The sequence below is a fragment of the Phallusia mammillata genome, chromosome 3 (assembly GCF_965637545.1).
Source record: "Phallusia mammillata chromosome 3, kaPhaMamm4.hap1.1, whole genome shotgun sequence".
NCBI lineage: Eukaryota > Metazoa > Chordata > Ascidiacea > Phlebobranchia > Ascidiidae > Phallusia > Phallusia mammillata.
The window spans coordinates 19,938,044-20,182,568 of NC_137254.1; the positions used below are offsets into that span (position 1 = coordinate 19,938,044).

The window sequence follows — 244,525 nt, forward strand, 5'->3', positions numbered from 1 at the left end:
AAGACCTCTGTGAAACGTCACATGTTCAAACTAAATCCAATGGTTGTTAACTCCGTGCTTCGAGTTGGTGGTCGACTAGAAAAGGCTTTCATTCCGTACGATGCCAAACATCCGATTCTTCTACCACATTCGTGTCATTTTACTGACTTGGTTATTGAGAGACATCATCGTCTTGTCGGACATTCTGGGATGGGCCACACTTGGTCGTCGCTACGCCAAAGGTTTTGGATACTTAAAGGTGGAGTAGCCGTACGCCGAGTGATTGGGAATTGCCTGTTCTGCAAGAGAAGAAATGCTTCCGCTGGAGTACAGAGGATGGCAGACCTTCCTTCAGCAAGACTGCATCCGGACGAGCCCCCGTTTTCACACGTAGGGGTTGATTATTTCGGTCCCTTTCCAGTTAAGCAGGGACGGAGCATAGTGAAACGGTATGGCGCAGTGTTTACCTGCCTATCAATTCGAGCTGTCCATATCGAAGTTGCCCACAGCCTATCTACAGACTCGTTCATCGACGCGCTTCGTCGTTTCATTGGTCGGCGTGGGAATCCTGAAAATATATATTCCGACAATGGGACGAACTTTGTCGGTGCAGAACGGATACTGAGAGAATCACTGCAGTCTTGGAACCAAGTTCACATTGAGGAGTACCTGAAACAAAGCGGAATTCGTTGGTCGTTCAATCCCCCGACAGCCAGTCATATGGGAGGTGCGTGGGAACGAATGGTGCGCTCCATCCGGCGAATTCTGACGTCTCTGATGACACAGCAAGTTGTTTCCGACGAAACATTGTCAACGCTTTTTGTTGAGGTTGAGTCAATACTCAACTCGCGTCCTCTTATTCCTGTCACCTTTGATCCCCGCGATGATGAGCCGATCACACCCAATCATCTCCTGCTCATGAGATGCAACTCGAATTTGCCTCCTGGCTTGTTCGACAAAAAGGACTGTTACGTGCGGCGCCGTTGGGCGCAAGTGCAGTACTTGGCGAATCAATTTTGGATCCGCTGGGTTCGCGAATATCTACCGAACATCATTTCCAGGCAGAAGTGGTTCCAGAAGAAGAGAGATCTCCAGATCAACGATGTGGTTCTCGTCGTGGATGATTCACAGCCACGCTCCAAGTGGTTGATGGGTCGCGTTGCGGATACATTTCCCGATAAAACGGGAACTGTACGCTCGGTGCTTGTGCAAACGCGATACAATCGTGTCAAACGACCGATTGCAAAACTTTGCTTGATTGTCGCCGCTGAAAGTGATGCTTAGTGTGCTGTTTTGTTTATTGAATTTCGTTGAACGTTCGATGTTTGTTTGTGTGTGAAATGTATTTACCCGGGTCATACATTTAGGTGGGGGTATGTTACATCTCCACGTTCAGTTACGCATGATTAACTTGTCTCATTATTCCCCTGCTATGACGTTACAATCGCCATGTGCGTAACAGTAAAATTAGAAGGCCTTTGTCTGTATGTTGCAATGATTAGTTCATTTTTACTGTACAACGTGGTCGAGTAAGGTGATTTATTACTGCATTAAGTAAATTCGTTTGTGTTGCATTTTTAGAGACGAATAAGGCTAAATTAAATATTGTGACGACTGACTAATTAATCTTCAAGTGAAGGCTGTTTACCGTGATTGTCGGTGAGTGTTTAATTCGATTTGTGACCTAAATTAATTCATGGCTTTATGTGTGACTTATGGCATGCTGTATTTTCCTATAGTGCTTGCAGCGATTGTTTCATCGTCTTGCAACTGTTGATACGTGTACTGTACCTGTTGACCTGTGTCGCAAAATAGTTGGTAAGTTAGTCATTGGCATTTTTTGTGCGTTGGCATATGTCAATGTGTTTCGTTTTCTTGTTTAGAAAACCGTTCCCGTTCCCGTTTCGTTCTCAACCCTGTTTCTGTCCGTTCCTGATTGTGTACGACGTTGTGGTTGTTGCCGCTGTTGTCGCTGTGGATTATTACACGTGATTCGGGAAGTGTGATTTGTGTGGGAAAGGGCGGGGCGTGTTTCAACGTGACAAACCCCTTTGTGAGGCTCAGCCTTGCAGGTCGGCCGTTCAGAGTCTACAGTAAGCTAAAATCTGTGAAGTGACGCATGATGCCCCAATATTTATTAACATATTGTTTTGAAATAAAGACCCAAAGTAATTTTCATATCTTTTCCTATCTCAGGTTTGCATGACCTCATTGCTATTGACGGCCGAGTAAGCCAGTCGTCATTCATTGAAAGCAAAGGTCAGTACGGTCATGGGCGCGGCAAATATTTTACAAGAGGAGGCAAACTTTGACACATCGGCTATTTTGGAATGGGGAATAGCTGCGTTTTTGGAAAGTTTTTTTTAACAACTGGTTTTCATAAGAACTAACCTGCAGACTGTCATAGGCACCAACACGTAAATATGTAAGAAAAGATAGGGCACATAATCTTGAAAGCCAAAGAGATGCAAATGTTTACAAAACAGCAGAGAAACGGAACACAAAATGTCTTTAACGAACAAAAGGCAGTATGAGAGCTCAAAATTTAAGCAAGGAAAGCAACCTCCCGTCTTATTGTGTTTTGAACAGAAAAAATGGTGATAAATAGGCTACGACGCTACGTGATGAACGGATGGCTACGTGGAGATGTGTTTGCATCGCAGAGTGTTTTAGGTTAAATTTTAATGTTTAGTTAATCGTACAACACATAATCTATGCTCATGTGTACATAGTAATCTAATGTCGTAAGTAGGCCTATGTGCCAAAATTTGCTCATCTTGCAAAATTTTCTGCGGGGCCCTTGTGCACACTGGGTCACCAAATCTGTTTGATGCAACAACTGGGCATAAACAAAAAAGAACTGCAGTTCACAACGGCTATGAATATAACTCGAACAATAAATTCAATACGCTTAAATGCGTTAAAAAAAGGGTGGGCTATAACAAGCGTAAACGGGTTATGAACCACTGCGCAAAAAATGTAACCAGGACTTTTTGACCCGGGGAATTTGATGGCGTCATAACAATTATTATGAACGCAATGCGCCACAATGTTCAAATACCGGTTCAAAAACGTTTGGGTACATTCTATCACATTTGTGGAACGATCTCCCCCACCCCCATAGTTTCTTATGCATGTCCCCGCTGTATTTGCGCCTGTGGTTCAGATGACGTCACAATTGCGAAAAACATGATCAAATAAATGTTAAAAAGAACTTGCTACTACGCTTCCCTATATCGCGACATTTCACTGTCCGCGAAGCAAGTTTACTGGTGCCGTCAAAGATCGGACCCACAAGAAGTAGGCATATGTGCGAATTGTAGCGGGATCACTTTTTGATGCTGTTTCTGTTTTTTTGTTTATGTTTCCTAGCTGTGTCTGTTGTTTGGTACGAATTAGTAATGCCAACGCGGTAACATTTGTTGTAATACAAGTCGTGTAAGTTATGGGGTGAATTGACTTATAGGCTAGGCTAGTTAAATTCTGAAATCTTCCACCCTTTTTTTCCGGTGTAGGCTAGCTACACCTTTTAACAATTTCCAGCAATTTTGTATACCCCACACATAGCATTTTTTTAATTGCACACAGAAACTAAAAAGTCAACTCATAGTTAGCCTACTTTCTTGATCAACTGATATTTTTATTGTTATACCGGATCAGAGGTGCGCAACCTGCAGTCTTGAACATGTAAACTTAGAGCATGTGTACTGACGGTCATGAAGTAAATAACTTTTTTTGCTAGGTATTTGGATTGCAAATCTGGTTTGAATAATTTTTTATGGATCTGAACAAAATATAAACAGCCCATCAGACGCCATTTGCTTCAGACTTTTTATTATTGGGCAAACAATTAATGCAAAAAATAGGCATCGTTAGCTTCACAATAGGTGGTAAAGTTATACACAGTTTCAGAAATTAACCTGGGCTATCGTTCGCCATTGCAAAGGATTTACAATACGGCTATCACAGCGAAAAAAAGGCTATTGCTTCATTCCTCTCGTTTTTACTGCCGCAGTAATATGTAGGCCTATCCCTACAACAAGCAGGTCAGTCTGTACAGTTGCGATGCCTTCTTGCATTTCATAAAACACTAAAGTGGTGAAGAGCACTGCTATAGTGTTCAAACGGGGGCCAGAAAATAACTTGCACCAGCACATTTTTTCTCTCTCAAGGGCCCTGATCATGCAAGATTAGCCTATAGTTTTTTTTCTAGAACAGGGCTTCACAATCTTTTCGTTATTGACGGCCGCATATACTAACAGTTTCTCTGTCACAAAAGGTTGCCCAATATTTTCATGTTTTCGCCTGTTTATTAGCCTCTGAAAAAGTAGATATTTTTGTTAGCCTAGCTTACCCATGAGTTTCTGCCTAAGAAAGAAAGTAGATTTATTTGTTTGCTACCCATGAGTTTCTGCTTGCAGAAACAAACAAAGGTGAGAAAAATACTGGCTACTATGAGACCTAATATAAAATAGTATATGTGCAACGGCAAGATGTGCTAATTAAAATCCTCCCTTCTAGTTTTGTGCAAGAACATGCAGTATCACCGGAAAAAATGGAACGACCAAATTTTTGCATTTTTTTAGCAGCACGTACTTCCGGCCGATACACAACGGTTAAATATGTTTCTAAGTTTTGCAGTATCGTTCTAAAATTTATTACCGGTATCACGGTTAGGAAATCGTCAATCCAATCAGCGCATTTGTAAATTTATTTAACCGGTATTGCTAGTCACGTGACCAATCGCTTGAATGCGTCTGGTTACAGACAAAGCAAGCTGAAAAAACTTAAAAAAGTACCGGCCTAAATGGTCTAATACTCTAAAAGTTTTCATTGAAAGTCATGATGCAGGCCAATACTCTTTGGGCAGGCTGATGCAAAATATTTCAAAAATTACATCTTCTTAAACTTTATTTCATTTTTTTGACCACATATGTGCAATATTGCACGATACTGCATTTGCCTACTTTATTTTATCAAAAAGATGCGTTTTGTTTCTTAAGTAAAGTTTTCAAAACAACAAATTAGAGTTAGAGTTTGGATGCTACGTTTCTTTTGCAAACAAAAACTATAGTGTGTGTTTGCGTTTGTGCACGAGTGCGTGCGTATGCGTACGTGCGCATTGGCTCGCGCGTGGACAATCTGGAAAGTTTTGAAATGTTTACCAGCCAGCAGGCAGCAGCGCCGATCAGCTGATATGTAATGATGAACAAAGCGCGAAGTTCGGATGGTCACAGTAGATTAAAAATATGTTAGTGTAAGAAGATTTGCATAACCTTTAACTTGTGTTGTACAATGTGCACCAGAAAAAACGCATCCTGCATTAAAATGCGAGCGTTAATGTTAGTGTGCGGTTAATTTTAAGACCAAACGAGTATTTGGATTGCCGAAGGCGTATACGCCCTATAGGTTATTGCAAGATTTGCATTGCGTTGATGACGGATGAGTTTCTCATTTGGCTGGCACAATTTGACTGCTCTTTGCAAAATAAGCAGTGCCCGTTATGTGTGGTTTTCAATAGCTTTCGACAAATAGGTTAAAAACCGAACGCACCTAAAGTTATGTTGTCAGTTAATTTGGTGGTATGGTGATAAGAAAAACTACTATTTTCAGCCTGGTGATTGTTTCTTATACCTTTGCAATTTAATGCCCAAAATCTAATCATATGTGTTCTAGTAATTTTCAGTGATCAGGTATGTTTGTGTTTTTGTATTAGGCAAAACATGTGATTGTAATTTGTAAATAAATGATAGTTTTTTTGCAGGCCAACAAAACAATTGCTATTGATAGGTAAGTAACACTTATGACCAAAATAAAACTATGCGCCTTCTTGGAAAGCTTCTTCAATCCCATAAAAGGGAAGTTCGCCGTTCAGTCGAAGCATCTATGCAAAAAATGATTGATCACTACAGTCGATTTTCCCCAAGTCCACTATCATTGAGACAGTTTCTTGATTTTGGTAAGATATTAGGATTTATGCTTCAGATATTTCAACAACAAATATAACCTAAAAGTTAAGAGTGTTCTGAGGCTCAACTTTCCAAAAGTTCAACACTGTATGGATAGGCAAATCTCAGAGCAAGGCAGGTCCCCATGGTTTTCTATCCTTAGTAATGCCCTGGTGGCTATCAAGAGGTTTAATCTTGACAGCTTTATTTCTCATTGTGAAATATATTTTGTGCCTGGCAGGTTGATTACACTGTATATATCTGAAAAATCTTATCCTTTTTTGTGGTGCTGTATTGCAAGCATACCGGCAGCATGTTATCCATCTCTCAAGCAATTGTGGCCTTTACTTTCTTGTGCTTTGTAATATTTTAACTTAATATTTACAATTGTGGTGCTAAGATTTGTATCACGGGACAAAACAAATTCTAGTCAACTCGAGGCAAAGTCAAATAGAAACCTTGTGCTGCAAGTTTGTTAAAATTAGTAAAATGTTTGTGCTAGATCTTTATAATTGTATCAGAATGATCAGAATCCAGTGATGTGTTGTATTAATGCATTGTTTCTAACAGTCTCCTGTGACCAACAAGTAATTAACCTCATTTAACAACTTAGGACCAAGTTCAGTAACATATGGAATAGTGACAAATCACAAATAGTGACAAAACATTTGAGATTGTGTGTTTTGAACTTTCACATGAACTTTGTCTCAGTGGACTTTGAATTTGTGTTTTCAACCAAGCCCACCCATAAAGCACACATTACATTTTTGTCAATATTTGCTTGCAATGTCTGGTGTTTTGCTGACTAGATTGGCAAACAAATGGGTATGGAGATCTATTTTTAGCACCTAGTGCTGAAAATTGACCTACATTTAATGTGATGCACAACAGCTTTTTACTTTAATAAACGTTTTTAGTACTATGATTTGTTTTTTGGTAATTGACATGGTAAAGTGCATTGCAACTTATGTTAAAAGTATACATGTTAAAAGATATAATAGTCTAAAAAGATGAAAATTTATTTGTCTCAAATTCACATAACAGATACAATCAATTTGTTTGTTTTACAGCTCAAAAGACTGGAGATGAAAAATCATCTTTTCTTTGGCTTAGACAAGAATTGCCAACCAGACTTGCCAATATGATGAAGGTACAGTATACACAGTACTTCAATCTGTCCCAATAAGCTATCAATAAAATGAACATATTTTATGTATATTCTGTGGGAGATGGTGCATGCTTGCAAAAATTTAAGAATGTGTTGAAATAATTGCAGAAAATAATAATTTTAAATTTTACAGTATAAGTTTATTGTTTAGCTGTTCAAGTTTTTGTTTACAATTGTTTACAGGAAATGAACAGACTTCCTGACAGTTTGTTAGTAATGCCTTCAACTAGTTTGGTAACTTCATGGTACCGGCAGTCTTTTGAAGATGTCATTGCTTTTGATAAAAACAAAACTGATCCAAGCAACATGGAAAGGTACGAAAAGTAGGCCAAACCAAGTTACATTAGGCAACTTACTATATATTTTTTAAGATTTAACAAAGTTCTTCAAGTAATTATACAAAGACATCGCAATGTTGTTGAGACAATGGCACATGGAATAATGGAATGGAAGGAAAACTGCAATGATGTCCAAACCCAAACAGAAGACTACCAAGACAAAATCCAGTATTTTCTTGATCGCTTTTACACAAGCAGAATTGGAATTCGTATTCTCATTAATCAACATAGTAAGTCATTTCTGTTAACGAGCACCAAATGTTATTGCAAGAAAAACATATCACTACCTATTTATAAAATTTGGAACAACTGTTAGCCTACTATTTAATAAGCTGTGGTTTATAAACATGCAATAACAATAATGATTTTGGAATCTTCAAAATTACTAAGTTTTTAATTGGAGTTCCTTAACTTGACCAGTTTCATAAACAAATGTACACAAAAGTGTTTTTGCAGTTTTATTGTTCGGGGATTCTTCTATGAGAAGACCTGATCTTTATGGAACAATTGATGCTAATTGCGATGTACAACTGGTTGTTGAAGATGCTTACAACAGCGCCAAGTTTTTGTGCGAACAATACTATCTCGGGGCACCAGATCTCAACATTGAAGTTAATAACGGTATTGCTTTTTTGTTAATGTATATGTCTTTAGGATGGTTGTAATGTACAATAAAACAATTTATTTTATGAGAACATTATATCAAAATGAAAAATTTATAAAAGTCAAACATCTCTTGTTCAGCGTCAGATGAAAGTTCGTCTCAAGTAAGCATTATCTATGTCCCCTCACATTTGCACCACATCTGCTTTGAGCTTTTCAAGGTTTGTATTGGCAAGAAATGTCCCAATTTTTTTTCTGCAATCTAAGATAACTAGCACTAAATGTATAATTAACAGTAACTGAACATTACAAACAAATGAATCATTTGGGGAAAAAAACTTGCTAACGTTTTTGGTACAAGTACAGAATTAAAGTTAGCTTGTAACAATGACTTATTGTGTCAACTATTGTTTACACCAGTGGTTCTCAAACTTTTTTTAGGGCGACCCAAATCTGAGTTTTATGAACATCTCACGACCCAAGCCTCAAACAACAAAAAAATTATTTTTTCCTTGTACGAATACTTACTCATACTTGAATGCTAACTGTCATAGCTCCAAGTTCAGTTACGCAAGATTAACTTAACCTATTTCTCGTGCTATGACCTTACAGTCGCCATGTGCGAAACAGTATAGTGGGATGGCTATCGTGTGCGCGACCCATTTTTTACCCTGTTCCCATGTTTGGGTTGTGACCCATAGGCTACTTTGAGAACCACTGGTTTACACTTTTAGAATGCTATGCGTGCAACGATGGAAAAACATTCTGAAGAGTGTGACGTACCTTCTGTTAGTGTCAGTGTAACAAAAGGAATGTCCGACTGTGGCATCAGAATTTCCGATCAGGGTGGTGGTGCATCTAGACATGTAACATCCAAATGGTTTGAGTACATGTACAGCACAGCACCCAGACCTCCAAGGGGACAAGATGATCGTGTTGCTCCCTTAGTAAGTCTTTAAGTTTAAAAGTTCAAGGTTTCTGAAGCTATTTAACACAATACGCTGTTGGTTAAGGAAATATTGATCTGCATAACATTTTTGCTTTGCACGATTATATTAAAATTTTATTTACTGTTTTGAACGGCAGTCAACGCGGCCCTTTAGTAACAATTGATCTTGGTTAAAAACATCGTTCTAACTCAGTGGTTCTCAACCTTTTTGTCCTTGTGGACCCCTTTTGGTACTGTCAAGCTAATCGCGGACCCCTTTGGAGGTTTTAGTATTTTTTGTCTTTTTTTCATTAACAAGCAACCTAAAAAGGTGCAGAATTTTCCAACCACATTTAGTCCAGGCTCCAGGACCAACATTTTAATCAGTTTGACAGGGCTGCGACATCGGAACTCAACAATAAAGAGCCATTACATTGTGATGTGACGTTGTTTGCCACTGTAAATTTACCTCTGTTGCATCACAATGGGGTTAAAATGTCACAATGCATTTTAGTTTATCGCCTATGAAGAATGTTTTTCAACAAGTTTTGTGCTATTTTAAAACGCTGAAACATATTTCTTAAATCACGCTTTATCAATATCGTTGTCTGCAAAATTAGAAAGTTGTCGCAGACCCCCCTGAAAACGCTTTGTGGACCCCTAGGGGTCTGCGGACCCCCGGTTGAGAACCACTGTTCTAACTCATATAAATCCAATGTGCCAAATTAAAACCGATCATCGTGCTATGCTGATATTCCAATCATTGTTGATATTTGTGATCTTGAAACAGCAAACGATGCTATAAAGCTGTTTGTTGTTGTTTTGTTTTAGGCCGGATATGGGTATGGTCTTCCAATTTCGCGACTGTACGCAAGATACCTTGGTGGAGACTTAGAAATTCAATCAATGGAAGGATATGGTACAGATGCGTACGTGTACTTGAAGGTATGTTATGTTTTTTAATCTTCGTCTACAGCAGGTACATGAACAGCCACTTCACATCGTTTCGTACACAAGGCTGAAAAGGGGTGTGGCTCGCTGTTTTATCGCGGGCAAAACAAAGACCTCTTGTTAGTCAAGGGTATTAATTACCGTAGCGTTTCATAATGTAGACAATTTAGAATACCGATTGCATGTGTTGTCAACGCGTGTCTTACCTTTGATTCATGGCATTGTCGAAGAACCAAAGACGTAATTTGTCAAGATTCAGTTCTGACATCAGGTTCTGTAACACTCATTTTTGTTCACAAATCTTCCTTGCAAATTTGGCTAAAGCAACGCAGGGACAAAGTGCGACTTGTAATTAACTTTTTGAAATGTCAATCCATGTCACGAATACAAGTAATCGTATTAGCTTGGAAAAGCACAGAAGGGCGCGACAGACTATTGCTTTTTAGTTTTACCGCAAAATCAGTTAAAACACAACGAGATTACTTTTTTATTAAACGTTTTCTAATCAAATTTCAACAAAAGATTTTAATGGCACAGTAAACAAATACATTATGATTGCTCTGTACAAAAATTCACTGCGTTGAAGTGAAAAAATCAAAAAACAAAAACAAATGAAAACCGTAAATTAGGTTTGCACAAACAAGATTAAGTTAATGCGATGTATTGAAAGTACCCGGGGTAAAACAGCTTTGTGTTAAACTTCCTATACCAAAACTCAAGTGGATCCTTTTTACCTGTTAAATAAATGATTAGGAAGTTAATTTTGATACTTCCTTTCTAGGGTCGGATGCAGTTATGACTTGTACCGAGCATTTAATGGGCTAAACTATTTGAGAAAAATGTGACGTCTCATATGATAATATGACCTTAACCGATCTTTAAATTGCAAAAAAGATGCCCAAATTTTTTTAAACAAAAACATTTTTAACTACGAAACACAAGGCACGTTGCATACAAAAACATTGCGTGCTTTTTCCAGCTTGTAGATCGTAAAAGTTGTTTTGTAGTGTCATAAACGGGTCTAATTTTATAGTTTGGTAGTGTCATAAACGGACACTTTACTTTTAACGAAATGTTTAAAAAAGATTTATGGGTGTAGTGTGACGGGCTGGCTAGGTTGTATTGGTCAAATAACCGATACGGTCGTAGGCGTCGAGTAAGGTGGTGCGGCCACCGTGGACATTTTGGTTGGTTGGTCGGTTTATATCATTTGTACGAAAAATAGTAAAATCTTAACAATAGCAACAAAGATTTTTCTTTTGAACAAACTGACTGGCGACATAGCAACAAAACGTGCCATAAAATTGCAACCTGCTGTGGCTAGTGCGTTGTTTATGACGCCAAACACCCAGTAAATGAGTTACCATTATTGCGAACAATGCAAATGTTGTAATAAATGGTAATGTCTGTGATAGCGATTCTTGCCGTTCCTCGTTTTTGTGACTTCACAGTTAAATTGAGTTTAATTTTACGTTCACCATCTCGCATTTTTGTAAAACTCGTCGCCTTTGGACACGACTTGTTTAGATTTATCACTTGTAGATATAAAATGGTCAAAATATATTTGTTGAAAAAACGTATGAAAAACGTCCAATTCATACTTGGTCACCAGACATCATAGGCAGTGACCATTATTTAATTGTAGTGCTTTCGATCTATAACTTGTCTGCTAAACAATGCAACTATTCTTCGTATTAGCGCTTTGTTGATGTTGCTTAATCACGATACATTACAAAAAATGATTTTAAACAATTTGCGTTAAAAAAACGGTTTAGGACAGGGGTGGGGAACCTTTTTGTTTGTGAAGGCCGCCAAACGGTTTATAAATAGTCGTTCAGGCCGCACAGACTATTTCTCAGGCCAAGGACAGTGGCATTCAAACATTTTGACTTACATAATGGTTGATGTGCTAGTGGATTAACGGTCCAAGCTAAATAAAATTCATCACTACATTTCCACCCTCATTACAACATTCAGGATTTTATTAACATAGAAACTCGCTTGTTTATCAATATCAATCTAAGAGCAGCTTGTGACATCACAGACGAGTTTAAGACATTCGATTATGCGCAAACAATTGTTCTTTTGAAACACAAGTAAGATTGTAGAACCTTGGTCTCTTGGCAGTTCTACGGATATTGCTTTGTGTACCAGTACGCAAACATTTCAAAACCGCTGCCCTAGAACCAATCAAATAGTAATGTGGAATAAAGGTAAAAAAATACGTTTGTGTCTAGTTTTTAGCGCCTGGTGCAGTGTGTATTATCAACATCATAAATTGTATTCTGACATCGAAGGCCGCACTTAGTGCCCTAAAAGGCCGCAGGTTCCCCACCCCTGGTTTAGGGTAACAGAAGGTTAACATAGCCCCGCTTTTGTGCTTTATGCCACAGGCGACCTTTTAGGGCTTTAAGTGCGGCCTTCGATGTCAAAATACATTTTCAGGATGTTTATATTACAGACTGCACAAGGCACTGAAAACGAAACGTATTTTATGACCTTTACTCCAAATCAGTTTTTGATTACCGGTAGTTCTAGGGCAGCGGTTTTCAAACAAGAGCCAATGGTCCCATCATGGTACACAACGAGATTTCCGTAGGACTACCAGATGCCCAATGGTGTTTCTAGGTTAAATAAGTCCTGACTGTTGTAGTGACGGTGGAAACGTAGTGGTGAATTTTGTTTAACTTGGACCGTAAGAACCTACAACACAAGGGAATAGCAAAACGACCATTCTGTCAGTCAAAAAGTTTAAACACCACTATCCTTTGCTCGGGAAATAGTCTATGCGGCCTAAACCAGTGTCAATAAACCGTTTGGTGGCCTTTATGAACAAAAAGGTTCCCCACCCCTGAGTTTGCAATTTCGAAACGCAATTAAATGACGTCATTGAACGTGGTGTTTATAAAAAAAGTAGAGTTACCCACTCTTTAAACTTACAATTTCGATTTGCACATATGTTTTACGGAAGCATGCTAATAAGGACTTACATATTGCCAATACTATAGTGACCCCAAGGTTAACCATTCCGAATGGCATCTGGTAAACATCGCAATTCATACCAAATAAGTTTTGTGATTATTTTTTGTGCAGGTATTTTTGCCATTATCCGCTTGCCAGATTCTTTCTATGGTGTAGACCGGTGGTTCCCAACCGGGGTGCCAATTGAAATGGTCTAGGGTGCCGCGAGATATTAATATTGCAATACTGCGACCCAATATTTATTTTCACTTTAACCCGTTTAGTGCGAAATTATTTATTTTTAACCGAGTTTCAGTGCGTATAAAGGTTCGCAGTTATGCCCGGCTCCTTATTTCATACAGTTATTTGAAATACAGAAACCTCCAAAAATTGATCCAGGTTTGCCAGGGTGCCGCAAACTATTTATTTCTTTGATAGGGTGCCGCAAGGTCGGAAAGGTAGGGAACCACTGGTGTAGGCTATAACTCACAGTGCACTCAGTTACGCCCAAGTCCACCTAGAAAACCTCATATTCCAAAACTTTGAAGTATGTTACACCTGTGTGTCTCTGCCTGTGATAATAACTCGTCTTTTAACACTTAGGACCCAGTGTTTACCACATTTGTACGTATTGACATTTAATAAAAATGGGCAATAGTGCATGTGTATTAGCAAAATGATGAAAGGCCCCCCTTGTATCAGGATTTCTAAGTTTAACCACGTCCCTACTGTTTACAGTCTCTGTCAACAGCAGCCGTTGAAACAGTGCCAGTCTTCAACTCAACCACTACCGAACAATACAGACGCCCGCAGCTCACAGGAGATTGGGTGGTGCCAGCCAAACAGAAATCTCGACAGTTTCGGAATCCATTTAACGGACATACGAACAAACATTAAGTGGTGTTTTCACTGTAGGAATTTTTCTCAAAGTTATTTTAACGTTTTAAACGCTCGATCGGTGATTTTTATTGTGTTTTTCTGTGTTGTGCAATTTAATTCGTGCTTGTTCCAGTATATATGCTTCCGGCTGACAAAGTGTGGATTTCGTATGGAGATCTGTATGCTCGTTTAAAGCGGCATTTTAAGTCAATTTTAATAATTGAACCAGGCGTCTCCAAACGGGTGTCATACCAAGGTCTTTATCCGGCCGATTAAACTTTCTCTAAATGATTTTCGATTTGTCAAAACAAAACTGCCTAAAACTTTTAGTTAATGCGTCTGAAGTGTTAAATTAGGACTTGTACATCCCTATCTGTCGTTAGTCTTCAAATGTTTTGTGTGGCTTGTTCGTTTCATGTCTTGTAAAGGTCACAATTTGTTCAATTAGGTGCAGTTTTGACTTTCTGCAAAATATTTGACCCCTGTTTTTGCGTGGTGATTTAGAATCGTATTGTGATTAGCAAACTCCGTCGTGCTAGCATATGCCGCTAAACAGTAAAGTGGAGAGTTGTTGATCTAGTAAGTACAAGAGTACCTTCACCATGACTAATTGTAACTTAGTAAAGCTGCGATTTTATTTCAGTTACAATTTTTTAAGCGTTGCTACGTTGAGGTGGTATATCGTGATGAACTATTTCACCTTTTTTCTGCGACCTGTTTGTATTTTACTTATTGTGTCATAAAATAAATCAAAACATCCTCAAAATTGGTGAGTTGTCTTTCGGGGGAAGACCGTTTGAAAGGCCTGGCTTTGTGGCGGTTTTAGTCTCGCTGCTCAGGAACTTTTGGCTCAAAATGAAATTGTTTCTTTCTTTTCCAAATGTGTCCGGTCCATCAACGTACGTTTTTAAACTCATCGATTTATGGGCCAGCTCTTTTCGACTATTTCATTTTCCATCAAATTTTTGTATATTTTCCAGCAAAGGTGTTTATTTTAGAGTTTGTAAATACATCAGGCGTAATACACGATTATGTATGTGCTCATTAATCACTGTTTTAGATCAATTTGGAATCTAGTATTGTCTTTTCAACTTCTCTTTATCCATCTTTGTTTTGTCGCCAGTGCACAGATTTGCTATTAATACGGCTGAAATGATGTGGTCATAGTTCATACATAGTTTTCGCGAGACGCCAACTGATAACACACAAGGCACTGACACACTGTATGGCAAACATTTATCTACAGTTAGGTGTTTTGATTTGTTTAGTATTCTTCCTCTTCGAAAGCATCTTCTTCATCCCCATCTCCACACATTCGTAGTTTGCAGAATATTGGCAAAAGAATCAATGCTATTCCCCAAAAAGCACAGCCGATTCCAAATAAGATAGTCATTGCCAAAGAAGCTCCGGTGTCCATCAGACCTACGCCCTGAAATTAACAAAAAGCGATGAAGTGTGATTGCTATAAAAAGACTGAAAAAGTTACTTAGACCAGTGGAACTTTTTGAACATAGCTCCCTGTACTATCTAGTTAAATGAAAAACGCCGCCCTCATCATGTAAAACTCAAACCGAATAGTTTTGACATGCTGTATACCAGTTTATACACCACGTTTTAAAAACAGATGTCCGATATTCTGGAAACATTTGTTTGAATAAAATACATTGCTCGTTTAAAGAAATATATGACGAAAAATTTTTTGTAGTTGTATTTGTTCTAACAGTTCGTTTTTTTAGCGCCAATCGCCCAGTTAATCTCCAGCGCCCCCTTTGTGATTGCACTGGCGTCCGGTTTGGGCGCTACGGCAGATGTGAGCGCGCTACCTGTGATAGCAGGGGAGCGTCCTAAGTTCGAACTCTGTGAAAAAAAACGAAACAAGTTTCTTGGGTAGATGATTTAACGTCCCTCCTTCCAGTGATAAAAAAATAATAATATTCAAACCGAAACGATCCCGTATTTGTAAACATCAAGTATCGACTGCATTACCAATATTATTAGAATAAAGATCTTATGGAAACGGTTACCTTTACATTACAGAAAAAGAACAATGGGAAAAACGTTTCAATGCAAACAATAACAGAACAAAGTTTTGGAAAGATTATTAAAAGAAAATAATTATCACCAAGAGACTTTAGAACGTCCGAATATGCCGTATTAAACTATATACATACCGGCAGCACTTCAAACGCAAGTACACCAAACAATGGTGTAAACGTCATCATTGGAAAAATGATCAACCATCCAAAAAATTTAAGAATCGTACACCAGAATGGATCAGTTCCCAAATCCACTACAAACCAAAGAGTGATGCACCCAATCAGGAAGCAATCGTAGGCTTTGAAAACAAAACTCAGCTGCAAGAAAACGACACGTTAATTAAAAAAAAACTCTCGGCAAACAAATCCTAGAAAAAATGCCAATAAAAACACATGTTCTTATTTTTTATCAGGTCGATATACTGTCGGTTATAAAAATCCCAGAAAGCGTCAAAATCTTTCGCATCTTTTGTCGTATTACGACATATGGAGTTAACTGCACCATGGTTTGGTTACACAAAAAGGAATGTTTTTGCTTTTTAAAACCCAGTGACGAAGTTTTAGTAGTCATAGCAGAAGCTTACATTTTGTTATCTTTGCGCGCGATAAATCAAAACCCAATAGTTCAGAGTAGGCCTACTCTTGTTAAGCCGCAACTTGACCGAACAATAGACTATACGCTACAAACATAAACTTACAAAAGCCACTAAGGTCCAATTCACAGCGGTTGGAAAATAATCATGGATGTTAATGTTCCAAGGGTTGATGTCTTCACAATCACTGTGAAACTGGCACAAAAAGCACCTAAACGTAAGTTAAAATATGTCAATAAACATGTTCTATATCCCTGCACGAACATACTTTTGCAGCAAAACTAACAACTACACCAAAAGCACTAACTGACTAATGAACACAAAATTGTTTCCAAACGTTATAATAAACCAGACAACAACACACATAAACTTACCGCAGCCCATCTTTTGATGTTTGCAGATAAAACGCGTGGGCTGTAAGACTGGTCGAAATTGTGTAGAGTATGAACACAAGCAGAAGATACGAAGACCATTTTTCATTCAAGAATATGTCAAATCTCAGGACTATGCTCATAATTGCAAAAAGAACACCCAGTACGGTGTACATGAAAAACAAAGCTTGCTGATATTTTTGCAGGGATCCTAACTTGGTGGCATACCAATCAAGCTTATATTTTCCAGAAAATTCCCCGTGCTGTTGCAAAAAATATACGGCGTCATAACAATACTGATTTAGTTTGTTGTCATCAGTTTCTACGGGTTCAATTTCTCCTGTTCCAGTTGTAAGTTCTGGAGCTTCGGTTGTCGGTTCTTCTGGTAGTTCAGTCGTTTCGATAGTTGTAGTTTCCGTTACGTTTAAAACTGGGATTGTGACTGCATTTGACGTCACATTTTCCGCTGGATTGGCTGTTGTTACATTTTGAACGTCAGCCATTGTTTGTGTAAATGCTTCTGATGACACATTTGTAGAGATATTGCTGGTGGTAAGCTCACTTTGCAATGGAGCAGATATTGTTGGAACTGAAGCGTTTCCGGATGTGACATTTGACAACGCATCGGTAAATGTTGCTAAAGTATCACAAAAAAGGTTGTTTGAGGTTTATGCAACATAAAATTACTTAATGAGAACATGTTGTAGCAAACCTGCTGTGGTGGATGGCAGGAACTCTCTTTCTGGTTTCTTTTTGTCACTTTGTTTATCATAACTGTTCAACTTGTGTACCGAGTAGTAGTGTTTTAAAGCATATTTTTGAATCTGAAAAGTGTTAGGTGTTTAAGGTTGTTCCATAAACATGTACAATATTGGTATGACCGTAAGCCGTTTGGCACTTCCTATGTTTCGTAAGCAATAATAAGTTAAAGCCATAAAATGACACAGTTTGCGGACACTGATACATGCAGCGATTTAACAACTAAAGTTCAACTTAACTTACTTCCTTCAACAATGTTCCACTGATGTTATGCCTGTAGTTAAGCTCAATAAATGCCCCATAAGGAACTTGGTCAGTTTTATTTTCCATATGTGTGATAAATGGTTCTGTTTGGTCTTCCAAAACATTCAAACTGATTATTGCATCACAAGCGTATATGGCAATGGGCAAAACCACACATATTTTGAGAGCCAAAATAGCGAGAAGAGGGGTCGATTTTACTCTTTTCGCTTTAGACTTCCAGCTTCGTTTTTCTGGAATCTGAAAGTAGAGAGAAACAGATTTTTCATTCTCTGCACACGTACTTGTAGAGCAGGTTCTTCAGACGTCTACTAATCACATTCGCTTAATTTGTTTTGGCTGTGACAACCCCCGTAAAAAATAATTAGATTACGTCATGGTGATTATACAAACTCGCCTACCTTACTACTTTCAGTAGTTGACGACTCTGCGTCATTTTCTTTCGAGCTTTTTGTGTTTGTGTCGGTGTCTATAAACAACATTAAACGGTTTTGTTTACTACCGCAAAAATCGTTTTAAACAAAGGTCTGACTTTTGTATTTTTATTTGGTATACGTTATTCAAATAGTCGTGTTTCGACTTCAGAAAGCAAATGCAAACATTTCGATGATCCGCTGTTATCGTCAGATTTAGTAAGAATAAATAACTTTTTTTAAAGACAAACAAAACGAATAGCCTACAAATTTATTTGCCACATTATCACAGCTACTTTTAATTGACCACAACATTTCAAAAAGAAAGTCTTTACCTATTGTATTTTCGGTTACAGGGTTGGCAATCACCATACTATCCGCAATATTTTGCTCCTCACGCTTTTTCTTCTGCTTTTTCTTTTTCTGTGGTTGTTCAAGCTCCTACAAAATGACTTAATTTTCAAGACAATGAATGCCTTTAATAGCGACTAATCAGAACTTTTTTTACCGAAGGTGTATTTTCGATTTCTGTTTCCATTCCATCTTCGCTGAATCTGCTGCAATCTTTCTGTTCATCTTTTACTGTTTCATTCCCGGGACTTGGTTCTGTGTTAAATGCCAAATTGGATTTAAAAATTGGATTACAAGTTTACAACATGGCATAACATAGTATACATGCGTGCATGGTTATAGAATAAGTTAAATTCCCTGCGAGAAGTAACACCAGACAACAGGTCGCATGGCGCAACAATTGCTTCTTAGTTTTTAGCGCATAGAGCCGTAGAAAAGTGCACCACAAACGAATACAAAAAACAACACCAACGAATACGTTCTATGTTAAAGTACAAGCGAACACATATTTTAGAAAAAAAAACAGCCAACACTAAACAAACCTTCTGCAATTTCTGTTGCTTTTTCAGTCTCTATTTCAGCATTTTCCTTACTGTTTTCCATGGTTTAGTCGTGGTTAAGTTAACCTGACCTAATCCTAAAGTTTTGGAATTTATGCAAATAATACGAGTAAGCCTTACTCACGCCGTTTACTCCTTGCATTAGCTGTACGAGATTATTTTGCTAGTTCATAAAGGCGATTGTTAGGTGATATCGCCCTGGGCAATCAGAAAACATCTGATTGGAGCACGTCGGCCACGACGATGACATAAATGTTGTTCAACCGGTTGCTGCGCTTGTGTGCGGTGTAAAAACTTTCGTGGCTTGTGTGCGGTGTAAAAACTTTCGTGGCTTGTTAGGTAATCAAGTTGGCATCGATTTGAAGTAGTATCAACAATTCTCAGACGAAAAGCAGGTAGCATAGTATTTATGAGGCTACATAACTAACCCGTGTTCTTATTTTGTGTTGAAATCCAGGGTAACAATGTCTAAAAGTGTATTGAAAGGAATTAAGTCATTGAAGATATCACACAGCAGTTGGAAAAAACTAGAAGATTCAGCTCTAGAAACAAAAAAAAAGCTAAAAGGTTTTTAGACACAAAATCTCAAGTAGATAAATAAGTGTTGATTTTACGAAACTTTATTTTATTGCAGGTATAAAAAAACTGATCCCCAACATGGGAAATTTAACTTCGTCGCATCACCGTCAACACTACATTGAAAATGAGAATGACTATTCAACCGAGCTTATGTATAAGTTAAATGAATTGCGACAAAATGGGGGATCTTTATGCGATCTTCCTGTTGATTCTGAAGATTGTTTACCAGCACATTCTGCTGTTGTATCATTTCAGCCAGCCTTATTTGAGGTAAGTGTGTTCCAACTACTTTATTATATTGTCTGCATATTCATCTTTAGTGACAATTTGAACATAACGAAAAACTTTTCAAAACTAAATCTTTGTAAATAAACTACTATTTTCAATCCTTACAGCTATTGGGTACGATGAATCAAACGATTGCGGTTTCTATGGAAAATACTGAAACTGTTGAACAGTCGGACAACACAGGTAAAATATTTACTTTTCTGTCATGTATTATGAGAATTTTAAACAAACGTTATCGGTTTTCTAATTTGTAGAAGCAAGCCAAGACATAACTGACAACGGTTTGGTTTCCCATCTTCAAGTAGACCAATTAACTTTGGAAAACGATCTGACTTCAAACAAGGAGTCAGCCGATGCTGTGGAGGAAGAGGCAGGCAAAGTGGAAACCGTCGATGTTGAAAAACATGACAATGAAAACGGACAAACATCAGAAACTGATGTCGCAGATAAGGCATCTGAGAAGGAAAACGACATTTGTGATAATATTGCTCCACCTTTAGCTGCAGAATTAATCACTGAAAAAAACAACGAAGGAGATGTCGCAGTAAATGCTGATGAAATTGATAACATGCCCAAAAACATTAACGACCCAGTTGAGGTTTTGATCAATTTCCTCTACACTTCTCATGTTGACATTACACAAACCAATGCTGTTAGAATTCGTGAGCTTGCATTTCAATGCGGAATGGACGATGTAGTTGCAGCTTGTGACGAATTTGATCAAGTCTTGTTAGCAGAGACGGAAAGTCTGGCCACTGATGAGGAAAAAGAAACAGCTCGTGCACAATTTCGGTACAGATATTCCGAGCCAACGTTGCCGACAAAAATGCTTCGTCATTTTAACGCCAAGAGAATTTCGAAACAACACACAGACATTGCTGTTGTGTCAGAATCCGGTAAAGTACGAATTGACGCACATTCCTGTATTTTAGCGTGCGGAAGTAACTTTTTTCAATCTCTCATCACAACCACTGAAAGAGACAACGAGGATTTTGTTATCTCCGATATTGACGAAACCGTTTTGGAACAAGTCCTTGATTACATTTACACAGGACGCGTAAGTGTGACGTCACACACGGTGGCTGACCTGATGCGCGCAAGCGAAAAAATGCAATTGCTAGCTATCGTCGATGGGTCCGCCGAGTTTTTGGAATCTATTTTAAATGTCAACAACTGTATTCAACATCTCTCTGTTGCCATTCAATACAAACATGATGGACTAAAAGTAAGAAAATGACTTTTGCAGATAAAATCCAAATAATTTAACCTGTTTTTATTTGTGTAGATTGCATGTCACAAATTTATTTCGAATCATTTTAACGCTGTCACACGGACACCAGACTTCATGACATTGTCAGTCAGTGGTTTAATGGACATTCTAACTTCAAATGACCTTGAACTCGCTTTTCCTGTATCACTGGGTGAAATGACTATTTACAACACAGTGAAGAAATGGATAAGCCATGATGAAGACAATAGAAAGCAACATCTTGAAGAGGTAAAAAACATACACGGTAGCCAAATTAGATTTATCGCAAATTTCCAGTAGAATCTCATATAGTTGACCTGGATCATGCAACTGCATTTTTGCATTAGCAAGTCCATCGAACACCCACATCAATCCATAACTAACAAAACATTTTATAAATCCGATGTTGTTATTCACAGGTGATGTCATCAGTTCGTTTCCCATTAATTTGCGAAAGAAAACTGGTGGACCAAGTCACCATCGATCCAATGGTGATGGAAAATGAAAATTTGTGCAAACATATCACGGAGGTTATATCTTCAAAACCAATGCACGTATTTCCACAACCTGTCGAGATGCGCGGAGCCGACTATATTGTTACGCTGGGGGGCAGTTGCCAAGTGGATGACGTCACAAGTCACGAGCTTGGGTACTCTGCTGTTGCGTATGACAACCATTTTACCATATACGATCCACCTACAGGCCGTTTTCATGAATTGGCTTTGATGAACGAAACCAGGTCGTTACATTGTGTTGTTGCATGTGAGCAGTTTCTGTTTGTGGTCGGGGGGTTTGATTCTTACTCCTGCATCACCAATTCTGTTTATTGTTTTGATTTGTCGACTGGAACATGGGACACAATGCCAAATCTTCGGGTAAGTTTTTAACAATCTGCTTTTTCCTGCATGAAGAGTTGGGCATTGGCAAATTAGACAACCCTTAACATTCAGGTCAAGAGAGCTTGTTTTTCTCTTCACGTCGTATCGGGATATATTTACGCTGTTGGTGGCTTGACGCCAAACGGATACACCGCAAGCGTTGAAAGATTGGACAGACGAAAGAAGACTTGGGAGCTTGCCGCATCTTTGCCTGACACCAGATACGGGTATGTTAATCACATCCATATTAACACTAAGTAGGTAAATTTGTTGTCATTGCGCTGGTTGTGTTTGTATATACAGGCATGCAGGTTGTGTCGTAGATGGCAACATTATTATCAGTGGTGGAGCTCCGAAAAAGGACTCAGTGTTTACTTATAACCCTGACAAGAATGAATGGAACAAATTACCTCCCTTGAACACAGGAAGACACTCCCATTCCATGGTAGAGGTCAAGGGTCAACCATACGTTTTAGGTACGTTGTGCACTAAACTGTGGCTGAAAACATTAGTTTGGCGCGATATTTGTTTCATTTTACTGTCATGAAAAAAGATATGTTTGTAAAGATATTTAATTTAGAATATTTTAAGGTGCATGACAGCATTTACGATGATATACCTCTGTGAGAATGTGTTTTGACTATTTTAGAGGTAAAACGAACGAAGGAGTATGAAGTCGATGGCGACATATGAGCCAATAGAACGATTTTAACGGTTGTGCACCAAAAAGCTGACTAAAACTTTAGGCTACGTATGATGTTTTTTTATGTGTTTGTAAAAACCCCGAAGGGGGCGCGCTGCGTTGGGAAATCTTTAAATTCTGACCCACATACAGACATAAAAAACCCTGATCGGGATTCATCCCCGGGAGAGTCCTGGGTTCGAACCCCGTGAAAAAAAAAAAAAAAAAAAAAAAAAGTAAAAAAAGGTGGGGACCCCTAATATAGGCTACCAATAGCCCATACCTGAACAGGGCGAATATTTTTAACTTTTTACGACATTAACAAATGTTTGCACTAATAGGTGGAGATGGACAGCCTTTTTCGATTGAGACATTGCAAAACAACAAATGGACAGTTCGCGTACCAACCCTTGCAAACCTTAAACTGTTCCTTCCGGGAACCGCAGTTATCGGAGACGATATTTTTCTTTTGGGTGGATGGAGACAAGAGAACGACGTGTCACCCGACATATGGTAATTATTACGAAGTGCAGTTCATTAAATTTGTTTGATCGGCAAAATAACAATCAACTTTGATTAAATTTTCGCAATACGCCAGGAAAATTATCATGATTATTGTCTCTGTCCACAGGCGTTTCAATACGAAGTCTGGGGTGTTGGAAAGGAAACATGAAATGTCTGTGCCAAGAGGATCAGGAGCTTCATGTACCATCCGTATTCCAAGTAACTACTGGAAAACTAAATTCACATCCACAAAGATGGCACCCAACTAGTCTCGACCAATTATATGCCAACTCTTGTATATCTCTATTTGTCTTCTTGCAATTTTTTTTATGTTAGAGTAGTTTATTACAAAGAATAAAAACATGTACAGGAAAATATGGTGATATTTTTGCAGTGGGTAACTACTGGCATATAACCAAAAACGTTTACTTTGGTCAAATTATTGCTGTTGAATAGCTAATCTTGAGGTAGGATTTTTAATTGGGTCTCAAATTTACAAATGAAACCTTCTTGAAAATCCAGTAGAGCACAAAACACTAGCAAACACAAATTGGTTTACAGTAAGGTTTCCCAAAGTACAGTAAACCTCGGTTAATCCGCGCTCGGTTTGACTCAAAAAAATTGTCCTAATATCCGGTTTATCCGATGTCGTCTTTTAAAGCCCCAATTAAGTAGATCAGGGTTGCACAACCACTTTTATAAGGCAGTGAACATGGATATTAAAATATATGTACTAACGGCAGTGACTTTTGCTAAATAATTCTATTTCAAAACTGCCCTGAAAAGATTTTGTGGGGTTTAAAAAAAAGTATTACCAGCTTAATAGTCATATGCCTCAGACATTTTGTACGCCCATAATGCGAAAAAACACCACAATATGTATGATGACGTCAAAAATTAAGTTAAGCCTGAGCGTCATACAGATTGTTCAACTCGATCTGTGCATCAAGTTAGGAATTGGGCTTTTCAGGCGCCATTTAGATGGTATATATATTTTTTACACCAGTAACGTTAATACAAAAACGAGCAAACACTTGGCGGGCGTCGGTAAAAAAGGACTGCAATATGGCCGTCATTTCGAAAAGGTTGTGCATCCCTGAACTAGTTAGTGATTGATTGGTACAAACTAGAATGGTGGCTTTCTGATATACTTCCATTTTATATATTCTATACGATATTTTCCAATTTACTATACATATCATTTGATCTACACATATGGTTGTTTTTGTAAACAAAAACTAATGGGTCCCCACATGCGTGTTTTTGCGGATTTACGGTAAACAAATGTTGCGGTGATTTTTTAATTCTTAAGAACAAATTTTTAGAAAGCATTAACCCAACAATAAAAAAATTTTGTTTGTATTTTTTTGCACTATTATTGTCGTATAATTACAAAAACAATAAAAAAGAACGAAACAAATACTTTCAATTTAATCTCTTGCTTTGACCCAGATATTGTCGTCCAAGGTCGGGTTTTAAACACAATTTTTTTCTAGAAAGCTGTAACAGTTGTGTTACAGACAATTAAAAAGCGATTTGCTGCAAGTGTATACATAACTTTTCATTTAACTTTGTTTCGCAAAACGAGTTTTTCATTTAACTTTGTTTCGCAAACGAGTACCATTGACCTGTAGTAACCTTTAGGGTGTACACACCAAACGACTGTTTGACCTTTTGACACCGTTTTCAATAGCACGCCGTCCTTGGTGTTCAACAACACCGTTTGACCTAATATATACATGCCTTGAGTATTTGATTCAAAAAAAACGCTACGTTATGGCGAAAGAAAGTTCTGAACTGTGTTAGTAATACCTACTAATTGACCTTAAGTAACCCGTGGTCATGCAGCGGCCAACCTGACACTGAGCATTTAAAAAAAACTTTTATCTTGCAAAAAAGTCAAGTTTATTTTTTCATATTTAGTTTGTTTAACAAAGTTTTGCTTGACATATACGAAACCGAAGCACGCTTATTAGGTTTAAATCGCGTCATATGTGTGAAACCTTTGCCAAAACTGAAAATGTGAGTGATAACTTAATAAAACGAAATAGCATTGCTGTGCAAAACAGCTGATTTCTAATCACCGAAACGACGTCTCGTAAAACGTCTGTCCAACGTCAAGCTGAGCCCTCCCGCTCTGCCCTATTATTCGTAAACGTACGCTCTTGGGACTTCTGCCTACAGTGTCTTTCTTGACCAAATGAGCGTTAGACACATTTACGTTTCGGGGGCCTGTGGGTGTGTCGCTGGGTCATTCGGGGTCAAACTTCAGGTGGACCAAGTTCAGATTTATATCTAACATATGTCCAAATTTCAATAAATTTGAAGCACTCTTTCTTTACTAAACGAGCGTTACAAACTAGCGTTAAAAATTTTACGTTTCGGGGGCCTGTGGGTGAACCGCTGGGTAATTTGGGGTCAAACTTCTGGTGGATCAAGTTTGGATTAATATCTAACATATGTCCAAATTTCAATAAATTTGAAGCACGCTTTCTTCACTAAACGAGCGTTACAAACCAGCGTTAAAAATTTTACGTTTCGGGGGCCTGTGGGTGAACCGCTGGGTAATTTGGGGTCAAACTTCAGGTGGACCAAGTTTGGATTAATATCTAACATATGTCCAAATTTGAATAAATTTGAAGCACTCTTTCTTGACCAAATGCGTCTCACAAACCAGCGTTAGACAGAAAAAAGAAAAAAAGAAAAAAAGAAAAAAGAAAAAAAGAAAAAAAAAAAAAAATACGGACAAAAACAATATGTGTCCCCTTCAGGGAAGGGGACCCATAATTATCTTCAATGTGATTAGTAACTACCCAATAATGATAGAAATAAAAAGAACACAATTGATTGTAAAAAAAAACAATGCAGCGTAACAAGTAGTCAAGAGTAAGCAGTTGGAAATCACCACATAACTGCAACATGGTTAAAACATAAAAGAAACGCTGTAAAAATGGCCTTTTTTACCAGATTAAATCCAGGTAAACCAGTGTTTTTAAAAAAAATACCATTACAAATCATTTGCCCTCAAATTTTGTCAGAATTAGGCGAACATTCGGTTTAACCCAACGCGGTTTAACTAAGGTTTACTGTAACACCAAACACGATTGACAAAACAATTTTAGAACGAAATTCCAATCTGACAGTTCCATTTAAAATACAAAATATTATGTGTTTATGATCTAAAAGCTGAACCATCATCTCGTCAAGTGGAGCAATGTTTTTTGTGGATAAACCAATGAAGTTTTTGACACTGCTTCGAGCAATAGCACACCTGAAAAAGCAAAATAAAAGATTCTGTAACTTAGCATAAACCAACACTCAAAAGATCACCTACTTTCTTGCATCTACTACATTTTAGAGGGGATGCATTGGTTGCACATGCTTCGCAGATATTGTGACGTTGTGATGCTGCATGCATACCACTAAACATGCTAAATAAACATGACAGTGCTGTTGGATCCGATCCCTGTAGTAACAAAAAACAATTGCATAAAACACTTTTCATTTCAAAATAAAACAAATATTTAGGCTACTGGTCTTCAATGGTTGTTGCAAATAAATGTATTATGATAAGCAAATTTTGCAAAGTCTTCAAAACAACTCAGCATAGGAATACACACATTTGTAGATATGGTAAAATTACTTACAATTTTTACAGGAGCAATCGTTTTCACAAAGTATTGCAACAGGGGCATGTCAATGTAAGGAAATTGTTGGAGAGACTTTCGAATTATGTTTTCCACTGTAACCTGAAAACCATCTCCATCAGAATGAAGTAATCTAAAAAAAAAGTGCAATGAATTACAAACTGTGAAGAGAGTCAATGGCAAGTAATAACCTACTTTTTTGCCAGTGCATCCCACTTTTGAACTCCATTTTGTTTTGCAAAGTCATAGCAAATTTTTAGGATTGAAGAATAGTAAAACAACTTCAGTGCCAAAACTTCATCATAGTCATTCCTGAAAACCCAGAAACAAAACAGTGTTTGTAAAAAAACAAACAGAACATATTTTGTACTTTGTTGTAACTTACTTGGATCGCACACATTTACTACAAAGATCCATCAAAACATTTTCAGCTTTCTTAATAACTTCTACATCACATAGTTCAGGACTATCTTTGATAAACAAAACTATCTGCAAAATATACATGTGCTTTGTTTTCCATAGTTCACAAAATGATACTTTTATATATTTCGCACTGCACTTAAAAATAGTATATTGCCACAAACAATTTCCTACACTGATAAACCTATACAATTGCCAAATTGCTTGTAAATGTTATTTTAAACTGTTGAAAAACTTAAGAAAATCAAGAAACAAATGTTCGCTTAAAATCGATTCAACAGGTAACTATTGGTGTTGTGTAAATCTAAAAATCCATAAAAACCAATTTTATTTGATTTTGGTCCGTCGTTTTTGATCTGTGTTATGTATCAGTTGTGTTCAACTTCAACATAGTTTCGCAGCTTTGAGACAACCTACCTTGACAGGGTGTGGATTGGATAAAACAACTAGTTTTTGTAGTGGACCAGCAGCTTCTTCAGGAAGACGAGGATCATTTACTCCCTGGCATACAATGTAGGGTTCCAACTTATTAAGTGAAAGAAAGTTTTTTATTGCAGTTGCACATTCGTGTTGCCCTGCAACAAAGTTAAAATTTGCTTGTAAACAAACTGAAAGTTTTTGTGAGTATTAGCATTCGAGCTGTTCTGCTAAGCTAGGTACTAAATATTAACATTCAATAATCCTGTTCATATAAGGAAGTAGGTTTTCAAAATGCATCAGTTACATTTATTTTTTATCACATTCTTGGTAAATTTGTTGTCACATTGCTAAATTTGTGCTCTAAAACACCCTTATTCTTTCTTTTCTTGTTTTAGTAGAGTCACTAGTTGTACATGGGATTTAAATTTGGATAGGTGTGCGACTTTTGAATCACGCTTATCAGACAATTCATTTTTAATGACATTTGCAGCATGGATGTTGTTGAAGTTTTTACCAACAAGTTTATGAAAACAATTGCACAACATAAGTCACAAATGCATTCTGTTAACTATAGCCTGAGTGTTTTGAAATTTATTCACAAAAATATCTGGTGTAATTTGTCGAGATTTACCCTGAAACCTAGCTAAATTGCCTTTTTTCTTTCCCCTTCTTAGAAAAAAAACAGGCTCATTTTTCTATAATTTACCTAGGTAAATTTGTGTGCATCAACATGTTTACTGTCAATTGTGAGTTAGAAATTGGTCACTTCACCAAATTTTAACGTTTTACCTCAGTCTAATAACTGATAATTACTTACCTACAAATGATGCTAGTTGTGCAGCTGTTTTTTGCACTGAATTCAACTTTTCACTATCAGCATCATTGTCAAGTAATAACTGCACTGTTTCAAGTTTACCTTCAAAAACATATCATGGTGAGTACAAGAAAACATGCATACTTAGCTGATTTAGCAGAAAAATACCTGATAAACAAGCCATCATCAATGCAGTGTAATTGTTTTCATGACATGTGGCATTAACATCCGCCCCTTGGACCAATAAAAATCTACATATCTCCGTTTGCCCCTTGTAAGCAGCTTGCATTAAAGCTGTCATGCCATCCTTGAAAATACAATAAAAGAATATATCTTAACTAAGGTATTTTGTTTTACGCAGTTTCTTAATCAAATGATATGACCAAACAAACAATAACATGTATGCAGTAGCAGCACTGCAGTTCATGAATTTACCTCATTATATACATTTTTGGGGATTGTTTCTTTTTCATATATTTCTTTGATGTGTTCCAAGTTACCTAAATAGGATTAGGGATATCAATACAAATATTCAAAATCCAGCTTGCTGAAAATTATGTTTAACCTTTAGTGATATATCAATAAATCAATCATTCAATTTTATTTTGTTCACAGCGCACAGATTGAACATAATAATAATTTAATAACACACGTGAAATAAGCGGTTTATTGGATGACAAAAAATTAGGCTGGCGTTTTGGGCAAAATGTTATGGTCTACATAAAAATAACTACCACTTTTGGGGCAAAAATGTAATGGTTTACATAAAAACGAATATACAAAAATAATTTATTCTTACAAAGATATTGCAAATATTAGTAGAAAAACAAATAAAACAACATTTACGTAATTATAATAGCAAATAAAGTGACAACTGGTAATTTACGTTATCAGATGCCTTACCATTGTCAATTTCCTCAAATATCTTTGATTGGACTGATTCAGTCATAATTTCTCGTTGACACTCGCTTGGATCCTCGTAGAATTTAAAAGGTAACGCACACAAACGCTGCTTAATAGACACTACAGTGAGCCTGACTTCGCTTCTGCACTACACCGTGACGGAATAAATTGTTTACTTACTTTCGCTGTTAACACGTGCGTTTCTCTCCTAGATAGAAACAATAGTCTCAAAATAAAAAAAATGCTTTACAGCCATAACCAAAGCGAAAAAAACCCTATACCTCAGAGTTGGCAAACTATCTCGTACAGCGAAAATATTTTGTAGGGCCCTCAATAAAATGACGAACGTTCGGTGTACTTAAATTGATTACAACTCAATAGTCAACATAACACTGTGGGGGTTTGTTATGTCGCAATAAGGTGCTTCCGAGTAGCTACTAATCATTGGAGACCATATAGTTTATTACAGCAAACCCAATTTTCAAAGAGTCCGGGCAACAAATTTCATACGAACCGGTACATACCAACTTTCGGTCTTTTACCCTTTAAAACTGACAACAGATGGTATACTCGTTTGCCCAAAACCCACTTTTTTACAAACATAATTAGTGGTCGGAACATCGACTATATTTGACTTACGATCGACCGATGTGACAGAAACACCATGCAACGTGACACAAATCAGTCACTAACACTCCTCACAGCGGGAGATCGAGTGGGATTAATTTTTCAAATGAAATGTCAATTCCTATTTATATTTTACAATGACCTCAGTACACCTCATTTGTATTGATTTCAATTGTAATTTATTTTAATAATAGGACTAATGAGTAGCCTACAGCTCCAATGGAGCCGACATGTTGAACCAGCACACCAACGAAGAAAACCTCTCATTCAACGGGTCGATTTTTTCCGTTGTTTTGGTGACAATCCCCAGAGATTTTTCATCAACATCTTTACCAAGGAAAATCCTAACCGAATTTTAAGCAAGATACAGTCACTTTGAAGTAAAAAGCTTGCTAAAAATCGATGTCAATTAGCCGAAACTGCGCTGGAACCTTGCGAAAAGAAAATCAGTCATGAGAATCTGACTTCACTTCGGAAAACAAAACAGGCGGTAAATGTCGAAGTTGTTCCATGTCACAGTAAGTGCTGGTTTTGACGCGGGAATGTGGAAACTTTCTTTCCAACTTTTGCCAACGGCCAAGAGGGAAAACAATACGGGTGGCTAGACCGATAACAAGACCAAGAGAAATCTGCGAACACAATTGCTTTTTAATTTAAATGGACTCATCACAATGATATATGCGCTACAAAGAGACAACGACATTTCCTAATTGCTATCAAAACATTGTTAGACATGAAATAAGTTAGTTTGAGCAATTCTAAAGTAACAAACATTAAAAGGTCAAGTATTTCAATTGTTTAAATTGGGAATAAACTCAATACTTTTTAATCATAAGGTGTTCTAGTAAAAGGCTGGATTTGCGATCATCTAACCAATATGAAATAACCAAAAAATAATATTATCACTTCAACATACGGGTCCAAATTTGTTGCTGTCGTCACTCGACCTATTATTGTCGCCTTCCACCCAACAGTGACCGGGAGGTACCAAAACTAATTTGTTTTTGTATCCAAGTGTTCTAACTGTGTCTCCTTCCAGGCCTATCACCCGTTTAATGTTGATGTCATTAGGGTTGCGTGGTGACCTGTAAAATTAAATTAAAAATACTTACCAAGTAGACAACCTGTGTTCGTCGTAAAAACGCAAATAACAGATACGTGCAAACGCGGGTTTTTAATGTAGTCTCACATATACACATTCCTGTCGTTAAAAAAACACAATCAAACGTTTTGAAGGTATACTATTTGAATTATGTTAATTTGCAACTTTTTACAAAAGAAACAGGTTAGTTTGAAACAGTGGTTCTCAACCGGGGGTCAAGGGGATCCGCAACAACTTCTAATTCGCGCACAGCGAATTTGATAAATCGCGATTTAAAAAAAGCTTCGGCTTCGGTGTTAGCATGAAACTTGTTTAAAATCGTTACCGGTATTCATAGGTAAAAAAACAAAATGCATTGCAACATTAAAATCAATTGTGATGCAACAGACGTAAATTGTCAGTGCAAAACAACGTCACATCGCAATGCAATGTGTCTTTCTTGTTGATTCCCCACGTCGCAACCCAAACAAAGGCATTAACCTTTCGGTTGTGGACCGAACGCGGTTGCAATTTTATACACCATGTTTTGGTTGCCAAAAATTACGTTACAGTGTCGAAAAGGGTCCGCAAGGGCAGAAAGGTCAAGAACCACTGGTTTAAAATATACTTATAAAATATTAGTTTCGTGGTGCCTTGTTACGTCTGTAAAACAAAACCGTTGTGCGACAACAAGTTGTGAACCATCGAAACAAACCACTGACAACAGGTGTAAATTGAAAACAAAACTTGTATAATAACAAATCATGAGCAACCAAAGGCACAGGTCACTGTTAATTGCTTTTGCCACACATGCGTAAACTCCCAAAAGAATAAGTAATCTGAAATGAAAAACAAAAATTACATACGTGTCAAACCCAGAATCACCCGCCGACCTAGGAATCGATGCTATTATGTGAAGCGCTGATTGGTGAAAGCAAAAAGCGCGACACAGCGTTCCCTGATTGATAGAACAATTACAGGGCCCTGTAAGACTTATAGAAGGATCAAGCAAGCGATCAATACATTCGTCTTCCCGACAGTAATTAGAAATTTTCCACGTGACCTGCTCGACCAGATGGTTGTTAAGCTTTGATAGACGGCTGTGGATTTTTTCGATGAAGTAAAGCGTTGGGGATGTGGGAATATACTTCAGCGAAAAAACTCTCAAAAAAGTGTCTGAAGGGCACCGAAAAACTTATTGCAAGTCCTAAGTGTTGGGACAGCGTCGGGAAAGTGAGCAAAGTGCATCAATAAGAACTCGATTAAAAATTCTCAACCGCTTTTCATAATTTATAAGCTTCGCTGAAACGAGGCCAGGTGCGGGTTATCGTAGTTCATTATTAAATAGGTCGCACAGAGAAAACGCAGAACAGGATGCGAAAACACATTGTGGCAACACGCGGACAAGTGCAACGAAAGATTTGATTTACAATAGCTTATGTCAATGCTTTGGCCAGTTGTATATGTCATCTGTATACAAATAGAGCGACGAGACAGATATAACGAGGATTATCAGTGTTTTTGACAGAATAGGGGCAATGGGAATTAGCATAGTAATGATTATGTTTATGCTGTTATGCTGTGTGATACAATGTCACTGTCATATGTCGTGGAGTCCTGCTAACTGCTCAGTGCCGTGCAAATGTAGTACAAAAGAATGGGCACAACCTTACCCACCGTTTCAAACCCTGCAAGTTAACACTGTGGACTGCAGCGGGAAAGGATTGGCAAGTCTGCCTTTGATTCCCAATGATACGGTCGTTTTAGTTCTGGATGACAATAATTTCAGCAACCTGTCGTATGTAATTCATACACTATCAGAACTTTCAAATCTACAAGATATTTCTTTGACACACAACGGAATTTCAACAGCCGAAATTACCATTGGAATTAGAAACCTACGACGCCTGACCCTGAACGACAACAAAATCAACCAATTATCCACATCGTTTTTTGGCTGGTTTCCAAATTTGAGCGAATTGTGCATCCAGCGAAACAAAGTCAAGTCAATTATAAGTAAAAGTCTAAAAACTATGAATTCAATGCGCAGCTTGAGATTAAATTCAAATGACATCAGCAATCTCGAATGGATTCGGAATTTGACAAACTTTCCCAACCTCAACATTCTCTCTATTGGTGGAAATCACATGTTCAATGAAGTTTTGCCCAACAACGTATTCGATGTGTTCCCCAACCTCTCGGTTCTAATAATGGCCGACATGAACATCGCAGTCGTGAGCACTGGCACATTCAATGGGCTGACCGCACTCCAGTCTTTGGATATGGACAACAACAAGATTGTACAAATTCCTACAGAAGCATTATCAAAACTACAAAATTTGCGTCACTTAACGATAAATAGAAACCTGCTTTCTAAAGTCGGTCAACATACTTTCCGCAACATGTCATCTATTGAAACATTTGTGCTTTCCAACCAACCGTTTTTACAGTTCGTAGACCACCTTGCTTTTGAAAACCTACCTAATTTACAAACAGTGTATTTATCAAACAACCCTAGACTTTCTTATATCGCCGGGGATTCGTTTCAAGATTGTGAGAGGCTTGAAACTTTGGACATTCAACACACTATGATAGAAATTGTGAGCCCAGAAATATCAAAAGCACTACCTGCGCTCAGAAAAATCTATCTCAAAAACAATCCAGTTAACTGTAACTGCATGATGATGTGGATAAAGGAATGGATTCCAGGTATTCAAACTTATTGTAGAGTTAAAAAAAACAAAAAAGGCTTTTTGGTTCTCGGTTCCTAGTCTACTTTAAAGCCAGCGTAAAAAAATATTAGCAAACGATTATATTACAGTTTTCCAAAAACATGTGAGACGGGGGTTGAAACAGTTTGTGGAGTTAGGTAGCGCACATAAAATTTCAGTGGCACATGCATTTTAGATTTGCCATACATCTTGTAAGAAACTTTTTGCTCAAAGCATTGCGTCGTAAGCTACCGTCTCTGGTTCAAAATACATCAGAAGAAAACAAGTGGGCATTTCTGCGATAGGGCCGCGCTCTTACTTTAAAGATAATGTGTGCGGTAAGTGTGTAACATATTGTAGTGCTTGCACAAAGCTAATCGTTTAAGAAACATAAGTAACCGATTACAAGCACGATGTTTAGAGCGTGTGACACAACATTCTGCACTCAAGGGGTAAGAATGGGTTTTATTCTGAGAGAGTAAATAATCTCGTTTTAAAAATGTCATGTGAATTTAGGATTGCTGAAATAGCATGCCCCATAACTCCATGTAAAAGTACGACAAATTTGGTATGCGATCAACTGATTTCGTTTGCTGGCTAATTCAATGGTGCGTTTTCGGGAAACCAAAATTAGTAGGTCGTTGCATACTGCGTATATACTTTGCTAGTTGCGCCACTGCTTTAGTATTGTATTACCAATATGGAGCAAATAAAAACGAAATTTACAACAGCGACTAGGATGTGGTGTGCTAGTCGCGGTCCCGAACGGTTAGTCATTAGTCGCCAGGCGACCACATTTTTACTCCCCTGGTTTAGCCAAAATAAATGTAAATTTTCCCTTTTGTACAATAAATCATATAACCATCAATAAACCTTTACTTTGGTAACTCTCTGGTTTCTTTGTAAATGAAAATTTTTAACAGCACAAGATCAAGGAACTAATTTGGGCACAGAAAACATGATTGTCTGCAGCAGTCCACCACAATTTCGGGGAAACTATTTAAATGATGTAACTGTGGAGGAAACTAATTGTGCACCAACAGTGGAACCAACATTTCCTTTACATATGGAAATCAAACAAGGAGAAAAACTGATCCTTAATTGCAGGTGAAAAAACTAATCCTAGAAAAAATTGAAAAAAATAACTAAATAGAAAATAACACAACCTTATAACTAACAACTTTTCATTTAGGCCATTAGGTTTGCCAGAACCACATGTTTACTGGATACTACCGTCTGGAATAACTCTACACAACAATAGTGAAGCTTTAATGGAGGGATACTTATTGGATGAATTCGGAACACTTGAGACAACTAAGGTAAATACTTTTGGTGCATTTCAATTTCTTAGTTATCATTTTAAAGTTTTTTTTTACTTTTTGTGCAGCCTGAAGAAGGTCAATACACCTGTGCTGCAATCAATTCCCAGGGTAGAGCAGAACGAAAAGTGTGGATAAAAAACACTGCAACATCAAGCACAAATGTGCCTGCAGATCCCACAACTACACAAATTACAACAACTAAATTTCTTTCCACAACTAAAGAAGCATCTTCACATACCACTTCCAATGTCATAATGTCAACAATCCAACCCACTGAAAGTACCACATTTTCTCCTACACTACCACAAGATAATTTTCCTAAATCCTACAGTGAGGAAAGAGAAACATCTTTAGATAACATATCAACAACAGAAGTTCTTCCAGTTCTAGCAACAAACCCAATTACTACTTCACCAAAAATAGGTATTTTGAACACTCTTTAATGTATAACTTATGTTTGTGATAGCAAGTGCAAAATCTAAACAAAAAAAATGACAACAGAAATACAAACAACTCATAATCAGAAGGTCGAGCTACCTGTTCCATCAATAGAAATCCTAAAGCTTTTACCAACATCAGCTCTTATTACATGGACTTCATATGAAAAGGTTAAAGACATCAAAAACCTGGACAACTTGGTGATGACAATAACACTGGAGCACAACAACCAGTATGTGTAAAAATCAGAGTATATAAAAGCAATAATTTTGTTTTTACAAATGGGTGTCTTTTTAAAGGGTGATTTACAATGACAAAGTGCAACCATTTGGAATAATGCCAGATTGGGAAATCGAAACCCCTGAGTACAACATATCTCTTCTTGAACCTGATCAGACATACAAAGTAAGTGCAATGCATGAGTCAGTAAGTTCAACATCAAGGCCATATGACCCAAAGTTATGGTATTTCCTTTTTTCAGATTTGTCTTTCTATGAAGTGCTGTGGAAGAAACCAAGAAAATCACTCTTGCACCAATTTACACACCAAGAAAGCAAATGTCATAGAACGAAAAAATCCATCTTTGATTATAAGTGTAGTTTTAAGTGAGTAACCGCAGTCTATTAGATAATCTCAATGTCTATCATCATAATGTTATCAAGTCAGTCATTAAATGATTGATGGAGTCTTACACTACATAAAAACTCCATATTTTATTCTATCTATAGTCTGTGCAGGTGTGACGATTCTAGTCATTGGAGGATGTTTTGTTGTTTTCTATGGAAAATCATTTTCATTCTTCCGATGTTTACTGATGCCAGGAAACACAACTCAATACCAATCGTTAGGAATAAATGATCCATCAAGCCAAAAGCATATTATACCCATGAATGAGTTATACCCACCACTAATAGACAGCTGTCTAAATGACAAGGACAATGCTAAACCAACCGACTGTCTTATAAACACTCAAACAAGTGCTGTGTACACATGACCAGGAAAGTTTGCTACCAAAAAAAGAACTGATCCATGCATTCATGCAGAAACTAACAAGCTATTGTAAAGAAAAATTCAATTGAAACTTTTACCTGAATGTGATTATGTTTCCTCGTTGAATTTGGGAATAATCCCTTGTTGTGATTGGTGTTCGGTCTAACATCACAATGTCTCTTTGTGAAGTTGAATCAGGATTAATGGTTGGCTAAAAAAGTTGACTTTTTTTATTATTGTGGATAAACTTAAACCTGTTTTAAATATCGTGGTCAATATCAGTAATTTGCTTTACTGTGCAAAATTGTTTTTTTGCAGTTGACATCTATAATTAACTGATCCTAGTAAAGACGCAAAGCCAGAAGTAAACTTTAATCTAGTGTTATATGCAATAACTACAACTCTAAACAAGACTAATACAGTGTTTTAAATCGTCAGTCAAATACTGTCTTCCAATGTACAAACAAACTTAAATTTTAATAATACAGTTTTGCAAAAGCTTTGTGGTCACATTTGTTTACATACCTGCATAGAAGATCCAGTCACCAATGTCAGTGAGATGTAATACTTGTCAACGTAAACTAATATACATGCTCCCGTCAGAATTGGCAATATATTGCTACTCCATTTTCCAGCAGAATGTTTAGCTGTTGTGTCTATTGACCTTATAAAAAAAGGTTTACAGATATCTTTACAAATGCTCACATGGATTCCAAAGAGCACACCCAGAAGACAGTTGACAGCAACTTACAGCTTTCTTATATTTCTGGCACCAAAATTGACTGTTCTTTTGTAAAGCAGTACAATTTGTTTCCATATTACCATGTTTCATAGAAGATGGTGTTGTCGCATTAATTTTTCTCTAGCATTAACAAAACTGTCAAATACATAAAAATTTAAAACAGCATTTGGACTAATCTACAAAGTTATTGCTAATTCATTAATCTCCAACTCTTGAAAAGAATAACATTTGTCTAACTTATGTTTGTTTAATTTTTCACTGAGTTTATGTTTCCAACAATCTACAACAGGTTTTATTGCATCCGATAAAGACTTGGGATAACTAAACGAATACATATTGTGTATCTGAATATCATTTTCTGAACATTCCTCATTTTGTAGAACATGTAATTTAACACACACTTTGTTCAAAATCAAGGGACATGCAGAAAGACAGTTTTCATTACTAGTCATATGGTCATACCAATACACAACAGGATAGTTTAGTAAAACACCAAACACTGTTGCAAGATTGCAATGATCTGGAAGATCAACTGTGACACAATGTAATTGTGATGTTTCTTTTTTGACTTTGAAAAAAGCTGTTTCCAACAACTGCAGCAGAGTTGCCAATTCATTGCTAATCCGTTGTATTGTTTCTTTGCAAACATTGTTAATCGCTACTGGGTTCTTATGTATGTGACTGACATCAACAAGAAAAGTGGTAGGCAAAGTTTCGTCTAAAGTTGAGGTATCACTTAAACACTTTTCACACAATTTAGCACATGTACACAAATTTACAAACATATAATCATCATTACTGAAAACTAGCAAAGAAAATTCAGATACTTGACAATCATTTTCCAAAATGCAAAACAACAAAATGTCACATAAACTGCTCAAACTGCAAGTAAATGCATCATGTAAGTAGGCACTTTTAAATCCCCACAATACTGCAAAAATAGAATTGAGAAAATTGAATACAGCAGTTTTTCGTGGCCTTGATTGTCTGTTCATTTTTTTTAAAATATAGTTAATGTAGCTTTCCATTTTTAAAAGGAATTTGAGCTTTCTGTTCTCAACAACAATAAAGATTCAGGAAATAGGTTTAAAATTATTTCAAGATTCTTTTCAAGAAAAGTGCATCAATATGTTCCTCCAGCCATTTGTTTCCTTCTGTCATGTTCAAAGTTACAGATGTCACCATTTTAACTATATTTTGCACTGAAATCAGAAGACAATGTTTTTAATCAGCTTATTAAACAGAGCCATAGATCTGTTTATGGGTTTATAAGACAAGAGGGTTAAAACTTCAATGCGTAATTTTGCACGGTGACAAATGACAATAAATATTCTCATGTGTTTCGAAAATATTTAGGGATTTCCCCAACCATCTAAAGTGCATTTCAAAGTACGTAAAGCGTAATTTCTTATCATGCGGAATAAAAAAGTCGAACCGGAACTGAACCCGAACCCGCGAACTGGTTTGGGTGGTTATTTCATTAAACCTTCACCGAACTATTAAAAAATGTAGTCTGCATTATATTTTCTAAACAGCGTACTGTAGAATACGCGAGGTATAGGGTGTGTCAAAACACGGTCAAAATTATTTTGGAGTTTGATGAGGCCATTTGGATGATGGGTAGAATTGAAGTGAAACAAGAGGGGATTTGCAGGGCTTTAAAAACCGCCGGTTTGAACCAGGTAATTTGCCCGAACCGGAACGAAACCCGAATCCGCAAAACCCGAACTAGATTTATTATAACCTGAACCGAACCCCAACCCCTAAAAACAAAACAAAGTGAACCCGAACCGAACCTGAAATATGACAAGCGGTTCGACTCCCTGGTTTTAGTAGTTTAAAATGCGTTTTATTTTTTTATAGTCACCTGTTATTGGTCGAACCATTGGTGGTCTACTTGATAAACTGGCAAAAGCAAATAATTCGTTTACCTTACCAGGCTCCACAAGAGGGGGATGCAGCCGGTGCGCCGCACCGGGGCTCATGATATACAGACATAAAAAACCTTGATCGGGATTCGTCCCCGGGAGTGTCCTGAGTTCGAACCCCGTAAAAAAAGAGTCCAGGAGGCCCATAGATTAAAAATTACAGTGTCAAATGTGTATTTATTTTAAAATAGATTCAAAACTGAAAAAATGTTGATGCCGATTGCAGAATGTGGATTTTGATTTGTTAGTAGTGCAACTCTATGCAACAAGTTTTATTATTGTTACGTCGGTGCATGCGCGAACTGTAGCGAGATCTCTTTTTATTGTTCCTATTTTTTGTACCACAGTTGTGCAGGTGGGGAAGGATTAGTAATGTCAACGGTAGCATTTATTGCAGTATAAGTCGTGTAAGTTATGGTGTGAATTGGCATACCTTGTAATTTAGACTAGGATATGGCATAGTGTTAAGTGCACATTTGTGCTGACTACATAGTGGTGTTGAGTTTTCTGAACGTAATAATAGCATTTGTCACACGTATTTAATTTGGTCATATGTGCTAAATTTCATAACGCAACAGTTGTGTGTACTTTGCTGTCTGCCTTCCTAATAGAATTTTTGATTGGTCTGAACGTACCTCACCGTCAAAACACCTTGTTTTATACAAGTTAGCAGTGATGGGGTTTCGAGTCCAACTTGAGTTACCATTTTCGTCAGTACATGCATTTGAATAAACATGTAGCCTACACGGCCGCACAAACTCGTCTCAGCGGCCGTACGGCCGCAGGTTGTGCACCGCTGTACTATAGGGTTCAAGGGGACCTAGAAATTGACAGCACCTGCATATTTTTCTTCTCTCGAGGGCTCTGTACCTTACATATAACATTAAAACTTTTTGTGAAAAAAATAACACGAAATATTAGATTTAACGTGCACAAAACAGGAATTATGGTTTTACGTTTATTCACTTGTAACGCATTATTGACACACCCACTATTTCCACGTACCACGGTGTAGGATACTACGACACTCCACCCAAGAAGACATAAACACCACAAACAACAAGCATTCACACAAACACGATACTTCTAAACAGCTGCCTAATCGGATGTACACTGCTTACACGTTGCAAGCATACTTTGCTGCAGGCTTTTGCTTTTAGAAAACGTAATCTTGCAATTCTTGTCAGACAACGTTTTTTTTTTCAAGAAAACAAACCCGAGGGCAAAACAATGTCGTTGCATATAATATAAATGTTGAACCATGTTTACCCCTGTCATCAGTTTTTATTCAATAAGTACAAAATGAATAAGGTTATTTTGTTGGCTCTGTTTTGCACTGTTACATGCGCCATGCCGATGACTAATCAAGTCATAGTGAAGAATTTTTTGAAGATTATACAACGTAAGTAAATAAAATAAAACTTGTGTTTCGTCTTGGATGGTTCTGATTTCGTAATTGGTAACAAGGAGAAAGTCGATAAAATTATATTTTAAGAAAATTCTCTATAGTTTAATGTCACACAATCATGAATAAATTTGTTTTAAAACTGTTTTTGTGCCTTACGAAGACCTATAAAAGGTTGCTTGGCTAAAATATGTGTTTTGCAGGTAATAAGAGCATCAACGAAAACCTAAAAACAGATTGTCCATCGATGTGTGGAATAGAATGTCAGCTTCCCAGATGCTTTGCAAGTGCTATTAGTAAGTGTGATTATAAAATTTATAACACTGTCAAATTGAGTAAGTCATGGTGGTTTACTGTATTTTTATCCAATGTTATTCAAATACAGATTTTTGTATGTATTTTTAAAATACTATGCAGCATATCATTTAAAATCTAAGAACAAAATTTATTTTGGTATACAAGGCCAACAAAAATAACATTTGGTTATTATTGTTGCAGAAGGTGATGGGCCAATTTAGCGCCACAAAATTCGCGGCGCCTATAGTTACGCTCGATCAGTCACTAAAATCGAAATTCTTACCCAACCTAGTCTACAATTCAATTTCTTTTAAAAATGTTTGATCACTTAAATCTGCTCAACAAGCAGTAATTCGTGGTACGGATTCGTACGTTTGTGTTTCTTAATTTTGAAGAGACACGTTTAGATTAATTTACAATCGTAAACCTTCGAGTCGTTTTACTTGCTCAGATTAACGAAATGGAGTGATTGTTGCCCTAAGATTTGCTAGTGTGACAAGCACTATTATGCCAAATTTGTTTTACAGACACTACATCCGGAGATGCGAAACAACAACTTCACATGATCAAGACGCAGCTTCAAGATTGTGTGACATCCAACCCTTGCTTTGAGTCAGATATCGTTGAAAAGTTTGAATGTGTTTTAGGAATCTACGAAACTTGTGATATGTGTCTCAAAGATTATTGCATTGAGAAAGAAACATAATTTCTAAGCATGTGTATGTGTTTCGATGTAATATATATTCTATTTGAATTAAAATTTCCTGTACAAATGACATTTAAATGTTGACTCACGTGAGTTTGCTTCTCATAAAACACGTCAAACAATAAATGCAAACTACATGTGTATTTGATGTGCAGAAGAAAATAAAATTTTGTGAAGAAGTGCAAATTCAATTGAATAATTGTATATTGGGGAAAGATCACAGTTTAGTAAAAACAATATTTTTTTGCGGAAATCAAAGTTTACAGATGATTAGGCAGTATAAAATATATAAAAAAAACATTTTTCGTAGTCCTATACGATCCGGTCCGTCAACTAATTATTTTATACTTTAAACATGGACTGGTGTCATTCCAGAACGTGGACGGTGGTAGAGTCCGTCGCTTGATGGGGTCCCACTACGGCAAAAAACAAAATTAATATTAATAACCTTACAACCATGAAAATTAAATACGAGATACCCTTCAGACACCAGCACAAATAGATAGGTTTACAAATCCCAACAGTATTATAGGAATGTATCACAACTTACGATGGACTTTCTGTAGGGATGCTGTCCATCAATGATTTGGAACCGAGCGAAGCCTGCGAACCTCCAATGCACGGAGCAACTTTGCTGCGTGGGTCTAAAAGCAAAGAGTTTGACACAACAGTTTTTTTACATCCGCTTAAACAGCTAAAAATAATTAGTAGCCCGGCCAACACACCTAACAGTTCTCTTTCGATGGAAAACAAAAAAATACCAAACATTATCTGTTTGGTATATAGTTATAGTTAAACATGAAGTAGGTTATCATATATATATATATATATATATATATAAATAAATCTTTTTTTTACATATTACAAAACTATTTACAGAACCATACTTTGTTGTAAAACAGTGTAAACTTTCTGCAGCTTAATCGTCATGAGAAAGCTTGATGCTTTTTTCACTTTTAGTTAAGGAACAAAAACTTACATCGTTTCAGATAACAGGCAAGCCCAATAGCACCGGCGGCCAGCACGATTGACAAACCAATAGCGACACCGATAATTATCCAGGTACTGTCGCTTTCTGATCCAGAAGATGGAGCTGTTGTTGTAGTGGTCGAAACTGTGCTTGTCGATGCGGTTGTGCTGGTGGTAGATGTCGTCTGCATGACACAAAACTTTATTAACAACGGTATAATATTGTAAATTATGTTTTCATACACGAAACGCATCACAATCTATACCGGTAAGAATTATCAATTTTGGTCAACAAAATAAGGCGCATACCAGCAGAAGTTTATAGATTGGAGAAATAACAAAATTACAACATACGCTTAGGGCTGGTTCACTGATTTAGCTTTTGCATAATTTGTCATACCATGTACCTCATGCCGCGTGTGGTATGTTTTAGAAACGAATACCTGTTATTTTTCAGTAATAACCAACTTTACTGTTGGCGCGCAACGGTACACGTAACGTAGTTGAAGTAGCACTGTGTAGGAAAAGGTTTTCTAAGAAGAAAATGGAGTTTACTCACTGTGACAACACAGACAGTCAGTCCACATTGAGATTCAGAAAACTGAATGGCATTTCCATCAAACATCAAATTGGGACTTCCATTGATATAAGTCGTCAAACCTTCCACAGCTTGTAACACGTCATCATTACTGCGAGCGTTGATGTCAAATGTCACTTCAGTGTTGACATCTAGTTGTGCAAAGTTACCAGTTTTTTTATTTTTTTATTTTTACAGTTGCTGAATCGTTAGAATGCACACCTGTAGTGTCGGCAACATCGAGTGAACCAATGTAAGCGCCACCATCAGACACTCTGTTGTTACCCCCAATAATCACATCAGTCAAGATGTTGTACATGTAAACTTTGAAAGTCTCCATTCTGGTTGTTGTGTAAGGACGCCCCATAATCAGAAGTCTGTTAAGAGAGATTTGTTTATTTTAATTTACTACAGAACATTTTTGTTTACTTACTCTAAAAGTATATTAGGTATTTGTTGAATTATTACGTTTTGTGGTTAAAAAAGAAACAACAGTTTCTTACTTGACGCTTTGGGTTGCTGCCAAACCTTCATGGATATTGTCTGTGGATGAGTCGTGGAACTATGATGAAACAAAATAAAAACAATAAGTTAACACCCTAAAATATATAAATAACACAAAAATCAAAAAAGTGGCGAATGTTATTCCAAAATCTTAAGTTTGTTTAATACAACAGCTGTAACTCTAATATATTTTATTTTGTTTATTTTTCGAATAAATATGGTTGTTGAAACTACAAAAATGAGTTTTTACACAAACCTGTATTGGTTCAGCGGACAGAGACATATCATACGCAGCAGGTTCTGGTGTGGTGTGAATTCGAAACAGTACATTGTATTTATGGTAGCTTCGTGTGTTTGATATCTTCAAACCAGTGGTGGTAACTGTACCCGTTGATGTATCAAAGGTGAATGTGGTGCTTCCAGTGACTGCTGAACTTCCATATATGGCGTTGTCGTCCAACGATACAGTTGCATGCCAAGTTAGACCCTTCAAATGTAATTAAAAATTTGATATGTAATCTTAAAAAAATCAGTTAAAAGTCATTGAAAAAAATTAAAAACATTTATTTTTACCTTGTGATCAATATTTTGTAACAGTTGTCCCGAACTATCGCGGAGTTGCAACGTCATAAGGACGTCATCACCATGATTGTATAGTGTGCCGATTCCTGATGTAAACACTGGTTGCACAACACGTTGGGTAACGTCAACCAATTCAGTGTGTTCTCCGATGGTTATGTCAGCTGGCTGCGAAACCTGTAATTCGGTCGAAAATTAGATATAATGGAAAAATATGAACATGACACAAAACGTTTAGTTACTATATTCGTCAAACACACATGTACATCGCCATAACCTTTACAAGTATTGCTTACCCTGAACCGAAGAATGTAACCTTGTCCCGCATGGGAAATGGTCAGATCGGAGAAAACTGCACTTCCCTATAACAAATCGGTAATTAGTTCACGAGCTTTCGAGGTGTTAATAGTTAAACATGTTTAACTTTCTGTTTTTTGTTGTTGGGGATCTTGGGGGCAATTTGACAAAATATTATCTTGCTCAACTTACGTTCGAAACAGCTACGGTTGTTTCTCCACTAAGCGTTGCTAATGGATCAGCGTTGCTTCCAGTTTTGTCCAACTCAACAGTGATCATCCATTGACCTCCCAATGTTGTTACCACATCACCCTAAAAGTGGAAAAATGATTTAAAGGCACTTCGGTTCATTTTAACAGCTGATAAACTAGATAACAAAACCAGCAAATCAAATTTATTGTTTACAACAGTATTCGAATGTACTAACAACATTGTGCCGGAATGAAACGGTTTAATATTTATAAAGTAACGGTTAAATATGTATCAGATGTGTTGGAGTCAAACAATTCTGCTTATGTCAAGGTTTTTGCATTTTTAGTGCTTTTGTACCGCGTCGTCTATAAGTGAAACCGTGAGAACTTCCGGAAATGCTGTAAGTTCTTCCACAGTTCTTGAATGTTGAATACTAAGAGCACTTGGGACTTTGTGCACGATAACATCTTCGGTGTAGTCTACAACATACAATACGTTAAACTCTATGAAAACGTACACTGATGTGGTACAAAGCACATTTGCTTGTTTGTAACTACAACAGATCAGTTTATTATGAATATTTTGTTCCAATCACTGCAATGTGTTTAGATTGTTTGAAACAGTTTTAAAAAACGGCAAACTTAGTTTTACTGAAATGAACTTGTAGACCTACATAAATTACTTAGTTAAAGATTTCCAAAAAGTGGATGACTGCAAATGTCACTGCAAGAAAGACACCAAACCGAGTATCTTATACAAACTAAGTAAATTTGACTTCAAAGTCACCTGTTGTGTTGGTAGCTGCCGTTTGAGTTGACATTCCGATAACAGTCGCGTTGACAACTCGGAAAATTGTGCCTTGTTGGAATTCCAAAAGAACCTATAGACACAAAGGCATTAGCGTAACCACAAAATGAGAAAAAACAAATTACACAAAAATTACAAAAGATTTTTACATAAAGCTTGGTTTATACCCGGTCTGTAAGCTCATTTAACTGTTCAGCGGTGAGAGTGACAGTTGTGTTGATGTTTGTGTCGTTTTGAACTTCGTCACCGAATTCGAGAGTCACTTCGTAAGTTTGGATCTGTCGTTTGCGTCTGACAGTATAACAAAACATACGTTATTGTCTGTTACACCTGCCACAAGTTATTTTTAAGTTGTGGCAAGCAGGATACAAATTTTTACCTTGATTGCTGAGTTTCTCTTACGATATCCACCATACGTATTTTTGACAGCGGTACGTCGAGGAATCTAAACACAAACAAGAAATATTTTAAAACATGTAAAAGAAAACAAATACGTTGTTATATAAAAGACAAAGTATACGTACGTTGCGAGGTTTGAAATAATGTTTTTGCCGAAGAAGTCGTCAATGGAAACAGCTTGAACTTGAAACGTGATCAAAACCAGCGGAACAGTCACAATCTCGATTGGCTCAGATCCCCTCAAAGTCACATACAAAAGCCGCGTGGCAGGGTCCATAAAGTTTGCGCCGTTTACAGCTGAAAAGTAGAAAATAAACTGAAGGTTAAACAACTTTTAAATTAAGATTTTAAGACTGCAAAAATAATCTGTGTGTTGATTAGGCCTACAAAAAAAACAACGTTCAAATGACACAGCTGTGTGCAAATTAATAGGTTGACCACTTGACAGCAAAGTTCTTATTAATGTAAAACCTTATAGTCGGTAAAAGTGTGTCGTGAAAACAATTTGGAAAAGTCATGGCGCCACGTTACCATGCCTAGTTAGGACGTACTACACAAAAACAATTAAAAAAAACTTAAAAATAGGTATTCGGCTTACTTGAGTCAATGGCTGGTTTATACCCATCCGGATTATCTGCAGAGGGAGCACGCCTTCCCCAAAATTCTCCTTCCGTGTCGTAATATGCGTTTTGAGGTTGGATAAGTAAATGTGATATGTCGCGATATATGTCCAATCTCTCCGGGCGCGGAACGCTAAAAATATTTCGTTAAAATATTGCAAAAAGGCAAAAACCACATAAATTTGGTAAACAACACTTACTATAATGCTATACGAATTGTTTTTGACTCGTCGACGTTGAGCAAATGGAAACGTAAATTTCTTGGTGGATATCCGGTCATAAACATGTCATAGTGAACACCGGTTGCCACAATCATGAAAAACGTGGAAAGCCGTTTTTGACAGGTGTAACCAAAACACCAACCGTGGTCTTGCGGTCCTAAACATCAAAGCAATCGTTAAAGCATCAAATTTCGAAAAGCATATTTTAATATTAGTATTTTTTTACTTGACTTTAATTCAGTTGAGTGGACTTACCAGCATAAAAATCATTTGGTAAACGTATCGAAAACTAATCAAACAAACTTAATAAGGCAGTTTTAATACTTTTAATGGACGAAAACTAACTTACATGTGGATTAAATGTACTAAGTAACCTCACAGCCCTGGACAAAAATACTTTGCTTACAATAAGGAAATGTAATTTAACCAAGTTCCAAAGCAGTATAGGTATGGCAAAATGGGCCCAGAACAAAATCTATCGTCGCTGTCTTGTAATCGCTTTTGATCATAGTGTGAAACCGCGAGACATTTACCCGGTACAAGGAAGTATTGGTAAGTCTATGACTAGTTTAAGTTATTGTCAGAAATAAGAGTGGTTTTTAATGTATTAAATTTACCATTGTTAAGATCCATATATTTGTCACCAAGCAACGCAACAGGCGACAACCTCCTGGTTTCAGTGTCTTCATCCAAACTTTCAACAACTAGCATTGCATAATCCCTCGCATTCGGTCCATGACAGTCATAAGCTTGCCAGGCAGAGTTGTAGACACAATCATCACTTCGAATGATACCTAAAACAATAAGGTGCAAAATGAAATAAATCATTTCTTCAAAAACAAATTATCCCTAATCCAAAGAACTTTAGTGTGTAAAAATGACAAGATAATGTATGTGTACAAACCACGATGGTCAGCAATGTCAGAAACATCAAATCTTGACCCGTCTGTTGCAGTCACCATGGTTTTCGGGACTCTGTAGTCGCCAAGTCCACGTGATATTTCTTCAGGATCATCCCAGCCAAATTCAGCCTGTAACGCATTGTACATTGAAAAAATAAGATATAAACACCACAAAAGGAAAAGCAGCCAGTACCTCAGGTATAACGGCGCCTACACCACCCAAAAAGCTTCCATCTAAATCTTTAATAAGAACTTTCTTTTTGGCGTCGCATTCCATGTCCACACAGTCAGATGGATTAACTTTGCTGTGGTAAACAAAAGCCAATGAGTATTATAGTAAAAGTCCTTTCAAACGGGTTCTGGCGAAAAGTTGAACACAAAAACATACCACAACAAACTTACAGGTCAGCGCAAATCCTTCGAAAACGAATTGTAACAAGAACAGATAAATAACGTAGTGTCATTGAGAGCCATTTTAAGTTAGTTAAGCCTATTCAAAAATATTCATAAACTTTTTCATATCTTAGAAAAGTTACCCGAGACTTGGTCGGTCCAAAAGCACTTTGCTCTCTTGTTCAACATCGACCAATGTTATTGCTTTCAGGTAAGTTGGATGGAATGCGTCCTCGTTTGACGGATTGGTGAAGAAGACCAGATCTCTTGCGGTGCCATGTGCTTTGTAAGAGTAAGCAGTAAGCCCTGTTGAGACAATTCAGAAGCATTAACTATTTATAACCACATCAAAGACGCGCCAGTTTTGTAATAAAACGTTTCAAACACCTAGAGAGGTTACAAACTAAGTTTTTACTCAATTAAAATGCTATTTACCACAAACATATACGAAAATTATAGACCTGATATGTTAAGAAGACCGTGAATTGCTGGGTAGTTTTTGTTTAACTGGAATGGTTTAAATGGAGCTCCATTAGGTCCGCTTTGGAATAACGGCAACATGACACATGTACTTCCACCAGTGGGAGTGCGAGGGGACTTTCTGCTGGGGCTGGAAAATGACAAAGGGACATTAAAACAATTGAATAGGCAATCTACACGGGATACAATGCCGCAAAAATAGCTGTCGCGATAGACAATGAGCTAGGTCAGTAGTTCTCTAACTGTGCGTCGCGACGCCCTGGTGCGTCGTTTTAATTTTCCAAGGGCGTCGCAGAATAGTTCCGTTTTGCTTTTGTTGTTGTATCAATTAACACAGCTTTAACAATAGGTTTCCTCATTAACTTTTATTTGCTGGTGCGTCGCAAGTCCAAAAAACTTTTCCAGAGGCATCGCAATAAAAAAAAGTTTGAGAACCACTGAGCTAGGTTAACAAACAATAGAACGAGCAGTGTAAATTACGAGTTAAGTCTGTTGAGCAGATTCCCATCATTAATCTCATCCATGAAGTCCCGAGCTGGATCAAATGAAGCACTTCGCCCAACACACAGAACATTCTCCAACTTTGCAAATTTGTCTTCGTATACATGTGACTTACCAGGAGGGCCGAAGATCAAAGGCATATATCCTATCTAAAACCATAAATTCATTTCCAGTAAAAAAAATTTGCTGTTTTGTTGATGAAAGAGTTTGCACAGGAGCAATTTATGTAAATCACTTTTTTACGTCCGAATGGAAAATAAAATAAATAAGCAATCTTTTCTTCGCTATCTTAATTACTTTACATACAAACTGTAGATTAATACAACTATATCTTTAAAGTGTATTCAGCAAGAAAAAAAAGAAACCTTAGTTCTGCAAGTGGTACAGTATAGCAGTATAGTTACCGTTGAATCTACGATGACTGTATTTCGAACCACAACACTGGTTGAAGTCTGATGATAAATTCCATAATCCCAAGCTTTGTAGACAACAAAATTTCTAATCATTGAACATGAACCAATTCCATCTTCCAAAAAGATTTGAATTCCGTGTAAACATCCGTGGGCAATGTTACCTGCAATTATCATTTGTAGATTGAATTACAGTTGAAGTTACTATGTATGCGACAGTTTTTAGTGCACGCTTGCATTGTATTCTGCATCTGTGATGGATTATTGCTTTAACTCGGCAAAGCTTTACACCAAATAAAAGTTTCCATTGTTCTAAAAAGTTAAAAGTGACTTTGACTAGGAGCATTGTAATTTTATTCTTTTAAAATCGTCACTGACATCGTGTATTTTTTATGATTATTTAAGGGTAAAAAACGATTTTGTGATACCTGACCATGCATTTTCATCATCAGCAGCATCGCAAGCTTCACCATCGATGTGATAACAGAGTCGTTCACCACCAGAGGCAGCATTGTCGATCAGAACCACATTCGTCGCTTCCGACACTTCAAAGTTTGCTTGCCAGTCCTGTAACATACTTGAATTGTTCGCAAAACGAATTGTTTAGGTATTGCCACAAGATGTTGTGGTCAATTGACACCACATTTAACACCAAAAATCAAAGTTGTTAAAAACGTCTGGGCATATATGACTTAAAGTGAACCAGTCCACAAAATAGCCGTCCTTGTACCATTGTAAGATGTTTAACAGAAAGTACCAGGCCTACGTTTTTTACGCCATGGTTGCGTCTCCGAGTAGCATATGCATCCTTACACATACAAATGTGTTAAATAGGTCTACACCTATTAAACAAGCACCTATTAAGAAGCTGGTACAGCTACATGACTGTAACTCGAATCCAATAATCGTTTCATTTGCATGGAAAAGTGCACTTACGAAAAAAGAACAAAAAAACTAAAATAAAATAACAAAATCGTTTCAGAAGTGCTCTAGGAAGAGCAAATGTAACAACGGAATCTAATAAAACACCTTGAAGTTAGTGAGTTCCACTCGCCCGTTATAAGCACCTCTGAAGAGCACCATTGATACCAAGTTATGTTCAAGTCTGTGGTTGCTGCCGGTAATCCTTATTCCTGAATAAACAGCAATAGTTATTTGTAAAAACAACTCCAAGCGGTAAATGTGTGTTAATGTTAAAAGACCAAGTTGTTTCGTTCCACATATATCAATTTGTTACGCTTAGGACCAAAAACCGAACACCCTATTTATACATATAATGATCACAGCATACCAACCCACAAAATAGGGAAGTATATTAACAACATCAATAACACAATTACATGAACATCAAATTTCACAACATACCGTCGTGAATGGTCCGGTGAACAACGTTATGTGAGATGTGAATCCCATTAGCACCGAACGTTCCGATTGCAGTTGAATATCCATCATGGAAACTGCATCCGGTGACATAAGATGGATGGGATGCTGTCACGGTTCCAGTGTTAAGCCAAGCAAGGGAGAAGCGGGGATCCCATGGATCGGTCCAACCCTCTTGTCCAGTGCGATGGAATTCCACATTGCTGAAGCGAGCCCATCCTATAAAGTACAAAGTTGGAAATAAAACCTAACGACAAAAAATTAGGGCACAATAATTTTCATTCAGTCTCTGCATCCATTTATTTCACAAACACCTAGTGAAGCCAATGAGTAGTAGAAGCAGACGCTGGTTGTTTCTCACTTCATTATAACAGTGACAAAAATCTGTTAAATACTTACCAGTGACCGTAACTTCGCCGGACCGAAACTGGCCAACAAGCACCCGGGCCCCGAATGCTTGTGCATCGATCTCAGTATACTCTTCTCCTGTATTAATAAAAAAGGTCTTGTATTACAATCATAAACAAAACCCTTGAATGATATTTTATGGTAAAATGTCTAAAATCCTCAGTAAAACTGTAGCATGAAATATTGAACGAACCAATAATTTTGATGTTGTGGGTAAGCAGTCCGACTTCAGCTCTCATATCATAGTCATGACCATTGATAGAATAGGATTCACCGAGATGGCGATACTCCAAAGGATTTTGAAGGCCAATGGTCAGTCCGTCATCCGAAATTGAAGTAATCACATTTTTCTCTGTTTCAATTGCCCTGTCGCATGATAAACATTTTCCAGGGTGATTCATATACTTTTTTATTTGGATCACTTTGGTGTCAACCACATGTCGCCATTAAAAAATAAACTCCTTGTTACCAGAAGAAGAGTTAAAACAAAATCTAAGCAAACTATAAGAGATGCTACTAGTTTTAAAGTAAAGTGATTTTGTTGTAAAATACATTAAACTTACTGGTAGCCAGTGGTGGTTATCACAATGTGGTCACCGACGTTCCAATCAACAGCGCTTCTTAGCTCAATGGTCGTATCATCCTCGATGGCAGTAGTTTCAAGTTGTGTCCAGTGTACAGCTTTCACCCTACCATGGAAATCGCAGCCTCCGAAGCAACCCAATGCTTTGGATCCAAGATTTACACCTGGTCATAGAAACACCATTTGAGTAACTGTCGTGCACCAAAGCGAAAAAACAAAAACAGTTTGCAGTTTAAACCTCTGTAAGCTGTACATTGTACACTGTGAGCTACGTATTGCATTTTCTTTTTTTTTATTCACACACAAACCTGAACCTTTTTCTCTGCCATCAAAAAACGTATTGTAGTAAAAGCTTTCATTTGTTTACCTGGAAGGGCGACCGCTGGAGTGTCATGATTTCCACGTAGGAGGATGGTCACATCGTGGCCAATGTAATCAGTGTCGCTGAAACCGGCGATAACCCGACCCTTAGAAGTTATAAGAGATGATTTGATAATATAACCAAATTCGTAATGGATACACAAATAATATTATACACCATCGTTGCACTGTTTTACTGTGGCCTGGAGTATAATGACGTCAGTCCCATTTAAACTAACAGGCATAGTGCAATTGGCAAAAGCTGCAAAGTTTTTTCTTCTAAAAACCTGTTTTAAACACTTACGTAAACAAGTATAGTGATCGCTGACAAGGTTGTTGACGTGTCGAATTCGAGAACTCCATTGACAACCAGAGAATCGACAGTTATTTCTGCCACATCAATCACAACCCAGCATATCTCAACATCGTCAGTGCCCGAAAGAATGATGATATTATTTGGATCCTGCAAATGTACAGTTACGGGCTCATAAGTGCACATTGGTTTGTTTTGTAATGCCAATGCCAACCTAATGCCAACCTAATGCCAACCTAATTTGAAATCCAACTTAATGATTTTTATCCCTTTTAAATATGATTTTTAAATACCGTTCTGTTCACGCATGGATTTTCTTCAGACCATAAGAAGAATGGTTCCAATCGTTCACGGTCAGGGGGCACTTGGGATGGATCTGGGGGCGCAGTGCAATTTTCGTAGAAGCATCTAAACGCAATTGTTAAAGTTGACGTGTGGGCACAAACTGTACAAAAGTGGTCGTAATACTGTTCGTATGTCCCTAGTGCCCAATGAGCAAAAATTTTCGGGCCTCAAAAAGTAAACGATACGGCATTATAAAGTCTGTTGATTTAAAAATGCAAAACGAGGTGGGCAATATTGTTTACTTTGCATACTTAAACTAAAAGGTTATAATTTACCTGTAGATATTCGGTGAAACAGTCGTGTGACTAAAATTGTCGTCAACAACTTCTATAGCTGCCCGTCGCTTTCGTGAGCTTGTTTGGCCTGATACGATGTATTTAAAGTCTTTAGTGTCTTGGTTGTAACTCCAATCCAGGTTCGAGGCTGTTTCGACCGCTAAGTCCGGAGCGTTTCCGATTTCGAACCTTTCCTCATTGTTGATGGTAATTCTTTACAACATTCAAGTAAGATGCAAAAATCGAAAATTCCATGAAACAATTAAAAAGTATATTTCATAAAACAAGCTCAAGGTTTGTTACAAAATCGCTCGGTATAAGGTACAGACTTTGTGTTCTACGATCCTTTAAATTAGGGAAAAAAATCGCCATTGCGCAATATTTGCAATATTCACCTCCTTAATTTTTATAAAGGGTGAGGTTAAATGACAAGCTCGAAATAACTACAGGAAAAAAATGTGTGACAAATTTATGCGATGTAAATGAAATTTATCATCACCTTTAGCAGATTGGTCTTTTACAGAACATGTTTAGGGTTAATGATTGCTACTGAGTTATCAAATAAAAAAAAACATAAATTTTCTACTTGTCTGGTCGTTGTTTCAGTTTGTGTGTAATGATGAGGTAATCATCATTCATGAAATCGTAAAATCTGGAGTTGTAAGTAATATTGGTGAACTGTTCGCCGTCCTTGAAAGTGTAAAGAAGATCTTCTTTACCCGGCAACAATCCCATGTAGCCTGAAATAAGGTAAAATGTAAAAAAACGTCTCATGCAAGCTGATACGGATAACGCCACAAATATACAACAGTTTTAACCTGGTTTGTGTGTAAGTCGTTTCTTAAGGTATGTGATTGATGTGTTTCCATGGGGACTGCGGAAAATGAGGTCGTTTGCTTCCAGGGACGAAGGCAAAATATTGTTGACTGCGAACCTGTGGAATCGGACTTCTGGGTCACAGATTGCTGACGGTAGTGCACTGGAATATTCCAAACCGGTTTGAACCTGAAAATATTGATTGTTTATTTTTATATTTTACACCGAAATAGTCAAAATCGATACAGTTGAACACACTCAGTACGCAATATTTAAAGTATTCTGTGAATGTTACGTGAAAAATCAATGACGTACAATACACTTAGACGGATCGTACAATCCAGAGCTAGGTACAACTTTGGTGAAAGCTGGTCCTCCAGTGAAGCTTCCATCTCTGTCCTCCAGAACTCCTTCATGTTCCCACCTCCAGTGAACTTTCCGTGTTACACCGTGGAATTGCAAACCTAATCAAATATAAACCGCCATTTGTGCAAGGACACGCCATGATTTAGACATTTTTGAATGAACTCGCTCGACGTGTGCTCTTCAACGATCTTGAACAACATATTTTAAAGCCCCTCCTGGTCAATATTTCTCTTTGCATTAAAATTATTTTGCTTTGTGTTGTATAGGGATGTTTAACAGAATTCCAAATTCACTACATATAATGCATTTTGATGTATACTTTCACAAGGTTAAAATAATTACATCTCAAAGAAAAACATTTTCTTTTTACCTTCAAGCCAGTAGTAGAAACCACCGCATTTGAAGGTACAAGTCCCCTGAATTGATGTCAACCCGAACGCAGCCCCGCGTCGGTTGAAGTTGTGAAACTCGACGTTGCTGACAGTGAGGCCAGGACCGAACGGCAACGTCTATTAACATCCAAGTTTGTAACTAATGCACTAATACTTTACTACGAGAACATGTAACAGACAATCGTAACTTCACCTAACTAAACAAGTACAATATGAGTACTTTCTAAAAACAAACATCATCCCAGCAAGCACTATGAAAAAAGGCTTACCCCTTTGGCTTAATTTTTTCATTTGAGAGCAAATAAACCTTACATGACAGACAATGAAAACTTTCGACTATATCAAATAAGCCATTATCAAATAGACAACAACTACAGCTTTTTTGGACATAATTTTGATCAAAATATTTCCAGTATTTGTACTTACAATTCCCTGTCCAGTTTCGTAGTTGTCATCAACGATGTTTGAGTGGCCGACGATAACCGAATCTTTGATAAGTGCACCGTTTTCTTCGCCCCATGATGTTCCTTTGATTAGTTTAAGATCCATACCAGACACTTCGTTGTTAACCATTACAAAATCATGGAACTGAATTGCACCACAATTCACCCATTCGGCTCCTTTTTCGCAGTTCCATGTTGTAAGCGATTTAAACTTAGCAGGACTAGGTTCTGTTGAATCACACCTGAAACACAAAATTTGGTAAAGAGTTTTAGAACGTAAAGGTCACTTTTTCGTGATCAGACTTGTTTGTTTGCGAAGATTCGTGTGTAACAGCTAGCATTTACTTAAAATTCACAAAACACGTTTTTGTTGTAAAATTTATTGACTTGGACATGAATTTGACGTAGCATAACCAACAACATAACCAACGCCCTTTAAACAAAACTCTACGAGCGTCCAGTATTTAAACAAAACAAGACCTGAAAACTGCATTATTCCGGCCACGGCGCACCAAAGCCTTTAAAACCCAACTAATGCAACTAAAACTTTTAGACTTACCCTCCACCAACGACTGGTGTGTAGGTCTGGAAAATCCACAAACCGAACCATCCCTGGGAATGGACTGTGTTGTTTTCAAATTGTCCCAATTCCACGTTTTGTTGGCATATATCAGGTGTGAAAGATGGTCCGTCAGGGTGTTCATGCATTCTGTACCAGAACCCAAAGTGAGTTCCACCAGCTGCATGGTTGTGCCTCAGAACGTTGTCAGGATTCGTTACCCAGTATGCCGCTAAAGAAAACAGGTTCAAAACAAATTAAACCAAACACGGAATCATTATAATTATAACAAAGTCAAAAGATTTTGCAATAATTGTACAGTACTCCTGGCAAATAGTACTAAAACCAGAATATTGTGAAGAGTTAAAGTGCTTAAAAAATCAATTTGTGATAACTCCCCGGAAGTTTAACAGAAAAGAAGTCAGCAACACAATAACATGTAGTTGCTACACTAGACATACCTGGTGTCACATCGTCGTTTAACAAAGAAGTGCTCTGTCTGACAAAGACGGCCAAGTTGTATTGGATGACATTTTGAGTTTCAATCCCATCTTCAATGAAGAATGCACCACCCATGATATCGTAGATTACGTTACGCTCAACCAGAAGATTGTGTGTTCCTAAAAACGCATTTCCATTACTCAAAAAATGTCTGCTTAACAAATAACTCAAAATAAAAATGCAGCACTCTGTAAACTTTGTAAATACACACCATGAATGGTCACAGCTCTGTTAAATGTCTGGTGAATACCACAGCCTCGCACATACATTCCACTCACATTACCCATCAGATGCCAATGGATTGGATACCTACACAAATGTTGTTAAAAAACACTATACAAATAAACATTAAACTTAATTGAACAACTCGGCTGTTAATTTTATTACCTTCCAAGCCTAAAAGCCTGCCCAGCATAATTCACTTCAACATATTCGATTCTTGCCACAGCTTCTCCAGAGTCAGCTTTTTCTGCATGAATCATAATTGATGCTCCAAACTGGTCTGATCCAACTTCTTCACCAAATCGCCCCTATGTGCAGACAAAAGTTGCAGAGTTGGACTGCAGTTGACATAAATTTTTTTTTTCCAAATAACGATAGCACATGCCAAATTGTCGAACTGCTTTGCACTTATATATGTACTTATATTTCTATACTTTTTCAAGAAAACTGGGCTAACTCGAAAAGAAGAGAAACCTTGTTAAAAAGTCAAAATCTCTTAACTTTTATGGGCCTAGTATTTGTAATTAAACAAGGTTGTTAAAACCTAGGCATTCTGGTTTAGTGTTACATTAATTATCATTTGTTTGAGTGTTTTTTAGTGTTTCTCAACCAGTGAGATATGGCCTAGTGGGCCACAAAGTAGTTTAAAATGTGCCAGGCAGCTAGGCAAAAAAATTTAGCAATCAGAAAGCGAAAGCAGGTTGATCGTGTTTTTCTAGCAAATTGTTAGAAACACTATCTTAGGTGGTTAACTTGACATTGCCAATGGTAAAATCTATTAGTTTACCTGGAAACAGGTCTGAGTGGCAAACTGACCAGTGTTAAACCCTTCCTCACATTTTTCGATCTTGTCATGCCACACATGATCATTTGAACCACGGAACACAATGTTTCTTGTGAGCAGACCAACTTCAGCTGTTAACACAGTAGACTGTTACATTATTTGACTTCGTTTTTTTTTAATTAATCTCTTATATTACTACATATTTTTTTATCCTTCTGACAAAATTGCTTCAGTAAAGTTATTTTAAACAGCGAAAAAAAGTTGTTTTTAAACTTGTTATTGTAGATAGAAATGACTTTTTAACAATCACATTAGCTACCCCGAAATTCCACATCATGGTCTCCAAATCTTTCTGTGATTCCCAAGTGCTCATAGGTCAAACTGGCATTCAGTGTCAACGTGCGACCATCTAGCCAATGTAAATAAAAGTGCTATTTCTTAGTGTTTCAATGAGGGTATTTTTATTTTGTTGGTTTACTTTAATATCACATTTTAAAACAAATTACATTCGAGATTACTTTACCTACCATCTGAAACTGCAGTAATCCTCCTAAGTTCGTTTTCTGATTGTGAATGTCGCAAGCCAGTGGATGCTATCACAATCAAATCACCCACATCCCAGTGAACTGGATGTTGCACTACAATCTGCACAAAACAAAACAGCTCTTATACCAACACATGTAAATTTTGTAAGTTTAATTTTATGTCAAAATTGGTTGTGCTTTTATCAAAATAAAACTGGAATGGTAGCATTTGGATAATTGCCGAGCAAAATAACATTTACCCATATTGCAATGTTTTTGCAGTCTATTTACTTTTAAATTTTACATAAGGTTGCATATACTATAGGATTTTTCCAAACACAAACCAAAAAAAAACAACTAACAGTTAAGTTAAACTATTGTCCATTTCGACATTGTTCAAAAATTTTGATGTGAGAGACGATTACTGTAGGTTAAGCAAATGACTAAAAGATTTACAAGAGAAAGTGTATTTAACTTGGACACTTTGTTTGTGGTGAGTAAAATCACTAACATCATTTATGGGGTCAAGTAAAATTGATAACATAACCCTATCTGTCTATAGGAAACACTTGTTATTACAGACCTAGCTATAATAATGCAGACAAAAACACACCTGAGTAGCTCCAGCTGCAGCAGTGGCATCTAGTAGTGACCAGGTGTATGCAACATGTTTCCCATGCATGTCCAATGTTCCATTGCGCACACCAAGTGTTTTGGCTCCATATATGGGTAGTTCAGGTGATCGCAAATGACCATACATCACAATTTGTGCCTTTGCTGTAAAGGGTTGTTCTTCGGTACCAATCTGTCAAGAGAATATCATGTTTTTAATATCATTTTTTGCACATTTTGTGGTTTCTATTGGGACAGGAATTTTGAATGTGTCCCTAGAGTACCTTATGGTGGTAAGCATTGGGATATATTATGTTGATATTCATTGCATTAATACGATTTATTAAAACTTAACATTCACATACTCAGTTGCGATTTTAAATGTGTACCAACAAATTGAAAGTTATATATTCCCGGTACCAGGTACAGAAAGTAATTATTAGAACTCCCCCAAGATGCAGTTCCCAAAAACCAAAATTGTCAGAAAAAAATAGCTTGTCTTTTTACCTGTAGCCTTCCACCATTTACAATGAGAATGTTCTCAGAACTTAAAGTGACATCAACATCGTCAAAGATAAGTTCACCTCCGTCAATGAGCAACATTTTTAGCACTGCCGTGTCAGTGTCAAGCAAAATGGTTTGACCCTGTTTCAATAAACACCGAAAAAAATAGAGTAGATAATTATCTTTTGGTTGCATCAAACTGGTTAAATGCTTAAAAATAAGTAAATTGGCAAATTGAACATAATTACACATAGTGAATACATGTGTACTGTTTTTCTGATAAGAGCAGCAAATTTGCACGTTGTGTATACTACAAACAAAGTTTGATCCTTTAGTGCCCACCTAATTAACACTGAATCAAACGTTTTTGCTGAAACAGCGCTATTACAATTACCTTTTGAATAATAACAAAGTCCTGTGTTGTTGGGACGGTGGTACCACCCCATGTAAAAATAGACGACCAGCGGTCAATGTAGTGGAAGTCAGCATTGTCCTGTGTTGCGATTCCATCTGTTCCAACAGCCACTTTAATCTAATCACACAAACCATCTTAAATGAACTATGTTGGTTTGTGGTGAATGCTTGGTGACCAGCTGATTCGGTGTGGCACCTTTAATGGGCCTGGTATACTGTGACGATGTGGGTTTTCTGCATTTAAACATGCTATACACAAAAATACCAAAGCCAATTTAAAACTATTTTGTTCATGACTAAAAATTCATAAACAACAAATAATTTCTTGCATCTTTCATTGCAACATATTTTATGTAAATTGTGAAACTTGATTTTTCATACTTTGGTGACAATAGAACCCTGATGTGAGTTTGTTGTACATGTGATGCTGGTGGATGTTTCACTGCTCACATCGCAAACACTTCCATCGATTGTCACTACAGAAGGTGATCTGTAAACAAGTAAAAGCATTAAATTTTGAAAGCAAGTTTTGGAATACGCATCTGCTTAAATGCAGACAATACCCTATGGACTAGTTATTGTTTGTTGTAGAAAGTGTGTATACATACAAAGTCTTTTGTGATAAACACTCTGGTTTTTTGTTTTAACCTTTATGTGTTAAATTTAAAGCATTACTCTTTCATCACACTTGGTGCAGCACATCTTGTTTTATTTAAGAAAATGGTCACAATGAGTTAAGGCTTGCACCCTAATTATTGTCATCCAATTTATAGAAAATACCTTTTTCTCATTAAACACACTTATTACAAGTTGTTCACAATCTTACACTTACTTGAGTAAAGTGTTACAGTTAGTTGCATTCTTTATTGTAAATTATCATAGAATATTAGCTTGTTGGTATATGCTTGCTTTTGGTTTGTAGATTGTGTTAGTTTTAGTATTAAATTTATCATCCTTGTTGTTTCATTCTAATCCAATAAGATTGTTGATAGTAAATTAATGTTAAAAACAGCTAATTGCTCATCAGTGTAAGACTGTATTGGTGTTGCAGATGTTCCAATAGTCAGCCCCACTTTTTAGCGCACATGTGAAAAAAGAACGTGACAACATGCATTTTTAATTAAGCCGACTTACACAAAACCTGAACCAGTGATGGTAAGTTCAGTTCCACCACCTGTTCCTCCGCGGCGGGGAGACACATCAGAAATAATTGGAGTGACAGTATCACTGTATGTGTATTGGGTTGTAGCTGTGTTGCTGCTGTCACCATTTGACACAGATACATCACATGATGTGGTTCCTGAAAGTTATGATAGAGGTTATACTACTGCAATTTGAGAATCTTTAAAATCAATAAAAATTTCGTAAAACAAATATACCAATAACAACCCTACCATCAGCAAGGTTGCCATTAGCTGGTGTTATGCAAGTGAAACTTGTGGTTGATACAGACACCCCTTCACACACAGCTCCACAAACTTTCACAATAGAGTTTTCTGAGAAACCCTGACCTTCGATGATGATAGTTTGTGAGCCACCATAGCTGCCTGTAAAAAGACACAAAAAATGAGGCCCACTAATTTTCATGGCTTTCCGTAAAATCCAAGAATACTTAAAATTTGAAGTTGCAAATGAAACAGATCACAAAGATGATAAATTTGGTTTAACTAACATGCTAGTGTTTTTGTTTTTAACAGATTATGAACTGATAAATACCAGTGTTTGGTGCAAATGATGATATCTCCAGCCTGTATGAAAATTCTGTCCAGGTGTTACTGTCTCCTTTACCATTGATAAGTACCTAAAAACAATTTAATATTTTAAATATTCTCAGACTTGTGCTTGCTGCACTAAAAAAAATCTTTATCATGTTTTAAAAAAGGGTGTTTTGCTATCGTAAAGGTTTTAACTTTTGGGTCACAACCAAGACATCTTATTTGCAAACCTTGGTATCCACAGCCCCGCCTTCACGAGCCCCCAGTGTGCAAACAATCTCTGTGTCACTTGATGATGTCACTGTGCAATCAACACCTCCAACATTAACAGTGACATCATCTGTGGTGGTGCTAAACACATTTCCTGTGATTGTAATTTCATCACCCTCGATACCTAAAATGTAATTTGTTGTTAACCTATGTTCAAACAGTATGTGTGTAAATTTCAAATCATTATTTTTTAAGCAAAAAGAGTATGTGCAATAAGGTACTACCAACCACTTTCTGGAGAAATAGTTGTGATAGTTGGAGTTGCAGCTGTGGCAAATTCAAATGTCTGGGCATCATAGGTAACACCATTTGATGTAACAGTCACTTCAACTGACCCCTCTACATTAGCTTGCGTGCGGCAGATGATGGTGGAATAAGTTATGGACAAAATTTCCAACGACTGGGAACCAATTGTTACTTGAGTAGAGCCATCAACAAAACCATTTCCTAAAATCCATTTGCAGGTAAATTTCAATTTTTGTTTATTGAATTTAACACATGGAAACATATAAAGCAAATGCAAACCTGAAATCGTAAGTTCTGTTCCACCATTAATACTTCCAGTGGGTGGTGACAAGCTGGCAATGTTCGCTGCGTTGGTAATTTCTTTGTCTGCTGCATTAACAAACTTGGAAAACCCTGTCGATTTAAACATAACTGTGTTAAAAAAGTTTTTTGTCACCTTTAAGTTTGTTTGAAAAATATAAACACCTTTTCCCACAATTTTTAAATCCATTTGGTTTGATCCAACAGGATAACCATTAACTGTGCAAACAATTTCTGTGTCAGAAACAGATGATGTTACACAAGCTACAGGTCCAACCATAATCACCACATTACTCGAATCTGTTCCAAATCCTAAAACCAAAATAAAAATGCTTTTAGATGCATGCAAAAATTAAAAAAAAAATGCTGCATATGATGAAGATGCTTATCAAACATATCTATTTGAAGATTTTATTTTTATTTTACAAAAAAATGGCCTAACCAGTGCCAGTAAATGTCAAGGTGCTGGTCTGGAAATCTGTACTGATTACATCTTGACGAGCAGTCACAACTGGTGTTGCTGCATCAGTAAAACCAAATTCACATGTATCAGAGCATTCAGCATTCAAACCACTGAAAATATACAATTACTTAATGCTAAATCTGCCATGAATTAGAAATGTTGATGTGCAAGGGTTTAAAAAAAAGAGTAATAATAAAATATATTGTATGATTAATTAAAACCTCTTTATCATACTTGTTTAAAAATTACCAAAATAGCATTTACCTTTGAGTAACAAGAACATCACCACTGGTGGCTTCTGATACAGAATCTGTAAGACACACAATTTGTGTGTAAGTTGATTCATTGCTGTCAATTGTGCATGTGAGTTGGCTGGATGCATCAATAACTGCTGACAAACTGCCAGATGCCAAGTTGAAACCAGATCCCTAAACCACACAACATATTTAAATTCTTCTGCAGCTTTTTCATCAAAAAAAACATATGTCTTGCCACATGCATTATTGTAACAGAGTTTTGACACAACGTTTTTTGTTGAAACATATTACATAAAGCATCAACAAATCCAATTAAACTGACAACAATAACAACAATACAGAAACAACAAAATATAAGTTCAATCGCCCATAGTGATTTTCTGAAGTATTAAATTACCAATACTTACATCGATTGTAAGTTTGGTTCCACCAGCCAGTGAACCAGAGCTGGGTGAGAAACTGCTGATCAGTGGCAAGAGAACGAATGTTTGATCTTCATATTTTCTGATTTCATTTAATGCATTGCCAACACCAGGAACATTCACAACTACTTCACCGGGTACACCTAAATTATACACACATGTACTTTCTGTTTCCTTTATTCAAATGGTAAAATAATATGTGAAATGTGTTTGGCTTACCAACTGGCATTTCTCCTGCTGGATCAATCTGACAAACAACCTGTGTTGTACTGCTTGCTGTATTATCAACAGCACATGGAAAGCCACCAACGGTTACAGTACTGTCTGCAGTCAAGCCCACTCCTAAATTTAAATACAGCATGTAATAACAAGTCTTGATTGACTTACAAACATTAAAAGCAGTCAAACCTTGCACAGTAATTAAGGTGTCAGTTGTCCCATTTCGTGGTGCTATTGAGTTTACCACAGGTGTTGTTGTGGCATCAAATGTAAATGTGAATTCAGACTAAAAAATGTGTATGTTGCATATTTTTAAGGTATTTGTCTAATAATATATTTAAAACAAAAACAGGAAACAAGTTGTTGTTTGTTCGTACATTGTAGGTTGCTTCTTGTCCACCATGCATTGCAGTCAGTGTATTGTCTGATGAAGTTGCTTCCACCACCTTTATAGTTCCACGCATAAACACTTCACATGTGTTAACGTCATCGATGCACCCACTGCCATAATAGTATGTCCCAACCGATGCAAAACGGTGTGTGTATGAGCCTACAAACAACAATAATGATTGTTGGAAATTGATTTTAATTCTAATTAATTCTGTTGTTTTCCTAAAGCAAGGATACACACCTGAAATGCTGGCAGCAACCTGGAATCCGTCATTGTCATAGGTTTTGGAAACTGGACCAGCTGTGGTAAAGATGCCGATTTCGATACCCTCAACAAGCTCTGGCAGTGACCACCTGAATGTAACTGCATCCCCCTGAGCTATTTCCAAAAATGATGGATCAAATCCATATCCAATGCCAAGAGCTGGTAAATAAAATATTTGCTTGTTTAGATACCTCTTGAAAATACACAGCCTTATTTATTGTGTGAATTAATTTTACTCTGAACCAAGTTTAAAACTGCCTCTTGGGCTTTATGCTATTTAAATAAAAAAGCAGCAATTACATGGATGACTTCCGGCATTAGTGACTAGATGTGTTGTGGTTGATGGTTCCGTAATGCAAGTGAAGGTTGGTGTAACTGTCTCGATATTGCAGGGAACACCACCAAATTCAATTTCCACATCTTCAGTGAGGCCTGTTCCTTCAAGTGTAACAGTTGTTCCCCCCAAACGTGAACCAGATGTTGTGGTGATTGATGTCACAGAGAATGGATAATTTATGGTGTTGTCCGAAGCTCTAAAGTCACAGATAGTCGAATAAGCTCACACAGTATAACTAAATCAGATATATCAGCATATACCACATTTACAAGAAGAGTAATAAGAAAACAATAGAAGTTCTCAAAGTTAATATATGCCAATCATGAAGGTAAATAGCTATGAAACAAACACCATTTGACGTTATTACATGTCATGATTTTTTATATATGTCAAGAAAAAAATGTGTTCATACGAAACAGTGGCTGCTCCAGTTGGGTCAATGACAACACTATAACCATAAGAAGCAGGAGGCAGTGATGGGGCAACAACCACAATTTCAGTATCAGTCCAGGAGGAAATAGTGGCAGATGATGATCCAATCATCACAGTTCCTTCATCCGTCCCGAAATTTGTTCCAGTCATTGTAACTTCGGTGCCTGTTTACAATGCAACAGTATTTTTACATAAGCAGAGAGTACTGTACATGGGCAATTTCGTTCACAAAACATGTTTCGAAAGCGATTTGAGACGTTTAGTGACGCAATTTGTAATACTCAGTTACCTACACCTTGACAACGTATTTATTTTTTATACCTCCAGCTACAGATGCGGTGGCGGGGGTAATACCAGTGACTTCAGCGACACCGGTGTTTGTGTACTCGTACTGAAAAGTTGAGGTTACAGCCACTTCGGATGTCGTCACAACGACACTTTGCATTCCCGCAGCTAACGCGGAAGTAACACATGTAATGGAATCGTACGCAAACGCGGTAACTTCGCAAGTCGCCGATCCAATCGCGACGGCGCTCGTTGCGTCAAACCCTAAAAAAAAGACTTTGTCAGAACTGATATATTTATAACACTACATACCGATCTATATAAGTTTAATAATGAAAATAACGGCCCAAATACACGTAAAAAGCGACATACTTTATTTGGACCGTTATTTTCATTCATAATTTTCTTCTATTTATGGTGGAGATCAATTCAAATACCGCATGTACTGTACCTGCTCCTTGTATGGTCACTGTGGTAAAACCGTTAATGCTTCCACTGGTTGGTAAAATCGAATCAACTGAGGCAGTAACAGTGAAGGTTTCAAACCCATCGGAAATCGCCGCCAAACCTTTTTCCAAATACAAAATATGTTGTAACTACATAACGTCCAGTTTATAGTCAAAACAACAAACCTTTGTCAAAAACATTAACAGAGATTGACTGTTGACCCCCGGGGGATTGTCCGAGTTCACAGGTGATTGAGGTAGCGCTGTTAGCAGATGTCACACACTCCACGCCACCAACAATTACAGTGTTTGATGTTGCATCAAATCCGTTTCCTACAATAAATTAAGAAATTTGAGCTAGCAGAATATATATGTCTGACAAAAGTATTTTTATTCAATTGGCAAGTGAATACTAAGGGATCATTCATCTAGGCAAGGAGTGCCAACCTTTTTTGACCCAAGATCGACTTATCAAGTAGCCGAGCTTTCGGGATCTACCATTTCTGTAATAGTCTAAAAAATGTTTTTATCACAGCAGAAATACATATTTTTTTACCAATGAACGTTCAATGAACGCGTTTTGTGAACTTTAAATAAGCACATTTTTTTAACTAACAGTAAAGTAACAATTAGTAATGCAATTAACACATTTTGTAACGTAGAAAAGCATTTGGCGTATTGACCACCGCTTATTAGGCATCAAATCTAAGTAGAAACTGTTTCATGATATTTTCTTACCACTAATAGTCACAGAAGTTCCGGCATTTCCATTTATGGGCGATACTCCGGTAACTTGTGGGGTTGCTGCATCCGTCCACTCAAATTCACAAGATGTAGCTGAGTCTCCATCAAAAAGACCAGAGCAGTGTGATGGGACGTTATTGATAAACACTTGAACCTGTCAATAAGTTATTTTGGTTGTAGGTTTGAAAGCATTTTCGTTAATCTGAAAGGCATTTTAGAAAATATACCTGTGGCGTTTCGTGCGCAATGCGGAAGAAATCTCCATAAGCTGGATCCATTGACAAACCTCCTTCGTTGATCTGGGTTTGGGCTATAACCGGTTCTCGTCCAACCAGTTGAGCACCGTCAGGAACCATCGCTGGATATTTACCACCAGGAGACTTGAAAGTAACTCGCCAGGAATACCTTAACAGCGGTAAAGTTGAATTTTGTCCCTATTATTTTCAAGCAGTTTCGTATTGCTACATTTCAATTTCGCTCTTTCTGCTGCTGAAAATGATTCCGTCTTTGATAGATAAGTTGTGTTTTTTTATTTGACTATGGTATTAGATGTAAGTTCAGAAAAACATTTAGTCGTTCACCCTTTGGTTTTAAAGATATATATATTTCATATTGACTATGGTTTTGCAAATTTTTTCCATTGATTTCATAATACTTTTAAAATTGCAATATTGCCATCAAATACCCGTAGCAAGTTCCGCCCTTTGATACCGCAACAGTGCTGATTTCGTTCAAACTTTCCAGCAACGTGACAAAGTTCTCCTCTGTAATATCGGCGTCCACGCTGCTCAATGAGCCATGGTTGCCGCTTGTGAACATGACACTGAACGAACCAGTGACAGGTGGTGATGCGTACTCGTCTCTAACGACGTTAATCTATCAACAACAAAAAATTATAACAAGAGCTTTTCATAAACACAAAATGGTTAAACAATACCCACCCTTGACGTAGCAGCCCAGTTGCTTCCGTATGTTACCTCGTCGGCAGATACTCCGCTAGTGTCAGCAAAAGCAAAACCTTTACAATTGGAAAACAATAATTACTCACACCAAAAATGTCATTCAGCACTTGATTAAACGTTTTTAAGTGGTTACGTCCATCTAGCGATGAAGTTATTTTACTTTTGTTTTAACTAATTTAAGAAAATTAAACACGTTCTGTTGTTTTGTGATTGGGGAAGCAAATTTGTATCAAAAACCACACTTTCAGAAAGCTTGTATATAGTAAATACATTGTACTGACAAAGAGCCGCTGTACAGATTATATATCAGTGTAGGGCGTTGAAAAGTTAAGCCAAGCAAATGCCAATGAAACTTGAAAATCTTTAACAAAAAGTTTTACAATCTATTGGCGTAAAAAAAGCTTTTCAAACACTTTTTATACGGAGGATGGTGTACCAAGATATCAAAGCAAAACGTTTTAAAATACCAAGCAAAGGAAAGTTGTTTCCACAGTCGATTGCATGGAAAGTCACTTGATACTGAAGATCTACAGTTTCGCTCGGACCCTCCTTTGTTACAGTAACACCACTGATTCGGATGTCTGGAACGGCCGATGGGCGAATTCGCCTAATGTAAGCTTTAAAAGCAACATGTAGATACAAATTTAAAAAATGACTTTTTGGGGTTTTCTATCACTAAGACGGCTACTTACCTTCTTTGTCAATTGCCGCAACTTGGCTTGCAATCATGATGTTGTCCACAAACAAATCAAGGTCGGCGTCGGCGCCAGCTGTCAAATACAGGGCGTAGACGAGGAATTCGCCCTTATTGGGATTCACTGTAAAATATAAGCGAGTCAGACAAACATGACACAATTCCTAAAGAAAATATTCAACAAACAACATGATAAGCCAAGAAGAAAACGTTATGATGTTTCAAAAATGACATACAGTGATCTTACTTCTCAACTTGTTTTAGTAAATTAAATACGATCAAAAATTACCACAACACTTAAAGATATTGAATCTGTCATCACTTTGCAAACCCGTTATTCCCAAGACAGAAAAATTTCTATTAGAATCTCAACTCAACCGATGTTACCACGTAAGCATTTTTTGACAAACTAAAAAACACTTACCTCCCAACAACAATGAGTCCATGTTAAGGCAAATGTGAGTCCACGTAGCCGCATTAGTTAATCCTACACTGTACAAATATTGCAAATACTGAATCTCCGACCGTTCGGCAGTTTCCAGGTCCACATAAGAGTAGGAAATTCGGATGTGGTCGCTAATGTCACCAATGTAGGCAAAGCAGAGCTATACCAAAGCAGAGTATGTAAATTAGTTGTTTAAAGAACAATGTACAATCGAATGATAAACAACGGGTTTAACAAATCACCTCTTTGTAAGTAGATGTACTGATCGGAGACTCCTCAGTGTAAAAGAGGTAGGAAGGATTTTTAACAGAGTAAATTCCACAGAACGATTCTTCGCTGCTTCGTTCACCACTGACAAAGGTACCGGACTCCAAATTACTATAAAGTTTGCAAATAAAGTTTTACTTGAAAGATTGCTCACATTAACTGCTGTTCTGGTGACCAAAACGTTTTCTTACTTGTATTGGTAAATGTTTTGACCGTAACCTTGTTCGATTTCATGTGGACATTTGGGTCCAAACAATCCTTGAACAGCGTTTGCAACAACTGATGCTTCCGCGTCGTAAGCAACACTTTCCGACACTTTTCCGTTAACTTGGAACGTGAAGGAGAGAAGATCTGGACTTCCAACCACAGTTTCGCTAACATCGATGTTCAAGTCATCGCTTAAACTTTCAGCCGTAACCGTCATTTTTCCTACAAACAAGTGGTTTAGAAAATAATAGTAGAAAACGTTTTGATAACTGGCAACTCCAACGCTTTTTTAGCAGAAAGTTTTCATGATGAAATTATGCTGCAATTTAGAGTCGCCTGTGCAAGTTTTAGCACCTTTTGGACTACGTGAGGGGTAATAGAACTTCGCAACTTTGCGGCATGTGGATTTTGTAGTTACGATAGCGCCATTGATTTATAGCCATAGTTAGGTGAACCATCAGGAATCTCTTAACTATGTTGGTAATTGAACGCCCAAGTGTAAGCGTTGTGATACAGCGCGATAAATTAGGCGGAGAATCATTTCAAGTGAAGGCTTATCATCGTGCAAAAAACGGCATATGCTTCAATTAGTGGCCATACCGGATTTTTTTACTCACCTCGCGTTGAACCAAATGTGACCTCATATGAGGAATCGTCTCCAGTAACTGTCACACTGTCCGATCCGAGCGAAGTTAGAGAGGAAAGTGCTGCTTGTACGACTGATGGGTCCGAGTTAAAGGGAATCGGATCTGATATAAATATATAAAAAACCTTTGTGTTAGTATTAGCTATAATAATGAAAAAACTACATTTTAATACCTGTTGAGACTCCGAGCAATGAAAGTTTAAAGAATGTGCCATCGCATGCTGCCACACCGCAAGTCAGGGAGATGGTTGATACCGAGTTTTCAGTAGTTTGATTTACCCACTGTTGGAAGGTAATCGTCTGTTGCTCCTCTCGAAAGGTAGATGTAATGTTAATGTCCTGGACGTCCGATACCGCAGATGCTAAAGTAATTCCCATTTAAGGCATAAAATCCTTAAAAAGAGGTAAAAACCGCTAACCTGTTTCCTCTGGTGTGTAGTTGGTTGTGTCAGCATAAATCTTAACGTGAACATGAGATGAACTCGTTTCGTCGAGGTGGCGAACTTCAACGTAATATTCGTTGCCAGCTTCCAATGCGATGTTATCACTTCCAGCATATTCTTCCGCTGAAGTTGATGAAACTACCTCGACCTAAGCAGCAAAACACCTGTTGTAACTTGAAAAACAACCTAAATAAGCATAGTGCAACGAAAGGTTCTCAAGTGCAACGTCAATACGTAGTTACAGCAAGAAACGATGCCGAACGCATTTATATACATTTACATTCATTTAAAAAAGTTTGAAAGATACTAACCCCATCAAAGATATGCCACCAAAATTTTCGAGTTTTTAAAACATTTTATTTAGATAGATACTAACATTTCTAAGCTTTTAAATGCGGTTATTTGGCGACCTAACATCTTTATCAAAAGGGTCCTTAACTACAAAATGTTTAGAAACTATCCAAGCAGAACATGTTGTTCTATCAGTTTTAACGAATTCGAGCCACAAAGTCTTATTTTCTAACAAGTAAACTGAACTTAGGAAAAGTACTTATACTTTACCTTTCCTGCAGGGTCGACGCCACCTGAATTGACGTACAAACTTGCTCCGTCGTCAGCTTTTATGAAAAATTTGTAATTTCCGGTTGTAGGTGGAATAAAGAAACCACGCATTCGAGAAACGTAATTGTCTTCGTTGATGTTGCCAACATGCATATGGTCCTGAAAGAACGAGAAGCCTGCAACACAAGGATGACTATTTAGCCCAGTGTTCTCATGATTTCTCGTAAATCGGATTTACGTTTGAAGGATGCATTGACATAATGTCAGTATTTTTATGTTAATGCGCACCTGTTGTAAACACAAATATGCCGACAATACGCTCAAATAATATCCGTTTTGTGGCAATACTTACATTTTTTACGAACAATTTTTGAATATTAAGTAACATTAAAACAAACTAAGTTATTATCATTTTTATGAAGCCTTTACAAAATTTATGTGTAGTTTTTCGCTCTATTTAATATGGGCAATGACTTTCGCAAAAGGAATTTAAAAAGTATCTGAATAGTTCTGAAAATCGGGGTTAGAAATTACCGATAAACAGAAATTTTCAGCGTTGTTACACTATATTCTGTTTGCAAACTTTTTGCAAATTAACTTTGTTGGTTTAACTTAAAATAAACCTTCATTGATACATATTTTTTACAACTGACCAATAAGTTGGTCTTTTTTGCACAAAACGTAAGTATGCGGTATTATTTAGTTGCAGGATAGGGTTTCAAAACCTTGCATTTTTAGTAACCGTTGATGCAGCATCAATACGTGGAAATAATGTGAAAAAGAACTTTTGCAAAAAAAAACACTTTTCTACACATGAAAATTCAAAACTTAATATTTTAATTGAGGCGATATCTTACTTGGTTCTGTGGTAATTTCAGCATTTTGGTCAGTTTCGCCGCGAAAGACTTCCACCCTGACACCTCTACCTCCGCTATACAGTGTTCTAGTGGGTGGAGTGGCCGAAGTCTGACAAATAATTTCTGTGTCCGACACTGACTCAATCACACATTCACTTCCACCAACGAGAACCTGCATCAAAATACCACAATTAATCATGAAACCATGAGCGTCCGCAGGAAAAAATACAGGGGAGGGCAAACTATCGTCACATCGCCGTTCGATAAACGGTATTTCCGAACAAAAATCATCTGACAGTGATACTATTTCTTGCCAATCCCAATGTAGCAAAGTAGTGCAATAAACACAATATTAACTATTACTGAAATATGTGGTAGGTTGGCAAACGGTTTTTAACCTAAGTAGGATTTACATACACGAACCTTATCAGATGTAACAACAGATACAGTGAAGGTATCAAATATTGGCTTTTTGACACATCCATCAATGACGTAATAATATGCTTGTTACCGAGCTATTGTTAAGTAATAATGTTCGATTGATTTAATCTGTTTTAAAACCTCATCCTGTTCTGTTACAGTTACAGCTTGTATTCGGTGCGTTTAACGGGGTGGAGACCCACGACGTCTTCAGTTTGCGTTCCAGGAATAGTTTTTGTATAACACTGTGTGAATGTTTACGATGTTTTGTTTTAAGATGCGAATTTTGCGACCGTTTGCGTTTTTCTTTTTTCCAGGGAGGGGCACGCGCCCCCTCTTGCCCCCCGCTGCGGACGCCCATGCATGAAACGTAGGTTGAAAAAGCAAAGTCGCCTACCCTAGCGTCGATTCCAGAGAGGTTGTCAAAAAAATTTCCAGTGATAGTCATTTTTGTTCCACCCAAAGTACTGCCTTCCTTGGGACTGACGTCTGTCACCGCTGCGTACAAAACCGACACGATTGAATATACACAGTAGTTTGGGGAAAGACTAACTAAATTTTACCTGCATATGTTTGTATCATGTAGATCCGATTATCAGCGCTTACATGTTTTGTGGATGTGTAAGCACCTGATCGACCAAACGCACCATCAACAATAAAAGAAATGTTCTGGTTTCCAACGTACTGACTCGCGACATAACAAGTTAAATAACCCCAACGAGATTCTTCGCTGCTTAATGCTATTCCATACCTATCAAAGATCAAAGAGAATCAATTGATTAAAAAACGTCCTATGTTTTTTTGTTTATTTTATAACTCACGTCCTGTAATTTATGTCACTACAAATGCCCTGTATCAAAAAAATTTTTATTCTTCAAGCTTCTTTAGCTCGATTGCTTCGGACAGTGAGCAATCTCTGCAACTTACTTATCAATTAATCGCTTCATGTTTTTCGATTTGGATTATATATTATACCTTTTACCGGAATACGACCGAAATGCATTTTACCTAAATCCAACCATATATTTTTTGTTTCTTACTCTCCTTAGTTGAATAAGTTAAAATCAGGTCTATTGTTAACCTACTGCAATTAGACCAAGAACTTACGGAACGTCAGTTTCGTTGAACAATTCACAAACACCAGATGTCAACCAAACTCGAACTATAGTGGCTGTTTCGCCATTTTCTGCTGCAGCCACAGCGGAAGAGGTGAGGGTTGTGTGGATTCGACCGCTCAGTGTGATTGTGTTTTGAGGTTCACCCGTAACCCAGTTAGTTATGCTGATGAGGGGCGCACGCCAATCGCTAACCTAAAAGGAAAACTTTTAGCCATGGAACTAGTGCCTTTTCATATTACCTGAACGACCCCACATAAACCTTGGTCAATGGCACATATATAAGTCAGGGGTCATAGGTCAAAATCTCAATTGTAACTTTTACTTGTTTGTGGTTTTCGTATGATAACATACAGGATCTTAGTGTTCGTGCCAAATGAATTAGAAAAGTACAACTTTTAAAACGGTGGGATTATTTAAAAGAGGAATTTGTGTCCACAAACCTTTTTTAAAATATATTTTTTTAAACCGCATAGACATATGGCAAGCATAGCAAATACTAAACGGGAACCTTTCTGCACTTAAATACAATTTATAACTTGAATTGCCGAAAAAGTCTTACAGTTAAAGAGCAAGTGCGATGACTGTTTCTATCGTAGCAATAGAGAGAATCATCGAGCCAAATTCCATTCAAACGGACACGTACGTAGTATTTGCCCGGTTGCATTTTTCTGCAACAATCAACAGATTAAGGTTTAGGATCTACACGACCATCTTCTAGTTTCTACCCATTGTCGGTTAAAGACAATTTAGGCAAGTGTTCGTCCCTTATCTTTCATTCAGAAGCTGGTTTAGAGGCTGTGATTTCCAGGACATATAAGAATGTTATGAAAAGATGTTTTCGCTAAGTTTTAATGCCAGTCAACCCAAACTCAAGAAAGTATGTCGTTAATTTTAAGCAGTGAATCTTCAACTTTTGCCCCAGGTGTACCGGGATCGCATGTTTTCGGGCTTGGAAGTTTCACGACTCCATGGTCGACTCAAAACCGCGGCTTATACTTTTTAAACCTAAATGATCTGGACGAAGTGGCGTTGAAGGCATAGTTACATTTACGTTGTATTTTGTATGAACATAAAACTTTGTATAAACACGCGAAAGAATGCCAAAGTAACCTACCTTGTGAAACAAACTATGACCTGTTCGTGACTTTCGTCCTGGTGAATATCACAAACGTACTGATTAAACGAGCTTTTCAAAAAAACTTCTTTATTTGGCTCATCTGAGTCTAGTTCCAATTGTACCGGAAAATCTGGAAAAATCTTTGTGAATATTCTCTAGTTCCGCATTCGCTATACTTCGAGGGTAAATAAAAAAATATGAATGCAAAATACCTCACCAAACTTAATCTACAACAAGCATCTATATCGCCTGATCCGATTCAACAATTTGCTGCTAGAAATTTAACAACAACCTACTGTCGCCATGGATAGTGAGTCGTTGTCCACCATCGCTGCCGCCATCATTCGGTGTCACATATTTCACAAACGAAACATCGTCCGTCCCGTCCACCACTATAATAAAAAATAAAAGTAAAAATGCAATGCTTTATCAGCAATTGTGTAAGAAACACGAATGACAAACAAATGTACGAGGCCAACTTGCAGACAACGATCGCACGGTTTGTTGACATTTGGTAGAGTGTTTTTACAAACAAACAAACAAACAAAAACTTTAAAACGGGGGACAAAGGTTTATGCCTGGAACAAAGAAGTCTTTAAAGTACTAAAAGCAGTGTTTCATACCGGAACGGAACGGAACGTTATACCGGAACGAAATAAATAATTTATGGCTCAAATACCGGAACGAAATACCAAAATAAAAAATTTTCAAAATACCGGAACGGAACGAAATACCGCTATTTTTTATTCCGGTATTTCGTTCTAGACATTTGACATAAAAAAAAATTTCGCGCCGATAAGATGTAATAAAAATTCAGGCTCCTACAATTTACATCCGTTTGACCATCATTGACAAATGTTATGTGACGTAACAACTACCGACAATAATTATTGTGTGTTGCAACTTTCTTTCTTTTTATGCTTAATAGTTGTGAAGACCAGAAAGAAATGTTCTTTTGTTAAGACCGAAATACCGAAAAAATACCGTTATAAATTTATTTCGGTCAGACCGGAACGAAATGAAAATATCGGTCCGGAACGAAATACCGAAATAAATAATTTGCTCAGAACGAATAACGTTATTTGGTTTCGTTCCGTTCCGGTATGAAACACTGACTAAAAGAGGTAAAAGTTCAGACCGTCATCTTTAATATTAGACAATAAGTTTTGATATTAAAAAGCAAAAACCAATGAAAATATTATTAGAACATGTTGCCTAGCAAAGTTCAACTTTAGCTTTGTTCTTTAGAAACGATAAACAATGTGGTACGTGCATAAGAGAAAGTTGTGATTGTAAAACAATGCGACCTTACACATCAATAGGAATGTGTGCGAGGCAATCAATGAACGCGTTGTCATCACACGTAACAATGGTTGCTTTAAAACATAGTGTGAAAACAATAATAAACACCAGACACGCGATATCATCCGAACACCTTTAGTTCAATCAAATCTTTTAAATGTTAGGATGGTGATTGTAGCAACGATGTTGCGCATAAGGTCTTCTCAAAGTTGTAGCCACAGCAAAAGTTAAACATTTTTGTCAATCAAAAGAGGTTAAAACCGTGACAAAACAATATTTTGCCACTGTATGAGAACAATAGCTAATGAAAATCTTGACAGAATCAGTAAAACAAAAGGTATAAAGGTCAATGGGTTACAGGCAACTTTCGAGAGATGTGTTCGAGTTTGCGAAACGAGAAAAATACCGTGTAATCAAAAAACTAAAAAAAAATAAAAGACGTATTTTTAAAATTGAAATTTAAAGCCGCAAGCTATACTGCGCCTAGACAGATGTTTCTAGTAGGGCGATTTACTACGTCACAAATAAGACTAAAACGAAAAAAATGTGCGCGAATAATAAAAAAAAATATATAAAGGGCTACTTCTTGTCACAAGACTCATTTATCTGTCCAACTTTTTGCTCATACAGTTTCTGATGTTACATGAGATTATAGAAATACTTCAAACTCATCGCGGTCCCTCTGAAATCGTGTGGAGGACCTCAGTTTTTTCCCCTCAGGAAATATTATTCATAATTAATTACCTAAATTTGCTTCTAAACCAGTTTAAAATAGTTTTTTTTCAGTCACCGAAGGGGCACCAAGTCAATCCATTAGCTATGGGTTAAAACTAGAGATGTACCGAATATTCAGTTTGCCGAATTGTCAATTCGGTTTTGGCCGAGTAATTTGTTGCGATTCGGTCGAAACCGAATCTTCTTCGAACACACATTTAAAGCGTTAAACGTGTCTAGTTTGCTTGGTAAGGTACAATGCAATCTTTCAAACTACACTATAACGAAAATCGCGTCAATTATTACATTTTTTAACACATTACCGTTTTTCTCACAGCAGAGAAAAAATCAGTGTGTCATTTGGCAGGTTGCCCGAATGCTTGAGGCAATGTTAAACCTAGGGTTTCTCAAATTTGCCACTTTGGCTTATCCCGGGATTCCGGGACAAAAACAACCTCAATCCCGGGATCCCGGGATTTTATTCGATTTTTGTTAAATTTATAATATTAGTTTGTTTGTTTCATTTTTATTTCTAGTGGGCCGGCAAAGCATCAATGCAATATGTTCAGAAGGCCACCGTAGAGCAGCCTGTTATTTTCTAAGTTAATTGAATATTTTTTTAAGTTGAAATCAGTTTTCAAATTAGTCAGTTGGTAAGTCCAATTTAGTTCAACCCATCAGGTTCCAGCTACTGAGATAGGATTAGAACCCACAACCTTGTGACACACGTCGATGGCGCTATAACCACACCGCCGTCTTGGAATTTTACAAATTGCCAGATTTTTACCAACTGGAGAGCTATAGCGCGAATTTGACTAACTGGGTTCTATAACGTGGGTTCTAACACTGTTGTAATGTTCGCAACAGCAGAACTATTTATCATTCCTGTTTGAATTGTTGCAAGAAACCTCGGTGAACACTTTAATTCACGGAAACCCAGTGGATGTCTCACCTCTGGTTGAAGAGTGCAACTAAAAAAGCATTCAATTTTTGTCCCGGGATAGAATTTTTTGCTAAAATTGTCCGGGATTCCCGGGAGAGAAACCCTAGTTAAACCCCACAGAACTAAAATGAGGACGAAGCACAAATATTCTGCACTTATTGCCTGGTAGATAAACTTATGTTTTCATGTCAAACTAATAAGCTACTTGTGAAAACTGAAGTGAAAAATAATTATAATAAGAGTACAATAAAGGTAATGTAACTAGCAAGACCTTGCAAAATCAACATAATCTTACACGCCATTTATCCCATACACGAGCTTACCTTTAAATACAAGAAAGGCCCAAATAAATATATATCTTCGATCCATTGGATTTTGAACCAATGTACTTCACCAAACCGCTTTCCTTGATTATACCAAACTTAATTTAAACAATTATTACAAAAATTTTAAAACAAAAAATAGTCGCTTAATTTAAAACGTAATAGGTAATATGGGTTACGTTCTACACCAGGTATATGTTCTCAATCCTGAAGCCAGTTCCGAATGAAGCATCGACAATAAAATTGGCATGTTATGACAGTAAAGAGACAATAAACTTCTTCACAAATAATCTAAAAGAGTCTTGGCAAACACAATGGTACCGCCTGATTCCAATCACCTGACCAGCTCAGGTTACAATTCGCGCCAAGCGCCATGGTGCTTACATAAGAGTGACAAAAAGCAGAGAATAAACCTATAATAACTAGACCTCTCTCTGTTCTGTTTGTATTTTTCCAGACAGGTCGCTAAAACAATACAATAAACAGTCAAACTTCGGGCCGCTGAAGCGTGCTAAAAAATCATACTAGTGTTTGCGAGTTGCGACACCTAAACATATTACACCATTCAATCTTTGTCGCCAATCTTAAAAAAATATTTGGATTTGATTTTTAGCTAGGGCATAGGCCATCTATGTTGAAGAACAATATACGACTCAAACAACATTATTTCGATTCCTGCTGAGAGGCAACAAAGGTGAGATTCTTCAAGCAAGTTGTTTCGCCAAGTTAAAAAAATCATGACAATGTTTGAATGTAAGGCTGCTGACAAATAGGCTATTAGGTTTTAATTACGTTACGTTTGGGCTACCAATAACCAACTTATTTTTTTTTGAATATTGTAAATTGATCTAATTTCGTTCGAATTAAACATTTATGTCCATATTAAACATAAATAGCGCTTTTAAGCGATATTTCTTAGATACAATTTTTTTAGCTGAAAAGTAGACCGGTAGAATTCTTATCCATTATACTGTGTTCTAAAACTCCACATCATTACAAGTCTCGAAATTGCTAAAATGCTTTCCATTAAGCGACAACATCTTTCCATGCCATGATTTGCCAAACACTTATTGTCATACGTGTCGGAAAACGTTTCTAGAGCTACGCAAAATTCCTACAAAGTGGCCTCAAACACAAAGGCGGCACAGTCAGTGGTGTATCAAAAAATACTTCTGTAAGGTACAATTACGGATGTTTGAAAGACGATGTTCGGAAATTTCTATAGTTACGCCAGTGAGTGATACACAGATCGTATAATTTACTTGTGTATGGAGTCGCCTACCACGAGTTAAAAAATATCAAAGTGGAGCTCGTCGCAACAGACTGTAAACTTTAATCAGTCTGAAGTCATCCACCGTTTATTAAAAATATATTTGTAGGTGTCTTCAGTTTCTTGTTCAAACGGTAACTCGTCACAACATTAAATTAGCCACTCTAAATGACCTTTGTACCCATTTAAACAGCCAAACAGCTTCAGGATGTAGATCACAAAAAACTTGTAAAGCGATTGTCTGACAAACAATATTTATACGAACACTTGTTCTTAGTCAAAACTTAATTAACCTTCTCTTATTGTACACTTTCTTTGCTGTTGCGACAATCACAACACTGTTTCGCAACAGTCGTGTCATCGATACCATTGTTTATCAGTTTCTCATTTCACGGAGTTCAACATTGGTAACATGGGAATCAGGTGTCAGCCAAGACAAATTCTCATGACTGATTCATTTAAAGTGATTATTTCCTCTATACGTGTTGTCGAATAACAAAACTTTAGTGTTTAATACAAAACATATGTGTTCAAACGGTACCCTATAAACACGATTACCAACATGCTACGTCAGGGGCGTGCAACATACGGCCCGCGGGCCACAGTCCGGCCCGCCAAGCTATTTAGTGTGGCCCCCACCAACACACTGATTAAGATAAAAATGCAATGCTTCTGAGAATTCAGCAAAATTCTCCACTAGTTTTTGGTAAATCTCCCAAGTTGCTATACTAACAAATATAAGCTAAATTGGCGTTTTCCAACCGGTGGACCATACAGTAGCAAGCAGATTACTGCACCGAATGTGACGTAACAATACCCTTTGTCTAGTAAACAATTGTTTTGTGCGAAAGCCAGTGTTGCGCTGAAACTCTGTATGTTGTAGAAAATAAATTTAATGATTCATTTGGAACAATTTTGAATTTATTGTGCACATGAAAAAAAGTTATGTGGCCCTCGCTTGAGGTTCGGAATTGGTTATACGGCCCACCGACGAAAACAGTTGCACACCCCTGTGCACCCAGGGCTGTGTTAGGTAGCCTCAATCCCGACTGGGGTTATGACCTCAGTTACAAATTTTCCAACTTCAATTGAACTCACTTACATTTTTTGCCTTCAACTCAACTTAAATTAAGTAAACTAACTCCATCAAAAAACAATTGATATTTCCAGCAAACTTTTTAGTCTATTTTGATACCCAATCAAAAGTGTATTACTCAAGTTTTAAATTTGCCAATCTTTCAGGACAAATCTTTATGTTGCCTTGCACATTTTATTGCTATTTTTAATAAAATTGATCAAAAGTCAAAGTTGTCCAAAAGTATCAAAAGAGTGACTCCCAAACATATACCTAAGACAGGCTCAACCCTGCTTAAGACTGTTTTTTGTCATTGTGGTACATAGTTTTTCCCAGAATGTTCAGACATAAACTGATGGTAAGCAGACATGCTACTTACTTTTAAAAAGTGACTAGAGGTAACCACTAAAATGCACATTGTTGGCATGCTTTAAAGTAAAACTAACCCTATGTGACATTAAATTGATTTATTTCTATAAACTTAGTTACAAATAATCTTCACACCTGAAGCTTGTACCATCTTGTTTAATTTGAACTTCGTGCAACTCCCACATGACAAGTATATGCAGACAAACTTTCATCATTTACTTTGGTTAGCTTATGCAACCTAAAAAAGGTGACGTTGTGAAGCATGCACTTTTTAAAAAAACTTACCGTAATTTTCCAAGTATAGTGCGCCCCCGTGTATAATACGCACCCTAAAAATGGCATGTCGATGCTGGAAAAAAGCCTGTACCCATGTATAATACGCACCCAAATTTTTACTCTTAAATCCGTAAACAAAAAATTATTTCAGAAAAAAGATCATCTTTTGAAACAACCGGATGTTATTCTGCCGGTCAGTATCACTGCGCATGTGCTCGCAAACTCGATAGCGAAAAATGTTTAGGAATTGTGTAGGGTACATCGTGACAGCAAACGAGATCTTACTGGTCGCGTTCAAGCGGAACCGATCTTAATACTTGCAGAGAACATTTTTATTTTTAAAACACAAATGAAGTTTAATATGTATCAGATTAAAATACCTAAAAATCAGAATAATTAAATTCAAACTTATATACAAAATTTTCGTTCGATCCGTTGCATATCGGCAATGATATCACCCCATTTACGTTGTCGCTAAATGGGCAGTGTGCAGTATTTGACAATAACACACCATCAAGGATTGCACCATCGCATCAAACGATGTGTCGTCAATTATGAATTGATTGACAACAAACAAGAAGAAAGGTGTGATTTAAAGTTTTATTTCGAGGCAGATTTTCTTCAAAATTTGTTGTACCCATGCATAATGCGCACCCTAGATTTTAGGACAATAAATTAAGTAAATTTTGCGCATTATACATGGAAAATTACGGTAGTTTTCAAATCCTTTGCTATGAACAACTTGTTTACATGTACCACTCCCAAAAATAACCACCTATTATAACTTACACTTGGAGTTCATAAGCAGGATCAGTGAACAATGTAACAAGCAAATCTTCAAAGGTCTAATGTGCACAAAGTTGCTCCAAGTGAAGAGTTTCTGTGGACAAGGTTAAGCTTTATCTTAAAGGCAGGTTGCAAGCCCATCATTAAGTATTACATTGCTCTGAAAAAGATCAAATCAAAAAAGATAAATTTGGCTAAAATTTTAACAATTGAACCACTTTTGTTTACAAAAAAACACAATATGTTCTAAAGCAGTGGTTCCCAACCAGGGCCCATGGCCCCCAGGGGGGGCACGAGCTGTGTTCCGGGGGCCACGGTCGTAGATTCACAAGAAACACCCACTAAAAGTCATTTTCACTTCAACTTTATTCCCAAATTTAATGGACTATTTCACATACTATTTGTTTATAGTGAGGTTTATCACTCTCATTTACTCTATTAGACCTGTTAAGGCCAAAATTAATACCGAATTCCAACGCGAGATTGCTATCTACATTTTAAGGGGGCCACAGGTCCTACATGGTAACTTGAAGGGGGCCATGAGGCCAAAAAGTTACTTTAAGGGGGCCATGGTCCATGTAAGGTTGGGAACCACTGTTCTGAAGCAAACAAGGGATATAGTTTATTCTAACAAAAATCAGTGTTACCAAAAATGCTTGTTTATACATTAATATAAAAAAGGAATGCAAATAACTTCTAACTGAGTTATAAACATACCTACTAAGATGTATTTCTGTAGTTTTTCTTATCTGAAGCAATATGTTAAAAGCATCACAACTGTTGGTAACTAAGTCCTGTAACAAGCAAGCTATTCAGTTGATTATCAATAGAGTCACTATAAAAGTTGCAGCAATAATCATGAGTAAAAAAGTTGACTGCAATGTTTATCAAATTCACAACAACAAATAGTTTGCAATGTACTTTGTATTGCTTAATCAAGGTTTTATTTTACAATAGTTCAAGTTCAATTTTAGTTTATTTGCACTTAAATTAAACGAAAATAGGTTATAACTAGGGCAATTATTTTTGACCTAAAAAACGAAAAAATTTGACAAATTTTGACTTTAAAAAACTTTTTTTTGACAAAATTTTGACCTATGAAAAATCCAAGTCACAGTTAAATTACACATTATTGTACAAAAAGTTAAAATATGGCTGTAGGCTACTCGAGAGCAAAAGAATATGCAAAAGTCTCGTAGAGCAAAAGAATATGCAAAAGTCTAACAGAAGGGCAAAAATCTGAACACAGACCTAGCCTGTTCTAAAAAGGAAAATGAGCTAATTAAAAATCACTGCCAAAAAACTGCAGCTAAGACACAACGAAAATTATTCAATACATTTGTCTAAACGAAAGATACATGAAGTACCTAAAGCAAAACCGAAGCAAGAGCTGCACCTAACCTGCAGCTGTCGTAAAATGACTTGGGACTCACTAAAATTTTGCACGTTTTGAGATGTGTTGAGCATCACGCCATATCAGCCTAATTATTTCACTCATTTGATGGAACATCACTAAACATGCAATCTTAACATTTTTATAGAAATTGGTCCAAAAATTGCAAGTAGGTTTGTTTATGTGATGAAGTAGAAGGTATAAAATGTCCTCCATCATGACGCAAAACCTGTGGGTTTTCAAAGATTGTCAAAAGATCATCACTCATGTCCCTTGGAATAACTTGATCTGTATCACCAATGACATGTAAAGTTGGGGTGGATATTCTTTCCACATACATTCCGCCATGTTCAGTTTGTCTACTCTTGTATCCAGCCACCAAAATAGCAAATTTGAAGTTCTGAAAACGTTCATCACCTTTTTCTTTCAAACAACAGATTATTCCCAATAAGGCAGCACCTTGACTGAAAGCCAGAATTCCATCAAATGGTCCCTTGCTTTGCAACTCTTCTGCAATCTTATTTAAAGACTCATTCAGTCCTTCAGAGTAGTCAGTTTTGTCCTGAGCTAAATACGATTTTTCTTTGCTGGAAAACCACCATCCAGTAAGATCTTTTTCAGATTCTTCATTAGCAGGTATTTTGTTGGGGGCAGTGACAAAATCAAATAAAACTTTTTTCTTGAAAAGCTTTCGAAATGCCCCAGTTCTTTTGCGAAAAATTTCAGCATTTTGCATGTAACCATGAATACTTAGTAATTTAAGCTCTTTACTCATTTTTTATTTGTTTTTGTGATTTACAAAGAGCACTGAATAAACCAACACCTTTAAAGTTTAAACCTTTCCACAAATATGGGTTAAGGTTGTGATGACAAAAATTAATACTAAACACCAAAGAATGTCAACAAGGATAACTTTACAACCACTTGAAGAAAAACAACTGTAGACATTACTAATTTAGCTAAAACAAATTTTAAATTAACTTCATTCAAACTTAAACTAATTCCTCAAAAAACAAACATTTGTCACGCACGGGTAAACACATCGCATCAGCTGTTATAGGGAATTACCCCAAATAGGAAAAACATCATGTTGTTTAATGTTTTAACACAGTGGTTCTTAACCTTTTTATAACGGCCGAACCCCTACGATATTCTTTAGCCTTTGGTCGAACCCCAAGTTACATCTTAGATTTTTTACCCATTGTGTTTTGTGGGTCATAATGAGATTGAGACCAAACATGATGGTGACAGTTACTGTTTGTCATATTGTTAAATTCTGACATAATAATACGAGCAACTTGTTTCAGGATTACTTTAATTTTGGCAGTTTTTGTTTTTTACCAAAATGAAGCATTGTATTTTTAGCATCTGTCACAAACATGAAACAGATGAAGTAATAAGGTTTTGCTGCCAACAAAATTTCGTTGTTTTTCTGGTTACGAACAACGCGCACAGTGCTCTTTGTTACATCAAAGAAAGAAAATAAAACCTTAGTGCAGGGGTGCACAACCTTTTTGCTAGGACGGCCGCATCGCACATTCCTATTTCACCAACGACCGCCATCTACCTGCTTTTTTGTTTTAAAATACTTGGTTTATATCATATATATAACATCTAATTAATTTTTAGCTTGGTGCACAAATTGAGCTGCACAGCGTGGAGATCAGTCTTAAGTGTTTATGATGTAATAATCTATATTGTGATGCTTGTGGTACCTATTTTGTTCGTATTGTTTGCACACAATAGACGTACATGACGCATATGGTAATTAGGCTGGTAATACTCTTTTCAGAACCCAAAAAACTGTTTGGAGCACTTTAAAAATCAAAATACTTAGGAAAAGAGTCTACGTCACGGCCGCACAAATCAACTCTAGAGCGGCATGCGGCCGTGCGGCGGCAGGTTGTGCACCCCTGCCTTAGTGTAACCTTTCAGCGTTTTGATATTTGGCAAATATAAATGCCATTTTTTTAGGTTAAGAACCACTGTTTTAACATTTATGTTACCGCACTTGAAAAACATCACTTCGCTAAAATTGAATTTGAAAACATTTTTTAAGTTAGCAATGTTTCGTTGCAGGTTAGCTAACTTGCCACAACTTAGCTATCTTGCGGCCACTTAGCTCTCCTGACTCCTGAGTCGCAAGTTAGCTAACTTGCTGCAACTTAATTTTTTCGACAACGGCGCCCCATAAATGCCATCGCTTTATCACAAACTGTGAGTAAACTTGTTTAAAGTATTGAAATTACAATCTACCGCGCTTTGTTTTGAACAAAAAACAAACTAGAAGCGTTTATGTGTGTCCAATCTAAACGTAACAATGAAAACAATGTCAGTTTTGCATCCACAGTAGCTATAATCTATGTGGTTTAATTTTCAAATTGATTTTATTATTTTTATTGTAAAACCTCATTTAAATTAAATACCTATGTCATTTTCTCAATTGCGATTCTCATTCTGTGTGATTCAAGAGATTTTCAATTTTGCTGCAAAGCACTATTTTTTCCAAGGTGCAGCTATTATCTAATGTTTAACAAAAAAGGATGGTGTGCAACATGACAATTGACAACCAGGTAACCTCATTTAATTTATTGATTGCACTAAAAACATTAGCCTCTCCTAAAGATAAAATACATTTCTATGAGCAATTTGTGTTTTCAGGCAATATGTATTTTGTTTCCACAAGCTAAGATTATACTGATGTTGAAACAACTGGTAACACTTAACATTTTATGTTTTTTAGCTCTGTATTGCAGACAACAAGTTAAAATAAACTAACAGCCTAAATCAGATGATTTGCTTGTTAAGATTGGAGGCGCTGAATTGCTGTTTGAAAGGTACAATATAAACTGTTTAAAAGGTACAATAATTGTTTTTATATTTCATGCCACTGACTCCCGCCCATTAGTCTTATTAAGTTCTTCCTTTTCATCTTCTTGTTTCCTAAAAGCATAAAAACCGCATTGTAGGATAATGATACTACGGTCTTAATGACACTTGTTTAGTGCCATTCAATAAAAAGTGTTTAAGGTGCAAAACGTCTATTACTTAATCTTTGAAACTTAAGTAGCTTTAAAAAAAGGATTTATAACCATAATTCTGCCTAACAATTGGTGCAGACATACAAAAAATTCTTACAGTTTGTAAAGTTTGAAAAACTTTTGTGTGAGTGTATCTTTCATTTTTTCCCTGTAGAATCTTTCAGCCTCTGGGAAAGTCATGATTAGTTTGCAATCTTTTGTCTCAATAAGGAATCCTGCTGTAATGGCACCAAGTAGTGCAATCAGGCCAAATATTGTCTGCAAGTCAAGAACCAAAAAGGTATGTCAGTCGTAAAATTCAATTTATTAAAATGATTTTTTGCAGCTTTTATTTTTTCAGTTCCTGTGTTACATCGAAAATATCACAGTAATTTTGCAGTCATTTGCGCATACACATAAAAATTATCTATGTTACCTGTGTAAGCCATGGAATAGAATATTGCAGTTGAATGGTCCATGGTGTAATAATGGTACCAATTCTACCAGCCATTGATGATAGACCTAATGCAGTAGTTCTATCAGTTTAAAAATAAGTATGTCATTTGTACATCAGTTTCATTCACATTCAGTATTGAGCAAAATTTGGTTTACCGTCCACTTGTTGGAAACATTTGAACAGTATGGTTGTAGATAATACCAAAGCACATGCTTATTCCAAATCGGCCTATCATAGCCAAAACAGTTCCAAACATACGAAGACCTACCAAAACAAACTATAACCATACTGCTACTTCATTTACACTATTACATACATCACAATCGGTAAATATGCAAAGTATTACTTGAAATTTACTGTCAAAATATTATTGCTTTTTTGACTAAAATGCTGATATGTTTGTAGTCCCGACACTTGGAAATTTAACTATTTATTCACCCAATTGAATTTCGTAAAAATGAGGTTTATTGGGGAAAGAAAGCATTAAGTGCTGTCAAAATGTTTAAACTTTATACATTAATGGAGCTTTACTTTCAAATAGTAAATAAATCTTTCACGCCATAAAAATTAACTAATTCACCAAGTGAAACTAAACATATTAACAGTATTGTTTACCATGGTTATTTTTTGCCACCTCTGCGATTGTGGTGGATATAAGACAAGAAATACCAGCTAATGATAAACCTGCCACTTCAGATTTCACACAACCAAACTTTGTGATAGCAAATATTCCAAAAGTGCATGCTAAAGCTTCCATAACACCACCCAGTGTGTTGTTAAGGATTGGGTCACCAGCTAATGTACCACTGTTCAGGATAAGTCCATAATAAACCAAACTGCAAAAGCAAACATGTCTTGTGAAGTGTCTTCTATATTTTGTTTCATGTCTTTTCAAGATTGTGTTTAACCAACAGCAAGCCTAACAATTGTTCCAAAACAAATAAACTAATTTGTTTGGCATAGGCCTGAGCGAAAAAAGAGCACAATTTTGAGGTCTACACCACAATAGATTATAAAATAGCTGACCTATGAAACAGGGGGTTTGAATTAAAATTATGAGGTTCAGAATGTGCCAACTAGTAGTTTTATTGAAGCTGTATGACCTTACAAACTATAATTCGCCCGACAAAACTGCATCGGCGCAGATACCCGATGGTATACATACAGTATGCATATTTTCCAAAATAATTTATTTCACATATGGGACTTTTTAACCAATCACAGGACACGATGCGTGGCAACCAAGCGACCAACTTCTTATTTTAAGTTCTGTTTTGCAAGTGTAGCATGTTTTTATTAGCATTGCTTAGAGTTAAGCCAGCTTAAACGTATGTAGGCTATGTAGTTTTAAGAGTAAGTAACGAAATCGAGAACATATGAAACGTGCCGAATTATCGATTAGCCGAATCAGCAATTGTACTGACGATTCGTTTTTAAAGTTTTTAGTTATAGTGGGGTAAAAAATAAACGTTTAAATCGTAAATTTGGAAAGCTATTCACTTCCAAGCACAGCATATTCTGCATTTAAATTACTGCGCCTTAACTGAAGTCGCAATTGAATAAGTTTAGGCCGCTACACGGCCACGCTGCTTTACAAAACGGACACTAAACTCCGGTTTGAATTAACTAATGCTTTTTTGCATGTTTGACACTTTGAATTGCGGTACTTTTTGTGTTAAATATCGGGTTCTTGTATCGGATAAAAACTTGGTATCGGGCCAACCCTAATGCAAACCGTATGCTTTGAAACTGAACACCACAAAATACCTGGTGACAAACCACACAAACATGTTGCACAAAATAAGGAATCGTGAGTGTGGACGATTGAAGACTTCCTTAACTGTGTTAATGTGTTTGGTGGACACCTAAAAAAATAGATAATAAACTTCGTATATTTAAAGAGAAACTTATATTTGGCTATTTTTGAAAAAATATATATATAAAAATAAACTTCAAAATGCAACAAACCGATTTTTTTTCATGGTTGAATTCCTTGACAATTGTTTCCCACGCTTTCTGTGGAAAAACATTGCCGGATCTTTTTGCGATGGTTTCAGAGACTTTTTTGGATTGGTTAATGTTTCCTCGTCCGAATAACCACCTGTTTCACACAAGTAGGCATATGTTTTAGAGTCATACAAACCAAAAACATGCACATAGGCTACCTTGGCGACTTTGGAACTACAAATGTGTACAAAAATCCGGGAGTAAGCATAATTAACGTAAAGGCTATTTGTAATTCTCTCCATTTTCTCCAATAAAAGGCGAATAAACTGAGAAAGCAGCATCCCAAACCGAAGAATGTGTTGAACAACAGGGTTACCGGTAATCTCCATGCCGGTGGGCTTATTTCCGATACTAGTTAAAAAGATATTGTTTTATGTTTGTCACCTTATTAGACCTATGATATGATGTACAACAACTGAAGCGTGTTTTCACTTTAATGACCAATATATGTTACTGTTCTGACCTTTCCGAAAAAAACGAACCACTTGGTCCAACAATCATTTGTGTTGTAGTAGGTACATCTTGAATATTAATAAAGATGTTTTGAAGTAAATACATTACACACGCGAATTAATTTTGTAATCTGCGTTTTCGTCTCAATTGTTTTAGTCGTGTGGATTATTTTGTTAAAAATTTTCGGCAACTTTACGTCTAGTAAGTATAGGCTAGTTGCTGAAGAGCTTTCTGGAAAAATATTTGTATTGGTTTGCAAACAAATTTAAAAGTTTCTTACTATACGTAAAACCTGCCACAACCGCGCTAAAGGTGAAGGTAATTTCAATGGCTCGCAAAAAGGAGAAAGCAAATACATTTGGGGAAAACGAAATTGCAACTCCTGCCAAAATTCCCAATCCCAATCCATATCGGCATGTCAAAAGTCGTCCAAACCTTTACAAAACAAAAGGTATTTTAAAAGCCTATAGTTTTACCTTTAGACAATGTGCCGTATTTAAATAAAGGGTTTTATGGACCAAAATAAAGTTTTGGGCTTTCATTATTTTTGTATGCGAAGAATCCAAGAAAAAGCTGCTAAAGGAAGTAAAAAATACACGTAGAATATACATACGGTCCTGCCAAATTAAGTAGAAAAACTGAAGCGCGTGTCCATGTCTATTAATATATTAAACAGAAAAAAGGTGGCTTATATTTAACGACTAATATAAAGAGCTTACAATTTTCGTTCAGTAATTTCAACTAGCCTATTCATGTTTAATAACGGCACTGGGGCTTGCGTCTCAGGTATTCTGAAGTATGTGAATTATTTGACTTTTTGAAATAAAAGAAAAAAATCGTCCAAAGCATCCCCGGTTTTCCTATTGTGCAATTGATATTGCATGTGTGTCTTATTAAAAAACATTTTGCTTTCACCTGTCAGAAATGATTCCACCCACAAGTGAACCGATTGCAACTCCCACAAACAAAAACGAGTTCGAGAAAGAGACGAGTGAGTATTTTTCACATGCAAGGTCCCACTGTACGACAAACACCAATCAGACATAGCCAAAAAACGGCGAAGCGGTAAAATGTTTTTGCAGTTGTAACTGCTATAGTAACTTACATGAAAATTACTTTATTCGGTCAATGAAATGGACTGTACTGTTAAAAATACGTTTGTTTCTGTAGAAGTTTAAAGAATGGACTTAGCGTATAGGTAGCATTAAAAACATATTTTTTGTTGAAATCAGCCACTGCAATGAAAGGTTGAGCTTTCATTCTTTATGTTAGCAAATCTAAAAACCAGGTGCCTCAAATTTGGGGCGAAACAGAATCAGCCAATTGGCTGCCAGTTAATTTGTTACAAAACAAATCACCAAAGTTGTCGGTAACACCATGAACGGCCCTGACAACGGATACGAAACTGCAGTTATGGCGACGTCAGTGTTTCAATTTGTTTCCCAACTTATCTAAATATTACAAGGAGATGTGGATTTCCGTCAAGCGTGCGCTGGTTTGACCGAGTATTTTCCAAATATCTGGTAGATTCTATATTACTAAAATTCCTGTTTTAACGTTTTTATACCCTACTTAGTACACTTTTGAACACACTAATATTTTGATAAGATAATATATTTGATTAATACCTGATTGGTGGTGTTTTGAACTCAGATTTTTCACTTTTTTTTAATTTCGATTATGCTGACCAAAAAATTAATTTAATACCTCGGTTATTACAGTTTCTTTAAATTGGCTTCGATCGTAAACATAACCGTCCATGCATTTGGTGACTCCAACAACGTTGGATGAGTTAAGACAAGAGTAAGTGGAAATGTTATCTGTGCACCAACTATCATCAATCACATTGCGCTGACAGCGATCTGGTCCCTGTTCGAATAAAAACAGGACAAAATTTATTGCTGAACAAATTTATGCAGGAGTAAACTTTGGAAGGGGTTTTGAAGCTCTTAATGTGGTCTTGGTGGTGAAAAAAAAGGTTTCTATTTTCAAGTTTGTTTAAATATGTGTAATGTGCATGCAACAAATGGTTATGCTACCCCCCTACTTTTATTACTGCTCGGCAAAATTACCCGCTTAATCTATTGAATCAGAAAATTGCATTTTGTCCCAAAACGCTCTCGTTTTTTTTCAAAGGACTTCAAAGAAAACTGCGAGCTTTTAAAAAAAAATACATTGCCTGCAAACGAGAATTTTGCATTTGTTATGTTCGCTGTCCAACACAAAATAATTATTGTTGATAAACAATCCCCAGTTGTCATGAACTAAACTGAAGTTTTGCCTGTTTAAACGTAACTACGTCTTAAATTGCAATTATTCTGTTATCTTGACTCTGGAGTTATTTACAACTTGTAACGTAAGAAAGACAATAACACCACTCACATTAGTGACGTCATTCCACGGGACAAAAGTGGTTTCGATGACATCATCGGTAAGGTTGGAATAGTGCTTCTCATTGTCGTACGGGGCAATGTAGCATCTAGTGTTGGGAAATCCCGCTGTTGTATAAAACATAATCGTTCACATATAACTTGTACTTTGTACAATTAACGAGAAAAATTATGTGCACTTTGCGCGACATTGTAGCGCCCTGTTTGAAATTGCAACAAGACTTTCCTATAAAATAACCCTATTACCTCTTTGGTGCAACAAGCGTTCGATTTGGAAAAAAAAGTTTTAGGTTGCCCTATGAGGAAAACTATATCATTGTAGAACTTCAACCGGTCTCAATAGATACCAGCGGCACAAATCCTTTGCAAATATGGAGGGGGATTTTTTTTAACTTGTAGAATTTGATGACGTCATAACAATTATTAAAAATGTAATGACGAGAAAACGTATTGAAAACGTAATGAATATAGCATAAAACTTCTTTCAAAACATTCTTAAAGTCGACAAACCAAAATGCATTGTAACATTAAACCCCATTTTGATGCAACAGACGTAAATTGTCAGTGGCAAACGCCCGCACATCACAATACAATGGGTCTTTTTTTGTGGATTCACGATGTCCCAACCCAAACAAAGGGATTGAACTTTTGGCCCTGGACCGAACGTGGCTGGTATTTTATTCACAATGTATTAGTTGTTAATAAAAAAGTACAAAACTACCTAAACCCTCAAAGGGGTTCGCAATTAGCTTACAACATCAAAAAGGGTCCGCAAAGAGGTTGAGAACTAGTGGCGCACCGAAGTTTCGGTTGTCCGATACATTGCGGCCGAATACGCTGTTTTTCGATTGTTTCGGTTTCGGCCCGAACTTTTTTGAAAATTCGGCCGAAACCGAATATTTTGAGTAAATGGAATTAATGCCTAAACCTGTAAACTATCATTTTTAGAAATACAAAACATAAATTAACTGATTGATATATCTATAAGATACGAGTCACGTTGTCTGCAAAATATTATAAGTTTAGCAAAGCTTCCGCATTGTGAAAGTGATTTTGGTTTGTCATAATTCACTTCACTCGCATCAACGACACAAGGTTCAGTTGGAAACATTCATATAAACGGGGATTTTAGGTTCGGCCATTTTAGGCGGGTTCGGTGCATCACTATTGAGAACCACTGAGTTAGGGTATCAAGTATAAGCTATACTTACCATAAATTATACGATATTTGTTTTTTGGGGAAAGTAAAATTAAAAAAAACAAGTCAGCTGCATTATTTCATGTCAAAAATGTAAAACTAAACTTGATTTTTATTCCGGGGATTAAAATATTATCTTATTTGGATCACAAAGCAAATGTTTATTAAAAGTCGTATCAGCAGACAAATACACTAATTTGTATATTAAGCTAACCTAGAAATACTGATGCCGTTATCACTCCGGCTGATGATGTATTGATCCAGAAGCCCATGCCAATTAGAAAGAGGGCAAACCAACCCTTTCCAACTATTTCCTCGGCAACTGTGTCGAACGACAGCATCGCGCACAATTTTGGAAGCACCCTAATATCTACCTATAAGTAAACTTTCATGAAAATTATGTTTCCATCTCAATTTACTGCTGGTGAAAAGGATAAACTTAGTTTAAAGTACAGGTCCTCGACCAACTTTGTTTCGTTTTCTCGTGGCCGCTTTCAGACCTATGTTGTAAGAAAAGCACATTTCTGACCAGAGTTGCTAACGGGCCTGAAATTAGATCCCGAACCCGGCCCGAAACTGAAAGTACAAATCCGAACCCGAATCGTTCTTGGCTACATAGCTAGACCAATTTATTCAAAAAAATACTGACACAGAGTGTAGAGTCAGGCCCGATTTAGGCCCGTTTTTAAAGAAATTCAAGCACGAACCCGGCCCGACATATATACACTTCTGTTTCTGACACATTACTGGGAAGGCTCTAACGAGGCTTTGGCAATCTTCTTAACAAGTGTTTCACCACTGGAATTAGTGTAGGCCTACAGTCTGTCTTGTCAGCAACAATTTGCAACGTTGCAGTTTCTGTTCTCAGGTTCTGGTAACCTCGTGCAAACATCGTCTGACTTTTGGTGGTCAAATTGGCCTAGCCAGCTAAATTGAAAAATGCGAAAAAGAAGGTAGTGAATGCGCTTCACTTGTCGCAAAGTGTTTGCTTGACACAGGCTGACCAACGCTGTGTGCTTGTTATAAATTTAATTTCCCTAAAGAAAATCAATAGCTCTAATCAGCGACCTGTAAACTTAAAGTTTGTAAACTGGATAATTACTGTCAATATTTGTTGTACCAAAATGTACTAAACAACCAGTTTTAACGATTATTTCAATAGCAAATAGCACAAACATATTCGCTCGTAAAGAACTGATGGTTGGCTAAATCCAAGTGTTTCGATTTTTCTTTCATTGAACGAGATAAACTCAAGAGGATTCAAATTGTTGTACCCAACGTAGGGCCCAAGCTAATGTTAAAATGCATCTCCCCAAACTTGCAAATACCATTTTAGAACGATATGTTGCCATGTGCAGTAAAATCAAACCACGTAAGTTATAAGCTATATTGTTGGTGAATGGATTTTGTTACATGAATTTTTGTGCAGATGACCTCACGAAAGCACCATACCGAATCAGCCGGTTACCAAGCATTCACCACTATATGACAAGGCGTATGCTACAAAAATCTAGCCCGCGGTGGGATTCGAACCCACGACGGGATGTACTCATCTGAGCAACCGTGCCAGTTTCGTTTTTGTGTGTGTGTCGAAACGTATGAGTTCGATCGTGTACCACAAACTTGGTACTTTAAATGTTTTCTTTTTTGCCAGAAGTTTAAACTTGGAATTTGAGTGCAGACCGTTTTTAGGTATTGCCAATTTTAGCATTTTTTTGGCAGAAAACAGTAGTCAAATGGCAAACTAGGAATGAAAAGTATCGGCGGATTTCGTTACTTGGAAAATACTTTCCATTCTTAGTTATTAAATTAAATAAACAGTGATCGTCGATGACCATGTTGCCTGTTGAGGGTCAGACTGTTCAGTTCAAATACTCTCAGTTCAAATGCCAAGTACGACATTGTCGTTGAAAAAAGGTTGTACTTGTTTAGAGGTTGGCAATTAGCGCCCACCACAAAATTTGTGTAGTGACCCGCGAAAACATTCAGAAAAGATCTTTACCTCGGTATAGGCGTACACGTGCTAAGGATGACTTTGACCTGCTTCAGTTTTATTTAAGTGGAATTTTATCACATCTGTGAAACAAGAAATATTTTACTCGGCAGTGAAAAACCCATGTATATTTCTCACAAACTAACATTTTGGCTATACACTTGCACGATCTGTCAAATAAGACTGCATGCAGAAGTGCTAATGATTTCTGAAGGTGCCGCTAAAGTCGCTTTGCGGATTCCAGCTTGGTTACCGCTAAAATAGATAGCGTGAAAGTAAATCTACGTTAGATAAAGCTCATTGCCGTTGCAGTTTATACTCAAAGGTTTTAAGTCCTTTGACTAGGCCAGTGCTCTTCAACCGGGTATACTGTATACCCAAGTGTATACCACATTAAAACTAGGGTATACGACTGAAGAAAGGTATACGAAGGGAGTACAGCTGTGGTCAGTGTTAAAAATGCAGGAAGACATAGCATGCTGGTGACCTATGTGAGACTGACCTGCTTGTTGTAAATATTATTGCGTCAGGTTGGGATTGTTGCGTCAATCATGCGAATTATGAAGCGAATAAGCACATACCTGGAGTATCTGTTAAGGTTGAACAATGTACTTTCTGAAATTTTACTTTTAACATCCCTGGAGTAAAGGATTGCGAATACAAAAAAATGTTTTGAGAACAAGTCAACACCACACCACATGTCCAAATCGCTGAAAGAATGTAGCAACAAGCCAGCCATTAAATCAACTTCTTAGGTTTACACACTTTTGTATGCTAAATTTCCTGGACGTAGCACAGGGGGTACACAACCTTTCCGCTGTGACGGCCGCATCGTAAATCCTTATTAATAGTGCCTGATAGCCAATTTAAATTCTAGCTTGTTACGTAGAACAGTCTAGGGATCAGACTTTACTGTTTATAACGTCACCATCGAAATTGCGACGCTAATGATGCCTGTTTTCACATTGTTTACCCATAATAGGCTTACAAAAAGTCTCAAACATGCGGCTTCTGGGCTGTTAATATTTTTTCCAGCCCCTCAAACTAGTTTTGCAAATCCAAATATTTCAGTTTACATGTTCACGGCCACAGGTTGTCTACTCCTGGCCTTGTATAACAATAATTCACGCGACCAGGCAAGTACCTATTGGCAGACTGTTACTTTCTGTGCACAATTATAAATTGCTATGTGTAAGGTATACAAAGTTGCTTGCAAATTGTAAAAGGTATACAACGGGAAAAAAGGTTGAAGAGCACTGGACTAGGCTGGTTTAAAATCAGCGACCACACCACAAGTAAAACGGTCCCGCATTAAACGCGGATTCATTAAAGCGTTGTCCGCGGCACAATAATTGCCTATATACGCCCTCAAGCATATATCCAGAAAAAGGGACACCAAAGCACCACACGTGGGCCTGATTCAGAATACGACATTCATTTTTTCGACCTGTAGTATTTTACCTTTACCGAGTACACTAACAGTTTTTTCATTGCTGTTTTTTTAGTTTTTTCAGTCCCAATAGGCTACTCGCGTTCCAAAAGCTACATTATTATATCACAGTTTGGACTTAAAGTTAATTTATTCTTTACGAAGTACATACGCAAAGCATTCCTGATTTCACCTAATTACTGTTGTAGATTGCGCATAACCTCTTTCCGCAACAATGGCCTAATTGGATTAAATAGGATTGAAGGGTGACTGTCAAGCTCTTCGCTTTGCCACAAATGAAATCGCCTCGCGGACCTAATTTGGGAAATGCTGCATTAGGGCTTGTGAGCTATGCATTCTTAAATTTATCTGGCTCGCTATGAAAAGGGCTTATAGTGACCCTTGGTTTAAAAAGAAGTAAAAAATGTGTATTTAACTGCTTGGCATTGCAAAGGCTTATTTACCCGGCACAGAACATAGGCTATAGATACTTCAGGCGCGGGGATAGTTAGGATTAGTGATGTACCGAATCGGCGAAATTTCGATTCGGCCGAAACCGAATATTCGGTGGTTTTGCCGAATAAATTCGGCCGAATCAACCGAATCATTTATGACGTCACGCGAAGTCGTAAGCTACGCGTTTGACATGAAAATATAAGTTTATCTACCAGGCAATTAGTGCAGAATGGTTGTGTTTCGTCCCTATTTTAGTTCTGTGGGGTTTAACATTGCCTCAAGCATGATTGCCAACCTGACAATGAATTACTGATTAGTTGTCTGCAGTGGTAAAAGCGATAATGTGTTAAAAAAGATAATGATTGGCGCGATTTTCGTTGGTACTATGCAGAAAAGACACGTTTAACGCTTTAAATATGTGTTCGTAAAAGATTCGGTTTCGGCCGAATCGCAACAAATTATTCGGCCGAAACCGAATCTTTGCAAAAGTGGCCGATTCGGCCGAATAAATTCGGCAAACCGAATATTCGGTACATCTCTAGTTAGGACTAAAGTAGTGGTTCTCAACTGCCGGTCCGCGTCAACTTTCCTGCTGGTCCGCCAAATACATTACAATTTTATGTCTCAATTGCAAAATGCAAGATGTTGAAGGGAGAGAAATCGTGTGGAAGTCAACACTCTACTTCGCCTTGCAGAAACTTCATTAGAGCCACGTTTAACACGTATGATATCAAACAGACAGAGCAAACTTCTCATTAAATTGAATTTTTCATACTTCTTTTGAATTGCCTTTGAATCGATTTTAAAAGTCCACCGGTCCGCAAAATATGTTTTGAAAGTTTTCCGGTCCGCAAACTTAAAAGGTTGAGAACCACTGTACTAAAGTACAGACTTTGGTTAGGACCAGATACATGACGTCACAGTAGAGCGTTGTGATATCATTTTTAACAAATCTTCATGCTTCATTACAAAGCAGCATATACTGTTTGGGAGCATGCGTAGTTCAACCGATTAGTAAAAAAGAAGAAGTTAGTTTAACAGAAAAATCTACTTTTAAAATTTTTGGTTGTAAGGGTATGGTTTGGTTGCTGGTAGCCGAAAGTAATTCTTTTGTGGTGGAAGTGCGGTTTATAAGCAACACTTCAAAAAGCAAACGTTGATTTTGAGCAGGAGGTAAACAGGCGGCCATGTTTTTGCTTTTCTATGTCGCCACGTCTCTGTGGATGTCCGACGTATCCCCGGTTGAATTAAGTGTATTATATCAGGGGTGTCAAACTCGCGGCCCGCGGGCCGCATGTGGCCCACGAAGCACTCCAATGCGGCCCACGAACACTCAACAACAACTGCAGTATTTTGTCAGATTTTTATCTAATTACAATGAATTTTATTTACTTTTCAAAGTGAAAGCTATTATTTAAACAGACATTTACAGAAATTTAATTTATGAATAATAATTCATATGTTATGAATAGAAACGATAGTAATCAAACCGTCCTCAAACCAGATAGCCACATGCGGCCGCAGAAACGAGTTTGTGGGCCTATTGTGTGCAAACAATGCGAAAAACACAAAAAAAAGGCACCAAAAGCGTCACAATATAGATTATGAGGTAATAAACAGTTAAAACTGATCTTCATACTGTGCAGCTCAATCTCTGCATCAAGTTGGAAATTAATCTGGGATTTGGGGGCGTCCATAGTTGGTATATATGTGATATAAACCTATTTCATTACATCTGTAATTTTAAAACAAAAACCAGCAGGTAATTGGCGCCTGTTGGTGAAATAAGGATCTGCAATGCGGCCGTCATAGCGAAAAGGTTGTTTATGTGTATAAAACTTGATTAAAAATCACATGCGGCCCTCGGCATAATTTTCAAACTGCAATGTGGCCCTCGAACCCAACGAGTTTGACACCCCTGTATTATATTGTATGCTTACAGTAGTTTCAGATCATAAAAAATATGGTAAGAACGTTTAAAAGAAAGACGACAGGAGAGTATGCCTCAAGTGACCAAATGAAAAAAGCTGTTTTGGCAGTTATTGAAGATGGATACTCGTACAGAGGGAGTGCCATTGAGCACGGAGTTAATCGCTCAACCCTTTTAGATTATGTCCGACGACATAAAAAATGTGGTGCATTGGCCTCATATTCTCCTAATTTTGAACAGAAAAAGATTTTTAGCGAAGCGCAGGAAAAGTCTTTGGCGGATTACTTGCTAAACCGTTAATGTTTTATGGTTTTAATCCAAAAGCGACTTGCCGATTGGCACAAGAATACGCCATCAGCAACGGCGTAAAAGTCTCAGAATTCTGGGTGACAAACCAGACAGCAGGGGAAGATTGGCTTTCAAGTTTTTGAAGAGAAATCACAACTTGAGCATAAGAAAACCTGAAGCCACGTCTTTGGCTCAGATGACTAGTTTTAATAGATCGAATTTCTAAAAGTTTCAGACCAATTTGCGAGAACTTTATGGAAGATATCATTTTATGCCGTCGGAAATATATGATGCACATGACAAGAAATCAGTCTTTTATGCAGGCAAAGTGGTCGACTTTGAAGGCTCCGATAAAGAGGAAGATGAAAAAGATCTCGACATAAAATTTTAGAAAGAACCCAAAAGCAGTGAATTCATTCGTTGCCGCTAGTAGAAGACATCCACGCCGTGGAAAGTAACCGGGTTCCCATCATGGGCGCCGCCACGTATGGGCAAGAGGGGGCACTTGCCCCCCCCTTGGAATTTCAGTGTACCTCAATTTAACATATTTAGCAGCAAACCTAATTAAAGTGGCAGCGCGGGGATTTGTGACATCGTTCAATGCTTTAACTTTTAGGCAACTTAATTGTGAAGTACACGATTAATGGCTTCATATGCGGTAAAGTATCAGCCAAAATTTGCCCCCTCTTGCAAAATTTTCTGCCGGCGCCCATGGTTCCCATGGTTCTGCCAAATCCCGTATCAGTCAGGGGATCCAAAAGTCAAATGGGTGCCCTAAGATTTCCCATCAACCTTTCCTGTTTTAATATGCGCTAAAGTGCCAGCTTAGCCTATTCGACTTGTATATTAGATGGTTCGTTATTATTTCGTTTGCCGTTTTTACCAAATGTGTCGAAAAAAAAAAACGAAAAACGTATATACTGTCATAGGTGGCCCCGGCCATGTCCGACCCTTGAGAGTCTTATAGAAATTTGACCTTTCACATGCATTTCTAGTTTGCTTTGGCAAGCGACACTCCTACCCTTTTTCGGCATTAGATCACCCTTTACAACAAACGAACATTTTAAAAATCGATATAGCAGCCTACGCACTGCGCAGGTATAGTTCTTTTTATAAAATACTTTTACTGATAAAAATTTTGTGCAAACTTTTGTGAAATTAACTTTGTAACTTAACTTCTCGGTATGTTAGGACTTAAATGAAACAAAAATAGGAAATGACCTCTCACGATTAAGTATTCAACTCGTGCCTGGTGAATTGCAAACAAGTTGTTGAAACAGTTTGTAATTTTATTTTTGGAGAAATGCATTTGTGAATTTTTAAGTTTTGGCAATCTTTGTCAGAGTGAAATTTTCTCACTCGTGGAAACAGAATTTTTGACGTCATAATTTAAAACTCGTCACACAAGTCGTCGTGTAGCTTTTAAGGTGCTTTCCCCAGTTTCGCAGTCGTGAAAAGTGTCCAGTCTGTCCACTACTCCACTGTCCATGTTTCGTCAAATCGTCATGTACATGTGCCGATTTTATCAAGATTGAAGTAAAATCTATCAAGATATCAAGATTGAAGTAAAAAATGAAAAGTGTGAATTTTTAGAAATCGTGAAAAGTGTCCAGTCTGTCCACTACTCCACTGTCCATGTTTCGTCAAATCGTCATGTACATGTGCCGATTTTATCAAGATTGAAGTAAAATCGGATCGTACAGTTGATTGTTTAATTGTTTGATCCTACGTTGCGTTTTATTTTTTGGACAAAAGAAAGTGTTGATTTGTTTTGGTAAGATATGATAGTTAATTTTTAAGAAACGATGTTTTTTGCGAATGTGGTTGATTAAATGATACTTATGCCAAAATACGCCTATTTTACAAACTGTGCATGCAAGGTACTGATGTGTGCTCATGCTTTTTCTTTGGTTTAGTCAGTGTAAAGGTTTAAACAAATAAAACGTTGAAAACACAATGAGTTGGGCTCAACGAATCAGCCATCCTAAAACAATAAAGGAAACCACTCCCGAACAATGCAAAGAAGACATTGTTAAATTAAACTGCAAAGTTAAAGCTATCATTCAAGTAAGTACATTGATTTTTGTAGGCCAAGAGACTGCATGCAAACATTTGTTTTGTGTGTTGGTAGTAAGGCAATATATTTCCTATGTAAATTGCAGTGTTTTATGAAAAGGTTGTTTAAAGGATATATATGATTGCAAAGGACCATTGGATGCACTTACTGACCTTAATGCCACTGCACAAAGTAGTCTTGCTGATTTGAGAGGGAAAATTTCACTTCTGGATGATTTGTCCAATGAAGTTGATCATGAGCGTGTAAGAGTTGATCTAAAGCAGCTAGCTCAAAATCAGTTCAAACTTTTTCAGAAGTAAGTACTTGAAGCTGCCAGTTTTTATTTTTTATTTTAGGACTGTTTTTGGTATGACCAAAGCTTGGTCAATCATCCCCTTGAAATGAATAGATCCTCTTTAACTCATTCACCCATTGGTAACCTTTCATTTAAACTAACTTGTGTTTATTGCATAAAATAACCTTAAAATCAACTTTTAACTTAACTCCTTAGGTTGTCCTAGGACAATCAAAAATGCTTAAATGTCCTCCTTTTATATTTTCCTGATTTTACCAAATATATGTGCCTTTGAATCAGCCAAAATACAGTTTCAGCTTAACCTTTACAAATAGATTTTAACATAACAGTGTTGTGATGATACAAACATATATTTAGCTTCAGTTGTGATAATTGTTGATTGAAATTGACAATTTAACAGTAAGTTCAACTTCATCCCAACTGGACAATATTAAATTTGTTGAATATATTATGATTTTATTTCTTTTGATGTTTCTTTTCAACAATGTGTCTTGCATTTTGGTGATGAAAATATGGTAGGCCTAAAATAAACCTTTGGACTGTATTACAATCAAATTTGCTTATTATACTTTTGCAGCACACAAGCAACCCTAAGAAAGGCAAATTTGGCATGCAAACTTGCAATTGATAACAAAGAAAAAGATGTTTTACTTGGTTCAAGAGGTATCACTTTGTTGTATAAAATAAATTTAATTTATTGGGTTACAAATAAACACATGCAGTGGTGGAATTCAGCCGGTTCGCACTGGTTCTATAGAACTGTCTCACGAAATTTTATGAGATCAGCGAACCGGTTAGCATTGCTGGTTACTGTTAATGAACTTCTTGTAACAGAACTGACTGAAAAATATGATTATTGTGAGAGATCCGGCTGACAAAAAGTTTAAATCCCATGCCCACCACTGAACACATGTTGTATGACTTGATTATGTTTTTAGTTTTTTTTTCAAATTTCACACATTATCCATGGTTACCCACAATGTAAAAATATGCCAAAAGAAACAAAACTTCAAAGTGTAACGTTTGTAATGTACCTAGTCAATATTCTGAAATTATCACTTAGAATAACATTTTTCCATGGAACAAACTGCACAGCACCACATAAAACGCAAGAAATCAGTAAAAATAAATATGTATTTGCTTCATTCTTTTGATGTTTCTAGCGATAAACACTGGTGGCATCAAATACCAGGGTAAAGATGGCAATTGTAGAAAATGTTGCAAAATATTTGACCCGTAACGTGTAAACAAACTTACAAAGATAACTTCCACTGATTGCAGCTGTTGTTGTTGCAGTATTGTACAACACAAATGAGCAAAGTATAAAATAAACTTTTGGGTTCTAACATTTGAGCGTGATAATGCACACTGAAAGCAAATATTTAAAGATTTCATGAAAAATATGTTTTTAAACTCTTTTTTATCATTTACATGATAAAAAATCAATTTAGCTTGTAATATTACGTTGAAATGTTAGATCCCAAAATTTTCATTCAATAAGCCAAATCAAATTCGGGTTTAAGCTCTCCAGTTTGTAAAAATCAAACAATTTATATGTTATTTTCCTATACCCTCTGTATCATTTTGGACACAAAATGGCTCCATAGGCATAACACTAGGTTGGACAACTTGCGTTTTATGTAGACTTTGCAAATGAGTAAATACGCCTCAAATAAATTGTGACTCTTCCTGGAGATCTACTCAACCTTTTAAGGCAAAGTCATGTTCTACTTTTAACTTTTATGTCACTTTCACTACATTGGGTCCTTAAAATAAAATAACTTTTGGGCTGGATAAGGTACTGACTTGATGTTTATCGAATTTGTTTTAGTCAATAAAAAGTAATCCCATGTGAAACTAGCATTTAAATACATGAATCTGAAATGAAATGATACAATTTTACAGAGGCAAGAAAGGAACAACTACGACATCGCCAAAAAGTATCTGACAATAAAGCACAAATGATGCATTCTGCATCTGATGTAACTGAAAGTTTGATGAGCATTAGTCGCAAGATGGAAGATACTGTTCAGCAGAGCTCAACCACTTTACACAGTTTGGGTAATCTAATTTGTATATCTCTGAAAACTAGAACTCACCATCAACAAAATTTGGTGAATCTAATATTGGGTGCAAAGGGCACCGGCGCCTATATATTTCTGTGAAAATGCCAGTTAGGGTGAGGTTTTGCAATAAAAGTATCAATGAAACAAACTTTAATTATGGGTTCCCTTCCCTGAAGGGGATATGGTCCCTGGATGTGCCATCTGCTTCATTGACTTGATACCCCCAGTATTTAGCCTGCTAAGCCCCAAAGTGTAAAACATTTTTGTATGTTGCTGCGCACCATAAATGAAAGGTTTCTGTGGTGTAATAGTGTAATAAAGGCAACAGAACATATGTTACTTCTGTTTGTGGATTGCTTGATGGACGTTTTTGAAATGTTGGAATAACAGCCTATGACGTCAGAAGCATTAACGACCATTTAAAACACCACTAGTGGTCAAAATTTTAAACATGTTTATTGAATATTTCAACTTATAGCTCAAAACTTTATGATGGTTATATCAGAATTTGCATTATTCACTTTGCATGTGCGGTGGGACCCCATAGTTTTTGCTTGCAAAACACGTTATAGTATTGTATGTGCAATGGCAATAGGTGTTAAGCCACCCTTCTAGTTTGATAACTGTGCTCTTTACACTACCTATCACATTTACCAAAGTTTGCCTGATGAAAATTATAAGTAGGCTCGACCTAAAATACTGAAGTAAAGCTTACATACTATCTTTCCCTAAATCCCCCTATACCTTAAAGGGGACATTTTTCTGTGGATAGGTATATTACCTGTCATTGGACTCATTGTCCATTGTCAGAACTGTATTTTTATGCTTATGTATTCATAAACAAATAGTTTATTCAGTCTGACAGAAAATGTTATGTTGAATTGTTGTTTAACCTTGCCACTAAAACCATTATTTACCTTTTCAGTTACTTCATCTAATACTATCACGGAAACAAATGAGGAACTTAAAAGTCAATCTGGACTAATTCAGACAGGACATCGATTGTTAACAAAGTACAACAGAAGGGAATTTACAGACAAAATTTTATTGTTGTTTGCTCTAGCATTATTCTTTTCCACAGTTGTGTACATATTAAAAAGGAGATTGTTTCCTTCGTGATAATTTCACCACAGTGTCTTATGTTTAAAAAAATGTTGTGCTGTTTTCTGGTTTAAGGATTTTACTGTAAATTTTATTGCCAAAATTTTGAACGACTTTTTTAAATTAGTGTATTTTGCTCTAAAGTAGTAAATGACTGGGTACAAAGCTGATACTTTCTGTTTTACTTTAACACAAGTTATATATCTGTTGTTTGATAGCTTATGGCTATATAGTAAAACGGATCATTTTTAGATCGGTTTCGATTGTTGGAAAAAGTAGGCAAATACTCTATTTTGTTTATTTGTTGTTGTAATAGGTTTGTATGTTGGTTACTGATTTACTTTGTAAGTGATTTGAAGTGGCGCTTGGTGATTGTTTTTGTGCAATTTTTCTGCTGTGCTTGACTTAACCAATTAAAACAAACTAGACATGAGTCACGTACCTCAAGAACTACACATTGTGGTGTAGTGTCTTTATTGTGGCACAAATTGAAAAACAAACAAACTTAGTTATTACAGGTAAATAATCATGCCTGAAACAGAATTTGTCAGAAACAAGTGAAAAAAAAATTGGGAACACTTTGGGAAATATGCAAAGTTGAAAAGTTTTTATGCTTAAGATCTCATCCCTGTGACCAATTAGATACAAAAAACAATGGTTTATTGCATTTGAATGGTTCATTTGGGTCTAACTCTAAGCTGTCTGTGGGGCTAAAGGAAGTTCTAATCTGCATTATGTGACATTGTCTTTTTAACTTTGTCTAATAATTTATTGCAAAGGTTCCAGGACACATTCTAACATGAAGTCCTATGTTGATAAATTAGTGTCAATATATCAGCCTCAACTATTGTATTACAGATATTGGTCTGAAAACATATTTGTCAAGAGTTTTGGCTACTGGTCTCACTTAATTTTCCTGGTAAATAAATATTGGCTTTTTTACAAATCTGCACAGTTGAAAAAAGCAAAATGGTTTAATACTGAAATAAACTTTATTCTCTCCACACAGCAATATAACAATTGAGATACAGAAGAATATGGTAAGACGATATGTACAAGTATCTACACATTGCTTCCTACTGGGTTTGCCAGCACAAATTGTTTTGTGAGTAAACTAATTGCAAGCGCCAGCTGTTACAATGGGGTATGTTAGAGCAAAATAGAAGCTTTATATCATACAAATACAATAAAATATGTTATCTGTACAAATATGCAATTGCCGACCAATCGATGGCAAACACTACTCCAAATTAGCTTCAACATAAATTAAAACAAAACATTGAATTTTCATTGGAAAGATAGTTAACTTACCATTAGATAAATTAATTCGTAAATAAATTTTTTATATCTCTTTAATAAATTATTACATAAACATAAATCACAATTTGCCAAAGCGAATCACATTTTGATACCTGAGTACAAATATATATCTCTTTAGTTATGTAACATCACTTTGTTAAAGTCAACATCTTCCACAAATATTTCAGTAGTAGGAATGAGTCAAAGTCGGAGTTACGTAGGAAAGAAGATGCAGTAAAGGCAAGAGGTCAATCGCAAACTTAATCTTTTACATTTCATATTGGTTGGGAGTATACAGAACAAAAAATACACAACAAATATACAAGAGATGCAACTACCAAGAGCAAAGCGGCGAAAACTCAAGGCAGCATAACACAGACTGCTGCCCAGCAACCATCTCATTAACAATGGCTAGACATTGTAACAGGATCCTTGTAGTTGACATAACACCTCGTACATATTTATCAAATAGTGTGGCGCTTGTTTTGGTTTGGTGCATAGAAAATTTGGGGTGGTAAGAAATTTAACAGACAACAAGCTTTAGGCATTCCACATGGATTTGCATAATCTGTGTGACATCAAAATTTTTTCGAAACAGCTTGCTCCTGTGACCTCAAAGTTTGAAAGACAATTTGAATTGTTAAAGTAATAAAAATAAATTTGGTATTCCATTTCTATGTTGGAATCACAGTGGTTGGCCATAGCTATATTGACAATTTTGTGCCAATTTTGAGTTTCACAGCACCTTCAACCTGAATTTGATGCCAGATCAAAAAATCCAGATTGGTTGAAAAAGCTGAAGTAATTCAAGTCAGAGGTAGTCAAAACGCCCAGTGGAAATTTACTGGGAGTCAAACATTGTCAGTTTGGAAACAAGATGCTGCCATTATATGGTTGCTCACCTTGCAGTACCTACACTAAATGCACAATCAGTTTTTGGAGTGTGAAGGTAAGTTAGTCAACTTTTTTGGCTCGTTTGATTTGAGCAAGAGCACGAGCTGGGAGAGATAGAGGTTTTGACACATTGATTGTGATGAGGTTTGTTGAGCGAAGTGGAACAGGCGCCTGAAGTCTTTCTGCATCATCACTGCAGTCAGTAACATCAATAATTTCTTCATCTGAAAGTAATAAACCAAAATTATGGAAGTGCAAATAAACAAAATGTTATCTTAGCACCCAACTTGCTCTTTTAGTAGAAGAGGAAATATACATTTTTACGAATTGATTTCCTCAAGATGTAAACAAAACCTTCCATTATAAGTAGTAAAAAGATTTTTTGTCAAAAGAAAACATTCAGTTTGATGTTTGTGTGAATCGAAATTTATGTTGTTTCACACAAATTTTCCAGTTTAAACTACCTTTGTCAGAGTCATTTGATGATTCTGAGTGACTGGAAGACCATGCTGAACCAGTGGAATTCCTTCGTCGACGGGAAACCTCCAAGCGCTGCAAAGTTCTTTTCAACTGTTCATTGTACTTGGAAAGCTGGGATTTTTCATGTTCACTCTGTTGGTTTTTCTCTTCCAAAGTCTTCAAAACCAACATTTGTTTAGTCAAAAAGTTAAACCAGTTTGAGTACGGCATTTATTATTAAAATAGTTTGAAAAGTTTGCCACATACCTTAATAAGTTGACTAGCTTGATTAAGAAGACCCAGGGTTGTGTGCCTCGTAGCATCACCGCTGAGTGGAACGATTGATTTTAAATTTTCTAAGCATCCACGTAGGTGCGCACGTCTAAACCAAAAAAGAATGTTTAAAAATATTTGTTTAAATCTAAAAACTTAGATACTATAATAAGTTAAAGGCAGATACAAAATTTAAACAAAACTGAAGTGGTACGACGTAAACTGTGTTCAAAAACGGCGTATCGGCAAGAGAAATTTACAGCACGCTCGACGCACATGCGCATTCGCATTAGTGGGAGAATTCTAAGAGCGCCAAAAACTACGCGTAGTTGCTCCTATGAGAAGGAAAGAAAGAAGCAATGATATGAGCGATCAGCTGTTCGCTGTAAACAACAGGAGAAAATGAGCTTTGCTGAACTGTGATTGGTTGAAACTTGCCCAGCTCGAGTCGCTGAACCACGCCCGCAGTTTTTTAGTGTCCTTCAAGGAAATGTCCGAACTGGTAGCCATGTGCGTTAAAAAACAGCAGTTGTTGACACTCTAAATGCAGCACTGATTTGGTACTCGCAACTGCATTAAAATGGGCAACACCAACAAATTTGAAACAAGAGAATTTGATGTTGTTTTAAGAGGGAAAGAAACTGATGGTATTTGCTAATTTTCTTTGCCTCGTGTGTTAAAGAAAACAAAAGAAAAAACACTCGAAACAGGCGACAACGACACTTAAAAGCGTTCCAGTCACCTACTCGGCAATGTCCATCACTATTTACGTTCAACTGTAGCTGCGCGCCAACATTAACGAGCGTTCAATAGCTGCACGCTACAATGGCCATCTAGGCCAAACGCAAAAGGGCTAGCGCGCTGTATAGCATTTCGAAAACAGCCGTTAAATCGGGCGCCGGCTGCAGCTTGAAGAACGCTTCGCGACGCAACGAAGTATTTGCAGCGCATGAACTCGAGGGGCTTTTATAACCTTGCAAGAAGGTAAACAACTTCGTTTCGCACCAATTTCAATGGTTGTTTTTTTCAACATCCCACACTTTAAGTTTAAAGTGAGATTTGCATGCAATTTAAGAGATTTATAAAACAGCACATGAAATTAACTGTTGTTTTTTAATAAAAACAACAACAAACCACACTGACCATGTCAATTCGCCACATGTCTTAACTTCAAGCAACGTATAAGAAAAATGAAACGTTTAATAGAAAAAATAGTTTGCCTTAAAAACTGTGGCATTGTGCAACTTTACCTTGAACAAAATTTCAGTAACCGTTGTCAAATAGGCATCGTACTAAAAGGGAATACGGGCACAAAGAATTTAAAGGGCCGTGTTATTAGCCACGTGACGACCTACAGGGTACGTCCGGCTAACGACAAAAATCAATTGCTAGTCAGGACTGGGATAATCATCACGAACGACGCCGATATCGCAGTTAAAAGAGAGCAGGCGCTTTTCTCTTTATTATGACGTCGAACGCGTCACCTATTCACGTGGAAACCATGTGACAACGGGCAATGCGATTTGTATGGTGGCTTGAAAAGCGCTGGCCACGAGACTGATTGGTGAACGCCATATACCATAACGACACACAAAGTCAAATACAACTCACCTATTCTTTTCCAGTTCGTTGTGTGAAGTTCTGAACAATAAAAAGAAAGAACAGTTAGCTACATGTTCAGAAAAATAGGCACATATATCTGTGTTAGAGCTATGTTTACCAATAAGCATACTACAATGTGCACTTTTTTCACACACCACTTAATTCATTTCTCATGTACAATACAGTTGTTGGATTTTACTGTCGTTTTTATACACCAGTGGCTTATAACCTGAGCCTTATATATTTATTATGGGGTAACATTGCAATAACATTGAGACATTTAACGTAGCGGCCTTCCTTCCGCTTTACGTCAACGAGGATTACGCCACAGGTTACACAAGAACTGAAACCAGTATTTGTCGCCCACGCCTTTTTATTCACGTTTCGGTTCACGTAAATTTACATGTTGCACCATCAGGCCCAAGTCACAAAGTCAAACAAAGCAATGTGCGTGCGACACAGTTAACAGTCGGGTGCCGTGACAAGCAGTTCAATTTACCAAGTCAACAGGCTTGGTATTGCTTCTGTTGCACCACGCTTGGGCAAATGTAAACAAGAGAATGTTCTAAAAATACGGGCAATGAAACTACAAATGAGAATTGCCCCGTTTTCAAGAAATATCGACAAACTAACTGGTATTATAATTTAACTTAATTATGACAGAAAACAGCTACACACTTCCAACAGTGGGCAACCCAACGTCACAACTTACGTCAAGAAACAGGACGTGACAACACACATGTAGCCAATAAAGGACTTGTGTGGTATGACTGCGTTACAAAATTACGATGGCCGACAGGAGTGGGAAAACGCTTGAACACGTCTCATCAACTTACCAAACATCAAGTTTAACCATCAAGTTAAACCCGAAACACTTAATTACATGATTTCCCTATAATTGGTGGAAATGGAGAACCCTTTTAACTGTTAGCTGGAGCAGTTTTAAAATGAGAGCAATGGTTGCCAGTTCAACAAAGCAAAAACCCAACGCCATACAGCGCCCAAGCATTGTAAAAATACCGTTTCGCATTTTCACTTGCTTTGATGTTACGGCCAGGGGTACAATAAAGACAACTGCGAGAACGTCGGTAATTGTTATTATGGCGCAGCTGGCTGCACAAGTTGTTCGTTTATAAGGTGCTATATCGCCTCTAGGCCTGAATTGTAAATAGGTCAATGCTTTGTACGTCTTGGTATGTCGCAGCGTGCAACGTTACACGTCAATGCCATCACCGCCCATGTGTCTAAAGCAAGCTTCACCCACAGCTTGAGAGCAAGTCAAGTCTAGACTTGTCCAAAACAAACGTCCTTTTTTGGTGACTTTACTATCTGTGCCATTTTTTAACCTGGTACCTAACTGTAATGGAATTATAATTTGCACTTCCTATTGTAACATACCTATTTTGTGATCGCCGAATAGCCTTCATTTTGGTTCTTAAAGGTTCATTTCCATATCGATAAGCTGGGGCAGCATAACCATGTTCTGACTCTGAAACGACAAAGTTTGTGTAAACATAATTAGAACACATTTAGTTAAATGTTTACAAAAGTTTTCTACCTCTATCTCGTTTGTCTTGATTGTCTAAAAATTCAGCAGCTTGCAATAGAAGTTCAATGTCATTACTTGGTGAAGCTGCTCCTTGTGATCTGTTCATCATTTTTTTCATGAAGTTCACAGGCCAAGGACACACAACAGGTTTTATTTTACATACAAGTATACAGTTTCTGATCAAATAAAATACGCTTAGTTGCTATGTTAAAACATTGGTCTAAACCAGTGGTTCCCAACCTTTCGTGGACCATGGCCCCCTTAAAGTAACTTTTTGGTCTCGTGGCTCCCTTCAAGTTGCCATGTAGGTCCTGTGCCCCCCTTAAAATGTAGATAGCAATCTCGCGTTGGAATGCAGTATTAATTTTGGCCTTAAACCGGTCTAATAGAGTAAATGAGCGTAATAAACCTCACTATAAACAAATAGTATGTGAAATAATCCATTAACTTCGGAAATAAAGTTAAAGTGACTTTTACTGGGTGTTTCTTGGGAATCTACGCCTGTGGCCCCCCTGGGGGGCCATGGGCCCTGGTTGGGAACCACTGGTCTAAACTATGGCAGCTATTAGATGTAAATGAAAACACGCTGCTAAATTATAAACTCAATTAAATAATCTCAAAAAACCCTAAAATCAAGTGAAGGCAACAGTAAATGGTCAGATTCTCTGACCTTAAAACTTTATCAATATATATGAATAAACACATTCACAATCATGTGGTCTTCCCAATGATTCAAATACAAAATATATTATTGTTTTAAACAAATAATTTTCCTTCTATTGCTTTTATCTTTTTGAAAACAAGGTTTATACTTCCAAACTAATACCAATCATTTGTTATTAAAGTAACAAAATTAAATTAAACTTTAACACTAAAACTACCATTGATTTGTGTAAAAACACTTCATACAATTGTATTGCTGTAAGTTTTATAAAGTATTTTTTTCTCACCGTGCAAACAAATCCAGCACAAATACCTAATAATAAAATCATGTACAGAAAAGACAAACCACATAAGCCCACAAAACCTTTAAACTCATTATTTACAATCTAGAAAGTTAAGATGCTTTAATGCTTCAGTTAGTCAATTACCAACAACAACCTAAACCTAACTGATATCATCACCATGTTTTAAAATAATTTGTTTGATACATGATGTTACAACATGTGAAAACAGGTGATAATTCCATGCAAAGATATTGTTTTTAAAACTCAAATACATCTGTACAATTTTAAATTATCTTTTGCCAATAAATCTATTTTCTCAAGCTGGTGGTAGACATGTCACTGGTATAGCTAAACTAAACATTCAGGACAAACCTATGGTTCATCTTTTAGCTAGCAAACAGTAACACATATCCTTCGTTCGCAATGATCCACAAACCTCACACGACCAAGTTCCACCAAAGCAACAGTTCCTCATGCGATTGCCCGTTTTGCTTTGCTAAACAAAGAACATATCAATGCAAACCGATCCAGCCAATCACAAGACAGCATCTTTTTCTCCCCAAGCCCATGTGTTATTCACATGGCTTCACGCACTATTGTTGGTGTTATGATTTTACAACATACAACGACAACATAGTTGAAAACTACTGTTTTATAAAAAAAATAGTTAAAATATTTATGTATAATTAAAAAAACGTTCAGTTACTTAAAAAAACGTTCAATTACACTCAAAACGTTTTTTTAACAAAGTGATTCATAGACAACCTACTTCGCAATTCTGTCGCTAGTGCATTTCTTGTTTTTTGGGGCCCACATTGTGCTAAACTATTTTCTAAAATTGCATACCGTTTGCGGAAAGTGAAAAAACACCCTTTTCATTACAATTGCCAACTGGCATTTTCCGTTAACTAGGAATGCACGGACTTCACCAAAGACTACAAAACAAGCAATACTTTCAACCGAATTCGCCCAAATGCAGGTTAACCGATTAAGTTGTTTTTAGCATGCTACGTTTTTAAACTTCATTTAGTCAAGTCAGGCAGTTATTTTTTAATAAACATAACTTAAGTCTAATGAAAATCTGATAAATTAGACCATACGGCCTACTATTCCAAATACAATAAATGCGGTTTCGAATCGCTTTTTGCTACTTACCGTAGCTGCCACTGCACTAAAATAGACTGGTAGGTGGGTAACACGTAAATTTGCTGATTTTTCAAATTTTTGCCCCGTTTGCACACAAAAACTACACTTTACATACGTCCTTCGACTACAACTTTCTTCAAGAGAATCCTTTGTATGGACAATTATAATTAACGTCTTTTTTCCCTTTTTGGTATCTTAGTACAACTAACACCTTTGAGATTTTTTCAGGTGAAACTATCGCAAGCTTATCTTTTCTGTCAAAGTAATGTTGATGCCTATTATCGAGATTTTTTAACGATTTAAGGATCGTAGATTGCAATTAGATTGGTTTTGTATCGAAGTTAAAATCATATGCGATTTTGGCGAAAAAGATTAACCAGCTTTTTCGCAAAAACACGGTCAAGGCACGTGACCTAGAAAACATTGTGTGCAATCATTTTGTACCATAAAATGAGTGAAGGAGCCTGGAAAATGCGTTTAATTTATGGCTATTGCAGACGTTCGAAATTTACAAGTAAATCTGTGCTCGGAATTTCATAGCACTCCCAATGGCAGTGATGGGGAAACATTTTTTAAAGACTTTACTTGACTCACACTATGAGACTTGACTCGATTCGGACTCGTTATACCACCACCAACAAAAAGTTTTTTTTTAACAGATAACTTCAATCGAACAACAGAAGCATATTACTGTACAATGCGCAGTTATGTTTGCTTAATTTTAGGTACAACGAGGTCACTGCTGCATGCAATAACTTTCTTCCGGTTACATTATGCGTTATAGTTGCCGCTTGTTTTAAGTTAATGCAGTACTTACCAAGCTTTAAAGTGCTTACTTTACTGTGCAAATGCTCTATCTAGCGCATGCAGTAAAAATAGAAGTTTTGTGTTTTCCAACTGCAAATGGTTGAGTCGCTGTCCTTCGCTGTTTAATGAGTGTCAATTGACCAGACATGGGGCAATTCGTCATTCGTATTCGAATGCATTCGAATACAGGTTTTGCCACCTTTGTGCTGTATTCGAATGATTTTGGTATTCGTTTGATAGTGCATGAATACAATTCGAATAGTTGATGTTCACTTTTGAACCAACAATTCATGAATACAAAAGCTGGATTAAATTTATTCGAATACAATTCGAATTGTTGTAGTTTTTTGCCGTAATAAGAATTTCCAAGTTCGAATTCCCGATACTTTTTACGAATAGGCTACAATTCGAATTGTTGTCAGCCCTTGGCAACGTAAGATATGTAAAATCGAATACTTGACTACATTTTTACGAATACAATTCGAATTGTTGATTACCTCCAGACTAGGAGTAGTCGAGAATATTTTGCTACATATTTTTGCCAAATAGATTCGAATACAATTCAAATTGGCAGTGAATGTGACCTGATTTGACAAGTTTTTGTTTATGTTACGAAACAATAAAACATAGAAGTTTAATTGTGACGGTTCACAAATGGAATTGTGTTACAAAGCTTGCAACATTGGGTTGTTCTCAGCACATGACAGGTGCAACGTGTTTATGAAGCAAACAACTTCCGTAAATTTTGGGAAATTTATATAACGGAGACTTAAATCAGTCAAGCTAAAGTGGCAAAAAAAGCTCGTTGGTTTACATTTTTACCAATAAATTTGCAATTCATAAACCCATGTTACTTTTTGATCGATTACCTTTTAAGTTTCGGGGCGTATTTATTTATTTGATATTCCGCAACTGCAAACATCCGAATCGGTGCATTCGAATTGTCTGCTTTTTACAACAACTGAATAATTCGTGAATATAAATAACTAGAACTATTATTTCGAATTGCTAGATCTCAAAAAGTACGAAGTATTCATGAATACGAATACACGCTTGGGGTGTATTCGAATTACACGTTGTTGTTTTTTGGTCAACTATTCATGAATACTACTAGTACTTGACACGTTTGATTCGAATAGCTGCCACCTTAACATTACGAAACAATTCGTGAATAAGAATACTTGACTCGCATTATTCGAATTGCCGAACTTTAAAAAGTGCGTATAGAATTCATGAATACGAATACATGCCTTGTTTTATTCGAATTGCTTGTCGTTGTAGTTTGGTCAACAATGCATGAATACAAATACTTGACTCGTTTTATTCGAATTGCTGTCCCTCAAAAATTACCAACGTATTCATGAATTCGAATACAGTCATGCGGGTATTCGAATACAGAACGCGTGTATTCGACCCCATGCCTGCAATTGACGCGTTTTTAGTTCTCTTTTCAAAAAAGGGACGTAGTTTTTAGGTTATGTTCGCTGCGATGAAGTTAGTTTTATGGCAAACACACGTCGCGATGAACTATTCGAAAAGAAAACTATCCAAACAATTGAAACCTTCATTTCAAGAACTTTTTATGACTTGCCTCGAGTCTGGAATGACTTAACTTGACACTCGAGCCCCAACTGACTTGACTAGAGACTCGACTGAAAGGACTCGTTAACCAACGCTGCGTGAGGAAGGAATTTCATTTTTTACGATGCAAGTTTTGCTGACGAAACAAAGCATAACGTCAACGGTATTTTGTGATATTTTGCGTCTTAAAGCTAGTCCCTCCAGTTCATAAAACAGCGCTCAGTCAAAGTGAATCCGCCCTTTTTATGTGAAATATCTCAAAAACAGACTGCGATGTTATAAAGAAACACACAGCTATGCTTCAGAAGCACACAAAAATATTCAAAAACAGATTGTATCGTGTTACAGAGCAGTTTTTGAGATCACTATGTAAAACATCAATGATGAACATTTGAAAAAACCCAGGAACCATAGTATTTCTGGTCGTTGTGTTTTAGTTCAAAGTTCTGTAATTATGCCAATTTTTCCATAACATTTGCCTTAATCTCCATTTTCTTTCTTTCACCTTCAGATCTATCATCCATATTGTTTTGAAACCTGTTTACCAAATGTCCTTGAACAAAAACCCTGTCACCAACTCTCAGACTTTGACATAAAGGAATAAGGTCCCTCCTGAAGCACACCACATCATGATATGTTTTTGCTGATACTCTTGCTCCTTTTGATTGAAAATTGTTCGTGGTGCGAAGGTTTATTGAATATCCAAAAACCTCCCCCATCCGCTGCAAGGCATAAGGTTCACTACAAACTGCACCCAACACTATCACTTGGTTGAAACAAATTTGATCATCCATGTTGCTTGGGTTTGGTTCATCATTCAAAAACTCCATGTTGCGTGAAGGAGATCCACTTATACTTCTTGTCACCAATGAAGGACCAGGCCGATTTATCATGGTAGGGGACTTTAAGGCAGATGCAAGACGAAACATCTTTTGACACATAAACCGTGACATTTTTAGTTTTTTGTCAAACTTAAGACTGAAAAAACAAACATACAAAAAAACTAGAAAGGTGGCTTTCTAATATACTTACATTTTATATATTCTATATCATATTTACCCATTTCCAAACACATTATTTGATCAACACATATAATTGATTTTGCAAACAAAAACGAATGGGTCCCCACATGCGTGCTTGTGCGGATTTTCGGTAAACAGATGTTGCAGTTCTTTTTGAATTCTTAAGGTCAAATAATTAGAAAGCATCAACCCATCTTTAAACTAGAAAGGTGGCTTTCTAATATGCTTACATTTTGTATATTCTATATCCTATTCACCAATATACAAACACATTATTTGATCAACACATATAATTGTTTTTGCAAACAAAAACAAATGGGTCCCCACATGTGTGCTTGTGCAGATTTACGGTAAACAAATGTTGCAGTTCTTTTTAGATTCTTAAGGTCAAATAATTAGAAAGCATCAACCCAACATTAAACTAGAAAGGTGACTTTCTAATATAATTCCATTTTATATTTTATATCCTATTTGACAATTTACTATACACATCATTTGATCTGCACATATGATTGTTTTTGCAAGCAAATACGAATGGGTTCCCACACGTGTGTTTGTGCAAATTTACGGTAAACAGATGTTTCGGTTATTTTAAGATTCTTAAAGAAACTTTCAGAAAGCATTTACCCAACTTTAAAAGTTTGTTCGATTTTTTTGCATCATTATTGTCTTATAATTACAAAAAAACAGTAAAAAAGAATGGGAAAAATACTTTCAATTTAATCTCATGTTTTGACCTTGATATTGTCGTCCAAGGTCAGTTTTTAACACAATTTTCCAAAACTAAAAATGTGTGTGATAATTTAATAAAATCACATAGCATTGCTGCGCAAAAACAGCTGATTTCTAACCACTGCCTGTCTCATAAAACGTCTGTCCGGACGTCAAGCTGAGCATTCTTTACTTCCTTGAGAGTTGAGACTTCTATCTGACTGACAGTGTACACAGATTATGGGCTGTAAAAGTAACAATTTGGCCGATTAAGGCAAAATTTTTAATACTAAACGAATAACTTACTGCAAACAATTGTTTAACACTTCAGCAAATTAGGGCTCGTATTTTTGGCCTAAAACTTACTATTTGGCGTTTAAGGGGTGAAAATGGGTGAATACAATAAAAAGTTACAAAATTCTTTAGAATACCTTACATTGCACCAAACAACAAAGCATGAAACTCTCACCAGAAACAAACAAGCCAATATATTTGTATAAAGCAAACGTTTCGACATCAACTTGTGTCATTCTCAAATGAATAAATCCAAAATCAAGCAGCGCGTAAAACCAGTAAAAAAGGCAAAAAACACAACCGTGAAAGGCAGGTTAAATTATCCCGTTCTTACGAAGGGATGCATGCCGAGTTTGGAAATATCAAGAGCTTGCTACGCAAAAACGACTATTCTTTGCGGTTTATAGACAGCTGCATTTCCTCTTTCTTGAGCAGAAAATACCAGCCGCAGCGGGTTCGAGCATCTGAGGAAACCGTAAAGTATGTATGCATGAGATTACCTTTTCTTGGGCCTGTTTCCCATTATGCACGACGTGAGTTACAGAGGCACGTTAAGCGTATTTCCGAAGGCAAAGTACGCCTTCGCCTTGTGCATGTTACAGAAAAATTAAAATCAAATTTTCATGTGAAGGATAGACAACCTCACCTGTTGCAGTCAGGCGTTGTCTACCACCTAAAATGCTCGTGCGGTGCAACATATGTCGGTCAAACCCGGCGTAACCTTTGCACCAGGATAAACGAACACCAAGTGGACGTCAAATCGACCGTGTGCGCCCACCTGCAGAGCAATCCAACGCACAAGGTGGATTTCCACAACCCCGAGGTACTGGCTTCGTCAAAAGATCTTACTCGCCTGCTGATTTTGGAATCGCTCAACATTCAGGAACACAGCCCCGAGCTAAATGTAGACCAAAATTCGACCCCCTTATACCTTTTTAACATGTGACTTATTATCGCTGTTATCTTTACGTTTTAACCTGCCTTTCGCGCTTGTGTTTTTTGCCTTTTTTACTGCTTTTACTGGTTTTACGCGCTGCTTGATTTTAGATTTATTCATTTGAGAATGACACAAGTTGATGTCAAAACGTTATGCTTTATACAAATATATTGGCTTGTTTGTTTCTGGTTAGAATCTTTAAAACCGTGAATTGTGTACCTATGAAACTCTCAGATTATGTACTTTAGTCAGTACAGCCGTTTAAAAAAAATTACGTTTTGGGGGCCTGTGGGTGAACTGCTGGGTCATTCAGGGTCAACTTCAGGAGAATCAATTCGGATTAATAACTAACATCTGATCAAATTTGAAGCACTCTTTCTTGACCAAACAAGCATTACAAACCAGAGTTAGACAGAAAAAAATATGTGTCCCCTTCCCTGAAGACCCATAATAAGTACAGCCCATATCATGTGATGATACCTGGGTCCAACTAATTTGCATCACACAAAGATGCTTACGCAATACTATGTTAAGTTAATATATATGTATTAAAGAGTCAGTGTGATAGTTTAGTTTTTCAATAATTACAAAAATTCCTATTGAATCTTCCCCTTAAATACTCCACTCAGTTAGAAACTTTCCATTGCACTGATCTACAATTCTTTAAATATCAAACAAAAACAACCTACCAATAAAGTTTTGCCCACTAAAGCAGTGTTTTTTAACCTTTTTTGAGCCACGGAACACAATATATATTAAAACAACTTATTGGAACACAAAACGAAATTTTATGACTAGAAAGGTGGCTTTCTAATATACTTCCATTTTATACATTCTATATCCTATTTACCAATTTACTATATGTACACATCATTTTGATCTACACATATGATTGCTTTGACAAACAAAAACGAATAGGTCCCCACATGTGTGTTTGTGCGGATTTATGGTAAACAAAGGTTGAGGTTACTTTTAGATTATTAAGGACAAATTATTAGAAAGCAATAATCCAACTTTAAAAAAAGATTGTCTGTATTCTTTTCGCATCATTATTGTCATAATTACAAAAAAACAGTAAAAAAGAACAGAAAAAAATACTTTAAATTTAATCTCTTGCTTTGACAGTTATGGTTTGGCCCGTCATAAACAATGTAGCATTAAACGTTTCAAACCAGTTTCGTCAGATTTAACGTTGTTAATGCGAACACAATTTAATACATTGCATTTAGTGCAGTCAGGCATTTTGACTTCAGTGTCCTTGACAAATAATCACTGTTGTATTGTCAGCGCAATAAACTCTTCATTTTAACCCATGTTACAACACAATAGACCAGTGGACCAGTGGGACCTTTTTTCCTTGGCTTTTTTTACCAATTTTCGCACCCCCTTGGGTTTTTGTATTTATATAGAATAGATCTAACCAACCTTAATGATCCAGCATCCCCGCACCCCCTAGGAACAGTTATCACACCCCTTGGGGGTACGTGCACCCCTGGTTAAGAACCCCTGCAATAGACTATTAGATAAGCCAATACAATACAGGCCCTTAGCTTTGAGATAACAACTCTCTGGAATCACGCAACCGTAAACAGAACCTATTTAATCTCACAACTTTTCGGCAAGTTTTACCAATTTTCTGAGGGGGGTGTCAAAACACCAAACACCCCCGTCTAGATCCGCCCATGCCTTAGTTGTTTCTGCAAGCAGAAACTCATGGCTTCCCACACATGCAAAATTGTAAATAATGTATTTCAAGAGATAACCATGGGAAAGTTTAGTGTTGTAAGGTAAAACACAGTGATCGGGACTCGGCTTAAACAATCATGCAAGCTATACAACTTCGTTTCAATTCGGACAATGTCTAAACTTTGTCCGATTTGGTATTATTTTTTAAAACGAAGAAAAGGGAGATAGTGGAACTATAGGACAAGACACAACAATTAACATCTATAAATGGCATATTTTACAAGGGACACTATACACGGACTTGAAAGGCAATTTAATCATAAACATTACTGCCAAGGTACTGGTGTATATTTGTTCAGACGTTTCGACAATCTCTGTTGTCATCATCAGTGCAGGTGTCAATCAAGCTGTAGAACATGGTATATACAGCACTAACGGAAAAAAGGTAAATTCAGAGAAGGGGGCCCATGAAAATATGAAACCACCATGACTCAATCAAAACAACTGCAAGATTTGAGCCCAATCTGCCAATGTTGAAACTTTTGACCACTAGAGGTGTTTTGAGCAACAAACGGGTTGCTAACAACCGCCTAACTGCCATGTACAAAAACGTCCACCAAGCAACCCACAAACACAAGTAACATAGGACCGGTCTTTCGTCATACTTTACGTCTGCCACCTTGCATATTTGTGAAACTAAGCGCCTATGGTTGGGGCTACAGGGTTGAACACAACAATCGATACCTATAAATGGCATACTCTACAAGCTATCCAAATTTCAGCCAATTCTGACACTGTTTTAAAACTCACCCAGTTTAAGGAGTTACCGGGTTAAATAATTGGGTTATCAAGACAAACAAAGTGGGATGTACATCTACATCACTATATCTACTATCTGTGTAAGTTTTATCCAAATCCATCGAACACTTGATGGAAAAACGAGTCGGACAAACTTTGGGGAAAAAAACATTTTAGGGGGCTAGCGGGGTAAATACTGGGGTTATCAAGACAGACAAAGTGGGATGTACATCTTCATAACTATATCTACCATCTGTGTAAGTTTCATCCAAATTCATCAAACATTTGATGGCAAAACGAGGCCGACAAACTTTGGGTAAAAAAATATTTTAGGGGGCTAGCGGGGTAATTACTGGGGTTATCAACACAAACAAAGTGGGATGTACATCTTCATAACTATATCTACCATCTGTGTAAGTTTCATCCAAATTCATCAAACATTTGATGGCAAAACGAGGCCGACAAACTTTGGGTAAAAAAATATTTTAGGGGGCTAGCGGGGTAATTACTGGGGTTATCAACACAAACAAAGTGGGATGCACATCTACATAACTATTATCTACTATCTGTGTAAGTTTCATCCAAATCCATCAAACAGGGAAGGTAACCCATAATTATTGACCTTACTTCAGCAAATGTCCTTGTTATTGACTTTAGTGCTCACTTTGTTTTATTTTTAACAATCATCCAGTCAAATCCCTTCCACAAGTAAAGTAAACCTAGACCTGAGCAGTTGCAAAATGAACGAACTCTTTTCTATGGTGAGATAGAGTTTCTGGAACAGATTGTTTCTGGCAAAAAATGTGGCATGTGATATGTCATTGCTTATATAAATGCAAAGATTTGTTCAAGAACATTTGTTTTGTTTGGTATGCCTTTTTTCCCGCTGGTCCTTATTTTGGGGGCCATGTTGATCGGTACCCTGACCATTAACCCCATATCAAATACTAACAGGATTGTTTTTGCAAGCAAAAACAAAAGGGTCCCCACACATGTGCACAACAGTGACAGTCAGTGGCGTATCCAGGGGGGGTCCGGACCCCCAAACCCCCCCCCCTTTTCAAAAAGTTGTGCGTAAATTAAATAGGCCCAAATCGTTTGGTTTACCGCTACATGATAACAGGGAGTCGTTATCTCAAAGCCGCGAGGTTTTATCCTCTTGTATTCGCTTGTTATCTAACGCCAATTGTGACGTAACAAGGGTTGAATAAGGAGTTTTATGCGCTAACAATCGGAAAGTAACGTTCCGACTGGGACGCTGGTTGTTAACTGCACTTAATGTAACGTATCAACCTGTTTTTTTTTTAGGAACACTATGCACGGACTTGAAAAGTAGTTTAATCATAAACATTACTGCCAAGGTAGTGGTGTATATAGAACACGATGTATTCTATATACACCACTACCTTGGCAGTAATGTTTATGATTAATCAACCTGTTTTGCATTTTAAAAATGTAAAATGAGTAAAAATTGGATAAAAACGTTTAATGTTGTATTGTTTCGACCCGCCAAACACGTAATAGTTTGTCACGAACATTAGATCGATGTTCATTGAATTTATGCCTTCTACAGTTACCAACTTTAGTGCATTCTTGACATTGTGCAACTTAACAGTAGCATTATCGCTTTAGAAAGGCGTTCAGTCCTTGAGAATCTGTTCCCCGTGTTTTAAGCAACGATTTCGATTACCTGGCTTATCGCTTATCTTGCAGCTGCAGTTTTGCTGAGTAAGCTAGATGGCAGCGGCGAAATCAGGAAGCTACAAAGCTGTCGCGAAAATTATTTGTTATTTCTGTCAATTGGACGGATAGAGAAACCACCACAGTCGAGAGTTGGATTAGGTTTCGGTCTTGTGCCCTCGGGTTAAAGTGCTCGTTTTTAACAAGAAAACGAAAAAGACAACGGGACAATTGAGTGGTAGTTTGACATGTGAATTACGTATTTAGTCTCGTGCGGTCTAGCGTATTTGTGTGGGAAATTTTCCACAAATCTAATGACGTCATTAGGGAAATTCCCAAAATAAAATGTTGGAGCCCCCCCTTTAAAAATTTCTGGATACGCCCCTGGTGACAGTAATCATGTGGTGCGAATACCTTTAGATTCCAGAAGACTAGGGTTCTTCTACTTCCCGGATTTTTTAATTCCCTGGATTCCGGAAGTTTTTTTAATTTCCTGAGAATCCCTGGATCCTGACTTTTTTGTGGGTAATTACGTCATTGCATTCGCTAAAAGTAGTTTATTTTTCGCTGGACGCATCTAATTAGCCATGATTTTGTTGATTAAAACCACATCTGCAATCTTGTTTAATGTAAACAAGTTTTGGAAATTACGAAAAAAAAATACTAGAAATTGTTTTCTCTAGTACCGCTGGGTAGCGCATTTTGGGAAAAATAATTTACCATCTCGTATAAAAACGCTTACTTACCTTATCAATGAAATTACAAAACGCCGTATTTCGGTAACAGCTAGCAGAAATTTGAACATTACCGATATTTTTTTTACAAAATTAACATGTTTTTGCTTGATTGTCTGTTTCCCAGGATTTGGGAATGTAATTTTTGGAAATCCTGGGAATTTCTTGTCGAGGTATTCCCGGGATTTCCAAAAATTACATTCCCAAAGGAACCCTACAAGCCAAATTAAAAAACTAATTTGTTAATTTCGTCCTAAAATCCTGACAGCAGCAACTAGCAAAGCACTGACAAATTAGCACAGCTGTAACAATGACTCTCAAGTCTCAACTGTTTTCATAATTTGTTTATGTTTACCTGAATTAACCTCTTACCGTGTCATACTCAAATGGGCAATAAATAAATAAATGACATTTTTTACCGTTCAAACACAGTCTAACAACGACATTTTGTTCTGTGATTTACAAGATATGTATGTTGCTGTTGAAACGTCCTACCGTGCAGTGGTGAAAAAAAAATCACTTCTAGACAATGTCAGGTATAGGGTTCCTCTATTTCCCGGATTTTTTAATTCCCGGGAATCGGGAAATAATTTTTTCATTTCCCGGGATTCCCGGGAATTCCCGACTGAAAAATGTGCCGATTTTTTGTGGGTAATTAAATCATTGCAATCGCAAAATTAGTTTATTTTCGCTGGAGGCATCTAATTAGCCATGATTTTGTCGATTAAACTATATTTGCAATCTTGTTTGAAGGTAAACAAGATTCAGAAATTACGAAAAATAAATTTGCTTTTTCTAGTACCGCTGGGTGGCGCATTTTCGCGAAAATAATTTGCCATCTCGTATAAAAACGCTTACTTACTTTATCATTAAAATTACAAAACGCCGTATTTTCGTAACAGCTGGCAGAAATTTAAACATTTCTGTTATTTTTTTACAAAATTAACACGTTTTTGCTTGTTTGTCTGTTTCCCGGGAATTGAAAACAAATTTCCCGGGATTCGGGAACGTAATTTTGCCGGGAAATCCCGGGAATTTTCCGTCGAGACATTCCCGGGAAGGAACCCTAGTCAGGTAGGGTTCCTATTTCCCGGATTTTTTAATTCCCGGGAATCGGGAAATAATTTTTTCATTTCCCGGGAATCCCGACCGAAAAATGTGCCGATTTTTTCGTGGATAATTAAGTCATTGCAGTGCTAAAATTAGTTTATTTTCGCTGGAGGCATCTAATGAGCCATGATTTTGTCGATTAAACTATATTTGCATTCTTGTTTGAACGTGAACAAGATTCAGAAATTACAAAAAAAAATTTGCTTTTTCTAGTACCGCTAGGCGCTAGGTAGCGCATTTTCGTGAGATTAATTTACCATCTCGCTTAGTTAAAAACGCTTAGTTACTTTATCATTAAAATTACAAAACATCGTATTTTGGTAACAGCTAGCAGAAATTTAAACATTTCTGTTATTTTTTTACAAATTAACACGTTTTTGCTTGTTTGTCTGTTTCCCGGGAATTGAAAACAAATTTCCCGGGATTCGGGAACGTAATTTTGCCGGGAAATCCCGGGAATTTCCCGTCGAGACATTACCGGGAATGTCAGGGTAACAAGCGCCAAAAACATCAAAACCTTGAAACATCAATTATACACGGTTCTATGGATTTGTATTTGTAACAAAACAGGCAGAATGACAGCGAATCGTATGCGTATTATACGGCGTTGGCCCGTCCACAGGGGACAAAAATAAAACAAACAAACAAAAGCACGCTTCGTAAGTCCAACCTGCTTCAAACTTGGCAAAACCGTTACAAAGTCACATTTAACTTTGATACAGTAGAAACATGGCTCAAGCCGATCCTGGATTGATATAAGCCATGTTTAAAAAGATTTTAAAAATGGTTTATTCCAAGCCACTTTTTGACTTTGATTCAGCCTTTTTTTGGCTCCATAGCGAAGCGATTAGCGAGCCATTATTTTTTGCAGTGTAATAAGATCCCCGCTTGGCCAAAACAAAGAAACTTTTAACGCTACCAAACTTCAAAACAAAAATTTCGTATTTTATTGGTTCTAAAACCGCTTAGCTCTGCATAATTTTGCCTGACAAAACAAACTTTTAGGTTCCCGGGTTTGTAAATTGCGCATCCTGTTTTTCATCACATTTGGAATTTTAGATATTACAGTAGGCGCACGTGATAAAAAAACAAAATGAAGTAACCGTAAGAGGTACAATAAATTGCGTTTAATTTTGGGGCTACAGTGATAAATTTAATGCTTCATGACTATTGCCGATAAAAGCGTCTGCAATCGGGCTGTGTTAAAACACAAGTTCTAAAATTCTAACATCGCCCGATATAAAACGGGGATTTTTGCGTACCGAAAGCTCTACTAATCGAGGACGTGGTTTTTGTGTGAGGAAGATGGTTTCTTAGCGCCCTCTGCCGGTATTCAGTAATATCATTGTTTAATGCAGGGTTGTCAAACTAAAAAAACAACAACTTTGAGGGCCAAAAACAAACTTAAAAGTTAGTCGAGGCCCGTACTATCGAAACATTTGTTACAGTGTGACATGACAGCAAAAAATGATTTGATTAAAAAGTAAAATATGTTCATTAATGCCAGTAACTACATAAAACAAATATTGTAATAAATAGGAAACTTACAGATACAGAATTACAGATATACAGTATAGCAGAGTGAAAAAAGTTAAGAACCAACTGTGCTTTATTGCTTTTTGTGAAAACAATGGCATACAATGGCGCAACAATCGCAAATGCTGATTCTAAAGATGGGCTGTTTCTATCATCCTATTAAAACGTTGCATTACTTGCATTCCACTAATAGAAAATGATTGTGTGAAGTGTGAACCCACTGGTCTCACAGGGGTTAGTCCGATTTCCGCCTGAGTGAAACACATAACCTCTGAAAGTTACTTCACAAGCCGCACAAAACTCTTGGAGGGCCTCCTGCCCCATGGTTTATTGTGTTAAGAAAACATTTTGCAACTTTAGTCCATTACTTTGTTTGGTATGTTTATCCAACTGTGATCTGTAACTTATCAACATTCTCATGAAATCTGAAAAATAAAGTGTGGTGTCATGCGCTTTTTTGTCTACAGATGTCCGTGTTTTGGTCAATGTACACAGTACACACCTCTACAACTACAACTTGCTCTGTAACCAATGCACTGAGATAAATAAAATGCTAAAGGAGTAGCTTGCTTTGTGTAAACGCTGTATTGCATATATGTTTATAACTTGGGTTGTTAAAACCAAATGATAATGCATAATTTAACAAATGTTAGGAATACCATTAGCTTGTGAATGTGAACTAATTCATCTTTTTACTGATGTACAGCAACTTAGCAAGTAGTTAATTTGCATGCATAACCATGATAAGAGTTTTCAGGGTTTCTGGGAAATTTCTAAAGTTCTCTGTGGAAAACAGAGTTTCTGTTGTTAATTGTATTCATGCAACAAGTGTTTTTCATGGAAATGATTGCTGGAAGAATGCAAACAAAAATGTTGATAAAGATGTTGGGAGGAAAGCACAAATATGTTATCAAAACTATTGTTACCACAGTACATATTCCAAAAAGGTTTCAAAAAACCCAGAAGGAAGCCCAGTTAAATGGTATACAGTACTTTTTTGTGTATCAGTTGGAACTATAGTTATTCTATTGATGAAACACTTCAAGGAAAAAAAGGAAGAAGAAATTGACATGGAGACTATACATTCATATGGCACTCCAAAGTTGGGTGGTGACTTTGAGTTGGTTGACCACAATGGAAACTGCAAAACAAACAAAGATTTTCATGGCCAGTGGGTCCTTATATACTTTGGATTTACCCATTGTCCTGACATTTGCCCTGAGGAATTGGAGAAAATGGGAAATATTGTGGATACAATAAACAGAAATTCTATGCTTTCGCACATACAACCTGTGTTTATTAGTATTGATCCTGAAAGGGACACGCCTGCAGCAGTGAAGACTTATATTTCTGTAAGTTTTTCTGTTTTAAAGTGTGTAAAGTATGAATTCCCTTCCCTGAATGTGGCAAATTTGAATTTTTGAAATTTGCTAATTTATACCAGTTGTTACAATGACTAGCTGAAGTAAATTGGATTGTGGTAAGGTGGCAACAATGTGTAAAGAAAACAAACAAACAGACAGATGCAATGGATGGGTATGAAAAGGAATATTGAGTAAATTGCAAATAAAGCCTTAGCGTTGTGGTGATTCTGATTGTATTGCAGTAAATTCTGTGAAAGGCATGGTTTTGAGATTCAATTTTTTAGAGTTGTCCTGCCAAGCCAAACACCCTAAAATGGTCATAATGGCTATGTTCAAATTGTGTGAAATTGGCATATATAGTTGGTTTGCTATTTAAACCCACCTGTTAATGTTTTCGTTGCATAAAATAAGCCAAACTAAAATGTCCAAATTGAATGAGATTGAGATGTACCACACATAGTCTGACACACTTCACATACTTATTTTAGAAAATACAGGCTTACCATTTTTGCATGTGTGGGAACCTATGGGTTTCTGCTTACAGGACAGGGCTTCAAAAGCACCAAATATAACAAACAGGGCTTCAAAAGCACCAAATATATACTCCATGTAATTTTAATAGTAAATATAGTATAATCCCTTTACAAAATATACCCCCTGTGTATGTACAACCACATTGTGTGCCATTTTTGATTTTAGTTACTGTTTTTCTTAACCTCTATTAAATATGTTTTAGGACTTTCATCCCGAGCTGATCGGACTAACAGGCAACAGAGAACAGGTGGACAATACATCAAGGGCATTTCGAGTTTACTATTCACAAGGCCCTACGGATGAAGACAGCGACTACTTGGTTGATCATACTGTGATTATGTATTTACTGGGTCCTGATGGAGACTTCTGTGAATATTATGGACAAAATAAGTCAGCTGGAGAAATTTCCTCATCTATTTCAGCACTTATGACAAAGCATAATTTTAGTAAAAAGTCTTGATAATTGTCATATGGTGCCAAATAAATTTTATAATTGCTTTAAATCTAAAAATACATCTATGAGATAGTGTGTTGGAAGTTTATCTATATTTTTGTCAGTTTTAAAAAGTTAGTGAATGTTAGTTTGGCAGAGTTGTGAATATTACACCAATTTCCATAAATTAAAATTCTTCCTTACCGTATCATGATCAAATGTACATCAAGGATGTATATGTGTAATTCCTTTTTCACAAGGAACATATCATGGAGCAGGAGTGTGCAACATTTTTCGTTGGTAGGCCATATAACTAATTTCGGACCTCAAGCAAGGGCCACACAACTTTTTTTTCATGTGCACAATAATTTGGAAATTCTTCCTAAAGCATCAATAAATTTATTTTCTACAACATACAGAATTTCAGCGCAACACGGACTTTCGCAACAAAATAATTGTTTGCTAGACAAAGGAATTGTTACGTCACATTCGGTGAATCAGGCTACTTGCTGTAACTGCTGTATTAGACACCGGTTGGAAAACGCTGATTTAGCTTATATTTGTTACGTATAGTATAGCAACTTAGGAGATTTACCAAAAAGTAGTGGAAAATTTTTCTAAAATCTCAGAAAATTGCATTTTTTTCGTAATCAGTGTTTTGGTGGGGACCACACTAAATAGTTTGGCGGGCCGGACTGTGGCCCGCGGCCTTATGTTGCACGCCCCAGTCATAGAGCAAATATTAAGTGCTCTGATGCATCCAAGGACATATGCGTCCAACGCAAATAGTGGGATCAAGTAGAGGCTCTTAACTTTATTTGTAACTCTGTCTCGCATGCAGATAAAAACCGTGTTTTTTTTTGTGAAACACAAGCGCAAATCCCGGCGTCGATATCTCTTAAAATTTTGTTTAAACGGGCAATATGCAAAAAACTGAACAATGCGCTTAACATGAACATGTCTCTTATACAAACGTCAAAATATTTCAATCGTTTGCATAGAATAGAGGCCTCCAAACTACGTATACGGCCCGCGGTTCGGATGTCATTTCATCTGGCCTGCGAGAGCATTTGATTTTAGTGCATGTGTAATGTATATTACTTGCGAAAAACTAATGCTTGAGTTAACTGTTAAAAGACAAGTTAAAAAAACAGTATTTCTGCGAAAACATGTAGGATAAAGTTCACCTCAGAGCCTATTCACAGAACGCATAAAACGATCCACAGGCTATTTGCTAGACAGATAATAGGCTACTAAAAGTAGCCTACAATGCTTTCATTATTGTGCGCGAGCATACGCCTTTCTACGATTAATTGTGATTAAATAAATGACGTTTGCAAATAGGAGATTTCATATTTTTAACGCAATTTTACTATTTGACGGTAGCACCATGAATCAGATTGCACTCTTCTTGGTCCCACAAAGGCGCTTAGCAGACACGTTTGGAACGGCGCTGTGATAGGGCTTGTAACCTATGTGGCCCTCGCCTTTTTTAAAATTTTATCCGGCCCGCCATGAAAAAAGTTTGGTTACCCCTGAGTGGCATAGAAGGTTGTTGTGGATTTAAAACGTTTTCAGTCACTTTTCTGTTAGAAAACTTCAATGTGTCCTTATTTTAAAAGCAACCTATTTCTGGATGGCACTTATTTACTTATATGACTTCGTTAGTCATGGATCGGCACCTAAGGACAAGAGGGGACACTTGCCCTGTTTCGAATTTCAATGTACCTTAAATTTATCATATATTGTGGAAAAACCTGATGAATTAAAAAGCGTGAATAGGACGCGTTTCACACCGTGGAGTGTTTTAAGTTTCAATTGTTCAGCACTTATTTATGCCTAAATGAACATAGTTGTTTGATATCGTACACAAGTGTCATACTTGCCCTCTCTTGGAAAAGGACGCCCAAGCCGTTCTGTCGGCACCCAAGTTGTCAGCATGTTTCATCGATTGCACTGATGTCATCCGTACAAAATATGACCATACAAGTTAAAAATATTTTGCACCAGTGGTGTGAAATATAGCCCACCTTAGGTAAAGAAAAAAGGGATTAGTACCAGAGATGTACTTGAAGTCAGCACAAAAGGTTCTATTCTTGCTACCGTAAAATCCATCGTGGAGCTTACTATTGTTTTGATGCATCGAATCGTCATATTTAAGTTCTAGCCCAGTGGTTCTTAACCGGTGGGAAATTCAATTTTAGTGGGATATTTAATGTTTTCAGAGGGAAATTATCTAAGTCAGGTAACCAAACTCGGGCCCGAGGGTCGAACCCGGCTTTGTACGGCACAAAACATCAGTATAAAAATAACGTGGGAAATTCGAAGTTGGGGATTGAATTTAGTGGGAAACCACACCAAAAAGGTTAAGAACCACTGTTCTAGCCGAAACCAAATGTTCGCAGTATTTTCGAAAAAAGTTAAGTTAACGTAGTAGTTTATTACGTCACACGTAGTAGTTTATTACGTACTCCACGCATTAAACCGTGCTACGTTACAGTTTTTAGGTTATATGACCCTTGTGCGTCATTTTTAATGTTATTTGTCCGCTGCGAAAAATGTTTTGCCTTTAAACTTTGTGTACCTTATGCGCTCCTACCTAGAGCGTGATTTATCTTTCCTCGAGAGTGGACTAAGTCAGTGGTCCCCAACCTTTTTTTGAAGCGACCCAAATACTTCCCAAAATGTTGTTTTGTGGTTTCTCGCCACCCATAGACATGCGTAACTCTTACTATGTTGGTTGTATTTTATTTTCTCTAAATCAGGAAAGCTTAACGAAAATTATTACACAAGTTTGGAAAATTGAAAAATCAAAGAAACACTATCGTTTTTTGACAAAAAAAAATCGATTTAACCCAAGCTTAAGATCTGGCTCAAAGAATTATCAGCCAATACGACGTCACAAAAAGAATTTGCCATTATCACGCCAAGTTGTCTTAAAATTATTTTTGGGCAACAATTTAAAGCAGTTTGTTACATCATAGACAAAATACTTTTAGGTTTATGCGCAAACAATACCCTTCTTTTGTTGAAAACAATGGGGCATTACTCGGTAGAGGAGAATCCTATACATTCAACATCAAATTACACTACATTTACCAAATTAAATGATACAAATACTTCGCAGTTAGGGAAACGCTATTTCAAGGAACAAATTTGTTACCGTTGTATTTAAAAAGTATAACCGATACATTAGCCTAAATAAAGTTTCCATGTGGCAAATTGAATGCCTAATCTTGCTCTCGAAATCACAAAAAAGCACAAAATCTGCTTGTAAGATAAAGTTAGCTATGTTTCACCGTTCTTGCAAGGTTAAATATGTGTACGATCAGTTGAAATCGCTCCCCAACTTTAAAAACTGTCACCATCGCTCATCCCCGCTGAAGAACCCAGATTTAAAGCCCTGGGGAAAGAATAACTCTACGAAACAAAGTCAAAGAGTAAATTTATTTATTGTCACAAAAACAGGCGACCCAACAGAATATTCAGGCGACTAGGTTGGGATGGACTAAGTAGTACTGCCTTCATAAACGAATAACTTACTACGCGATGTTAATTATAACGCAGTGTTAAGGATATTTACAATGTGAAAGTTCACGATCATAACGACGCGTTTTGCCTATCAGAAGCATCTTCCATACAATTGTTAACATGCCAGAACGTTTATTGTGTGTACGTAAAAGATTTAATTTCGGCCAAAAACGAATAGCCGCCGACACGCAGGGGCTAAAGGGGGCACTTGTCGAAATATCTGAAGAATGAAAAAAAAAACAGAACAGAAAAGTCGATGAATATCTAAACTAGCGTTGTCTGTCTTATTAGTTTGTCTTATGGACGCCGGCAGATTTTTTTCCCAGGGGGCAAATTTTGACACATTCACACTGGCAGGAATATATTTCTGTATCAAGTAATTATGTACACATGGCATAAAATATTTGCAGTAGAACTGCGTCAACGATAAAAAAAATCCCCGCACAGTCACGCAACTGAGTAACATTTTGCACGTTGGAGAAGCAGAAAAAGCAAAACGGCTATGGAAACAACACAATTAAGATAGGCATAAACCAGGGGTGCACAACCTGCGGCCGAATAGACGATTTTGTGCGGCCGTGAACATGTTTATTAAAATATATGCACTGGCGGCCGTGACGTAAAAACAACTCTTTTGCTAAATATTTTGACTTTCAAACTGCACTAAATAGATTTTGTAAGACTGAAAAAGACATTACCAGCCTAGAAACCCCGTGCATCACACTTTACATACGCCTATTGTATGCAAACAATGCAAATAAACAGTCACCTTTTTGCGTCACAATATAGATTATGACGCATAAACAGCTCAGACTGGTCGTCAGACTGTTTAGCTCAATCTGTGGATCAAGTTCAGGGCTTTTTGGACGCCATTAGATGGTTTATGTATGTGGGACAAGCCCTATTTTCACATAATAAATTTAAAAACAAAAACAAGCAGGTAATTGGCGGCCGTTGGTGAAATAAAGATCTGCGATGCGGCCGTCTTTCCAAAAAGGTTGTGCACCCCTGGTATAAACAAAGCAGGCATCGTTAAAGGCGTTTGTTTAAACATTTGCTTTGACTGTATCAACTTCCCTTCTTAGAGCATTATCCTTTTTCAGTCAACAAGTTTTTCGAGAAAATATTGTAATTTTGGGATATTTTGAAATTCCAAGGGGTCAAGTGCCCTCTCATGCTCCTATGTGCTGGCGCCCATGTTTACGGTTCTGTTGTTGTTTTCTTTTTGCATGAGCAAATCGAATCGTATTGTTGATGCGCATTTTGTGACGTCACGTTTTCGATTCGCAAAGGCGTAACATTACATGGTTGCTGAACCAAATCGCATTCAAGGTTTTTAACTTTGCGCAAAAACGATATGGTGCGGTTACTGTAAAGTGATATACAAACATGAGGCCGGTTAACTGTTCAATATAAAGTATTTTTTGGACTGTTTGTCTGTTCTTCAGAAAAAATCTGAATTAATTTGTTGGCAGCAGTTGTTTGCGTCGAGTTTAGACATACCAAATGTATGAATTTGTTTGTTGGGAACTGTTAAACCCTCAGAAATTGTAGGAAGAAACATTAAAAAAGTATAGATCAATCTGACTTCATTTTCCAATAGTATTAATGCTGATTTCTAACTTGTTTCAGGCCATACAGCATCACATTAGAAAAGTCCTTTATATGAATGTACAACTCTGTTAAACTTTGTTTCATTGGAGTCTCTTGTATGTTATATGTATAAAAAACGACTAATTTGTATAACTTTGCACTAGTTGAACAAAGAACTTTAATAAATATGCAACTTATTGTATGGAATGCATGTTCAGCATTAGCTACAAATTTCCCCGTTATATTTGGCACCAAATTAAAAAAAACTAGCAATGATTTCAAGTTGACCTACTTGTTCACAAAAAAGTTCTCGTAAGCCTATTCGCACCTAAGCGTATTCAAAAATTGCATTTTTTATCTTAATCGGTGTGTTGGTGGGGGCCACACTCAATAGCTTGGCGGCCTGGACTGTGGGCCGCTGGCCGTATGTTGCACGCCCCTGGTCTAAGGCCTTCCTTGTATTTTTTTTCTATTGTCTCCCACGCATGAGTCTTTTTGACACGGTTCTTTGGCAATTTTCTTTAACAACACTTTCCATGCTCAACGCATTTTTGAAGTTATAGGTTAAATACCCTACATCTTACAAAGAACGAGCTAACAAATATCCAAAATTGTCTCTCTTTTGGCAAAAATATTACCACTACAAAACTAGCTCATTTAATTTTACTTACTTTCAAGAACTAACTTGCATGTCTCATTTTGTTACGTTTGTTTTAGCCAATTGTTGGTATTTTGCACATAATATAGGTAATAAACCATTGCGCGAAAACATGCAATTTATTACAGGTGGGCTATACATGGCAAAATAGAGAGAAAAACACGTAAAACATGCAACCAACACGTAAAAATGCATTTCAAATAGTCGGGCATACAGATTGTACTTCATAGGTTGACTGACCCCAAAACTCCACTTTTTCCAAAGTCATAGCCAAGATGAAATCAGATGGACACTGGCAAAGACTCAGCATTTTGCCCACTTCATCCGCTGTTAGTTTCCTCGGCCAAATCATGAAGTTGTCCACTGACCCACTACAATTATTTTTTATAAACCGTATATAGTTTAACTGCATTTCGGTAAAAATATGCATTTTTGAGAAAGACAAAAGTCATAATAGCGCCAGATATTTAATGTTCTATTGGACTATATTTTGGTTCTAAACAGTGTTTCATACCGGTACGGAACGGAACGTTATACCGGAACGAAATAAAAAATTTTTGGCTCAGGTACCGGAACGAAATACCGAAATAAAAAATATTCAAAATACCGGAACGGAACGAAATACCGGTATTTTTTCCGGTATTTCGTTCTGGACATTTGACATGAAACAATTGATAACAATTTCGCGCCGTTAAGCTGTGATAAAAAATTAGCCCCTGCAATCTACATCCGTTTGACCATCATTGACAAATGTTATGTGACGTAACAACTACCGACAATAATTCTTGTGTGTTGCAACTTTCTTTCTTTTTTCACTTAATCGTTGTAAAGACAACAAAGAAATGTTCTTTTGTTAAGACCGAAATACCGTTATAAATTTATTTCGGTCAGACCGGAACGAAATGAAAATATCGGTCCAGAACGTAATAACGAAATAAATAATTTGCTCAGAACGAATAACGTTAGTTGGTTTCGTTCCGTTCCGGTATGAAACACTGGTTCTAAAATAATATAAAATTTGCCTTTATTACTTCATAAACAATTTTAATATTGTAAGGGGTTAACTGCATAATTTCATACTGCAGTGCTTAATTCGAACGATATAAGTGCCTTACGGTTCATGAGTTTGTCAAGTTTTTTTTATATTCTACTAGTGCAATTGTATCTCTGTATTTCCGTTTGAAAAGCGAAACAAACTCAGCTCAACACAGTTGCACATAGGTTTAGCAACGGCTTTAAGTTGAGTTTGTTTATTTCGTTTGGGGAAAGAAAACATAGCGACACAATCGCACTAAAAGGAGTGTGCTTGACGTTTAGAGTTAAACCAATACCTCATTGACTGGTTAGGATCCAACCCTTCTTGATTAACTCTGTCCTGATCCTGTCCGAGTATTAATGATCCACCACCAGCAATAGGACGACCAGGGTAGCCAGCAGATGTTTCGACGCCATTAATATACACACCAAGTTGGTTGGATCGTGAATCGAACCATGCACAAACGTGTGTCTGTAATTTAAAAGAATTGCGGAGGTAACGTAAAGATTTTAATTTGTGGTGCTCCGAGACGCTATAGGCTTTGACATATAAGCTTAAATAAAATAGGTCTACATTTTAAACAACTAATGCTGCCGTAATTTTGATTCACGAAAAAAGTACCAGTTTTACTATTAGCTAAAACATATTTAAATCACGCAATGATTCAGAGTCACGTGGACATGGCTTAGCCAATTCAAAATACACGAACGTATATACTGTTTATCATTTTGTGAAACTTCATGGAGTAAGAACACATGTGGGAATTAAAGGTCATGAGAAACTTTTGACGACAAAAACAAGTAAAGAAAACTCCCTGTGGTTTTGCGGCTTGTCGCGCTCAAAAAAGTTTCAACATGTCTTTGTCTCTTGAGATTTCTCAAGCTTTTGCCGCTGATATTAAAATTAGTAAAATACCCGAAGGAATTACTGACGAAAAAATTATTTGTGGTGAACTTGTTTTGCATTTGTTTTTGTTCACGCACTTCCAAGTCAACACAAACAGGCTAACTGCATGTGGAGTAAGGTCGACGGCTAAACTATACTTGAGAGTAGAAAATGCCAATTTAAACTTAAGTAAACATTGCTTTTTAACTGATTTTTTTCACATTGATAATGAAACGAGACCCAAACATATCTTTTTTACCATAGTTGATTGTGGTATCGTCACAAACAGGTCGACTGCTTGATCTCCAACGTGAAGTGACAGAGCTGATGTGTGAACGCGATAAAACAGCAAGAATTCGTTGGCATGGGGCGAAGTCGCGTAGCTCATTATGGAATAATCGTGCCTTGTATCAGTGACGTTCACCCAGCCACATGCGGTTGCTGTCAAAAGTTTAGGAAAGTAAGGACGGTATCGCACAAAATCCTGGTTCTGATCACGCCTCGGCAGTAGGTAGCGACTTAGTGGACAACCTGTTACAACGACAATCAAAAAAGAACTTAAAATAAACCCACCATAAAGATAACATGTCATATACAGTTTTCTTACTGTGCGATGTGCCGATGTTTCCGGTTATAATACGTTGCTCCACGATAGTAAGCCTTGAATCAATTTTTCCAACCACTTTTTTTAAAGATGCTGCATCTGCAGTCTTGGCTGGAAAGTCATCTTTTTGTCAACACAGTATACAAATACATATTGTTTGTTTTTTTCGGAATCGCACATAAACAAATTTCTATCATGAATTCAAATTATTGCCACCGAAAGTATAACTAAAACTTTTGTGTTAACGATTAGCCTACATATTGAAACTAAGGGGTATAATATAAGCACGTATCCACGAAACATTTTTGGTACGATATTCCATGTTGTAAATCATTTATATGTCAGAATATCAACCAAATATACAATCGATGCCAGCAGTTCGTAGACGTTACCACGAATAGATTACAATTTTTAGTAATTTATAGATTGATCGCACAAAAAGTCAATTTTAGTCCAAACGAAAATTCAGTAAAACCAAAATAGGTCTTCACTTGTCAGTATTATAGTCGATAAAAAACACGATTTCGATATGAATCTGGTTATTACAACTTACATCCAAGGTTCAAGCTATCCGGAAAGGACCCTATTGGAGCACAGATCTGGACTTTTGAGTCAGAAGGTGGACATTCTCTTTGGCTTCGAGCAATTGACATTAAACAGAAATAAACAATAAACATAAACATATTCTTCCGTTGATCTTTAGGCAAAATCAAAAACTTTCTGCAAAAACGATTTAAAATAAGATAAAAAAAATGCTTGTTATTTGCCTTGCAGTTATTGTAAAAATGATGTTTACTCTGATCGTACACTGTAACTGCTGTGTCTTACTTTATCGCACGAGCCTTTAAAACAAGGCTTTTCCACTACAGAAAAAAAAATCAGTTCTCTCTCGGGAACGTCATGAAACTTTTATTTTTAGTTTTCTCCCCACAAACCAAACACCAGTTAACCATTAGGCAACATAGGCACGTGCCTACAGGCCAGTCAAAATCCAGGCCTCTTTTCTTTGTGACAATGATTTGGCAACACTGATCATTCTAATTTTTAGTTGACAACCCTGATTTTCGGGCCACTTATAAAATGTGCCTACAGGCCAGCAGACCCTTAATCCGGCACTGCCAAACACAATCTTCCTATTTTCTGTTGCCTTAAAATGACGTTAAAATGTACAACTTTATAACTATAACAATGTGCACACGTAATAAAATGTTTGTGTTTTGTAAATAGTAAGTATAGGGAACAACACACGCAGCTTGTAATACGATAATATAAGTAAAATTGTAAACAATCATTTCAAGGTTATGTTTTAATAATGGTTTCTCTTCCTAATGAGTCCGTTTTTCATTGCATTGTTTTCCTTTTTCACTTTCACAGCTCGTTGTAGCTATAGTTGTGATCAGTGGGGGAATTCAGCCGGTTCGCACCGGTTCTATAGAACCGTCTCACTAAATTTTATGAGATCAGCGAACCGGTTAGCATTTCTGGTTACTGTCAATGGACTTTTTGCAACAGAACCGGCTGAAAAGTATGACTTTTGTGATAGAACCGGTTGACAAAAAATTTCAATCCCACCACTGGTTGTGATAGTAGACTACTAATTTCAGTTTATTGAATGTTTCAAAATGCCATTTTTGGCTGGTAATGGTGTTTAGAGAGTGTGATGGCGTCGTTCAGTGCTTGATAAGGCTTACGCTAGAAGACACTTCAAATGTAATAATCCCCCCAAAAAACCAAAACATGTAATGTGGATATGACACACATTGTTCAAGTACTTCAAACTTAAATGCAGAAGACTCATATGGAAACGAAAAAAATATTAAAAATATGGCAAACAAGCATCCGGTTGCTATGCTGGTTCATGGAGTGATAAATAAAGTAAAGTTTTAAGCTATATCATGGGCAACATCCGTTGCATTTATGCATCAATCTGAATCAATATCCGGCTGGGTCATCATAAATTATATGCCACTCAAATCACACAACTCTTCGTAAACTGCAAATAGAATTAGGATTTTGCAAAAAGTGTTTTATCAACAACTACAAAAACAATGATGTCAAGTCTTGGATTAATTGTGTTGATGACCTCATTGGCTGCGGGTAAGTATATATTTGTTTCAAAAAGTATTTGTCTTATTTTTACAACCTGTGGCAAAATGTTAGTTATTTGTTGATTCTTATCGGTGAATAAAGACAACAGAATTATTTTTATTTTATTCAATCCTGTCTAAAACGAATTGCACAAAGATTGCATATTTTGTTGTTGATTTTTTGCTTTAAAGAAAACACGACACGAACAATTTCAAGCCAGCTGTTTCACAAGCGCGCGCAAAACCTAATTTTACATAAGCTTAACAGTTTCCGTTTTATCTGACATGGTTTTTAGGAAAACTTTCACAAATGTGTCCTATAGAAGAGGAAAATGCACCAGAAAATACCTGTCAGTATGGTCATCCTGAATTTGATTCGATCAATTGTCTGTGGAAATGTAATGACCTTATGGACGATGTTGTCCTTACAAGTAGGTTTACGCAAGTTACTTTACATTCTTAATACGTCTTAATAAGGATTTTCCGCTTCAAAAAAATCTGGTTGCGTGTGTGACGTGTTTTGTCATTACTGCGAAAAAAATAATTGTTTGACAAAATGTTGTGCAGCTGAAACAGAAAACTGGGTGCAGGAGCAAATCACTGGTCTTACATCAAGAGCTGGTTCTGTGGAACCGAGATGGACAAATCAAAAACAAGAAGACTTTTACAGGGTCCCGTTTTACTATTCGTCAAATCTAGGTAACACTTTCATTAAAGAAACCTACACGCACACAAAATTGTTTTTATTTGTTTTGCACCAGAAAAGCTAACAGGTAGAAAATTGGTGATCAACAAAGCTTTGTCGGTGATAAATGCTTTAACTTGTTTCAAATTCGAACCGGCCGTGTCTGGTGATACTGACATTATTGTGTTTATTAATGGACGTGGTTGTTACTCGTACATCGGAAGAACTGGTGGTGTCCAACAGGTATTGTAGCCTAAATAACAAACAGAGATAATATGATTTGGTGTTTCTATTATAATCGAGGTGATTAAAATGCTTTCAGGATTTTACTGGTAATTAATTACCGTTTTTTCTGTTAGATTTCGATAGGCTTAGGATGTGGCAGTGTGGGAACAGCGCTTCATGAATGTTTGCATGCACTTGGATTTTGGCATGAACAAAGTCGATCTGACCGGGACGATTACGTAAAAATCGTGTGGGATAATGTTCGTTCAGGTACGATGTCGATATAACAGTGTTATCCTGAGTATGTGCCGCGATCAAAAGTTGGGTGACATGAAAATACTTTTGGCTCGCCTGTTTTGTAACTTCACATGTCGTTTGGCTAACAACGCATAAATACCCGCTCGCAATCATTTCGTCCGAAAGTGGCACAGCAATTTTCATGAAATTCAATTTTGGAAAAGCTTTACCGTTTCACGGATAACCTGAAATCAAAAAAGTTTAATTTTTGGAATTAGTTTGTTAAATTATACTGTATCGTTCGTACCTTTTCAAAGACACCTTGTTTCTCATAATAGGAATGTTACGTAAACTGTAAGGACAGGAGAGCTCCTGACACGATACCTCCCGGGAGATTTACTTTCACAAAGGGGCGTAAAGCGCTGAATTTTTTATTTAGCGGCTAGAGGGGTTGTTCTAGATCCCCCTCCCCCTTATTTTTTGTCATCATCTACTAGAACAATTAAGAAGAAGTTGCATCGTCGCTGCCAAGGCCAAAAATGTATTTTCCGTTCAATTATTCATAATCTTTGAACTGCGCAAAAGCTAAGTGTTTGCTAGTATTTATTAAATGAAGATCAATCACCACTTTAAAGGCTGACTACAACAGCCGAGGCAACCTTTCAAAACCCCACAGAAATAAATCATTTTACACAACACAACTATTCTGTTGCAGCAGCTTAATATACCCGGACGTAGAAAATTCAGCGTGAAACAAATTCAGCGTGGTTTTCACGCTGAATTTTCTTAATCTGATTTTAAAGACCCTGAATCGTCGCAGTTGCTTTACTTGATGGGGGTGATTCAATTAATAAGAAAAGATTTACTAGGTTATACCCGGACCTGTGGGGAATATTCCCGTATTTTTCTGTTGCAGGTACTGAGAGAAACTTTTTTAAGAAACGAGAAATTGATCTGGTTTCGTTCAACTCATCCTATGACTTTAAATCAGTCATGCATTATTCGTCATTTTCATTTACCAACAATGGACAGGCAACGATACTTAATAGGTAATGCGGAAAAAAGTCAGTGAAATTTCTGTTATCAATCGTCAAACAAAATTCTGAAAATGACTCTTTGTAACATATGGTTTTTCCTTTTAGTTGTCCCAGATTTTGGCAACTTTAAGTCATGAAAGTAACATAACTTTTACCATTGGACTGTGTTACGACATAACAAAGTGAGAAAAAGTAAACCACAACCTATTTGTACATGCAGGACTAACGAACAGCCATTTGATGTACAGCGAAGCGCATTGTCGTTGGAGGATGAGAAACAACTGAATGCGATGTATTCATGCAATGGAACACGGGGTATTCCCCAAACCAGCGACTGCTATCACCCAATTGACCGAGGTTATAGTTATCGTGGTAAAATCTCTATTACCGTTGGTGGGAAAACTTGTCAACGATGGGACGCGAACAAGCCACATATTCCATCCTAGTTAGTACACAACTTCAATCTTTTGTGCATATTTTTTATCGCTATTATTTGTTTGCCAAAACCTATGTCGTATCTTTAAGCCACAACGTACGTTTCGTGGAACGTTTGTAGAAAAAAAATGAATGAATATTACAATACATGTGTTAAAATACAGCATTTGATACACAAAAGGTTCAAATAGATATCACTTTTTAAATGGCTTTAAAAGAATTGTTCTATCAATTAATAGCACTCCAACATTGCTAACCGGTGCTGGGCTTGAAAATAACTTTTGTCGCAACCCCACGACAGACAGCGGTGGACCTTGGTGTTACACAACTGATCCCAACATAAGATGGGAGCATTGTAAAGTCCCGACATGCCCAAACCCAGGTATAATCAAGTTATTTGCGTTCTGCATTTCCCTACATTGTTATGTTACGTGTTGTGTTACAAATCTTGTTTGTTCATCATGCAATGTTTGGATCATATGATTTGCAGTACAACCTGTAAAAAATCCCATTCCGTTTGGTGGTCTGCCAGGCTTTTGGACTGATTTTGGCAACTGGTCTGAGTGTAGTCAAACTTGTGGTGATGGATACCAATATAGGTAATGTAATGGATGTAATTTTAAGCAAAGCTAAAAGTGAACACAATAATATCAGCACGAATTATTGTTTGATAACAAGTTACAAACAGGTTGGAAATCATTTTGAACCTCTTGATGTGATTAAAACACTATAAACACCGATAATGACAAAGATATTTCTGGTAAACCCGATAACCATGATACTTGTTTCGCTAAATCAGAACGCGGAAATGCTTCGGCGGCACTGAAGGATCGTCAACATGTCCTGGAACCTATTATGAAGCAAAACCGTGCCATTCTATGCCTCTTTCTATCGTTTACGGTAAGAAACTTTCGAAAATTGCATATACACCACATATGTCTGACAAGAATTTAGGCATCCACAGTCTAATCTAAGGGAGGTACATATAGCACGGGACCAAGTTGGGTACTTTGCGCAATTAAGAAACTAAATCCATTCGTGCCGTTAGTGCGACGTATTTCTTGGTGTCACGGAAAATTGCACCGATGCAAAAAAGGCCCAATCCCACAAGATCTTTACATATTACAGGAGACTCTATATAGCATGTGATAAAAAATGTACACTCCTTTATTAAAGAAATGTCTGATTTGAAAGTGATGCCTCATATATTGACCCCAACAAACACAAATCTGATTTTAATTAAGCACCAGGGTTTACAAATATCAAAACACGCGTGCACGCTTTGGTGCCTGGATGTAAATCATAAGTTACAATTGTTCAAGAAAGTTATTGCTGTTTTAAAATATGAATAAATCAGCCTTTGTATACTGAACAGAAATGCGAATGTGTATTGCAATTTATTTTAAAGCACTATACTTAGGAATACTATAAACAGACTTGATGTTTTGATTTATGTTTTTGATTAAAGCAACATAGTTTGAATATCTTTCGGTTCAGTTTGTCTCGGTGAAAGGAATTTTCGATGTGATTTGTTAGGCAATAATTTGACACAGGAAAATGGAAAAGTTGGGGTGACTGGTCAGAATGTACCAAAGCTTGTGGGATTGGACATCGATATCGGGTACGAAAGTGTTCAACCAGCATTTGCAACGGCACAGTTTTTGAAAAATCACCCTGCAAAAACAAAGACTGTCCAATATGTCAGTATATCAAATTAGGTCTAAACACGTGGCTGTTCTGTGATTACATTTATTTCTAATGTATTAAGATGAAGGGAATGGATGTTTCGACAAAACGGACAACAACAGTTACAAAGGAACAATTTCCGTTTCGTCAACCGGAAAAACCTGCAAAAAGTGGAGACAAACGGAGATGTTCGATTTACATTAATATCATAACAATGTTTTTTCTTTTTTGTTGAAGTCCCGGGCGACAATTTGAAAATCTCCCTTGCACAATTCAAGCTAGCGAAAATTGCCTTAAATACACAAATAAACCCTATTTTAATGTAACTGGACTCAAACAAATGTTAACGTCTGTTTTAGAAAACGTGCGGACTATCCGAAAGCTCGATTGAGAAAAAATTTCTGCAGAAATCCGGAATTAAAATCTGTTCCCTATTGTTTCGTGGACAAGGAAACAAGAGAAAACTGCTCAGTTCCATCCTGCAATGAAGGTTTGTGCGACCAAAGCTTTAAACACTAAATCAGGTTTTTTAACTGTAAATCTTATCTGGGTGTCATGTGAATCAGTGGTCGGCAACCGTCAGGCCGACGAGTTCGTTACCTGGCCGTATAAGGTTCAGGTTAAATGCTTCAAAACTTTTTGCCCATGTATCCCGAGGATGATAAAATATTTTAGGTCTTTTCATTGCTAAAAATTAGCAGTTTTTTGAAGGCCGGTCCGCGATAATATTTCAGTTTAAAAAACGGTCCGTATTAAAAATAGGTTGCCGACCCCTGAAGTAAATAATTAAATATGTATCCCTAAATAAATGTATTTTCAGAAGCGGTCTGGTCAAATTATTCTAAATTTTCGTCGTGTTCTGCTTCATGCGATGGTGGGATGAAATATCGATTGCGTAAGTGTATAGGGGGTGTCATAGGACAAGGAGAATGTAGGGGGCGTGTTGTGAAGACAAAACGATGCAATCGACAGCCCTGCTTAACTACAGGTAACTGCTGCAGCAGGATAAGAATTCAGTTTTTTTTTTTCATCATAACAATAGTTTTAACTAGTAATTTGTTCTAAGCAACAGCTGTTGATGCTGTTGTTGGCTTTTTATTCAGGTGTTCCCAGATTGTGGTCACTTTTTTAAAAGTTAAATCTTTCCCCAAAAACGACATTGCAGGCAAAATGTTGCGTTTACTCGTGAAACGAAGTTTTATGCTACGCTGATATAAATCTACATAACAATTGGTGAACTGTGTGCAGGACCATTGCCTCCGCCTACAACTGCTCCAGTTACACCACCTACAGTTAACGAATCAGGTTGTGCTTTTGTGGGGAATGCCAGCTTGTACAGGGGAAATATATCAACGACATACAGTGGAATAAAATGCCAACGTTGGGACACACTTCATCCCCATCCACACAATTATAGGTAATTAATGCAATAGGAATCTTCAATAAGATTAAACAGTAGTCTACAGGAAATTTTGAAATTGTGGATTTTTTTGATTAAATTCTTCAAAATTATTTTAATTTAAACTATGTAGTCATACGTCACTCATGTTTGAGCGCAACGTGTTGCCATAAGTGCATCTATACACGTCGTTGGTTTTGCAACAATCATTTTTCACAGATCACTGGATATTATCGAAAAAGCCGGGCTAGCTGAAAACTATTGTCGTGCTCCAGAGTCTGAAGATCCTTGGCCGTGGTGCTATGTGCTGTCGTATGCCACCATAAAAGCGCCGTGTGACGTCCCAGAATGCCATCCAGGTCAGGAAATCACATTTTTTTACCGAAACATTAAACTGTTTGGTACTGCAGAAGCTAAAGCAATTCACGTTGTAAGTAGAGCCGGGCTTTTGGGTCGGGTTCGGGTTCCAGGTGGGTGCGGTCGGGATTGAGTTTCAGTAAAACAGGCTATAGTTAGGTTTTGACACTCGGCATCATTTTGTCGCACTTTTTACCAACTTAGGGGCCTAATTCGGGCAACCTTTGTTTAAAGATAATCGGCCTAATTTCAAGCCCACAAAAGCTCTGTTGATCAAAACAAATATTGAAAGCAGACTAAAACACATGTTAGTTTGAGAACTTTAAATGATATGTTTAAACGTTTCGTAACTAACTTACAAAAAAAGGTTTTGCAAAGGGCTGTAAATCAAACACAATAACTGTAATTCAGATCCGTCGCCCACTCCTCCACCGATTGGATGTCAGATGATAAATGATCCCGCATCTTATCGGGGCGGGAAGTCGACAACCAAGAAGGGATTTACCTGTCAAAGATGGGACTATAACTCACCCCATGCGCACCTAATGTGAGTCTTAAAAAAATCAATGTGAGTGTCAACTAAAATATAAAAGATAAGCTATCATCTTTTTCTGTGGTTTAGCCTAGTAGGAAATTGTCCAGACTCTATGTTTGCGCGCAATAAAGCTTTAATGGTTTTGTGTACCGATAACAAATGTGTCTTAGTGTAGCCTAATCGTCTCAAATGTTTAATGTGTTGATAAAAAAAATATTGCGTTCCATTTTTAGAAAATCTTTTAACTATCCTCAACATGGTTTGGGCGCTCACAATTATTGCCGAACCGCCCGTTTTCCAATACTCTGGTGTTTCACAACAAGTGCTCATCAACTTTGGGACGAATGCGATGTACCTGTTTGTACATAACTGTTTCGTTTTTTATGTATTTAAAAGGTCACGGCTTAGAACTGTTCTCAATCTGAAAATGTTTGGTGATTGACATATTATTTATCCACACAAATATGCCAGAAAATCAACCCAACTCTAAAGCAACTTGATTCGTGCAACTTTGCTAGTCTTGTTTTTTAATAAAATTGGTGCCCTCAGCAATGTAACATCGAAACACAAAAATAAATGACAGTACACAAGAAGCATTGTTATCGAGAGCCCATTAGTCGACAGCACTAACTAGGGGCGCAAATCCATTGCAATTATTGGAGGGGAGTTTTTTAATTTGTAAAATTTGATGCGTCATAACATTTTTAAAAACGCAATGATGTCACAATATGCAAATACAAATTAGATACAGGTTGCCTACTAAATAACAAGGTTATAATAATATAAAAAAACAGTTTCTTAATTCATACAAAACGTTCCAATACATTCCATCACATTTGTGTCGTAACGTTTTCTTGCTTTACGTTCAGTTCTATCAGTTCCATCGGTGGTTTCCATAGAATTTTTAAAACGACTTCCCCCAACCCCTTTTCTCCAGTATGCCTACTCGATGTGAAAGTAAAAATGAAATAAAAAGAAACATGTTCAACATTTAAATTATTGCGTAATAACCATTACGTTACAATGGAGTTGCTAATTAAGATTTGCATTTGTTTTTCTACACAAAACAATGACTATGTGCTGAGAACAACCCAATGTTGCAAGCTTTGTAACACAATTCCATTTATGTAACGTCACAATTAAACTTCTATATGTCATTGTTTCGTAACATAAACAAAAACTTGTCAAATCAGGTCACATTCACTGCCAATTTGAATTGTATTCGAATCTATTTGGCAAAAATATAGCAAAATATTCTCGACTACTTCTAGTCTGGAGGTAATCGACAATTCGAATTGTATTCGTAAAAATGTAGTCATGTATTCGATTTTACGTATCTTACGTTGTCAAAGGCTGACAACAATTCGAATTGTATTCGTAAAAATGTAGTCATGTATTCGATTTTGCGAATTGTTACGTAGCCACAGGTTGACAACAATTCGAATGGTATTCGTACAAATGTAGTGATGTATTCGATTTTACGAATTGTTACCTTTCCGAAGGCCGACAACAATTCGAATTGTATTCGTAAAAAATATCGTGTATTCGAATTTGCAAATTCTTAGGTTGGCAAAAACCTACAACAATTCGAATTGTATTCGAATAAATTTACTCAAGTTTTTGTATTCATGAATTGTTGGTTCAAAAGTTAACTTCAACTATTCGAATTGTATTCATGGACTATCGAACGAAAGCCAAAATCATTCGAATACAGCACGAAGGTGCCAAAACCTGTATTCGAATGCATTCGAATACGAATGGCCCCATGTCTGGTGACTAGAACTTACAGCGTGTGCATGCTTTTTTAACTGGTCAATTATGTTTGTTTTTGTGTAACGCAGAGGAAAATTATGCTGTTTAAAAACTGAATCGTCCATTGTGTGACTTGTACATTTAGTGACCGGTAAGCACGTGTTTAAACCTTGTTGTTGACCTATCGGATTTGAATTTATGTGAAACCTTTATTCGGAAGTGAATTCCGCCGTCGTCCAAATAACAATTGCTAATTGCTCAGCAATCTGCTGAGTCAGCAATTATTGCTTATGTCAGAGTTAAAGCAACGGTTAAAGCCTAGCTCCGTTGCGCCACTTTTTGGAAAATAGCAGGCCTGTCTGTGAGTTACTGTGTAGTAGCTTTACCTTATGACATCAGCTGTTGGCAGCAGCACGTGTAAAGTTTATCTAATTTGGTCAGTGGTGGAACTTGTATGTTAACCGTTAACGTACCTTTGTAAGTAAAAACATGGAAGACAAAAACTCCATCGAAAGTCCCTCAGTTTTTCAACCAATCTCTGGTGATGACACTGGAATCACCGAAATTTCCAGTATGTGTCCAAATCCACGTTGTCAGGAGGAGGTAGGTTATATATATAGTTTTTTTTTTTGTTAAAAAAATTTCTTGTTTTAATTGAAATGTTTTGTTTAAGGGAACAACAAGGCTACTTTTAGTTGAAATTCCCTTCTTTCGGGAGGTTATTGTGAGTTCATTTTCGTGTCCACATTGTTTTTGTTCCAACAGTGAAGTTCAGCCCGCTGGGATCATACAAGAGAAGGGGTGTCGCCATACATTAAAAGTAGTAAAAAACAAGGTAACCTGATGATGCTTGTTGCTTTAGTGTTTGTTTAATTGTTCTTTTATGTTTTGTTACTTACAATCGTAAGCAGCCAAACAGTTTCTTGAAACATTAACAGCCACTCAATGTTTTATTATCTTTTGACTTACTGATTTGTATAAAGATATATATATATACTTAGGAACACTATACATGGACTTCATCAGTGTCTTATTCAAATAGAATCTGATGATGCTTTTTATAGCGAAATGCATTTGTTTTGATAAAACAAATAAAATATAGTGACAGATTTAGTGGTTTTTCACACTGAATTTTCTTGATCTGATTTTAATGACCCTGAATCGTCGCGGTCGTTTTACTTGAAAGGAGATTTCAATAATAAGAAAAGAATTACTACAGTTTTAAAGGTATGGTTAAATTGAAAAAACAAAAACAAAACGTTTTGTGCTTTCACTAATTTGTCTTTCTGAACTTGAGTTCCTATTGCAGCGTATTAATTCACATGTAAATTGGTGCAGGGACAATTATTTTGTTCACCAACTTATTTACTATTTCGCACACCTAAAAATTTGGAACATCTACTGTGGTGTAGGATTTAAATCGCCAAGTTGTTACTTCTGAAAGTGCAACTGTCCAAATAGCGGAGGTTGATTTGGAAATCCCTGGGAATACTAGAAAAGGAACTTTATCTACAATTGAAGGAATCATTACGCGCACTGTAGAAGGATTGCAACAAGAGCAACCAATTCGCAAGGTTTGTATTTTTTTATGATGTGACCATTTGCAAAGAAAGATAAACCATTTTCATTCCAGGCACTATACCCAGAAGATTCAGAGAAAATTGAAAACTTCATTGAAAAATTAAACACCCTGCTCAAAAACCCATCATTTACATTGGTAAGAATTCCAATTTAAGAACCAAATCCAAGTAGTATTGTTAATGGGTTGGGTTTCACAAGCAAACTTATTAGAAACATGTTCTGAACTAACTGATTTTACAACTTTTTTCACAAGGTAATTGATGATCCTGCAGGAAATAGCTTTGTTGAAAATGTCAATGCACCCAGTGATGATCCTAATTTAAAGTTGGAATTTTACAAAAGAACTCTTGAGCAAAATAAAATGCTAGGACTTGTTGTAAGTATTTGTTGCAACCATTTACATAATTAAAACAGTTTCATAAAGGAGTGACACCTGTTTAGGTAAATTAGATACTTTAGATAAGTCTACTGCTCTTATTGAAAACAAAGATACAACTCTTACTTTTATTCATGTTGCAGGCAGATGATGCAACAGAAGTCCCAGATAATACAATTCAGCTGCCTGAGACAACAGAGGAGCTTAATTTAAATGAGGAAGTTATGCATTTTCCCACCAATTGTTCATCTTGTAATGCCATCAATAAAACCAAGATGAAGGCATGTTGACAACTATTTTGTAACTGGCTCTTTTGGACGGTTCTGACATGGATTGTCATAAATGTGGTAAAACTTAAAAATGCTTTGGGTTTTCTCAGGTTGTTAAAATACCTTACTTCAAAGAAGTGATCATCATGGCTACTGATTGTGAGAAATGTGGACACAAAACTAATGAGGTCAAAACTGCTGGCGGTTTTGAACCAAAAGGAAAGCGCATTACGTAAGTATTTTAAAGATGCCTCTAACTACCCAAAAGGCTTAGTAATTTCATTGCATTTTATACAGTTTACAAGTAAAGTGCATTGAAGATCTTTCACGTGACATTTTAAAATCCACCACATGTGGCCTTCAAATACCAGAGCTTGATTTGGAGACACAGTCACTGGCATGCAGTGGCAAATTTACAACAGTGGAAGGAATGATTCAAGATCTTCGAGAAATGGTACAAATTAATTTGTAGATCATGTATGTGATACGCATTTGTAACAATGTGTTACAAACTACAGATTGTTACTTCCAACCCATTTGGCAAAGGAGACAGTGCTAAAACTGGAAAAATAGTTAATGTGGCTGAAAGGCTGGACAACTATGCTGCAGGAAATGAAAATTTTACACTTATACTAGGTAACCAAGTGTTTAGGTGTGGGAGAATTAGATTCAAACCAATAGCAATGTAAATGTAGACTGTGCTGGTAACAAATTGCACTTTCTAGATGACCCTGGCAATTGCAGTTTTGTGCAAAACATATATCACCCTGAAGTTGACCCTCGTTTAACAGAAGAAGAATATGAAAGAACTGATGAACAAAATGAAGATCTTGGATTGAAAGATATGAAAGTAGAAAATTATTAACCCAACTGTAAAAAAATAAAGGTTTGACAAAAAGTTGAAATGCATTTATGGGTTGAAGGGAACAATGGGTGTTCAGAACCAAGCGGTTTTGGACAATATTAGTAATATTGCACAAAAATAAATACATCTACTATAGATCAGTAAATTTTAAAATCAACCTGGTTGCAAAATGTTTTAAGTGAATGTTGTTGAGGCGCAAACTTTGTGTAAAACAGATGCCATAAGTTTAAAATGTTGCATTTTTTACTCTCTTTGGTTTGGTGACTATTGGTGAGCCAACATAAGTTTGTTCAGCATAAAAAAAACACTGTTCACTGTAAATATCACAGTAAAATTTGTTAAATTAGTAAACTTAATATTCTGTTTTAAAAGTAGACACAAACTGTTCATCAAAATTCAACATTGTCAGTGAGATATACACTTACGTTTTCAATGAACCATTTTATATGTGTAAATCTCTTACAAATAGCAAGAATTACAGGGTAAAATATTTGTCAATTGAAAAAATATGCGTGATTGTTGTGGGAAGCAAGGAGTGATTCAATATAATTCATTTCAAACACTGCCCAGGTGTGTGGTACAGTTTATTGGGTAAATTGATACTTTGTATTGTGGGCCACATCACAACATGCTTAAATCATTGTGTAAACTTTACCACACAAAAATGTTGGTAGAGACTACCATCACACAGTTGTTCAACTCTTTTCTATTATTGCCTCAATAAAGCGTACTGACTGTTAACATTTCAAAACTTTTTTAGAAGCATAGGTATTTGTAAGATAGACGTAGTTGCTTGTATGTTCTCAGTGTTGATATTAAGCATCAAAAACAGGAACCTACCTTATTTTTAGTGATAATGATTATCAACATCGTGCATTTTTAGAGTTGTACTAACAACACTTGCATGTGTTGTTACAATTTTACTGAAATATTACATTCTAAAATCTTGACAGTTCCACTGTGACATTAAGTTTGGTTAATCATAATCTTCGCCTCATTGGAAAATAAAACTTGAAGGTCTGCATATTTGTTTTGTCTTTTTAACAAAATGATTCTGCTTACCTGGATCTTAGCTACATATCGAAGAAAAATTGCCCTTTCTACATCTCCTAATTCAGATGTTTTACTTCATTGTGGCAAATTTCTCCAGTCACATTAAAAATGGTTTGGGAAACTGTTTGCTACTTGTTACACTGTGTTTATTGCCAGTCATTAGTCCATTGTAATTCTAATGTCTACAAACCATTACAATGAACCAGCAAATTTGTTCTTCTTCGATTCTAGTCAAATGGGGTAAAAAAAAATTTGCTGAAGTTAGGGTAAAAAAAACAATACCCTCACAGCTAAACCAAAATTTTTTTTTAAATGCTTTCTTTTTCATAGGATGTATTTATTCTCTACCTAAAAAATAAGCCATAAACCATTCTCAGATTTTGTTTCTAGGCAATGTTCTGCAGGTTGAAACAACAGTAGAAAAATTCGCATGTTAAAAAGTCTTCAACAACCTTTAGAAACTTTCCAGCAGATTTTTATTGCTGGTTTGATGTCAATGACCTTTGTTCTGTGTTATGTCATAACTATGACCTATTAAACAAAAAAGACTCCACTTGGCTAGCTTCTAAATTTTTTCAGATATTTTGTTGTTCGTTTTTACCCCAAACGGTTCTATAGGAATGGGGTAATAAAAAACTATGTATTTTTTGCACCCCAAACATGTACTTAAACCAAAGTTGTATAAAATTGCTTTGGGGGCCCAGTTTTGGAGAAATTTTTACCAAAAAGTATACCTGCATGGCTAAAAGTACAAATTGGGATCCAGGCCTAAAGAAAAATGCTACAAAGTAAGAAAAAGAGGTTATCAAATCATTACGTGGTAATTCAAGCAGTTTGGGGTAGAAAATTAAACTTTATTTCAATAAAGTTTTAGGTTACATGACCGGTCAGCAAGTGGGTGAGCTCTACAAAAGACTGGTAAATGACAAAAACGACCAAAGCAAAGGCAATAAATGCAGTGCAATAAAGGTACAAAGCCATGGAAAGTTTTAGCACCAATTTGAAAGTGTTTTATTAATTTACAAACAGTTTACTAACTGCTGTAAGTTTGGTTTGTAAAATTTTGAAAACAAAGAATTTTATGTGGCTCGTGTTTTTTTGGCTTATTTATTGTAACAGAGTTATTAATGAAATTTCTGTCTTATGTTTGACTTTAAGTTTGCATGGGCATAGATTATGTTTGCACGGGCATAGATTATGTTTGCACGGGCATAGATTCACAAGAAACACCCACTAAAAGTCATTTTCACTTTAAATTTATTCCCAAATTTAATCGACTACTTCACATACTATTTGTTTATAGTGAGGTTTATCACGCTCATTTACTCTATTAGACCTGTTTAAGGCCAAATTTAATATCGCATTCCAACGCGAGATTGCTATCTACATTTTAAGAGGGCCACAGGTCCTACATGGTAACTTGAAGGGGGCCATGAGGCCAAAAAGTTACTTTAAGGGGGCCATGGTCCATGAAAGGTTGGGAACCACTGGTTTAGTGTGTTTAGTTACTGTAATGCATTGTTTTTTTATACATGTTTGACCTGTGTCTCCTAAATACAGTCAAAATGTAACTTTAAAATGCACTTGTATTGCACATCTATTGACGCAAAAAAACATCTGTTAATATAATACAGTACACAAATTATTTCATGTCATCCAGTTGCTGAGTACAAAAGAACTTCGAAACCATTAGAATTACTAAATATTGAAATACTTGTGTTATTATTATATTTCCAGGTAGTTGCTATGTACAAATTTGAATGTTTCATTACATTAAGCACCTACAAAACTAACTGGTGTATACATGATTGAAATAAACTGTAAGCATATTGCTTATCTTTACAGAATCTTAAACACAATTTTGTATTAAAATGTTCCTGTAGAAAGTGGTGTATGACTTGTTTCTTCTGACTGCATTGATTTAAACATTTGTGCACCTATAAACTTTGTAGCCATGCTTCCAAGCTGCTTTCGACTTGAGAATTTACATCTAATAAAGCCAAACAAATTTGCACCACTCAATATGAGTGCGATGATGACCACTGACAACCATGGCAAATTGAGAGTAAAGAGGGTTGTAAAGAAAAAAAATACCCAAATTAGTGTACACACAACAAGACCGAACCAGAAAATCCTGCAACAACAAAATGCACACCTTTAGAGTAGTTTGAACTAACCTAAATGCGTACTTAAAAAAAATTTTTCATCATTTAATCATAAACATTACAGCCAAAGTACTGGTGTATATAGAATACATGTACATTATATACATATAAATTATTTCCAGTATATGGTGGGACATAATGTAAAATATAAAACTAACTTTAATTTTTACAACAAGTATTTATTTTCTACTAACCTAAGTTGGGATTATTAAAATTGCTAACTGCTGGCTAAAGTATTTCTTCTACTACATAAAAAAAACTTGCTTAAACCTACCTTGACTCTGCTGCAAGAACTGGGTGCCTTTTTAAAGTGGATGCTTTTCGTGATTCATAAATCCACTGACTTTGGCCATCTTCATCAACTTTATTCCACCACCGAAGACCCACCAACAATCTTCCAGAAACATTTTTTACAGTCCAAAAGTCCGCACAAAGCAACAAAAGGATCACAATAAAACTGAAAACAAATCCTTTTTGAATGATCCCACACATCAAATAGACAATAATGGCGGAGAGTCGAAAAAATATGTGAAAAAAACATGCCACTGGATGCTTAATTCTTTTCTTTGGAACATTTTCTTCCCCAAAATCCAGTACTGTGTCATCCTGTTGCATACCAAATGTTTATGGTTTTACAACCTATATGTGACTAAATGGAATTCTGTGGATTGTAGTTACAAACATTGAAACTTTTTTTTTACAAAAACACATTAGATAGATGTATTAGACATAGACCTAGTATAGTTCATTTAAGAAGTTCTTGAAAGAATTACACAAAATCTGTTTAAATATTAGAGAAAAACTTTATGTTACCTGCTAAACTTCACTGATGGTTTTCATTGGGTAATACATATACATTTTAGCTTATTTTTTATTGACATGAACGCCACATCAAACTTAAGTACTTTACAATATATTTAAAAACAGATTGTATACGTAATTTCTAAAATTTAGACGAATTTACTTTTTATATTACTTAAGTTAACAACTTTACATTCCCTGAGCGCTGTCCCTACTTATCGGCTTCCGTTTTCAAATTTACAAATGTTATGCCAAATACTGTACATCCAGTTTCAAAAATTGCCATTGTAAAAGGGTTTTTAACATGTTTTGCGAAGTTATGATTCGTGTTGGAATTTAGAACTTATACTCCATAGAAATAACAAAAATGTCGTATTCATTCGTCTAACACTAAACGGCGCTTTTGAGGGAAACCGGACGATAAGATCATTGTCTTTTCGTACAGTGTACCGTTACAGTCGTTTGTGCGGCTTATAATCGAGGGGGGCTTACATTTTAATTTTATATCGAAATTATTTCTACACGGGTTTAAAACTTGTATGCATGTAGGCTAGCCTACAGATTATAGGCTACGTCGATATACGTTTTGTTGGGTACGGTTATCAACGCAACTAACATATATGGGCAAATAGTTTTCTATGCAACAACAGAAAGATGTATTAAGGAACAATAGTATCAAAAATTCCAGCGTGCGGCTTTTACAATCGAGGGCGGCTTGTAAACGGCTCAGGCCTACAATCGAGTAAATACGGTATCTAATGACCATGATCTAGTCAACCTTTTTTAATGATGCATTTTACAGCAAAACAAACTAAACCGGGGCCGAACCAGTACTAAATTTTATTTTCTTAAAATTCCGAACTAAGAACTAACTTTGTTTCATTTGTAACCTATACGTCGTGGGTTTAGCGAATAATTTGGTGTGACAAATTGGAAAACAATTTAATAACTAACTTTAGGGATAAACTGCCGTTTTCTTTATCGGAAGCTCAGCCCAGCTTTATGAGGGTAGCTCAAACAGCCCATGTAAGTATAAAAGTATACAAGAAAAGATACTTCTGTAATAATAACTAAGTAAGACGTCAACTCTATAAAACACTACATTGACCACAAGTTAAACTAAATCCAGTCAAGAACGTTAAAAATAAAATAAAAGTCATTTAACGGATTAAAACAGTCAGCTCGACGGTGCTGGACTCATTTTGTTAATAAGTTATGTCGCATTCTGGCTTTCGCCGCTTAACAATAAGAATAAAACAAACACATTAAGCACAGGTATTCGTGTCGCATTTAGTGTATTGAATAAACCGCGGACCGAACCAAATTGCATGAAAAGTTAAACGCTTTAAGAAAGGAAAAGGAAATGCCATATGATGCAGACAGACTGAGCTGTATAGTGTGCCATGAGAAAGGTTTTGGTTTGTTAGTCGGGAAAAGAGTATGCTAAACATTATTGTCCAAGTTAAACAAACCGACTTTTAAATCTACTATGTTTTTATTCACTGTGATCACAGAAATTTAAGGATGTTCATGCAATACATGGTCACATGGGTCAAGACAAAAATGATTTATCATATCTTGAAATCCTTTACTGTTTTCTTGAGGAGTAATTCCATCAAAATTAAAAATATGCTTTTTGTCATCTGTAATATCCATCAGTTGTTGTTCATCAAACTTATAGTTTTCTTGCCTAAACGCTTTCACGTATATCTAAAAAAGGGTAGTACAAAAATAAACGATTGAGCTGGGTAATCACACTTTAAAAAATAACAACACGGCAGGCCCAGTGTTTGTGCAATAACCAAACGAAAAACTACAAAGACCTTGTTTACTTATAGTAAACGAAAATACATCGTATAGTTTCCAACGTCCTGTCTACGTCGACTGGACATTTATGTCAATCCGACGTAAAACTGTTGACTGCGAAGATTTTAATTCGATAATTATACAAAATTTGGCAACAACTGGCAAAGTTGCTATTTTTAAGTAGAGCTCAATTTTTTTGTTTTTCTGAGGTTAATCCCCGGACACCTAAATGGACAAACTTCAACAAATAGTGCGTGTAGCAACTTTAGCCTTATGCTTTTAATATAATGCTTACCCTTGAGTAAAAATAGAACTCATGTCATCCCATATCTCTATTTGTGATTTATACCTGGTAACCTCGACGTCGAGCTTCGTTTGCGGGACCTTTCACATCATCATCAGAATTTGAGTTAGTGTGGATTAAAATTGCTTTAGGTACACGATCATCTCTCATACCAGATTGCGTGGTAAGCAAATTGTCCATTGCATACTGGATTGCTGCTCCAAGGTTTACCGGACCTTCAGATGTAGACGCATAGTTTCAGTACAAAATTTAAAACAAAAAAATATTTTTTGTGCTATAAAGGTCAACTTATTTCCACAACCAACTTTAATGGACCTAGAAAACTTTTTTCAAATTTTCAGTTCACATTAGGTAGTTTTGTTACAAAACTATAAGGCTATATTTTGTGACACCATTTAACGCAGGGGTCGGCAACCTTTTTTGCACTGCGGACCGGTTTTGAAAGGGAAATTTTATCGCGGACCGGTCTTTCAAAAACTACAAATATTTAGCAATGAAAACACATAAATTAGTTTATCATCCTCGGGATACAAGGCAAAATGTCTCAAAGCTTTTAACCGGTAAAATTATACGGCCCGGTAACGAACTCCTCGCGGACCGGTACCGGGCCGCGGACCGGCGGTTGCCAACCACTGATTTAACGGGCAGGCCAAAAAAACGTTTTATAGGTTTATTCCAAACTTCATGAAACTAATAGCATAGAAAAAATGTGTTGGACGTCTGCAAATTACCGTTATTCACCACAAACACTCTTTCTCTAGCGAGCTCCATAAATCGGGTTGAGTTTGCTTGATATTCGTTAAATCGAATCGCTGAGGACTCTATCGGTGTTTCACTGTAGTAAATCAACGAATCCTTCAGGGCGTCTTCAGCAGTTGCAACTACGCTACAAGTTTTAAAATCTTAGTTCGCAAATGGGCACACAATATTTACTAAAAGAACTCGGCGCAATCGAATATTTACAGAACGTCCTATTGGGACATGAAGTTTCCAAACATTTTGTCATAAATTGCAACGATTTAAAGCATACAGTATATAGTAAACCCAACAACTCTTCCTGTTTCAGAAAAAGTTATATTTCTTTGCAGGTAATTTAGTTTAAAAAATTTAAGAATACTTTTTTTTCGTAATAACTATACTTACTTATAAAAGTAACCCAGGACACTTTGCAACATCTCTTCAGCATTATCACCGGAGAAATGGATGAGCGAAACAACATCTACCAGAAAAAATGGTGGACAGGGTCCTGCAAAAAAAAATTATAAAAAACATTAGTTTCTGTACTAAAAACATTTTGAAGTCAAGCAAATAAACACAAACACACTTATTAAAGGCAATTAAAATGTGAGCAACGGTAACTTCAAGTTACAATATAACTCCCAAAACGTTTCTTGAGTTAAAACTCAATTCTACACATGCTGTGCGTTAATTGTTTTTATACACAAGGTCTATATCTATAAGTTCTGAATTTTAATGAAACACGACATGGTAAAAGCGTTGTCGTAACTGTTAACGTGAAACATACATAGTTTGGGGTCAAAGTACCAGACCATTTCAAAATGCCAAATAAAAGTTAATGCCTCAAAGAGGAAATTTTAACTTTAACACTGGGCGCCACCAGGCGCACGTGACCACAACATTCAAATCAAAGTGATAATTCGTTTTGCTGACTTTAATGTTTTATGGCCTATCAGTGGTTCTCAAACTAGGGTCCGCGGTCCTTTAGGGCAGGGGTCGGCAACCTTTTTTGCACTGCGGACCGTTTTTGAAAGTGAAATTTTATCTCGGACCGGTCTTCAAAAAACTACAAATATTAAGCAATAAAATCGCTTAAATTAGTTTATCATCCCTGGGGCAAAATGGGCAAAATGTTTTATAGCAATTAACCTGAAAAATTATACGGCCCGGTAACGAACTCCTCGCGGACCGGTACCGGGCCGCGGACCGGCGGTTGCCGACCACTGCTTTAGGGGTCCGTGAGGCAATTTTTGGGGCACCGCGAAAAGGTTGAAGTACTTCTATGATTTATTTGGCGTCAGTTTGTGCCACTGAATCAGTTTAAATCAAACTAGAATTAAGAATCGACTGTCGCCATAGCTTAACAACAACCTTTATTGCATGACAACTAAGAAAAAAGCAATTGTTCGCGCAAAATCGTAATGTTTTTTGTCTTGTCTGTGGTATCAGATGCAGTCTTCGGATCATTGCTATGCGCAATTTTGCACAACCAGCTAAAATCCTGCATCAATTTTCGTTTTTCTGAATACACCTTCAGGCTTAAGGACCGCGAGCCCTCGAAATAATGGCAAAGGGATCGTTTTGAAAAAAAAAACGAAAAAGTTTGTGAACCACTGGCCTATCAAACACGGCTGTGCCTGATAGCAGTACAACTTAACGATTGTATTTTCTGCCAAAAGCACCCATCACATTAATAATGCAAAATATTAATTCAAACATATTTTTATGTCTTAGCCTGTAATTTGTGGAACACAAAAAAACTAGTCTGTTTGTGAAAGTGTTTGAACCGAACAGCATCGGACTCTTCAACACGCAGCATTGTCATTGGCGATCAATGTTTATGTAATTAAATTACTATAAGAATGGAAAAGAATTTCCTATAGTGACAAAATTATTTGAAGAATATCGTGGATTATGTATATTGCGCCTAATTGGCATATTCTCCAATTATGTATTATAATTACACACAATATAAAACACATACTTGCACAACAAGGTGTTTGCTTGTCCCATTTTCCGTTGTTTAAACACACCGTTTTTTTGTTTTCTGCTGGATAAATGGCGTAATTCTCTGCCGTACATTGATATTGACAAACTGCTCTGCCACTTTTTCTGTTGTGGCAACTTACTTTTCCATGTTGTAGTGAAATTGTAGGGATATCGCATTCTAAAACAATTTATTTTAAAAGATTGACACCAAACTGACAGAACAGATTTACAGACAAAATGCATTTCTTGTTTGTTCAGTGCAAAAGGTTGACTGAATCAGAATTGCAAGTCGGGCCGGGCTTTTCGGGACGGGATCAGGCTTAAGTTTTGTTGAATAAACGGGTTTGATGCGGGCCTGACTTTTTCTGTGTCCGTTGTTTTTCAGATTAAATTAACCAACCAACAAACCATAGCTAGTTGCTGGACTTCATCAAATGCCCAATCAACAGCCCTAAAACGCCTTTTTTGAATTAATTTATAATCAGTACAGTAGTACTTTTTATAGGTTTTTATGGAATGGCCATTTTTTATATTCAAACTTTCGGACCTAAAGTGGCTTCGCAAAAACGATTCGGGTTCGGGCCGGGCTTTGGGCTCGAATTTCAGGTCCGCCTACAACTCTGGACTGAATTGCCAATGTTAAATATGATCTGTTTATGTTCTATTACAGGGGTCTCCAACTCAAAGTTTGTCCCGGGCCAATTTTTGAACTGCCTTGAAGCCGCGGGCCACATGCGCCCTTGGATGTCAAAATGCTTTAAAAGACCTTGATACTGCAAGCTATACACCACTCTATTAACACTCTAGGCCGGCTCTTTCCAAACCAAAGTCTTGGGTTCTTTAATGGTTGAAGGCGCTTTTTTCGTTGACCTTCAAGAGGTTATGTCTTTAGAATCTTTTTTGCGTGTTCAAGGCTTTTTATTTCACCCCAATTAACAATGAAAGCAATTGTTTGCGCATAATTCATATCTTATAGTTTTGTCTGTGATGTCACAAACCGCTCTTATATCATTGATATGCGTTACCAAGCAAATAATATTTAGGTGAAATGAATCCTAAACGCTGCAGTGGTAAAACTGAAAATTACTTTCAGCAGGTTAAAATTTAGTTTGGCTAAACGTTTAATTGGCTTTAGCATTGGATTTATCTTTGACCGCGAGTTCAATTTGTTTCTTATGAAAATCGTCCTAAGCACCTAAAAGAGTCTATGCGGCCTACTCAAATGTTAATAAAATGTTGATTGGTCTTCAAAAGCATATACGTTCCTCATCCATAAAATAAAATTATACAGTAAACAAGAACTAAACGGTTTTCTTTTTACACTTGATGACCAGCACACAAGTCGCATTATTTCATCATAATTATGTAACACATAGGTTCATTCTTTTTAACGCATAGTGATATATTGGTGTGTCCAGTTCAAGTTTCACTACTTTTCTTTCTTGAACACTCGACGGGTGAGTAAAACAAAAAAAGTTGGTCATATTTAACGAAATAATAAAAATTTTCAAATTGTTAATAACGCGCCGCGGGCCACAGAAAATTGACTCGCGGGCCAGATGTCGCGTGTTGGAGACCCCTGTTCTATTATAACTACAGGGCGTGTGGACCAATAAACAGGCATCGTTAGTAGCGATGCATGCTTACTTACTTGTAACTAAACTTCCATCGCATGACTGAGGGACAATATTGCATTGATTTGTGTAGCAACAACACGCACAAACTGAGTTTCTTTGAATGTCATTGCACTGGGTGCTTATTCCGGAATATCTTCGGTTCTAAACAAGATAAAGTATGGCCGTTTACGATTCCTTTCTGGGCCTATGCAAGGCGTAACTTGTTGAAATGCAACAACACACACTTGAAATGTATTAAGATTCAACCACAACTAAACTCATTTGAAATGTTTACATTATGATTTCACTTCGTTTTTATGTGTAACAAAATCTAATGGGCTCAACTTTTTGTTAGTTTTTTGTGATGGTCATTAATTGATGTTTGAACTTAATAGGCATTAGGCTACGTGTGTTTAGTCGATACTTCAATACAGCAATTGTTAAAAAATAAATTACTAGATAACATGCCTGCATTTGATTGTTTCTACAGGCCACCGCTTCTTTACATCCTTTCATTACCAGCAAATGTTCGCCATACCTTCTTACCACTGTATCGCAGGACGCCTGTAAGCCAACATGCAACAAGTCTGTAAAAATATGGTGTTCATTGTTTAAATCAGTGGTTCCCAACCTGGGGTTCGCGGACCCCCAAGGGGCCCGTGAGATGGTTTCAGGGGGTCCGTGGAGGCAAACATTTTTAGTAGCATTAACAACAGTACATTTTTTTAAGTTCCCAAACTGTTTTTAATAATCCTGCATCTGAGTGCAAACTGTTTATCAAACCCTTGGTTTAGGAAAACTTGTATTTGTTACCTCCATTGTGACATCACAACACACATTAACAATAGAACTTATTGTGCTTTGTTTCAAGCATTGTACTCCAAACAATTTGTCTCTTCGTTGCATTGACCGCTACGGTACAGAATTTTATTGAGATTGAAGGACTGTGAAGGTTGATTAAAATTCTGCCCCAAAAAGCGAAATTATAATAACGTATAATGCAGGAAACGGAAAACATAACAAGATTAAATTACGTTGGGGGTCCGCGGATCTATACAATCTATAAAAGGGGTCCGTGACTAAAAAAAGGTTGGGAACCACTGGGTTAAATTGAAACACCAATTTATTTTTTGGTAAAATTGCAATACCTGATTGGCCCTGCACTCTTCAATGAATCCGTTCTTGTTGCAACCGTCGTTTCCTAATCCATAACATCTCATGCAGCGTAATCCTATCATAAACAAACCACTTTGTTACAATTAGAAATCAGACAATCCGCAGCCCACATCGTATTTAATCTTGGTATTGGTTTGTAGCTTAACTGTCCAAGTAGACCTAAATAGTGTTCGGCCCTGGCAAAAAAAAACTAGGCCTACCTTGAACCGAATCAAACGAGAAAAGGAACAAGATAACATAAATCTTTGCTTGGTGTCGCATTTCCTTGCACCGTAACCGATTCATAAACAGAGAAGTTGCAAAAAGCTGATAAGTATGTCCAAACAAACCACTTCCATAGCCCCGGGGTATATCTTACACATTTTTATACCACACTTGGCAGCTAAACAACCACAACATATACCCGAAAATACCACGAAAATGGTAGGGGCTAAAATAGGCTGAAAATAAAGTCCAATTGAAAGGGCTGTGCAACATCCAATTAAGTGAAGCTTCGCAACAATAAAACGTAAAAATACAGTAAGTGGTGGGCATAACCATACGTCGTCGCTGCCGTATGATCAACGTATGAAAATGTGCATTTGCAGCAGAGAAGAAAAAACCTGAAGAAAGAATATTCGAAATTTCATTCGGACTCAGGCGACATAAACACATTTTGGATTCACACAACTTTTTATGGCAAAGTAATCAAAATATCTAATGCCTGGGTCGCTTGTTCCATTTATATTGTTGTTGAGACTTTAAATAAGCCATAACTATGAGAACAAATTATCGCATGTACGCTAACAATTTAGGCTCAAATACGTCTTGTATTGTTACTATATAACAGGGCGTTGTATGCAAGCACAAATCTATAACCTTACAGTACAAGACCCAGCGCAGGCCAGATACCGAACATTTTTTGAAAGCAGTTAGATCTAAAATATGGCAATTTAGGTCCAATTAAGGTCTGTGGTATAAATGCTTTGGCAAGGTCTGTGGTATAAATGCGGCTGCACACACAAAAAATCAAACACCTTGAGCACATGCACATAAAGTGAAACTACAAAGAAAATGTAGGTTTACCGGGCGCCGCTAGTAGGGTAGAATTTTCATTTTTTCGCTGCAGGCGCCTAATTGTAACCTAAGACCTAATTCGTTCAGTATTTATCGAATTGTTGTTAATGAAGAATGTGAGTCTGAAGACTTTGTCTGTGTGACGAATGTGGTTTCGAGTTTTTGTACATTTGGCTGCCTTAAAAAACATTAGCTATATCAGTAATAACTAATAACGCAAGTAAAAAAAGATTATGAAGGTTAGCAAGTGACTCTTCACTACAAACCCTATGTAATTAAATTCGTTTTGTAAACATCATATGAATGCAAATGCAGTTGTTAGATTAAGATGTGACTATGTATTCTAATAAGTAACAATCAACACATTTTGTTAGGAACATTTACATGTAACAAACCAGCGTAGGTAAAGTACTTCTATGGTAAACGAACTTTTTATTATTATTTTTGAGGGTGGGTGAGGGATGGGGGTTTCATATACACATTCTTTACGCCTATGTGTTTCATGTAACTATTTTTTGGAAACAAACGGATCACATAACAGAAATAGTTAAAACAAGATAAAACTTCTGATAGTTTTAAATGGTAAATGGTGTACGTTCCCCTTTACTTGACACTGGTTCAGGTGCATATAACGTACACAACATAACGGATCTTTTTTGCATTTTGTTGACTGTCTGAACCATATGTGTTAAATGCAGATATAGTAACAATATATATTGCGGTTTGTAGTATGTTATTGGAAAGATTAGTAAAGGTACTTGATCTACGAAAAAATTCAATTTAAAGAGTGACCAACATCTTCTATCATGGAGACAAAACTAATTTTGGTTTTGATGTGTACTGCTTTTGCATCCGCACATATTGAGCTGGTAAGTGCTGGTTGCCTTTTGAAGGTGATTTGTATGTATATTTATTTATTTCCAGGACGAATATGCTTGTGAAGTTACTGGGTCAGTCACCAACAGGACCAATCATATAGCTGGCAGATTACTGAAAAAACAGGGCGAAACGTACACTTAGCAACCCATACGCAAGCTTTGTGTTGGCGCCGCTAAGTATTATGAACTTTGTTGCCAGTATGCGAGTTGGTTCCAGCGCGGAAACTAGGTAAGTTAATTTTTATACAAACCCTTAATCACATAGATTTGTTGAGTTGTCATACTTCAGCACTGAACCAGTTTTTGTGTATTTATAGTTAAAGCGTAATACCCTATTTTGTGGCTTTAGGCCAGTGGTTCCCAAACTTTATCTGCTCGCGTACCATTTTTTGGGTTCATGCAGCGTTCTCGTACCACCTACAATAATTGTCAGAAAACTCCAGAATTCGCAAATAAAAAATGATGGACAAAATGTTTAATGAATAAAAATGTTACTAAACTTTACTAACTAACTTTACCTTAGTAACTTTAGCCTTTAGTAACCAAAGGCTCGTAAATATTAAACAAAAATTAGTCAAACTTTTACCGCCCTGGCTACAGTGCCACTGTTAACACAACTAGTAGCATATTACAAAATCTGACTTTAAGGATTTATTACGTCGTAATAACAGATTCATAACGTCATAATACACCTATTTCGGCGAGAGTTCAATCAATCGCAATTGCTTAACAGTAATCAAGGAGACTCTTTCTATGCGGCCACGATGAGCTACATACAGAATAATTCACAATCACTCGTCATCTTTGACAAAACTGTTACGGTTAAAGACCAATACAAAAAGACAATAACTAGCAACTACAACACCGATATCCACACGGACATTGATTTTACTAAGCCAGAAGTAGTTTGCAATTATTGCCTTTTGTACCAATAATGTATACTGACAGACATATTTTTAAGAATGCAACGATAGATATCAACAATTTGGTTCAAGATATGACGACCGAAGGATTGACCAACGATATTTTTAAAGAAGGAGAAATCACTTCTGATATGAAAATGGTATCTGTGAATGTGTCTAGCTACAAATTAGAACTACAAACGACCACAAAAGAAGAGTTTATGGAACACTTTTACGCCAGCAATACGAGCATCCACAACGTATGTAGAATAAAAAAAATTAATCAAATAATTTGTCTAAAAACATACAATTGTTTACAACATTAACATATCATTATGCTATTAGGCCAAAATGCATTCATTCCTTGCTGCTGGTTACTATGTCAACAAATGCCCATACAACTGTGGTGAGGCGGATTGATACCCTGATGTGTTTAAGTTTGAAATCGGGTAAGGCATATTTGCTAATTATAGACAAACTTAAAAACTAGAACAAAATTTAAAAACATGCCCAAGATAGAACCATTGGTACCAACATTTTTTAAGACACACTCTTTTTTTCGTAAGAGCTTTTTGACATATTTTTCATACATACAAAATCTATTGCTTATTTCGTTAATTTGGTGTAAAGTATGATTGGATTACAGTAATTAAAAATGTTCTTCCCAACCAGAACTTCAACTGACGACGAATGGTCGAATGGATTCATAAGTCCGTCGTAATATGCTTCTACAGTTAACATGAATAAATGTTTTTTTGGTTTAGGAATCCTGCAACTGCTGACCTTTATATGCTGATGGAAAACGATCGTATAAGACGACATGATATTGAACATATCTTTTGTCAGTATTTTGAAACATGGTTTAAATTGCCAAAGAAAGAAGAAGCCAATGTCAAGATGCCAAAATTCAAGGTCGAATACAAAAGAAATGTTACAATAATTTCCAACACATAGAGAAATAAATAAGATCAAGCAAAATCTGGTCTTTAGGTCTATTTGATCAAAACAGTGGATTGGCCTTCGGTTTACAGAGTTTTTTTTCCCAGACGTGTACTTATTTATGCATTTTTTTCTCAAATCTCTGTTAACGTATTTTACCTTTTCCGTTTATGACCTGCTGACTATAAATGTTGATAACTTAGCTGGATTTTGTCAACAACTTAGGAAAGGTGCTCGGTCATCATTTCGGTCTCAACAAGATATTTCAACCTGACGCCCAACTTTCTGGAGTGTCGGAGCAAAAAATTCAGCTCGGCCGAAGTAAGTATACACAAGAGTGTTTGTTGCCATTTCGAAAAATCATATTTGTGTAATTCCATTAGCTTTTAAACATAACTCGAATTCCCGATCTCTTCTTTTTTCTGGAAATGAGGGAAGGGGACAGGCTCTTTGGTACAGCTACTAACGTAAGAACTCACAGTCGCCAGGTTTGATAATTTCCGGTAGTTGGCGTAAAGAGTACAGTTATTTGAAAAAAGCAGTGAGACTGGGATTGGGTTAAGGACTAAATTTAACATAAAGAGCTAGGTTTTTAGGTTTATTTGATCGGCATATAAAAGCTTAGACCAGCCCTAATAACCCTAACTGTCAGCATTTTTTACACAAACTGCATTTAAAATATTTGCGTGCGTCACCTACCGAAAAGCAAAACTGGCTATACTGGGTAGAGCTACTAACACTGAGCTTCACCTTTGGCCCGAGAACTTCTGGTAGGTGGGGCAAAAGAGCATAGGCGTTTATGGTGCTGACTCAGCAATTATTCTTACCATAAACCCAAATTGCTGTAACAGCACCATAAACGCCTATGCTCTTTTGCGCCACCTACCAGAAGTTCTCAGGTCGGGCCAAAGGTGAAGCTCAGTGTTAGCAGGTCTACCGCTATACTGTGAGTTCTTACGTTGGTTGCTCCACCAGGTTCATTCAATTGCTTTCACCATCTGCAAGTTTTAGCTACCAACTAGTAGCCTACTGTTTGAACAGGTTTTGCTTGTTGCGTTCTTTAAACATTTACTCCTCATTGTTACCTAGTACAGTTGCAAACCATGCCAAATCAACTTAGCGTTCTGCACCAAACAAATTCTATGCACCGTTTTTTGTTAACCCAGTAGTTTTACCTTTCATATTTTATGCCCCCTGAAGTAACCCTCAAAAACCTTAACCATCCTTGCCTAAAATGTAAATAATAAACTTATAAAATCAAAGATTTATCGTAAATCAACAAGAAAGCCATTTCACTGTGATGCTACGTTTGCTACCGAAAATTTACCTCTGTTGCATCACAATGGGGTTAATATGTCACATGCATTTTGGCTTGTCGTTTATAAAAATGTCGTTTAACAAGTTTCCTGCTAATTTAGAACGCAGGAACATTTTTTCGCACTTTATCAATCTCCACGTCCGCAAAATTAACAAATCGTCGCGGACCCCCTACAAACGCTGTGTGGACACCCGGTTAAAAACCACTGGTCTAATTACTCTGTATTTTGCCGTTGTCGATTAAATGCCACTCTTGAAGCACACATGGGAGGAACATCCGTGGTTTTTGAGCATTTAAAGCTTTCACAAACAGAACAACGCAAACTTGGTTCGTTAATATCCTAAATTATGGCCTCATTTGTAAGTCAAATTAGTTAAACGCCGCTTTGCAATCTACAAAATTTTTGAAGCTTTTACTGAACACTTCACATAGCATATAACGCCAAAGACTGCGTGAGAACATTAGGTAAAATTTAATATAAACAATAAATATACCCAGTCGTTTACTCGCTCTGAAAAAACAGGATAATCAATTCCTTAGCTTTGGTTACCATTGTTTTTCTCTTAAAGCTGCAAAGTATTTTACAATTCCTTTCTAACATTCTTTTTTCATGTAGTGCACCACCAAGTAAGTCTGGATTTTGATATTGATGATTGCCAAGAGAACAAGGGTGAAAGAACTTTTACGGTTAATAAACCCTTCGTCTTCGTGGTGGTCCAAAAAGAATCTGAAGCAATTTTGTTAGTAGGAAGAATAGAATCGACCTAAACTCCAAATGCCATCTTTAATAATTTATTTTATTCAATATCTTACAATCTGTATTCGGTTTTAAAATAAAAATGGTTAATAAAAAGGAGTCAAACCTTTTTTACATTTACATTGTGAATTGCATTTCAACTCGTGTAGCAGGAACGATCAGAGAAAAATCATTTGTAGTTTTGTAGTCGAAACGTGCCCGTCATTTACACGAAAGAACCTTCAGAACATTTGGGTAAAACGAATTTTTGTGAGGAAAACATTTGGTTTTACCGGACACTCTATACAAAATATTACAGCTACGCCGCGTACTTGACAACAAGGCAGGAATTACTGTTTTATGAACTACCCGCCCATATCAGTAAACACATGCAAGTGACATGTCCATCATATTGTGCTGCTTTGGTTTAGGCAGGAGCGTAAAAATCATTGCAAATATTGGTGAGTGGACTTTTGTAACTTGTAATTTTTTTCTTTTGATGACGCAACAAGGTTTAAATCCCCCCCCAACAACATTTAAATCTAAAATCCCCATTTCTGTGGATGTTTTTAACTGAACCTTGTGTTGTTGATACAAGTGAACTCAATTATGACAAACCAAAATCACACTAAACTTGTAATATTTTACAGACAACGTGGCTCGTATTTTATAGATACAACAAATAGTTAATTTATGATGTTTCGTATTGCCGAAAATGAAAGTTTAGGCATTAATTCCGTGCAATCAAAAAGTTCGGTTTCCGGCCAAGTTCGGATTTTTTTAAAAAAAAACAGAAAATTCTGGGATAGAACTTTTTACTACAATTGACCGGGATAAGCATAGGCGCCGAGTAGGCGGTGGCGGGGTGGCGCCGCCACCTTGGGTTTGTAAAGCACGGTGGCGGCCACCGTGGATATTTTGGTTTGTTTGTAGCGATATCGTACGAAACATCGTCAAATCTGAAGAAGTTTGGGAACAATTTTACTTTTTCAACAAGCGTGCTGGCGAAAAAGCAACAAAACGTAGCGAAACTGCAACCAGTTTTGGTTAGTGCCCTGTTTATGACGTCAAAAACACAATTGTTGGCAGTGAAGGTTTGGCCATTATTGTGTACAATGCTATTGTACTATAATAAGTGGTTAATTAAGGTGATACAAGCAACAACTTGACGAAACATTTTCTAAACGCTGCTTAACCAATAATAACGTTAAAGCACAGTGTTCCAAATGAATTTTAAAAATTCATGTTTTCAAAGAATTTGATTCAATTGGAAGTTTGTTGGGCTTTGAGTTGGAGCCCGTTAAATTGCACGCGTTAGTGACGTCATAAAAGTGACGTCATAATTTACGTCCGCCACCTTGCATTTTTGTAAAACTCGGCGTCTATGCCTACAAGGAATACTCAATACTAGCAAACGTTGAATAACAAAATTGTCACAAATGCCCTACTATGACGTCACACTATTTTTACCACACAATTAAAATCATTTCACCGCATTTTTCGTTAAATGCGAGTTACAAAACAGATGAGCATTAATATCTCCTGACAAAATGTTCGGTTTTAACGCGTGTTTACAAAAGTGTGATGGAAAGAAATGAATTTTTATTTCGTTATCTTCCGTGGGCCGTAGAGGTAAGAATCGAATAACGGTTATGTTACATCGCCTTGTACATATGTTTATGTTTTCTGTGTTTCCCGCCAGTAGTCTTGATTCCTGTGTATGACGCAGTGTTGTGCCACCTGCAACATTGTTTGTCACACTAGCGCCATCTATCGGCCATATTGTAGAATAAAAGAGTTCGTTATATAGCTCTTGGCGTCTTGGAGTTAGAGCGCAAGGAAAGGCGCGTTAAAGACAGTTTTAGGAACACAAGCGATCGCCCCTGCTGTGCTGTCTGGAGGCGCATGGAGTCACGCCTTCCGATAACAAAAGACAGCGCAACAGGTTATGGAAGTTTTTAGTATGCAAGTCTATTTCTCAGGTTCTTTGACTTGAGAATTACATCCCTATCATCATTTAAGATCAATATTCGTTTGATGTCCTAAATTTACAACTTTAAGGTGTGCAAAGATATCCATTGACAATAGACACTATACATCAGCAAATAATTGAGAAGAGACATAAGCAAATGACATCTTAGAATAGTTACAACCTTGGACAAAAACTATCTTGTGTACCTCTCACAAACTGCTATGATCGTTGGACAAGTCAAATCCGAATGTTGAATTTTCCTGAATTACCCATTCTGCTGTAGGCTTTTTTTTCTCAATTTACATCGAAAACAGACAAAAAGTATTGTCACATTCTTGGCCTTTTAGATACAAATGCCAAGAAGTCTAGAATCAATGCTGAAAATATTCCATGTCGTTCTTCCGCACAATACATAAACGGTACACCAAAAATCTTGCGATATTTTGAAACAAACCTAGCTTAATAAGAGATCAAATTCAAATGGCCACCTTTAAAGGTTGCTCTGTTTCTCGCAGGTTCCATAATAGTGTGTCGAGGTTGCTGCTGGTTACTTCAACAAACAAGTCAATTCATAATTTTGCAAACAAAAGATTTGGTGAGTTTGCAAACAGACAATCCTGTGCGACCACTTGCCTGTTATATTCAGTCGGATGTTCACGGAGAAAAAGTTTGCAGCTATTTGCATAAAAGTCTCATTTGCTGGAACCTCTTCATTGTTTAAATTAGAAAGCGTGTCGCATAGAATCATGAAGATGCTGACAGAATCTATTCAATCGGTGCAAGAAAATAAAAAAACAGTCCCAAAGCAAAAATATTTTATTGTGTAATTCAGCAACACAAACACCTCCACTAAAACCACCGCACCAAAAAATATTGAAACAAAGATTACAACACAAAGCTATTTTAGTGCTTTCAGCAACAATACCCGTGTGTGAGGATATTATACCTTATGCCTCGACCAAGACTACTAAAGTAATTGACAACTAGTGATGGGACGAGTATACCCGGTACTCGGTATCGAACGATTTCAGTGGTATCGAAATATTTTGTCTCAGTTTTCGATACCAACGTGCGAGTACCGAAGGCCGATTTACACCATAAGAATACGGGCAACTTTATGCCAATATTTGCCTCCGACAGCACAAAAGTGGCAAAAAGTTCCGCCAGTCTACTTATATCTTTTTCGCTATCACGTGCTGGAGATTACAATTTTCGGCATGTGTGTGTGAACGCCTGCGCCCCGACCATGCCAGATGAATTAGCCAGTGATATACAACCAAGTACAGCACTACACTTAAGTACTCGGTATATACATGTGGTACTCGTACTCGGTACTCGCTTCATAACCTGGTATCGTCCCATAACTATTGACAACTCCTGAAGAGCAATCTGATTCTCCGCTCCATAGCAAAACCTGATAATCTGCGTAGGAAAGATAAGTCAGAGCAAAGTGATGACAAACACAAACCACAGATTAAAGAATGCAATCAAGAGGTCAATGGTCCGCTGATTGTTGAAGGTGAAGACGAGTCCGCGAAGTCCAACATAGATAACGCAGAAAATCCAGCACAAACAGAAAATCTGTTACCAGCGGCACAGGCGGCCAAACACCGAGAATATGAGTATGAAGCCTATAACCTGACAGCGAATGGGCAAATAGAAAAGCGAAATCACCCTGACAACCCAAAATTCACGTTTAAACGAAGAACAAGCTATTTGCTCGCTGGAGGAAATTTTAGAAAAAAGCAAGCCAAAAAAATAATACCAAACAATAAGAAGGACCAATAAGGTCATTTGAATGAAAAAGCAACCAAAAAAATTAAAAAAGTCGACAAAACACCTGTTATTGCGAAAGAGAATAAGGTGAAAAAAGAGAAATGTGAAGAAAATCAAATCTCAAATCCACTCCACACACACATTGCCGCAACAAAATTACTAAAAGGCAAGAAACGAAAGCGTCCTTGCATAAATTGTTGCGCCCAGTCAACAGAATTAGAGGATGTGGGAAATTCTTAATTTCTACCCAAGGTATGAAATGCGTAACAATAAAAACATCACAACCGTTTCCTCCGTAACCTTGACTGGACAATCAGAAATTTGGCAGTGTTTTCAAACTGGAATCATTTGGGAAATTTTGCAAGCTGCAAGACAGTTGTGTAAAACTTAGTTCGCAAAAAATAGAAAGAAAAATGGGAAATTGTTTGAAAAAACAGAACAGAGTGGTAAGTAGGGTTTATAATGTTTATTTGTTATGCGGAATGGTTGGCCATCAAGTATTTAGACTTTTATTGCAGAAACTTAAGGGCCGCAACAACGACAATCACCTTGGAGTTATCGAGGTTTACAAAAATATACCATTTCAACCGTTTCACCAGGTAAGCATGTCTTTCTTTTTGTGTTTAAGGTGGTTTTGTATATAATGGAGTGCAAAAATTGGCCAGAATCTAACATATTTACTTCCACATTAAGGATGTTTCTGTGGAAATAAATGAGTAGAGAAAAAAGAGAGCTTCTCCACTAAGAGAACGGTTTTTATATGACATGTCAGAATTTTAAGTTTATGATGTTTTTGACATGCTGTAGAAAATACAAGGAGGTCAGTTGATTTTGAAAGTAGATGTCCATAGACTTTTTGACTATCCAGAGGTTAAAAGTACTGCTTGAGGTTGTTCATGCCGAGGTACAATTGATTTAATGTATGTTTCAACATTTGTTCGAAACGTATGTAACGTCTACTTCAGTGCTCCTGTTGGGCACAGACGTCCACTCCGGTACAGATCCAAACAACAGGCTTCTTCCCACTAACACTCCACACAAGGTTCCAACTGTTTATTTTCAAACAAAGCCCTTGCTGGCTTCAATTACCAGGATGTAGTTACTTCAACAGGATTAAGATGGATCAACTGGCGGACAGTTTTCTAAAGAAAATATCAGGCCATAAGCACAATAGAAAAATGCCCGTTTCAACAATATAACACTCTTACCGAAACGTTGGGACCAGGATAGTTTTTTGTTGACTAGCAATCAAGTCAAACTGCAAGGAACAAAGTACACTTTAGACCTGGCGTATTGTCACAACAAAAGGTTTAACAATAAAAGACAATGGTTTTTGGCATAATGTTGACAAAAAAATACACAAGCAAATAAAACAAAACTTACCAAAACAATTTGTTCACAAATTACTGGCAAACCTTATGAAATAAGAAACAGGTTACATAAGATTTAACAAGCAATTTACATAATTTTCCTGAAAAACAAACGACAGTTTCCCAGAGACATGAAAACGAACTACCGACGTTTCCAGCAAACTTGTCGAACACGAGGCGCGAAATTATCCACATGAAGGCGCTATTTATAACGAAATTTACAATTTAGGGAGACGATAGACAAAACAGTAATTTACGATGTGGTTGTCGTTGTGGTGTAATCGTGATGCTGATTGTGGTAAATAGATGCTTTGCGAAAAACCTAATTCTTAATCGCCAAGTGGCAATGCAAGATGGCATTCTGGTGGTTAGGCAGAGTCAGATTTCAAAGTTACTGGACAGTACTTGAACAGTGGCATCCGTAAAAGCCTTGGCCACATCCTGAAAAATAAACGCATTGGTAGAAGTATGAGCTTTTGCTACAAGCAATAGAACGGTATTATACAAGTGTAGTCTGACTTACCTGACCTTCATGGAGAGATAACCTCTAGACCAGTGGTTTTCAACCACTTTCATACCGCGACCCATTTTAGCAATAACTTGCGACCCCTTTTCAAAAATCCTTATTTTTTTCATATTCACCATAATAAACTCTCACTTTGGGCAAAGAGAATGGTTCTAAGCTTGCTTGTCCATTCGGTATTTATACTGATCTGAAAGTATCCTGTTACAACACAGCCAGTGGTGGGATTCAGCCGAACCGGCCGGTTCGCACCGGTTCTGTAGAACTGTCTCATGAAATTTTATGAGATCAGCGAACTGGTTAGCATTACTGGTTACTGTCAATGGACTTTTTGTAACAGAACGGGCTGAAAACTATGACGTTTGTAAAAGAACCGGCTGACGAAACATTTGAATCCCACCACTGAACACAGCCCACGCGGTACCCTGGCACTTGCAATAAATATTCTTCTAAAATTTGTTTGTCCGACCCACGGGTTAAACACCACTGCTCTGGACCAAACTTAATGGAGAGATAACCTAGCAAGTCGATAAATTAAACGGCTTTGATGTCATAAGACGGTGTTTATGAAAGTTGCCACAAGGTGTTCACTGGCCTTAACTGACAAGCGCTGTCAATGTTTCTAAAATGCGTTTAAATCAGTGAAATGAATTCTACAGAATAAACACAAGCAAGTTTTTACCTAATTAGCTTGAGAACCAAAATGCGTGAGCGCTTTTCTCTCTTTTTAGTTGGTGCTGCCTCAACAGAGATTGCGCACAGAAGTAACTTTAAAGGGGCTACTCTAAAATACGCAATCTACGCAATCTATACGCAATCTATGCAATCTACTAAAAAAACTGATTAAGATGTTGAGTTAGGGCTATTAGGGTGAAGGTGAGGGCTTGTAAATACAAACAAATTTATAATTTAATCTCAGATACCTTTTGGGCCTAATTTGTTTTAACATGCGGTACCATATATCCTACACTGTTTAGTACAGGGGTGTCCAACTCGAACACACCGCCGTGCCAGCCTTTGGTACTTTTTCCAAACCATGTCTTAAACGTCTTAACGGCACGGGCTCAATCCGAATATTTGCCCAATATGTAGAACCCTTCTAAACGGTTAGAAAAAAATGAGGCACTGGAGTACTTTGTGTGCGTCAAAAACTTATCTTTGTTCAAGTTACGTCGGTTTAAAATGTTTTTCCAACTAAACACAAATGCGTTTATAGTCACGTAATTAATTGCAGACATCGGTTGAACGCAACAAATTACAATTGTTTCAAAATAAACGGGCATTTTATTGCGACATAAACACGGGACGTTCACTAACGTTTTAGTATTATGTGGCGGAATAACTTTCTGAAATAAAAATAATTGTAATTTTTTGTTAATAAATTCCATGGGCCAACATTAAAACAATGCAAGGGGTTTATAGCCGCTTTTAGATGTTGTTATGTAGGTTTACATTACCGATTCCTAAGTTTATTGTCCGTTTGCAAAGCACTGCAACGGCCCAAACTTGATCCAAGATGACCTAAGTTTAGGCGTCAACAATACACAGTCAGCTATATTTGAAACGTGAATTGGTTTTACTTTTATTTCCTGCGTAACAAGTTCTTTAAAAACTAAATCGTTGTTAAAATGACTGATTCGGCAAATCGTCTTTTCGGTATGTGCATTCGTTATTAGACGCACAGCAAACACCCCAACCACACAAAGAAATGTGTCAAGTGACTAATGACAATATAATGTGACAGAAACTACAGGCTAAAACACAGAAAAGGTTTTGGTATATAGTCGCATACCGCCGAAGTATCGTACAGGTACATATACTGCACATGTGGTATAGGTATCGGCGCTAATGCTCAAAAGTCGCACCCCTGGTATTTTTTGAAGCTCTACGCCTATGGCAGGCTTTAAATTTTGTCAAAAACGAACAATTCAATTAGTGGGTTGTGTAACTTTACCACTGGTAATCTTTACAGAAGTTAGAATAAAGGCCAAGAAGAATCTATAGAAACAAATTTAATTGCGTGACAAATCCTAATGTTTACCATCTGAAATTGTAAAAGCTCGCGTGCCATTTTCAAATGCTCTGCGTGCCACTTTTGGCACGCGTGCCACGTGTTGGACACCCCTGGTTTAGTACCACTCTCAACACATATGAGAATATTAAGCCCAAACTGGGCTGCTAAAACTAAATTATAGTCTTATCGTTATTTTAATCCTCACCCAGACCCTAAAAGCCCTAATCGTCAACATTTTTAAAGCATACGTTTTATAAGTAGATTGCGTAGTTTGCGTATAGATTGCGTATTTTAGAGGAGCCCACTTTAAAGTGCTAAATGTCACATTTATCTATGCTAGGACGCTGGCATTGAGGAGAAAAGGTAGATGAGGTGTCGGCGAAGCAATGCTTTTCTAGAAAGATGACTTAATTTACCTATATATTTCCATTTTATACATTCTATATTTTATTTACCGATTTAACATGCACACCATTTGATCTACACACATGACTGTTTTTGCAAGCAAAAAAACGAATGGGTTCCCACACACGAATTATGGAAATTGATTACGTTATTTTTCGATTCTGGAGAACCAATCAGTAGAAAGAAAGCTTCAAAGCAAACTTTATATGTTATGTCGGTAGGTTCTTTATAAATCAAAATATTAATTGTCATATAGCCTATTACAAAAAATAGTAACATTGAATGGTAGAAAATACTTCCAATCTTCTGCCTATTTAATCTCTATACCCTTGACCACGATACAATTAAAACCGTTTGTATGTCCAAAAATAAAGAAATTACGTTGTGACGTAAAATTCTTATGGGGTTTTGTCAAACCAGCAAGTTGCCCTTCAGTGAGCTCAAGCTAACAATTGACCATTTATCGTGGCTTTTGTCGAGTTTATTTTTTGACCTAATACTCCAAGCAACAAATGAAAACTCTTGGATTGTGTGCTATAGTACGTAGCCTTTTTGAATAATTTACGTTTTAGGGCGATCCCAGTGATTGAACCGCTGAGTCACTTGGGGCGTCAAACTTCAGGAGGATCAACTTTGGATTAATACCTAACATGTGTGTAAACTTGAATGGATTTTAGGCACTCTTTCTTGACCAAACGCGTGGAACAAACCAGCTTTAGACAGAAAAAAGGTAAAAAACTACGGACAAAAATAATATATTGGCCCTTTAATAAAATAATTTGTCAACGTAAATAAAGAAAAAAACTTCTGATATATTAGTGCCCTTTAGTCCCATAGTATACAAATAATAACAAATAAAAACAGTCTAAAAATACTACTCACCTTGATTTAGCGATAGAATAAGAAATGTTTTTTATTTATCAATTTCGTTTTGCCAACAAATCAACGTAATAGTTCTTCTGTAGGAGATGTAAATGTGTTAAACAGTTGATGATTGACAAAATCGTACAGCTTGTTTGTTTTGGGCGGTTTGTAATTTATGTCAGAAATTGCGCGCAATTAACGTAATTAGCACGTTATTATTTGTGTTCGTTAATGTGAACACGTTATAGCAGATTTGCCATTGCTTGTTGTGGAACACGGTAAAATCGAGACACAGTTATGGAGCTTTCCTGGTTTCAACTTTCAATGAATTTGTCCAGGTTCGCGATAATCGTGATTTAGAGTTTAAACCGAATTTGCTTGCTGATTACCTCGAAAAAGTAGATAATTTAGAAATATTACTGGAATTCTGGGATATTTGTTATTTATACCAAACGATGTGATTTTCGTGAAAGGCAGTTTTTATCTATATAATATATAGTTAAGCTTTTTTTGTGTTTTTGATAAGTGGGTGGTTCTTCTACTTGACTACTGGTAACTGGTATGTTATGTAGCCGACTAATCGTTATTCGTTACCTCTGTAAAGTTCAAAGTTGTACTACTATTTTGTTACACCATAAATTCTGCTTTGTTATGATCTCCTTTCTGGTCGGCTATACACTCAAAAGTTTTAATTTAGGTTCACTATGTTTCATATAAGTGTGAATTGGCAGTCAAATTATACTCAAAAAAGTGTAAATTTAGCAAAAAGTGTAAATTTACACTTAAATGGCTGATGAGCTTTTCCTAAAACACGAGAAAATTTTTAAACTTAATCTTACCTTTACTTCAGTTTCTAACATTACATTCTGGTAAAATTTTTACTAAAACAGTGAAAGAAAGTGAAGTTAAGGGTGGAGTTTCAGCTACATGAACAGGACAAGTTTACTATTAAAATTGCAGTATTAGGTGGATATTTAGTGCTATGCTTATCCAAAATTATCTTTGGTCATGACCAAGTGATTTGGCTTGTGATTTTAGAGGACACTTTCCACATTTTCGCTTGAAACTCTTACCATCAATTCACAGTTCTTGCTGTTTCGCTGCACCAAAGTTGTAATGATACGTAAGGTTTTCTTTACTGCTTACAAATTAACAACAGTTTTAGGTTAGGAAGAGACGTCCTATGTGTACACTCTTTGTAGTACTGTATATCAAGCATATTGTTAAAATGTCTGGTTGACATGGTGTGAATAATGACATGTAAGTTTTTATTCTACATGCACATTGTAGCAATTTTACAACAATGCACTAGAAATCAAGTGAGTTATATGACAGTGTATATAAATTAGTTGTACAAGTTTTGTTGCATGTTCATCTTTGACATTTCAGGCAGCATTAGTGTAATTTACTTTAGTTGTTTGATTCAAATACTGTTGCTTGCACTCACAGTGCTGTTCCATAACCTGAACATTTATTAGTTAGTCTTCCAGTCATACACTTTTTAGGCAATGCTATATCATCCCAGTTTCAGTTCCAAATGTTACCACCAAATTTTTAAACTGTGGATTTGTGTATAAACAAGTATTGCTCATCCTTTTTAAATAATCAACAATTCTATTTCATACAAGACGCCTTCATCAGATAATGGCAAATTTCTTATCAAGCGACAAATTGCATCCACACACACACACCAAAAAATGTATATTAGACAAGGTGGATTTGTATATTTCCCTGACAAAAATTATAATTTTGTTTTGAGCATGTAAAAGTGGTCTTTTTGTTTGTAAACGTATTTGTGACAAGGGCTAGTTTTTAGCACCTTGTGGATGTTATAACCAACATATACTGTTCACTTGGTGGCAGTATACAGCAGTAAATGATTGATTAATTGTTGGTTTCTTGAGAGAGATAGCTGTAATATAAAGAACATGTATAGTTACATTTGTAACCCGTCTAATTGTTATGTGTTTAAATTTTAATTTATGAAATATCTAAAAATTGAAAGCAAGAGTTTGAACACTTTATTTATGATTGATTGCGACTTACACTTAACAAACACACACGCACACACAAAAACAATATTCAAACAAAAATAGAAGTTACATTTCAAGTGGATTTTGTTTTTATTTTAAATCCACTGCTTGATATCAATGCATCAGAAGTGGTGCCTGAAATAATAAAAGCCTCTGTTCTATTTTCCCTAACTGTTTTTATTCCTAATCCAAAAATCAACAGAAGGTGCTTGTGTTTTTGCAGATGGGAAAAGTTTGTGACAAATTGTAACTTTTTCTCGCATTATGTCAACTCAGATCTCATCAAGAAAGAAAGTGGAATTATCGCCATACAAACAAAAACTTCAAACAAATGCTCCCTCCTATGAAGCTGTGGACACAACCAAAAAGAAACTTTACAAGAACTATAAGCAAACAGGCAATATGGATCTGAATGAAAAAGGTGGAAAACACAACTACAGCGATAAAAATGACAATGATGCATTATCAACCGGCAGTAGGCCTGATGTTTTATCACTTGATAGTGATTTTGATAGTGGAAACTGCTTAACTGAAAGTCCAGACCAAGATTCATCACCTTGTTTAGAAAAACAAAACAGAAAGTTTGTTCTTGAAGGCATGAATAGAAAGAAATATGATGACAGTTCTGATGCTGCAAACTACTCATATTGCACACCGCCCAATCATATGGCTTCAGCTATTTCTCGTGTACACTTGGGGAAAAAGGCAGGCCACAAGAAAAAGGGCAGGGAAGGACCGCCCATAAATAAATACTCATACAATGTGAATGGGGATCCTATTTCAGCTGATTATAATCATGTATCACAGGGCAGCTATGGCCGTGTGCCAATCAATGGGCAACATGGATTAGCACCTCAATTGCTTCAACCGTCCTCATCAGAGCCTGTTACAATTTCAACAGCAAAAACTAATTTTCCAGTAACAGAAAGCAAACAGCAAGTCGTCAATGGGCCATCATGTACTGAAGAAATGGATATGAAATATACGGACCTTACTCATATGCAGCTGAAGCGCTCACTGGAACAAATTCACAGCCAAAATGTTCCTACCCATTTAGAAAATGGCTTTGGACCTAATCTTGCTGGAAATTTCAGGGACTATACTGGAAAAACAACTTATTCTTCAGGAATGCCCTTGACATACCCCAGTTTGGCAAGTCATGCACAGGAAAATGTACATGTTGTGATGTCCAATCAACCATCAAAGTATGATGCTATCCTGAAAGTTAAAGATGCCATGCTTCAGGAAAAAGAATCTGTGATTTTAAAACTTCGTCTTGAGGTTGCGTCTCTTCAGCACCAAGTACAGGAAAGTGACACAACATTGCGACAAGTAAGTTTCTCAATTCATTTCATGTTCATACATTTTAAGCGTATATTTCTGACGATTGTTTTGTGTATAAAGGTTATTCAAGCTAAAAATGTGCCAAAGAATATGACGTCTCATCACAATCAACATACTGACCAACAACCTTCTACTGAACTATTTGTAAGCTTACTTTGGTTTGTTGTGTGCAAATATAAATTTATCTTTTCCTTATGTTTTGGATTTTTTGAATATAGGGAATGATTGTCCAGTTATTTGATTTAATATGGATAATGTTTAAACTGTTTAAGAGCTGTGACCACTTAATTTATGTATATTACTTTTCTGTATAACTTGGATTTGAATATCTGTAAACTAAAATTGTAAATTGAAATCATTTTTTAATAGTTTCGGAAAAAAATTCACCATCTCGAAGAGTTGCTTGGCAAAGCTGAATATCAGCTTACAGAAATCAAATCTGAACATAACAAGGAACGAAACCACATGGAAGAAAAGCTTTACAAGTTAGAAGCTGCTTTGAAAGGCAAAGATCAAACATTTGCAGAAACAAAAAAGAAATACAAACTGAATGCAGAGAGACTGGAAAAATACAAAAAGCGTGTGGAAAGCTTGGAGCGCTATTTAGGTGATTTACCTACGCTGGAAGAAAGTAACAAGCTAAAAACTGAAGCAGGAATGCTTGGTGAAGAGAGGGAAAATTTGGTGGCAGAAATCACAGCCTTAAAGGAAAAATTACAATGTAAAACTAAAGAGCTGAAAGACAAAGATTTTACTATTGAACAATATTCTGAAAAAGAGAGCGCATATCTGCAACAAATTAAACATTTGGAAGACAAATGCTTACAGGTTGAAAAGTCAAAAATGAAACTTGGTGCTACAGAACGTGATGAACTTGAGGTATGTATATATATGTACTTTTCTTTAGGAGTTAGTGGTATTTAAGTGTAAGTTGTGCATTTAAAAGTAATTTGACAATTTCATAACAACAAGAGTGGTATTTTTATGAATAGCATTTCTGTTTTTAAGGACTTAAAGTATGAATGCAGTCGTCTGAAAAAAGAAAATGAAAATGCTGGCCGTATGGTTACGGCATGTGAACGTCGTTTAAAGCAACACCAAGAAAGGCATGCTGAAGAAATTTCCAGGTTTGAGCAAAAACTGTCAGATGCCGAAGAAACCAATGAAAATATGAGAAGAGAACAATTTCTAAAACAGCAAACAGCTAATAAGGTGTGTTCAGTTTAATAATTTGCCAATACTGGCTTGGAATGTATTTTGAAGTATTGCCTGTCACTTTATGTAGACATAACTTTTTCTATCATGAGAATGTAAAGGTTTTCAAGATGTGTAAATTTGTTTAGGTGCATACCGCTATGATGAGCTTATCTGAACAAAACCAAGAACTGTTGGAAGAAAAGCTAAATCTACAAGAAAAGGTTGGTTTCAGAGCTACATTCTTTACCTTTTCACAATCTAAACCTTAATTTTTTTGCAACATGCCTATTTGTGTTTAAATGATCTGTTCATACATGATTTAAAAATGTAAGCTTTGTTTATTTTCAGGTGAAAAACCTTGAGAAATCCCAAGCTGCAATGGACAGTGAATCGAGGGTTTTTGTGAGATTACAGAGAGAAACACATGCAGCAGTTCACGAACTAAAAGCTGTGTCTCAAGTAAGCTGACCTTTGCAATATGTCATTTTATTCTGCCAATGTTTACCCACAATCGAAGTACAATGCTAAAGAACTACTGCTTCTCAAACATGAATTTAAAGTCAGTAAACTTTAGTAAACTTTCAATTTGCAGAGAATATATATGTTTTTGCACCCAGTTGTTTTCTCAAACCATGGTGCTAATATGGGGCTGATTATTCTTTACAATACTGTTGAAAAATAACACATACAAATATGAAAGTTAAAATAAAAACTAAAAACGCTAAAAAAATTTATTTACTAACAATTGTTGACCATTTTATACAGGTTTTGATACAAACTGCTGAAGGATCTGACCCCAATCTATCAGCTTTGTTGGGAGTCCGTAGTGATTCGCTAACCTTCTGTGAGGACAAACCCAAGAACTTGACTGGTGACAGTGATATCCCTTTTGATTCAGTATTTTCTGTTGAAAGTGCCAATAAATCAATTCTAGATGTACGCAAATTGCGTCAAGACCTTGACCAGTTACGGACAATGATGACCAACCAGTATGCCGAAAATATCGGCGAAAATTGCACAACGCAATGAGTTTGCCCAATTTTACGTTGCTACTATTCCGTAATAGCTTGTTTTTGCGTTTGAACCCTGTAATGCTGTGTGTTGTTCATTCATTTAAGTGTCTGCTACGCGTGAATTTACACATTTACATACGCTTGACCTCTTTATGTAATTTAAATATGCCTTGTTTGCTTTTACATTATACATTGTAATGGAATAACAGCGAATTTTTACTGAGCGCTACAGTAACCTACGTTTTACTTGAGCTGCATCAAATTTTATTACTTGTCCTTACCCTTGCCCTACGATTTTATACAGTTATGGATTAAAAGGAGTGACAGAAGTCAAGGTTGTTTTAGTAAAGTTTGTTGACAGAACAACACCTCCCTTAATCCCAGCACTTTAGCAAGGGGCCGCGTTGTTGACAAATGCTTTATTTCAGTAATCCCGTTTACCAGGTAATGGTCTGTCATATTTTCGGGCTATCATCACAAACAACGAAACGGCTTCAATGTAGACGCGCCATTCTTTGAAAACCCAGGCTGCTGTCAAAGCAGAGATAAATCTGTCAGCACCTGTTGGTTTGGTTCAAAAAGTCATGCGTTGTGGTCATACTATTTTGGTCAGTGTTTGCCGAAACAGGTCACTTCCGTGGGTCATTGATACTTGCCCGCCCCTTTTATTTCAAACAAGCTCCACAAACACGCGTCTATTGTCCTTCAATCATCAGTATTATGTTCGCTTCTTGTAAATTCTTGTCTTCGGACCAAGACGGCCCGCCCTTGTTGGATCGCAAACAAAAGCTCGCTGGTATCGGAATACACGAATTGGTTACCCGGAAACAGTAGTTATGTTTCAAATTTATCTGGGTTAAATTATTCGGTTTTGCTTCGTTAAGCATCATTATGAGTAGTTGCTAAATAGAAATAACCTCAGAAACCAAAATTCACATATATGTATGCAACTTTATTCCAAAAATTCTTACGTAAACATTGTTTCGCACCAAAACATTCAAAGCAATATAGTATTATTTTGTATCATAACCACTCATTGCACTTCGCAAATATTTTTGTGGGCAACAACATATACATACAAGCAAAATTACATACCGCCAAGTCAATGCAAATTTGCGTGACCTCGTGAAATTTCTCCCAACATAATTTTAGTAAATATGCTTGCTGGCATTGTTGCACACGCTGATTATGTTGTTAATCCGCTGGATTGCGTTATAAGACTCTATCTAAACAACAAGGTTTCGAAACTGCTTGTGATTTCAATTTTTAATGGTCGAGAACGATTGTGGCCATTTGATACCGGTTACCGAATTAAATCTCTGCCATTTAAGATTAAAAAAATGAACTTGGCCGAATGGTCTGGTGCGCCTGACCCATAAAGACATGAAAAAAACGGATCGGGATTCATCCCCGGGAATGTCCTGGGTTCGAACCCCGTGAAAAGAAAGTTGTTTTTTATTTGTTATCTATTGGCGTAGTCTGCTAAGCCTGTTTGAAAATTAAAAAGTTGGATACAATTACCCAGTGCACTTTAAACTTTTTTAGGTGCTACGCCTGTCGAAAAGTTGATTATGGGTTGCGACAAAAGCGATAAAAACAGTAACAATTAAGTTTAATTCATTAGCTTAAAAACTGTTGCTAATATTTATTGTTAGGATCAAAACACTTTAATAGACCACTGGCAATGATCCTAATGATCTTCTACCGGCTCAGCATTTTGCAGTTGTTTTGTTTGTTTGTTTTTAAGTTCAGTGCATTTTCCACTCTGTACTTTCCGTGTGTGTTCCGTGATAAATTCCAATAACATGGTTCAAGCGAGATACCAAATAGGCCACAGTCCCTTTCATTTGCATCTATTTGTCAAATATAAGCGTTCTTTACTTAAATTTTAAAATTAATATGAGCTTAAATTTTGTTATTACTCTACTACGTTTAGCCAATGTGCGTCACGCTTTAAAAATTCTTTTCAGACCACAAAAACGTGAACGACGCACCAGAATGTCGCACCCCACCATGTAAGAACAGCCGGTGCGTCATCTAGCGATGGGTTTTCATTGCGATGTTTTACGATGTGGGACATCCGGTTTAGATGAGCTGATTTAGACTAAATAAACAGTCTAAATTAAAATATTACTAAAAAACCTGAAGAAGAAAATGACCTAAGTTTAAAAGGTTTTGTAGGTACTATATCTTATGGCCAAATTCGTAGCCTACGTGGAAGTCAAAGGAAAAAATAAAAATTACCTGATGCGTAAAAACAGAAAGGTGCATGAAAAGTACTGATGCACCGAAACAGGCGAAGCGTTTGAGACGTCGCGAAGTCGCACACAAATAAAACATGTTTTTTACCAGGCTTCATTGTGGAGTTGTCTTACGTTGTAATATTATGTGAGTATTAAAGTTGCCTCGGCTGTTGTAGCAAATTGATTACTGATCTTTTGTACCGTGTGGACAAAGCGATAACGGTTTTAGTTATAGCACGGTTTGAAACATCATGTGATACACAATTAAGCACGTTGCGTGCCTGAAAGTTGTGTTCGTAAAAGATTCGGTTTTGGTTAAATCGCAACAATTATCTGGCCGCAAAGGAATCTTCGCATAAATTGCTCGACCGAAAAAAGTTGGCAGACCGAAAATACGGCATATCATTAATATAAACCACAGTTTGAGCAAGCAAACGATCAAAAAACATAAAAGTGTCAATGTAGTTTCTCACTCTGTTTTGCTCAAACATACCTTAAAAATCATAATGTTGTGTGAAAAGATAAATTGAATATAGTTACTCAAACTATCGGATATTTTTTATTGTTGTCTCTTTCCAATTTTCTTGAGTATATATACTACTATATAGCTTACTATATACTACTATATAGCCTAAGTATTATTGGCCAGGCGCGCCCGACCTTAAGCCAAATACCTGTCCCAGAGACTCATGTGAACTATATTTTTCATTTTTTCTCCGATAGCGACACCTTACGACAAGGGCAAAAAATCCCCTTTTCTGCTTTTCCAAATTTTCTTCTAAATTAGTGGTAGAATAGATGAAAAAAATCGGTGCCTTCGAAAACTGCAGGTGCGCTAGGTGCGCTTGGTCCGCTAGGTACTTCGCTTGGTAAACTACAGGTAACTCGTTTTAATTCAACAAAGCCCGTAAATAGTGCAGGTAACCTTTTTTGAAACGAGTAAACTCGTAGTTACTGCGACGTAACGTAATAATGCTGTATGTACTGTTTTTAAGGTAGGGTTAGGGTTAGGGTTTAGGGTTTAGGGTTTAGGGTTTAGGGTTTAGGGTTTAGGGTTTAGGGTTTAGGGTTTAGGGCGTGCAACATACGGCCCGCGGGCCAGTGTCCGGCCCGCGACACCTATTTTCGTGGCCCGCGCAGACTTCAAAGTACTCTATAATTATGAATACTTTTTACTGCTAGAGCATGGAATGTTGCTATTTGTACACCATCACTGGTATTTTTGACTTTATAAAACGTCACACCGTGATGAGGTTTTATCCACTGTGACGACATATTCCCATTGATGCATCATAGTGTGCATTATGACAGAACTGCCTTTCTAGCAATGATTTATTAACATGATTTATAGGTGCAGTAAATATATTGACATTTATTCTACGAAAAGGTTAGCAGATATCTCCCATTGATCAAACAGTAACTTGATTGTGTGCGCTCTGCTATTAAATAAGCTGTTTAAAAAGATATGTGTTGCTTTATTGTCTGGCCCCCAGCATCATTAAAACTGTAAGTTGTGGCCCACTGCGATAAACAGTTGCACGCCCCTGGTTTAGGGTTTAGGGTTTTGGTTGTGTGTTGGGACTATCGTAACACTTTTCCAGCATTATTTGCGTGTTTTAACGTTAACTGCAGTATTTACGATTTGACGCATAAAAACAGGACAGCTGTAGTATTTTCGACTTACGTCGTACCTATTCTGAGTTTAATCGCACCAAAGAGAGTTACCTGCACTATTTTTAAATTACGTTGCACGAAAAAAGGTTACCAAGCGAGGTACCAAGCGCACCTAGAGCACCTGAAGGCACCCGAAAAAAATAGCTGAAACTGAAATGTTTTTGGGTATACACATGTATTTTAGCTTGATTGCTTGTCTAATGATAATTGTTCATTAAAAGATAAACCGTAACTGTCACTGGTGACTGATGTTCTATTGCAAATCTTAGTTAACCTTTTTTGTATTTGTTTAATATTTTAGAGCTGTCTCTGTACTGTCTTGTTGCTATTTTGTTCAACGTTCAGAAAGAGCAATGACATTCAAGTTTCTTAACAGAATAAAAAAAAATCCAAGACAATTTTAAAACCCTTAATCGTTTAGAAGTTATAACCAGTAAACCACCACTCATATACTATAAGTAAGACGTAAGTGATATTTCGCTTTGTGCAATTGTGAATACTTTAACTTAATAATCATTTTTACAACCTTTGAGTTTCCTTTTTTTATATGTATAGTTATGATTTTCTAGTTGAAACAAGCTTTTGGGATGCTTGTGCAATGGACATAGTATCAAGTTTGCCATTACATGATGTGGTATTTCCAAAAATCTTTAAATACCTTTCTATTGAGGAACTTTTTACTCTAAGAATGGTATCAAAGACATACTGCCACACCATTAAAGAATATTTCAAGCAATGTTTGAAGTTGGATCTCAGCCAAGTTGTAAGTGCACTGTTTAAAATACTAATGGAAAATTTACTTATACAACAGAAAGTAATTTTTAAACACCAACTGTAAATACACTACGAAGTGCTTCATGAGACAGATGTAATTGTGCAAAAATCCCAAATGTTGATCTCATACTTTTTTTCAAGGTCAACAAAACAAAATTTACTTCTGACGCTTTCAAAATTTTAACTGATGAAAATGAGGTTTTGCAAGATCTAAATCTTACTGATGCCAATCACTGGCTAACTGATGATCTACTTGTTCCTGTAGTAGGTATTTTATTGATATGTGTAACTTTAAAAGATTTGTAACTATAGGTTGCTTTTATTACTTACTATAATTGATATGCAATAATACTTTGGAAAAATTTATGGTTAATTTAACAAATAGGGTGCATGAAGATTCATTAAACTATAAAGCCCAACAAAAAAGAACTTTTTGCTTTAGTTGTAGTAATATTTATTATCAAGGTGTGCTCTTGTCCACAATTGAACAAAATTGATGTCACAAATTGTACCCAACTTTCAAACAGAAGTTTGTGTATGATGGGAACCTACTGCAATCAGCTTACCCATGTTACACTTCAAGGTTGCCACTGGGTAGACAAGGTATGTTATCGGTTTAGAACTATAACTTGCCACACATTTCTTGATGTACAACATGACTATATCATCCAGTTCAGGCACTGGCGTAGAGTACCACGCACCCCCGCCATTGACCTTTGTATGACATCACAAACGCATCTTTGTTCACGTTATGTTGGTTTTGAAACGTTTTACCAGCAAAACACAAATGCGTTTGTAAGTGCGCCATTGATCGAACAAACATTGCTCAAAAGGGCAACAATTATATTTGTTTTGAAACAAACGGCCTTTTATTGCAAAATAAGCATGAAATATAATGTTTTATTAGTGTTGTTAGTCGCAATACCGTTCTGCCAATATTGTTTTAGTACGTCAAAACAAAATTGTAATTAAAAATTGTGTAAAAAAAAAAATTTTTTTTGTTAATAAATTCTTTGCGCCAACATTAAAAAATGCAAGGTGTTTATAGCCACTTTTAGATGTTGTTAAAGGGGTGTTTAATAATTGTTTGCAAAGCACTGCAACGACCTTGATTGAAGGTGACCTCGGTTTAGGCGCCCCAACTGAATAATCCAGATTCCGCTATGTATAAAACGTGAATCGCCTTGTATACCCCGCCGTAACAAAGAACTTAAAGTTAAATCGTTGTTAACATTGCTGATTCGGCAAATTGTCCTTTCCTTACGTTCATAAGTTCTAGAAGACGAACAGCGAACATCCCAACCGTTTGTGTCAAGTAATTTTTTGCAAAATAACATGGCACACACTACAGACTAAAGCACGATTTAGGTTTAGATATCGGCGCCGATGATCAAAAGTCGCACCCCCGGTGTTTTTGAAAACTCTACCCCTATGAAGGGTATCTTGACCTTTTGCGCTACCTTCTACTTTACATTGTTTTAAAAAATGGAAAAGCATTTTTGCCCACCAACATAATGTGATATTGTGCATAGTGCCTAATAATTTCACAAAACACTCCAAGTGGAGAGGTGCAACCCAGGTTAGTCTTGAGTGCATTGGCCGGCAAAATTTTAGTTTTTGCACCAGTTTGATACCTTTGTGAGAATTTTGTGCATTTCTGGTTTGACTGTAAACTACACAATAAGGAAGTTGTCACAATAAAGTTTTATTGGCAAAGTTTTAACACATTCTTGAGGTTGTATGTGTTTAAAGAGCATAAACCAGGACTTTTTGTGTTAAAAATCTAAAGTAACATAGAGAAAAGTTCTAGAATCACTCTAATAACAGTACTTGGTCACTAAACATGTATTTGTTTCAGGACAATTACCTTGTATTAGTAAGCAACAACCCGAACCTGCTATTCTTGAATGTTAGCTCCTGTTGGAGTTTGGATGATGAATGTATGTGCATCACAGCTAATAAATGCAACAAACTCCAAACAGTGTCTGTATCAAAGTGTTATTCAGTTTCGGACCAAACCATTGAGAGACTAGCAAGCTTTTGTCCAGAACTTCAAAAACTTGACATTAGTGGTTGCTGGAGAGTTTCAGACAATGGAATCAGGTAATTTGTTGATTTTGGATTAATATTAACTTGTCAAGTATTTGTTTGTTTGTCATTGGTGTTTTGCATGTTTCTTTATCATTCATTTCAATTATGTGATAAACATAAATGCAAGATTTGATAAAAAAATATATGCAAGTAGCATACAAAGTTGTTGCCTGTTGTTTTATTGGGATCTGTGTTTACAGGGTTGCTGGGGAATATTGCAACAAACTTAAGGAGTTGTGTGTCAAAGATTGTCAAAATGTTACAGAACGAAGTTTAAAAAGGCTTCGGGATCTGAAAATCAAAGTGGACATTGCACCTTGGTCACAGGAAATTGTTCGGAATGTGCAGTTTGGTGTTTTTCAGCTGGGATCTATAAATCTGCAAATCTAGAGTTTTGTCTCTTTTAAATTAGTGTTATGACTTTTTATTTGATGCAATCCTGCTAACACTATTTGAACTATTTGTTTAATGCAATAAACGCCAATTTTTTTCTACTGCTTTCTTGTTCACATTTTTGACAAATGCACATCATGCTAACTGTAACTTTTTAAATCAGTTTGTTGCTGTTTGTCAACACAAAAACGATAATGTTTGTCTAGTTTTCACCATATCTTTTCCTTTATTCTTTGTTACTTTGTTTAGAAGTTTTTTAACAAACAGCTTCTCCGTCTTTTTAGTGTCTCAATTTTTTTTTTGCCAAAATGTAGCGTTTACTATTCTATCAAAATCGTACTACGTTTGCAAAAAAAGTTTTGTTTGAAAAAGTAAAATTGGCATTAATTGAACCCTGTATTTTGTTTGGCGTTGGGCCCGACCTGGAACCGATCCAATAAAAAATGCAGACTGTATTATATTATGTGATTTTTTTAGAACGGCGTACTGAACAATACGGCCCGATATATGTTGTAATAACGAATAGAAGTTATCGCGCAGTGCAATTATTTTGAAATTTAATATAGGTCAAGTTAAACGAAGGATGATTTAAACCGGTTTAATACTGCAAACAGATTCGGACCGGATAATTTGCCCGGACCGAAACAAAACCCGAGCTCGAATATTCATATTTCAACTCCCGAAGCCTAAACAATAAAAAGTTATCCTAACCCCATTTTACGAGCGCTTCGACTTCCTGCTTAATTCATTTAATGTGTTTCGGTATTAATAATGGTTTTAACGTTGCGCAGCTATTTCCGGCTTGGTGATTGTTTTAGTGCAATTGTGTCGCTATGTCGTCTTTCACCAAGCGAAATAAACTCAACTCAAACTCAAACATATATACCACGATTTTCAAGCAGCCTGCATTCTAGGATCCATAATAGTAACAACTATTACATTATTAATTAATTCATATTAATAGGCCGAGGCTGAACAGTACAAACTACGCTATCAATTGTATGTTTGTTTGTTTTTTTGAAATTTAATTACACAGTGTTGTCTCCCATGAAATAAAATTTGCGTGCTTCGAATGGTAATGTGAAAGTACTGTATTTCAATTGTTGGAACTATGACAACACAGCAAGCTAGAACCATACTGGCTTAAAAGTTTCACCATTTTACAGCTGGTGTTTGAAATTTGTTTAAATCATGGCAGAAACGGTGAGCTATACTATAGTTTAAATCAGGGCCACAAAATACATATAAATGAACTTTTTCGTTTTAGGCACAAGAAGTTATTTTGGAAGAACCTGAAAACGGTGGGTACTAAACAGTATTTGTTAAATGCAGAAACAACATGAAATATAAACATACATCTGTAATTGTGTAAAATTTTAAACCAATCATACATTGTAGAGGCTGCAGCAGAAACAGCAGTTGAACCAACTCCTGAAATCCCAGCAGAACAAGCTGCTACTGATGCAGGTAATAAAAAGGAATAAAACTGGTTTATATTTTATAAAATCTTCAAAAAGTCGAGAAATATTTTGTTTCTACATTATTGTAAATATTAAATACTTGCTTTTATTTTTGCACAGTCCCTGCTGTTGTAGAGGAATCAGCTGAAACCCAGGGAGCTGAAGCTGAACCTACAGAACCTCAAGCTCAAGAATCAACAGAGGATGCTGACCAGCCCACAAAGTATCCTAATTTCAACCTCACAGTTGTTTAATTTAAAATCGCTAACTTTGGGATATTTGCTTTTAACTGATTGTTTGCACAGCAATGTTGAACAGCCAGTTGAGGGTAATGAGGTAAAAACTGACACACCACCTTCTGATGAAACTACAGCGGAACCAACTGAGGAAGATTGCAAACCTGAGGACCAAACTGAAAGTGCAGAGGATCAAAAGGAAGTGGCTGAACCAAAAGGTTTTTATTCTAGTTCACGAGTAGTGTTAATACTATGAACACTCAAAGGGTTATTATGTTTTTAAAGATGCTTTGTGGATTTAGAAGTTTTCTTTATCTTATGCACTAGTGGAGCAACTGCTAATTCCCAAATTTAATCAAGTGTTTAATTTGCAAATCACTTTAACGTATTATATTTTTGTTTAAGTCTTATGTTAAAATTTTTACTTCTGATTTTTGGTCATAAAGCATAGCAACACAATTGCAATAAATCATTTACTCAAGCAAGAAGTACAAATAACACTATGTTTTATACATAATTTTACATTTATATAATTAAAAATTGTTTATATTTTGAAACATAACCAAAGACTAGTTGTATATAGTTGAGGATGGAAACGAGCCACCGGTTGAATCGTCTCTGGAAGCAAAAGATGAAGAACCATCTGAGCAACTTCCAATAGTTTCTGAAACTCTTTCTCGTGAGCAAACTCCTCCACTGACCACTGATGAAGGCATACTGCCTGATGAAGATAGACCTGAGCCTGGAACACCAGAAAGAGCTGGTAAACAAGTGTTTTCATATCATACTGAATTGGACATTGTGCAGAATGTATACTATAAAAAAACGTTGGTTTTAATCATCAATAGGTAGTGATGCTGAGCAAGATTTAATGCTAGCTGAAGATGAACTGATACCACAGTACAACAGAGAAGAACTGCTTCAAAAATATCAGGTGCCATATCTATGATGTTTTTCTTGACATAAATATGTTTTCGGCCAAAAATTCTAGTGTAATGATTAATATCCTTATCTTGGGAATATGTTTACTTTTTGTTACAACAGTAAAGTAAAAAGCGAAAAGTGATCATGTAATGTATTGCATTGTTGTTGAAAGGCAGTTACCATAAACTGATTCATTTATTTTGTTGAATGCATGACAGGCTGCTTTACATGAAAGGGAACAACTGAATCAACAGAACTATGCATTGCAACACAAACTTGCTGAATATTTCCGAAAAAAGAAAACAGAAGAAGCTAGACAGGAAGTTGATAAAAATGTCACCGATCAAGAACAAAGGTAAAATAGCTTAACTTGTCCATTTTTTTAATTGAATGGATTACTACTGGTGGGTGTAAAGTTGCTTAATTTATTTGTGTGTTTTTGCCTGTTTAAAAAACATGATGAAACAAATAATAAGAAAACTGAATGATCTATGAAAATATATGCCAAAAATGAAAAAAGCAACAAAATTTCATGTCTACATCTACCTTTAGATATATGAAATACATGAGCAACTTGGAAGAGTTAAGACAACAACAGGCAGCAGAACAGGAAGCTTACAATGAACAACTAGAAGAATTAAAAGCAAGAAAAATGGAGAAACATGGAAAAGTTGAAGATGAATGGACACGTGCTATCGAGTTCAAGAAAGCAGTTGCGGTTGATTCTATTAACAGTCGTTCTGGTCGACCTATTCCTGCTAAGGTATAACGACAGACTTTTTAAATAAAGTGTTGATTTGTTTCAAATCTTATTCAGTTATTTCTGTTTTTTAGCCTTATGTTTGCACTCTGTTTAAGAAAGCATAATGTTAAATTGTTTAGTTTATTCTATCATAAAATATTTGTTAAAACCCAAAGATATGAAATCACAAAGTATATTTTCTTTTGTTTGTGAAAATTTTTTTAATAACATGTAATAATCAAAATAAGTACTGTTTAGGACATTGAGATATATGAACAAAATGAGAGAAAAAAGGAAGCAGAAGTTTCACAAGTTCGCTTGGAAAATATCAAACTGAAAAATCGATTAAGGAAACAAGAACTTCAACTTAAACAAAAGGTAAATGGTAACCGGCATGAAAAATTGTGCAAATTGGCTTTAGTAAGAAAAAATGTCAAAAAATATTTAATCCACAAGGAAATTATTTGCAGGAGGAGTTGGCTGAAGGATTGCATTTAATTGACTTTGAGCAACTGAAAATTGAAAACCAAACCTACAATGAGAAAATTGAGGAAAGAAATGAGGTTTGATTTTGTGTCCTTTTTCTGTTTTATCCTAGTTAAGTTTATTTCGTGTTATTTGACTAAACGTTTTTATGAAGGAACTTCTAAAATTGCGGAAAAAAATAACCAGCACCGTGCAAGTTCTTACACATTTAAAAGAAAAATTGCAGTTTGTGCAAGCTGAAAATCACGTACGCAAACAGCAGCTGAGTGAAGTGGAGCAAAAGGTTGCAAAGGTAGAAAAACTACCCACTACAAGCAATTAACGAAAGCTTTAAATTTAAATAAATATAAAGTAAAAGGGAAAATTTTTGTTACATTTTAAATGCTTTTTGATTGGGTGTCGCTTGTATTTCCGAAAAGTTATGTGCATCATATTTTTTTAGAAACGGGATGTTTTGTCAAGAACGAAACAAGCACGAGACGCACTTCGCCATGACAACAATAAGTTGCAACAGAAATGCGGTTTGCTCGGTAACACAAGTCTTCTACGAGACTATGAGGTGTGATAGTGTAATACATGATATCATAATTGCATCCTAAAAAATCTTTTTTTTAGGAAAGCACAGATGAAGCTGATGATTTGTACCATAAACTTGATGTACTAAAGCGAACCCACGCCGAACTGACACTCAATCTCAACGGAATTAAAAAGAAAATTGAACTTGCCAAGGAAACAAAGCAATAACACTAAAATCCTTGACACTAAAATGTTTTATTTTTACGTTTTTTTGTGAAATATTACTCCGTTATTTGTAGTTGGCTGTGTTGGATGAAAACCACTCATTTTGCATTCATGCCTTTATCAATACTAGGCAAGAGATGAATGGGTTTCTAAGGTCAGGAAATAGTATGTCCGGGATAGAAAGTTGTTTTGATGGCATGTAGTATGTCGAACGATATTAGGTGTCCAATAGTTGGCATATGAAACCGCGAAGATGCATTCGAATCCAAGGTGTTTGTTCGGCATTGCTACGTTCTGGATTATTCTGGCATTATCATTGTGCAAAAATGCGCTAGGCCAAAAACCAGGATTATCCTACACACAGTAAGTTGCTGTTGAAAGTAATGCGAAATATTGTGCTTGTAAAATGTAAAACAAAACATATTGATTTTTGCATCCTAAAAAGGTATTTTGGCCCGCAACAAAAAAGATTAGTGTATTTGTTTACACTCAATTTTCGTCGGCTAATATTAATTACTGATGGTTTTGTGGGTTCTGTTACATACTAAACAAAAATATTTAGGCCTACTTATTCCTTTTAATTGTTATTGCTTTAGTGAAAACATGTCGGGCAACGGTCAGGACATCGTGAAAAGAGATGTTCAATCACATCCACATTCTATGTATGTTAGTGAAGTTCCAAGCGCCGACGATATGTTGCATTTCTTTCAAGAAAGTTTAGTTGCTTATGGCGAAGATGTGCTACAGCAATGCCTTGACGAGTTTGACATTAGAAAAATCATCAGCGTCGAAACACAGGTCATAAACTTTATAGGCTATTCGCTATTTTAAAATATGAACACAAGGTACATAATATAGACGTATTTATTTTTTATTTGCTTGCGTGATTGTTTTTTTACTTTTGTTACATAAATCTTGTATATAGGCAATGGTTGGGCAGTAAAATAATAAATACACATAACCAGTTTTTCTCATAGCCTGCATTAAACGTCAGCACTCAGACAAACCTAAAACAACGTATCTTTCGACCTAAGGTCTCATTAGTGCAGCTGATGACGAGAGATAGGCCGTTTTGGCTACAGTAGTCATCAAACGGCACTCCAGCTTGTTGGGTGTAACAGGCTAAAAAGCCATGCCTCACCTATTTCGTTCGATGCCACAACTGGATACAAAAATCATGTTAAACAATCATAACATCGTGAGACGTAAAATGAGGCATAGCTTAATATTTCCTAACTTCTTTGTTAATCGTAGTAGGGATTTACTCGCGTGAGGCGGGGCAGATCGATTTTGTCCTGTCATGTTTGCAGGACTGTCTGTATCAACATACAAAACAGCCCTGGTAAAATTATACGAAAATCTGAATTACATACTGTGTATTTAGTAGTGGAACATAGGTTAAAAATAACATAAATTTAATAACCTTAAGCCTATTAGTGTGGTGAAACCAGTATTGCACACACCCCTCAGCCCAGTGGTGGGATTAAATTTTTTTTTGTCATCCGGTTCTATTACAAAAGTCATATTTTTCAGCCGGTTCTGTTACAAAAAGTCATTGACATTGAGCTGATCTCATAAAATTTCGTGAGACGGTTCTATAGAACCGGTGCGAACCGGCTGAATCCCACCACTGCCTTAGGCCTAATTTTTTTAGCTGTTGCTCATATTTTTTTTTTTAATTTAGTCTTTTTTACCAACAGAAACTGCAGAAGCAGATCCGAAAGCTATTTCTTTTGACTGTAATTTTGCTCTCATTGGAAACTGCTGCAATACTTGGAATAATAGTTTATATTTGCCAAAAGGGAATCAACGAATCGAAGTCAAAGTTTTTAGGACGGCGCACGTTGACAAATGAAACCTGTTCGAGCAACATTACACAAAACAACGCAGCAAATCATGATGTTGGCGCAACCAATCCATCGTATGAGACGGACACAGCAAGACAAATTACTTCAGAAACAATAAACAATACTGTACTGTACAATGCAAATGTGTAGTCGATCAAAGTCAAATTGTGTTTGCTGTAGGTTTCGAAACAGCAGGGCATCTCACAATGGCAATTTTTGTGTTACAATTTTTGATGTACAAAGTTCAAACTGGGTCGTAACTATTAAAAAGTAGCATTTACAACGCCAAATTCTTTATTATTTTGCATATTACTTTGATTTAAGGTAGGAAAGAAAAGTGCAAACAGGAGTGTTCATTATGGAATGACAAAGTGTTTGAATACCACGTGTCCTACGTGTAGCTATTTGATTGTAAGCAACAACTATTAAGAAACTGTAACGCCACGTGAAAAAATTAAGAACCTAGCCTATACTAAATACAATGCAGGTAACATAAATAAGGCGAATTGTGTAAAAGCAACATATTTTTGGAGTGCTGCACAAGTACATTAACAAACCAATTAACAATAAACAGTCAGTTCTATTCTTATTTAGTACACTATGCATCCATTGTTGTAGCAAATCACAAAAATTGTTTTCTTTTTTCGTCAGTTTGATTTTAAACTAATTTAAACAATCTTGGCAGTAATGCTGTTTATTGCAAGCAGCAACATAAAAACAAAGAAGACATTTTGTGGTTATGGGATTTGTGCAATGCGCGTAAACGTATACAGTCAAACTTCGATACTATGCCACCCTTTGGGACCGAGAGAAAGTGGCATATAGTACCGAGGGTGGCATAATATCGAGGGTTGGTTGTAAAAATAGCCTTGTGACGTGAAAATGTACTGTAATGCCACGTTGTGTTGTACGATTGTAATTTATTACAGTATACAGTATAAGGTATAGTATACAGTATAATTTATTACAAAAAACGGCTAGATCGTGCATAGAACAAACACGATCTGTTATTTTGTTGTGACACAAGCACGGAACGGGGTTTACATAACTCGCTGCAAAGCCGTGAAACCTCTTAACATGGTCACGTTTATTTACTCAACGATTTGTTTTTCATTTTTTCTCTGTTTTATTATGAGCTCAAACCGAAAATAGTCAGAAGGCCCAATTTTTAATCCGGAACCAGACCGTTAATACAGTGATACTGTACTCTCATGTGTCATAGTATCAAGGGTAAGGGGTGGCATAGTAAATATATTTTCTATTGAATTTAGTTGGTGACGATCAAAAATGGTATAGTAGCGAGGGTGGCATAATGTCAAGGTGGCATAGTATCGAAGTTTGACTGTATCGATCATTTCACAATATGATTCAGGCATATCGGTTGCAAAAACTACGAGCCACACTAAAAGCAAATAAGTTTTGGCATACAGAATAGCAACCGAAGTTGTCACAAGGTAACAGTATAGTGCAGTTCAAATCACATTGTAACGTAAAAATCGTATTTAGGCTATAGACAAAAAACTCGATAGTAGCATATTTGTATGGTAATATTTTACAATAATTCGTATAAATGTACATCCATATCACAGTGTGATAATGTTTTTGTGTGTTTGATGGTAGTGCTATTTTAAAAATCCTACAAGGAAGCATTTTGTTCGTTAACGCTCAAAATTCAAATATTACTAAAACAGATTTAAAATATCAAGCAGATAAAAATTCGTAATCACACTTAAATTTAAGGCGAGTTATGGCTGTGTAAAGCAACGGATCGTGAAATACTTCGAAAATTTCGTCCGCAAGTTCTGAACTATTTTCTGTTGTCTCCAGTTTTACGCATTTTGAGTGTTGCAGATTTTCTTTTTCAACGAATTTTCCTGTTCTTTTAGGCGTGTACAGATTTCCTCCATGTTTGCCGCACGTAAGGAGATCAGGCTCCGATGAAAAATAGGCTAAACCGTGTTTCCTTTTTTTCTTTAAGTTATTGTTGTCCCCAATTTGATCTAAGTGCTGGACGGTGACTTTTTCATCGCCATTTTCGTTCGCACTTGACTTGCGAGTCTTGGCGATAGGCAAACTCGGGAGTTTTCTTCTGTGACTTGTTTGAACAATTTTTTGAATCCTATCGACGCTTTGGTTGGTAACTTGCGATTGCTGCTGTACATCTCCTGTGCAGTAGTCCAAACGTTCATTGGCCAAATCCACATTGGTTTCCTCTATTACAGTACCTAGGTTTGCTCTGTCGTTTTGATGTTTCACCCCAGCTGCAGCAAATGTACCTCGAGCCAACGAAGCTAGTTTTGAAGCCTGATTTCGCTGAAATTCCAGCCGCTTTTTCAGAAGAAAGTAGTTTCTTGCAAGTCCGACAAATCCACCAATTATGACCAGTGCTGATACAATAATGGCAATAATTTGAAACCACAATGGCGTGTTTTGTCGAATGTCAGTGACACCGAGCATCAACAAAGCAAAAAATAAAATTGACAGTCCAATAATGATGGTGCAAACGCTTGGGCGAATTTGCGGATATCTCCTTAAGTCGCTGGTTAAGCCGTCAATTGCAATTGAGATTTTCGACTTTTTTCTGAAGATGTTGGGTGTTGCTGAATGAGGTGGAACAACCACAGTAGAGTAGGCCCTAAAACATACCCGAAACACATTGTTACGGAGCCTTAATTTAAAATACATTTACATTTTTAGTTCAAAGGTGACTACTAAAAGTCCAATTGGTCATGCAAAAATGTTTGAAGTTATGTGAAAACTTGGGTCAATCCAGTGAGTTACATATTGTATAGAGTGTTGTGGTAAAGGGTTTCGGTCCATTGACGAGCTGTAAATTTGCCTGTCCGTGTTTATCTCGTGTATTAGCAACGATGCCATCGCCCCTTTCCTTACCAAAAAGATACTTTTGTGCCAATTCGTTTAGTCTATAGTAGCACTTGCTAAAGTTACCAAAGCTTTAAATTTGAATGTCGCATCGGTTAAAAATCGCTTATGGGGACCCCCTAATATGCGTTCTTACAATTTTCGCTTCACGTTAAGCCTTGACAAATTACAACTAATGGTCGATAGCTTTGACAGTTTCATTTGCACTTGACTTACGTCGAAGAATTTCTGACAGTTAGTTTCTCAAGCGTATCGCTAAGCTTCATTGGCAACGTATTTGTGTTCAAACAACATGATCCCTGGTAAGACTTTAGGTAAGTTCGCGTTTTGTGCTTTGGGGTAAAGCTGTACCAACCTCGTTTTGTCAGAGTCACTCGATTGCGAAAACTTGGCCTTTCTAGGAAAGTTGAGGTTCGTACTACGCTGCATAATCGCCGCCTGTGCAAGATCACAAAGTGCTATTTAAATATACATTATGTGGAAACATATCGTGTTCAAACATGTGTACACATTATGCGTTAGCTTAACTGGCGTAGTCCCAAAAAAACCGACAAGATACAATTGACACTGACGATTAAACACATAGGCATTGCCTTGACAAGGATGTATGCTGTACACCAGTGGTCGGCAACCGCCGGTCCGCGGCCCGGTACCGGTCCGCGAGGGTTTCGTTATACCGGGCCGTATAAATGTTTAGGTTAGATGTTACAAAACGTTTGGCCCATGTATCCCGGGGATGATAAACTAATTTAAGCGTTTTTATTGCTAAATATTTGTACTTTTTTGAAGACCGGTCCGCGATAAAATTTTAGTTTCAAAAACGGTCCGCCGTTCACAAAAGGTTGCCGACCCCTGCTGTACACAATTGCATTATTCTGTAAGCCAGTAGCCATGTAAACTTGAATTAAAAAGTGGATAGGTATAATTTAATGCATCACACAGATTGCATATATTACTTACGAACATAAAAATCAATACGACTTAAACATAATCGAAACACCTGGTTTTTATAGGCCTAAAATTAAACCAAATAAAAATTGTGATCAAACGTAACTTGTAGCACATCAAAATATAATTTAGTTGAAATCAAATCATAAAGTAGCTTCAAAAAAGCCGTAGCACGTATATTTAGTGCAGCTCTGTGTAACAAATACTGTATATTAGCATAACTGCTACTGTACATTAGCCTAATTGTAAGCGATGCGCCATAACGTTTGTTACCATGTTGCAATGATTTCTAGTCCGCTTTTTGTTTCAGTCAGATCAAGTAGAAACGCACTGCAAGCAAGTTTCAACAATTTTTTTACATCTGTAGCAGCATCTTTACCTACATTGTGCTCATATTGAATAAAATCCTACAAAGTTCAAATACATCAAACAACACCAGCAACTTCTTGACTTGTCTACCGATACAGCTCTTGCTCATATAGATTTACAATCTTGTTAAGCGATTCGTAACCCCAGCTGAAATGCATGGGAGAATTAGGTTGTCTTTAGCGATCGATGGCAATAAATTTTTCCTTTAACCCAAGTACAAAGTCATGTCAAGCGACGTCATAGTTACAGGTTGGACTCGAACCAACTTGCTCTCAGCTGTACTTGTCTTAACTAAAGGCCATTCTCTAGTGCCTGTTCGACCCGCTTACATCTTTGCTAACTTGCTTTATGGTGGCGTGATAAGGAGATTATAAGTTTTGCGTTGAACCACAACAAGCATGTACCATGTCATGCCAATCAGGTAGTGTTAACATAGCCTGAGGTATTTGCAAAACAGTCGAACGCTTAGTCACAAAGTTTTGTATAAATCATGCACTTCGAACGGCATACGTCAGCAGGAACTAATGGCGTTTGAATGATAATTGAATAATTTATTTCCAAACAAACCGAATAGCATTTGCGCGGCGTCCAAACCATATCGGCGTGCTTTTTTCTCTGCAAATGCTGTACAAAGTTGCACGTGGAAACCCTTTATCCTGTTTCTGTCAATACGTTTGATAAAACGAATATATAGGATTGATGTGAAACGTTTTTTTCTCTCTGTGTCTACCGTAGCAAAACATTTGCGCTTGACGCTTGAAACGCAACGCTGGATGTTTTCACTGTTGTTAACGCCTCAGTTGATTTAACGAGAAGCCTTTTTTTCAAAAATTGACCTATTGACGATTTAGTGCCGCCGTGACATCATAAAAGCCTTTGTATAAACAAACCTTAGAAATTCTAAACCTGAATACCAACGACAAGATTACAAAACATTTGACACTGCTTTTGTACAAACATTCTTTCTTCACAAAGCGTCCTGCCTTACAACTTCGTCTCTGCAACGCAACATAAAATTAGCCGGCCGATCGTGATTTAAACTCTTTGCTGTCGAAAATTTTGTTCACGGTGCAGTTTTAAAAGAGCAATTATTGATCTATGATGCAAGCGGATTCTAAACGCGAAACAAGAGTACTATTGATTTTGAGTAACATTAAGTATTCAATGTGTTTACGCAGCCAAAAGGCTACGGCGCTTATTGAAAAACATTTTGGTATATGTTTACACTTTTGTTGGCCCGACTAAACGATTAAGCCCGCAACCGATAGGCTAAGTATGATAACATGAACAATGTTATCGACTATAAATAATCAAGCGAAACTCATAACATACAACGCCGGTTTGTTTCCTCATGCTATACCCACTGTTGTGGTTTGTCACTAAGTCTACAACTCATTGTATTATCTGTGTCCCCATTAGTCCCAGCCGACTAGATTTCAAAGGCTTTACGAAAACCATCCTGAGGGTGTTAATTGCTTCAAAGATAGGAAGCAGCTACTTAGTTAGTTGCCATATTGGCTGTCAACGCTGGTTGGCTTATCCGATGTCTCATGCTGAACAATGCGGCATGCCATCAGCCATTATCAACTCGAAGCATACGTACACAGACATAATCGTGTATACTTTTGAAAGTAATGACAACAATTTTCTCGTTTAAACTGCACTTTATAAAATAATGCTGATACTTTTAAACTGGTGGTTCGCCGAATGTTTTGGTTTCGGTCTGATTTTGAGAACACTTGCACGAAACTCTATTGATGCGAAATCCCACTTCATACCCCAGTGCACTTCGCGTGTGAAAAAAACGTGTCTGCTAAGTCACCTTGCAGTAATTCAATGTGGATATTGATTTTTTTGACGTTGATCAGCTAAAAATAGAAACATGCTGTTGGTGTATTATGTAGCGTAGTATCTTTCTTTTGACAATCATGAAATTTGTTCAATTTTAATGTAAGCATCACACTAGTAAAATTGAACCGATACAGATTTGTTATCTTTCAGCAATTGGCATAAGAATTGGCTTTTGTCTGATTACCACCCGTCCCTGGAAATATACTTTTCCTCTTGCTTGGAATTTTAGCAAATTATTTTGCCGCTACGTTTGTTGTTGCAAAATGGTTTGCTTAGTACTGACTGCACGCGTTTTGCCATTATCCACCAATTGTCCCTTCACATTTTCGCTTTTTATAACGTTGCAAGGCTATTTCCGCTTACTGTTTGTTTTCGTACATTGTGTCGGTATGTTTTCGTTCACCAAACCAAATAACATCAACTTCACTTAACGCAACCTAATACCCAACTGACGACTGTTAACGCAACAAAAAACAACGCTTTTAAACATATACATCAATAAATGTGAGTGGAACTTTCAGCTAGAAAATATCTTTTTATCCTTCACTTCAAAAACTCAAATGTTCATTAAGGTGCTGTATTTTCGGCCAAAATTACCCTAAAAACGTTTTCGCTCGTTTCTGCCCTCTTCGATCCACTACCAAGACAAGATAAGATGGTAAATCAAAGATCGATCGGTCGGAAATCCCGTGCCGTAAAAGTAAACAATGGAAACTTTTTTGTTGTAAAGTAACTTCCAAAATTACGTTTTTCAACAAAAGACAGCAAAACCGAAGCAAATTAGATTAAAACCAGAAAAAATACAAGAGAATGTACCGAACGATAAATTATGTAGTGGTGTTTGCCCTCGAACAAGTGACTATTACATTTATTGCATAATTAACAAGTCTGTAATTCAGTTACAGTACTGCAAATCGCTATTATCGGCTTGTTTTGCTCAACGGGTTAGATCTATTTGCTGTTGAAAAATAGCGACGCAAGTGGCCATATTGAATAATTTTATTACGCCACTGAAGTCGCAAGAGGCTGGATATCGCAAAACCGTAGTGTCTTGCCAGAGCAAAGGGGCAGAAAGATACATATGTCGCCTTGATACAAATATTTGGCTGCAGCTTCAAAGAGTATTTGATAATTTGCGTCGGCTACATTAGTTAAGTAATTAATTAAAAACCGACACCGAATATTCGGCAGTTTTGCTGATTTTTTTTGTCAGAATCAACGATTTTTGAGTCGAGTTGTAGTAAACGGGCTTGAAATTGAATACAAATCCGGCTCGAATCAGAAAGTGTAAGCCCAAAATCCGTCCCGAAACCCATTTAAAAAAACTAAGCCTGAGTCAGGCCCAAACTTTGGGGGAAACGCTGCAAAAAAGATTCCAACCGTATTTTTTTAAATTTCAACCTGGCTTTTAAATTCATCCTGGCTCAATCCAAAACACGAACCGAAAATCTGGCTCGACTTACAACTCTGCACAGTTGTCTTACTGCGAGTGAAATGTAAGTTTCAAGTTTTCGTTTTGGTTCGTGAAAATCGATTTCCTCTCGGTTGCGACACATTACTCGGCCGAAACCTACACTTCGTAAAAATCGCTGACTTAGCTGTCAACCGAAATTTAGGTACATGACAACTTAAATCTGTGTTTTGTCTTTACTCGGCGTTCCTGTGCCTTGTGATTGAGGACTACTTGTACTCGCGCGGAGTTTTAGTGGAAAACCGCTAACAAAGAAATTGCATTGAAACATATAAACTTCATATGTTTCTGGACGCTATTTTTTGAGCTACTTGTGAAAAGAAGGATGAACAGATGTAAAACTGTTTATACCAGGGGTGTGCAACATTTTTCGTCGGTGGGCCGTATAACCAATTTCGGACCTCAAGCGAGGGCCACATAACTTGTTTTCATGTGCACAATAAAATCGAAATTTTTCCAAAAGCATCAATAATTTTTCTACATTTAACATACACAGTTTCAGCGCAACAGTGACTTTCGCAACAAAATTATTGTTTACTAGACAAAGGGAATTGTTACGTCACATTCGGTGAAGTAGGTTCCTTGCTGCAACTGCTGTATGATCCACCGGTTGGAAAACGCTGATTTATCTTATGTTTGCCACGTACAGCATAGCAACATAGGAGATTTACCAAAAACTAGTGGAACATTTGCTAAATTCTCAGAAGAATTGCATTTTTTATCTCAATCAGTGTGTTGGTGGGGACAACACTAAATAGCTTGGCGGGCCGGACTGTGGCCCGCGGGCCGTATGTTGCACGCCCCTGGTTTATACGCTACTACCGTAGTATTTGGCTGTTTTTATCTACCGCTTCAGCATTAATTACTTCTTATAGTTAAGTATCGTTCACTGCGCTTCTTTTTTAATACATTTTAATGTGAAATATTGTGCAGATTTTGCAAGAGAAGTGTTTGCTTCTGATCGTTGTACAGTTAATGTTAATAAACTTTGCCATTTCTAATACTTTTCACTCAACATGACAAATGGCAATTGTCCAACTTACTGACTTACTTCGGCTTGGGCAGTTTTTCGAAACTTTATGGAATGTTGAGAGTCTCGTCGTTTCATTCTGTTTGTGGCTTTGGATGTCTGCAGACCCGGGATCACAGGCCAAAACAGAATATCGGCCGGAGCCAAGTGAGAAGATATACTACCCCCCTTAGAGTTCTTGATTCTGTCGTTAATTTGACAGAAAAGAAAATTCCCTCGTAATGAATTCCGTCTTTCCGCTGACATGTTTCTGCCAAAAAGAATAACCATTCAGTATAAGTAACGTTTTCGCAATAAAAGTGGTCAGTGCAGTAACACGTTTGAGGCGCGCTAGTTTTATCATAAAAGACAGCAAATGCTATTTCTAGGTCCTGAATGTAAAAAGTAGGCCTACAACCAAATTGTTTAATCGATACGCCCACAGCAGGCTCTACATTGACTGGGCCGCAATGAATCATCGCAAAGTAGATTGAATAAGTCATTTGTTACTTTTGCCATTATCGTAAAATAATTTATAATTTAGCAATAAATTATTTATTACCAGATTGAACCGGAAAAATGGTTTCAAATAAAATTTGTTTTAAATGCGTGTTTTATAAAGTGATGGATCGAAGTTTCGGTCGGCCAAAATATTTCCGTCAGCCGAAACCGAATTAGTTTGTTTTACAAACCGATCAAAATAAAAACCGACTTGGAATATTTTATGTCTAGTTTGGTTACTTTCGACAAAACGAACAAATAACATTTCCTGGACAACGGCTACCAAACTGGGGTCTGCAGTCCCTTTTTTAGGGGTCCCTTTTTAGGCGATTTTGCGGCGACCGCCAAGAGCTTGAAGTTTGTTTATGACCTGATTTGATGTCAGACTTTACCACCTAATACGTGTAAATTAAAGTATAATTTAAGATGTACTGTCTCCATTGCTGAACAAAATAGTTTATTTTGTCGCAAGTCATAAATCAAGCAATTATTTGCGTACAATCCTAACACTTGATTTTGTCTGTGATGTCACAAGTACCCTTGGATCATTGTTACTCATAATTTAGCGAAAACCGGGTAAAGTCTTGCGTCTTAAAGTGAAAAATAATAAACCTCTCTAATATTTGTATACTAAAGTTTTAGTTTTGTTGAAATATACTTAAACTTTAGGAACCACGACCATTTTAGATAATGGCAAAGCGAAAGCGGTATAACAGCAACCAAAACCTTAGGGGCCATTGCCCTGGCCTGGAGTCTACTCTAAATGATTAGTTCCTGAAATGTAGACAGCCTAAAGATCTGTTGTGACTTAAGGCAACAAGGTAGCTATATGTGGTCACAATTTCTCTAAAACGCACCTATGCAGAGAACCACAGAAAATACAACAGGCTTAGATGCGACCCGTCCGTCGTTGAACTTTTGTTTTGCTTTCTTTCTAACGCTACCATTCTTTAGAAAACAGCCTAAAATCTGTAACTCGCCAAACTTGTAACTTGTTTTACTAATTGGCCTTTAAAATAAACTGTAATTGGGTTAGAATAAGATAAAAAGGTAGAATATTGCGGGAACTTGTGTATAGTTTTTTGTTTTATACACTTTCTGATAGAGAAAACTTCTCGAACAATCATCACATAGGCGACACGTTAAAAACAAATATATGCATAGTATCTGCAAAGTTCACTACAAACACTTTTTACCTCCACATTCGGATTTTGTGGTTTCACACAGTTTTTCTGTTTCAGATTTCACTTAATGCAAGATTTGCAGATTTCACTGAAACGAAACGAACCTAGCGAATTAAAAATTAATAAGGTTTCGTATCCTTTTAACTTGCTGATGGACGAACGACCTTTCAATGAATTAACTTTGCTTTCTATAAACACAATAAGCCGTACGTCGGGTGCTTCGACAGGTCTTGGTGTCTTGTAACGAGTCAAACGAATCGATTTCAAGCAACTCCGGCCTGCTGTAAAATACGCAAGCATAACACGTGCAAAAACGAGCTCTTTGCAAAACGATAGACATTAGGAAAATCGCGCTACAAGGACGACAGACGAAGAGATGGTCATGCCCGAAACAAATAGCATGCTGGTATGATAAATAAACAAAATAATATTATCTGACGCTGCAGCACATTTGCAGTACTACGTCATATTCCGGGGTACAATCACTTGAAATCACCTACACAAGAAACATTACCTTGGGTACATAGAATACACCACACACTGACGAGACGGGGATGAGCGCCTTTTTTGCACAATGTTCGCACATTTTTGAAAATTAGGAACAAAATGTGCACGTCTCATGTATTGGAAATTAATTTATGAGCACGTAACTGTGGACGATCAAAGACAAGCTTTTATATCTCATTTACTCCGAAATTGCTCTATTAAGTGCTTTTTTGATGATATTGATAAGCTTTAGGTATACATGACGTAAGCAAATGTCACAAGTGAAAAAAATTCGAAAAATAAATGAATTACAAATCGTACGATTTTTGTGTAGGCCCACAGAAAAATAAGAAGAACCGCGTTTTTTGCTTACCGGTATATTAGCTAATAGCTATTAAATTGACGACTTAACAACGTACTTTTTCACGGGGTTAAGTAACTAATGATGATCCTTGTCAATTCAAGTTTAGATGGAGCAAGAGGAGACCAAGGCTTCTCTTCTTGCAATCAACAATAACAATGTTGAAAATTGTAGAAATATTTTAATGGACTCCCTAAAGCCAAATTTATTAGGGATGTAATTTATTTTACTTATTTGTGGAAAAGTTATTTTTTTATTTCTTTAAATACAAAGGAGATGACAATGATTATGAGTTAACAATCTCAATAGTCTGTGTCTGACCCTAAATGTTAACCTTTTAACCCTGCGAATTAATTTTTACATGTTACATACTAGAAAGTATAAACACAATAAATATATGATAAGCTGCAACTTATATGTTTTAGCATAGTTATTGTATGAAATACAAACTGTGATTGTTGGAAATGTTCTGTTTACATGGTTTATTGATATGAGGGCATTGCATTGACATCTTAAAAAACTACAACACATGCAAAATTTCAGTTCCCCCCAAGCCCCCATGCCCACATATAAACATATATTTTTTACCTGTGATACTTATATTCTGTCTGGTTTTAATGTGATGCTTGTGGCTTTGTCTCATCTACGTACATTTACCAAACTGTTTCTTCCAATTGCCAGATTTGGCATTCACAATCTGAATGCGATTTAGCAGAATATGCGAATAACTGGACCAAAGGTTTGCCAACCCAATTTCATGCCTTTACCACATTTTTGCAGTAATGACCTTGTTAAAAATTAATGATTTTATCCTCCTGTCTGCAACCATACCTGTAAAGTGCGGCTGGCAAAAGTTGTGTTAGCGAACCTTTGGTTTTAACTGGAATGATCTTTACTGCAGGTGGCTGTAGAATTTGTCTGTTTGTATCAGTAAATGTTTCAACGACAAATTTTTTTTCCATTACTGCTTATTAGAAATTTTGACATGAACACTTCAAAGCTGTTAAAAACCCTTCTATCTGTTGGAGCAGCAGGGACACTTTCATATGCAGTTACTGTGTTTAAGGTAAATGACAAGCAAGAACCTGTTTTGGCAGACAACACAAGGGTCACTTGGGATTACAACTGGGATAAAAGGGAACCAGTAAGCCTCATAAATCCTAAGAAGTTACAAAAACTTGCAGAATGTGACGACAAGGTGGGAATTGCAGACTTGATTTCTCAATATACACCAACAGCCACCCGACACATATTTTTTATACGCCATGGTCAATATAACCAAAAGTTCAAAGAAGATGAACTACGAACTTTGACTCAGTTGGGTCAGGAGCAAGCTGTTTACACTGGGATGCGACTGCGTGATCTTGGGATAACCTTTGATAAAATTGTTGAGTCTAGCATGACTCGTGCTATTGAAACTAGCTCTTTAATTCAGGATCAACTGTCTAAAACCACTGTTGTTAGAACTGATTTGCTTCGAGAAGGATCACCAATTGAACCTGTTCCACCATTTAGGGACTGGAGATCCCAGATTAGTGTTTACACTGATCATCCCCGCATAGAATCAGCTTTTCGTAAATTTGTTCACCGTGCTGACTACACCCAAGAAAAAGATTCCTATGAAGTGGTAGTGTGTCATGCCAATGTAATTCGATACATAGTCTGCAGAAGCATGCAAGTTGCCCCTGAGGCATGGTTAAGGATGAGTTTGCACCACGGAAGTATAACACTGATAAGCATTCATCCAGATGGCTTTGTAACTGTGAAATCGATTGGAGAAGCTGGACATATACCCAAAGACAAGTTGACTACATCATAATGTCATTTAAATGTACTTTTTAGCAAAAGTCTGCTTGGTAAACTTGTCCAGTTGTCAAATAGTATTGCAGTTACTTGTTATGAACACTTTGATGTAAAAACATCAGATAACAATCGCACTGTGAAAACTGGACTTTGATGACACTTAATTTTTTTCTCATTACTTTTATACATGCTTTTGTGTCCTGATGTAAAATCAATTAAATTGTAATCTTTTATGCACTGTTACTTTTTAATTTTAGACTGACTAAGTCTGCTGGGTGAACTTGAATTAAGAGCTAAAGTTGGATAGGTGTAACTGCTAAGTACATCATTATGAGTCGGAAGCAAACACCAAGTGATTTCTTGAAGCATATTATTGGTCGCCCTGTTGTTGTAAAGCTGAACTCTGGTGTAGATTATAGAGGTTTGTATTTCAAATTATGCTGTATTTATGTTTTCTTTTATTTTTTTAACTGTATAATTCAATAGGATTTAATTTTACATCTTTATGTAACGATTAATAAGCTGTAGAAGCATAGACAGCCTTACATAGGACTGTTTACAAAATCTATGATGATTAGGTTGCACTTATTGTGCTACCAAACAACATGCTTTTTGTAAATGATAATTCAAAAAATGACTGACTGTTGTACATTTGTAGGTGTCCTGGCATGTCTGGATGGTTACATGAACATTGCTTTGGAGCAAACTGAGGAATATGTCAACGGACAGTTAAAAAACAAATATGGAGATGCATTTATTCGGGGAAACAATGTTCTCTATATTAGCACTCAAAGAAGAAGGGGAATTGCCAGTTGATCTCAGATTGCACTTGCGTGCATTCAAGAGCAATCCAGTTGAAATTATTCAAACGCTTTAAATGAGCGGATGGTTTCTTTTATCATTTCTCTTCTGACCTTTAAATTGAACACTGACTACATTCTCTAATGCAGTGTCATTGGCAGAACCACAACGTTTCAATACAACACACACCAAACCGTTGTCTAAGAGTTGTTAGACGTGTCTCTGATTTTTGATTAGAACTTGTTTACTTTAAATAAATCTGCCATCAACGGAGCTCTAGTTGTAGAAAAAAACGTTTGATGTTTTGGTATGTTGCGAGTTTAACCTTGCCATTTGACAAAACAAGAATTTAACTAAAAAAAAAAACGTTTTTCCGACAATTTTTCAAAATATGGTTTCAAAGGAATTGTAAAATCTGTGCATTTTGTGTTTTTGAGGCTTAGACAACAAATTTGTTAGAAATCGTTGTTTTAACTACCTTATCGTAGAGTATTTATCAATCAATCAATACTTTATTTGTCACGCTTGGCATTAAAACATTTGCATAAACAAAATAGTAACACATAAACAAAATAGTAATACATAAACATAAACAAAAGTAATATGCGCGCGACCGGGCCAGTGAGAGCCAAACATTGGCCATCGAGTCACTTGACCCGTTTCTGTTTATTTAAGAATTGAAGGAAAAGGGGACGAGAGAAATAAAGGGACTATGTGATGCTAATGTTGGCATTGAAAGAAAAATATATGAAGTAATAAGGCCAAAAACACAAAATGCAATAAACAACAAAGGGAGTACCAGAAAAGGAACATCGCAATGCAACAAAAGAAACCAGTACTGTCAAACAGCGTGAAAGAAATTGCACGAATCGTTGTGGAGTCTGACGATGTGAGTAATTTAAGCTCGAGGGCAAATGCGTTTAATTGCTGAATTTGGAATTTGGGGTGTGATCAATTAGTGGAAAAACAATGCGAGGCATGTTTATGTTTAGCACGTGGGCGAAGCTGCATGTCATTACCAATTCAGTTTACCAAACGTTCAAGGTGGGACATATCTGGCTTCAATAAAGCGTTTGACTTTTTTTTTGAAAGTGAACAAGCTGACATGATGTTTTATGGCGTTTGGCAGAGTGTCCCACATTTTGGAACTGGCGTATGATATGGTATTTTGCGCTCTTTTGGTGGAAACGCGATGCAGAAAGTAATGACCTCTGGACGCCAATCTGGTGTTATGCTGATGTATGCGTTGTATGGGTGTTAAAAATTCGTGAAACGTCTCAGGTAATTGCATGTTTTTGTAAAGAAATACAAATTTTACTACCTCTGTAAAATGAATGTCTTTTAATTTTATAATGTGTGTTTTTTTATACAGAGGTGTTGGTGAGGTGCGATATTGACTGTGAGTAATAATTTTTAAAATTCGGTTCTGAAGAGCTATTAGTGGTTGCAGGTTGGTTTGGTTGGCAAATCCCCAAGCAATTAATCCATGTAAAAGGTATGGATGCACTAATGAGTAGTAAACCGCTCGAAGGGTTGGGAGTTGCATAAAATGTCGAAGTTTTGCAAGAATGCCTGCGCTGCAACTTATCTTTTTCCGGATGAGCTGGATGTGAGGTTTGAACTTTAACTTATTGTCAAATATCACTCCAAGGTATTTGATTGTTTGCACCTCTTGTATACATTTTTGTCCATACGTTATTTGGAAATTGAAAGGAAATTTGTGTCTGTTGTTTTGAAATATCATAAACTTTGTTTTTTTGTAATTTAATGACAGTTTGTTGGCACGCATCCAGTTGTCCACCTTGCCGAATTCATTGTTTACATTTTTTTGAAGCACAGAAATATTTCTGTCTGACATGCAAAGAAACGTGTCATCTGCAAATAATCTTGTACTAAATTTTGATGCTGTTGGAAGGTCATTGATGTATACCAGGAAGAGCAGAGGACCTAAAATAGAGCCTTGCGGAACTCCACATGTTGTAACTTGACAGTTGGAGTTGTGATTAGGATGAATGTGAGTGAACTGTTTTCGTTCAGTGAGGTAACTTTTAAAAAAATCGAGTATATGGCCTCTGAAACCGTAACAAGTTAATTTTTGTAGCAGTATGGAATGATCAACAGTGTCGAATGCCTTTGCTAGATCTAAAAAAATTCCACAGGTGATGTTACCATTATCACAATTGAAAATGAGTTTATCATGAATTTCCGCTATGGTCAAATTTGTGGAGTGTTTTGGTCTGAAGCCATTTTGGAATTTGGTGATGAGTTTAAATGTTTGCAGATAACTGGACATCCTTTCGTGAATTAATCTTTCAAATACTTTTGACACTGTTGGTAGAAGTGATATAGGTCTATAGTTGGTCATTTCTTGGGAATCCCCCCCTTTGAAACACGGAATGACTTTAGCCAGTTTTAGACATTTTGGATAGATACCCGAATTAACACATTCATTAAATATGGTACATAACAGAGGAGATACATATGGTGCTGCAAGTTTAAGTAATTTCACAGGGATGTCATATGGACCTGGAGCCTTCCTTTCGTTTAGTGCTAATATAGCATTGTAAACCTCATTGACTTCCATAGAAACAAATGAAAACGAATTTGAAGTGGGGTGGGGAAGAAATGATGTGGGGGATTGTGGGGTGGACGGAATTTTCCCTGCCATATTGCTGCCAATTGTTGAAAAGTAAGTGTTGAATTCATCAGCAATTAGTTTAGGATCTGTTATATGTTGCGAGTTTTTTACAACTGTGATTATTTTGTTGGGTTCAGTTTTTTTGTGGGATGTGATATTTTGTATTATCTTCCAAGTTTTCCTTGGATTGTTTTTATTTATTGTAAAAATGTTTGTATAGTAAAGTTGTTTTGATTTTTTTATGACATTTTTTAGCATTTTTACATATGTTTTATAAGTTGTTTTAATGCCAGTGTTGTTTGTGTGAAGTGTTTTTTTGTACATTTTGTTTTTGGTGTTAATGGATTTTAAGATCGCCTTTTTTTTTGTGTTTTTGAGGCTTAGACAACAAATTTGTTAGAAATCGTTGTTTTAACTACCTTATCGTAGAGTATTTAGGTTTAGGTACAGGCACAAAAACGCAGGCCCATGCACGTAGCATGTTCAGCAAGTGTGAATTTACCAACTAGTAAACAGTCGCTGTTCAGGCGTTACGCTTGTGTGATTTGTTTGACATCAGCAACAGACAAGCAAACAATCAGTCGGAAAGCGATTTAGGATGATGAAGCTTGCTGTAGTTATCAGTTTGGTGTTGTTGTCTTGCATATGTCAAGTGAAGTCTAAACAACGCACATATTACATAGCAGCAGTTGAAATTGACTGGAACTACAACGGTCCTGACAGGCATGTTTATGTGGCTATTTGTTGTTTAGATGCTAGCTCTATAATCTTAAACTTTACCTTTCTCCTACAGTTTAGATGCATCTTCAAACTTTCGTAAAACGGTATTCAGGGAGTACAAGGATGGCTACTTTAAAAGGCAAAAGCCACATCCGACGACGTTAGGGTATTTTGGACCAACTTTAGTAGCTGAGGTGGGCGATACAATCGTAATTCGGTTTAAAAATTTGGCAAACATCTCGTGTAACATCATTGGGCAAGGTGTTCAACTAAATTCAGGTTGGTGTAAGTTAACTTGTTTTACACACAAGGGTAGGCCTATTTTGTGCAAAAATAATTTAAGTCTGGCATTGTTTTCTTATGTCTCTTTGTTTTGCCACTTACAATAACATGAACGAAGACCAGTTTTTTACTGAAAGTACCACACCTTTATTCCGTTTTGACTTTAGGTAACGAAACAAATCAATACTGTCAAAGGTCCGGTGCGAATTTAGCGATTTTTTGTAAGCAATGAAAACTTCAACACATTGTAGGCTTTTTCCAACTTGTATATAGCCTGCATTATAAACGCAGCAAAAATATTAACAGATTCAGGAAATCATGCTATTGAAAATGGAGAACAAACAATACAAACGTGGACAATTCCCCACGTCTCTTCGCCAACCTACGACGATCCAGCGTGTGTAAATAGATTGTACTACAGCAATGTAAATCCAGCTTTCAACCTTAATGCAGGTTAGGCGAAATAAGCATATAGAAAACCTGTCACCTTTACATTCTTTATTAGTGACCCCTCGATCGTCCGCACATTGTTTTAACGTATTTTCAGTTGTTTTCCTGCATGGCTATGCAGTTTAGCAGACAATAGATGGAACTCTGTCTGTAGCCTATGGTAAATTGTGATGTACCCAAGCTTAGGTTTGCCAAATTTATTCGCCTGAATCCGAGATATTTACGAATATTTTTAAACTGAAAAAACAACTTTGGAGCGCAAAACGTTTCTTTCCGGCTAATTACGTATCACCCAATCTTTTGAAGTGCGCTATAGCCTTTGATTCGGCCATTTTTTTTTCGGCAAATAAACTGCCGAATATTTCTTGGTTTACGTTATACCATTTAAATTACGTCTTTGCGATTTGCATGATGGTCCTAGCTTAAGTTTTTGCTGTGCCATCCCCTTTAAAGATCAAATTATTGAACAGCCCAAAATGATTCCCAATAAGTGTCCAATTTTTTGGGTTTATATATAACATACGTAAAAATATATGATTTAACTCATACTATTCCATATATTCGTAAGTGCAAGTCTAGATTGAACGGTGCGACGATTATGACGTCATCATCTATAATTGTTACGCGGTTTGTTGTTTGTCTATTTTGCAATATTTGCCGAAATTATCCCCCGCTTAGTTTGACGTCTACAACTAATGTGTCGGTAATGTATATTTCGTAGCCCCTTTGCCCTTTTCGCCTCCCTGTCTACGCCATTTAGATAAGCGCTAAATCCTTAATTTTGTTCAGGGCTTGTCGGAACATTAATTATTTGCAAAATCGGTTGGATCGCGAATGTTGTTGATCACCTTCATCCGCCTATTGTGCTATATTTTACGATTACAGAAGAATTTTCAAGAGTATCTACCGATCACAATCATGTGAGCGTTTATAACGTTGTAAGTCGTACAGAATGCGAATTGTTTTTAAACCTTTTTTATCAAACAACTACTTTTTTGGCAGGCATTTGGTAAAGTAAAAATATGTCCTAGAAAAGTTCGATACAACACTTTGTTTCGATTTTTTCTCAATTGATATTAACGATTCTGCTTTTATAGATGTATTACCACGTTAATGGTTTTAGCAACAGCACATTTCAAACCACAGGCTTATGTTATCAACAAACACAAACGTGGTATCTTGCGGGTACGTCAAAGGCACATCTATTTTTGCTAAACTCCCGAAACAAACTCCAGCATCACATTTCCTTTTAGGCATCTCTAGCAAAGCAACTGCGTTTTCAGTCCACTTGGAAAATCACGTGATTCAGGTGAGGTCATCGCACGTATCAAACATCGTCACGCTGACGTCAGGTTCAACCGAAGTTATTGAAGTCGACCAAACTGTTGACCCGCCAGGTTCATGGCGTTTCTACAGCAAGATTGATCATCAGTATTTAAATGGAATGATTGGAGCCGTTCAAAACCAGGTCTTGTAAATATGAAAAGAAATTACGTCAACCGCACCAGTCAAATTAATGATATCGAATATGCAAATTTGCTCTTTTTATTACATAGGATTGTGGTACTAGAAATATATTTGGACGCTGGTGGAATCGCTTAACAGGACATAACCACAGAAATAGACAACCAAACAGAAATACGTCTCGCTGGCCAAATCTGTTTCACAATTCCAACAATGACAATTCCCAACCGTCGGTTAGAAAGGTATATATCGTACGCCAACTTCACTATGATTTGAATAGCAAATTAAGCTTCGCTTTTTAACGATAGAAAATATCAACCTGCCTCTAACATGCCCTTGCAAAATTTCAACGTGCCCTAAACCTTAATGCTTTTTCTTGTAGTTCTTGTTTAGTGCTCCAGTTTAAACTGTGTCCATGCAGGAGTGTCATGTCGTATATAATAAAACCTTTATGTATAGGTGAGAACGTACTACATTGCTGCAAAAGAAGAGTTATGGAATTACGCACCATATAATTACAACCTTCTTACTGGAGAAAAGCTTACATACAAATTTGCCGATTCAAAACCTTATTACGAAGATGGGAAATTTCGCATCGGTTCAACATACATGAAAGTAAGAAAACTTTTTTCTACACTTTTCCTCCCATTTATTTGCTGTCAGATGTGTTGATAGCTGGATACGGTAAATAACTTTGTTGTAAAAAAGTGCAGTTTATTCGCAGGTAAAAACGACATTTTTTGTTTGATGTTATCATTATCAATCGTATATTCGTAGACTTTTAGGTCGAAAATAATAATTTGTTTGTCTGTACAGGTTCGTTATGTTATGTTCACTGACGAAACGTTTACTCAAGAAGTAGAAACAAATCGAAGTCATGGTTTTCTTGGCCCGGTTATACGAATACAAACCGATGAAACACTGAGGATAGTATTCAAAAATCTCGCCTCAAAACCGTTCAACATCTATCTTGATGGTCTTTTAAACTTTCAAAGTATAACCTTCCTAAATTGCTATGAATTAAAGAAAAATTTGTGATTAAGATGAGAAGAGTTGGAATGAAAAACGTATCGAATCAAAACATACAAAAAGTTAAAAATTTGAATTAATTTTTTTTTGTGATTAAAATTTTTCTTGTAGCCCTTTTCATTAGGTTACGACTCAGTTTTATTTTATTATCAACCTTACACAAAAGAATAGGAGAAAACACGTTTAGCCAGTGTGGGTTTATAACAAAATAGTTTGTGCATTATGACAAACAGTACACGTATAAGCACGATCACACCAAACCGTTTCTTTTACATTGTTTTTTTTAACAGATGACGAAATTGCACCTGGGGATAACCACACATACGAATACAACGTAACTCAAAAACATGGACCTGCTTTAAATGAGAAACTGTGCTGGACGAGATCGTATTATTCTAACGTGAACCCGGTCAGGGATGTTGCTAGTGGTTTGATGGGACCCTTACTTGTCTGCAAATCAAGTTCTTTGACTGCTGATGGGTTACAGGTGAATTTACTTCTTAACAACTTACAACGCTATGATGCGACGCTATAACAACTTACAAGAAATTATGGTGTTGTTGCTGGTTCGATCAAAATTAATGTTTTTCAAAACTTCAAGAGTGCAAGTTTTGTTTCGATCATGCTATTTTTAAAGTATATAGCCACTATAGCGTTCATCACTTTGGGAAAACCCTGTTTGTTAGAATAAAACTCAAAAATTCGGTTTGTGGGATTATTTGCTGAAACTAAAATTCATTATTTACTGCATCTTCGGCTCTGGTTGCTTTTTACTACAATTAACTGATAACTAATGCTACCTGTAAACTCATGTTTTAAGGGAGAATATGTTGAAACCGATAGTTTCTTAATACTATTGAAAGAGGGAGGGTATACACACTACAGTTTTAGTTTTAACCTGATGAAGAGCGTTTTATTTTATCGTTTAAACTTTCCAAGATGGTAACAAATTATCTTTACCCAAATATGAGAGCTATTTTTTTACTCTTAGGACGGAATAACGAAAGAGATGTTTTTGTATTTTTCCACCATTAATGAAAACCTAAGCTGGTACATCGATGAAAATATTGCTGCTACAACACTAACAAGAAACGTCAGCCGATCGTTTTTAAAATCAAACGAGTTTATCGAATCCAACAAAATGTCATGTGAGCTCTTGCGTTTTTTTTACATTTTTGATTTTGTAAAATGTAATTACCAAATGCAATTGCCTTTTTAGGCCTTTAAATAAAGTTTTTGAGCCCTTAACTATGCCAGCCTCGTCGTTGGTGCCGTTGTATTGAAAAGAGACATTGAACTTTTAGACGAGCTTAAACTTCACTGAAATTCACATAAGGCAGCTAGACTTCATTCTTGCATAATTTATACTTTATAAAAGTTGCGTTTTAAGCCAAAACGGGGCACTAGTGGTAAGTTTTAACATACACGAATATAATTGGTTGCACTCTATTCCAAGCAATCAACGGTTATGCTTACGGGAATCTACTAGGATTGGAAGGAGAAGTTGGGGATAAAATCAGTCTTCATATTTTGTGCAGTGGGACTGATTTGGATCTTCACAGCATCAGCATTGCTAACCAGGTATGTAACACTTTCTATTCAAATTAATGTTCGTAAAACCTGAAAATTATGTAATAAAGTACGATTAAGAGACAAAACGAGTAACCCCAAAACAGAAAAGTTTTGCATTTAGCACAATGGTAGCTTGGACTGAGATTCAGAGGTAATGATTTCTGAGAGTAAATTTCGCCGCTTTTATTCCGCATAAGACTTACGTTTGAGCAACGGCTGGGAAAACCAAACCTTTCTATTGTTATAACACAGATATATTTGGTGTTTAGGCCTCTTGCTTTTACCCCTTACTTTTCGAATTAAGCTTACTTCTTAGAAAAAAATACGTTTACGATCACAAACATTTGATGTAATGTTGTCACTAACTTTGTAGAGCCAAGTTAATCTTACAAAAGGCCGAATGTTTTTTGACTTGAAAATGCCGTGACGACAATACAGCTTCTACAATACGCAACCTAAACGACTTCGCATTGGTCACGTGACGAATTCGGCCGTTGTGATTGCTTAAATAAAATGCCCCTTGGGCGAAAAAGGATTACATTTTGGTAATATTCCGGCCGTACCACCAAGTATAAAAGCCCCATTCGAAGCTGTTTGGTTTGGCCGAAAACAACAACAATCGTTTTTCTGAATTTTTTTTTTAAAATTGGGTAAAAAAAGAAAATTGTAGAAACTGTACAGCTTACTGTGTTTTAAGATGTTCAGCGAAGAACTTTCCTACGACCAAGTTGACCAAAGCAACGTGATAACGTCCAGTCAAGTTCAACTTCATTCAGTTGAGTTGGCACCTGGAAGTTCTAAAACAGTTTACTTCACTCCACAAACCGCTGGTCGGTCACATTTTGCTACAAGTATTCTGTTTCGAAATATTTGAAATACTATTTGTCTCGAGGTTATAATTAGAGGTGTACCGAATATTCGGTTTGCCGAATTTATTCGGCCGAATCGATCATTTTTGCAAAGATTCGGTTTCGGCCGAATCGAAATTTAGCCGATTCGGTACATCACTAGTTATAATCCTTACATGAGTGACTTAAGTTGAATGCTGACTCTTTTCGAGTCTGTTCAAGCCAATGTTTGTTGGGGACTCGATATACAATTTGACCTACTGAGTTACGAAAAATTCCAATCTTGGTGCAGTTAAAGGCCCGAAAAACTGTTGAGCGAAGTTTATTTGCTGTCTTTATCACGTAAATGTATAAGGCTGTTTATAAAAATATGCACTTTTGTACTGGAAATTATTTAGATAAGACAAACAATAAATCTTCTGTAAAAACACATTGCTGCAAGCATCTTTAGTAAAAAATATGTAGTTTGTTTTGTCGGCCTAATATGCTGTTAATATCAGGTAAACACTTGATTTCGACTCAAAATCTTGAGGCCCGAAGAAAAGGAATGGAAGCTTATTTTGTTGTCACTTCCAATTCAACGAGATCATTGCCCCAAAGCACTGAAGAAGCGGGTAATAATTTATAAAGAAGCTGCGCCAGAATAAATTCTATAGGTCTTAAGTTGGTTGAAGTAACAGCTCAAACATTTGACAAAAATTTTTTTACCAGAATATTTTATACCGCTTCTTTCTAACAGACCGGTTATACTGAATACACGTTGTGAATACATGGAATTGTTTTTGACGTCCGTTTGGGGGAAACTGGAGGACCTATTTGCCCAAAATACCATTATTCCTTGTTGCTTATTAGGTAGTGGTGTTGACTTGCGTTAATTTTATTTGTTTTTGTCAGCTGGCAGTGGGTACGTGAGATGGTATTACATTGCCGCAGTGGAACAAATGTGGGATTACAATCATCATGACCGTGATACAAATGGAGGGAACAGTTCAAACAACACAGTCTACAAGAAAGTAAGTACCATGCATGCATGAAGTGCACTCTAGCTATGCGTAAAATCGTGAACTTTGTTGCTAGGTTGTGTAAATTTGAAACCCATTTTTTGTCAGCACATGTAAAAAAAAACTGTATTTTATTTTGCTCACATCGATTCGTATACCCACCGATTAACGCAGATATGTTAAAAAACATTCCGGATTATTAAAATAAGGCACCCCATTGTTTTAGACAAGAATATATCTGCAAACATGTTTTCCTCTTTCACCAGGTCATATACGAAGAATATTCTGATGATACCTTTACGCGGAAAAAACAAAAAGATCCCAAACTCGGATTGTTGGGTCCAGTCATCAAAGCAGAAGTTGGTGACACAATAAAAGTTGTGTTTAACAATCAAGGTTGTCAACCTTTCTCGGTTCAACCAAAGGGTCTTGTGTTTGACCTCGAGGATGCTGGTAAATTTATCAAAGTTAACAAAACAAATAGTTAATCCCCGTCTGCAGTATACTGGCACATACTTGAATGAAAATTGTGTTGCAAAGTAGACCAAACGATTTGTCCTTGTTCATACTGTACAAAACCTGCTATGTAACTTGTTTAGTTTGGCTTTCTTGCCAGCTGCAAAATGGTAATAAAATGTTTCGAAACCGTTGCCTTCAACAGCTTATTTTTCATGGTAGGAAATCTGTATTTGCTTCAAATCTGTAATTAGCCATGGGATTGACTGTTCCGCGTGCTTTTTGTGTTGTCTAAGTTACTTCATTGCGAGTTTTGTTGTTAGGTGACTGGGTTCTTGCCGACAATGATGTTCGAACCGACTTTTCTCGATTTGAACCCGAGTTTGTGAATAGAGGATCGGTTTTTACCGGACATACCCACACATATACATGGCGAGTTCCTGAGTCGGCATCATTTGTTGGAAGTTCTAACCCATCTGAATGTGCCTCCTCGTATTATTTTTCATCCACTGATCCACGCAGAGATATACATTCTGGTCTTATAGGTAAACGCAGGCAGCAATTTTATTACGTAATGAATGCCTGCAAAAAATGAACATAAGAGCGGTTCTGACTTTTCATTCCGGTTCGGGTTTTACTAAATAAGGGAATATTCAGCCATACATTCGCGCCCTGACTATTTTTGCAAATGTCATAACAGACCAACGGATCTGTCTTCACTTAATATCAGAACTGCAGACGACCAGCGTTAGTGTAAACTTTTCTTTTCGAAACAGAAATATTAATTTCGTCTATTTAAATCGTCACTTTTCGTCTTATTTAAGTATATTCCTGACACATTCTTGTCGTAAAGCAGAAGCACAGAATCAAAATACCTCACTTTCAGGTCCATTATTGCTGTGCAACCCTGGTGTACTGGGCACACAGGGCGAGGATGACGTCATTCGATATGACGTAGATCGGGAGTATCACGTTTTGTTGAAAGGTAAATTACAAACGTACACGAACGAATGATATTTTTATGAAAGAAATAGCGTCATATTTTTTGTACAGAATTTGACGAGTCTCAAAGTTGGTATGCTGAAGAAAACATGGATACCGGAAATTGGAACCATAACGGAACGAACGTAAAAACAAACGTTTTTAAATTTTAACATAATAATTGTTTCTTTCAAAGTCAAACAGTGTAAATAAGGTCCTGGAAAAGTCTTGTTTGATGGTCTACGATTTTGCGCCATTGCGGAGATATTGTAAAGAAATGTGATTTTGGTGCAATATTGTAAAAGTAAACTATTTGTTTTCAGCGGAACGATCCTATATTTATCATCATTGTCTTAAAAGCCATAGAAATAAAACAACATTTTAAGCCTACGCAACATGACCGAGGCAAATTATTGGAAACAATAAAAAGATTTTTCAGGGAATTTTTAGAAGATATGGCCAACACTTGTGACGCCTTTGCGACTTGTGGCAGAATGTTGTTTCGGCAATAATATATTTACCGTATCGACACCTGGACCGTTTCGGCAAACTTTTACCCCTGAATGGTTCTCATAACGTTGAAAATACAAAAAGTACCAATGTATGCTAGAAATTTTACGAAAAAAAACATGATTTTACAAAAAAATAATTTGTAACTATACTAACTAGTTTTTCTAAAAACTATATAAACGCAGATGTACGCATCAGTCAATGGTTTATCGTTCGGCTCATTGGAAGGAATTGAAATGGAGCCTGGCGAAAGAATTGCATGGCATACTATTTCCATGGATAGTGTTGCGAGGTCCATGTATTTTGAAGGCGATCCGGTTCTAACGTATATGAATACGGGAAGTGTTACTTCAAGTATGACGCTTAGAATTTAAGTTCCTATGATCAGGACAATGCATTTTGGGTTGCAACTAATCTTAATAACTTCATGATTCGATGCTGCAGAGTGTTCGACCATCATCCATCAATTGTGTCCTCCACATTTTTTTGCTTCATAATATGTAACGTTGTTCGGCTAATTCCGGCTTGCTAATTGTGTTCAACTCAATCTTAAACCCAGAACATCTAGAAAACAACGTTCAAATTGTACCTAAGCTTTAGTTTTTTTTACAAGGTTACGTTGAAACTGTGAGCAAAGTGGCCGTTAAATCGTTGCTTCCTGGAACATCGTCTACATTCACAATGGTGCCATCAAGTACTGGAAAATGGAAGTTCGGAGATTTTGCAGCGGAATCAATAGAAAAGGGAATGTATGGCTATTATCGAGTCAGACCAAAAGGTTTGCAAAAATAAAATAAAATGGCATAAAAACGACGCAAATAGCTCAGATTTAAATGATTTTAACAAAATCGTACACGGGAACGGTCCAATTTGGGTCAACACATTATCTGCAAGAATTTGATTCTCTACACTTAAGTGTTTAAATAAAACAAGATAAGCTCTAAACTGAACTAAAATTTGTATGTTAATTTTTTTGTAGAGTGTAGCAATGCGCTGGGCTTGGAGTCGGGTTTAATATCGCAAAGTCAAATGACGTCATCGTCTGTTTACGTCACAAGAGCCCGCTTCGGTCGCCAAATAGCAAAGTGGAAGGCCGACTACGGTAGACTAAACAAAAAAGGACAAATAAACGCGTGGATTCCAAGTCGATCCGACGATAGCCCATGGATACAGGTGACGTTAATAAGTCTCCTTTATGTATAAGTCTCCTAAACCAAAGTCTTTTTTAAACTTAGTTTTGCTAATATTTTGTTACCCAACGACCAACTTACCCACGCGATTCAGCCCCGTAATAAATGCTACTTTTCTACAAATCTCCATGATAAAACAAGAAAAAACATACGGGATATCTATCGCCTGGGAAATATGTCAATAAAGACTCCAAACACAATACTCAGTGTATCGTGTTTGGGCTTGAATACTGTTGCACTTTAATAAATCACTTTTATCTTTACAGACGTTTATATCTTACATTTACAGGTTGACTTGGAAACACCAGTACGTGTTACAGGAATTAAACTGCAAGGCACAGCTGACGGTCACACGAGAAAATATGTTACCAAATTCAAAATTTTGTACAGTATTGATAATAGACAATGGGCTTTTTATCGGCGACAAGGAACTGACTTTGACATGATTTTTCAAGGTTAGTCAAGTTACCTACCTTATTCGGAAACGTTGGATTAGATTTTCTTTGTTTTTTCTCGTAAATACCAGTTTTATTCATTTTTTTCACAAAAAATCGTCCGAATTTGTTCAACGTTACAGTCAGAATTACTATTGTACGGTTGTAAAAAAAAGAAAAAATACAAAAAATACAAAGAAAAAATGCAAAAAGTTTGCTTTAGACTTACTTTACAAGTTTTAAAAGGTTTTTTTTTACTCGACATAATAAGAGACTTAATTAAACGTTTTTAACCTGCGGATTTAGTTTTTATACCGATAAACAGTTATTTTTAACGTGCACATTTTGCGACATTAGGTTGAATATTTTGCCCACTTATGGAAAATACACTATTACGAATTTTCAATTGAGCTTCATTTTTGCTGCAAAACGTCCATTATCGGTCACGTTATTTTTTTGCTCCATACCACACAAAACGATAAATTAAGTTTTTAATTTACCATTGTGCGTTTACCACATCAGGACTTGGTTCTGCAGGAAACTATTTCTACAACGAACAAGTTACTCGAACTTTTTCCCCTCACCTTTTGACCAGATACATTCGACTCATGCCTATTTCATGGCAGAACCAGCCTGCTGTAAGAATGGAGGTAAAAGACATTTTCTTTTAGCTTTATGTTTCGACACCCATTTTCGCTTGTCAAAATGTACCCATATCCATTGTCAAATGTTTATGCTTGTCATCTGTTTTGTCAAAACTTTATTCCGGATCGTATTCTTTAAAACAAACATTTTCTGTGGTATAGTTTTCTAACTTAATCATTCTTGTATAAAAGCACTGGTCGAGCACACGATAATCTGCAGACAGTCCACACTGTTTCGACCTGTAAGGTTAATCTCTCTTGTTTTCTAAAGTTGCTTGGTTGTTCATTGGAAGGACGATGCGAAGATCCACAAGGGATTACTACTGGAGAAATTCCTGACCAATCACTGACCGCCTCGTCGATTTTTGTCTACAAACGACTGATCAGATGGGAACCTCGATTTGGTCGACTTCATTATGAACCAAACAGTGATGGAAATAACGATGAAAGGGCTCACGGTCACGGAAATGATAATGATGATCACAGACGTCGTTATTCTAGTAACCGTGGCAACCGTGGTAACGATAAAAAATTCCTGATTGATTACGCGCCAGCATGGGGACCGAGCAAGAATAACCGGAGACAATGGATTCAGGTTGATTTAGGTACTTTGATAAAAAAGGTTTTTTGTAAGTCCCTTTTAAAACAGCTTTTATTTTTTGTTTGTTCCACGTTGAAATTATGGTTGTGATATTCTATAAAAGACTTTAGGTTTGCAAATTCATTTCTTTTAAGACAGCCAAATTTATTTCTTATATTTTTGTAAAAACTGAAAGTATGACATTTCTTACAAAACGTCAAAATTATGAAAACGATTAAGCAGAACATATAAAAGTAACCATGACGAAAATACGATTTAGGGTCCATAAATTAGAATTGCAAAAATGCAGTTAAGTATTTTGTAGAATGGTTGTAAAACTTTAATAGCCTAAACTGTCACGCTGTCAGTAGACGTCCAAGGCTTAAAGACGAATAAAGTGATTGACAGGATCATTTTTTTCTGCAGGTCACAACATAAAAGTGGGTGGAGTTGTTACACAAGGAGTAAGATACCGAAGATCCGAACTCTTTGTTAAAAGTTTTATTCTTCGCTACTCAGTGGACGGTTTCAATTGGAATGTATACCAAGATCCTGTCAGTGGCCAAGCAAAGGTACATAAAATAGAAAACAGTTTTTTTATAGCTGTTGTGCATTTGCCACGAAATCAAATGCAAATTAGACCTGCACACTCTATATGTAGTCAGTGTAGGTTTAAAACCAGGTTGTTGTTGTTTTCTGGGAGCTTAAATAAATTTTCAATTTTCATCACCCAAATGTACACTGGATGATAGTAAAAAGGATAATAAATCTCAATACCTCGTTAACACAGGCTGTTATAACTTTTAAATTACCTGTGAGTGATAGGCCTACTTAAAATAAATGACCAATTCAGATACCAAAAATAGCTGAAAGTGTATCCCCTACTTGTGGCCCAAATAAGCTTATACGTCACTTCCCCTGAACAGCTGGTTATGCCATAATAAACGGTAGTTTCGAAAAAATCGAATTCTTACAGATCATTTCTATTAGGTTTTTAGAGGTAACATCGACCCAATTAACCCTGTAACACAACTTCTTCAAAATCCGGTCGTAGCAAGATACGTACGGATTCAGCCTTGGACTTGGAGGGGGCGGATAGCTATTCGCTTTGAAATTCTTGGTTGTGCAGTTGGTTACGATAGCAATACTTACGATAGCGTCACTCCAGTACCTGAAAATTGTATTGCTAAGTAATAATTACCGCGAAATGTAATCCACTTTCCTGATGTTTTATCTTCAAAAAAATTATTTTTTTCACATTGTAATTACTGTGATGAAACATTTTCATCCGTTTTGTAGTGAGTGCTAATAATTTGGTCTACTTTGTGATCGCGTGGAAACTATGTTTCGAGTGCCCATTTTACAATTAGGTATTGTTACAAAGTTTTGCAACCAACATTTCTGTTTTCGATTTGCCTATAATACCCTATTTAGCGGTTCTGGTCCTGTCATGTTTAAATAAACGTATTAATGTAAGTTCTCTATGGCGACCAAACAAAATATCAGTCACGCTTGAGTTCCACGTTACGTCAAGCGGTAAGCACTTAATGTAAAGCGGCAGGTACTGGGATACCGTTGATACACAAAAATAACAATCAAAATGAAACGCGCTTATGACGTCATAACCACACTCCCGCATTACTTGTTTTAGCTATTTACCTCTTGCAACAAGGTAAATGATGCGGTTTAAACCATTTTGGCTATATGTTTGAATATTTTTAGTGATTTTTTAAACAAAATGATAGTATTTAGAATTAAAACAAGAACAAATAAAAAAGATAGTCGCTGTCGTATATGAACATGTAAATTTTAGGCTTTTGAGTGACATTATACAAATTTTTATTTTAAACAATATATTTTCGCATGAATGCGTGGCAAACATAAAGAATTTAATTGTTAAGGATTTGTTCTGCACCTAATTGTGTCCTATGTCGGTTCTTTGGCTAAAATCCCAATTCCTAATGCTACCCAATGTGGAGCACATAAAATTTTGTGCATTTTGGGTGCATAAAACATTAATATTTGTATATTTGCTATAGCTTGATTGAGTACTGGCCACTTTTAACTTAAATAGCAATGTTACATAAAAAAAACTGTTACATTTTTGTTTTATTTTTCAGCAAATTACAATGCAATACAGTTGTTAAAAATATTAAACAAAAACAGTATAAACAAAACAGTATAAACACAACAGAATCAAACTTGTTAAAGATCAATTAATGCTTTACATTTTGCAAATAAGAACTTGTTCTCCAGCGATGCTGAAGATACCACCACGTGCAATGTTAAACTATTTTGCAGTTTACTTTTGGCCAAACACAAAGAAATAATGCAGAAAGGGTTTCAAGTTTCTTAATCAACCAATATGATGTTAATCTAATCTATAACAGTACTCAAAATGTGTAGATTATTTACTTTTGTTAAGCTTTCTCTTAATTCAATCCCTTTCAGTATGCCTGTCATAAAATGTTTGGTTGGCTTGTACTGAGTTTTGATGTTTTGTTCTTGGGTCAAATGCAAACAGCAAGCATCCTGACAATGACAAACAAGAAGGAAACATTTCAAAGTAAAACTGATGCCAATTACTGCAACGTTTGACTGGAACTGTACTTGCCACACTTTTATCAGCTATTTTTGTGTGATTGCAAGATTATCTGAATGGCTAGAATTTTTCTTTTTTAAAATTTGGATATTTTTGTCTAAATGTAACAAGTTTGCATTTCAAAACCGTATATTAAACCGATTTCAGATGTCCTTTATCACAAACTTATAGTGCTTGGCCAAAGTGCTTCTCCTTGTAAAGATTTAGTAAGTTTTGGCAGTGACAGTTGGTTTGCATCCAGCTGGTATGAGATAATAGATTCATGATCAATAGAAAGTATCCGTTCTCCCAGTAAATCTTACTTTTATGTTCTGAAACAAAATTAAAAAATGGGTGATGACATGTATTAGGAACTAGAATGTGCCTGGCATGCATTGGATTTCATGAAATAAGGCTATACACAGACTTACCACAAGTATAATGAACGACACAACATTAAGGTTGTTTAACAGCAGCGATCCTGTGTGTACAGAAAAGTCTTAATACAAACATTTTTACTTAAAAACGATGCAGTGAGCACAAAAATATGAATTGCAACTTACCACTAGCAGGCTACAATTTAAAATCGTAGAATCGACTACTGTACGGTGTAATTAGGCGCATTACAGCATTTAGCAAAATAGACGGCGCTGTTTGAAGCATAAAAATCGAAAACCACAAGCATATATAATTTGCTGACTTTTAAAAAATATCTTACCAGCCGTTACAATACATTTACCTCTAGTTTGCTACAGCGAATAACCTCGATAGGGGTCACGCACCAAAAGGACGGTGACTTTTAACATACATAATTGACAATTTCTGCTCAATAACTAATATAATAGTTTAACTAGGCTTAAAACACCATTTTTAGGGTTTCGCGCCAAATGCGTTGATTTCTTCTTGACAACGGTAACCCAGTACCTGCCGCTTTACATTAAGTGCTTACCACGTCAAGCTTTGTAAATATCGTCATGCATGGGTAAGCATTATGCAGATGTCTGCAAAAACTTGTGCAAGCTATGTTTAGTGATCAGTTTTACTTTCGATTTCGTGGATAGCTTACCTAGTCTGTGACAGTTTGTTACTGTCCTTTTTGGGTTAGATGTAAGTTGTAAGATCCTGATGTGGACTCAAAGATCCCCATTTCCCCCAGATTGGAAAGTTTTATTTTTGCGCGGAGGATATTTTTTTCGTCAAAATAATTGCGCGGATTTTTGCGCGGAATTACAAATTTCTGCTCGGATCAATAGACTTTTGATTGACAGGTGGATTTAACCATTAACGCAATTTGTATGTAACGCCTGCAAGACTATCCAGCCGACAAAAAGAACAACTAAATAAAGAAATAAACACGACGAATCTTCAGTTTTGCTCTATTGCGAACGCAGCTGTTCTGCTAGATTCTACAATTTTTCATTTTCATAACGATTCAAACATTTTGCTGATTTGTTTTGTGGGGTTAGTTTTTGTTTGCCAAACTGCTCTTAACTGTTTTTAGTTGTTTGTCATACATAAATCATTATTTTATGTAACTTAACCAGCCGACAGTCACTTTAATAGTCAAACTACGTCCTAAAAATACAGATAAATGTACTTTTAACGACTAAGTTAGCGAAATAGAAATGTTATTTCAAGCGTGACGATCGGTAAGTTTCGATGTGCTTGACTGATTTACGTGGATTCTTCGCGAAAAAAGGCTTGTGACGACATAGAACTTCATTGTAAAACGAAAATATAAAATTTTAAAGAAAGTTTATTATAGTTACCTACGAAAGCTGTGCTAAGTTGCGCGGACAAATTTTTTTTGCGCGGATTACACGTAAAATGCCTAAATTTGCGCGGATTACAAGGGGAAATCCAAAATATTGCGCGAAGGATAAATCCTCCGCGCAGGCCATTCTTTCCAATCTGGCATTTCCCCAACCTATGCAAAGCTACAAGAAACGCCCAGCATACATGCACTTTTCTATTTCTGGCTTAGTTGAACTTTTAGAACAAGTCAAGTCCTTTAGACAACTGTCCATTATTTTGAACCCATACTACAGAAGGAGTCACTGAAAATCTACACCTATAGGTCATAGGTGTATAGAGTGGGCACTGACTGGGCAACGAATTTTGCTTCACAACTTGTAGAATGCCTATAACTGTATTACTGTAGAATGCCTTGTGTACAAAGTACAAAGCCATGTGTTTAGCAGCAAGCAGTATATACTTTCCAATTTGTTAGTTAGAAAAAGTCTGAAAAAAAACTTTATTTGACAAACACTGAGTTACTGATTTATACCATTTATAACTTTTATTGCAACGTTTAATTGATTTGTCTGTATTCAGGAAATTTTGTAGACTTATAGACCAGTCTGCAGAACATGGCAGTTCCCGACGAGATCTCGTGCATGCAGGACCAACATGTCCCGCGTGCACGACCCTTAAGTTCGTGTGCAAGGCCAAGTTCAGCAGTCGCAAAGCAAGTAAATGGGTCAAAGCAGTACAATTAAATGCCTTTTGTGCGAAATTTCCGAGTGCAACCCCCCAAAATTGGCATGCAAAATTTTTTTTCAAAAAATAATCGCTCGTGCCGCTGCCACACTCTGCAGACTGGCTTACAGAAACATTAGCCCCACAACTTTGAAATTTTTTAAGGTTGGCTGCTGGAAATGTGTTAAAGGTTTCCAGAAATGGAATTTTTGCTAATTTATCTCAATTCAAGTCTGCAGAACATGGCGATTTCCGATGAGATTTGGGGTGTGCAGAACCAACATGTCCCACATGCGCACTCATAAGTTTATGTGTAAAGCCAATTTTAGCAGGCATGATGCAAGTAAAAGAGGTCAAGGCAGGACAAGCCTTTGGTGCAAAATTACCATGTGCAACTCCCCAAAATTGACCTTTTTTCAAATAATAAAATAAATAAACAGGCGTGCAGCTGCCACACTCTGTAGTCCAGTCTCTGTCTCCAATCTGGCCCAATATGTATTCCTAAAACACTTAACTATGAGACAATATAGGATAAACAACCAATTTATTTATTTACAACACTTTTCAATGGCAAATATACCAACAATAAGTACCTGATTGCAGATGGCATTAGTTCCATAAATTTTCCCAAAATTCTATGTGTAGTTTGAACTATTTAATTGGAATGAAAAAAGTGCAGAAAAAAGTATTGTATAAGTTGTAATTGTATGATGATCAAACCAAACAATAATAGCATATTTAACAAAATCAGAAAAAAACACAATTAGGAATAATTTTTGCAAGACAAAAATATGTCTTATATTATTTTATGCTTGAGTGGTTTGTAACTTATGATTAAGCAGTGATGCTAAGTCGGATGAAAACTGCCCTGAATGACCTAATAGTTCGTACACAAGACAGTCAGCCATCCCACCAGGTAAGTAAAACCTAAAATGTAAATTTATCACATAACAGATAATTCAATTTGGATAAATCCAGATAAAAACAAACAATACATCAGAATAAATACTCTGACCCAATTGATATCAGCAGCATCTTAAATTTGATAAAGAGTTGACAAAAAAACTTCTAAATCCTGTTGAATATTTTATACTGTTCAGTCTGTTCCAACCAACCTAAGAATGTTTGTTCAATGTTTCCATGCATCTATATTTAATAGTGATTTTGTTTTATTCATAAGGATAAACCGACTTTGTCTGAAAATGGATATGGAAGAATACAGAGTGCAATTGAATACAGTCGGCCACTGTTTTTGGGTTTAACAGCAAAGGAAACTACAGCAATTTCCACTCAAGAGAGAATTCCCATCATTCCGAAATGTCCAACTGTACTTCCATTTAATGCAGGATATTGCGAGTAGGTTATTTACTAATCATAATATACAAAATATTTTTTGTTTAACACTAGCTCCTTAGAGAAACTACTAAGCTATTGAAACATGATTGTATTATAACAGGGCCCAATTTTTCCTCACATTTTAGTCTCGTGTTCAGTGCCAAACCGTATTTAAGGATCGCTTGTATTGTGCAGGGAACATGTTCTGCAAATCTTCATTCAATGACCGTTATAATTTTTTCCCCGAACATTAAAGGATTTGAAAGGTGCATCTTACACATGACAATAATGCATCATACACTTTTAAGACCTAATAATCAGAACATATTTTATGCATAACTAATTCAAGACCCAATTTGATTTGCTTCAAATACAACACATGTCAATAGTCCCAAGTCATTGGTTAGAATTTTGGAAACCCTGCTGATTTTGGATACTGCTAATTTGGGGTTTTAAAAAAATGTTATTTTCATTATTTTCAGAATCATTAATGCAGGCAAGTCCATCAAAAATGAAGATTGTGCTGCTGCTCTTACAATCAATTTGGAATCTTCACAAGCTTTTCATGTTCATGAATGTGAGCCAGAGTGGGATGATGAGTTGCAATCTTCATATGATCCAACTGTTACTTCATTGGAAAATGATGAATCTAATGAGTCTTCTTGTGATACTGTGATGCAGAATGGATCAGAGTCCAATGAAAACAAATTACCTGAAGGCAACAATTTTCTTTCAGAAGGCCAATTGAATCGTAATACTCCAGATGTAAATGACAATGTAAGTTACATTGATAATAATTTTTTTTTAATGTGAGGAAACTGAAAACCATGTTGTTTTGTGTGGCTTTTGTATACATAAGTAAAAAGTATTATACACAGTAAATTCATAATAAATTTCGTATTTTGCATTAAAATAAACGTTTGGGACACTTTGTTTTCAATTTGAGTGCCTTTTATACAGTATTTATTGTACAGGTGATGGTAATTATAGATATCACTGTTCAAAGGATAATTATCCTAGTACACATGTCATTGTAACTAACACAATCTGATATTCAGTTGTATTGCTATGAGGAATATGGTTACACCTAGACCTACAATGTAAATTGTGTTTTAAGATTTCAGATGAATCTCCATCCACTGAATGTTGTGATTCTTTGCGATTTGATTATTTTGCACTTTTTGATGGCCATGCTGGACCTGCTGCTGCACTGTATGCAGCAAATATTGTTCACCACCTACTAACTGAGAGACTAAGAGAAATTCTGCACCTACTGCTTGGAGAAAGGGATGCAACAGTTCCTGTTTATTTAACTGGTGTGGTGGTTTATATACATATAACAGCAACATTGTTTGGAAATTATGGGTCCCCTTTCCTGTAGGGGACACATATTGATTTTACTCAAATTGTTTTTTTTTATTTCTTTTTTTATCTTTCATTTTTTTTTCTCCCCAAAGTTTGTCCGACTCGTTTTTCCATCAAATGTTTGATGGATTTGGCTGAAATTTACACAGATGGTAGATATAGTTATGTAGATGTGCATCCCACTTTGTTTTTGTTGATAACCCCAGTATTTACCCCGCTAGCCCCCTAAAATGGGTATTTTTTTCCCGAAGTTTGTCCGACTCGTTTATCCATTAAATCAGTGGTTCCCAACCTTTTTGTAGTCACGGACCCCTTTTATAAAATTTATCGGTACGCGGACCCCCAACGTAATTTAGTCTTTTTTCGTTTCCTTCATTCATTATACCTATACGTTATTATACTTTTTTGGGGGCAGAATTGTAATCAACCTTCACAGTCCTAATAAGGTTCTGTACTGTAGCAGTCAATGCAACAAAGAGATAAATTTTCTGGTGTACAATACTTAAAACAAAGCACAAAGAATTCTATTGTTAATGTATGTTGTGATGTCACAATGGAGGAACAATCACAAGTTTTTCTTGATCCAAGGATTTGATAAACAGTTTGCACTCAGATGCAGGATTGTAAAAACGGTTTGGGAACTTAAAAATATTGTACTGTTGTTAATACTACTACAAATGTTTGCCTCCACACGGACCCCCTGAAACCATCTCACGGACCCCTTGGGGGTCCGCGAACCCCAGGTTGGGAACCACTGCATTAAATGTTTGATGGATTTGGCTGAAATTTACACAGATGGTAGATATAGTTATGTAGATGTGCATCCCACTTTGTTTTTGTTGATAACCCCAGTATTTACCCCGCTAGCCCCCTAAATAGGTATTTTTCCCAAAAGTTTGTCTGACTCGTTTTGCCATCAAATGTTTGATGGATGTGGCTGAAACTTATACAGATGGTAGATATAGTTATGTAGATGTGCATCCCACTTTGTTTGTCTGGATAACCCTAGTATTAACCCCGCTACCCCCTAAAAGGGGTGAGTTTGTAAACAATGTTAGAATTGGCTAAAATTTGGTTAGCTTGTATGCCATTTATAGGTGTCGATTGTTCTGTTCAACCCCGTAGCCCTAACATTTGCCCCACAAGCCCCCAAAGTGTAACACGTATTTGTATGTTACTGGGCACCACAAACAAAAGATTTCTGTGGCACAATAGTCTTACAAAGGCAACCAGTTGTATGTTACTCGTTTGTGACTTTGTGGGTTGCTTGGTGGAAGTTTTTATGCCATGGCAGTTCGGGGGTTGTTAACGGCCCTTTGATGTCAAAAACATTAACAGTTGTTGCTCAAAACACCTCTAGTGGTTGAAATTTTAAACGTTGGCTGATTGGACTGATATTTTGCGGTACTATTGATTGAGTCATTGTGGTTTCCTACTTTTAAGTTTGTTTGTGTTGAACCTTCCTTAGTTATCCTACTAGCCCCCTTTAAATGAGTTTTTTAATTTAAATGGTTTGTACTCCAGATAGCATATTTGAATATGAACAGTACCAATCACTATGTTTGTCTTAACAATACCAAACTTACTCATTTTTATCTTTTGAAATGCATTATCTACAACTTTGCATGTGTGGGGACCCATGAGTTTTTGCTCGCAGAAACAACCAAGGTTATAAACGACAGTGGAAGATATGGGACCCAGTGTAAAATATGTAAAGAAAGTATATTAATCTTTTAAAATGGGGTATAGTGTATGTGCAAGGGCAATATGTGCTAAGCCACCCTTCTAGTTTTAGATATCTTTTTCTCATCTCACATTTTTTAAAAGATTTTTACCGCAAGTGAGAATATTAAATGTTACGTTTCTAGTTCTGATTGAAGGAATCACTAATCCTGGTTAAATCAAATTTTTTTGTTGACTTTTAATTACTAAATTAATTAATTAGGTGACATTTTTCAGATGATGAAATTCAACTGTCATCTACTCGATTATCTGGTTTGACGTATGATTCACTTATAACAGGCATAATCCAGGAAGTTGTGGTTGAAACGGTATGCACCACAACTAAAACTACATTTTTGAAACTAGACATCCCCTCTGGCTATAAACAACATTCTTGCAATTAGTTGCATAATTTGGTTAAACTTCTCCTGGGGCCCTCCCTTTTTATTAAATGCATGAAAGAGACTTTGTCAATTTTAAAAGTGGTTGTACAAATGTTCACTGTTTCAGATTTTTATGACAGGTTTTGGAACTCTTTGATCTTTTTTATTGTGTGAATATAAAAGTCAGTTGGACATTAATTTTTTCAAACCAAAATACAACTTAACCAGTTTATTAGTATTTTATAAAGGTCGACAATTGTATGACTTTCACACAAATTATGGTTGCAGGACAAACATATTGAAGCAGACAGGAAACATTGGAACTCCAGAGGAGGTTGTACTGTTGTCATTGCAGTGTTTGTTTTGGGAAAATTGTTTGTGGCCGGAGCAGGGGACTCCCGAGCTGTTTTATGTAAATCTATTCCTGTACATGATGACAAAGAAAAAACAGCTGGGAAGAAAATCATGGCTGTTCCAATGTCTCAAGATTTTACACCACAAACTGAAAGAAGAAGACTACAGTACTTGGTACATTTGTTTTGTTTTTCTAAATCAAAGACAACTTTAGTCCAAAACATTGATTTATGGTAATTATGGGTCCCCTTTCCTGAAGGGGACACATATTGTTTTTGTCCGTATTTTTTTTTCTGTCTAATGCTGGTTTGTGAGACGCGTTTGGTCAAGAAAGAGTGCTTTCAATTTATTCAAATTTAAAGAAATGTTAGTTAATAATGCAAATTTGATCCTCCTGAAGTTTGACCCCGATTGACCCAGCGGTTCACCCACAGGCCCCCAAAACGTTCAATTTTTAAAACGGCTGTACTGACTAAAGTACAGCGCCTTGGAGTTTCTAGCTTTGTTGTTTGGTGCAATGTAAGGTTTTTTAAAGAATTTTGTATCTTTTTTTGGATTCACCCATTTTTTACCCTTTAAACCAGTGGTTCCCAACCTTTTTGTAGTCACGGACCCCTTTTATTAATTTTATATGTCTGCGGACCCCCCAATTTTCCGTAAGTCGCTCTATGTTTTTCGTTTCTTGCATTATACGTTATTATACTTTTTGGGTAGCATTTTAATCAAATTTCACAATAAGCCTTAAATCTCATTGAAGTTCTGTACTGTAGCAACAAAGAGATAGATTTTCTTGCGTACAAGATTGAAACAAAGCACTATAATTTCCATTGTTAATGTGTGTTGTGATGTCACAATGGATATAACAATCACAAAAACGTATTTTTGTTGACCCGAAGGTTTGATAAACAGTCTGCACGTGTATGCAGGATTGTAAACACGCTTCGAAAACTTACAAATATTTTACTGTTGGTTTATGGTACTAAAAATGTTTGCCACCACGGACCCCCTGAAGCCATCTCACGGAACCCTTGGGGGTCCGCGAACCCCAGGTTGGGAACCACTGCTTTAAACCCTGAAATAATCGGTTTTAGTAACGCTGGCTTGTGAGACGCGTTTGGTCAAGAAAGAGTGCTTTACATTTATTAAAATTTGAAAAGATGTTAGTTAATAATCCAAATTTGATCCTCCTGAAGTTTGACCCCGATTGGCCCAGCGGTTCACCCACAGGCCCCCACATCGTAAATTTTTTAAAACCGTTGTACTGACTAAAGTACAGCGTCTTGGAGTTTCATGCTTTGTTATTTGGTGCAATGTAAGGTTTTTTAAAGAATTTTGTATCTTTTTTTGGATTCACCCATTTTTCACCCTTTAAACCCCGAAATAATCGGTTTTAGTTTCAAGGCAGAAATACAAGCCCTATGGTGCAGAAATATTTAAAAAAAATAACAATTGTTTAAGCAGGGTATTTGTTTAGTGTTTAAAATTTTGCCAGTTACCTGTACAACCCATAATATGTGTACGCTATCGGTCAGATATAAGTCCCAAGGGAGTAATTCACTGGTTTACGATTAAGGCGGCAGAGCGGGAGTGCTCAGCTTGACGTCCGGACAGACGTTTTACGAGACAGTCGTTTGGGTGATTAGAAATCAGCTGTTTTTTTGTGCAGCAATGCTGCGTCGTTTTATTGAGTTATCACGCGCATTTTCAGTTTGGGCGAAGTTTTACACCTAAGACAAAAATAAACTTAACTTTTTCAAACGCCGCGATAAATGGTCTTTGAATTCTCGTTGTCAGCTTGGCCGTCGCATAACCACGGGTCACTAAAGGTCAACTTGTAGGCATTACAACACAGTTAAGAATTTTTCGTCATAACGTATCTTCTTTATTTTTGACAAATCAATTCAACGATCAGTACTTAAGTGATGTATAAATTAGGCTGAACGGTATTGTTAAACACTAAGGACTGCATGCTATTAAAAACAGTGTCAAAAGGTCATTAAACAGTCGTTTTTGCAAAACAAAGTTAAGTTAAAAACAAGTTGTTATGTATACCTTTGTAGCAAACGACTTTTTTATATAGTGTCTAATATAACAGTTAAGGCTTTCTTGGAAAATATATTTTTAAAAACTAAACTTGAACGACAACATCAAGGTCAAGCAAGAGATTAAATTGAAAGTATTTTCCCCGTTCTTTTTTCACCGATTTTTTGTAATTTTTGCAAAAACAATCATATGTGTAGATACAATTGTGTATAGTGTAGTAAATTGGTAAATATCGTATAGAATATATAAAATTTAAGTATATTAGAAAACCACTTTTCTAGTTTATAGCATAAATTATGGCCAAATTGAAAGTCTAAGTGCGAATTCTAGCAAGTGTATCAGGGTATTATTTACCCCAACATTTCACAATGCTGTGTTTTTGCACCAGCTAATTATGGGTCCCCTTCAAAATAATAAGTTTTAGGCCAGAAATACAAGCCCTAATGTGCTGAAATGTTAAACAATTGTTTGCAGTAGGTTATTCGTTTAGTATTTAAAAATTTGCCTTAATCGGCCAAATAGTTACTTTTGCAGCCCATAATATGTGTACACTGTCAGTCAGATAGAAGTCTCAACTCTCAAGGGAGTAATTCACTTGTTTACGATTAAGGCGGGTGAATGCAGCGGGGGTGCTCAGCTTGACGTCCGCCGGACGTTTTACGAGACAGTCGTGTTGGTGATTAGATATCAGCTGTTTTTGCGCAGCTATGCTATGTCGTTTTATTAAGTTATCAAACACATTTTCACTTTTGGAAAATTGTTATTAAAAACTGACCTTGAACGACAATATCAAGGTCAAACCATGAGAATAAATTGAAAGTATTTATCCTGTTCTTATTTATTGTTTTTTTTGTAATTATATATATGACAATAAGGATGCAAAAAGAATATGGACAAAACTTTTAAAGTTGGGTTAAGGCTAAAGTTGGTTAAGTTTTTCCTAAAGAATCTAAAAATAACCAGGATGTTTGTTTACCAGAAATCCGCACAAACGTGCGTGTGGGGACCCATTCGTTTTTGCTTGCAAAAACAATCATATGTGTAGATCAAATGATGTGTATAGTAAATTGGTAAATATCTAACAATGATTGTGCCCTATTTTTACTGTTACCAATTCGCATATGCATATGTGTGGGGACCCATTAGATTATGCTTGCAGAAACAATTATGTTATAAAGTGCCAGGAAAAAGATGTGATACATCGTTGAATATGATATAGTATATATAAACTGGCAATATATAGGAAAACCACTATTCTAGTTGTAATATCATATTTCTTTCACTAAACTGTTTTTAAAACTTGTTTTGACAACCAATTTTGAATTTAGTGGTGAACTTAAGTATTGTTGACAGGCTTACCTCAAACCAGAATTGCTTGGTTCTCAGTTTGGAAGATTGGAGTATATAAAACGCATTACACAAAGTGACATTGGAAAAAAAGTTCTGCATCGTGATTACCACATGACAGGCTGGCAAGTACCGATAATCACTCTGTTTCCTTTGTCAACATTCGTTTGTGTTTGTATAAGCTTGACAATCACCATTCATCCTGTCTTGCTATTAAAGTTTTTGTTTGCTTTGCCAAAAATTGTAGCTCTGCTTGAATTGAAATTAAATCAGCTTGACAGCAGACTTAATCATGCTTTAGGAATCTTTTGATTTAAACCAGTGGTTCTCAAACTTTTTGGAGCGTGACCCAAAGCTGAGTTTCATGAACATCTCACAACCCAAGACTAAAACAACAAAAAAATGTATTTTTTTCCTCTGTACAAATACTTACTCATCCTTGAATGCTAACTGTCACATCTCCAAGTTCACGCAAGATTAAATTGTCCTATTATTTCTCGTGCTATGATGTTACAGCCGCCATGCATGAAACAGTATAGTGGGAAAGCTATTGTGTGCACGACCCATTTTTTACCCTGCGTGACTCATACTTTGAAAACCATTGTTTTGAACAGTGCTTGAAGCAAGCATTTTCCAAATTTAACCACACTGGCATAGCATGAACTTCATTTTTTCACCATCCATGTAAGTTAGACATACATGCCCAGATATATGCCTTCGATTGTATGTTTATTTTTTTAACTAACACAACGTTGTTTTTTTTTACAAAAGGACGTACAAAACCATTACTGCAGATGATTTGAAACCACCCATGGTGCAAGGTAGTGGAAAAGGGTCAAGATTATTAGGTACAATTGGTGTAACAAGAGGATTGGGAGACCATTCAGTTATTGCATTGAATATTCTTGACAATGTACCTCTCAAGCCATTTTTGTCACCTGTTCCAGAGGTATGTTTAAAATGAAACATTCAATGCATGTTGACTGTAGGTGTAGAGCAGTGGTTCTTAACCTGGGGTACGTGTACCCCTTGGGGGTACGAAGCACCAAAGCAGGGGGTACGACATGCAGTGTGAAATTGTACGCTATTTAGGTATATTTGTGAAGAGTGCGTAACAAGTTACTTTGTTATATGTCTTGGACTGATTTGAATTGACTAATTGTTGGTGTGCTGTAAATATTGTTGAACTTATAGGACTGTTTTAATGCATGCATTCAACACGTAAGTTATAAATACACTGATTTCAATTCCTGTTGTTACAATTTTATTTACTTCCGTCGGCCATTGTAGACATGCCTGCAGGGGGTATGAGAAAATTTTACAAACACTCAAAGGGTACGAGCACTAAAAAGGTCAAGAAACACTGGTGTAGAGTTTGCATTTTGCTTTGACTTCAAGCAAAACCAAATAAAAAAAGAAAAATGTCAGTCCGTTTTTCCCCAAATTTAACTTTTATTTCCAATAACATTCTTACACCTGAATTGCATTATTTTGTTTTTTTAGGTAAGAGTTCATGATCTATCTGACAGCCACCATGAAGACAACATTCTTATAATGGGATCAGATGGTTTGTGGGATGTTATAACCAATGAAACAGCAGCTCAAATTGTTTTTAATACTCTTGCCAAAACTTCCTTGGATGACCAATCAAGGTGAAATATTTATTAAAACATATGCATTAGTTTTATGTGTTGTCATTTGTCATGCCAATTAAGAAAGCAAAGATAATTGACGGACTGATCCGCAAATTGACATTGAAACTTTCTAATTTTCACATGTTATTTGTCCTACGCCCAAATTTTATTGTTGGTAATTTAGTTTCTCATTGCCAATGCTAATCTCATTTCGCAAGCAATATTTGATTTGTATTGGTTATTGGCCAATAATAAAGGCAAACCTCTACTAAACTGATGTAGTTTATTGAGTAAGTTCAAATTGTGGGACAAATCAGTAAAAACCAACAATTAAAAGATTAGCTGAATAAAACCTACAACAGATACAAGGGCATAAAAAAGGGCTTTAAATGAGGTTTTGTAGGTGGTTTAGTTTCCCAAAATTTGGAATTAATTTACCATTGCTGTGTTGGTTCTTATTTGTCAATTGTTTTGTAATTACTGCTGTGAGATATGTTCTGCCAAAGTGTATGTGTATGTAAAATTGATATACATCAAAATGTTTGCTTTTAACAGTTGTACATGCAAGTAAAAAAATATTAAAGGTGTAAAACAAAATTGCTTTATATGATCAATAATCACATAAACATATCTGTGTAGGTATTGTAAAGCTGCACAGGAATTAGCACAACAAGCTCGTGGTGAATGGGAAAATGGCCTTTGGAGGTTATCAGATGGCAGACCTGGCTCCCCTGATGATATCACTGTGTTCGTAATACCAATGTTAGAGGCAAGCAAGGTCCACAAATCTCCATCTGTTGCCAGAAAAAATTCAGAACAATAAGAATATAGCACTGTGACAAAACATATAAAATTTTATTACAGTTACTTAATTCAGGTCAAAGAGATAAATATTTCTTTCTAAATGTAAAAATGCTTGAAATAAGATTTTAACTGAACAGTTACAACCTGAAATCAACAAAATGGCATTAGTTGTTGCTGTTTGTTTACAAATGGGCAATAACTTGGGGTTCAATTGTAACCACATTTTAGACAAGGAGGAGTACCATATCTATTTACTGTAATTTTGACAATTGCAAATAGTGTGAAAGATATATTTTTGTAAGTTTTAAAAGACGTTACAAAAAAGGTTCAATTTTTTGTACTTATAGTTGACCCTTTTTCTGAAAATAATGTACTGATTTGTAGTTTGTTACCTTTTTGCAGTTCCATTTATGATGAAGCCATTGTAGCATAACATTTTACATTCAAATATCCTCAATAGAAGGTAACAATAACAAAATAATCACCATTCAATCTGTATTTAAATAACTTTTGTGATTTTACCTGTTTTTTCCTAATGTGCAGTTTTGTTAAATCCTTGCCTCTATCAGGCGAAACATAAAAAAATGTTAAATTAAGTTTCTTTTCACACTAAAAATTCATGCAGTGAAACAATGTTTTTGTAAAAACTTTAATGAGAGAAACCTTTGGTTGCACTAAGTAATTTTTAAATGTATTTTTTCATAATATGGGTTTACAACTGAAACATTACCAAAGGTAGCAAGCTGATTTAGAAAAATGAAAATTCCTCCATTTTATCGATTTTGATTGTTGATTAATACCATCTAAGCATAAGCCAATCATCCATCCAACATTTTTTTGTCATATGGCATTGCCTTGTTTTTCACTGTATCGTAATTTGCACCAAACTGTACATTGATGTGTGCTGTGATTTTGCGTTTTCCTATGCCCGTATCTTCAAAGTCGTACAAGCGTGTATTTCAAGTCACTCTCGCCGTTTATTTGCTTGTAGCTATAGCTTTTGGCTCACTAACATATGTTCCTTTTGTGAAGGTACGACAGCATTTCGTTACTCGCTTATGCCGAAGTGCTTTGTATGTGCAATGTGCTACTAATACGGATCTATGCCAAACACTTACTCCATGCGCAAAATATTTACCCTACTTGTTTGGTGACGTTTAAACAGATAAATTATGTCGGTACAATATTTTTTTTGTGAGGTTCAGCGGACCCAAAATTACGCAGTCAAGAAAAGATGATACTTGGTGACATAAATCACACGGCAAAGCGTTGTAGTATAGTCTTTACAAGAAGCATGGAAGAAACGAGTTACAGCGCAATGGCAATGAACAGAAGTAATCGACTTAAACCGACCTGCATAAGAATCATACAAAAGCAGATACCGCTAAGTCACAATATAGACTATAGAGGTTACTGCTGGTTACAGGTATAGAAGCGTTCAGAAAGGTCTCTCTTGTAACTACAATTCATTCTCACAGGAACTTGAGGACTCTTTAAAGTAAGCAATACTGGCCAGTTTTATGTGGTTGACCCTGGAGCGAGGCTACGCAAAATTTATAAATTTCTTTGAATCCATTGCCTGTTTAAAACCTACCTTAACCTGTCGGGGTACTTTTTTCGGCATCTGCTACCCTACACACAGATTTTGGGTGCCCCATTTAGCGGTGGTTTATGACAGGGTAGAGGGTGATTGGTGAGCTAAGTGTAACGTTTTCTGTCGCGTGTTCCCCTGTTTTCACGCAAACGTCACACAATGTGGCTCAATAAAAAACGCGGACACCATAAAGGAACGACAATTCGTTTTAATGGGATGGTCAATTCCGGTTTTTCTGCACAAGAAAAACGAAAGCATATAAAGCATGAATCACAATATAACACGCAATAAAGTAAACATACCGACTGTTTGGCCACAGGGGTTTTGGTATTAAATGATGCTTTAAAGGCCGAACAAATCCTGCACAAACAACCAAACATTTACAGGTTTAGAACAAAACTTCACATTACAGTACAAAGCCAAACTTACCAGCAAAATGATTTACAAATGCAGCTTTATCAAACTCAGCAATTTATTTATACTTTCTAGCTGCTAAATAAAGGTATCAGAGTTTAGATTGATGGCTTCAATTCAAATTATGCCTGTCAGCAGTTCACAAACGTACACCACGAGGCAAGTTACAAATAATTGCAACATACACAGTACACAGGCAATTGACGTCACGCATTGGAACATTAATTGTCACGCAATGGAACCAGTGTTGCCAGGTCAAATTGAGGAAAGGCGCAACTTTACCCGTAAAAAGTAGCCCAAAAGGAGCCCAATTTTACAAATACCTGAAATACAATTGATTTTTACTGCTTTCACCTGTTTTTATTCAGGTTTCTCCGTTTCAGATTTCATTTTTGTGCATTTCAAGCGTGAAATTGAGCTGTTTCCAGTAACACTGTATTGAACACACCCTGTTTACCAACTTTTCATGCTTTTTAAAGTTTTGTAATCTCTACCTAAAAAAACATGTTTCGCATTAATAACGAAGTAAAATGACCTTTGAAACAATGGTATTTGCCAAGAGACAATTCTTGTTACGTGGTAACAGCGAAGGCGTTCATTAAATTTCTTTGTTTGAAAAATGAACGTTGCATTGCGTGGACTGAAAGGATTCTTTTGCTCAGCTGGATGTTAAATCTCCGACGCTCGGCAGTTTCATTAGTTCTTTTCTTGTCGAAATTGAACTTACAACGTTTTCCACGTCACAATAATAATGCAATCATTACTCGTCATACGGTAGAAAATGTCATTTACAAACCCGCCCAAAAAGGCGCAACCCGCAACTCATGAAAAAAACCCGCAACTCGATGTCGAAAGTAGCCCAATTCAGCGACAAAAGCGCAACCTGGCAACACTGAATGGAACACTAACCAGGGGCGGCTCGTGCGAGGGGGCTGCGGAGCTGCAGCACCCCCAGTATTTTTACTTGACATTCCTGTTCCAAGTTGTTATACAGAACAATCTTTACATATAGTTTTTATGTTTGATCAGTGTATACTAAGAATAACTTTTATGGCATTAATCGGCATTTTATTAAAATAAAATTAATAAAAATTTTGTATTATTTAAAAAAAATGTTTTCAAAAATAATAATAATAATTATAAGTTATCTATGGCGGAGCTGCAGCTCCAGTTTCGTGACGTTTCATGACGTTTTCAGTTGTGCGCATGCGCACTTGGAAAAGCTACATGCCGGGCGAAATAGGCGAGAGGGGGCTGTGGCTCGCACCAAAATCCATAGAAAACACAAGTTGTCGCACGCCATAGAAAACACAAGTTGTGGGGATGAAAATGGGGCGAAATTAGCGCGAATTTTGCATTGCGCCTTATGGGGCCGATTTATAAAATGATTAATTTGGATACTTTTGCGGTGTTTGATTTTGCAATTTCTGCAAAATTTTGAATAAAAATATAACTACGCTCAACTTATAATGTTTAAATGGAACTGATGAACATGAAATAGAGTTTAAAGTAGGTTTTAGCGGGTAAATTTTCCAGTAGATATACATGTAGCCTACTTAAGTCCCGAAAGATAAAAAGGTTGTGATGTATATTCATCTAAAATTGGAATAAATAGTTTGACCATGGTCTTCCAAGATCAGAAAAGTCATGACGTAATAGTGACGTCATCGTTTATTTACTGCATTTTGACGCTTTTAGCACATACTGAATTTTGAAAGCTTTTGGTACTACCTTTAAAGGTGTTGCACAATCTTTCCCTCTTTTTTTAATTTTTTTGAAAGATATTTGACACTTTTTAGTGATAAAAATATTTATTGCATTAATTAAGGTCTATATACCATGTTGAATATGTGTGCTGTCATATGCAACACAACCACAAGAAAAAATGCAATATAAACAAATACAACTAACATTGATGCATAAAACAACCAATATCAACAAAATTGTTAAATCTTCTTGAATCTATTCACCTGTACAGCACAAAAAGTCTCGTGGGAAATTTTGCATCCAAAGTGGCACTTTTTTTATTTATTTCAGTTTCAGCTGATACTTCCCACAATACATGTTATGTGAGGATATCACAAAAAATCCAAATGATTTCATTAAGGGCATAAAATAACATGCAAGAATTATTAGCAATTTTCAAAATTGGTGATTCCATAAAATCAAAAAAGTCAAAACTTAAGAGACACACTGCACAGTATGACATGTTTTTTTGAAGCTTCATAAACTCAAACACAGTAGTTAAATGAAGTCCAATAGATCCTGTGTCAGCCTTCTAATTGTCACAAAATTACATTTAAATCAATGAATGTTATTTGTCTTTCCATCTTGTTATGCATTACTATTTTATGTCATTATTTGTGTCTGTTTTAATCAAAATTGTTGCAAAATAAAACATTGGCATTTATGTTTTACTTTTTCTGAGTCTATATGCCTGTTGGTATTGCAAGCCAGGAGCCATGCCAAACAGCAACTTCTTACACAGGTTTGGTGCGATGGGATACTAGATAATTCTTCTTCAGTAAGGATACTTTGAAATCAACGGCTTGTTCTTTTAAAAGCCCACCCATCCACCAGTTTCTTCATTATATTGGTGCACTTAACTGGCCACCAAACCACTTTTTTTACTATTTTAAGTTGCAAGTTTATATATATGCACTTTATTCATCTTATCATAGAACTGTTAAATGTATTGCAAATTTCTGTAGGTTTGCACTTTTTCCAGTAGCAAAAAAATAAGTATACCGTTAACCTAAATAAAGACTTTAAAAAGTATAACTTTGATAAACAAACTGCTTTGGTTAACACTTATATTTCTAAGTTTTTGAAATATCTGTACAGTCAACATTTTTTATTACTAAAAACGGTCGGGATCATTTATATTTACTACACTTTATTCACAAATTTGCTAGCAAACGATGCAGAAAATTTTTTTCGCTAAACTATTGCCAATAAAAATGCTTTCCTGCAAACATTGTGTGTTGCCTAGCAACCAATGACGTCATTTTTACGTCACGCATAAATTTTCTTGTCAGCAAGGCAATTAAGAAATAAAAAATATTTAGTCGTTAAGCCAGGTTATTGAAAACAACATCCAAAACCCTATCCTTTGCGTTGTTAAAAGCGTGCAAAGTCGCCCCATTTCACGCTCCATGAATTCTCGTGCGACAACTTGTGTTTGATAGATAGACTTTGGCTCGCACAGCCCCTCCCGTGACGTAGCGCTATAGTTGTGTTGTCTGCTTCGCGTCAGTGAACTCCAAAGCCAAACCCGTGTACTGTGTTTTTAAGTTCGACAGTGAGTGCAGTTAAATAATTATTTTGCTATCATTAAATTTATTGTTTGACTGTTATAGTCGTGACTTTTTAAGATGACTGTAAGTGGGTTTCAGTTTTTACAGTTATCATTAAATAAAATAAGTGTATCTAACACTTTGAAAAAGAAAAAAGGTCATCTAACACCTTTAAAAGTCACAACTAACCTTTATAATAAATAACTGAATTAAAAAGTTTTATGAAAGTATGGGACAAAACATCTGCTACTCCAATGTCATGCAGGAATAAGCAACAACAAGAAATACTCAGTTTTAGTTCTTAATGCTACCAAAAAAAATTAAATTTGTGACTGTGAAGTTAAATGCCTCACTGAAATT

The 244,525-nt window shown here is 36.5% G+C and overlaps 27 protein-coding genes, 3 long non-coding RNA genes and 1 pseudogene across 52 annotated transcripts in view; 17 read left to right on the forward strand and 14 right to left on the reverse strand.

Annotated features, from left to right (window-relative positions):
• The window catches only part of LOC145220671 (uncharacterized), a 7,333-nt gene extending 5,348 nt beyond the window's left edge, over positions 1-1,985 (forward strand). The window contains exons 2-4 of one of the 2 annotated variants that reach the window (XM_080087897.1): positions 1-1,638; positions 1,719-1,797; positions 1,863-1,985. The exon at positions 1-1,638 is cut by the window's left edge and continues 4,822 nt beyond it. In XM_080087897.1, the coding sequence (XP_079944023.1) occupies positions 1-1,263 (1,263 nt within the window). In that variant the 3' untranslated portion in view covers positions 1,264-1,638; positions 1,719-1,797; positions 1,863-1,985. Of the gene's footprint in view, positions 1,798-1,862 lie in introns of both variants that reach the window. The other variant, XM_080087896.1, reaches the window with a different exon arrangement.
• Positions 1,986-5,311: 3,326 nt separating this feature from the next.
• LOC145218900 (pyruvate dehydrogenase (acetyl-transferring) kinase isozyme 2, mitochondrial-like) lies at positions 5,312-14,784 on the forward strand. Of its 2 annotated transcripts, XM_080086298.1 has the most exons (10): positions 5,320-5,672; positions 5,744-5,938; positions 6,998-7,077; positions 7,279-7,409; positions 7,467-7,663; positions 7,890-8,054; positions 8,178-8,257; positions 8,771-8,983; positions 9,796-9,909; positions 13,615-14,784. In XM_080086298.1, exons 2-10 carry the CDS (start codon positions 5,800-5,802, stop codon positions 13,771-13,773), a joined length of 1,278 nt encoding a protein of 425 aa, XP_079942424.1. In that variant the 5' UTR covers positions 5,320-5,672; positions 5,744-5,799; the 3' UTR covers positions 13,774-14,784. The 2 variants fall into 2 exon arrangements, with proteins under 2 accessions (XP_079942425.1, XP_079942424.1); XM_080086299.1 differs by lacking the exon at positions 8,771-8,983 and having other exon boundaries at positions 5,312-5,672.
• A 124-nt stretch (positions 14,785-14,908) lies between these two features.
• On the reverse strand, positions 14,909-19,266 carry LOC145218899 (uncharacterized). Of its 2 annotated transcripts, XM_080086295.1 has the most exons (11): positions 19,082-19,266; positions 18,697-18,794; positions 18,524-18,629; positions 18,177-18,244; positions 17,758-18,015; positions 17,468-17,579; positions 16,759-17,392; positions 16,490-16,595; positions 15,927-16,109; positions 15,579-15,612; positions 14,909-15,184 (listed from the first exon to the last, which is right to left on the reverse strand). In XM_080086295.1, the coding sequence occupies exons 1-11, from the start codon at positions 19,140-19,142 to the stop codon at positions 15,051-15,053; spliced, it is 1,794 nt and encodes a 597-aa protein (XP_079942421.1). In that variant the 5' UTR covers positions 19,143-19,266; the 3' UTR covers positions 14,909-15,050. The 2 variants fall into 2 exon arrangements, with proteins under 2 accessions (XP_079942421.1, XP_079942423.1); XM_080086297.1 differs by lacking the exon at positions 15,579-15,612 and having other exon boundaries at positions 19,082-19,264.
• Positions 19,267-19,526: 260 nt separating this feature from the next.
• On the forward strand, positions 19,527-23,654 carry LOC145218896 (kelch-like protein 26). The gene is made up of 10 exons (XM_080086292.1): positions 19,527-19,666; positions 19,734-19,948; positions 20,074-20,149; positions 20,221-21,191; positions 21,252-21,464; positions 21,635-22,090; positions 22,166-22,320; positions 22,397-22,569; positions 23,117-23,288; positions 23,407-23,654. Exons 1-10 carry the CDS (start codon positions 19,564-19,566, stop codon positions 23,546-23,548), a joined length of 2,676 nt encoding a protein of 891 aa, XP_079942418.1. The 5' UTR covers positions 19,527-19,563; the 3' UTR covers positions 23,549-23,654.
• A 2,454-nt stretch (positions 23,655-26,108) lies between these two features.
• On the reverse strand, positions 26,109-29,858 carry LOC145218901 (ankyrin repeat and MYND domain-containing protein 2-like). Its single transcript, XM_080086300.1, has 10 exons — positions 29,484-29,858; positions 29,016-29,080; positions 28,749-28,887; positions 28,584-28,682; positions 27,764-27,921; positions 27,312-27,415; positions 27,122-27,238; positions 26,927-27,059; positions 26,614-26,745; positions 26,109-26,550 (listed from the first exon to the last, which is right to left on the reverse strand). Exons 1-10 carry the CDS (start codon positions 29,527-29,529, stop codon positions 26,482-26,484), a joined length of 1,062 nt encoding a protein of 353 aa, XP_079942426.1. The 5' UTR covers positions 29,530-29,858; the 3' UTR covers positions 26,109-26,481.
• A 69-nt stretch (positions 29,859-29,927) lies between these two features.
• On the reverse strand, positions 29,928-37,556 carry LOC145218902 (mitochondrial inner membrane protease subunit 2-like). The gene is made up of 5 exons (XM_080086301.1): positions 37,404-37,556; positions 37,178-37,316; positions 36,751-36,863; positions 31,027-31,195; positions 29,928-30,739 (listed from the first exon to the last, which is right to left on the reverse strand). The coding sequence occupies exons 1-5, from the start codon at positions 37,475-37,477 to the stop codon at positions 30,557-30,559; spliced, it is 678 nt and encodes a 225-aa protein (XP_079942427.1). The 5' UTR covers positions 37,478-37,556; the 3' UTR covers positions 29,928-30,556.
• LOC145218898 (uncharacterized) lies at positions 32,316-37,152 on the forward strand. 2 transcript variants are annotated; one of them, XM_080086294.1, is made up of 8 exons: positions 32,316-33,900; positions 34,826-35,009; positions 35,095-35,221; positions 35,290-35,647; positions 35,726-35,894; positions 35,962-36,067; positions 36,144-36,267; positions 36,400-37,152. In XM_080086294.1, the coding sequence occupies exons 1-8, from the start codon at positions 32,730-32,732 to the stop codon at positions 36,654-36,656; spliced, it is 2,496 nt and encodes an 831-aa protein (XP_079942420.1). In that variant the 5' UTR covers positions 32,316-32,729; the 3' UTR covers positions 36,657-37,152. The 2 variants fall into 2 exon arrangements, with proteins under 2 accessions (XP_079942420.1, XP_079942419.1); XM_080086293.1 differs by having other exon boundaries at positions 32,317-33,900; positions 36,391-37,152.
• Positions 37,557-40,586: 3,030 nt separating the features above from the next.
• Positions 40,587-41,873, forward strand: LOC145217620 (uncharacterized). Its single transcript, XM_080084911.1, has 3 exons — positions 40,587-40,724; positions 40,931-41,023; positions 41,552-41,873. Exons 1-3 carry the CDS (start codon positions 40,625-40,627, stop codon positions 41,728-41,730), a joined length of 372 nt encoding a protein of 123 aa, XP_079941037.1. The 5' UTR covers positions 40,587-40,624; the 3' UTR covers positions 41,731-41,873.
• Positions 41,853-81,751, reverse strand: LOC145217618 (fibrocystin-L-like). Its single transcript, XM_080084909.1, has 92 exons — positions 81,686-81,751; positions 80,972-81,062; positions 80,042-80,144; positions 74,207-74,302; positions 73,908-74,040; positions 73,353-73,461; positions 72,783-72,985; positions 72,239-72,426; positions 72,073-72,173; positions 71,256-71,427; positions 70,399-70,574; positions 69,814-69,985; positions 69,568-69,756; positions 69,366-69,497; positions 68,733-68,970; positions 68,517-68,652; positions 68,254-68,434; positions 67,828-67,953; positions 67,603-67,752; positions 67,115-67,191; positions 66,859-67,049; positions 66,401-66,578; positions 66,168-66,327; positions 65,616-65,762; positions 65,435-65,551; positions 65,020-65,247; positions 64,679-64,862; positions 64,230-64,462; positions 63,906-64,088; positions 63,652-63,824; positions 63,464-63,560; positions 63,275-63,397; positions 63,041-63,198; positions 62,641-62,804; positions 62,356-62,486; positions 62,079-62,225; positions 61,893-62,006; positions 61,596-61,814; positions 61,328-61,491; positions 61,099-61,183; positions 60,777-60,929; positions 60,517-60,682; positions 59,764-59,872; positions 59,363-59,500; positions 58,972-59,109; positions 58,466-58,657; positions 57,856-57,973; positions 57,648-57,737; positions 57,332-57,459; positions 56,710-56,852; positions 56,534-56,631; positions 56,283-56,441; positions 55,822-56,053; positions 55,246-55,504; positions 54,798-54,936; positions 54,377-54,525; positions 54,064-54,250; positions 53,832-53,985; positions 53,246-53,458; positions 52,919-53,033; positions 52,617-52,775; positions 52,320-52,419; positions 51,933-52,116; positions 51,563-51,735; positions 51,361-51,447; positions 50,947-51,180; positions 50,611-50,714; positions 50,010-50,148; positions 49,576-49,745; positions 49,151-49,320; positions 48,652-48,800; positions 48,334-48,496; positions 47,991-48,102; positions 47,800-47,926; positions 47,513-47,689; positions 46,875-47,052; positions 46,653-46,807; positions 46,180-46,351; positions 46,035-46,100; positions 45,823-45,946; positions 45,635-45,728; positions 45,206-45,327; positions 44,849-44,968; positions 44,656-44,721; positions 44,354-44,536; positions 44,037-44,267; positions 43,780-43,838; positions 43,499-43,653; positions 43,259-43,428; positions 42,710-42,884; positions 42,281-42,374; positions 41,853-42,146 (listed from the first exon to the last, which is right to left on the reverse strand). The coding sequence occupies exons 3-92, from the start codon at positions 80,055-80,057 to the stop codon at positions 42,080-42,082; spliced, it is 13,350 nt and encodes a 4,449-aa protein (XP_079941035.1). The 5' UTR covers positions 80,058-80,144; positions 80,972-81,062; positions 81,686-81,751; the 3' UTR covers positions 41,853-42,079.
• An 11-nt stretch (positions 81,752-81,762) lies between these two features.
• LOC145217619 (esterase OVCA2-like) lies at positions 81,763-83,281 on the reverse strand. The gene has a single exon (XM_080084910.1). The coding sequence runs from the start codon at positions 83,134-83,136 to the stop codon at positions 82,504-82,506; it is 633 nt and encodes a 210-aa protein (XP_079941036.1). The 5' UTR covers positions 83,137-83,281; the 3' UTR covers positions 81,763-82,503.
• A 1,654-nt stretch (positions 83,282-84,935) lies between these two features.
• LOC145219797 (organic cation transporter protein-like) lies at positions 84,936-92,227 on the reverse strand. The gene is made up of 13 exons (XM_080087107.1): positions 92,101-92,227; positions 90,681-90,796; positions 90,006-90,167; positions 89,214-89,317; positions 88,579-88,733; positions 88,004-88,196; positions 87,807-87,939; positions 87,606-87,703; positions 86,454-86,674; positions 85,994-86,102; positions 85,818-85,917; positions 85,500-85,660; positions 84,936-85,304 (listed from the first exon to the last, which is right to left on the reverse strand). The coding sequence occupies exons 1-13, from the start codon at positions 92,225-92,227 to the stop codon at positions 85,244-85,246; spliced, it is 1,740 nt and encodes a 579-aa protein (XP_079943233.1). The 3' UTR covers positions 84,936-85,243.
• Positions 92,228-99,418: 7,191 nt separating this feature from the next.
• On the forward strand, positions 99,419-103,954 carry LOC145218253 (vesicle transport protein SEC20-like). Of its 2 annotated transcripts, XM_080085660.1 has the most exons (6): positions 99,419-99,756; positions 99,899-100,049; positions 100,170-100,354; positions 100,932-101,017; positions 102,260-102,415; positions 103,346-103,954. In XM_080085660.1, exons 2-6 carry the CDS (start codon positions 99,939-99,941, stop codon positions 103,537-103,539), a joined length of 732 nt encoding a protein of 243 aa, XP_079941786.1. In that variant the 5' UTR covers positions 99,419-99,756; positions 99,899-99,938; the 3' UTR covers positions 103,540-103,954. The 2 variants fall into 2 exon arrangements, with proteins under 2 accessions (XP_079941786.1, XP_079941787.1); XM_080085661.1 differs by lacking the exon at positions 99,419-99,756 and having other exon boundaries at positions 99,894-100,049.
• A 540-nt stretch (positions 103,955-104,494) lies between these two features.
• Positions 104,495-110,277, reverse strand: LOC145218254 (max dimerization protein 1-like). Its single transcript, XM_080085662.1, has 6 exons — positions 109,607-110,277; positions 109,447-109,537; positions 108,058-108,087; positions 106,441-106,555; positions 106,179-106,350; positions 104,495-105,938 (listed from the first exon to the last, which is right to left on the reverse strand). Exons 1-6 carry the CDS (start codon positions 109,713-109,715, stop codon positions 105,775-105,777), a joined length of 681 nt encoding a protein of 226 aa, XP_079941788.1. The 5' UTR covers positions 109,716-110,277; the 3' UTR covers positions 104,495-105,774.
• Positions 110,278-114,301: 4,024 nt separating this feature from the next.
• On the reverse strand, positions 114,302-120,537 carry LOC145218452 (uncharacterized). The gene is made up of 2 exons (XM_080085845.1): positions 116,752-120,537; positions 114,302-116,569 (listed from the first exon to the last, which is right to left on the reverse strand). The coding sequence occupies exon 2, from the start codon at positions 115,029-115,031 to the stop codon at positions 114,531-114,533; it is 501 nt and encodes a 166-aa protein (XP_079941971.1). The 5' UTR covers positions 115,032-116,569; positions 116,752-120,537; the 3' UTR covers positions 114,302-114,530.
• Positions 120,538-125,326: 4,789 nt separating this feature from the next.
• LOC145220142 (cytochrome c oxidase assembly factor SCO1-like) lies at positions 125,327-127,015 on the forward strand. The gene is made up of 2 exons (XM_080087428.1): positions 125,327-125,938; positions 126,687-127,015. Exons 1-2 carry the CDS (start codon positions 125,327-125,329, stop codon positions 126,942-126,944), a joined length of 870 nt encoding a protein of 289 aa, XP_079943554.1. The 3' UTR covers positions 126,945-127,015.
• A 5,820-nt stretch (positions 127,016-132,835) lies between these two features.
• Positions 132,836-135,877, reverse strand: LOC145219798 (neuronal pentraxin-1-like). Its single transcript, XM_080087108.1, has 5 exons — positions 135,778-135,877; positions 135,228-135,347; positions 134,880-135,151; positions 134,031-134,206; positions 132,836-133,070 (listed from the first exon to the last, which is right to left on the reverse strand). The coding sequence occupies exons 1-5, from the start codon at positions 135,875-135,877 to the stop codon at positions 132,896-132,898; spliced, it is 843 nt and encodes a 280-aa protein (XP_079943234.1). The 3' UTR covers positions 132,836-132,895.
• A 10,119-nt stretch (positions 135,878-145,996) lies between these two features.
• On the forward strand, positions 145,997-149,491 carry LOC145218471 (zinc finger protein ZPR1-like). 2 transcript variants are annotated; one of them, XM_080085876.1, is made up of 10 exons: positions 145,997-146,262; positions 146,333-146,494; positions 147,072-147,233; positions 147,293-147,376; positions 147,494-147,616; positions 147,760-147,897; positions 147,996-148,117; positions 148,183-148,339; positions 148,404-148,521; positions 148,611-149,491. In XM_080085876.1, exons 1-10 carry the CDS (start codon positions 146,149-146,151, stop codon positions 148,748-148,750), a joined length of 1,320 nt encoding a protein of 439 aa, XP_079942002.1. In that variant the 5' UTR covers positions 145,997-146,148; the 3' UTR covers positions 148,751-149,491. The 2 variants fall into 2 exon arrangements, with proteins under 2 accessions (XP_079942002.1, XP_079942003.1); XM_080085877.1 differs by lacking the exon at positions 148,404-148,521 and having other exon boundaries at positions 146,004-146,262; positions 148,611-148,783.
• Positions 149,492-151,371: 1,880 nt separating this feature from the next.
• Positions 151,372-152,896, reverse strand: LOC145218472 (Golgi apparatus membrane protein TVP23 homolog B-like). The gene is made up of 3 exons (XM_080085878.1): positions 152,782-152,896; positions 152,243-152,629; positions 151,372-151,937 (listed from the first exon to the last, which is right to left on the reverse strand). The coding sequence occupies exons 2-3, from the start codon at positions 152,581-152,583 to the stop codon at positions 151,670-151,672; spliced, it is 609 nt and encodes a 202-aa protein (XP_079942004.1). The 5' UTR covers positions 152,584-152,629; positions 152,782-152,896; the 3' UTR covers positions 151,372-151,669.
• Positions 152,897-154,053: 1,157 nt separating this feature from the next.
• Positions 154,054-160,806, reverse strand: LOC145218606 (collagen alpha-1(XIV) chain-like). Of its 2 annotated transcripts, XM_080086011.1 has the most exons (9): positions 160,599-160,806; positions 160,371-160,453; positions 159,691-159,786; positions 159,258-159,384; positions 157,602-157,784; positions 156,023-156,125; positions 155,611-155,765; positions 154,925-155,094; positions 154,054-154,479 (listed from the first exon to the last, which is right to left on the reverse strand). In XM_080086011.1, exons 1-9 carry the CDS (start codon positions 160,681-160,683, stop codon positions 154,288-154,290), a joined length of 1,194 nt encoding a protein of 397 aa, XP_079942137.1. In that variant the 5' UTR covers positions 160,684-160,806; the 3' UTR covers positions 154,054-154,287. The 2 variants fall into 2 exon arrangements, with proteins under 2 accessions (XP_079942137.1, XP_079942138.1); XM_080086012.1 differs by lacking the exon at positions 160,599-160,806 and having other exon boundaries at positions 159,691-159,809; positions 160,371-160,429.
• Positions 160,807-169,000: 8,194 nt separating this feature from the next.
• LOC145220151 (uncharacterized) lies at positions 169,001-172,533 on the reverse strand. Its single transcript, XR_013858011.1, has 4 exons — positions 171,869-172,533; positions 171,359-171,786; positions 171,184-171,233; positions 169,001-171,117 (listed from the first exon to the last, which is right to left on the reverse strand). It is a non-coding gene; the product is annotated as an uncharacterized LOC145220151 (long non-coding RNA).
• A 3,781-nt stretch (positions 172,534-176,314) lies between these two features.
• Positions 176,315-181,067, forward strand: LOC145218704 (centrosomal protein of 85 kDa-like). Of its 2 annotated transcripts, none has more exons than XM_080086113.1 (8): positions 176,315-176,411; positions 177,461-178,516; positions 178,589-178,672; positions 178,898-179,407; positions 179,537-179,740; positions 179,872-179,946; positions 180,074-180,184; positions 180,491-181,067. In XM_080086113.1, exons 2-8 carry the CDS (start codon positions 177,587-177,589, stop codon positions 180,752-180,754), a joined length of 2,178 nt encoding a protein of 725 aa, XP_079942239.1. In that variant the 5' UTR covers positions 176,315-176,411; positions 177,461-177,586; the 3' UTR covers positions 180,755-181,067. The 2 variants fall into 2 exon arrangements, with proteins under 2 accessions (XP_079942239.1, XP_079942237.1); XM_080086111.1 differs by having other exon boundaries at positions 176,410-176,470.
• A 3,008-nt stretch (positions 181,068-184,075) lies between these two features.
• LOC145217739 (uncharacterized) lies at positions 184,076-188,368 on the forward strand. 5 transcript variants are annotated; one of them, XM_080085084.1, is made up of 6 exons: positions 184,076-184,820; positions 185,225-185,418; positions 185,571-185,693; positions 185,895-186,032; positions 187,288-187,532; positions 187,721-188,368. In XM_080085084.1, the coding sequence occupies exons 1-6, from the start codon at positions 184,811-184,813 to the stop codon at positions 187,908-187,910; spliced, it is 900 nt and encodes a 299-aa protein (XP_079941210.1). In that variant the 5' UTR covers positions 184,076-184,810; the 3' UTR covers positions 187,911-188,368. The 5 variants fall into 5 exon arrangements, with proteins under 5 accessions (XP_079941210.1, XP_079941211.1, XP_079941212.1 ...); XM_080085085.1 differs by lacking the exon at positions 184,076-184,820 and adding an exon at positions 184,858-185,120 and having other exon boundaries at positions 185,211-185,418; XM_080085086.1 differs by lacking the exon at positions 184,076-184,820 and adding an exon at positions 184,858-185,120.
• Positions 188,369-188,949: 581 nt separating this feature from the next.
• On the forward strand, positions 188,950-192,580 carry LOC145217736 (cilia- and flagella-associated protein 184-like). 2 transcript variants are annotated; one of them, XM_080085076.1, is made up of 14 exons: positions 188,950-189,116; positions 189,181-189,214; positions 189,312-189,380; positions 189,494-189,596; positions 189,679-189,827; positions 190,193-190,372; positions 190,458-190,543; positions 190,752-190,888; positions 191,086-191,296; positions 191,534-191,653; positions 191,746-191,838; positions 191,916-192,053; positions 192,204-192,320; positions 192,377-192,580. In XM_080085076.1, exons 1-14 carry the CDS (start codon positions 189,105-189,107, stop codon positions 192,503-192,505), a joined length of 1,578 nt encoding a protein of 525 aa, XP_079941202.1. In that variant the 5' UTR covers positions 188,950-189,104; the 3' UTR covers positions 192,506-192,580. The 2 variants fall into 2 exon arrangements, with proteins under 2 accessions (XP_079941202.1, XP_079941203.1); XM_080085077.1 differs by lacking the exons at positions 188,950-189,116; positions 189,181-189,214; positions 189,312-189,380; positions 189,494-189,596 and having other exon boundaries at positions 189,680-189,827; positions 190,183-190,372.
• Positions 192,581-192,687: 107 nt separating this feature from the next.
• LOC145217741 (uncharacterized) lies at positions 192,688-195,299 on the forward strand. Its single transcript, XM_080085088.1, has 3 exons — positions 192,688-192,865; positions 193,099-193,300; positions 194,203-195,299. The coding sequence occupies exons 1-3, from the start codon at positions 192,756-192,758 to the stop codon at positions 194,497-194,499; spliced, it is 609 nt and encodes a 202-aa protein (XP_079941214.1). The 5' UTR covers positions 192,688-192,755; the 3' UTR covers positions 194,500-195,299.
• On the reverse strand, positions 194,273-206,064 carry LOC145217737 (uncharacterized). 4 transcript variants are annotated; one of them, XM_080085080.1, is made up of 4 exons: positions 206,001-206,064; positions 202,923-203,151; positions 197,588-197,670; positions 194,273-196,984 (listed from the first exon to the last, which is right to left on the reverse strand). In XM_080085080.1, exons 2-4 carry the CDS (start codon positions 203,145-203,147, stop codon positions 196,051-196,053), a joined length of 1,242 nt encoding a protein of 413 aa, XP_079941206.1. In that variant the 5' UTR covers positions 203,148-203,151; positions 206,001-206,064; the 3' UTR covers positions 194,273-196,050. The 4 variants fall into 4 exon arrangements, with proteins under 4 accessions (XP_079941206.1, XP_079941205.1, XP_079941204.1 ...); XM_080085079.1 differs by lacking the exon at positions 206,001-206,064 and adding an exon at positions 205,471-205,733; XM_080085078.1 differs by lacking the exon at positions 206,001-206,064 and adding an exon at positions 204,578-204,640.
• On the forward strand, positions 205,837-207,473 carry LOC145217740 (serine/threonine-protein phosphatase PGAM5, mitochondrial pseudogene; annotated as a pseudogene). The gene has a single exon (XR_013857471.1). The product of XR_013857471.1 is annotated as a serine/threonine-protein phosphatase PGAM5, mitochondrial pseudogene (transcript).
• A 65-nt stretch (positions 207,474-207,538) lies between these two features.
• On the forward strand, positions 207,539-208,214 carry LOC145217742 (U6 snRNA-associated Sm-like protein LSm6). The gene is made up of 2 exons (XM_080085089.1): positions 207,539-207,636; positions 207,874-208,214. Exons 1-2 carry the CDS (start codon positions 207,546-207,548, stop codon positions 208,029-208,031), a joined length of 249 nt encoding a protein of 82 aa, XP_079941215.1. The 5' UTR covers positions 207,539-207,545; the 3' UTR covers positions 208,032-208,214.
• Positions 208,215-208,517: 303 nt separating this feature from the next.
• Positions 208,518-211,007, forward strand: LOC145218631 (uncharacterized). 4 transcript variants are annotated; one of them, XR_013857676.1, is made up of 4 exons: positions 208,518-209,060; positions 209,146-209,297; positions 209,389-210,057; positions 210,528-211,007. It is a non-coding gene; the product is annotated as an uncharacterized LOC145218631 (long non-coding RNA). The 4 variants fall into 4 exon arrangements; XR_013857675.1 differs by having other exon boundaries at positions 209,389-210,030; XR_013857678.1 differs by having other exon boundaries at positions 209,389-210,030; positions 210,603-211,007.
• A 32-nt stretch (positions 211,008-211,039) lies between these two features.
• On the forward strand, positions 211,040-224,512 carry LOC145218632 (hephaestin-like protein). 3 transcript variants are annotated; one of them, XM_080086036.1, is made up of 27 exons: positions 211,040-211,377; positions 211,448-211,653; positions 211,963-212,109; positions 212,896-213,044; positions 213,204-213,291; positions 213,360-213,574; positions 213,663-213,812; positions 214,030-214,185; positions 214,387-214,564; positions 214,890-215,086; positions 215,591-215,747; positions 216,056-216,180; positions 216,869-217,001; positions 217,520-217,633; positions 217,914-218,032; positions 218,287-218,473; positions 218,800-219,021; positions 219,363-219,461; positions 219,530-219,603; positions 220,153-220,321; positions 220,581-220,745; positions 220,947-221,140; positions 221,447-221,612; positions 222,114-222,241; positions 222,507-222,840; positions 223,242-223,387; positions 223,806-224,512. In XM_080086036.1, the coding sequence occupies exons 1-27, from the start codon at positions 211,253-211,255 to the stop codon at positions 224,007-224,009; spliced, it is 4,347 nt and encodes a 1,448-aa protein (XP_079942162.1). In that variant the 5' UTR covers positions 211,040-211,252; the 3' UTR covers positions 224,010-224,512. The 3 variants fall into 3 exon arrangements, with proteins under 3 accessions (XP_079942162.1, XP_079942164.1, XP_079942165.1); XM_080086038.1 differs by having other exon boundaries at positions 222,129-222,241; XM_080086039.1 differs by having other exon boundaries at positions 212,896-213,026.
• A 392-nt stretch (positions 224,513-224,904) lies between these two features.
• On the reverse strand, positions 224,905-225,907 carry LOC145217728 (uncharacterized). The gene is made up of 2 exons (XR_013857467.1): positions 225,828-225,907; positions 224,905-225,728 (listed from the first exon to the last, which is right to left on the reverse strand). It is a non-coding gene; the product is annotated as an uncharacterized LOC145217728 (long non-coding RNA).
• A 2,698-nt stretch (positions 225,908-228,605) lies between these two features.
• On the forward strand, positions 228,606-240,047 carry LOC145217727 (protein phosphatase 1H-like). Its single transcript, XM_080085065.1, has 10 exons — positions 228,606-228,790; positions 229,055-229,230; positions 229,692-229,986; positions 230,327-230,525; positions 232,534-232,625; positions 232,968-233,207; positions 236,430-236,548; positions 237,195-237,372; positions 237,927-238,075; positions 238,697-240,047. Exons 1-10 carry the CDS (start codon positions 228,719-228,721, stop codon positions 238,878-238,880), a joined length of 1,704 nt encoding a protein of 567 aa, XP_079941191.1. The 5' UTR covers positions 228,606-228,718; the 3' UTR covers positions 238,881-240,047.
• The last annotated feature ends 4,478 nt before the right edge of the window (positions 240,048-244,525 follow it).

Bases quoted from the DNA above. Each gene is read 5' to 3' on its own strand.
- LOC145219798 (XM_080087108.1), bottom strand. From the start codon at position 135,877: ATGTCAATTGCTCGAAGCCAAAGAGAATGTCCACCTTCTGACTCAAAA. The intron at 135,152-135,227 runs GTAAGAAAACTG...TCGTTGTAACAG, and splicing joins AAACATCGGCACATCGCACA to GTTGTCCACTAAGTCGCTAC. The intron at 133,071-134,030 runs GTATTGGTTTAA...AAATAATTGTAG, and splicing joins GATCCTAACCAGTCAATGAG to TGGGTCAGTGGACAACTTCA.
- LOC145218901 (XM_080086300.1), bottom strand. From the start codon at position 29,529: ATGACTGAATCAGTCCAATCAAAGATATTTGAGGAAATTGACAATG. The intron at 27,922-28,583 runs GTAAGTAATTAT...ACTTTGTTGCAG, and splicing joins ACAACTAGCATCATTTGTAG to GGCAACACGAATGTGCAACT. The intron at 27,416-27,763 runs GTAGGTTGTCTC...TATATTTTGCAG, and splicing joins CCAATCCACACCCTGTCAAG to ATAGTTTTGTTTATCAAAGA.
- LOC145218253 (XM_080085660.1), top strand. From the start codon at position 99,939: ATGAGTTGGGCTCAACGAATCAGCCATCCTAAAACAATAAAGGAAACC. The intron at 100,050-100,169 runs GTAAGTACATTG...GGTTGTTTAAAG, and splicing joins AAGTTAAAGCTATCATTCAA to GATATATATGATTGCAAAGG. The intron at 102,416-103,345 runs GTAATCTAATTT...TTACCTTTTCAG, and splicing joins AACCACTTTACACAGTTTGG to TTACTTCATCTAATACTATC.
- LOC145217619 (XM_080084910.1), bottom strand. From the start codon at position 83,136: ATGAGTAAAGAGCTTAAATTACTAAGTATTCATGGTTACATGCAAAAT.
- LOC145218896 (XM_080086292.1), top strand. From the start codon at position 19,564: ATGTCTAAAAGTGTATTGAAAGGAATTAAGTCATTGAAGATATCACAC. The intron at 21,465-21,634 runs GTAAAAAACATA...TGTTATTCACAG, and splicing joins GAAAGCAACATCTTGAAGAG to GTGATGTCATCAGTTCGTTT. The intron at 23,289-23,406 runs GTAATTATTACG...CTCTGTCCACAG, and splicing joins GACGTGTCACCCGACATATG to GCGTTTCAATACGAAGTCTG.
- LOC145217727 (XM_080085065.1), top strand. From the start codon at position 228,719: ATGCTAAGTCGGATGAAAACTGCCCTGAATGACCTAATAGTTCGTACA. The intron at 233,208-236,429 runs GTACATTTGTTT...TATTGTTGACAG, and splicing joins GAAGAAGACTACAGTACTTG to GCTTACCTCAAACCAGAATT. The intron at 236,549-237,194 runs GCAAGTACCGAT...TTTTTACAAAAG, and splicing joins GATTACCACATGACAGGCTG to GACGTACAAAACCATTACTG.
- LOC145218902 (XM_080086301.1), bottom strand. From the start codon at position 37,477: ATGGTAATATGGAAACAAATTGTACTGCTTTACAAAAGAACAGTCAAT. The intron at 36,864-37,177 runs GTATGTAAACAA...CAACTTTTTTAG, and splicing joins TGACTGGATCTTCTATGCAG to CCAACCATTAATCCTGATTC. The intron at 31,196-36,750 runs GTAAAAGTTTCA...TTAATTTTACAG, and splicing joins GGAAACATAATCACATTCAG to GTCACCACGCAACCCTAATG.
- LOC145217736 (XM_080085076.1), top strand. The intron at 189,597-189,678 runs GTATCCTAATTT...TTGTTTGCACAG, and splicing joins GATGCTGACCAGCCCACAAA to CAATGTTGAACAGCCAGTTG. The intron at 190,373-190,457 runs GTAAACAAGTGT...AATCATCAATAG, and splicing joins TGGAACACCAGAAAGAGCTG to GTAGTGATGCTGAGCAAGAT.
- LOC145218472 (XM_080085878.1), bottom strand. From the start codon at position 152,583: ATGCAACAGGATGACACAGTACTGGATTTTGGGGAAGAAAATGTTCCA. The intron at 151,938-152,242 runs GTAGGTTTAAGC...TTGTTGTTGCAG, and splicing joins GTTCTTGCAGCAGAGTCAAG to GATTTTCTGGTTCGGTCTTG.
- LOC145218606 (XM_080086011.1), bottom strand. From the start codon at position 160,683: ATGAATCGGTTACGGTGCAAGGAAATGCGACACCAAGCAAAGATTTAT. The intron at 157,785-159,257 runs GTAAGTAAGCAT...AAATTGTTTTAG, and splicing joins CGATGGAAGTTTAGTTACAA to AATGCGATATCCCTACAATT. The intron at 156,126-157,601 runs GTATGTGTTTTA...TTTTTTTTGCAG, and splicing joins GCAAACACCTTGTTGTGCAA to GACCCTGTCCACCATTTTTT.
- LOC145217739 (XM_080085083.1), top strand. From the start codon at position 185,203: ATGTATAGTTATGATTTTCTAGTTGAAACAAGCTTTTGGGATGCTTGT. The intron at 185,419-185,570 runs GTAAGTGCACTG...CTTTTTTTCAAG, and splicing joins AGTTGGATCTCAGCCAAGTT to GTCAACAAAACAAAATTTAC. The intron at 187,533-187,720 runs GTAATTTGTTGA...CTGTGTTTACAG, and splicing joins GTTTCAGACAATGGAATCAG to GGTTGCTGGGGAATATTGCA.
- LOC145217741 (XM_080085088.1), top strand. From the start codon at position 192,756: ATGCATTCGAATCCAAGGTGTTTGTTCGGCATTGCTACGTTCTGGATT. The intron at 192,866-193,098 runs GTAAGTTGCTGT...TTATTGCTTTAG, and splicing joins CCAGGATTATCCTACACACA to TGAAAACATGTCGGGCAACG. The intron at 193,301-194,202 runs GTCATAAACTTT...TTTTACCAACAG, and splicing joins TCATCAGCGTCGAAACACAG to AAACTGCAGAAGCAGATCCG.
- LOC145218632 (XM_080086036.1), top strand. From the start codon at position 211,253: ATGATGAAGCTTGCTGTAGTTATCAGTTTGGTGTTGTTGTCTTGCATA. The intron at 215,748-216,055 runs GTGAGCTCTTGC...CTCTATTCCAAG, and splicing joins CGAATCCAACAAAATGTCAT to CAATCAACGGTTATGCTTAC. The intron at 216,181-216,868 runs GTATGTAACACT...CTGTGTTTTAAG, and splicing joins GCATCAGCATTGCTAACCAG to ATGTTCAGCGAAGAACTTTC.
- LOC145218899 (XM_080086295.1), bottom strand. From the start codon at position 19,142: ATGGAAAACAGTAAGGAAAATGCTGAAATAGAGACTGAAAAAGCAACA. The intron at 18,245-18,523 runs GTAAAGACTTTC...TGTTGTTTATAG, and splicing joins TGTAACCGAAAATACAATAG to ACACCGACACAAACACAAAA. The intron at 15,185-15,578 runs GTAGCGCGCTCA...TGTTAATTTCAG, and splicing joins ACGCTCCCCTGCTATCACAG to GGCGTAGGTCTGATGGACAC.
- LOC145218898 (XM_080086293.1), top strand. From the start codon at position 32,730: ATGGGAATTAGCATAGTAATGATTATGTTTATGCTGTTATGCTGTGTG. The intron at 33,901-34,825 runs GTATTCAAACTT...AATTTTTAACAG, and splicing joins GATAAAGGAATGGATTCCAG to CACAAGATCAAGGAACTAAT. The intron at 35,222-35,289 runs GTAAATACTTTT...CTTTTTGTGCAG, and splicing joins GAACACTTGAGACAACTAAG to CCTGAAGAAGGTCAATACAC.
- LOC145217620 (XM_080084911.1), top strand. From the start codon at position 40,625: ATGAATAAGGTTATTTTGTTGGCTCTGTTTTGCACTGTTACATGCGCC. The intron at 40,725-40,930 runs GTAAGTAAATAA...TGTGTTTTGCAG, and splicing joins TTTTTTGAAGATTATACAAC to GTAATAAGAGCATCAACGAA. The intron at 41,024-41,551 runs GTAAGTGTGATT...TTTGTTTTACAG, and splicing joins ATGCTTTGCAAGTGCTATTA to ACACTACATCCGGAGATGCG.
- LOC145218452 (XM_080085845.1), bottom strand. From the start codon at position 115,031: ATGTCACGGTTTATGTGTCAAAAGATGTTTCGTCTTGCATCTGCCTTA.
- LOC145218704 (XM_080086111.1), top strand. From the start codon at position 176,429: ATGCACATTGTAGCAATTTTACAACAATGCACTAGAAATCAA. The intron at 176,471-177,460 runs GTGAGTTATATG...ATGTCAACTCAG, and splicing joins AACAATGCACTAGAAATCAA to ATCTCATCAAGAAAGAAAGT. The intron at 179,741-179,871 runs GTGTGTTCAGTT...AAATTTGTTTAG, and splicing joins AACAGCAAACAGCTAATAAG to GTGCATACCGCTATGATGAG.
- LOC145218471 (XM_080085876.1), top strand. From the start codon at position 146,149: ATGGAAGACAAAAACTCCATCGAAAGTCCCTCAGTTTTTCAACCAATC. The intron at 147,234-147,292 runs GTTTGTATTTTT...TTTTCATTCCAG, and splicing joins AAGAGCAACCAATTCGCAAG to GCACTATACCCAGAAGATTC. The intron at 147,617-147,759 runs GTAAGTATTTGT...TTCATGTTGCAG, and splicing joins ATAAAATGCTAGGACTTGTT to GCAGATGATGCAACAGAAGT.
- LOC145218254 (XM_080085662.1), bottom strand. From the start codon at position 109,715: ATGAAAAAAATGATGAACAGATCACAAGGAGCAGCTTCACCAAGTAAT. The intron at 109,538-109,606 runs GTAGAAAACTTT...TTGTCGTTTCAG, and splicing joins TCAAGACAAACGAGATAGAG to AGTCAGAACATGGTTATGCT. The intron at 105,939-106,178 runs GTAGTTTAAACT...TATTACTTTCAG, and splicing joins ATCAAATGACTCTGACAAAG to ATGAAGAAATTATTGATGTT.
- LOC145217737 (XM_080085078.1), bottom strand. The intron at 197,671-202,922 runs GTAAGTCAGTAA...GATCTTGCACAG, and splicing joins GAAAAACTGCCCAAGCCGAA to GCGGCGATTATGCAGCGTAG. The intron at 196,985-197,587 runs GTTGGTACAGCT...GGTATGTTTTAG, and splicing joins AGTGACTCTGACAAAACGAG to GGCCTACTCTACTGTGGTTG.
- LOC145220142 (XM_080087428.1), top strand. From the start codon at position 125,327: ATGATAAGAGTTTTCAGGGTTTCTGGGAAATTTCTAAAGTTCTCTGTG. The intron at 125,939-126,686 runs GTAAGTTTTTCT...AATATGTTTTAG, and splicing joins CAGTGAAGACTTATATTTCT to GACTTTCATCCCGAGCTGAT.
- LOC145217618 (XM_080084909.1), bottom strand. The intron at 68,435-68,516 runs GTGATTTGTTAA...GCTTTGGTATAG, and splicing joins GTACATCTACTTACAAAGAG to CTCTGCTTTGCCTACATTGG. The intron at 63,398-63,463 runs GTTTGACTGCTT...ATTTAAATTTAG, and splicing joins CACCTTAATTACTGTGCAAG to GAGTGGGCTTGACTGCAGAC.
- LOC145218900 (XM_080086298.1), top strand. From the start codon at position 5,800: ATGCGCCTTCTTGGAAAGCTTCTTCAATCCCATAAAAGGGAAGTTCGC. The intron at 8,258-8,770 runs GTTTGTATTGGC...TTACACTTTTAG, and splicing joins TCTGCTTTGAGCTTTTCAAG to AATGCTATGCGTGCAACGAT. The intron at 8,984-9,795 runs GTAAGTCTTTAA...GTTTTGTTTTAG, and splicing joins ATGATCGTGTTGCTCCCTTA to GCCGGATATGGGTATGGTCT.
- LOC145219797 (XM_080087107.1), bottom strand. From the start codon at position 92,227: ATGCTGTCGTTCGACACAGTTGCCGAGGAAATAGTTGGAAAGGGTTGG. The intron at 87,704-87,806 runs GTTTGTTGCATT...CTATTTTTTTAG, and splicing joins TCAACCATGAAAAAAAATCG to GTGTCCACCAAACACATTAA. The intron at 85,918-85,993 runs GTAAACCAAATT...TTAAACTGATAG, and splicing joins ATGTTTCCAACAAGTGGACG to AACTACTGCATTAGGTCTAT.
- LOC145217742 (XM_080085089.1), top strand. From the start codon at position 207,546: ATGAGTCGGAAGCAAACACCAAGTGATTTCTTGAAGCATATTATTGGT. The intron at 207,637-207,873 runs GTTTGTATTTCA...GTACATTTGTAG, and splicing joins CTCTGGTGTAGATTATAGAG to GTGTCCTGGCATGTCTGGAT.